The sequence below is a fragment of the Equus asinus genome, chromosome 7, assembly GCF_041296235.1.
Source record: "Equus asinus isolate D_3611 breed Donkey chromosome 7, EquAss-T2T_v2, whole genome shotgun sequence".
Lineage (NCBI taxonomy): Eukaryota > Metazoa > Chordata > Mammalia > Perissodactyla > Equidae > Equus > Equus asinus.
This window is the reverse complement of record NC_091796.1, coordinates 203647-490628: the sequence shown is the minus strand read 5'-3', so window position 1 is coordinate 490628 and position 286982 is coordinate 203647. Positions and strand designations below refer to the sequence as shown.

Genomic DNA, 286982 nt, shown 5'->3' with positions numbered 1-286982 from the left:
GACCAGGGCCGGCGCGAGGGGGCGCCGCGCCACCGCGTCGGGGCGGATCGCCAGGCCGGCAGGGGCGGCGCGCGGGGCGGCGCCGGACTCCACGGGCTGCGGGCTCCCGAGACGCCGCGCTCCGCCTCGAGGAGGCCGCCGGCCCTGAGAGCCGAGCGGCAGCCCGCGGAGTCCCGCCCCGAGGTAAAGTTGCACGCAGTGGGGCCGGAGGTCTACATCAGGGGGTCCTGGGGCCGGAGCGGGCGCAGGGGCGGGGAGGGTCTACACGGGAGGGTTCTGGGCAGGAGTAGGGCAAGGGGCACGCAGGAGAATCTACACTGTAGGTTCCTGAGGCCGGAGCGGGGACAGGCGGCTCGGCGGGGGAGGAGTGGTCTACACTGGAGTCTCTCGGGGCCGGAGCGGGGAAGGGGGCGCGCAGGTCTGCGCTGGAGGGTGGGGGGTCCAAGCAGGGCAAGGGGGGCGCAGGCACCTGTCCCGTAGCGGCAATGGTCCGGCGCGCGCAGTTTTACTCGGTTGCGCGGTGGGGCGGCGAAAGAGATTGGGAAGGGATGTCTGAAGCGTCCTGCCCCCATCCCGGGCCCCGCAGCCGGGGGCGGGGCTGTTCTGGGCACCGCCCCCGGCCCCCCTCAGGGCTCTGGGTGCGGAGTCCGGCGGGCGCCCGGTCGGAGGCGCGCGTGCTCGGCCGCTCCGTGCGCTTTCATGGAGGTCAGAGCGGCCGTGGCCGGGGCTGGGTTCCTGCCCCCGCCCCGTCTGTCCGCGTCGGATCTGCCGGAGCCCAGGTGAGAGGAAGGACAGGAGGTGCGAAGCGGCATCCGCGCCCCAGCGGGGTGACCAGGGCGGGGCACCCGAGTGGGTGACCAGGGCTCTCCCCGCGCCCGCCCTGGCTTGCTTGGTGGGCGCACCGGGTTCCCGCGAAGACGGGGCGGGACGTGGGCGAGTCCCTGGCGCGCTGGTGCCCTTTCCTCACCGCTTCCTGCCGCCTTCATATACGCACCGGCCAGCGCACACACGCATACCTCCGACACACGCACACACTCCCGGACATGTGCTCACGGCCGCCCTCCCAGCCCTGCCTCCCCCCGGCACGGGCGCAGACCTGGGGCGCGGACCTGAATCCGGGAGACGGAGCCCGGCTGGGGAAGCCTCGCTTCTGCAAACTCGGAGCCCGGGCGCGCCTTGCGCCTCCCCGCCGGAGCCGGCCGCGGGGCTCCCACGCTCGTCCGCCGAGCATGGACCGGGTGCTGGGGCTGGGGGCGCAGGGAACCTCGGCGCGCATGGCGGGGGGCGTCCGGCAGGGCGAGCTGGGCTCTCTCTGCCCCCCTAGCCCTCCCCTGAGCTCGCGAGTCTCCGGGGACCCCGGGGCGTCCGTGCGTGCGCGCGTGCTTGCGCTCTCGCGGTTTCGGGGGGACAGCGGAGCGCACTCGCAGCCCGCCTCCTTCCAGGGGATTCGGTTTCTAGTTTCTGGTTTCTGGCTCTTCGAGCAGAGCCGCAGACGTGGGCTGTGACTGCCTTTGTCACTCTTTGTCACCTCGTCTGAAACCCCCCAGCCCAGAGCTCGGTTTGGGCTCCACTGGATTCTACTTGGTCTTTAGAATTCTGGAAAGTCCTTCTTTTCCCTGCCTGGAGCCTCCCTTTCTCCTCCCTCTTCCTGGGGCTGCAAAGACCGCGATTTCCTGAAGCGGCTCTCAAGGCCGGCGTTTGGAGCAAGCGGCAGTTGTAAAATGGATTTTGACTGTTGGTAAATCCCGGAATGCGTCCGCTGGGAGGTGCCTCCGCGGAGGTGCAGGAGGAAGGCTGGTTCGCTGCCCGGCCCTGCTCGGGGGCAGCCCTCGAAAGGGAGAGATCAGCTCGGTGAACCCCCCAAGGTCATCCCGTCTTCAAGGGGATGAAAGCGCAGGGACCAAGTCTGAGAAGTTTTCGTTTCTGCCGAGAAATCCAGGACGGATCCCGCGGACCCGACAGGTTTAAGCAGAAGAGTGCCCTCCTCCCCCCTCCTCTCTCCTCCCCCTCCTCTCCCCTCCCCTCTCCTTCCCCTCCTCTCTCCTCCCCCCTCCCCTCCCCTCCTCCCCTCTCCCCTCCTCTCTCCTCCCCCCTCCCCTCCACTCCCCTCTTCCCCCCTCCTCTCTGCTCCCCTCCTCTCTGCTCTCCCCTCCTCTCTCCTCCTCTCCTCTCCCCTCCCCTCTCCTCCCCTCCTCTCTCCTCCCCCTCCCCTCCACTCCCCTCCTCCCCCTCCTCTCTCCTCCCCTCCTCTCCCCTCCTCTCTCTTCCCCCTTCTCTCTCCTCCCCCCTCCCCTCCACTCCTCTCCTCTCTCCTCCTCTCTCCTCCCCCTTCTCTCTCCTCCCCCTCCTCTCTCCTCCCCCTCCTCTCTCCTCCCCTCTTCTCTCCTCCTCTCTCCTCCCCCTCCTGTCTCCTCCCCCTCCTCTCTCCTCTCCCCTCCTCTCTCCTCCCCTCCTCTCTCCTCTCCCCTCCTCTCTCCTCCCCTCCTCTCTCCTCCTCTCTCCTCCCCTCCTCTCTCCTCCCTCTCCTCTCTCCTCTCCCCTCCTCTCTCCTCCCCTCCTCTCTCCTCCCCTCCTCTCTCCTCCCCTCTTCTCCTCTTCCCTCCTCTCCCCTCCCCTCCCCACCTCTCCCCTCCCCTCTCCTCCTGTCTCCTTCCCTCCCCTCCCCTCCCCTTTTCTCCCCTCTTCTCCTCTTCTCCTCTTCCCTCCTCTCCCCTCCCCTCCCCTCCTGTCTCCTTCCCTCCTTTCCCCTCCCTCCCCTCCCTCCCCTCCCTCCCCTCCCCTTCCCTCCCCTCTTCTCCCCTCTTCTCCTCTTCCCCCCCTTCCCTCCTCTCCCCTCCCCTCCTCTCTGAGACTGAATGTCGTGTACAGCTGCCTGCAAAGGCCTCACTTCATTAATAATTCCCACTTAGTCAATGGGATGGAATTGCTGTGGGTTCTTTTAAACTGTGAATTTTGAGGGCCAGTGTGGCACATTTGGGGAGTGAAATCCATTTGGCTGTGGATCCCTGGGGCCGACCAGCCACACTCATACTAAGGATTATACAGTGTTGCCAAGAAAAGACTTATATCTGTATCTTAATTGGGGGCTGGTTATGAAAACTTCTTTGAGATTCTTTCCAAGACCAGTGCCAAATAGTGTTCTGATTCCTTTTTTCTTACAATTTATGTATTTCACTTTGCAAAAGTTTTTTTTTTATAACTTGAGATTTCCATAATTTAAGGAAAAAATTGGGTGTTTTTGTAGGCATGGGAAGAAAAGGAGGGAAGCGAGTTCTTGGCTGGCACAGAAGCGGGAGGCTGTGCAATTTTTCCTTCCAATGCCTGGCACAGAGTCCTGCGCATGCCAGCTGCTCAGAAAATATGTGCTGGCTGATTAATTGTTTGGTTATAATTAAGAGTTTCTACCCAGTGTATGGCTGGGAGCTGCATTAATAATTACAGGTGTATGTGCCATAATTAACAGGTTGTGTAGAACACATAGGCTGGCAGGAAATGATAAAATGTCGCGGTTTGCCCTGACAAAAGCAGGTGAGGTCCGAGTGTCCCGGGAGGGCTCCGTGCAGCCTCTTCCTCCTCTGGCCCCGCGGTTCTGGATGCTCTTCCTGGAAGAAGCTCCTGTTCCTCAGGCAGCAGGAGGGCAGGCGGGGCTGCAGGTGTCTGGAGTGGGAGGGAGAGCTCGGCTCCGCAGCGAGAGCGGCTGCGTGGGGGTGGGTGTGCAGGGGAGCAGATGGGGCATCGCCAGGGTGTGGGTGCCGGGGTATTGGGAGAAGCCAGGAGAAGGGCGCCCGGGACTGGAAAGATGAGCATGGTGGCTTTTCCCAGTGAGACGGCTCCAGGAGGTCCGAGAAGAACGGCCTTGTGTGTCTAAATGCCTGAGTGCCTGTGTACTGATGGGCAACTTCACGAGAAATAGGGATGTTTTAGGGCCGAAGCATGGAGCTCCCCCACTGCCTGTGAGGTCACTCACTATCAGACTGAGCAGGGATGTCGTCAGGCAGCCCCTGGGCCTGTGACTGAGGAGGGCAGCAGTGCAGGGAGGGGAACCGGTGACTGCCTCCCCCACTGCACAAGGCTGGCCCCACAGCCACAGCCTCCACTCCTGGGGCTGGTCAGGGCCCCGGGCTGCATCAGAGCCTGCCTTTTAACAGGGGATCAGTCTGTGTCCCGCAGAGTGAGGGGCATGCGGGGTCCACTGGGCATTGAAGAAACACTATGGGTCTCTTTCACCGTCCTGTGCTTTCTTGAGAGCAGTTGCCCTTCAAGGGGCGCTGAAGCGGACGAGACAGAGAGGGTGGCCCTTGGCTCAGAGGCCAGTTGCCCGCTCCTGCCCCACCTGTGGGCACCTGTGGGCTTTCCTGGGCTCCTCTACCCAGCAGGTTTGTTTGTGAGAACAAACTCTATGGAACCTGGATTCGAGACCACTTTGCGGAGCCCCTGGAACTGAATGTCAGGTGGAAACAGATCACCAGAGGAAGGCTGGAGGGTCCACCCAGAGTCACGGCACTGGTACAAGGAATCTTTCTAAGCAATCCAGCTCGGCCTCCTCCTGTGGCAGGTGGAGTGGGACTGACCAGCAGCACACAGACTGGCTATCGGGAGCTTCGTGTGACTGAGTCACCGTAAGAACCGGGGAGGGGGGGGGGGTGCCCAGTCCTGTGAGCACGCGTCCCCGTCCCGAGGGCCTGAGACGTTGGGCAGAACTGCTAAATGCTGATATTTTCTGATTCCTCCCACGTGGGGTGAGAAGGCTGCACAAAATAATGTCTTAGCTCCTGACATTTAGAGGAGAAACTTGTCTCGTAAAAAGAGACATCAGTAGTACGTTCACTCAAAATGGAAATGCCCAACATTGTAATCTGATTGTGTGTTTAGAAAATCTAACTGAAATGTAATGTCTAAACGGCACAGAAGACCTTTGCGTTGCTTTATTAAATTAATGAAGCTGAGACAGTGCGAGAGAATTCACAGAGCGAGACTGGACGCAGCTGTGACGGCAAACTGCCCCCTCGGCCCCCACTCCCAGGCTGCTCCTGAGGGGCCGGGCTGGGGCTGCAGCTCCTCATCCCCACCACGCTGGTCCTGGACGGGCGGCTGGGCATCATGGCATCTCTTGATTTAGCAGCCCCTCCCCTTGCCTCCCCCAGCACACCTGCCCTCCGGGCCACACCTGCCCTGTCCCCGACCCTCAGTCCCTCAGGCCTCGGCCCTGCCTCCCCGTGGACAAGCCGACTCGGTGAGGACGGCAGACCAGTGCAGGCGGTAGCCGGAGCCCGGGTGGCAGTTCCCAGAACTTAATGAGCTTCCTGGATATTTTTAACCTTCTCAGATATTTAAACGATGGGGTTTCAATCTTAGATTAGACTTGGGGAGTGCTGGGCGTGTGAATTCGCAGGCTAGAATATGGGGCCCCACGGAGCCCAGAAACCCTCAGGCTAATCTGGATGCTCCTGCAGCTTCTTGCTAAATTCTGGCTTGAAGAGCCAAATTTATTTCTATAAAGGATTAGCGCCTGTGGGAGAGGCTGTGATCCCCGTGCTCCTGACGCTGCTTTCCTTCTCCTGGGCTGCGGCCTCTTGCCCAGGGCCTGGGGAGGGCTGTGGGGGACAGAGCCTGGCTGCCCTGGCTTCCCGGCCCCATGCCCCTGGCCGGTGTCTCCGCAGTGCCCACCCCTTGTGTGGGCTGAGGTCCTTGCCGTGGATGCATCCCGACTGCCCCACTAACCCTCAAGGGCCCTGCTGACCTGCTTCCGGCCACACCCAGGGGCTCAGTGTGGTTGGGGGCTGGGGCCTGGGGCTTCAGGTTCTCAACAGGAGTCCTGGTGAGTCTCTGGTGGGGAGGCTGGAAACACTGTTCTGTGTGCAGCTGGCATCTCTGTAGTGAGACCGAGGAGAGGAGAAGGGCCAGCATTTCTTACATCTCAGGCGTAGTTCGTGTGTTCTGGGTTGCAAAAGAAAACGTATTTCTCACCGTGGGTTCAAAATAATGGAAAGACCTTGCCCAGCGCTGTGTGTGCAGAGGCACCCAGGTCTCCTTTTCAATGAATTCAGCTTAGTTGGATTTAGGACCTAGTTGGGAAGCAGAGGACAGGGCCTGGCCATGCACGGTGGGCTCAGGACCCCTGGAACTGGCTAAGTGGGCACCGGTGGGTTCCCCCATCCCCGAGACCGAGGTTGCCTCCGCCGTCCCCTCGGGCAGAAGCACGTGTGTGTGCTGAGCCACCAGCCGCCCCGCCGGCCGACTTCCAATGGTCTCCCTGGATATGTGTGTCCAGCCCGAGGCTGGCGCGGCCAGGAAGTGGGCTCCCTCCCTGTTTTCTTTCTTTCCTTTTTTTCTGGATGCAGGGAGCTATCTTTGTGTGTAGATTAACAGGAAAAAAAGTGCACAACAAGTTTTATATCCGTATATTTTATTTAACATCATAGCAATTAGTGCAATGGAGTGAAATGCGTCAGTGAAATAAAAGTCAAAAATAGGAAAGAAAAGATGTCCTTCTGTGGGGGAAGGGATACACTGGTACATCCATTCCATGAAGTACTACTTTGCAACAAAAAGGAACGAGCTATTGATAGACCCGATAACTTGGGTGAATCTCTGGGGAGTTGTGCTGAGTAAAATAAGCTGGTCTCTAGTCATCATTCTGCATGATGCCATTTATATAACATTCTTGAAATGACAGAGTTATAGATGGAGGACGGATGCGTGGTGGCCAGGGTGAAGGAGAGGTGGGAGGGGATCAGTGTCTGGAGGCCCTGGGGCGGTGGATGCCCTGTGTCTGGACTGGGTCAGAGCCAGCACCCTGGCTGGGGGATTGGGCTGCAGTTTTGCAAGATGCTGCCATTGGGGAGGCTGGGCAAAGGGCACTCGGGGTCTCTCTGTGTTGTTTTTTCAACTGCCTGTGAATCTACAATTGTCTCAAAATAAGGTTAATTTTAAAAATGGTGGGGGCTGGCCCAGTGGTACAGTGGTTAAGTTCCACATGTTCCACTTGAGTGGCCCAGGTTCGTGGGTTCAGATCCCGGGCGTGGACGTACACAACCCATCAGTCATGCTGTGGCAGCTACCCACATACAAAATAGAGGAAGATTGGCCACAGATGTTAGCTCAGGCACAATCTTCCTCAGCAAAAAAACAAAGTAACAGATTTCATATAAAAGTTTAGTAAAAGTTCTGGATAATTAAGTCCGCCTTAAGAGTGGTTACCTTGAGGAATAGATTTGGTTTGAAGGGGATGGTGAAGGTGGACACGTACTTTTTACTCTACACGCGTCTGTATTTTGTTATTTCTTACAATGAAAATGTATTTGTGTGTTAGTAATATAACTTAAAATATATTTATCTTGGGGGTAAGGAACGCTTCTCAGAGAAAGTGACTTTAATATCCAAAAGCATCATTCTTCGCAGCATTCATGAGACAGTATCTGGCTCTAAATTAATACTGAAGTAACGTCCTGTGACAGGGAGATGGCAGACGTCAGGGCCCGTCCTCAGGTGAGGCGTGATGCACCGTTTGCCCATGTGCTTGCACACAGTGTAAACGGGGTGCGGGTTGGGGTGGGAGTTGTGACCTCCAGTGGAATCCAAGAAGAGACAGCATCATGCTCCTACCGGGTCCCAGTGTCAAACAAAGGACCACGACTCAGTGAAAACGTGGGTGTCTCCTCAGCGTCCTCAGTGTCACCACCCTCCACGCCCACCGTCCCCCTCCAACCGGATGGCACACAACCCCAGCCCTCGTCCTCAACAGTCTTGCTAAACCTTTCTGTTTCACTGTCCAGGAGGGAGGCAAGAGGAGAACCTTGGAAATGGGGTCTGAACACCTGAACTTGAGAGCTGCCCCGGGAGGGCTGTCCCGAGCCCCTGACGTGGAGGTCCTTCCTCCTCGCGCAGCGCCCTGCCCATCTCCCCTTACCTGGTGCCCACGCCCGCTCGGCTGGCTGCCCTGGAGCCCGGCGGCACCTGCTGCAGCTGCTGTGCAACCGCTGTGTGAATTTAGCCAACAGGTAAAAACACACAAAGGAAGATCAGAATTTTCAGTGGTTGTCTGTGGTGATGGGATTAAAGATATTTTTTCCTTCTCTTTTATTGTACTGCCCAATTTTCCATTCTTCCCGTGGGTTAGTTTTATAATTGGAACATTATTTTTTATGAAGATGAACGTCTAGGACTCATTTAGGCAAATTAATGTAGAGAAGAATAAGAAACATCCAAACCTATCCTTCTTATGGATGAAAGAAGAGAGAAGGGGTGTCGCCTCCATCCTGGGGAGGCTCCGCCCTCGAGCGCCCATCAGCTGGCCAGTAACATGGGTGTTTTTGCAGAATGGACAAGGTTCAGGTGCTTCCTTCGTGGATGGGAGGCTGAATCTCGGTGGGATAATATCATGATCCACTTCGGCCAAATTAACCCCCTAGTCCAGTCAAAGCAGCTGACTCTGTGGGGCGACTGTGCAGTGTGCTCAGGGGCGGGAGGAGGGACCGGCTTCTAGTGGGAAGACCGGGCGCACGGATGGGGGAGTCACACCACAGCTCCCCAGCTTGTAGTTGGCGCCCAGGATGCTGGAAATCACCTGCTTTTATATCCTTCCATGCAAAGCTCTAAACCTCATTAGACCATGCTGCTCAGAGCCAGCTCAGGGACCTGCAACCCTGGGGATGTCGTGTCCCTGAGCCGCTATTTGGCAGCCTCGTGTGTGCCCTCCTCAGAGACGGCAGATGGGAGACAATGCAGAGTGGTGGCAGCGGGGCCTAGGAGTGGGGTCCCGGGCCCATGGAGCAGCTAGCTGTCCTCTGTTGGTGGCTTCTCGCTGCCCTCTGGGGCCGCATCTCCGGGTGGTTCCCCAGGCCAGCCGCCTCTGCTGTGCTCCCCCTCTCTGCAGCTGATTGTTCATTGGGATGTCAATTCCCAGTGGGAGTGAAACTTTGACTCATTCCAGTTCACTGCCTTCCTTCCGGAAGTGGATAAAGGGCGCATTTCAAATTGAATTAAAAGGCTGTTAACGCACGTGCAAGTGAGATGAATAATGAGTCATTTCCTCTTTCTCATGAACATGAGATGTTCTCGTGGGCCTGACCGAGTGGGACATGGGGAAGCATTCGCTGACCTTGAGTGGGGCCGGCAGGCGTGTGAGGCAGTGGACAGGCGGCCGGGCGTGGTGGGGAGCGAAAGCCAGGACCCAGGAACTCGCCAGCTCACACGTGCAGGATATGCCGATCTTATTCCTGAGCAAAGCCAATGCCTGGGTGCGGGCGGCGGGCAGCAGCCAAGCTGCAGAGCTCATGCAGCCTTAAAGCTACAGTTGTCATGTGTGATCGTCCACAGGTTGTCAGGTGTATTTGTCACGCAGCTATCACACATGGCTGTCACATGGTTGTGACACACGGCTGTCACACAGGTAGTCACACTTTTCATATGCGGTCGTCACACCTGGCTGTCACACGGCTGTCACTGTGGCACGGTCAGCAGGTATTTGGTGGTGTCACTTCTCTGGTCACATCGAGCTTTCCAGGATGCCCTGCTCTCTCTTTCCCTGTCAGCACCCCCGGCCCCCACTGATGGCACAGAGGGCTGCCCGCTGCCTCCCCTGCAGGATCCTGGACTGTGTTCCTTTGCCCACAGCACCTTCTCTGCTCGCAAGTGCCTTGTTCTTGGCCCTGAGCACCCCTTCCTTCAGTGCACGGCTTTTGACCCGTTGAAAGGCCTGGTCGGGGAGGGTTGCTGTGAAACCGTCAGCAGGCAGGACATGCGTGCTTTCCAAGGACGGTGTGTGGGGTGGGGGCAGGCACTGCAGCTCGTCTCGCCCCCCTCACTGTGCCTACTTGAAGCAACCTGCTCGCGGCCCCCCCACCGGACAGACTTGACCTGCCGCAGACACTGCAGTGGCAGAACATTGTCCCAGTCGGGAAGCGTGAGTGCGTGGGCCACAGTTTGCTCTCCCACCCGAGATCCACATCAGGCAACCCTGAAGGAGGACCTTGAGGTCAGATAAGAGGGTAAGACGAGCTGCCCCATCATCTCGAGGAAGGTGCAGACAGAAACCGCTGCGTGAGACCCCCAGTGTGAGGAGGCCATGGCGGGGAGCACAGTGCAGTGGCGCAGCCATCCTCCGCCACGCGATGCTCCTGGATTCCAGGGTCTCAAGAAGCAGAAGCGGACAGCCTTGGCGAGGCTCCCTGAGGTTACTGCCGTCCCCGCCTCCTGTGCCGGGTCCCCACACTTTCCATAACAAACGTGCATTAGTAAGCTAGGAAACTATTTGAACGGCAGAGAATATGTTCCTGAAACAAGTGATATAAGTATTTATTTTTGGAACTCTGACTGTTAAAGTCAAATTATATAAAAATTAAATGACACCAGTTCATTCCAGGGAGACTGTCATGTGGCAGCCCTCTTTCCCGGTGCACTGGATTTCCCGCTGTGCTTTCACACCAGCTCCACCTAATCTGAGAGCTCGCTCAAGACTGCCTGCATTCCCGGCCCTGAAGAGGTCGGACTGAGAAAGAAGGGTTTGTGCACTGCTGGGCCCCTTCGCCTCACGCTGTTTCCCCCGCTGGCCTCCTGCGACCGTGTGGTTTCCCTCTTCAGAACACGTAGACGTGTTCACCAGGATGTAAAAGTAACGTTTCGTCGTGGTAGGAATAGTTGATGTTTGGTTCGTACTAAAATGACAGGACTGTCTGAACTGAACAACGGCCCCTCCCGTGCATGGCCTCCAGGTTTCTCACACGGTGACTCGGGGCTGTTCTTGCTTCTGGTGTTACAGATACAGGAACCGGGACACAGAGTAGTCGACTGACTAGTAACAAACCTCGATCTTCAGCAGCCTGGATGGGGCAGAAGCCCTTGAGTCTCTCTTGGCCAGGGTGTCCGGAGCTGAGGGGCAGATTTTAACCTTGAGGTAATTGGTACGAGGTGTGGTGGCTGCTGAGCCGGGAAGAGCCAGTGCTAGGAGCAGGCGGGGCAGTGGTGACTCGGAGATTGCTCTTACGCGCTGGTGGCGTCTCATTTTTGTAGCTTTGCTGACCTGGGATCCTGTATGGATTGTCCTGAATAATCACAGAGGAATGTGATTCTGATGGTCTTGTCACCAATTAGTTAGATTGCAGGGGTCGTGGAGAAGTTCTTTTTATCTTTCCAACACGTTAAGACACGAGTACCTGGGCAGGTGTCCAGCCCGGGCTAGTTACCCGTGGAGCTCTGAGCATGGCTTCACCAAGAGCAGGAATGTGACCCAGTGCCGACAGAGGTGGGAGAGGGAGGGAGGCAGGCAGGTCCCAGGGAGGTGGATGCTGGTGAGGGGGAGCCTCGAGGACCTGGAGCTGGACTCCTCCGCAGACTAATTCATCCAGGAGGTGGCCCAGGCGGGAAGGGTGAATGAGGAGGCCTCTCAGAATCTTCTCCCTTCCTCTTGACTCTGGGTCCAGTCTTCAGTCTCGGAGAGGGGCCCCAGTTCCCAGCTTCCTCCTGGGAGCAACAGCGCAGCTGCTCCTGCATGGCAGTCAGCTGTGGACTCAGCTGCCGTCCTCGCCCCTCGGATGCTGCGAGTCTGTGAGTGCACCAAGGCACAGCCTGCTCGCTGGGGAGGGTGGTTATGCAGCTTCTGGGGGGCACAGGCACGCTGCTTGCGACTCCACCACCTGACACCAGTGGTTCTCCCCAGGAATCGCGCGTATTTCTCTGTGAATGTGAATCGTGTGTCACCCGCTCTAGAGATTCTGAACAAGTCTTCTAAGAGGCAGGACGTTTGAATTGAGAGAAAACGGAAGTTTAGGAATCTTGAGGGCTGGCCTGTGTGAGCTGGTGGCCAAGGCCTGGAAGGTCCTGAGCCTCAGGTGCCAGAATTCCTTAAGGAGTCTGTGAGTCACGTTTGGATCTGTAAACGATACTTTCTTCCTGATCCTTGTGCTCTCAAGAACTAATCAGTGATAAGAGCCTAAGCAACTACATGGCTTTGGAGGTTTCTGTATTGTGGCAAAATACACATAACGAAATTTACCATTTTAACCATTTTTAAGCATACAGTTCAGTGGCATTAAACACATTCATAATGTTGTGCAGCCATCACCATCCATCCCCATAACTCTTTTCATCTCATAAAACTGAGACTCTGTCCCCATTAAACAATAGCTCCCATCTCCCCTCTCCCAGCTTCTGACACCCACCATCCTGCTTTCTGTCTGTACGATTTTGGTGGCTCTAAGAACCTCATGTAAGTGGAGTCATACACTATTTGTCTTTTTGTGACTGGCTCGTTTCACTCAGGATAACGTCCTCCAAGTTCGTCCACGCTGTAGGATCTTGCAGAATTTCCTTCCTTTTATGGCTGAATAATATTCTACTGTATGGATATACCACATTTTGTTTATCCATTCATCTCTTGTTGGAAGCTCCCACCTGTTGGCTGTTGTGAATAATGCTGCAATGAACATGGTGTACAAATGTCTGTTTGAGTCCCTGCTTTCCATTCTTTTGGTATAAACCTGGACGTGGGTTTGCTGGCTCATATTGTGATTCTATTTCTAATTTTCTGAGGAGCTACAATACTGTTTTCCACAGCAGCTGCACCATTTTTATCCCCATCACCAGTGCCCAAGGCTCCAGTTTCTCCACATTCTGGCCCACACTTGTTATTTTCTGGGGGAGGAGGTTAGATAATAGCCATCCTGATGGGTGTGAAGTGGTAACTCATCGGTTTTAATTTGCATTTCCCTCATGGCTAGTGATATTAGAACCTCTTTCATGTGCTCGTTGGCCATTTGTATATCTTCTTTGAAAGAATGTCTATTCAAGTCCTTTGCCCATCTTTAAAATAGGATTTTTTGTTATTTTTGAGTTGTAGGAATTCTCTATATATTCCAGATATTAATCCTTTATCAGATGTATAGTTTGAAAATATTTTCTCCTTATAATCTGATCTGTGGGTTGTCTTTTCACTCTGTTGATAGTGTTCTTTGGTGCAGAAAAATTATTTAATATTGATGAAGTCCCATTTGTCTATTTTTGCTTTTCTTGCTTGTGCTTTTGGTGTCATATCAAGAAACCATTGCCAAATTCAATGTCATGCATCTTTTCCTCTAAGAGTTTTACAGTTTCAGGTCTTTGATCCATTTTTAGTTAATTTCTGTGTGTGGTGTCAGATGAGGGTCCAGCTTCATTCTTTGGCATGTGGATGTGCAGTTTTCCAAAACCACTTGTTGAAAAGACTGTCTTTCTCCATTGAACAGTTTTGGCTCCTTTGTCAAAAATCATTTGACCATATATGGAAGCGTTTATTTCTGGGCTCTATTCTGTTCCATTGATCTGTATGTCTGTCTTTATGCTGCTACCACACTGTACGACACTAGAGTTTTGTAGTAGTTTTGAACTCCAACTTTGTTCTTTTTCAAGATTGTTTTGGCTGTTCAAGGGCCCTTAAGGTCCCACGTGAACTTGAGGATGGACTTTTCTATTTCTGCAAAAACATCGTTGGGGTTTTCATAGGGATTGCACGAATCTACAGACCGCCTTGGGTAGTATAGACACCTTAACAATATCAAGTCTGCCCATCCCTGAACATGGAACTTGTTTCCAATTATTTGTGTCTTCTTTCATTTCTTCCAGCAACTTTCTGTAGTTTTCTGCGAGTGGTCTTTCCACTCCCTGGTCAGGTGTATTCCTAAGTATTTTATTCTTTTTGATCCTGCTGTAAACGGAGTTGTTTAAAATTTACAATGACTGGGGCCTTGGCTGCAGCCCGCTTGTAAAGCAGGGGTGACCCAGCAGCCCTTTTAGGTGCCGTCCCCGTCCACACACACCCCCTTCCTTGAGCCCCTGCTGCAGAGCCGCCCTCCTGCTGCCTCGGCTGTGAGGGCCTCCCCTCCACCTCCGTCCAGCTGTGTCACCCATGGACCCGTCCAGTGAGGCAGGGATGGCCATTGGGACACTTCCGCCAGGTTTCTTCCTGCTAATGTCCCTGTGCCTCCATAGGACTGACTTCCTAGAGAAGAATATGCGCCTGATGCTGCTGTTTCTGCAGGGGGTCTCCCCCACGTCCAGAGCGGTGACACCCCCCCCCCCCACCGCCATGAGTCCCTGCCGCTGCAGTGACTCCGCCTGCAGGACCTGACGACCCTGCAGGGCAGGACGTGGCTTTACTCTCTCAGCCCATTTGTGCCTGTCGCAGCCATGAGTAAAGGAGAAGGTTTCCCATGGCTGCCAGGAAACAGCATTTCTCCTAAAAATTTTGTTTTCGGAAACCTGAAAGTCAAAGCAGCCGCACACGAGTCCCTCAGAGGGGGCGTGAGGAGTCGCACTGGGTCCATGTGGCGCAGCAGAACTTGGGGCGGGCTTTCCCAAGCAGGAGGCCTTGCCTCCGGGAGACCGCAGTGCCGGAGTCAGCTCATGCCTGCAGGAACTCGTGTGCCCGAGACAGACACAGTTCCTGGAAGAAGTGTCCAGAAGGTATCCTCCTTCCAAGCACTGGGCTCGGGGTGCTTTGAGTGTCCTTTCGGGGTAGCCAGAGGTGGGCATCTGGCAGCCCTTGCTGTTAGAAACAACCCCCCCCCCCGCCCCCCAGGTAGCTGTGAAGAGCCATGGCCCCAAGGCCTGGCCAGGCTGCTGGGCATACTGCTGACACATGGTCCAGCCTCGGGGCCCAGGGCCCAGCCACGTGCCTGGCCAGCGTAGATGCTCAGCGACCTTCTGTGCATTGAATGAGAAACTGAGGCATGCGTGAATAGTCAAGAAGTGAAAGAAAGAAAATTAGGAAGAGAGGAGCAGAGGGGCACACAGGACAGTGGAGCAGCAGCGCCGGCACAAGACTCCTCCCCTTTGGTCCTCTAGGCCAGCGAGGAGCCGTGGCCACATGGGGAGGCCGGGGGCCAAGGCCACAGGCCCACAGGACGTGGGACAAGCAAGAAGCCCACAGAGGGACGCTGGGCAAGCTGATGCCTGGAAGGGGCCCAGGACACAACCCGCCGATGGCAGCGTGGGGCAGTGCATTGCGACCTGGCTCTTGCAGAGCACCCGCCCTGTGACTTGGCACACAGCCTCACTGAGCCATGGAACCTTTCAGGTGGCCCCATAGGTGTGGCTGGGGCTCAGGTCACAGAGCTGGAAGCCAAGGGGGAGGGCTGCTGCTCCAAGCCCTGGGCTCCCTCTCGCACCCCCTACACGTCCCCATCACGGTGACGGACTTGGCGCCTGTCCACACCCGGCGCCACACTGGGCACGTGGTCTACACAGTGTCTGCTCTGATTGGGCTGCGTCAGGGCCTGACAGGTTGAGCGTCATGCCCGTCATGAGTCATGAGGCATCTCGTGATCACTCTGCTCTGCTGTACAGATGGGCTTGGAGCTCAGCTCAGGACTCGGTCAGGCCGGCACAGCTGGCTGGCCAGAGCCAGAGGCTGTCCACCACATAAAACATAGAATTTGCCATTTTAACCATGTTCAGTTGTACCGTTCAGTGGCATTAACTACACTTACCATGTCATGCAACCATCAATACTACTTGCAAAACCTTTTCATCACCCCAGACGGAAACCCTGTGCACATTAAGCAATAAGTGTGCTTACCCTGCCCTCCAGCCCCTGGGAACTTATACTTACTGCCTGCACAAATTTGCCTGTTCTAGATATTTCCTAGAATATCGGTCCTTTTGTGTCTGGCTTTTTTCACTTAGCAGAATGTTTTCAAGTTTCATCCATGTTGTAGCAGGTGTCAGTACTTCATTTCTCTCTGTGCTAAAAAATATCCCGTTGTGGGTATAGACCACATTTTGTTTATCTGTTCATCTGTTGATGGACACTCCCACCTTTTGGCTATCGTGAATAATGCTGCTGAGAATACTGGCTTACATTTATCTGTTGGAGTCCTTGCTTTCAGTTATTTAGAGTATATACTTAGGAGTGAATTGCTGGCTCATATGGTAACTCTATGTTTATTTTTTTGAGGAATTGTCAGAATGTTTTCCTCAGCAGCTGCACCATTTTACATTCCCACCAGCAATGTACCAGGGTTCCAGTTTCTCCACATTCTTGTCAACACTTGTTATTGTCTGTCTTTTTTATTATAGTTATCCCAGTAGATATGAAGTGGAAACTCACTGTGGTTTTGATTTGCATTTCCACAATGGCTAATGATTTTGGTCACCTTGTCATGTGCTTGTTGGCCATTTGTGTATCTTCTCTGGAGAAATGTCTGTTCAAGTCCTTTGCCCATTTTTAAACTGGGTTGTTTCTCTTTTTGTTGTTGAGTTGTAGGAGCTCTTTATATATTCTCAATATTAAATCCTTATCAGATATGTGATTTGCAAATATTTTCTCCCATTCTGTGGGTTGTCTTTTCACTCTGTTGAGAGTGTCCTTCAATGCACAAAAGTCTAATTTTAATGAAGTATGACTGATCTGTCTTTTCTTTCCTCATGTATCCTTTTCATGTCATATCTAAGAATTGCCAAATCCAAGGTCATGAAGATTTGACTCTGTTTTTTTCTAAGAGTTTTATACTTTTACCTCTTAAACTTAGTTCGTTGATCCATTTTGAGTTAAGTTTTGTATAGGGTGTGAGGTAAGGGTTCAAGTTCATCCTTTTGCGTGTAGACATCCAGCTTTCCCAACTCCATTTGTTGACAAGACTGTCTTTTCCACATTGAATGGTCTTAGCTCCCTTGTCGAAAATCAACTGACCATCGAAGTGAGAGTTTATTTCTGGGCCTCTATTCCCTTCCTCTGATCGGTATGTCCATGCCAGGGCCACACTCTTGGTTACTGTAGTTTTGTAGCACGTTTTGAAATTGGGAAGTTTGAGACCTCCAACTTTGTTCTTTTTTCAAAATTGTTTTGGCTGTTTAAAGTCTCTGATGTTCCATATGAATTTTAGGATGAGTTTTTCCATTTCTGCAAAAAGCCCTGTTAGGATTTTGATGGCTATTCTAGAAGTGGGCTGAACATTCTAGCATGTTTTACCTGTGAGGACATCCCAGCATTAACATTTGGGGGAGGGGGTGTGATGGCTTCAGTAAAACTTGTCGCATTCAGACTCAAGGTGCTTTTCATTCCAGTGCCCCAGGGTTTAAGCAGAAAAAGTTACGTTTTTTAAAAAAACTTTTTATTTGAACTATTTTAGACTTACAGAAAAGCTGCAAAATTAGCACAGAGTTTTCTTGTATCTTTCACCCAGCTCCCCCTCATGCTAACATCTTACACGGCGATTACACAAGAATCCAAACCAGAAAGTTAACATCGGTCCTATACAGTAACTAAGTCGTAGCCCTTCCCACTACTCTGTGTTCGGGGACCCTGTTCAGGACCCTGTGCCACATTCGGTTTGTATTTCTCCTGAGTCCCCTGCAGCCTGTAGCTTCTCCAGTTTTTCTTTGCCTCTCGAGATGGTGACACTTGAGAAGAATGTTGTTCTCAGCCTGTGAGAACTTACTAACTCGATGCAGCCTCTTATGCACAGCTCCTTCTGTGTGCCACCTCACAGCATGCCCTCAAACACTGTTTCCCTCAGCCCCTCGGGCTAGTTCTCGTCTTCCCACCCTTCAGTGAGGGTATCTGTGTGCTGCTCACGTTACTGTTTTTCATTTATCCCTTTGGGTGTTGGTTTATTTTGTGGCGTGGGCACAGAGTGTGGAACACCACCATGGTTCTAAGAGTCAGAGCCACACAAAAGGCTACCGAGAGGAGGCTGTCTGGTCTTCATCCCTGCCACCCTCTTCGGACCGCACTTCCTTCCACCTTCCAGCCCTGTGTGGGACAAATCTCTTCATTTTATTTATTTATTTATTTATTTTAAATGATTTGTAAGTGGATTGTGAGACTCTTTTTTTTTTTCTTTTTGCAGGCTTTTTTTGGTGAGGAAGATTGGCCCTGACCTAACATCTATTGCCAAGCTTCCTCTTTTCTCCCCTCCTCAAAGCCCCAGTGCATAGTTGTGTACCCTAGGTGTAGGTCCTCCTAGCTCCTCTGTGGGGATGCAGCCGCAGCGTGGCTTGATGAGCGGTGTGTATGTCCGCACCCAGGATGCTAAGCCACGGATCCCAGGCCACTGAAGCAGAGCGCACAAATGTAACCACTATGCCACCAGCCTGGCCCACAAGTCTCTTTAGTTTCTGGTTGATGCTTCCTAAACGTCTCTGTGCAGTCAGGCGACACCTGTGTGTTTTGTGTGCCTCTGTCCTCCCCGAAGTGCAGCGTGCTCTAGGAGCTCCTCTGCAGCTTGTGTTTTCACTAACAGTCTACCCTGGAGCCACTCTGTCAGGTCATGGAGACCTTCCTCTTTCTCTCTGCAGCTGCGGCACACCCCACGGTGTGGACCCACCGTACGTATTCAGCCACTCTCCTCTGCATGGCCGTTTGGGTGGTTTCCAGTTACAAACCATGCTGCACTGAGTAACCTGTGCCTGTCTATTTTTGCGTGTCTTCAGGGTCGACTCCTGGAGGTGGGATGCACGTGCTAAATTGGCTGGGTGTTGCCCCTTCCCTCCAGAGGCCGGCCCCGTGCGCACCCCCACCCTGGGCGAGTGCTGTTTCCTCACAGCCAGACCAACACACCATGTGCCTGGATTTTTGAATTTTTGCCAGTCCCACGGGTGAGAAATGATATCTCAGTGTTCTTTTAATTTGCACTTCTCTAATTATGAGTGTGCTAGAACTTTTTCCCCATACATTTGAGGGCCATTTTTATCTCTTTTTTGTGAATTGCCCATTCATGTTTTTTTTCTCATTTATCTACAGGGTTTTGGTCCCTTGTCCCTCAGTTTTTAAGAGTTCTTTCTATATTAGTCCTCTCCTCATAGTCCTTCTTTTTCAGGGTGTTCCTGGCTATTTGTACACATTTGAACTTTAGTATCAATGTGTCTAACTCCATCAAATAGCTTGCTCTGTTTTTAATGGAATTGAATTTATAAATTAACTTCAGGCGAAAAACATCTTTGTAACATTGAGTTGTCCTGTCCAAGAACAGGGGACCTCTTTCTTCTTGTTCACCTCTACTTTTGTGTCCCAGAGTGTTTTAAAATTTTCCTTGTAAAAATTGTACACATTCCTTGTGAAATTTATTCCTGCATATTTAATCTTTTTTATTGCCAGTAAGTCAACTTTTCAATCATCATGGCCTCTATCTATTGTTTGTATATAGGAAAGGCTATTGCTTTTGCAGCCTGCTACTTTACTGAATTCTTTTATTTAATAAATGAAAGTTCTGTCATTGATTCTCTGGGTTTCCGAGTGTACTATCATCTCATCTGCAAATAGAGATGGTTTTACTTCTTTTTTCCACTCTCTGCCTCGAATAGGTTTTCTTGCCTAATCGCATTGGTTAGCACCTCTAGGAAAGTGTGAACAATGTCAGAAACAGTGGGTGTCCTTCCCTTTTTCCAGATCTGAGTGGAAATGCTGCTAATTTTTCTCCATTAAATGAGAGACTGGTCTTTGTCCTTAACATGATAGTTTATTGAGTTAATAAAATATCTCTCAATACCTTGAGTGTTTGTCAAAGGCTTTCTTGGTATCTATGGAGATAACCACTTGATTTTTTCCCCTTTGATTTGTTTTTATGGGGAATAATGTTAATGGAGTTCTTACTCTTGAACCTACCTTGCATTCCTGGAATAAATTCCACTTTGCCATAGCATTTTTTCTTCTTAAAGAGTCATTGGAGTCTGTTTAATAATATTTTGTTTGAAATTTTTGCATTGATATTCAGAATGATATTGGACTGTGGTTTTATTTCCTCATACTGATCGTGTTTGGTTTGAATGTCAGTGTTTACTTGCTTCATAAAAGGGATTCGGAAGCTCCCTTCCTTTTCAATGCTCTGGAGTGATTTGCAGGTGTCAGGACTGCTTGGTCTTTATTGAGTCTGGTACAATGTCCTGTGAGTCTACCTGGGTTTGGTACTTTTTGTGGGGTCGTTCCTTTGTAACTTTCTCGGTTTCTTTAATGGAAATTGGCCTAAGCTTCTAACTCTAATTGGATGAATTTTGGTAGTCTGTGTTTCCTGAGGAAATTATCCATGTCATCTAGTTTTCAGATGTATTTGCATAGAAGACTTCAAAGTTCTCTTATGATTTTTAAAATTGTTTCTGTTTCAAAAGTTAAATTTCTTGAATATAATCCTGTGGTTAAAAAAAGGAAAAAGAAAGAAATTTGAGGATTGGCAAATGTTGTCATCCTAGGATTTGAAGGATTATTGTTTTCAAAGCAACACGTTAAAATATTGTTCATCATCAGTTTTCAAAGAATAAACTGGTGTGTGGATATGCAAAAATCTCTTTTCTGCTCTTTTTACTGTTGCTTAGAGAATTGCCCAGGACAAAAATGCATTTTATTGCCTGAGAGTTACAAGAGCATGCTTAGTGACCTCGGGGTTTTGACCAACTCCCTGATTGCCAGTTGGCATAAACTTTTTTTTTTCTTTAGATTGGCACCTGGACTAACAACTGTCGCCAATCTTTTTTTTTTTTTTTTTCTGCTTTATTTCCCAATCCTAACCCCCCCCCCCACCCCGCCCCCGCCGTACATAGTTGTATACCTTAGTTGCAGGTCCTTCTAGTCATGGGATGTGGGACACCACCTCAACGTGGCCTGACGAGCTGTGCCATGTCCGCACTCAGGATCCGAACCCTGGGCCGCCGCAGCGGAGCATGCAAACTTAACGACTTGGCCACAGAGCCGGCCCCGACATAAACTTTTTTGTTTTATTTTATTTTATTTTATTTTATTTGAGAAAGATTAGCCCTGAGCTAACTGCTGCCAATCCTCCTCTTTTTGCTGAGGAAGGCTGGCCCCGAGCTAACATCCATGCCCATCTTCCTCTACTGTATATGTGGGATGCCTACCACAGCATGGCTTGTCAAGCGGTGCCATGTCTACACCCGGGATCTGAACCAGCAAACCCTGGGCCACCAAAGTGGAACGAGCGCACTTAACCGCTGTGCCACCAGGCTGGCCCCTGACATCAACTTTAATACTCAGGCTATTAAATGCCAACAAGGATCCAACACAAAGGTCAATGTATCATACTGTATCTCATGGGACTTCAGTTTCATCATATAAAAAACTAAAAGATGTGATTTCCCCCCTAAAATTAGAATAGTTTTATTCCTTTTTCTAGTTACTAAAATTACTTGTATCTTTTGTGTTAAAAAAAAAAGAGAGAAAAACTCAACAAAGAAAATAGAAATCACCTAAAATTCCACTGCACATACCTATGTACTGTCAACCTGTTGATGACTTTCCTTCTGGAAGTTTCTTCATGCATCCATCTACCCACAGAGAGAGAAATGCTGTGTACAAACACAATCACCTGGTCTGTGCTCTTCTGTAACCTGCTTTTTCTTTCAAAGGCCATGTCATGCCCCTAGACTTGAAGAGGACGTCTGCAGTAAAAGACGCTGGCCATGAAGGGGAAGTTGTAGGTTTGTGAGTAAATCCTCAGGAAGGTTAGGACTTTTGTCCCAAGTGTCTGCACCAAGCCTGGTGGAGAGGCAGGAGGTGAGCTGGCGAGGAAGTGGGTACGGTGTCGGTGTCGGGAGCAGGAATGTCAGGGAGTTCTGTTGCTCTGGGAAACCCCAAGAATGCTGTAGTCAAACTGAAAGAGAGAATTTCTGGAGCATGAGGTCTTCACGTGGACGTAGTTGCTTCAGATTTCAACTGAAGACTTATTTTGCAGAAAGTTGGCAGCCCCAGGTATCCTGGAGGCACGCTACTTCCCGTGTGAGGAAGTTACAGCTACATAGAAATGAGACTGAGATCAGGGTCTTCTTGGAGAAATTGAGCCCCAGGGTCTCCAACGGTCTGCCTATTCTGCCTATTATTCCACGTCTGTGTTGTTGATAGTACGGTGTGATTAATTCACAATTATGCATGCAGTTCATCATGGAAAGTTAAATTACATGCATTACATTCTGTTTCAGAAGGTATGGGAATGATTAATCACTTGTTTAATAAAATTGATTTGAAAAAGAAATTACCAATTAAGAAATGTCATGATTAAAAAGTAAAAATTCAATTATCTGGAAAAGCTGCTTTGGCTCATGCTCACTTTCTGTTCGGGTAACAGATTGGCTCTGTGGTGCCTGCGAGGAAGCTGGCCTGCCCTCACTGGGGCCGGCCGGGGCCCGAGTTGGCCTCTGCTGGTCTTTTAGGGGGATACAGTGGAAGTCTCAGGCCTCCTTCTGGAGACTAGCCTGGGGACCCCTGACTTTAGGCTCAGCAGAGAGCCCCAGGAGGTCATGGAGCTGGAACATGGAAGAGACTGGTGGCTGGTCTGCCCCTGTGCCCTCCAATTGCAGCCCACTCACCTCTCAGGTACCAGGGATACTGGTTCGTGAGGGACGCACTCCCTCACCCCCTGCACGATGGGCAGAGGAGGGGAAGGGAAAACTACTGGAATCTTCGAGAATTTCAAACCAAGTCTCCCTTACATACCTTGCAGTTCCAGCCTGCTCTGTCCTGTAGAAATGTCTGCTCACTGTGGGCGCCCAGGGCCAGTCTGGGCCAGAGCCACGGCATCTCAAGTCCAGAAGGCGTCCCAGTCCAAAGAGAGCTCAGCCCTCACCAGCGGGGGACTTGGTAGCTTAGCATGACAGCTCTCTAACTTCTCTGTCTTCAGAATTACTTAGGCGGTTAAGGAGTCTTCTGTGTGTGGGTTGTATGTATCTCCATCACCGTGTTAGAAATTGATGAGGGCGTGGGCAAGCCTGCTGAGGCCCCCACCCTGGGGTCCCTTGACAAACTGAGGGAACATCCACTACCTCCCAGAGACCATCAGAGGCGAGAGATGCTCAGGATGGATTTGGGAAGTGCTGGAAGGAGAGACAGAACTCCCGGGAGTGTTACCCCTCCTTCCTGGTTTATGTCTCCTGCAAACTCCAGGCCTCGAAACCGCAGTACGCAGAGGGGTGCCTCCATTATCCACCAGCCACTGCACAGCCCGAGCACTTAAATAGAGTGTGGTGGGTTGGATGGAAATCTCTCTTCTCTGGGCTCCAGAAGCAAAAATACTTATGTAAATAGCTAGTTCAGAGAAAAGAAAATGGATTTGACAGTATATTTGCATACAAATGTACTATTTATAATCCTCTTGCCTATACATTGAAACAGATTTAGCAGTTACAATTGTACTGGAACATAATATTCTCCTTAAAAACCTTAGGCGGAAAGCCACAGAGAGATGTACTTAAATATATGAGGGTGTGCCTGATGAGAATCTACAAACTCTCAGCCGATTGCAGGTGAGAGACCCAGTTTGACCCTAAAAGGATTGTAGGTGAGACACAGAGGCCCTTTGAACAGGAAGGTAGATGTGGAGACCCAGGCCCCTCTGATGGGACTGCAGGTGAGAGATCCAGACTGACCCTAACAGAAGGGTAGGTGAGAGACCGAGGACCCCTCTTACAGGATTATACTCAAGAGACCCAGGCCGACCCTATATGATTGTATGTCTGTCAATCAGTTAACAAAACCTAGGGCCTCAGTGAGGGCCACATTGAGGTCACCTGGAGGGGATATGTGGCCCACCTGTGTTCTGCAGGACTCTGGGATCCTAATGGAGTGTGAGCAGGTGGGCTAAGTCCCAGAGACTCTTGGACTGCTGCTCCAGGAACTCCATTGAGACAGGAGTATCTCATTTAAGGGGGGGTGGGTGGTTGGGAGACAGCTCTGGGCCTGGGGAGCTGACTCCAGGGCATGCATTGCTCAGAGATGCCCTGGAGGAAGTTGGAAGCAATCAGGCCTTAGACGGAGAATCAGGAAAAGGTGAAGGGACCAGGACAGCTGAGCGGAGATGACAGGGCTCCAGAAGGATGGGCTGTCCCGTCACCTGGTAAAGGCCAAGTGCTTTTAGGACAGAAGACTTGGGTGGGAGGTGGTGCAGATCACAGTGAGAGTACATGGCGGTGGGGGCGTGGGGGAGGCGGTGGGAATGGAGACTCTCATTGAGAAGAGGTTGCCAAGAGGGAGTGAGAAATGGGCTGGCTGGCCAGGATGGATGTATTGTTTATATGCTGATTAGAAAGGCAGGAAACGGGACTAATTAGGGAGGACTTTCGGGAGGATCCTTCAGATGGGTGGGATGAGAACACGGGACACAGGTTGGTCTCCAGAAAGAACCCTTTTCCCAAAACAGCAAAAGTGGGGTGAGGGCCTTGTGTATGAGCCTCGAGGTAATAGTTCTCACATTTTATAGGGCACTGCCCTGGGTAGCTGTCTAATTTGCTAATTGGAGACAGAGGAGATAAGAAAAAGGAAGAAATGCTGAAAACTATTATGTTTTCATTTGTCTTGTCAAAACCCTGCACTTAAGAGATTCTATAAATTTTATAGACAAGAGTCAGAATGTTGTTTGGAGAAAAGGTACAAAAACTATCATGATGTAATTTAATTGGTAATTGGAGTGAATATAAATATTCCTCCTGAAATAGAAGCTCTTAACCTGGGATCTGTGTGTTCATCTGGCCATCATAGCTTCTAGAGGATCCATAAAACCCCAGACTGACCCAAGATTTTCTATGTGTGATTATGTGTATTTTATAAGGCGATGAATTGTGTTTATTGGATTCTCTAAGAAGTTCAGTACCCAACCAAGGTCAAGAAGCCAGGCCCTAACAGAGGAATTTAACGTGTCATTTCAGGGGTTGAAGAGCACTGGCAGAGGCCCTGTGAGACAGCTCCACTTGAAAAGGGACACCCAGGATGGGACCCACACAGGAAAACAGACCAAGGGTAAGAAATTTGCCTTCACAGGCGCTCCGCACCGCCACTAAAAGAAAACTGGAGGCTGTCTTTTTAAATTAAACCATCGCATTTAAAGAATCTTAATATATGGTTACCCCCAAAATACTGATTTCCTCAGAGATTAGATAAACAATGGGAAGGAAAGCAGAACTTTGGGGAAAGGCCCAGAAGGATAAACCGGGCTTCATGAGTGTGGGCACTCCCCTGAGGAGTTCTAAGTTAGGAGACTGGGGGTGGCTGCAAAATAATGAATTTGGGGTCCCCCAGAGAACCTAGTCCGCTGTCTACCAGCCCTCCCATCCTTGTCTGTGGGTTCCCGAGGCCACAATCCAGCCAACCTCATCCTCCACGGGGCTGTCTCCCCCACTGGTCTCATCTCAGGAGCACGGTGGCTGAGGAGCAAACATGGGGGAGGTGTTTGTTCTTGGAGGCTTTGTCCCAGGATGCCAGAGGTGAGCTGGGATGCTCGTGACTCGGGCCAGTGGGTGTCTGCAGCCCCACCCAGCTCCCGTGTGTCCCTCACCTGCTCTTCACCTGCCCAGGCCTCTCCCCTCGTCAGCCCTCGCTGCTATTGTGTTCCTCTGTCTTCTTCCCACTCTCTCCTGCTGTTTTCCAAAATACCATGCCTCTCTTCTTTCCCACTCTTCCCTGGTGTTTGTAGACTTAAATTTATACCTTAAATCTGGAAGGGGCCTGGCGATCATCTCATTCGACCCCTTGATTCACTGACTGGACCCTGAGACCCCGAGAGGCTTAAGTAACTGGCCTTAGGCACACAGAGCTGAGGCCAAGATCCTAGTCTTCTGACTCTGTCCTTGGATTTTCCCACCTAGATAGCAAGAATCCTGTTGTGCATGGCACCTGGCAGTCTAAGAAGAGTTTCACACATTTAGATGTGTTGTTTTCAAAGAAATATCCCTTCTCGGCTTTACTCCTCTCATCGGAAGGCAGATCAACAGTGTGCTGGAATATAGAATTGGGATGTTGCTCCCTCATCTGCTTTCCTGCTGTGAGCCGGGATCCACCCAATCAGTGGGGAAATTAGAAGCCTAATTTCCCTCAAAAATTGGCAGTGAAGGATGTTGTACAGTAGTCCCCCTCATCCTAGGGGGCTACATTCCAAGACCCCCAGGGGATGACTGAAACCACGGATAGCACCTAACCCTGTATATGCTATGTTTTCTCCTATACATACAGACATATGATAAGGTTTCATTTATAAATTAGGCACAGTAAGAGATTAACAACAATAACTAATAATAAATTAGAACAATTATAGCAATATATTGTAATAAAAATTACCATAGATCTTAGTAACCTCAGCATATGATTTTTTTTCTTTCCTTAATAAGTCGAGAACTTTTACCTTTTCACTTAAAGGAAGCAGTTTCCCCTTCTCTTTGGCACATCTAAATTGCCAGCATCACTCCTTTTGTACTTTGGGCCATTATTAAGTAAAACAAGGATTACTTGAACACGAGCACTGCAATACTGTGGCAGGGGATCTGATAACCAAGATGGCTACTAAGTGACTAACAGGCAGGTAGTTTATACAGTGTGGACCTGCTGGACAAAGGGATGCGTCACGTCCAGGGGGGACAGAGTGGAATGGCATGAGATTTCATCACACCACTCAGACAGTGTGCCGTTTAAAACTTAGGAATTGTTTATTTCTGGAATTTTCCATTTAGTATTTTTGGACTGCAGTTGACCGAGGGGATCTGAAACCAGGGAAAGCAAAACCATGGATAAGGGGGACCACGGTACAACTTTTCTCAATGTTTCTCCAGCTTGTAATTAGTTAAGGATTTCTTTCCATCTAACCTAAATCTCTCCTGCTGCAGTTTGATGTGACTGTTATGGTTGTTGGGAATTTCAGTTGTGATTCTAATTGTCATTTTTCTTTCCACACCCATGTTGTTAATGGTGTTTGGGAAGTGGGAAATCAGGAACTATGAGTTTATGAACAAAACCCAAATCTGTTTGGCCACAATAGTTTAAGAGATACAAACTTTCACTAGAATATCCCATTGACAGGAAAAGATCTGAGTGGGTCAAAGTGTGCTGTGTCAATGCGTGAATAACGGACAAATCAATGTAAACATATACATACATATATATATAATTGGACCCATTTGGTGAAGACCAGTGTGGTTAAGTTCTGACTGATTGTGTGAATGGAAGTATGACACTGGCAGGTCCACATGCACTAAAGCTGAACCCTTGGCCTGGGGCCCAGTGTCCACAGGTGTGCCAGGTCTGTCCAAAGGCAGTTGGCAGAGACCAGTTACACCAAGTGGCCAGGAAGAGAAAGGAAAGCAGGAGCGACCCACAGCAGACGGTCAAGAACATGAATGTGAACACAGGAGCCCGAGGAGCAGCCACACTTGCCTAGACGTGGCAGAACCAGGGAGGCCGAGGTCAGGCCGGGGAACGGTGGGCAGAGGAGGTCGCTTGGCTTGGTTTTATAGTGGGGTTTTCATGGTATTTATCATAATAAACCTTCATGTTAAGGCACAAAATGTGAGATTCTCACTTTAGGGAGGGCAGTCTGCTTTACTCTACAGATTAAACATTACCTTGTCCAAAGCACCCTGACAGAAACACCCAGGATCATGTTTCACCAAATATCTGGGCACCCCATGACCTGGTCATGTTGACAAAAAGTTAGCCATCACACAAGCATGATAACCATTATTAATATTTTGATAAATGAAAATGGAGGTTATATATTGTTTTGCATCTTGCTTTGTGAGGAGGAAAGCAATATCATAAGAATTATGTTTTGTTGATTTGGGATTTTTTTAAATTGTTTTTTTCTAGTTTTTTTTAAGTGAAAAATTTCAGACATACAGAAAAGTTGAAAGAATGCTATGTGAAAACCTAGCCATCTGTCTGTGCCTATGTATGTGTATATATATATATGAAATGTGTGTTGATGTATATATGAAATATATGAACCATTTGGAAGTAGTTGACATAAATCAAGACATTTTATCTCTGAATAGTTAAGCATGCATCTCCTAAAAATAAGGTCATTGTCTTTCATAACCACAATACCATTATAACACCTAAGAAAATTAACAAAAATGAATATATCAGGTCCAAATTCATATTTCCCAATTGTCCCAAAACTGTCTCTTTTGTAGGTTTTTGGATAAAAATCTAATCAAGATTTATACATTTCATTTGGTTATGTCTCTTAATCTCTTTTACTCCCAGATTCTAGAACATTCTTCCCACCTTTTATTTTGGCTTGTCTTTGACTCTTTGAAGAATCCAAGCCAGTTGTTCTGTAGGATGGCCCCGTTCCGGTTTCTCAGTGGTGTTTCTCTATCCCGCGCATTCTCTGGACACCGGGACTTGGGTCTAGGCATCTGATTAGAGCCTGTACTCACCTAGGGCAGAGCCAGATGACTGTTGGTGACTCGTTGCATCACATCCAAGGGCCATATTGTCAGGATGGCTGTGCCAAGTCTGCTGCTGGATTAAGGGGTGAGTACTAGATGTACCCATTTAAAGCCACACTCCCCTTCGCAATGACCTGGTAGCAAGCACTGGGCTGAGATCTTGTCCTCCAATGGTGGCAAACATCTTTTCTTTCTCTCTTTTATTACTGTATCACTGAAGATGCATAGGCTTCTCTTTACTCACATTTACAATAAGTCGAGTCATTATGTTTTTAGACTCTCAAAGTCTGCCGGTAGGAGCCCTTTCAGGCTGGCCCCACATCCTTTCGACACACGTCCATTCACATTGGAGCTCTTCTTTGCTTTCTGGCACAAGATGTCTCGTCTCACCTTGGACTTTGCCTGCCTCCCATCAGGAATCAGTTACAACCAGTGAGAAACAGTTCTTGAGTGGGAAGAAATGGTTCCTGATGGCTAAGTGCATTTTCAGTAGAAAGAGAAGCTATTTGGCTGTATGAACTTATGAGCTATGTTGGATGTGTTCATGCCTGCTCTTCTGAGCAGGTTGAATATTTCCCTCATTTATTCAATAGAACTGTCTGTGCTTCAGAAACACTTAGAGGTAAATTAACCCTAGTCTAGGCTCATTGATTTCGAACCCCCAAAAGGCAGAGGTCAAACGGAGGAGTTTGCAGTGAGACCTTGCCCATTAATAGCAGCCAGGGTGCCAGGCAAAGGTGGGTGGTGGGTTTTGCTGTGGGAATGGAGGCCCGGATGCTCCCTCAGAATTGTTCGGAATGTAAGTGAAGACTGCTCTTAAAATCCTGAGTCATTCTGGAGAGACTGGAGTCACTTTAAGTGGCTATTATTCTAAAAATAATTTTAGAAAAAATATTTGTTTAGAAATCAGAGGGGCCAGCCTGATGGTGTAGCAGTTAATTTCGTGCACTCTGCTTTGGCAGCCGCAGAGTTCAGATCATGGGCATGGACCTACGCACCACTTATCAGGCCATGCTGAGGCAGGCGTCCCACATATCAAGAAGAGGAAGTTGGGCATGGATGTTAGCTCAGGACCAATCTTCCTCAGCAACAAGAGGAAGATTGGCAACAGATGTTAGCTCAGGGCTAATCTTCCTCAAAAAAAAAAAAAAAAGAAAAGAAATCAGAGTGAGTGGACACCCAAAACATCTGACTACTTACATACTTCCCTTTAGACACAGTTTCCAAAAATTTAGAAGATATTGTATTAGCTAGAATATGAAGACACACTAGATGCTCAACACATATCATTTAAGTAAACTGAGTAATTATTTTAGGAGAAAAAAATCACTCTACATTGGTTTTATTTCATTGCAACTTGTTTCCAGAGCAAGTGGAATTTCTTTAAACTTATTTTATTACAAATCACAAGATTAGCAAATATTTTATAGCTTGCTTTCCAAATTTTGGGAGGCCTTCCTCTTCTGGGAAGATGGTGTAGACATACTCTTCTCTGTTCCTCCCACTGAGGACAACTAAAACTCCTGGGAATTATGAAGGAAGAAGTGAAACTCTCGCTGTTTGCAGACGACATGATCTTATATATAGAAAACCCCAAAGAATCCATTGGAAAACTGTTAGAAGTAATCAACAACTACAGCAAAGTTGCAGGGTATAAAATCAATCTGCATAAATCAGTAGCATTTCTATACTCCAGTAATGAACCAACAGAAAAAGAACTCAAGAATACAATACCATTCACAATCGCAACAAAAAGAATAAAATACCTTGGGGTAAATTTAACTAAGGAAGTGAAGGACTTATATAATGAAAATTACAAGGCCTTTCTGAGAGAATTGGATGACAACATAAGGAGATGGAAAGACATTCCATGTACATGGATTGGAAGAATAAACATAGTTAAAATGTCTATTCTACCTAAAGCAATCTACAGATTCAATGCTATCCCAATCAGAATCCCAATGACATTCTTTACAGAATTAGAACAAAGAATCCTAAAATTCATATGGGGCAACAAAAGACCCCGAATTGCTAAAGCAATCCTGAGAAAAAAGAACAAAACGGGAGGCATCACAATCCCTGACTTCAAAACATACTACAAAGCTACAGTAATCAAAACAGCATGGTACTGGTACAAAAACAGGTGCACAGATCAATGGAACAAAATTGAAAGCCCAGAAATAAAACCACACATCTATGGACAGCTTATCTTTGACAAAGGAGCTGAGGGCATACAATGGAGAAAAGAAAGTCTTTTCAACAAATGGTGCTGGGAAAACTGGAAACCATATATAAAAGAATGAAAATTGACCACTCTTTTTCACCACTCACCAAAATAAACTCAAAATGGATTAAAGACCTAAAGGTGAGACCTGAAACCATAAGGCTTCTGGAAGAAAACGTAGGCAGTACACTCTTTGACATCAGTATTAAAAGGATCTTTTCGGACACCATGCCTTCTCAGAGAAGGGAAACAATAGAAAGAATAAACAAATGGGACTTCATCAGATTAAAGAGCTTCTTCAAGGCAAATGAAAACAGGATTGAACCAAAAAAACAACCCACTAACTGGGAAAAAATATTTGCAAGTCATATATCTGACAAAGGCTTAATATCCTTAATATATAAAGAACTCTCACAACTCAATCACAAAACATCAAACAACCCAATCAAAAAATGGGCTGGAGACATGAACAGACATTTCTCCAAAGAAGATATAATGATGGCCAATAGGCACATGAAAAGATGCTCATCATCGCTGATCATCAGGGAAATGCAAATCAAAACTACACTAAGATATCACCTTACACCCGTTAGAATGACAAAAATATCTAAAACTAATAGCAACAAATGTTGGAGAGCTTGTGGAGAAAAAGGAACCCTCATACACTGCTGGTAGGAATGCAAACTGGTGCAGCCACTATGGAAAACAGTATGGAGATTCCTCAAAAAACTAAAACTAGAACTACCATACGATCCAGCCATCCCACTACTGGGTATTTATCCAAAGAGCCTGAAGTCAGCAATCCCAAAAGTCCTGTGCACCCCAATGTTTATTGCAGCACTGTTTACAATAGCCAAGACGTGGAAGCAACCTAAGTGCCCATCAGCAGACGAATGGATAAAGAAGATGTGGTACATATATACAATGGAATACTACTCAGCTGCAAAACAGAACAAAATCATTCCATTTGCAATAACATGGATGGAACTTGAGAGAATTATGTTAAGTGAAATAAGCCAGCGAGAGAAGGATAATCTGTGTATGACTCCACTCATATGAGGCATTTAAAATTATGGACCAAGAACAGTTTAGTGGATACCAGGGGAAAGGTGGGGTGGGGGGTGGGCACAAAGGGTGAAGTGGTGCACCTACAACATGACTGACAAACATTAATGTACAATTGAAATTTCACAAGATTGTAACCTATCAATAACTCAATAAAAAATAAAAATAAAAATAAAAATAAAAATAAAATAAAAACTCCTGGGAATTATATGTAAAACAAACATGAGAAGACTCTGAAAGGTGGAGAGAAGAGGGCAGACCAGCAGGGACCTCAGGACCCAAGAAACAACACCATGATGAGTTCCTGGAGGATTTTTTGTCTCAAACATCCCAAATGGGGAGTTGGAGAAGCTGGCAACCCAGAAATGCCAATAGGAGCAGGCAACAGAAGCCTGCTCTCTCCCACCAAAGGACCAGGAAAGGGGCAGCCTAGCAGGAGAGAACACTTCTAGATGATAATCACTCTACCCCAAACAGTGTGGCCCCAAACCCCAGCAATGGCAAGTCGGGACCCTAGACCTCCACCTTCCATTGCTGTAGTGAGGCACTCCAACCTCCCACTGGGCTGGTGGCAGCAGAGACCTGCTGGGGAGCAGGAACTCCCACCTCTACCCATCAATAATGAAGAGCCCCCCTGTGTCAATTGCAGCCAAGAGGGGACCCTGGTTTTCTACCCCCACCTGCCAGTGTGAGACGACAGCCCTCCCCCACCTTCCAGATCAGTGTCAGAGGAGGTCAGCTACAACATAAGGTTTAAATAAGATCCAGAGTCCCATCACATAATACCCAATATGTCCAGGCTTCATTAGAAAATCAGTCATCATACCAAGAACCAGGAAGATTTCAAACCAAATGAAAAAGGACAATCAACAGATACCAATACCAAGATGACAGGGATACTAGAATTATTGGGCAAAGATTTTTAAAGCAGCCCTTGTAAAAAATACTTTAATAAGCAATTACAAACACACCTGAAACAGATGAAAAAATCAAGCCTTAGCAAAGACATAGAAAGTCTCAGTGAAGGAATAGAAGATACAAAGAAAACAAAATGAATAGCTTAGAATGGAAAAATATAATGAATGAAATGAAAAACTTGATGGATGGATTCAAAAGCAGATGGAGGGGACAGACGAAAGAATCAGTGAACTGGAAGACTGAATATAGAAATTTTCCAATTTGAGTAATAGAAAATAGACTGAAAAAAATGAACAGAGCTTCAGGGGCCTGTGAGACTATAAGATCTAACATTCATGTCATCAGAGTCTTGGAAGGAGAGGAGAAAGATGGCAGGACTGGAAAGTTCTTGAAGAAATAATGACTTAAAACTTCTCAAATTTGGCAAAAGACATAAGTTCACATATTCAAGAAGCTGAATGAATCCCTAATAGGATAACCCCCAAAATCCACAATAGACACATCAGAGTCAAACTTCTGAAAACTAAAGGGAAATTAAAACTCTTGAAAGCAGTTAAGAGAGAAAAAACACCTTACCTATAGGGGAAGACAATTCAAATGGCAGTGGATTTCTCATCAGAAACCATGGAGGCCAGAAGGAAGTGAAACAACACTTTTCAAGTGCTAAAAAAAAAGATCAGCTCATAATCTTATACTCAGAAAAAATATCCTTGAGGAATGAAGGTGAAATCAAGACATTCTCAGATAGAGGAAAGCTGAGAAAATTTGTCACCAGCAGCTCTACCTTTAAATACTGACTCATTGGACGTTCTCCAAAGAGAAAGGAAACAATAAAAGAAGGAATCTTGGGACATCAGGAAGGAGAAAAATGGGAAGCAAGAATAGGAGTAAATCAATAGACTTACCTTCTCCTTTTGAGTTTTCTAAATTATGTTTGATGGTGGGAACAAACCTATAACACTTTCTGATGTGATTCTAAGGTATGTAGAAGGATTATTTAAGATAATTGTATTACAAAGGGGGTATGGTATACATACATAAAGAAAAGTTAGGTGTCTACACTGCACTCAGTAAAATAACACCACCAGTGGACTGTGATAAGTTATGTAAATATAATGCAATATCTGAAGCAACCACTAAAAACACTCAAAAACACTACAGATGATGGAAGGTAGAATTCTAAAATATGATCAAGACATCCACAGGGAGACAGGAAAAATAAAACAGAAATGAACAAAGAACAGAAAACATAAAATAAAATGGAAGATTTTATCAATGATTACATTATTGCGTTATCACATTATCAATATTACACTACCCATCAATAATTACATTAGATATAAATGGTATAAACAAAACAAATACCAATTAAAAGGCAGGGAGTGACAGAATGGATGAAAAAACATGACCCAATAATATGTTGTCCATGAGAAAGTCACTTCAATTATAACCATATAAGCAGGTTGAAATTAAAAGGATAGAAAAAGATATATCATGCAAACATCAATCAAAAGAAAGTTGGAGAGGCTGCATTAGTATTTGATAATGTAGATAAGGGGCAAATAAAACCAGCAGAGACAGGGAGGGGCGTCACCTGTGATGAAGGGTCCCTGTGCTGAGTGGACGTAGCCATCCTAGAGTGTGTGCAGCAAAGAACAGAGCTGCCAAAGGAGGGAAGAAGGGTAGGGCTGAGAGCAGGCTGGAGGGTAGCACAATTCCTGTCAAGTCCCAGTGCAAATACAGACAGAATTGTTCCAAAATCTGTATGGAAAGGCAAAGGAACAAGAATAGGTTAAACTATTTTGAAAAGAAGAATAAAGTGGGAGGAGTCAGACGTCCACCCGATTTTGAGACTTGCCATATAGCTAGTTATCAAGCTGTGTGTATTGGTGGAGAAACATTTACTGGATCAACGGAACAGAAGAGAAAACCCAGAAATAGATCCACACAAACATGCCCAACTGATTTTTGGCAAAGTTTCAAAGGTGATTCAACGTAGGAAAGATAGTCTTCAAAACAGTGCTGGAACAGTTGACATCCACAGGCCAAAACAGTGAACCTTGATCTAAGTCCCACACCTGGTACAAAAATTAACTCAAAATGGATCCCTGACTTAAAATGTAAAACTACAAACTCTAGAAAAAGAACGGTAGAAAGTCTTTGGGATGTTGGACTAGAAAAATTATTCTTGATACCAAAAACACAGTCAATAATACAAGAAATGATAAATTGGGCTTTATCAAAAGTAAAAACTTTTGCTTCACTGGGCATTTATCCCAGAGGAAAAAAAAATCTTCATGGAAATGTTTACAGCAGCTTTGTTCATGATAGTCAAATCCTGGAAATAACCCAGATGTCCTTCAACTTGTGATGGTTAAACAAACTGTGGCACATCCATAGGCAAGAGATCACTAGGCGTGAACTGTTGATACAGCAACAACCTGGCTGGGTCTCCAGAGAGTGATGCTGAGTGAAAAAAACCAATCCGAGAAGGTTACATAACTGTGTGAGTCCATTTATATACCACTTTTGGAATGACAGCAGTATAGAGATGGAGAACAGATTCGTGGTTTCAGTGGTTGCTGGGGTGGGTGTGGGGGGATGGGTGGGAGGGAGGGAAGTGGGTGTGACTATAAAAGGGTGTCAGGGGGTGATGGATGCCCTGCGTCTGGACTGTGTCAGTGTCAGCATACTGGTTGTGAGAGTGGGCTGCAGTTCTGCAAGATGCTACCAGTGGGCAAATTGGGTAAAAGGTACATGGGATCTCTACAATCTCAAAATTAAAAATTTAATTTAAAAAATTCTTGGGGGTAGTTATATACAGCTCTGCCGTATACACCTTGCTTTGTGGATAAGAGTTGTTAGTTACCAAATTCCTATGTGTCTTATAGATTTGGAGACTATATGTGGTTCTCAGAAATCGTAACTGAAAAATAATTGTCAATGTTTCTGTCAATAACATGGCTAAAAATAGATGTAATTAGCAAGTTTTCAGTTCTGTTCATATATACACTTTAGAAGGCTTTTGTAATTTGTGTAACTTTGACGTATAGAATATAAAACCATTTAAAACAAAATAATTGAATACATATGAGTTTAACAACCAGAAAGAAATTGTGGAATGATTCTAATAGTACTTGTCTTTATTTTAAGACTGTGAAAATCTCCTTAGAGTCTTATTTTGTCTAAAATTAGTTATCTACTTTGGCTCTTTGTTTTTAACCCTTAGGTGATTTTTATCTTAATTCATATAGTATTCGTCATGGTAGGACAGTAAGAATTCAAAGGCAAAACATTTAGTGGCTCATCAAATATTAGCCTGTGACCTCTTCACTGTCATGAGGCTCATGCATTTTTACTCTGAATTGTCTCAGCCACAGTTGTATGCTGGTCGGTGGAAGAAAAGCGTTTCTTATTTGCATCACTTCTTCCTTGTTGTCACATGGCCCATCTCACATGTCTGTTCTTGTGAAGATGTGCCGTCTCAGAGGTTAAGTGTTTTGACTACAAAGCCAAGTGCCTATCTGGAAGAAGACAAGACCAGCAAGAAGGTTGGGACAGTTTTTGAGAAAGGTCCGAGTCATGGCTCCCCTTTCCCACAAACCAACCCCTTTGGCCCTGGGGTGGCTGATGTCGAGAAGAGATGAGGGAAAAGGTAAACAGGTGTGAACCCAATTTATGAAGACACCCAAACCAAGGTGGAGGCAGGGAACAACTTACAAAGCCTTTAATTGGCGAGTTAATTATCTTGCAACATCTCTAGTGTGAGACGTGTTTTAGATCCTCGAGCAGTTGGCTTTTAAGCTGAGATCAAACCACTCTTCAAGCTTCCTCCTCGCGTGACGCCCTGCTTTGGTGGCAGCCTGTTGGTCCTCTGTGTCCCCTCAACAGCCTGGTGATGTCTCCCAGCATCTAAACTGATGTCTAGCTTCTGTCGTCTCTTTCCTTGTACGGCTGCTTCAGTGAGTTCTTTACTCGGTAAGACTGATGAGTATGAGCATGGTCTCAGCCTCTGCACCCCTGACGTTGGCTGGGTGACTCTCTGTGGTGGCCGTCCTGGGCCCTGCAGGGAACTGAGCAGCACCCCTGACCTCCACCCTCTTGATGCCAGTGGTCCCCCAGTCGTGACAACCAGAGATGTCTGCAGACAGTGCCATATGTCCCCTGGGGGGCAGAGTGGACCCTGGTTGAGAGCCCTGGTCTGGGAACTCCCTGGCCCCCTGGGCTATCTTTCCTTAAAGATAATGACCTGGTCTCCAGAGCAGCTTGTGTGAATCCTGGCAGCGCTCATGTAAATTACAGACCCCTGGATGTACAGAGCGCCCACCTCGAGTGAGGCCTCGTTTGTGTAAGGGAGCGCCCCCAATGAACGCCTGTAGAAATTCTGAGCGATTTTGATTCAGAGCTGTCAGTGTCATCATATCTCAGCAACTTCTCTTTATTCATTATGTTTGCCAGAGAGTCTCTGTGGTGCTCGTGCTGTCATTGTCCTCCATCTCATGTTCACACGCTCCTGTGTAGGAAAACCCGCACTTGCTGCCACTTCCTGGGACGAGGTGTCTGGGTGCTGGACAATCCCCTGCACCTCCGTTGTTCTGGGGCGGGGTGGCAAGGATGTGCGTCTCTGCAGAGGCTCCAGGATAACGGTGCAGGCTGACCAGCACAAATGGAATTACACCTGTGACTTAGTTTAAGCCACAGTTTATTTCAAACTGCTTGAGGGGTCCTAGAGCCACTTAACTTATTTACGAGTATTCAGCCAGACTCATACAGAACTTGATTATTTTCCTAGGAGGGGAGTGAGACTGGGTGGGAAGAATGCTGACTAACAGTTATAAATGGAATATTGAACATGAAAACTTGACCCGGGACCTTCGCCAAACCAAACTTCAATTCTTTTGGTGAAAAACAATGGCTGAAACCCCAGCATGGGGTGCAGCAACGGTGGGAGGCCTTGGTGGGTGCGGTAGACAATTTCTTCCGTTTCCTTTGGTGCAATGGTGTTGTGGATGCCTGTGTTCGTGCTTTGCCTTCTGCCTGGAAGAAAACATGGTCTTTTTTCACCCTTACCCCTTGTATTGGTTTCTCGGGGCTGCAGTAACAAAGCACCCCAAACAGGAGCTTCAAACAGTAGAAATGTATTCTCCCACAGTCTGGAGGCGGGAAGAGCAGAATCAGGGCGTCTGCGGGGCCGTGCTCCCTCTGAAACCTCTAGGGCAGATCCTTCCTGCCTCCTCACCTTCTGGGGGCTCTGGGCGCTCCTCAGCTTGCAGCCACATCCTCCTCCGCCCCCCCTCCAACGTCGTGTGGCCTCTGTCCTGTGTGTCTCTCTCCTCCCCCTGTGAGGACAGTCACGGGGTTAGGCCCACAGCAACCTCCTCTTAACTCGACAGCCTCTGCAAAGACCCTTTTTCCAAATAAGGTCACATTCACAGATGCTGGGGATTAGGTCTTTTGGGGGGACAGAGTTCAGCCTGCTGCACCCATGCTCCGCCTTCAGGGCGGCCGTGTGGTGAGAAGAAAGCAGGTGGGGACTGTGGCCTGTGGCCTGGGAGCTGCACCTCTGACAGGCCACCACTGCTGGCTGTTCATGTTCTGTGCCCCTGGAAACCTCGGTACCACAGCCGCCCCCTCCAGGGTGAGAGCAGACAGAAGCCGGGCTATTCTGCCTCGTCTGCTGGGTGACCCTGGGCAGGTTACCTCACCTCCCTGTGTCTCAGTGACCTTCAGCATAGAAGGTGGACAATAATCCTGCCTGCCTGTAGGATGTCAGCTGATTTGTAAGGACTTAGAGCTTTGCTGGGATCTGCCACGTTCTCCATGAGTGTTTGTTGAATGCATACAGTGAACAGCCATGCGCAATGTGCATTTCACAACCAGGGGTCAGTGCAGGAAGGTCTGTGCTCTCCTTCGGCTCCCTGCCCTCCCTCGCCTGCCTCTGCACATCCAGCCACTCCCTCAAGCCCCTCCCCCCCCCCCCCATCCTGCCTTCCCCTGAGGCATTAAGTATGGGCGCAGCCTCAGTGAGAAGCCCGGACCAGCTCAACCACAATTCCCACAGTGCCTCCCTTCCTCTGCTCTGGTCCCATCTTAGCCCTCAAATCACTTATTCACAATTGGGGATCCAAGACGCAGGCAGGCCATGACTAGGGTGGCAGACTCCCTCTCCCACCATCCTCCCTCCTGCATCCCACGCCGGTCCCCTCTGCTCTTCCCGGGGCAGGTAACCTCCCTCTCATTTACTCTGGTCGGCCCATGTCATTGTTAACAGCACCCTGCCTTCCAGAGAGTGTCCCAGTTTGGATGGTAAATTATTTGCACCCTAAGTTGCTTAGAGAAGCAGGTGATCGGCAGGGCAAAGGTTGGGCACTGTCGGTTCACAGACATAGTATCATAAAGTAGACTAATTCCTATAAAAGACCCAGCGAAGTGGCCGAAGATACTGTCATTGAATCCCTTTTCTTTCTACAATAAGAGACAGCAGGTTGCATCCTTGAATCGAGGCTCTTGGTGCATAGGACGTGCCGGACGATCGTTGGTTGAGCGAATGAAAGGATGAATGAGACTCTTGGTAACATGCTCTTTCAGACCTTTTTCCCTGCATGTTTCTCTTTCCATAAAGTTCCAGGAACCGTGGTCTCGAAATGCAGTGCTGGCCTCACCCTTCCCGACTCTGGGTTCAGATTCCTCCAGAGCAGATCCTGATAAAGGGCTCAGGTGACTTCCTTGGCGAGTCATCCCAGGAAAGCCAGCCCAGCAGTCGGGAGCCACACAGGGACGGGAAGGCAGAGCCAGTCTACAGTGGGGCCCCTGGGGGCCATCCCGCCTAGCTCCTTCAGTCACCATGAGGCTGCTCCGGGGAGCGCTAAGGCTCAGGCATCCCTGGCCTGTGCTGGGTGGGCAGGATGGACCCTGGTGGCCAGAGGAAGCCCCGGGCACAGAGATGCAGGTGTACAGCCCAGGGGCACGTGAGGGCCCCAGAGACGTGGGGACCATGGCGGGGCTCCCATCAGCGGCGCTCCATCTGCCCGGGTATATCAAGAGTCTCATTTTAAAGGTCAGCTGCTCTAATGAGAAAGCTCTATCTCTTTTTGCACAAGGAAAGAAATTTCTCCTAGAAAAGAATACTTCCCTTCTTTGGGTGAAATCCAAACTTCGTGGTCAATAAAGAGGTTGTAGTCTGTTCCCATTAACATTTTTAAGTCTCAATACAAAATGGTAGATTCAGTTACAGAATAAATGTTTCCTCAGCTGTGGATTGGCCTTCTGATGCCTGGCATCCCATTCCAAACCAGGCCTGTTTTTTCTCTCCTTTCGCCTGGACGAGGAAGCCCTGTACACACGCTCACGCTCACATTCACACCTCTGCCAGCGTGGCCTCCTCACCCCCCCAGGAGAGACCATCACTAATTGGCACCTCCACGCCCCCGCCTGTGTTCTCTGCTTCCTCTGCAAGCCGCCAGCACTGCCTGGCGCTGTTTCCCACAGCAGCCTGTGTGAGCAGCGGGCTCGGCAGCTCTGAGGACGGGTGTGCGCCTGCCAGGAGCAGGGCTCAAGAGGAAACAGCCAGTGGGGGAGGCAGCCTCTCCTTGCCTCCAATGCATTTGCCTCAGAAAGAGCAGACCCTGGCCGCCCAGCCCTTTCTGTCCGTGACCCTGGAGTGTGTCCCAGCCCCAGTTACCAAATGCTACAGGGATTCAGGCTGAAAATAGTGTGGCTAATGGAGAGCGGGGAGGCTGTGCGGGCCGCAGTGGGGTTCAGCCCTGAAGAGCATCTTCCCCAGAAGTAGAAAGACGAAAGCTTTCCTTACTTCCCAAGCTGAAAAACCATCCAGTTCCCCTGGATACATTTATTTGAGGATTAAGGCTCCCAGGTTTCCCTATACAGCACCAGGCGTGGGATTTTCCTTATCCTATTTGGCACTCTGGGAGTCTTCCATCTTGAGCACTGGTAAATCCCCAATCCTGATGCATCTTCTTCCCTTGGTTTATTTTTGCCTCTTCTTCTGGGATTCCTGGCGAACAGACCTTGGGAATTTTGCTTCCTCCTCTGCATGTGTGGCTTTTTCTGTAATGTTTGTCTCCTGTTGACTGTATGGGAGGCCTCCTGGGAGGGAGTGCCTCTACCTGATCCCAGTTTCTCTGCTTTCAACCTCGTCTACAGCTGCATTTGTTCATTTCCAGCAGCTTTGTTTCTTACTCACATCATCCTGGTCTTTTTTTTTTTTTTTTTTTAAAGATTTTATTTTTCTCCTTTTTCTCCCCAAAGCCCCCCGGTACATAGTTGTATATTTCGTTGTGGGTCCTTCTAGTTGTGGCATGTGGGACGCTGCCTCAGCGTGGTCTGATGAGCAGTGCCATGTCCGCGCCCAGGATTCGAACCAACGAAACACTGGGCCGCCTGCAGCGGAGCGCGCGAACTTAACCACTCGGCCACGGGGCCAGCCCCCATCCTGGTCTTTTTGATAATATCTTTTTTCTCTGGTGTTTTTAATTCCTTCTTTCATGTCTTTAATTATTTTTGATAATTCTATTATCTGAAGTTCCTAGGAGCCAAACCTATTACTCACGTCTCTGCTGCTGTTTGCTCATGTGGGTTGTTATCATGTGTGTTTTATAACTTTGGTCTGTAAATCCATCCTCACTGGGGCTTCATCGTGGGAATCCATGGGCTTGAATTGAGAGTCTGTCCCTCCAGGCCAGTGGCACTACTGACATTCTGGGCTGGGGCCCAGCCTTTAGTTCTGGGGCTGTGTCCTGTGCTCTGTATGGCTTTGGACCACCCCTGGTTTCTACCCGCTACCTGCAGTCACACCCAGTCCTGACAACCAAAAGTGTCCCCAGTTCTGGCCAAATGCCCAGTAGGGGCAGAGTCACCCCCAGCTGAGAACCGAGGCTCTGGGCTGCTTATGTGTGTGGTTCTAACACCACCCTGAGACTACTTCTATCGGCGTAAGTTCTTACCTGTGGGTTTCACAGACCAAAATTCCAACCTCAAACCCATTGTGGCTTCAGACACATGGTCTCATTTTGTACCTAGATCCAGGCAGAGAAGTCTTACAACCTTCCTGTCCCCATAGGTAGATTTTTCCTAGTTGTCCCTTTCGCTGAGGGTGTAGTCCTACAAAGGTCCCTGCTTCCTGTGGGGTTAGTTCAGACCCTTACCTCTTCTCACGATGGTGGTACCAATCTACTATCCAGCAAAACTGAATGCGTCTGGTAGACCCCACATCCTTGACAACAGAGTGTATCATCACACTTTGTCATCTATTCCAATATAATACCTTGTGGTAATTTGAAATGCTTATTTTGCTATTACGAATGAAGTTGAGCATGTTTTCATATGTTTAAAGGCTATTTTTCTGCTTTACTGTCAACTTTATGACAATTTGCCCATCTTTTCTATCGAGCTGTCGGTCTTTTTCTTAAAACGAACAGCACTTCAGAGTCTGTTATGTTCTAGGCTGGGGATGGGGAATGTGCTCCAGGGTTCCAGAAGTACCTTCGAAGTCTCTTAAGTCAACAAGAAGTTGACTTAAAAACACAAAGTAACATATAATTTATGTTTATATTTGTAAATGTATATTTTGGGGGAAGAAAACCCTTTCCAGCAAGAGTTCCAGGTTCTAGCGCAGTGTATCCTATTGTTTAACGATTATTCATCCCTACCTACCAAGAATTTGGAATTCGTGTTTGATTTGGCTTCAGAGAGTCAGTCAACCTGTTCTGCATGTTTAGATCATGACCCCAGGGGGACATGAGAAAGCGGAGGCATCAGCGCTGTGTACAGCCATGCGGCTTTCCAGCACGGTGCTTGTCGTGTAAGGCAGGTGATTGCTCTGTTCCTTAGGGTGAAGCTTGATGTTTGTGTTCCGGGTGGAAGCTGCTGGTCTCAGCGCAGATTTCAGCAGTTTTGTGAAGGCAGACGAGCAGCCTCTCCCTCTGGCAGGCTGCTGATCTGCACTGTTGAAGGCAAGCCTCGGCTCAGCCTGGGCGCCAGGCTGGCACCTTCTCTCTGCCAGCCGCTCCTGGAACCACAGACCACTCTGTCCTTCCCAGTTGGCCTCATGTCCCTGGAGAGACAGCAGGGCATGTGAGCACCACGCGCAGGCCCCAGTGAGATGTCCTCAACAGCACTGCTGCCGTTGCCTGCTGTTGCAGGCGCAGTGTGCTCTGAGGCCTTGCTCCTCGTTGGAGTTCAGTCTGTGAGCCCACTCAGAGCCTTGAATCCCTGGGAGTCCTCGATTTGAGGAAACAGCTCAGGAAACCTCTGCAACAAGTTCCCATGACCTAAACAACTGGTCCCTTTTAAGTAAAATAAGATCTCCCTCCTTCAGCACAACTTCTTCCAAATTTCCCCAACTCTTTGCCCAGCCAGCAGTCTCTGAGAAGCCCTCCTGGCTGTCCTGGGCTCCCTGGGTGCCCTCCCGAGCACCCTCTGCTTTCCCTGCACAGACCTGACTGTGGTGTTGGAGGCGCTGGGTGCGTGGGCCCCCAGACTGTAAGCCCCACAAAGCATCGCCAGGTGATCAGGTGACACAGCAGATACGGGTGAGACATTCACTGGACAATGCACTGATTATGGTCACTTTCTCCTCATTTCTGCAATGAGCTGGCTTTTGAAGGTCAGGGCACACACGGTCCCAGTGATTGTGAAAACTTCTTCCTCACTCCCTTCATGCAGTTATACCCCTAAGGCAACTTTTCTCACATCCACAAGAAACTCTCAAATTCTTTACTGGCAGGTGAGACCTAGCTGCTAAGTCGAGCTAGCTGATTGCATCTTGTTTAGGCTCTACCCCCGCCCCAACCCCTTTGCTCAAGTCTCAGGTGAGTCCCACTCTTGGGTCAGGTGGGCATTGGTGGGCTGCATGCTGAGCACATCCACGTGGATGCCTCTTGGCTTGACAACTCCTGAGCCGCTGGGCGGTGGGTTTCAGCTTCACCTGGCAGTGGTTGGAGTATAAAATCATTAACATGACGACAGAAAGTCTTGATGTTGACAGTTGAAGCTTTGGGGCTCAGACTTTAGTCACTAGACATGCTCTGTGACATGCATAGTTCTGGACTTCACCCCAGGCCAACTCACTCAGAATTTTTTTTATTTTTAAAAAATTGAGATAAAATTCAGATAACATAAAGTCTACCATTCAACCATTTTAATGTGTACAATTAAGTGTTTTTAGTATATTAACAATGTTATGCAATCATCACCACTATCTAATGCCAGAGCATTTTCTTTACCCTAAAATAAACCCCATACCCATTCATCAGTCACTCCCATCACACCCTCCCCCACCCCCTGGCAACTGCTAACCTGCTTTCTGTCTACAAATTTGCCTGTTCTGGACATTTCCTATAAATGGATTCACACGAGACCTTTTCTGCCTGGCTTCTTTCACTTACACGATGTTTTCAAGGTTCATCCATGTTGTAGCGTGGATCAGTACTTCTTTTTTTATGACTGAATTATGTCCCAACGTATAGATAGATCAAATTTGTCTGTCCATCATCAGTCAATGGACAGTCCGGTGTTCCCACCTTTGGCGATTGTGAATAATCCTGCTGTGAACATTCATGTATGAGTTTTTCTGTGGATGGCGTTTTCATTTCCCTTGGGCGTATACCTAGGAGTGGAATTGTTGACCTTTCTGAAGAACTACTTGACTGTTTCCACAGCAGCTGCACTGTCTCGCGTCCCCACAGCGGCGTAGGGGTTCGAGCTTCTCCACATCGTCTCCAATGCTGCTTTTCCATTTGTCTGATTATAGCCATGCTAATGGATGTGAAGTGGTATCTGGTAGTTTTGATTTGCATTTCCCTGATGACTAATGATGTGGAGCATCTTTTCATGTATTTTTCAGCCATTTTTGTGTCTTCCTTGGAGAAATGTCTGTTCTCGTCCTTTGCCCATGTTTTAATTGGGTTGTTTGTCTTTTTGTTGTTAAGGTGTCAAGTTCTCTGTATATTCTGGACACTAGACCCTTATCAGATATATGATTTGCAATTTTTTCCCTATTCTGTGAATTGTCATTTCATTTCCTTGAAATGTCCTTTAATGTACAAAGGAGTTTAATTTTGACGAAGTCTAGCATATCTTTTTTCCTTTCGTCACTTGTGCAATATCGTATTTCAGGAACCACCACCTGATCAAGGTCATGAAGATCCACCCCTGTGTTTCTTCTATCAGACTCTCCCCTCCCCAGGGTTTGTGTAGGTGTTTTTGTTTGTTTTCGTGACTTTTCTGAACTAATTATGCAAAGTCTGCAATTTCTGTCTTGTGTGGCCACTGATATCTCTGTTCCATTAACATAATGGTCAGCAAATGATTAGACAGAGACTCTTAAATGCCTGGAACCAAAGCAACAGCAAACCAGCCTTGCAGATGGGCTGTGTGTGTGTGTGGTGGGCGGCTCATGTTCAACACTCAGCACGCAGTTCACACTCTTTCTTCCCCTTCCCCTCCTGCTGTGCAGTCTGAAGGTGGGGGGTGGGGGAGAGAGGGAGGGCCTTCCTTCTCAGGGCCTTCCTGAGCACCTGCATGGCCCCAGGCACCTGCATGTCCTAGATTTCCAGCAATCGGGAGAAGCTTCTCCAAGCCCTTATTCCCCAAACACCTCACTCCCCAGCCTCTCCTCCCGAGCTTCCTGGTTAATCTGTCATTTGCTCAACTGTTATCAGTTGCCTCAGGTAGAAATAGGTAAAACATTTTCCTGGAAATGATTTTGACAAACTGCCCAGGTGGCATGTTAGCGCTGAAGAGTCCCAAGTTAGGGGAGAGAGGCAAGCCTTCTGAGCCGGTCCTTCAGGTCAGAATAAATGATCACATTTCCTTGTGAAATAGGTCCGTCTCCTCCTTCTGGTGCATTCCTGGTACCGGGATGCCAGGCTGTCGTCCTCAGGGTGACGACGCTGAGCTGGGAGCCGGGTGTTCAAATGCTGCCGAGCTCGCTGCTGTTGCCGAGTCAGCCGTGTTTTTTCAGTGTTCCCCTGGCTGCTGCAAGCCTTTGGTTAATTTCCAGAGTTACAAAAGACTCAGTTCTGATGGTTTTAACCAGCTTTTTGTTGCTTTGGTAGAGGGATGGGTTTTTGGAGCTCCTTACTATACAATTTTCCAGTCACTCAGAATTTTAAGTGTTGGGCAGGAATGTGCAGTTTTTGCAGGTTCCTTGATGACTCTGATGCTGTTGGCCCACAGCGCATGCTTTGAGAACACTGAGCTGGTACTGTGTCTCTCCTCTCCAGGTTACCACCTCGTCTGACGTCTGAGATTTCCTCTCTGGGAGATGGGCCTGTCATAAGCACTGTCCGATGTCTTTAGAGTTCGTGGCCCTGGCTTGGGATCTGCCTGCTTTCTTTGCTGTTGTCACCGTTGCCCGAGTACACAGAGGTGCCTAGAGCTAGAGCACCTGGCCTCGCCGTGTCAGCCAGCAGAGAGACATCTTAGGCAGCCGCTCTGGGGGAGGAGGACTGCCCTTCAGCAGCATGGAGGAGAAGCCGCAGCTGTCTCCGTGAAGGTCAAAAGCCTTGGCTGACTTATGGACCCTCTTTGAGGTGGTTCCTGAGTCAGTGACCCTATTTCCAGACAGATACACAGACTTAAAGGGGGTGACCTGGCACTGGGCAGAGGAATGAACGTAAAGTGCAAATGTGGCAAAATTCACCATGAAAGTTAAAATGTTCATATTCAGGCCACAAAATGATTTGGCCTAATTTATGTGTTCGTGAAGTGTCCCTTTAATGAGTGCTGCGTAAGCTATGCTTTTAGGAATTGTGGTTGCCAGTCTCTGCTCATGCCAGGACAGATGCTCATTAGGAAGAGAAATAGTATTTAGTATTTCTTCTGTGAGATCCTTGAACCTGGTCATGGAGTCAAATGAGTCATCACTCGTGTAAGAGACCTGGCTGGACTCTCGCCCTGGCCCATGTCTTCCGGAGCAGGCGTCCAATGGAGAATGCCCTAAGTATCTGCCAGTTAGTGCAGCGGACACAGATTCAGCATCTCTGAAAGGCTACCTGGGTTGGCAATTCCTATGCTCCCAAGATCTTTTCCTTTCTTTGAATGTCTAGAGCAGTGGATTTAAGCTTTGCGGGCCATAGATCCCTTAGAGAGTCTGAGGACCCTCCATTAGAAAAATGTGAACATAGGGCGAACCTAGACGGCCTAGTGGTTAAGTTTGGCATACTCCGCTTCAGTGGCCCAGGGTTGGATTCCAGGTGTGGACCCACACCATTAGTCTGTCAGTGGCCATGCTGTAGCGGTGACCCACACAAAAAGAGGAAAGATTGGCAGTGGATGTTAGCTCAGAGTGAATCTTCCTCAGGAAAAAAAAGGAAAGAAATTGCACATACACAAGTGTTTGCATGTAGTTTTATTAGGCTTGTGGACACCCTGAAGAATCTCCATGGACAACAGATAAGAACCTCTGATTTAGAGAAATCAAGGCAGCAGGAGAAGCAGGCACTAAGTGTCTGTCTCCAGACAGTGTCTCTCAACACCAGCTGTGTGCAAAATTATCTGGAAGCTTTTTAAAAAGAAAAACAAAACCTTTTTTATTATGGAAATTTTTAAACATGCCTAAAAGTGGAGAGAAAGTCTAATGAGCCCCAGGGTCCCCATCACTCAACACCCCGGCTGTGAAAAGCAGGAAGAAGGTCTGTCTGCACAGTCCAGGGAGACCCGCTTAGGGAAGGCCCCAGACATCTTTCACTGCGAATACCTCACTGTGGGCCCTAAGAGACAGAACTCCCGTTCTTAGACAGCAATACCATTCTCATACCTTTAAAAAATTCCTTAAAGTCGTGTGTAGTGCAAGGGGTTCTCAATTACTCTTAAATGTCTTTTTTAGTGGGTTCCCTCTGATGCGAATCCCAACAACGTCCTTGCGGCACTTGGCTGTTGGCTGACGCTTCTTGAATCTCTCACACGTGGAGCCGCCTCCCTATTCGTGCCCGGCAGCTAAGAGGCTGATACCCACCGGTGGCCAGACCTCCCGAGGCCGCGTCCCCAAGGCCGGCTTCCTTGTACTTCCTGTTCTGCGGCCCAAAGTTGGCCGTTTCCCTTGTCTCCCCGAGACAGATTAAGACAGGGTGCCATTTAACCAGGGTCTGCTGGAAAGCATGAGGGGTCCCCCCTTTGGATCCTCGGTAGACGTCAGGTCTGCAGGAGAGAAGAACCAAGTGCGTGGGCCGAGAGAGCGCTCGGTTCGGTTCGGTTCGGTCCCCGGCCCGGGTCGTGTGTGGTCAGGGTGCTCCCCGGGCTCCACAGCGCGGCCTAACGCGCGCTCCGTTCCTTTTGCAGGCCCAGCCTCCTGACCCGGCCTATGCGCCCCGGCCCAGCGCATGGGGCCATGGCCCTGCTCCCGGGGCAGGCGGAGCCCCGGGCCCTGGAGCCTCCGGGCGGCGGCGGCGGCGGGGCCCGCGCCCGGCATGTCATCATCAACGTGGGCGGCTGCAGGGTGCGCCTGGCCTGGGCCGCGCTGGCCCGCTGTCCCCTCGCGCGCCTGGAGCGCCTACGGGCCTGTCGCGGCCACGACGAGCTGCTGCGCGTGTGCGACGACTACGACGTGAGCCGCGACGAGTTCTTCTTCGACCGCAGCCCATGCGCCTTCCGCGCCATCGTGGCGCTGCTGCGCGCCGGCAAGCTGCGCCTGCTGCGGGGCCCGTGCGCGCTGGCCTTCCGCGACGAGCTGGCCTACTGGGGCATCGACGAGGCCCGTCTGGAGCGCTGCTGCCTGCGCCGCCTGCGCCGCCGCGAGGAGGAGGCCGCCGAGGCCCAGGGCGCGGGGCCGGCGGGGCGCGGGGCGCCGGGCAGCCCGGAGCGCGCCCTGGGGCCCAGCGGGCGGCTGGCGCGCGGCCGGCGGCGCCTGCGCGACGTGGTGGACAACCCGCACTCGGGGCCGGCCGGCAAGCTCTTCGCCTGCGTGTCCGTCGCCTTCGTGGCCGTCACGGCTGTCGGCCTCTGCCTGAGCACCATGCCGGACATCCGCGCCGAGGAGGAGCGGGTGAGCGCGCCGGGGCTAGAGCGGGGACGGGGGAGGCTGGGGCCCGGACCGTGCGGGCGGCGTGGACAGGACAGGGGCTGAGGGGTTGGCCAGGCAGCGGGGACAAGAGGGGGTGGGGCTGGGGCCAGAGGCAGCTGGGCCGAGGGAGCGCACGCCGAGTAGTGGTCTTAGATGTCCAGGACCCAGCTCGCCCGCGCTGTTGACAGGCGCCTCGAGTGACCCCCGAGTGAGGGCACACAGGCCGGCAGCTGTGCACTGACAGCGCAGGCTCCAAGTTACAGCCAGCCTCGAGAACGCAGCGAGGCCTGCTGAGCAGGCCTTCTCCGCTGACTCTCTCCAACGTCAGGCCCCGGACGCTCGGTCAACCTGAAGCTGAAACACTTGGTGTGGGAAGGGTCTAGAGAGCTGTGTGCTTTACCTCGAGTCCCGAGTCCTGGGCCACAGGGACGTGACCTGTGGCCTGGGCATTCTTTCAGGGCACAGAGCCAGGGCCGGGCTTCCAGCTCAGGTAAACCCAGGGCTGGCTTCATCCAGGTGTTGGGGCTCCTTCCTGCCCCCTTCTGTGTGTCGGGTGAGAATGCTGGCACAGAACGTGGGCAGAAGTGTAATTCTCCGCTAGAATGTTCTCCAAAGCCTGTCCTTGTTTGTGCACTGAGTGCGTCGTGGAAGGTTCAGGAAACATTCGGGGAAGGCTCTGTGCTGTTGGATTGGTGGGTTAGAAGAGAGGGTGTTACTGTATCTGAAGGACGAAGCTGAGTGTTGGCCTGCATTTCCTGATGGGGTGGTGGGGGGCGTCCTGCCTGCCCCTCTGCTTGATGGTGCCCTGCTTCTGCCTTCCAGCCTCTGGGCAGAGCAGCTCATCATCCCAGCCTCAGAGCCCTTCCGCGGTCCAGAGGTTATGCCCGGAGCACGTCCGGTGGGTCAGCTCATCATGACAATGTCTTGCTTCCTCCCGGAACATTCGCTGTTAGCTGGCTTTACCCGGAGTGTGGTGACCCTGACTGCAGATTAAATTTAAATGTAAATTTTAGGAAATTGGTTTGGCTTCCTTCGTTGTTTGGGTGCCTGATTCCTGAGCTATCATTTCCAGTTGTCTTCACCGGGCCACGTCTTGGATTCTGCTTCTGAAAAAACACTGGAGGTGTCTGGATTTTCTGAGTAGCAACAACCCCATACAGTATGCGGGAGGGAATCATTTACATGAGAATCAGGAAACAGGAGGCGTTAGGGCTGCCTCTCCTGGTGGCGTCATCCCTGGAGTCAGGCCGGGCCCTTGCAGAATCCTCCCAGGCGCCCACTGGTCTCCACATCACCACGGTTCATACCCCCACCCACCTCCTCCCCGTTCTCTGAAACATCACTTCACACCACTAGGTGTGTCTCACCAAACCAGTTACCGGTTTAGAAAGTAATGATCCCTGTGTCAGTGATGCGTGGTGAAACACGTTTGTGTGCTGGCCGCTCCCAAGTGCGGGGTCCCCCGTGACACCCAGCCACACGGTGGGTGCTGAGTGCGCTGCACAGGAAGGAGGAAATTCCCAGTGTCATCACCTTTGTGTGTGTAGTAAAATGTATGTAAAATTTGCCATCCTGACCATTTTCAAGTGCACAGTTCAGTGTATTAAGTACGTTCACACTGTTGTGCAGCCGTGCCCACCATCCGTCTCCAGAGCTTTCTCAGCTTCCCAAACTGAAGGTCCGTCCCCATTAAACACCAGCTCCCCTCGCCCTCCTGCGCCGCTGGCACCCACCGTCTGCTCTGTGTCTCTGTGACTGGACGACTCTGAGCCCTCACGTGGGTGAAGTCATACAGGATCCGTCCTTCTGTGACTGGCTCATTCCACTCAGGCTGCGACCTCCAGGTTCGTCCATGTTGAGGCAGGTGTCAGGCTCTCCTTCCTTTTAAAGGCAGAACATACTCCCCTGTGTGTATGCCCCACGTTGTCTGCACAGGCGTCACCTCGGCGCGCAGTGAGTCCCCTGCCCAGGGCTGGGTGGGCCAAGATGGTAAATCCTGTGTCTTCCACGCTCAGTGGGCTGCTCAGGTGTCCAGATGGAAGAACGCAACAGAGACCCCAGGGGTGGCCGGGCAGCAAATCACCTCCGCCCCCCGGCTCTGTTCGCCGTCCTCGGTCGTGCGCTGGTGCTCTGTCCACCCCCTGACCGCTGGGGCTGGTCCTCCGCGGTGAGGCCGAGGCGTGGAGCTCTGCCCGCGGCGCGGTGTGTCCTCGCGCCGCCCCGTTCGCCCCACACGGCAGGTGCAGGAGAGGAGCCCGCCGGCCGCTCCCCGAGCAGCCCAGCACCAGGCCCTCTGTCCCTTTGCTCGCCCAGGAGCAGCCCGGGGCGTGGCCTCCCGCTGGTTCCGCCTCCGGTGGTTCCGGGGCGCGGTCCCCCGCTGGTGCCGCCTCGGGCGGTTCCGGGCGCGGTCCTGGGACGGCGGCGTGTCCCCTCTTCTGCCGAGAGTGAGTACCGTCCCGAGTGTCCGGAGCCCCCGAGCCGAAGCGGGCGGCCCTGACGCTGCCACGTGCGCCGCTTCGTGCTTCACAGGAGCCGCGCACCCCGGGCACGCGGGGCTCCGGGAGGGCCCCTGCCCCGCTGAGCAGGCCCCGGCTGGGGCGGAGAGCGCCTGTCGGACGCCGGCCCCTGCGGGTGGTGTCGCCTGGACGGTCGGCCCACCGGGGCTGCGCCGGCTCCCGGCCCCACGCTGCACCCAGACGGGCCGGGGCGGGGCCCTCCTGCGCTCCGCCCCCCGCCCCCCACAGGGAGAGAGGGCGGCGAGGAGCCGGCGGGCCCGGCGTGGGGGCCGTGGGCGGAGACGGCTGCCATCGGCATCCGGGGGGTGGTGCAGAGACACCGGGGCCCGAGCTGGCAGGGGAGGACCCTGGCCAGCCTGACGGGCGGGCGAGGGTTGGGCTGGGCCATGGCAGGTGCCCAGGGACACTTGGTTACATGGGGAGCTGCTGGCCGTGGGCCCCTCGGGAATGCCACTGGAGCTCCCTCCTGGGTCACTGTGCTCCCTATGCCACCGAAACAGACCGCCACAAACCGCCTGGTCGAGGCAACAGGTTCTTCTCTCTCAGTCCTGGAGCCAGGAGTCCGACCCCGCCTCACTGGGCTGCTGTCTGGGAGTCGGCAGGCTGGTTCCTGTGGGGGCTCGGGGGAGAATCCCTTCCTGGCCTTCCAGCTGGTAGGGCTGGAGTGTGCCTGGCCCGTGGCCTTTCCTCCGTCCTCACAGTGCCTTGCTCTGGTCTCTTCTGCCCTCATCTCCTTCTGCCTCCGACCCTGCAGCCTCCCTCTTAGGAGGACCCTGTGATTGCACCGAGCCCACCCGCAATCCAGGCCTCTGCCAGCTCAGGGCCCTCACCTTCGTCCCACCTGCACAGCCCCTTCTGCCATGGGAGGTGACACACGCGGAAGGTGCTGCAGGTCTGGGGACCAAGACTTGGGTGTCTTCCGGGCGTTATCCAGCCAACCGCAGTCATGAAAATTCTCAGGGCCCAGGTTTCTGCTCCTTGTTCTCCAGGCCCCATCGGGGTCAGCAGCCACACCTCCCCTGCCAGCACCATTGGTGCAAGGCCTGCGGGGCCTGCAGGGCCTGCGAGCACCTGCCACCTGCCTGCTCCCAGGGGACCCAGATGGTGAGAAGCAGCATCTGCATGGCCCGGAGGTGACCAGGAGGAGCAGGGTTGTCTGCAATAATCGGCATCCGAGGGGTGCTTCCCCCCTCGTCCAAGCCACAGTGTTCACCCCGCCAGCTTTCAGCCCTTGCAGCCGCTCAGACACCGCTGTCCTCATCCTGCCATGTGTCCATGGTCTCAGACTAAGCAGACATGAGGCGTTTCTCTTTTCAATGAAGAATCCCCTCCTGTCTGAGGGCATCGAGGGCATGGGACCCTAGAGGGATGACTCAGTGCTGCAGCCTCGGAGTTGGCCGTCACAGAGCCTCCAGGAAAGAACCGTGGTTCCATCTGGAGACGAGGATAAAACTCATGAGAAAGGAAGACCTCATTGTCGGGCACATGTGCCCAACTGTGGGCAGACGAGGAAACAGAGCTGCCCAGAAAACTAGTGGCACACGCTCCAGTCCTAAATTATCTTCCAGCCAAACGCTCGCCACGTGTCACCAACAGCTCTTCAGAGCTTACGAATGAAGCATCTTTAACACAAGTCAACTGCTTCCTTGCTGTGGGCATCTTGGAGCACGCCCCGCCCGAGAGGGACTGCTTATTGGGTCGAGGGCACAGAGAGGGGAGCAAGGCTGCCCAGCCCCCACCCCACTGCACCCCGTGTCCCCCCAGTGGAATCACCCCCCAGGGGCCCTTGGGACTCAGCCTCTACCTACAGGACCTAGGGGCTCCCTGCCCTGTCCCAGAAGGTCTGCGCCTAACAGCACTGCCTCCCCCAGCACTCCTGCCAGGAGTGGGGCTCACTTCTCAGTGCCTGGTCTACGGCGGGACCATGCACATGGTGGCTGTGGCTTCCCAGACCCAGGCCTTAGGGTGATTTGTGCAATGATTCCATCTTGCCTGCAGGGACAAAGGTTAGTAATACCAAAACCCTAAACATCCATAGCCACAGAAAGTTATCCTGAATTCTGTGACCCCCGAATAGTACATTGGAAACCAAAACACACTCAGTGTGCACTGTGGTTCCTAGGGAAACAGTCACGGTGATAATCATCCAGAGATATTTCCACCACTTAGTTACCGGGCTGAACGGAGCCCCCCAGCAGACAAGTCGGTGTTTTCGTGCAGGTGCTCGGGGGAGTGTGGAGGGCCATGGCCCCCACGGCTGCGGTAGGGTCAGAGTTGGACGTGGTGCTGCACCCTCTGGACATCAGAGGGCCCAGGCTCAGTGCTGACGGGACTTCTCCAGGCTCTCGGACGGCGAGGCGGCTCCAGAGCTGACCACACCTCCCACTCCAGGTCGCCGAGGAGGCCCAGGACGGAGCGGACGGTGAGAGCCTCTGTTTCCCGTGGCTTTTGTGGAGTCTCCGTGGGCCTCTGGCCTTCATTCTCTACCCCGCCACCACTGTGCTGTGGCCAGCACCCTGATGAGGCACCACGTGAGCACACAGTGTGACCAGAGCACCCTAGTTACCGCAAGTCGCCGGGAGGTGGGTGCTGATTCTCCCGAGAAACGTGCGTCTGGATTGTTAGGTGACGGGGCAGCAGAGTGGTGCCTTGTTGGGGTCGAGTGCTCTCCGTGGCCAGGAGAGGCCCGGGGCGCACCTAGGTGCTGGCTGTGAGGACCATTGCAGTGACATCTATTTTAGCGACCCGATAGCTGAGGAGAGGCCTTCAGAACTGTCTGGAGGATGGGTGGACAGAAGTTATTCCAGCGAGTAGCTCCTAGATCCCTTTTGTGTGGTGGTGGCTGGAGTGTTGCCTGGAGACCGTGCTGGGCGCCTGCCTGGGCCCTGGCTGGCAGCGGGGACAGGCTGTGCGCCAGCCCATCAGAACAGCGAGTCTTCATGGAACGTCTGCAGAGCGCAGGTTGTTTCTCTAAAGCTATCGCTTCCTTCACATCGCGGCTGGTATTTGGATCTGCATGTCGATTTTTTCCTTTGAGCTCACGTGATTAAATTAAGACCCGCATAATCAGTTATAGATTTCATGACTGGGATTCCAGCTACTGAATGCACTGAGAACATTTGGCAGCAGCATCGAAAGCTGGTGACAAAGTCTCTGCTGTGTGTGGGCATACAACACACATCGAATTTGGCCAGCTTCTTGCTGGAGTGAGAGCTTTACTGTTTCTGAGCTGTGTTAGTCAGGGTTCTCCAGAGAAACAGAACCAGCAGGAGACAGACAGATGGATAGATAGGTAGATAAAATGCAAATACATAAAATACATGTATTTTATAAGGAATTGGCTCACACAGTGATGGAAGCTGAGAAGTTCCAAGATCTGCAGTCGACAAGCTGGAGACCCAGGAGAACGGATGGTGTTCCAGCCTGAAAGCCCCCAGGTTCGAGACCTAAGAAGAGCCAATGTTTCAGTTTGAGTACAAAAGACAGGCTGTTCCAGCCCAGGCAGGCGGGCGGGAGGAGCTCCTAACTGAGGGAGGTCAGCATTTCTCTTCTGTTCAGGCCGTCAGCTGATTGGGTGAGGCCCGCCCACATGGGACATAGCTGTCTGTTTTACTCAGAGTCCACTGATTCAAATGTTAATCCCAGGGGCTGGCCCCGTGGCCGAGTGGTTAAGTTCACGTGCTCCGCTTTGGTGGCCCAGGGTTTGCTGGTTCGAATCCTCGGCACGGACGTGGCACCACTTGTCAGGCCATGCTGAGGCAGCGTCCCATATGCCACGGCTAGAAGGACCCACAACTAAAAATATACAACTATGTACTGGGGGGATTTGGGGAGGGAAAAAAAAAAGTTAATCCCAACCAGAACACACCTAGAATCGTGTTTGACTAAATGTCTGGGCCCCCATGGCCCAGTCAGGTTGACACATAAAATTAACCACTGCCTGAGCGCTGGCTCTCGCTCACTGTTTCACAGACGTATCTGTTGGGTGGGGTGTTCTGTTCACTGGCACATCCCACAAGGCTGGCCCTCAGAGATGACAAATCGGCTTCCCAGCATCAGCAGTTCTAACCTGTCCTTTGGGATCTTTGGGGACCCGACCGGGGCTTACAAGGGAGCCATGGCATGACGCCTGGCATGGGACTGTCATCCCTGTCCCTAAACACAAGCCTGAAAGCAGAGTTATGTGTGTCTGAGCCCTGGGGGGCTGGGGCTTCTGCACTGAGAACTGATTTCTTTGGAAGAGCAGGTACGGTGGATGGAATGTTGTGTCCCCCCAGATCCAGACATTGAAATCCAGCCCCCAGTGTGATGGTGTTAGGAGGGGGCCTTTGTGAGGTGATTGAATGAGATTAGCGTCTTTATAAAAGAGGCCCGGAGAGCTCCTGTATCCTCTGCCATGTGAAGACACAGCGAGAAGACGCCGTCCGTGAACCAGGAGGCAGGCCCTCAGCAGACACGGAATCTGCTGGCACTTGGATCTTGGACTTCCAGCCTCCGAAACCACGAGGAGTAAGTGCCAGTTCTCTCAGCCCCAGGGTGTGGTGTTTATCATAGCAGCCTTGGGGACTGAGCCAGCATGCATGGGAACCTCCTGGGGGCTGAGCTGGGGGCTTGGTCTTTCCTCCTGAGCTCCTGGTGGAGCTGCTCCCGTCCCTGACGGCATAAGCATGCTGTGTCAGCTACAGAGGAGCCAGACCATGGGGCCTCCCACTAGCATCGAGGGCTGCGCCGTGGGGGCCTGCAGCTATGCACGCTCAGCATGTTGCCTCCACTTCGTCCTAAGAGGCGCCAGTCCCTGCCTAGCGGGGGACAGCCAGCTTCCACATGGAAACGTGGCTGAGCAGTCGGCAGCTCGTAGCCCTCTGCATCCTGTTGGCACATGCAGGCAGAGGGGCTGGGAGTGTCATCCTGGCCAGGTGGCTGCAGGCCCGGTGAGGGTTAGGTTGCTCTTTGCTGAAAGGAGGAAGGAAAGGTGGATGCTGGTAGCGGTAGCAGCCCTGCAGCCGGTCCTGACCTCAGGCGACTGCCCTGTGCCCCTGGGGCTGCAGGAATGCCAGGGCAGAGAAGGGGGCATGGGAATTACCCCCTCATTCCCGAGGAGGGCTGCCAAGAATGGAGGCTCCCCACCTCTGAAAAATGGGTGATGAGCTTGGTTGGTTTATTTTCCTTTTTGCAAAGATCTGATCCAGAATCAGCAAAATCCCGTGGGAATACAATGCAGCGGGCCAAGCCTGGTTCAGATCCTGCCTCCGTTCATCTTTCTTTTCTGTAAAATGAGGATGGCCGTCCCTCCTGACTGCTGTGAAAGGTGGGGTGGTGCTCTCTCTCCCAGTGGGCGTCAGGCCCTTCCTGCCCCTTCCTCAGCCGCGCCCCAACCTCGCTGCCCAGAATCTCGGTCCCAGGCCCCAGACAGCTGGGCTGTCGGCGCCCACATCTGAGGCGCTGCCTGTTTCCGTGGGGCTCCCTCCTGCGAGACTCGCAGAGGCACTGGAAACAGAGCCGGATGTGCCGAGGGATAAACATGAAGCTCAGAACGTTTTTTACCCTCTACTTTCTGCACAGATTTGGCAGGGAAAAAATAGGGGGTTTGTGTTTTGGCTTTACGCTTTAGTCTGAAATAGAAGACCTGAGCTCAAAGCCTAGAACAGAAGCTGCGAGGCTTTTTTCTTTTTTTTAAGACTTTATTTTTTAGAGTAATTTTAGGTTCACAGCAAAATTGAGGGGAAGATGCAGAGATTTCCCCTGTACCCCTCCCTCACAACCACCATCCCTTCAGAGTGGTACGTTTGCTGGAGTTGATGAACCTACACTGGCACGTCGGCATCCCCTAGAGTCCGTGGTTTACATCGGGGTTCACTCCTGGTGTTGCACTTTCTCTGGGTTTGGACAAAGGTGAAATGAAGTCATCCATCGTGTGGTCCCATGCAGAGTAGCTACACTGCCCTGAACATCTTCTGCTCTGCTTGTTTGTCCCCCGATCCCTGGCAACCACTGATCTTTTTCCTGCCTCCATAGTTCTGCCTTTTCCACAGGGTCATGTAGTTGGAGTCACACAGTACGTAGCCTTTTCAAACTGGCTTCTTTCACTTAGTAATATGCATTTAAGGGTCCTCCCTGTCTTCTCATGACTTGATAGCTCATTTCTTTTTGGTGCCAAATGATATTCCGTTGTCCGGATGTACCACAATTTGTTTATCCACTCACCTACTGAGGGACATCTTGGTTGCTTCCAGCATTTGGCAATTATGAATAAAGCTGCTATAAACATCCATGTGCAGGTTTGTGTGTGGACAAATTTTCAACTCATTTGGGTAAATGCCAAGGAGTGTGATGGCTGAAAATTATGATAAAAGTATATTTAGTTTTGTAAGAAACCACCGAACTGTCTTCCAAAGTGGCTGCCATTTTTCGTTCCCGCCCACGATGAGTGAGAGTTTTGGCTATTCTAATAGGTGTGCAGTGGTATCTCGTTGTTTTAACTTGCATTTCCCATGTGATATGTGATGTGGAGCATCTTTTAATATGCTTATTTGCATCTGGATGTCTTCTTTTCTCAGACATTCACTACGAGAACTTGGTCAAGCTCTTGGAAGTAAAAATGTGTGGGTTCCCCCTGTGACTGGGCCCCCTGGGGCTCTAACTCTCGAGTTGTCCACACTGAGCCTCCAGCAATCTGTCAGTCACAGGTGAGGCTGTCCTACCCGGCCCTGGTTCCTGCGGCCGCCTCAGGTCTCTGCTCCGGGAAGCCGGGACTCCCATGTTCGCCTGACCGTCTCTCCTGTCTTGGGAGCAGAGGTCAGCCCTGTGTCCTCCTCTCTCACAGATCCAAGAAGCAAGGTTGATTTTTCAGTCTGTTCAGCTTTTCAGTTGCTGTTAGGATGGAGAGGCAGCTTCAAGCTCCTTCTTTGCAGAACTGGACACCAGTCCCAAGATTCTTTTTGACCTAATCTGTCCAAGGCCTTTGGTTTGTCTTCTCTGTCACGCTAAGAGGCAAAATTGGGTATTGGTTAGTTCTCAGACTCTAATGCAGAGCAGGGCTCCATCCCAGCTCTTGCTCTGACTGCACAAGACCTAAGGCACTTACGTGTCCTCTCTGAGCCCCAGTTGCCTCATCTATAAGTGCAGATTCTTCAGAGCTGTTGAGATTAAGCAGGTCTGAGTCCTGCTTTCCCTAAACAGCCACTGCAAGCAGCCCCTTGCCCTCGGGCCCTTGGACAGTCACTAACTCCAGGACAGAGTGGGGAGGAAAGGCCGGGGTGGAAGATGGGCAGAAAAGAAGAGAGAAGAAAGAATGTGGAGCCCAGCATGGTGCCCTGTAGCCCCTCGGGGCCAAGGTCATGGCTGCTCGTGTCCCACCCCTCCCCGTCCCCACTGAGTCCCCTCTCCTGGGTCCACCAAGATGAAGTGCTCTTGCAGTTAAAGCTGTTCTAATGAGGGGACTTTGCCGTTGCCTAAACCAGGGCCCCGTCAGGCTGCGGGGTTGAAGTTCTCTGTCTTGTTACCCTCAGTGCACACTGCAGGAGTCATTCTGTCTTCACTTTTTCTCCGCAGCTGCCAGCATGGGAGTGGCTATGAGAGTATTAACTGGTTAGTAACAAGCGGAAAAGAAGGGTCTCTCCACGTGTGTGTAATTCATTGCCTCCTGGCACTTCCCTCATAGGATTGAGTTATTTTGACTTAGCCACATTTTTAAGGGAGCCGAATTCATCCAAGCATAAATTTATCAGGCGTCACCCAGCTGGGGCTGTGAAGAGACCCGAGAAGTTGGAATTCAGATGATTTTAGGCTCCACTTAAGCCTGAAATGTTAAGGATAACCGGAAAGGATGTTTTTAATAAGAAGGCATTAACTATTATAATTCAGCAAATTGGCTAGTCCCAGAGGAGGAGCTTGTGCTGTTTATTTTACCAAAAATATTAATTCATCAACAGCTGTAAGAAGTTTGGTAAAGGTTTGGAGCTAGGAGGTGGGCAGGAAATACGTTCATGAGTCCCTAAACTGGTGGTTCCTGGGTCCTCGATGGGAGCAGGTGACGTTCCGAGCCGGCTGTGCTTGGAGGAGCACGGATTTCAGCGAAGACCGTGGGGATTGGAGGAGTTCCTATTTTCTGATTCAACCTGCAAATGAACATCTTGAGAAATAAACCAGGCGCGTCTGCGAGGACTGTTATGTGGGCTCAGGTTGGTGCAGAGTTGGGACCTCAGATGCTGTCCAGGGACATGGGCAGCCAGGCCTCTCCCCACCGCCACCCAGCTTTCCAGGCCCTGGGGGGCATGCTGGTCCCTCTGCTCCCCACACAGCCAGAGAGCATGCAGCTCTTCAGAGAGTTTTCCTGATCGCGACATGGCACTTGTTCTTTATAGAGAGCCGGGAAAGAACAGAGCAGTACAGAGAATAAAGTAGAAACCAACTGTAAGGCAATGACTGTCGCTTGAATGTCTCAGCTCAGGTGCTTTCTTCTCGATGCTCTTTGTGAAACTCTGAAAGTCCTTTACACGTGGTCGTATAGCCACTGGGCTCCTGTAACACTGTGACCCTGAGCATCATCCAGAAACTGCAACAGCTGAGCAGTCGTGCTGTTTTGTCATTATAACTATTCCCTCCTTGCTGCTTTCGTTTCCAGTTCTTTGCTGTTATAAGCGACTGGCATGAACATTCTTGTTCATAGATCTTTGTCCACTCCACTGATTATTTCCTTGGGTGTACCCATCCCATGGGTGGACGGCGAGAGTCCGGGGTTGTCACTGCCCGGGGCTCTCGCTGTCCACCCAGGGTGGTCTGGGTGTTCTGCATGAGCACCCATGCTGGGTGTCCTTATGACAACTTGCCTGTCTCTTAAAAAGAGCCATCTCCTGGCTTTTTTGATTTGCAGTTGATCACTGGGAGGCTAACATCTCTTCACGCCTTCACCTGCCGTTTACACTTCTGAGGATTTCCTTTCCTTCTCTGTCCACCTTTATTAGGTTGTTGTTTTGTACTTCTTAATTCTGTGTATGCTTGGAGATATTTTCCCAGTGTGCTCACACCCTGATCCCCTCCGGGGGAAGAACAGCTGCCAGCCTCTAGCCCATTCTCCATCCCTAGCCGGGGTCTCCCTCCACCACCACCCACCTTTGTCAGCCCTCGCTCAGCTGCCCTCCAACCTCTGTACCTCTGCCTCCTTGCAGTGCCCTAGGCTGCCCCTCTGTGGGACTCCTGCTGCTCAACCCCCCCAGTGCCGCCTCTTCACAAACCCTCCCAGACCATCCACATCTTCCTTGGCCTGTCTTCCATGCACCTATTTTAGCTAAAACAGGCATCAGGACCAGCCTGAACTGCAGAGTCTGGCAGTATTTCCCTTGTGATTGGAACTCCTAGTGAAGAGGCCTTTTGTCTTATTGGTCTTTGCATCCTGCAGGGAGCACAGCACACGGCTCGTCTTCATGGGCGTTGTTGAATTTTGGCTCTCAGTTTGGGAAGATGTGAGTGATTACTGTAAAATACGGAGTGGCTGGAACAGGTAATGTGTTGGCATATTTCTCCCAGGAGACACCCTTGGACTCCAGACAGAGCGATTTAGCACAGAGACAGGCACTGCTTCTGTGCACAGCTGGTGAAACCGTGTGACCTTGGCGCAGATGAACATACAATGGCCCCAGACTGTGATGGACACACAAATGCATGAAGGACATGCAATGGCCCCAGACCCTGATGGACACACAAATGGCCCCAGACCCTGATGGACACACAAATGGCTGCAGACCCTGATGGACACACGATGGTCCCAGGCCATGATGGACACAGAGTGGCCCCAGGCCATGATGGTCATGCACTGGCCCCAGGCCGTGATGGTCATGCAATGCCCCAGGCCATGATAGACACACAAATGACCCCAGACAGTGATGGACACACAAATGGCACCAGACCATGATGGACATGCAATGGCCCCAGACTGTTCACAGGTCACAGCCCTGCAAAGAGACTTGAGAGTCAGTTGTGTGGGGGAGGCTGCAGGACCATGATGGGCTTGTGTCTGAGGGCAGCCCCTAGGACCACCAGCTCAGCAAGAATAATTCTGAACCAAGTGGGCAGTGACTCTGACCTGCGTACAAACTTAGGTGGTGAGCCAGGCGCTGTCCTGACTACCACCTGGCCCTGTGAGTATCACCAGATCCATTTCAAAAACCTCTTTCCTGAGCTCCAATTCTCATACCACACATTGGCCCATAAAGATTGCACGATTCACTGTGTGTCCCCCGGGTCAGGCAGCCTTTGCCGCATCACCAAGTGGGAACTGTACTGATTATCTAATTTGCCTCCTTATTTGCAGATCAAATGAAAACCCAATAGAATTAGCTGAAAAATTATTATAAATAAATGAATTTGTTAAGGTGGCTGGCTGGAAAATATGCAAAAATCAGCTACTTTTCTATATGCTATCAGTAATAGAAAATTTAATGGGAAAACTATTCTGGTTGCTATAATAACAAAAACATGAAATGCCTAGGAATAATCTCAGCAAGAAAGTTTCAATAGCTATAAAAGAAAAAAATATCACTCTACTGAGAGACGTGAAAAGGGCTGAATAAAGAGTGGCATGTCATGTTCTTGAATGGGAAAAGTACCCCCGAAGTTAATATTTAAATTTATTACACTCTCAACAAAACACCAACGTTATTTTTGGAACCTCACAAAATAATCTTAAAAATCTAGTGAAATACATATGGAATACTAGCCTGTAAATTCTGGAGAATAAGGGAACAAAAGTATAAAAGAGGAGACCCACCCCGATATCAATTATCTCTTACTGTGTAATAAACTACCCCAAAACCTGTTGGATCAGAGCGTGAGCTCCTTGTTTGCTGGTGATTCCGTGGTTGGCGTTTGGGCTGGAAGAGCTTGCTCCATCCGTGAGGCATCACGGGGCTCACCGTGCAGTGGGGTCTCGCCCAGGACGGCTGCGGTCTCTTCTCTCTTCCACCAGGAGCTGGCCCAGGCACGTCACACGGTGGTGGAACTCCGTCAGCACCAATGCATGGCCAGGTCCCGTGTGCCCGCGTCCTGTTGGCCCAAGCAGATCTCACGCCAATCTCATGGGGAGATCTTTATAATTTGGTAAGAAAACCAGAAACCATGAAGGAAAGTAAATATTTGACAATGTAAGAATTAAAAACTAATGAAAGCCTTTTGATTTCTACATCCCAGCCACCAGTGTGGGTTCACTGTACTGTGTGCTCTCAGGAGTTAAATGAGAAGACCTCGATGCAGCACCCCCGTCCTCTGTGCCCTGCACGTTTAGAAGTAAGGCCTTGTGCTAACTGGGTACTATCTCACACGTGGTGCAAGCCAATCTTCTGGAAATGAAAACCAGTTACAAGTTAAATTATGCATAATTATTAGAAAGAGATCTATTTATTGGTTATTGATTAAAAACATCATTTTTTTACAAATAATCATAGTGACTTATATAGACAAGATGTAAGCACATTGTAGTCACTACCTTTTCATTATTTGTGTTATTAAATAGGGAAGTAATGTTTAATAAAGACTACATTAAGGATGATGATTTTTATGTATCCTAATTATTAGGAACATTGATTTTTATGAATTTTATTTGAAGGTGATAAGAAAAAATGAACACAGCCATAATTTTCAATCATGGAGTTTATTCTTCTGAAAATAAAGCATAAATAAAATGACCTAGAGTCCATATATCTTAAAAAAAATAAAATTAATGAAAGCCTCCACTTCCCCAATTTAAACAGTAAAGAACTGAAATCTAAGAATAAAATTGCAGTGTATATGACCAAGGGCTAATATCCTTCATATAGAGGAAATTCAAACATTTATAAGAAAATAATGGCATCTCAGTACAAAGGAGGGCTAAGATATGAGCCAGAAATTAAAGAAGATGAGTAATGGCAAAACATAGGAAAAGATGTTTCCTTTATGATCAGAGAGATGCACATTTAAACAAGGAGACAGCATCTTACTTACCCTGTTCGCAAAGACTAGAATAACTGACCACACCCATGCCTGCGAGGGTGTTTAGACATGAGCCCTTCCGTGTATTGTTGAAGGGAGTCTGAAGAGGAGGCCAATGTGGAGACGTCTACCCAGGTATCAAACACGCTTCCACTTGACTTAGGAAATCCACTTCTGGGAATTTACGCCAAGAGATCATTGGAATTGCATGTTTCTGTGAACTGTTGCTTATAAAATGGTGAAAACAAGGGCCAGTCCCATGGCCTAGTGGTTAAGTTTGGAACACTCTACCTCAGCAGCCCGGATTCGGTTCCTGGGTACGGACCTACACCACTCGTGAGCTATGCTGTGGCAACATACGGCATACAAAATAGAAGAAGACTGGCACAGATGTTAGCTCAGGGCCAACCTTCCTCAGCAAAAAACAAAACAAAACAATGGTAAAAACTTGAAGACATAAATGTCTTACTATAAAGAGTCAAATAAGACTAAAATTCTTTGCAGCTTTTAAATATTTATTTATATATGTATTTGTTTACTTTATTTTTTCTCAAAAGCAGTTTTCAGCACTCAGTCAAAAAGACAGGTGCCGGAGAGGCACACCACCGTGAATACCAGTCCGGAGAAGGAAGGAAGGCTGAAGCAGATCCATGGGACTTTGAATGCTGGAATTGCAGACATGGACTGCAGAGTAACTGTATTCAAGAAGAGAAAAAGCCAGCTCGCGGCTCCTCCCTTGGGCGGGGCTGGGAAGCTCCTGGCTGCTGGCTGAGGGTCTGTCCCCTGCCCTGGGCCCTGCCAGGGACCCACAGGGAGGCGAGCTGCATGGGCAAGAACGTGAGGATCAGAACTCTGACAAGTCGGCTCTGAACGTGAGCTCTGAGCCAGCTCCCACGGGAATGCGCGAGCGGTGCTGACAGGAGTCACGCATCTGGTGAAATTACCCGTAGAGGGATGGAAATTAACTTTGAGAAGCCTGTTGACTGGAAATTGCTCGTCAGCGTGGCAGGAAGCGGCTTGTGCTCGGGAGGCTCCCTGCCTCTCTGCCTCCTCCCAGGTGGCGTCCTGCAGATGTTCTGTCCCTCTGGCCGTCTCTCTGAGGCCCGGGTCACAGGCACGTTGGGCGCCTGCTCTCAGGCCCGAGGAGACAGATGAGGAGGCACAGGCAGGCCTCAGGGCATCCGAGGCTGCGGGCTCCTTGCGCGGACAGCCCCTGCTTCCTTAGTGCTCGGCTGTCACGGTCCTGAAATTCTTAATCCTGTGAACGAGGACACAGCAGTGACTCCAGGTCCTGTGAGGAGGCCCTGCCTGGGGCTCCACGAGGACCAGAGCCCAGGGAGGCAGAGCAGGTCCTTGCGGGTGGCAGCGTGAGCTCTACCAGCTGCACTCGGGGGCCATTCCTGAACAGGCACTAAAGCGGAGCAGAAATGTGGAATGGTCGTGGCTCGAGTTGGAGGTGGGCTTGTGGTTGCTGGAGGAGTCGGTGGGTGGGAGCCTGTTGCCCCACACATGGGGAGGGGGACAGACAGTGTCTGGACTGAGCCCAGGGAAGGGGCTGACGGTGAAGACACAGAAAGCTCTGAATGCGTTCAGGCTGCAGACAGTGTTCACCTTGAGACAGGAGACATTGACACTGGGTGGTGTCGGTGCATATTCCGTCTGTTTCGTGAGTGCAGGAGCCCGTGGGGCCTGGCGTGGGGCTTCCTGGGTAGCGGGCTGAGGGACATGAGAAGGGACCGGAAAATATTCATTTTTTATTTAAAGATGACCTTTAAAATGCTTTCCTGCACTTTTGTAGATAGCTGCATCACGCAGAGATGAAAATTACTGAGTGTGGAATTTCTCTGCTCTAGTGCAGAACCCGAGAGCAAACAGGATGTGAGGGGCTGGCAGGGACTCACTGAGCCCCCCGGGGCTGGCGGTGTTGGCGGTGGCAGAGCTGGTGTGACGTGTACGTGTAAGTGCAGTGCGTGGACCTGCCAAGGCAGAGTTCGTCAAGGAGAATTCATAAAGAACCTTATGTCGTACTGAGACTCTTCGACAGTGTTCTGACACGCACACATTGGAGCACCCCAAGTGAGCACAGTGGGGCCAGCCAGTGAGGCTGCTGTTGTCCACAGGCCCTGCCTGCCTGGGTTTTGCAGGACTGGATCTTTGCTCGTGAACTTGCCCAAGGATGTCCGTTCAGTGTTGGCCGCGCCGTGGTCCCGCAGGAAACCTTGGCTCATCCTGTGGATGCACAGCCTGCTGGCTTGTGAGGTGCTGGGGTGTTCAGAGCCCCCAGGGGCAGTGCTCCCCGGACCTCCGGCTGCTGCAGGCTCTGATGCAGTTGCCGGGGAGGTGCTCCTTGCTTGGAAAAAGTCACTTCCTGCTGAACCCAATCAGAAAGCAGCTCCCCTCAGCCCCCAGCACAGAAGCCGAGGTGCCAAGGCCCTTCCTGGTCTGCACCACTGGGCTTCCTGCCCAGGGTTGTGGGGCCGGAAAGCAGGTGGCCTTGCTGTGCAGAGAGGCACAGAGCTCCGCAGTTTATGGTCTTGCCCTGCCTTTCTGTGACTCAAGTAGAATTCAGATTCATGATCTGGAACATTCTCTCCTGAGATGGACACCCTCCTTATTTATTCATGAGAGGGGTTGCCATCTGTAACTGTCTTGTTCCTCTGTGTCTGTACACGGCTCGTGTCAGTCACTCCTGCGAGGACGTCAGGGCCTGAGGGCAGGGACCCCAGAGGCCCCAGCACAGTTCCTGGCCCAATGCATGTGCTCAGCAAAGCTAGTTGAGTGAATGAATGAATCTCAGTGGTGCACACGTGTTCACAGCTGTGGGGACCACGCAGCCTCACTCACTTCTCAGCACACCAACATGTAAGATGCTGGCGGTAGTTGGTGCCTACTCGTTCTTGAAGACAGCTCACCGCATCCAGACAGGACATCGCTCACAGGAGAACCAGCAGACGCTGCATTGGGGCCTTTGGAAGACCAGGCGAGTTCCAACCAGGGGAGGGCAGAGCAGGGGCACCTTGTAATGAAGTTGTCTCCACTTCGTTATATAGGACAGCCCGAAACCAGTCCTCGGAGTGTTGACAGGAAAGGGAATTGACAGCCCTGCTTCAGGGCAGATAATCTGAAACGAGTGCATTCATCATTTCCATGCAAATGACTGTTGGCTATTTTTAAACAATTTGTTCTGTTAAGTGGATTTAATGTTCCTTCTCCTCCTCCACTGGCACTACAAGAGCCTTTTTCCATAGATACTTGGAAAAAATAAACCTCAGTTCAGTTCAAAGTCAAATTATTATAAATTCATAGTTAATGAATGAGTTAATAAGGGTTTTCTTTCAGGTACTTATGGGAAGCTAAAGATAAACACTGCACACTGTGGTTAGTGAATGAGTAAATAAGTTATCGAGGCTAAGTCCTTTTTATAGGATTATCCTTCATGCATCCAGTCTGTGAACAGAGTGGAACTGCTGAATTTCCTGCCCGCTGAGGACAGCAGCTTCCCTGGATGGTTTTGCCGGCTACACAAGGTCCATGATGGGTCGATGGAGGGATGGGCGTCAGTGTCCAGAGAATCACAGGCAGCAGAGGGACGTGAGCATTTTGGGAACTTAATCACATAGCAGACAAGTGTGAGGAGCCTGCCAGCCTTGGGGCCTCTGATGAAGACGCTTGCTGTGCTCAGACCCCCCACCCGGGGGACGGGGCTCTGCTGGGAGCCCAGTGGGCGCCCTGGCTGTGCAGCGTGCAGAGGCAAATCCACCCACGGCCTTTACTTCATCTCCTCATGCGTATACTTCACTTTAATCTACCGAGAGTAATGGTGCACGGTGTATCAGAACCAGCAGCACTCCCTGGAAGGGCTAATGCCACTGAATGTGTGATGCTCTGAGACGGGAACAGAGCCGGGGATGGAAGCCCACCCTGGGTCAGGCCTTTCCCGACATCGCGCTGGTGACCACCTACAGCCTCTGTCACCGAAGACCATGGCCTGGTGCTCCTGTTTATTTCCCTAGAAAATAAGAACAGGGCCAGCACTGAGTGAACACCGTGCTGTGGAGGCTATGCTCCTGAGAATGGTTTCCAAGACCTCTTGGTTTCCAGAAGTTGGCATGGACCAGCTGTCACCGTCCCTGGTCTCAGAGCCAGCCTGCCTGCACCTGTGCTCCTCTCTGCCTGGGGTGGACGGTGCCTCGCTGTGCCTGGGCGGCGTCCCGAGCACCCTCCGAGTCTCCTGTCTCCCACCCAGCCCACCTGCTGTGCTGCAGCCTGGATCCCTGAATGTGGGCCGCTTTGCAGACTTCGGGCAGCACACAGCTGTTGGGGGACAAAGGCTGAGGACGGGGAGTGGGGCACGTGGGAGATGAGCCCGCTCCTGCTGCCCCAACTATACAGCTTCCGGCCACCCCCCTGCCCCAGGAAGCCTGAGGCCTGTGAACAGGATTTGGGGGTGCAAATACCACAGAGGGCTGTGGGGTGCCGGGGCTGCAACAGGTATTGTGGGGGAACCTGCTGCATACCTCCCCCATCCAGGACGCCTCCACCCCTGACCCCTGCCCGCAGGAGCCTGGGGCCCGTCTCTGGAGGACCTGAGCTCCTCGGGGAGAAGCTGCCTGCCGGCATCAGGGTCCTGACAAAGGCCCAGCCCCATCTGGTCATCCGCTTGAGGCCTGGCCCCCCTCATAGGAAAGGAGACAAGTAGGGAAACTTGAAACAAGTTGAGACTTGAGACAAGTAGGGATAACATGAAAGGAAGGGTGAGATGGGGCTTGGAGGAGAGAAGCCCTGAACAGGAAACAGAGATGCTCAAGAATTGTCATTGGTGCCCCCAGAGGGCAGGAGGGGGTGTTGTGTCACGAAACGAACAAGACGCTGTGGAAGCAAGTCAAGGATGGAGGGGTGCAGTTGGGAACTGGGAGCGGGACTGCCTGGATCAACAGGACCTGGTGCATGTCTGGAGGATTAGATACCAAGAGAACGGGGGGAGGTGGGGTGGGAACATGGAGGCAGGAAGGACGTCCCTCACGGAGCAGATTCCAGCAGGGACGGCTGAGGGGAGCCTGCTGGGCCTCGGGTCTCAGGATCCTGGCACGCAGGTCTCGCACTGACGGGCACCCTGCACAGTGGATGAAGATGTGCCCACACTGGGCTCCTCACCATGAAACTCGAGGGAAAGAGGATTCCTGGAAGCTTTGGGGAGCAAGGGAAATACAAGGTCATGTAGGAAGGGTGAACGGTCACGGCAGCCTTGGTCTTCAGGATGGCGGGCCCTGGGGTGGCCGGGCTGGTGGCATTCTAGTTCTGATCTTTGTGCTGGTCCTGTGGGTCCATTCAGTTTGGAAATGCCCTGACTTATGATTTATGCACCTTCTTGTGAATTGAAACTTCAGCAGCAAAGCTTGGATATAATGGGGCAACCCCTTCAAATCCTGAGTGGGAATGAATTTCTACCATCACTGTGTCAGGCCATCATGCAGGCAAGCTTGGAGGCAGAACAAAGACCTCCTAGCCATGCACAGGCTTCCCTCCCAGGCACCTTTCCGCAGGAAGCTACTGGAGGATGTGCTTCAGCAGAACGATGAGTGAACCAAAGAGGGGGCACACAGACTCCACGGAGCCCAAATCAAGAGGGGCAAAAGGAAACTGCCCCTCCGCCTGCACATGAGGGCAGGGGTCCCCGTGGGGGGGCAGACCAGAGAGGAAACACACTCATCAACTCTGTTGTGCTGGAGCATTTGGAAAAAATGCACCATATTCATAGCAAGCTGCGCAGTTTTAGAATGCAGCCATAAAACTTCAGTAAAAACAAAACATTTTATGAGGAAAAAAAAAAGTGATTTTAGACCACGACCTGACTCAGCAGTGACCAGTATTCACCTTGTCTTAATAATTACTGACTTTCCCCACAACGTGAATAACTATGTTTGGAGGAAAGTAGTAACCGACGTGTGGGGGCGGCGAGGTGAAGTATGTGAGAGCCAGGCCTGAACGACAGTCAGTGGAAACATAAAATTATCATGTCAATAGTCAGACGAGCATGTTATTTAAAAGTATGGAAGTAACTATTAGAAGAAACTACTAAAAATTGACAACTTGCATCCGGGAAATGAGTGGGGGGTAGGAATACTGTTTTTTCCTATAAGCCTTTTATTATTAATGGAGTTTTAAAAAAACTATATATGCATGTGTTACTTTTGCAAAACAAAAATTAAAGACATGTTCAATCACTAAAACGCGCTCAAGAAGAATTGGATAACCTGAATAATCCTGCGCTTATTACAGAAATTTAATTCATAGTTTAAAACCTTCCAAAAACAAAACTCCAGTCTCAGATGGTTTCACTCGTGAATTCTACCAAAAATTTAAGGAAGAAAAAGCATTTCTACACAATCTCTTCCAGAAAATAGAAGAGGAGGGGACACTTCCCAACTCATTTATGACACCAATATGATCCTGGTACCAAACCAAACAAAGGCTTTAGGAGAAAAAAATATACAGACCAGTATCTGTCAAGAAGAGAGATGCAAACTCCTCCATGCGCACTAGTCAATCAAGCACAGCAGCATGTGGGGAGGCCCACGTGTTGGGACCAAGTGGAGCTCTCCAGGAGAGCAAGGCTGGTTCCGCTTTGAAGTCAGTTGGCATCACTGGTAATATTAACACAGCAGAGAAAATAGCCATGTGATCATCTCAATAGGCGTAGAAAAAGCATTTGGCAAATTCAGTATCCATTCATGATTAAAACAAAAAACTGCAACCATCCAGAAACAGAGGGCATTTCCTTAGCCTGATAGAGAACATCTATTTAAAAACCCTACCACGGGTAACACACATAATGATGAAACAGGACAGACTGGATGCCCCCTGAGGGCAGGGAGAAAGCCTGGTCAGCACGGAAAACTGGAAGGCCTAGCCAGTGAAATGAAGCAAGAGCAGGAAATAAGGGTACATGGTTAGAAAGAAAAACTGTGTTCCTGAGAATCCCAAGAGATCCACGAATAAGCTTGAAGAATGAATAAGCGAGTTCACTTCCATGTGATCAGCAGTCCACCCAGGCGTTTACCCGAGAGGATGGAAGCGTCTGTCATACGTAGGTTTGCACGCGAACATGCACACCACTAATCTGAAATAGCCCCAAGAGGACCACTCACATGTACACCAACAGATGGAGGCATGACCAGCGGTACGTCCCTGCCACGAGCTTGTCAGCAGTAAAGAACACACCACTGACTCCTGAGACAGCAGGGGTGAATCCCAGGTTACACACGCAGGAGAAGACTGCATGCAGCATGACGCACTGTGTGGGACGTTCCGGAAAGGCAAAGGGAGCAGGGGTGCCAGCCTTGGGCTGACAGTCTGGCTGTAGACGCTGCCCAGGGAGTTGGGGGTTGTAGGGGGCACATGGCTTTAGCATGGGTCTGAGAAGAGAGCATATCCTCCAACATAATCTGTGGGCATTTCTGATATTCCCTGAGAACCCACTGCCCAAACTAGGATTTCCAGGTCGACTTGTACACAGCCTTTTGAATGCTTTTAAAATACATTTGTCAGAAGTTTCTACCAATTCTGGAGCCACCCTGGGCCTCCAGATCCTTGGCCTGGGCTGGGGCCCAGGTGACCCTGGCCTGGTGGAGAGCGTGTTAAGTTTATGTAGCTGTTTAGGGGAATAAGCCAGCAATTTCTGATAAATATGAAGATGTTCCTGTCTGACAAACCGACAGTTCCGTTCCCAGGAAGCCCTGGGGAAACTCTAGCTCACATCCCTGTAGGGTGTTCCTAACAGTTTGGTGGTGGGGTGGTTTCTTGTGGCTGTGGAGGATGATACCACTGACTTACGTTTAAAGAGAGGCACCGGCTTTGGCATTTGGCTCGGCAATGCCTGGACGTGGGAGCAGTGGGCCCCGCCAGCCACCCCCCATCCTCACAGGTGTGTCTGTAATGAGCTCAAGCTGAACTCGCTGACTGAGCCATTTCGGTGGAGGCAGCCAACCTTTGGTTCTTGGGCCACAGGAATTGGAGGGTGTCCAGTTCCCATCCTAGAAGGAAACCAAATTACAAGAAAGGAGCTGAGGCCACAGCCCAAGTCTCAGGCGCCTGCTGGGGCTGCTTACACAGACTTTGCAGGTTGGTTCCTGGATCCCAGGGCTGCCACTCGGGTGGGGCACACAGTGTCTGATGGACTTCGACCAAGAAGGGGTGTTTGCCCGTGGGACAAACATTCATAACGCCACCGGGGACCAGTGCTCCTGGGGCCGGGCGTGGGCCTTGCGGGAGCGTCAGGACAGTCCTGGGGGCAGGAGAGTGAGGGCGTGGGGAGCTGCGGTCTGCAGAGAGGGCTCTGCCTCCAGCGCGGGCGGGGGAGTGAGGGCTTCTCTTCAGACCTGCAGGCAGAAGCCTGGAGCCGGCCTGTGTGCCATCCCAGGCCCCCGCCCGCCCCCTCCCCAGGAGCCCCCACAGCTGCAGCTTCGGGTCTCCTGTCCCAGACCTGACGAGGTCGTCCCCGGGGGCTCTTTCCTCCCCTCCTGGGACCTCTCCCCCTTCAGTGGACCCCCTTCTGTTCCTAGAGTCTCGACTCACCTCTGCTCACAGACACCAGGCCTCACCAGCTCAAGGAAGCCTTTGCTGGAAGCTTCCGTGCTGTCCTGAGGGGAAAGGAGCCCCAAGCTGCCCCACACCCGCCTCTCCGGATGTTCTCCCGAGCTTCCTGGCAGTGGGTCCAGCGGGTCTCCCAGCCCGCGCCAACGCACGTTTCTCTGGGCCCTGTGGCCTGGGCTCCTCCTGTCTGCTCTGCCCCTCAACTCCCCACCCACGGTCTCGGGGCCACCCTTCTCCAGGCCATCCCGGCTCTTTCCGCAGCCTTGATCCTTCTGCGCAGCAGCACAAATCTGCATCCACCCCAGGCGTTTCTGTGGGACTTCCACTCTGCAGGGTCCTGCCCGTCCCAGTGAACCCCCTCGCCTGTCTGGGTGGAGACGGTCATGTATCCTGCCCCCTGGCCCCCCCAGTCTAGTCGGTCCCCACTTCCTAATGTGTCCATTTCCAAAACCCCACTCCTCCCATCCCTCGGTCTCCAGCACTGCTGCAAGGCTCGGCCCTCGCCTCCCGTGGGCCTCCCTGCCTCTTCTTGACCCCCCTCAGCCTCCCCATCGGCCTCCAGGGCTCCAGTGTCCCCTGGACAAGCTGACCTCTCTGCCCCCTTCCCCAGAGACCAGCTCCTGAACACCCGGTGCCAAGATCCCCCTGCCTTTTCTCCCCACCTCTCAGGACCCGACTCACCTCTGGGCAGCCCTCCTTCCAGAGGCCTCCTTCCCTATGCACCCCAGCCTGGCGCTTGCACCCCCAGTGAGAACCCAGTGCCTCAGCTCCGAGGGAGCAGAGGGCCTGTCCCTGCCCCTCGGCATCTGCTGGCCCAGCTGCACCAGGTCCAGCTGTGGGGCTGCAGAGACCTCGCAGGGGAGCCCCTCACGTTGATACTTCCCTCCTCGGCCCCCGGCACCCACACAGACAGCTAGAGGTGGGGTGGCCAGGACGGGCGGGTCAGGGCTCAGGGCCCAGCATGGTGGACCGGGCATAAGGGGGACTCTGGCTCCCGGGCTGCCCTTTATTATGACCTCCTATTTCCTGTGCAGAGCAGGAAGTGCTGTGATATCTGAGCAGGAGTGCGGGCAGGTTCTAGAGCTGGGACACGGGTGCTGCCTGCCTGGCTCCGGGCTGTTGTGTACATTTGTGTGGCTTCCTGGTACGTTCAGAGCTGTTGTTCTGGGATGGGAGGGCGATGGGTCCCACACATTCCTGCACACGTGAGCACACTCACTTCCCTTCCCATAGGAACTCCACGGGGACACGAAGGGCAGGCTGGGACAGCCCCGCCCACTGGAAGGAGGGAAGTGGGGCTTTGCCACTGCTAGCCAGCGAGGCCAGACCCATCGCAGAGTTTGGGGTCCATGTTCTCTCCCTCCAGAAGTGTCTGTCCTGGGATCTCCATGTCCTCTCCATGCCACCTGGGACCCAGGACCCAGGACCAGAGCTCTCCTTGGCCCCAACAGCAGACAGGCAGAAGCCGTCAGCAGGACCCCCTATCCAGCCCCAGTGGTCAGTCCTGGGTGGGGGCACAGAGTGATCCCCAGGAGCCTCCTCCTGGAGCTAAGCAGCTCGGGCAGAGGAGCCACCACCTGGACCCCAGGCCCAGCACCATGGCCACCAGGCACACCCGTGTCACTCACCCAGGCCAGCCACACACAGACAACCCACGGCAAATGCATCAGGGCCACCTGCTGCTCGTGGCCTGATTTAAAAATGTGAATGTCAGGGAAATGCCAGAGAAAGCCAGAGGAGACCAAAGAGGGCAGGGGCTTCAAAACTGGGTGAGCCAGGCTGAACATAGATTTATTTCTGACCAATTTTGGCCAAATAGGCCAGATGTGTCAAATTATGATAAATGGAGGTCTGTTTTCTGGGTTGAAAGTTCCAGAAATAGCTTCCTCCCATTAACCTGCAGGCTGGTCCTTAAGGAGATGGCAGGGGGGGGGGTCCATCTCTTTCCAAATCTGCGGGCTCCAGGCGGGCACATTGGGGTCACTCCTCATGCGTGGGGCAAGGCCCTCCCCTAGAGGTCTCCTCTCCCCGTCTGCCCACCCAAATGGTGCTGGAAGCTGCGCTGGGTTGGGGCTGCCTGCAATGCTGAGATGATGGGGACCCAGGGCCTGCGGTCAGCCCCGAATGGGACGTTGTGTGGATTTTGGGGCTGTGAGTCCCAGGGCCACTGAACACCCTTGGGCTGAGGTCGTCAGACTCTTCTGGGGGGCAGGGCCCAGGCCCAGACCCTCCCCCAAGGCCCCTCCACCTCAGGTCTGGGCCACCATCAGCGGCAAGCTGCGGATGGTGCCAGGCTCTGCACACTGGGATTCCTGGGACACGCATCCTAAGAGAGGGAACCTTCCGGAAGGGAGAGAGGCAGCACCCATGCTGTGCCCCTGCCCCTAACCGCTGCTCCCGCCGGCTGTGGGCTGTCCTCCCGCTGGCCTCACTCCCAGGTGTCCTACCGCTAGGGTCTGTGACTGTCGCCAGATGCCACAGGGGGAGCAGAGCCCAGCAGCCACGACCCTCCCCGGGTTCCCTCAGCACTGTTGAGAAGGAGGAAGAGCCGCTGCGCCCTCCTGCCCCGGCCCTTCTGGAAGCTACACTTGCCGTCGCACCCCGGCCTGTGCCCGGGACTGGCTCTGGCTGGGGGGAGCCGGCAGGTGGGAGTGGTCGAGAGGCCAGTGTGGGCGCAGTGCACATCAGGGGGCACAGGCGGGCTGGGGGCCCCTCCCTGCACAGCAGATCCTAATCCCGAGGATGACAGCAAGCCGCCTCTGCCCTCCCCCCATGACAGAGAGGGACACGGGCTGGGAGACACCATAGAACCGCACACGGAGCTGAGAGCGACATTCTCGGACCCAGGCCATGCCACAGACCTGTCCCAAAGAGTCTGGGCCCCTCCAGTCAGGCTGCAGCCCTGCTGCTCCTTCAGTGAGGGGCACAGACAGGTGTGGACGCTCCTAGAAGGGACACAGTCAGCGCCTGGAGCGAGCTGTCACTCCCGAGCCAGGATGGGCCGGGCGACCCCTGGAAAGGCCCTGGCCTGGCCGACACAGTGCTGACCTGGCAGGGAGGCGTGGGGCCCGCAAGGCCTCTGGGGAGGACAGGCCATTGAAGACCCTTGACCTGTGACCCACGTGCCCCAGGAGAGGGTCTAGAAACCGGAAGTTCCTCCCACAGCCTCGGAGGCCCCTTCATCTGGGCTGGAGGCCCCATCAACTTTTCTGAGAAGAGACCCACCTGCCCAGGGCCCACCCTTGTGCCCAGGGACCACGGAGGAAGTGAGCAGGTGGCCAGTATTTCAAGCACACAAGGATGATGATTAATGTAGAGGCCCAGGGACTGGGCTCCGGCAGCCACTAATGGGACGGCCGGGCTCCGCCCGATACACACAGAGAGTGGCTGGCTTGGAAAGTGCGGGTTGGAGAGAGGCTTGCGGGACCCAAGTGTGCCCGGTTTCCTTGCAGACCAGGTGATGCATCAGTGTCTGGCCCTGAACATACAAGACAGGACTCAGGAGCAGCCTGTGGGCGCACTCACCTCGGTGCCCTCAGTACCAATGCTGCAGATGTTTGCCGGGTTTTGCAATCGATGGCTGAACCATGACCTGTTCTCCATCTGGAGTATCCGATGGGTTCTCAAGTGCTGTCTGCTGGTGGTGGAAGGTCTCTTCTGCCGGCCCCAAGCTTTATCACCTGGTGAGAGGGCTCAGGGAGCCGGACTGGCATGAGGCTGTGTCCTTGATGCTCAGATGGGCCTGAGCCAGTTGGGCACAAGGCACCCGGGAGGCTGAGCCCAGACTTGAGCAGTGAGCATGACAGGCGTCAGCTGTCTGGTGTGTTCTGATGTTTCTCCAGTTCCTTGACATGAGAGAGGTCGCCCGGGGAGGGACTTAGGCTGGGTGGGGGCTCAGGGTTAAAGGTGAGACCTGGCCAGACCAGGGCCCTCCAGCAGCTGGGAGCTGGGAGAGGTCTGCATGTTCTCTGTCTTCTTTCCTCTCAAGGCCCCCGCCCCAAGCGCCTGCTGGGGTACCCGGGGCCTTGGCAGGCCTGCTGTCCCCGCCCATGGTCCACAAACAGCCACACACTCTGGGATTCACCTAGAGGTCAGTCTCTTTAAAAATAGCTTTACTGATATATAATTCATACGCCATACGACTCACCCTGTAGAGTACAGGATTCAGTAGCCTTCAGTGTGTTCACAGGGCTGTGCAGCCATCACCGCAATGTAAGTTTAGAACGTTCCGTCACCCAAGGAGACCCCTGCCCCTTAGCAGCCGCTCCCCTCCAGCCCTGAGCAACCACTTCTACTTTGTCTCCATGCATGTCCTTACTCTGGGCCTCACAGAGGACAGACCCACACAGCCTGTGTCTCTCATGACCAGCTTCTTTCACTTCGAATTGTCTTCAGGGTCCACCGGTGGTGTGGCAGGTGTCAGCGCCTCACTCCTTTCTACGGCCCAATAACATCCCATTGTGTGGATCTGCCACATTTTGTTTATCCGTTCGTCAGTGGTGGACGCTTGGTTTGTTTCCACCTTTCGGCTCTTATGCATAATGCTGCCGTGAACATTCTTGTACAAGTTTCTGTGTGGACACATGTGCTCACTTCTCCCAGGCACACACCTGGGAGTAGAGCTGCTGGGTCGGTGGTAACTCCATGTTTAGTCACTTGAGAACCTGCCAGACTGTTTTCCAAAATGACTGGATTGGTTCACGTTCCCATCAGCAGTGTTTTTTCATGAGGGCTCCGTTTTTTCTGCATCCTCACCAACACTTGTTGTCATCTGAGTTTTCTTTCTAGCCATCCTCGTGGGTGTGAGGTGGGATCTCGTGGTTGTTTTTATTTGCATTTCCCTGATGGTTAATGATGTTCAGCATCTTTCCATATACTTGTTCTTTCATATACTTCTTTAGAGAAATGTCTCTTCAGATCCCTTGCCCATTTTAATATGTGGTTGTTTGTCTTTTTATTATTGAGGTGTAAGAATCCTTTATATTTCATAGATACAAGTCCCTTACCAGAGATAAGATCTGAAAATGTTTTCTCCCATTCTGTGGGTTGTCTTACTTTCCAGATGGTGTCTGTCAGTCTGCTCTGGCCTCCATAACAAGTACCACTGACCGTGTGGCTTAAACAAGAGAAACTCATGTTCTCACAGTTCCCGAGGCTGGACGTTCGAGATGAAGGTGTCGGCAGGGTTGGTCTCCTCTAAGGCCTGTCTCCTTGCTGTGTAGACAGCGTCTTCTCCTGTGTGTTCACACGGTTCATCCCTCTCTGTGAGTCTGTGTCCTAATCCCCTCTTCCTATGAGGACAGTCAGATTGGATCAGGGCACCCACATGAACTCATGTTACCTCAATTACCTCTTTAGAGACCCCATCTCCTAATGTAGTCACATTCTTGGGTGCTGGGAGTTAGAACTTCAACATAGGAATTTTGAAGAGAAACAATTCAGGCCATAACAGTTTTGAGGCACAGAAGTTTTTAATTTTGATATTTAATTCATCTATTTTATCTTGGTTGTGTCGACACAAAATAAGCAGTAACCATTGTATAGAGAAGAGAAATAGGTGAGTTTCACTTGAGCCACGGTAAGGATTATAACCTGGAAGGCCCTAGAAAGCATTCTGGAGAAGCTTGGTTTTCAGTACAGTCTTCTATCTTTTTAGAACAAAGAACGTACTTGTCATTTCTCCCTTTTGAGCAATAATCTTCCGATAGAAAGCACTGCTGATCAAAATATTGTCCCTCGGTGCCAGGGTGGCTCCTGCCTGCCCTGGGCCCATCATGTCCCTCAGTGATGGGCTTTTATGTCATTGATTTGCCCAGTTATCCACGTTGGGGGGAAATAGTCAGATATAGTGGACAAGTGTAGAGGTATATATCAACAGAGGAAGCATCTCATAGGTTATGTAATTTGTCAATTATTTTTAGACTATTGCACAAACATACATGTGCTTTTACATGACGTCCTATAGTTACATTGTTCATGACTATTGTAGAATAGATAATTGAATACTTGAAATGATTAGTTTAAAATAAGTTCTTAGGTATAGTCTTTATCAGAAAAGGAAATTCATCCAGGGTTGTAAGATCGATCGACCATCTCAAGTCACCAAGCAATCGTTACTCTAGCTTACGTGCCAGTCTTACAAAACTGAGTAAACAGTAGTTTGAATGTTATAACTAATACAAGAATTCCAAGGAGTAATAGAAATAGGAATTGCCATCTGGGTTGCAAAAGGGAGCCAATTCCGGAAGGGAGCCAACTAAATCACAACTAGGTGTGGGATCGCTTAGGGCTTTCACCTGGTTTTTCACGCACTTTAGCAGCGAGGACACATTGGAAGATTCACTGGGGATAAAAACACAGCATTTAGTCCTAATGATTACACGCATATCACCTTGGGATGCAGTTAAAATTTCTAAAGCCATTTTATTTTAAAGGGCAGCCTCTCTCATTAAAGACAGTTCACTATTTGATAATGCTATTCCTACTTGACTATCATTAAGGACTTGTTGAGTAAATTTAGTCAGGGCTTCTATATGTGATATATGACATCTTCTAGCTCCAAAGAAGGAGCAAATATAGCCGCTGGGTGACCATACCAGTGGAACACTGAGTGAGCCCATCTGGCCTTAAGGAGAGGAAGCTGGCAACAGATGTTAGCTCAGGGCAAACCCTTCCCTGCGTCCAGGGGACCCAGGGTGCAGCGTCCCAGCCACCTAGGTGGCAGCCAAGGCCAGAGGTTTGTCCCATACAACCACTGAGTTCCATCAGGAGCCATCCAATAAATGCCTACCTTCAAGACCAGTGTGGTCCTAACCAACCACTTTCTTTAAGTATAATAGCATTCGAAAACCTTAAATGGAACAATTATAAAATGGATATATGGTTTCAGCATTACAGGGGTTTAAATGAGGAGATATAAGGTTGGGAATACAGGCCTGGTCTGGAGGCTAGGAACAGCTGTCTACAACAGATGCCGCCGTCTTCTCATCCTGGTTTGGAGGTGTTTGTCTTGGTCAGTCAAAGTCAGGTGTCAGAAACAGGAGTTGAAATCTACCCAGGCAGAGGAGGCTTTTTAATGAGAAATGTGAATCCATGAGTCGATGCCCTTTAATTTTGCAGTGTACAGAATGGTTAAAATTATCTGTTATGGTTCTTTCCAACGGGGCTGCAGAGAGTATTTTATTTGATGCTTCTTCCAATAAATAAATTCTCCAGGTTATAGTCCATGATCCTTAAGGTCTTCATCTCCTGGGAGCTCTCTGTGAAAGGAATCAGCTAGCAATCTTTCATTTCTTTTAAGCACCTCCATGAGACCCTGGCAACAATGTAATATATCTCCCTTAAGCAAAGTTGGTTCATACATTTCCTCATCTAATTGCATAGACTGTCCTGTTATTATTTCAAAAGGAGACAGCCGATGTTTACAGTGTAGCTCTAAGATGGACAAGTACTAGCGGAAGAGCTTTGGGCCACCAGAGACTGAATGCTTCTGAAAGATTTGCCAAGTGAGTTCTGATTACATGGTTAGTTAAAATGCTGCATTATTGGCCAAATGCCACAAATAGATTTAATAATTTGTGTGGTGGGATGAGCTCCCCAGTCACTGAAAAACTCAGTAGGAATTCCCCAGACAGGAATTACCCTTTCCAATAAGTTGCCTACTGCTAAAGCCTTCGCTCTTCTGCAAGGAAAGGCCTCAACCCAATGTGAGAACACATAGATCATTACTAAGATACTTAGATCCTTGAGATGGTGGTATTTGAACAAAGTTCAAATGGGCCCGCATGGTACCATGTGCCTGTTCAAACTGGTTCCAGGTGGTCTCTGGTGGGTTTCTCTGAAATCCTGCTGCAGTACACCAAGAAATATCGATGTAAAATAACCAATAACCATTCTATAGATAAGAGAAGTACAGTGAGTTTACCTGAGCGAGATTGAGGATGATAACCCGGAAGGCCTTAGAAAGCATTCTGGAGAAGCATGGTTTTCAGTAGTCTTATATCTTCGTAGAACAAAGAACATACATTAAACACAGCCTGGATACATTTTCATCAAAGTTTCAAAGAGGTATTTAGTTGCAGATTAGCAGGTCAACATGACCCTGACTTTGGGAAAGGGACTAATCCTGGCATTACCAACAGAGTGTTAGCAATTGGGCTAGGAGGGGAAGTATCCATTCTCACCTTAAGAGAGTGCATTCTTTATTTCAATGGTTACAGCAGATGTACAATGTACGTTTGATAGGCCAGAAGTCAGGCTTTTTAGTTCAAGTTTTGAACTTGAATCGATTTTGAACCCGAATAGTTACCACACATACCTCAGTATGTGAAAATCTCTTGTCAGTCGCTTGTGCTTTGGGTGTCATATCTAAGAATCCTTTGCCAAATCCGAGGTTATGACAGTTCTAGATCACGTGCTTTCAGCCTGAAGAGCTTCCTTTCAGATTTTCTGTAAGGCTGGTGTACTAGAAACGAATTCTCTCAGTTCTATCTATCTGGAAAAGTCTTCATTTCCCCCTTTATTTTTGAATGATAGCTTTGCTAGATATAGGATTCTTGGTAAACGGTTTTTTTCTGAGCACTTTGAATATGTTATCCCCTGTCTTCTGGCCTGCACTGTTTCTGCTTAGAAGTCAGTTTGTTATCTTATTGGAGTTGCCTCACAAGTGACGTGTTATTTTCTCTGCTGCTTTCCAGATGTTCTCCTTGCCTTTGACTTCCCGCATTTTTACTGTGATGTGTCTGTGGGTCTCTTTACGTTTACCCCTCCTGGAGTTCATTGATTTGTAGGTTATCATTTTTCAATAGATTTGAAAGTTTCCAGCTGTTACTTCCTGGAACATTTTTCTCCTTTCTCTCCCCTCTCCTCTGTACTTGCATTTCCCCATGTTGGTGGACTAGCAGTACCCTACATTTTTCTGAGACTCATCATTTTTCTCCCTCTCTCTTCTTTGGCCTGCATAATCTCTATTAATGTATCTTCAAGTTCACTGATTCTTTCTTCTGCCAGTTCAAAACTACCATGGAGCTCCTCTAGTGAGTTTTTCATTTGTTATTATAATTTTCAACTCCCAAATTTGCATTTGGTTCTTTTTAAAATTTTCTCTTTATTGATATTCTCACTTGATGCAATGGATTGTTATCAAGCCTTCCATTACCTCTTTAATCAAGCTTTCCACTAGTTCTGTGAACACATTTATAATGGCTATTTCGAAGTCTTTTTCTGTTAAATCTGACACTTGGTCATTCTCACAGGCAGTTTCTGTTGCCTTATTTTTTTCTGATGATGGGTCGTGCTTTTCTGTTTCTTTGCCTGAGCCATTGTAGCAACCCTGATGCTGCCCCCCACTCAGGGCTTTTTACTGCTATTCACTTGTTTAGAAATTGGCCGGATTATTTTAGTGAAGTCTATTCTTGCTCCCCTCCCACCACACACACACTCACACATACACAGCGTTCAGCCCTTGCCATTGCTCCCCAGGGAGGCCCAGCTTGGGGACACCCGCGGTCACCCTGGGATGACAGTGCTTGGGGCAGGGTTCTCTTTCTTTCCCTGACCACACCCAGCTGTGAAATCCTCTAATTGCTGGCTGATTCCTCTGTTGTTTTCAGCAATGTCCCGGGGCACAAATTGCTCTACTAACCGAGCCAGTCAAACTGTGGCTCTTGGGATGGAATAGTTTCTGAGGCCAGTGTCCGGTATTTGTTCTGACCCCAGGAGGGCTCCTCCAGATGTCTTCTACCCCAGTTCTTCCTGCAAACTAGCCAGCCTGCAGCCTAGGCTGTGTCTTCATTAGATCCGTGAATCTCCTCATTTTCCTTCTACAACTGCCACTGCTCTTGAAAGCACTCTTGGGTTTGAACTTCACCACTTTCTGTTGCAAATGAAGTCTGTTTCTTTGGGAAAAAACAGGAGCTGCCTTCCGGCCTGCTTCTCCCCCCACCCCCTCCGTCCCCCAGCCACCAGGTGAAACCTCTGCACCAGGGCTTGGGGATGGGGATGGGCACAGTAGTAAGCCTCTTTCTTGGTGATTCCCCATTCTCAGAGCTGAGTGCTGTGTGGAGGGAGGGGAAGCAGCAGGCCGAGGTCCTTTAGCTTGCCTCTCCTGGCGAAACCACCCTCACAAGCCTGGGCAAGGGCGATGTGGGGTCCCAGTGTTCTCCGTGCGCCACCAGGTGGAGTCTCCATTCCACCCCACCTGTGGAGCTGGGCGAAGGCGCCCCTCTTCTCAGCTGCCCTGAGCTGGGACTCAGCCAGCAGCAGGTAGCTGGGGGCAGGACGAGCAACGCTGGAGTCCCACTCCTCCTGGGAAGAAAGCCCCAGGCGGGGGGCTGGGGGCGGGAGCCATGCGTCCCGGCTGCAGCCTCTGGAGCAGTCTCCTTGCTGCGGGGCCGTGCGGGGGTCTTGGTTCAAACACTAAAGACTCTTGCCCTTCTTACCGAGTTTTCACAGATTTTCTTGAACAGATGTTCCATTTGCTATTTGCTCTTAGGACCAGTTCCAGAGGCTTTAAATGGTTTTGTGTTTTTTTGATGATTTTCATCGGGTTTGCTGGGGAGCAGGCCAGCTGAGCTCCTCATGCTGTCACGCCAGAAGCCAATCTCCCAGTACATCTTTTTTACAGGAACTGGGTTTTGCGATACCCCTTGGCCCCTGCAGTGGCACACTCGCATCGGTTGGGATCAAGAGGCACGGGGAGTGACATCCCCCGCTCCTTGCCCCTAACACGTGTCCCCCTCTCCTCCCCAGGGCGAGTGCTCCCCCAAGTGCCGAAACCTCTTCGTGCTGGAGACGGTGTGCGTGGCCTGGTTCTCCTTCGAGTTCCTACTGCGCTCGCTGCAGGCCGAGAGCAAGTGCGCCTTCCTGCGGACGCCGCTCAACATCATCGACATCCTGGCCATCCTGCCCTTCTACGTGTCGCTGCTCGTGGGCCTGGCGGCTGGCGGCGCGGCGCGGGCGGGCGCGGGCGCGGGCGCGGGCGGCAACAAGCTGCTGGAGCGCGCGGGGCTGGTGCTGCGGCTGCTGCGCGCGCTGCGCGTGCTCTACGTGATGCGCCTGGCGCGCCACTCGCTGGGGCTGCGCTCGCTCGGCCTGACCGTGCGCCGCTGCGCGCGCGAGTTCGGGCTGCTGCTGCTCTTCCTCTGCGTGGCCATGGCGCTCTTCGCGCCGCTCGTGCACCTGGCCGAGCGCGAGCTGGGCGCGCGCCGCGACTTCTCTAGCGTGCCGGCCAGTTACTGGTGGGCCGTCATCTCCATGACCACCGTGGGCTACGGCGACATGGTGCCGCGCAGCCTCCCCGGGCAGGTGGTGGCGCTGAGCAGCATCCTCAGCGGCATCCTGCTCATGGCCTTCCCGGTCACCTCCATCTTCCACACCTTCTCGCGCTCCTACTCCGAGCTCAAGGAGCAGCAGCAGCGCGCCGCCAGCCCCGAGCCGGCCTTGCGCGAAGACAGCACGCGCTCCCCCACCGCCACAGAGGACAGTTCGCAGGGGCCCGACGGCGCCGACCTGGCCGGGGACTCCGCGGACGCGCCGTGGGCGCGGGCAGGACCGGCCTGACCGCGGTGGTGGACAGGGCAGCGGTGGCCGCGGGGCCGGCAGGCTGCCCCTCTGCGGCTTGAGAAATAGAACCAGAGGCCTCGCCTCGTGCCCCGTCCGGAGCGACTTTGCGGGGCGGCAGCTCCCCTTCGCCGCGTATCTAGTCCACGTGCATGTTGCTCCGACCAGCGTCCCCAGAAGGCGGCCCAGGGCTGGGCTGACTCCAGCGGGGACCGAAGGCCATCCCGAGCTTGGAGTGAAGTCCTGCCCGGAAGCATCGCCAGCCCTTCTCCTCTGCCTTCCCTGGACTCCATGGCTAGCAAAAACCAAACTCAACAAGTCCAGGAGGTTCCGAGCCTGTAGCAAATGCCAGAAGGCCACACTAGTCCCCTGGCCTGCTCTTCAGCCAGGGCAGCCCCCGGGAGCTGGGGGCCACAACCGGGGGCAGCCTCGGGGAGTAGTGGGGGGCAAGTCCCTGGGGGAAGAGGCCCCGGGGGAGCAAAGGCAGGCAGACCCTCCCTGCTCTGCCAGACAGCCACAGTGGCCGTGCCCAAGGGGAGGGAGGCCCCTACACATGCAGCTCTGCTGAGGCCCACGTCCTTGCCAAGGAACAGGGACAGAGGTGTCACATCGATGCTCTCAGCCCTCTAGTTCCTTTGGGGGTCCCAGCCATGCCCTCTGACCTTCCTTCCCTGGCACTGGTTCTGTGGGCTCTTCCTGAATGGCCTCCTCACACCTTATCCCCTGAAAACGCCTCTGCGAAGCTCCAGGTGCAGGTCCCCGGCCCTCACAGGTGGGCTGGGCACCACAGCCTCCCCTCCCCTATGGGAACACTTCCCTCCTCCCCGGGCCTGGCCTGGAGGAGGAGGTAGGGGAGGAGAGGGAGAAAGGGGCCCTGGGCGGCAGGTGTGAGGAGAAGCCGGACCTCACCGAGGAGGGAGCCTTTTCTGCTCTGGAGATCAGCAGTGGAACTTTCCAAATCGTGCTGCTTGGTACTTTTCCATTTCAACGAGCTGAACCACGACTCCTGAGACATCGCTGCCACAGCCCCTTTGGTGGGGGGACCTGCATCACCCCAGGAGGCCCACTGACATGGGCACCCACCCCCACCACCCACGCGGCTTTGACAGGGCCCCTGGTGTAGGGCCAGCTCGTGGAGAGGAAGGGGCTGGCTGCAGCGGGGCCGGGGTGGGGCCCTTGCTCTGCAGACATTTCCTAAGATGCTACTGCAACTCAATAAAAAGAGCGCCTCTCCTGCACAGCTTGGGCTGCCTTCCTCTCACCAGTGCCAGCATCCACCCCAGAGCACGGGGCTCTTGCGGCCAGGATGGGGTTTCCTGCGATCATAGAGAAGCCAGTACATGCAGTAGGACACCTCCGCCTGGACAGCACCCTGTGTGCGAAGCCCAGCTGTGTCCCTCAGTGCCCCTTCCCCCAGTTCCAGAATCTGCTACCGTGGCACCCCCAGCCTCCTGCTCGCCCCCCCAACCCCCCCATTGTTCCCCAGGGCAGGGCTGGGTGTTCTCAGAGAGCTGGGCTTGGAACAGAACCCAGGGCTGGAAGGGAGGGATTTCCACAATGAGCCCAAACTCTACAGGGGTGGGGTGGGCTGAACCTCCTGACGCAGGCTCGGTTTCTCCTTCTCGTCTTCCGTGAGTACTGGGCTCCACCTATTGAGTCTGTTGGTCAGTGTCAGGTGGACAAGGGCCCTGGGGAGCAGGGAAACGGAAGTAACTTGATCTTACCAGTGACCAAGAAATGTTTCACAGTCAGAGTGAGCTGAGGGTCCCCAAACCATGTGGAGGCAAAGCCTGTCTCCCAGTGACTGCTCCCTCGGGGGTCCCACATTAGCTCTCGGGGGAAGAAAGGGTCCCCTTGTATCAGATGGGGAAACAGAGCTGTCCACCAGGCCGGATTTGGCACCCTGGACTGACACCTGCTCACCCAGCCTGCCTGCACGGCCAGGATGGCCCAAGCTCCACCTGCAGCTTCTCCCTGGGGCCGGCTCCCTGTGGGTGGGAGGCCGGGCCCTGCCCTGGTTCCTGCCATCCTGGGCCACGGTCCCCTTCTTCCTCCCTCCTGGGCCCACACAGCCCTGGCCAAGGCCAGCGGGGTCTACCTGGGGACCAGAGGAGCCCACCTGAGTACCGGCTCCTGCCAGGCAGTCCTCCAGGGCCCAGCCCTGCTTCCTCCTGTGGCCAGGTCAGTGGACGCTCCCACATGCCAACACGGGGCAGGCCCGGGGTGCAAAGCTGGCAGCCCTCTCACAGGGACAGCGGTGGGTCCTGCTGAGGAGCGAGCAGCGAGCTTGGTACCCTCTGACACAGACGTCTGCTGGTGCCCGCGGGACCCCCACATGTTGATGCCACACTCGAGGTGCTGGCCACCCTCTGCTCCTCGTCCAACATGGCTGGTGATCTCCAGGGTAAGCTGCTTCCCCCTGTGCAGTGGGGCTCGCTGACCTTCCCACGAAGACCTCCAGAAATAACCCAGGCTCCCCAGGGACCAGGTCAGCGGCAGGGACCTGAGGGAGCTGTCCTGTCCCACTCCACACCCCGGGCTGCAGTGGTTCTGCGGGTGCCCAGGGGCCCTCCAAGACCAGGAGAGCCATTGGAACGCCAGAGGCCACCTTGAGCCACAGGAGTGAGGGCGCCCAATGGCCGTGCTGCTGAGAACAGGGGTGTGAGGTGGGAGGGAGGGGCACTCATTTCCCACCAGCAGCAGACCACCCAGCCCCTGGGTTTCCTCTCCCTTCCAAAGTGCCAGGGGCCACCCCACCCACCCGGACCCTCCACAGCCACCCCTTCCTCCAAGGCAGTGGTCCCACAGGCTGGGCTCTGGGTAGGCCTCCCACTGGCCATGGCCTCAGTTTCCCATCTGGATGAGGAGGCCAGGAGCTTGCCAGGTCCCTACCAGCCTGCTACCTCAGGCACGCTGTTGGAACCCACACTGAAGACACCTCCTGCCAGTGACGTAAGGCCGTCTGCTTCAAGTGCTCACAGTGTTCCAGGGGGACGGGAGGAGGCCCAGTGTGCACACGCAACCCTGAAGCCACCCTGCGCGCCGTGCAGAGCGCCGTCCGATGCGCTGACTCAGGAGGGCTGGGCATGGGTCGTGATCACTCTGGTCAGTGAGGTGCCCAAGCCTGTAGGCTGGGTCTGTGCAGGCAGGCCCATCTCTGCATCTGTCTCCTCAGTGGTAAAACCAGAGGGATCCTGAAGAACCTTCTGGCTCCACATCCCAAAGATGAAAAATCCCAGTCCCTGCCAGAGCTCTCCGGTTCCCTGAAACCATCTGCGAGCATTTCAGGGGCGATTTGCATCTATGACACTCTCCCGTTGCTCTTGGGCTGCTTCTGCTCGTGCTGTGCATCCTTCCTTGTACCCTGACCAGCAGGCCGGCCACTCCAACCTGCATGCACCTGCTCCCTCCATCACCACCTGCACCCACCTCCCTCCACCCCCCAATCACCTGCTCCCTCCACCCCTCAATCATCTGCTCCTTCCACCCCCCAATCACCTGCTCCCTCTACCCCCTCACCCACCTGCTCCCTCCACCCCCCAATCACCTGCTCCCTCTACCCCCTCACCCACCTGCTCCCTCCACCCCTCAATCACCTGCTCCCTCCACCCCCCTCACCCATCTGCTCCTCCACCCCCTCACCAACCTGCGCCCTCCATCCCCCACCTGCGCCCACTTGCTCCATCCCCCACCTGTGCCCACCTGCTCTCTCCACTCCCCTCACCCACCTGCTCCCTCTTCCCCCCACCCACCTGCTACCTGCACCCCCCTCACACACCTGCTTCCTCTATCCCCCACCTGTGCCCACCTGCTCCCTCCACCCACCTCACCCACCCGCTCCCTCCACCCCCTCACCAGCCTGCTCTCTTCACCCACCCACTGTGTGTGCTTCTGGGGAATCTGGGGGACCCCTCAGACTGAACATGCTCCATTGTTGATGTTGGAGGCCTGAAAACCCCCATATTTGATGCCTAATTCCTATACCCCTTATTTTAGGGGAAAATGCACCCCGCCTTCCCCCCACACACAGTTTCTTCTTGGCAGCTTGATGCAGCAAAACACTCACAGCTGTGCGTGCTCTAAGCTTTCAGAGCCTCCACTCAATGAGATGAGGCTCGTCCCCACCCAGGAGCCAGAGCAGCATCACCATTTTGCTCCCGTTTCCAAAATGCTCTCCTGTTGAGAGGAAGAGCTATAAAAACAAATAAGAGATTTATGATTTTGGGGAAAAGTGATCTTCATGTATTTTTCCATAAGAAGTACCACTGCTCGTGGGGCTGTTAAGAACTTCTGGCCTCTCCCTGCTGGACGGCTGTGTCCGGCACTCAGGGCGCAGAGCTCACTCGGCCGGGGCAACAGCTGGGCCCGTGAAACAGCTCCTGTGGCCCCGCCTCTGATGGCAATTCCAGGGACTCTTCAGAGGGACACGGGCGCCTTCTCCCTGTCACTTCTCAGCTCCTTCTCAGAACCACAGAAATAGGCTACAGGTAAGTTCACAGGAAGAGAGAGGGGTTACCCAAAAAAGCACCTTCGTATATTTTTTTGTCTTTTTTCTACTATTTGAATTTTTACTGTAGGCATTAATTTTTTAATTAAAATAGTTCATTTTAATTAACACTTTATCAGAAGGGAAAAGTCCACCCCCAAAGCAGGACCTGTCCTGCGTCAGTAAGTGGATCCAGGTCCACAGTGAGGATCCTTGCACCCTCAGAGGAGCGCGGAGGTCGCCACTTTGATCAGCCCATTCTTGGGTCTCCCAGGTGCCGGAGGCTGGGTGACTCGCCAAAACAATTAAAAATATATCTCTTTCATATATTTTCACTTCATATATTTTTTTAATATCTTGCCCCCAATGTAAATACTCTCCATGCGAAAAAGCAAATTGCTCAGGACAGACAGCTCCGTCCCTACTTGCTATACCGGATTGTCCTGCAAGTGACCCATGTGCTCTCGGTTTTCCTTGAAACACTTCTCTTGGCCGTTAAATGAGATCCTTCCCATCCTTTCGAGGCATTCTGTGTGAACTGGCAGAGACCAAGGCACCAAGATGTGACACAGACTCGCCTGCAGGGAGCCCAGGACTCGGGGTCAGGCGCCAGCCCACGCTGGCCTGGCCCTGCTGGCACAGGGCAGTCACTGTCCCCAGGGCTGGTCTGTTCTGGGGGAGCCTGAGCGAGCCACCGAGGTCTCTCAGGGGCCAAGCTGTATCAAGGGACCTGGTGCCGGCCCAGCCCAGGGCATGTGGATGTGTCAGGGCAGAGGCCAGTGCCTGGAGCCAGCCCCTCCCAGGGTCCCCCCACCGAGGTGAAATGAGGACAGGGACCAATGCTCCACTCTGGCCTGGGCCCCACTCTGACTCCATTCACGAGGCCACACTGGATCCGCGAGCGGTTTATTGATTTAGAGTCACCACACTGACAGAACCTTGAATGCTCCCGCACACGGCACATTCAGTCACTGCTTCAACTGGTGACATTTTAACCTGTAGGCAATTGCTGCTACAGACATCTCCTTTTGTGTTTTAAAAATAAACATTTTCAAAGCATCTTACAGGCCAAAAAACCAGCAGGACCCTCACTCAAACATTCAGGAGTTTTTGAGGAAAACTCAGGGGGAAGCCCATTTGAACGTTTCCCACCGGCCACAGCAGACACCATGAGAGCTTTGGCACTGGCCGCAGATGGCGTGGACACTGCAGAGAGCCGCCCCTCCGCCCAGCAGAAGGGGAAACGCTGCCTGCGGGAGCCACACAGAAGCATCTAGAACCCTCGGCCTTGGGGTCTGGGGGCTGGCACAGGGCTGAGATGCTCTGAGATGCTCGTGTAAAACTGAGAGGGAGGGATATCCAGTGGCCCCGTCACAGCCAGAGGCAGGACATGGAGAAGCGCACACAGACTGGAGGACGTTGGGCAGGGATGCCCACGCCAGGCACAGCCCACCACCTGGGAAGGTCACTGCAGGCCTGCGAGCTCAGAGTGTGCGGACGCCCTGCATGCCGGGGGGACGCCTGCCTCCAGCATCCTCTCCTGACCTGCAGGCCGTCCCCGTCCTGGAAAACGGACACCCAAGGCTCTGTGCCACAGCAGGTGTGTGCAACCCTGAATGCAAGGGCAGCCTCCCGGGGTGGTGGTGAGTCTGCCCCGCCCCACCCTGGGCCTCAGCCCTCCCTGGAGCCCATGCCGGCCGGCCGGCCGCACCCCGCCCAACACACACACACACACACACACACACGCATGCACGCACACACCCATGCACGCACACGCACGCCCCTGGGGCTCACGGAGTGCTCCGGGCTCTAGTTCCAACACCCCTCAGCTCGCCCTGGCCAGTGCCCAGTGGTGGACACGGGCTGGCTCTGTCCCCCCAGGGCGGGTGCACAGCAGCCTCTCCTAGGAGGACGCCAGCATAGCAACGAGGGCCCCGGGCCCCACTGCCAAGTGGAGGGCCAAGTCCAGGTCCTGTGGGGCAGCTGTGGTGAAGGAGGCCCTGGAGAGACCAACTCTGGCCAGATAAAGGAGAGCGCACGTCATGGCATCCCTCCGGCTTCCTCTCCACGAGTGCCAGGCACACATAAAACTGGCCATGCTCTCTGCACCTGGGCCCAACCCTGCCGGAGTCCCACTTGGCCGCATGCTGTCACCACACGCTGTCGCTGCATGCCGTCACCAGGGCGTCCACTCGCAGGCCGTTCTGAGACTGTGGGCTCTGTGTGCTGGGACCCTGGTTGTCCTGACGCTGCTTCTCCTTCTTGCTCCCCAGTCCCACCCGTCAGAGGCTCAGCCCCTAGCCTACGCCCCGGGCCCGCTGTGGGCTGAGCTGATCTCAGGGGCTGAGGTTCCCTGACACCCTCTGTCCTGGGGCGGCCCCAGCCTGCCGTTCCCTGGGTCCGTGAGCAGCTACCAGGTTCTCGCTGGGTGTCTTCCAAGAGGAGACTCGCCTTCCATCCCCATGAAAACAACCGCATCCCAACCCTTGGGTGTAAAATCTGCTCGCTTGTCCTGGGAGTGAATGAGCACAAACACTGGCACACAGGCCCCCTGCCCGCCACCCTCAGAGCCCACAGAGGCTGATTGAGACCCCAGTGGCCGGGACACCATCTCAGGGGGCCACGGTGCCTGCCTGCCCCACACAGGAGGACAGGTGGCCGGGCTGGTGCCTGTGGCCAGCGGTCACACGTCCTCGTCCTCCCCGGCCACCTCAGAGGGCCTTGGTACTGGCGGGGTGCACCGCATGGGGGGCCGGCTTCGGAGGGTGGCGGGCAAACACGTAGGCCTGCGCCAGGATGGCCAGGTCCACCAGCACCTGCAGCAGACCGCACACGGAGAACTGCAGGGGTGCGCCGTTGAGCAGGAAGTACACTGTCTTGAAGGTGTCGCCACTCGTCCACATGAGCACCATCTTGATGCTGTGGAGACATGAGCCAGGGGTCAGGGGCAAAGCAGGGGTCAGGGGAACACGCACAGCGGTCCAGGGAACACACACGGGGTCCAGGGAATACTCACAGGGTCAGGGGACACACAGGGGGTCGGGGACCCACCAGGCAGTCAGGAGACACCCAGGCCCCAGCCTGTCCCTCCCATTCCTCCTGTCCCTTGAGGCTGCTGCGTGCACAGCCAAAGGGACGGGAGGGCCTATGGATGGAGAAGCCTCGGCTCAGTGGGGCAGGAAGGGGCCAGCTCCGGGCAGGGCCCACGTGGCCTCCCAGACGTTCCCCCTTCCTGGCTGCAGGCAGATCCGCTGTGTGTCCCTCGGGAGACTCATGGTGGCCTCAGAGACACCTGCTCACACGACGTCCTGGGGGCCCACTCAGCAGGGGCAGCAGCTGCCTCAGAACTTCAGGAGGGCAGCCCTTGGCCACAGGGACCGCAGGGCCACCACCCCAGGTCGTGGCACCTGGCCTAGTGTGCCCCATGTGCTGCTGATGGAGCCTGCCTGGGAGGGGGCGGCCCCTCTCACCCCGAGCCCCTCCACCCCAGGTCCCTGGGGCCCCTGCCTGCACCCAGGGGTGCTGAGATCGGAACCAGAGGCCCCCGGGTGAAGCGGAACGAAGTGGGCAGCTCTCAAGAGTTCCTGCCCAGCCCCTTCACTCAGAAGATAATCTGAGGCGGTTCCACTTCTGTAATCGGTGCAAACCCTCCTTCAAATGCCTCTATTAGACCCTCTGGTCACAGGGAACCTTGGAGAAGAAACAGGGAACAATGCCACTCACTGCCCACGGTCCACGCATTTCTCTATTTGCAGGCGGCCTCTAACGCCCCGGCTAGCGGAGTGCGACCATAAACACCGCTGTGTTTTCCTGCATAAAACGTTTCTGTCAGACCCATTTCCATCCGCAAGGTGAACTGTGACGGCTAATTAAGCTAGACCACAGAGTCTGTGGGAGTGGGAGCTGCCCGGCAGTGGGAAGGAGGGTGAGGACCCGAGTGGACAGGACACATGTAAGAATTGCAAACGCTGGGCCGAGGAGCCCTCCGTAGGCCGCCGAGGGCACAGTGGGGCACCCTGAGATCGCAGAGGGGGCTGCACCTCACCCGGGAGCCATGGACCCTGACAACCTCTGAGGCCAGGTCAGTTCTCATCTATAAAACCCAGTCAGCAGCCCCTCTCCTGGACGCTCAGCACGTGGACGGAGCAGGCGCTGAGACATTGCTCAACATCCCCTCCTCAGCCCACTGAAGCATCCAACCGACCAGGCAGAACCCGACGGGAAGTGGAGATCTCTGCTGACCTTTCACCCCGGCTGTCCCAGGTCTTCCGGGATCACCACCCAGAAAGCGATGCAAGGCTCCGAGAGCTGCAAAGAAGCTGCGCTCCTGGCCGGCTCATCTGTGGTCAGGCTCCCCGCAGCCAGGTGAGCACGGTGCACCTTCGTTGGCTTGTGGTGTCGGCTCACACAGTGTTTCAAAACTTTTGGTTTGAATTAGCAGATGACTAATTCTGTGTAAAAAAAAAAAAAAAAATCCAGATTCCTGGCTTCCCTTGAAAAAGATCTTTCTTGGAAGATTTTAAAGTATGCGTTCAATTCTTTAATAGGTATGGTGATCTATTCAGTAGATATTCAGGTTATCTGTTTCTGCTTGGGTCAGTCCTGGTAGTTTGTGGCTTCCAAGTAATTGGTCCATTTTATCCAAGTTGTCGAGTTTATGGGCAGAGCCGTTCACAGTGCTTCCTCCTAATGTCTGTGGGTCTACAGAATATCTTCTCTTCCACTCCTAGGGTGGAATTCGTGTTCTCTTTCTTCTTTGTCAGTCTGACCACAGGCTTACAATTTTAATGGCCCCTCAACTCCCCTGGCAAGGAATCCTCAGTTTCCCATCATCTGAAAAGGTCTTCATTTCACCTTTATTCCTGAAGGATATTTTTGCTGAATATAGAACTCTGGAGTGACAGTTCTCTTCTTTCTGCACCTGAAAAATGTGCCACTTCCTTCTGACGTCCGTGGCTCCTGAGCGAGGCCGTGGCTCCTGAGCGAGGCCGTGGTGACGCGAGTCGTCCTTCCCCTGGAGGCGGTGAGTCCTGGCTCTGGCTGCTCCCACTCGTTTGACTCCAGGCCTCAGCAGTGATGTGGTGCACGCTTGGGATTGGCTGAACTTCTTAAATCTGTGAGTGTATCTTGTATCCAATTTGAGAACTTTTCAGCATTTATTTCTTCACTATTTTTCCTGCTCCACACCCTTTCTCCTCTCCTCTGAACTCAGATGGTGTGAATGTTAGACTTTTTGGTACTGTCCCGAGTCTGTTCTTTTTTTTCTCCCCTGATTTTTTTCTGTTGTTCAGAGTGGAGGCTGTTTATTGATCTATCTTCACGTTCACTGACTCCTCTCTCACCTCCATTCTACTACTGAACTCATGTACATTTTTTATTTAGCTAATTGTATTTTTCAATGGAAAATTTCCCAAAATTTTTCTGTTTTCTTTTCTGTAGCTTCCATTTTTTTGCTGAAATGTTCCATCTCCCCATTCATTTCAAGAGTGTGTGGTCCTGCTCTTCTGAGCACGGTCATACTGGTGACTGTAAAACCTCTGAAATCCCGGTATCGCATCACCCTGGTTGACCGTCTGTTGGTTGTCCTTGTTGTCTGTTGGTTGCGTTTTCCTTCGAGAGTTGTTGAGATTTTCCTGATTCTTCATACAGTGAGTAATTCTGGTTTACATCCTGCACATTTTCAACACCTCGTCAGTGCTATTTGGACCTGCCACACAGACAGCACCCAGTGGCCACTCTGGGCCTTGGCTGGTGGTGTATCCCACAGTTCAGTTCTCAAAGCCTTGGGGGTGTGGTCTAGGGCCCCTTCCATGCATGCCCAGCCTGGGGGTGGGCCCAGGAGTTCATGCACAACTTTATGGGATCCCTTTCCCAAGATGCATCGTCTCTTCCAGCTCCCTGATGCTCTGTGCTCTCAGGGCCCCTCTCCTGGGCCTCCAGCTGGTGAGCCAGGGCTTTAGTCTCCCTGGTCTGCTGTGCACACCCCACGGCTGGACCTGCCTCCAGCAGAGCCCTGTACTGAGCACATGGACGTGCCCACGGAGCCTTCCTACAAGACGTCTCCCCACTGTCACCCTCGTGTCCCCACCTTGCTCCTCCCCCCGCCCCCAGACCCTCTGTCACCTCCTTTCCTACATGCACGAAGCCTGGCAAAAAAGCAAGAAACGGTCTTTCTGGGCTGATCTCAAAGTCACAGATTAGACAGCCCAGGAGGAGTTGGGATGGCGCCCTTCACATCCTCTGCTTTGTCCACGCTGAAGTGAGGGAGAAGGGGGGAGCACAAGGCCCAGCCCCACTGGGGACAGTCATCACGGGTGTTCCCTCTGTGGAAAGCCACCCCCTTAATGACCAGACACGCAGCCAGACTTGCTTTGCCCTCTGCAGCTGTGCTCACACTGCACTTAGGGGGAACAAACGGGACTGCTCAATTTCACGGGAGGTCCCAACTGCCAAGGGTGAGACTGATGTTCTGGAAAGTGTCAACACAAAGACACATCTGCATTCATTTCTTTTTAGGTCTCCATCTGACATCCGGCTCGTGACTCCTTTCCCAGAGTTGGGCTCACACACTGGGTGACTCACGTGCAGGCACTGGGAGAGCTGGACAGCTCTGCTCCTGCCCAGTGGGGGTGGGGCCACTCCAGATGCTCGAGGCCACAGGGCAGACCCAGGGCCCCCGGAGGGGCAGTGGGGAGTGTGCCCATTTGCTCTTCTGCCCGAGCGGGTGGGCCCGGAAGCATGCGGGACAGCCACCCTCACGGGAATGCCAGAGCCGCTGCGTGCACGCCTGCACACACCAACAAAAATAGCACCATGCTGCCCCAAGAGCCAGCTGGCTGCAGCCCTGGTCAGACGGGGGGCCAGGCGGCTGCAGTGAGGACAGCCAGGGGTCATTAATGCGCCAGGCTGTGACCGGAGCCCGTCTGAACAGGTGCGGCTCTGGGCCTGCTTTGCTCAGACCCCGCTGCAAAGTTCCACAGCTAGAACCGATGTGGTGGTCCAGCGTACAAGACAGCCTGCCTGGTGCCATCACACATCCTGGCTGCTGGGGCCAGGCCCCCGCCCTTAAACACAATAAGGTAGCCTGTGTGGCTCCTCTTTTATGGAGGAGGAAACTGAGGCACTGAGAGGTTGACTCGCCCAAGGGCACCCCGCAAGTGCCTCATGGGGCTAGGGGTGGGGTGGGGATGGCAGAGGCACAGCAGGAGCCCCATCCCGGCACCACCTGTCGCCTGTCCCGGCCCCCTGTCAGTGCCCCTCTGGGCTCTGGATGCACAAGTGCACCCCGCACCCCAGCAGGTGGAGCTGTGAGGTCACTGTTCAGAGATGGGCCCTGCCTGACACACAGCAACATTTTTAGCTGCCCAGATGCATCACCTGGCCTCGGTCCTCCAGTCGGCTACGGCACGGGGTTGGGAATCTAACCGCCTCGCTGAGGCCCCCTGACCAGCTGCATGTGCAGTGGGCACTGGGCAGCGCAGGGGCACAGCAGCCAGGTCAAATGTCAATCAGCTGTTTCCACTTGGGTCCTGAGCAGGAAGTGAGCACCACCGAATGAGTGGCATGTGCATCAGAGGGGATGCTCTCATGTGGAGGGCAGGGATGCTGGACGCACAAACTCCCACCAATTCCAAGCCAGGCTCCCTCGTTCACACCCTCTGGTCACCCTGGGAGCCCATGGTGGGTGAGGCGTCTGCCCGAGCCCAGGCCTGCACTCCCCACGCCTCCCGGGATCCTCACAGCTATGCACTCCTGCTCCCCAAATAGGCTGTTATGTAATCCTTCACCCTTAACTAACAGAGGGAAGGAGGGGGGGGACCAAGAAGGGAGGGAAGGAGGAAGGGAGGGAGGGACAGAGGAGGCAGGGAGGAGTCTCAGAGGTTTGGCTATCACTGATGAACACACCAGGGATGTCCTAACAGACACTAAGTCCCGAGTGGTGGGTCTGGCCTCGTCCTGGGGGTGGGAGTCCCACCCCGATGAAGGCCCTCCCTCCTTGGGCAGAGGAAACTCCAGCAGCCCCGGTTCCAACAGTGCAGGAAGCCCACCCGCAGGGCACAGAGCAGACACCTTGCAGAAGTCAGTTTGCGTGGGAGGGGAGACGGTCACTGCCCAGGCCCCAGGCTGCATTCTTCTGGCTCAGTCTGGTGGCCTGGGAGCTGGATTCCTTTTTCTAGGTCCCTCCACACATCCGCCCGTCCATCCCCAACTCCAGCTGCTGCCTCGTCTGCCCTCCCCTCCCTTCCCTGTCCCACTATTTTAATCTGGGCTCCTGTTACCTCATTCTTGGCTCCAGCATTTTCCTCTCAAACTGGGCTGCCAGGTCACTACTCCTAAGACACTTCTCACCTCACCTTTGCCCTGCCCAGCAGTCCAGAAAGCCTCTCCTGGGCCAGTGCCCAAGAGGTGAGGGCCAAACTCCCGTGCCTGCACCCACTTCCCCTGGAGCCCACGACTCAGGCACCTGCACCCCCTCAGCCTCCCCCGCCCCCCTCCTCATTGGCACCTCCCAGCCTGGGCCCAGACCTGCCCCTCCTTTCCGCCCCTCAAAAGCTCTCCCATGATTCAAAATCCACCCAAGACACACTCCAAAGGAGTTGGTCTTTGTGACCTTGGGTATGACACCCAAAACAAAGAGAATAAAAAAAAGATGCATTCAACTACATCAAAATTAAAATCTTTTGTGCCACAATGGAAAACATCAAAAAAGTGCAAAGACAACCCAAATCGGAGAAAATATTTTCAAATCATATATCCAATAAGGTTCTAGTATCCAGAATATCTAAAGAACCGTACAACTCAATAATAAAAAGACAAACGACCAAATTTAAAAATGGGCAAAGGATCTGAATAGTTCTCCAAAGAAAGTCCAATATCACATAAGAAGATGCTCATTACTCATCAGGAAAACGCAAATCAAGTTCACAATGAGATCCCACTTCACACCCACTAGGATGGCTAGAATCAAAAGTCAGACAGTAACAAGCATTGTCGAGGGTGTGGAAAGGTCAAGACCCCATCCGCCACTGGCGGAACAGAATGTGCAGCCACCATGGGAAACATCCTGGAAGGTCCTCAAGTGATTAAACACGGCTACCACATGACCCGGCAGTTCTGCACCTCGGTAAGTTCCCAGAGAGAGGGAAACACACGTCCACAGAAACTGGCACACGAATGTTCACAGCAGCACTCTCCGCAACAGCCCAAAAGACAAACAACCCAAATGCGCATCAACTGAAGAATGGATACACAAAACGTGCTGTGTCCATACAAGGATCCACACAACAAAATTGATATGTGGAACATGGGTGAACCTTGGGAACATTATGAAAAATGAAAGAAGCCAGACACAAAAGACCACGTATTGTATGATTCCATTTCTATGAGGCGTCCAGAACAGACAAACTCTCAGAGACAGAAAGTAGATCAGTGGCTGCCTAGGGCTGGGGGCGGGGGAGGCTGGGGCAATGGGAACGGTTACAGGCACCCCTCGCTTTACCGCGCTTCACAGACACTGCGTGTGTACAAGACCCTCCACCAGCAAAAAGAGGGCAACTCGCTGAAGGCTCAGGTGATGGTTAGCATTTTTTAGCAATAAAGTATTTTTTAGTTAAGGTATGTATGTTTTTTGAGACATAATACTGTTGTACAATTAATAGACTACAGGATAGTGTAAACACAACGGTCACATGCACTGGGAAAACGAAAGCTTGTGTGACTCACTTTATTGTGATGTTCCCTTTACTGCAGCATTTGCTTGATCTCGGTGGTCAGGAACGGAACCCGCAGGATCTCCGAGGTACACCTGCACTAAAGGGCACAAGACTTCTCTTTGGGGTGATGAAAATCTTCTAAAATTAGACTGTGGTGGTGGCTGCATAACTCTGTGAATGGACTAAAATCCACTGAATCATACACTTTAAATGAGTGATTGGATGGTGAGTTATATCTCAATAAAGTTATTTTATAAAGAAGGCAGGGCTTTTTCCTCCTTTTAAGGGGCTTTTTCTGAACCGTTATTATTCTAGTCTCCGCTTATATTTGGCTGGCTGACTGGACTGTGTGTGTGTGTGCATGTAGTGTGTACAGGTGCATATGTGTGGGATGTGTGCACACACACACTCAACCACACACGCCGTGTATGGCATCCTCCACTCACACAATTATGGGGCCTACTGTGTGTCAAGGACGGCATAAAGAAGACGCACGGCGGGGGGCTGGCCCCGGGGCCAAGAGGTTAAGTTCACACGCTCCGCTTTGGCGGCCCAGGGTTTCACCGGTTCGGATCCTGGGCACAGACCTAGCACCACTCGTCAGGCCATGCTGAGGCAGCACCGCACACAGCACACCCAGAAGGACCTACAAATAGAATATACAACTATGTACTGGGGGACTTTGGGGAGAAGAAGAAGAAGAAAAAAATTAAAAAGATTGACAGATATTAGCTCAGAGCCAATCTTTAAAAAAAAAAAAAAAAGACGTGTGGGGGCTGAGAAGTGGGGTGGATGCAGCCCCTGGGGAGACGCTGCTCCATCCCCAGGCAGCTAAGACTCCAAGCTGCTCACCTGGGGCTCAATATGATGCCAGAGCTGGACCAGGTGACCCGTCTCCCGGACGCGGCCGTCAAGGCATGAAAACCAGGTGTCCCAGCTGGGACTAGGCTGTGGCCTGGGCAGCCTGAGATGCTGCCCTGGAGAGGTGGGTTAAATTCTGCCCACTGCTGCCACAGCACGGCCTCAGCTCCCCCACCTCAGCTGCGGCTCAGCCCCCTGACTGCACGATGGCTGCAACGTGTGCCCCACACAGACCGACACACGGCCCCTCCCTCCCTCCCGCCACCCCCTCACACGCCACTGCGGCCAGTCACACCAGGGCCTGCCGTGGGCGGGTGCCCCACGCTGCCTTCCGGAACTTCTGTGCCTCGGTGCTCCTGGCATCTCCAGAGGCTTCCCCATATGTCCTCCCACGGCACCCTCCCCATCGCTGGGCCTACGCGTTGGCCTCTTCTCATCTGTTCCACCCACCCCGGGCTCCCCAGTAATTACTTGTTAGGGAACAGTCTTCAGACCCAGGAAAACATGGAGGAGGGAGGCGGCTGGCATTCTCGCAGCATCTGCCTCTCAGAGCTTCCCGCTCTAATTAGTGAAGTCACTTCAAGCGCCTCATCACTTTTTATTACTGCTTCAGACAACAATCTCTTAATATTCTTTTAAAGGGAAATCATTCAAAAATATCTCTGACAGTTGCTCCAAAGAAAAAGTATGTGTGCATGTGTCATACACGTGTGTGCATGTGTACATGTGGGCGGGTGTGTGCATGTGGGTGTCTGTGCATGCACATGTGCCCACGTTTACATGTAGGTGTGTGGACGTGCACATGTGTGCATGTGGGTGTGTGTGCATGCACGTGTGTGCACTCCGACCCCTTAAACAAGCCGGGTGAGGCAGGACCCTCCAGGAGGCGGCCTGCGGCAGGCTGACAAGGAAGTTGACAAACGGAAGTTCAGAGTCTGCCCACCTTGAACATCCTAACAGTCTTTGATCCGACACGGACTTGAGGCCAAATGTCCCAAAGCAGGTCCGAGGTGGCACTTACACCTCCTGTGGCCCAGGCCGCCAGTGCTGGCTGGTCCTCAGAGAAAAGCTTCATGCGTCATTTTTCAGGCTTCTGTTGCTTTCCGTCCATCTCCTGCCTCTCCTGCGTCTGTAAGTGCCGGCGTGTGTGCATGCATCTCAAATGCATAACTGTAAACTGGAGACTACACCCCAGGAAGCACACGTGCTCCATCAAGCTCACTCATCAACGTGCACAGGGACACTCAGATCCTCATTTTCAGGATCACCGAGTCAGATTTACCAACCTGACTGCCAGCTGCTCTGGGCTCTGGGGACGCTGCACAGAGCAGGAGAAAGGAGGTCATTGCCCTAGGGCAGAAGACAAAGTGACAACCAAAGAGAGAGGACCTTAGACAGTGGCAGGCCCAGCTTTAGATCAAGAAGGCAGGATGGAGCAGGGAGCTGGGGGATAGAGGAGAGGACCAGCCAGAGTGCTCCAGGTAGAGGAATGTGCAAAGGCCCTGGGGTGCACATGAACTTGGTTAAGAGAAGCGAATGCTAAATGGAAAATGGCAAAACCGCTGTCCCCTGCCCATAAGAGAAACAGGATTGTTTTGTTTATGCACATGTTTAAATTTAATCCATTACTAGATGAAAACACCTTTAAAGTTTCCCTACACAGACTTCTTTGAAGATGAATAAATTTTTATAGGAAACAAAATTGTAATCTACCCCTGCACTTAATCTCCCTCCAACACACATTCAGTCTGTGCTCGCCCCTGAGAAAAGGACGCTTATCGTTTAAACAGAGAACAGAGTCACCTTCCCACATTAACTCTGGCACGCTTAACTTCCAGGGGCAGGAAATGGATGCCAGCTCTGAGCGGGAAACCTGTGACCCCCCCACCAACCAGAACTGCCCCCTTCACCTCCATGACCCCGATATCACCCCTCTCCACCTCAGGCAGATTTAGGGCAGGGTGGCATGCCAGAGGCCAGGAACACAGGCCACAGGCTCAAGGCCCAGGCAACCCCCAGCGGCCTGGCCCTGCAGGCTCGCCCACGTAAGCCCCAGCTGCGTCCCTTCACATGGAGATGCTCTACCAGGCGTCCCACGCTCAATAACATGATGGCAACTCTGAACACGACGTAACGTGACCACATCTCCACTGAGATGGCAGGGACATCTTATTACTCAGTCTTCCTAACAAGGACAAACACGGTCTTGACGGGACCCTGCACTCGGAGCCAACTGAATTAGCGACTCACGCCCACGGCAGAGACTGACTCCCCGCATGGGCGCGGGACTCTGCTCACAACGTGACGACTTCTGTGGGTCAGGTCGTCAGTCCCCCCAGGGCTCGGGCCCCCCACACGCACACACACGCCGGGCATTCTAGCCAAACCTCCTCACAGTCTCAACTGGAATCCCCTTCTTCTCTCGCGGACAACTCCCTCCTTCCGCTCTCTGCCTTCTCACAGCCAGCACCCACGTGGAAGATGGCGGGGGGGCCACCGGGGAGAGGGACCTGGGTCACTGAGGGCTGATGACCGCCCACGTCCTTCACACCCTGACATCAAGATTTCAGTCGGCGCATGCCATTCCTCTTCTTAAGGTCAAATACTCCAAAGGCCACGCTCTCTGCCACTCACATGACCAGCTTCTGAGACGAGGGCCTGAGCCTCAGGTGGGAAATGGACACACAGCCGTGCCCACAGGGTGCTTCTGCAGAGCAACACAGACCCAGCACTCTCGACGGGAGTCTCTTCCCAACACTGCTTTGCCAGATGAGTTACTACAGCCCCGCCAGGAACCCGTTACCCCAGGGGGCCTCTTCCGCATCTTTTGCTGTCACACACAAATTCTCCAAGAATTTGGACAATCACCTAGTGCCTATACTGTAGATTTTCCACATTCATAAGTGTCTCCCCAGGTGTCCTATTTTCCACAGGTGATTTAGAGAGTCAACTATTTCACTCCTTCATTTGTTCATTCAATAAATATTTACTGAACTGCTGTAATTTTCCAAACATTCATCAAACACTGGGGAGAAATGAATGGATGCGTCCCTGCCTTCAAGGCCTTCCGTCAAGCAGGTGAGACACTTGGGCTTCTGGGCTTCCTCTCAGTTTCAGACGGCAAGGACACTTCTGGAGGCACATGGATATAGTGGTCAAACAGTTAATAACAGGAAGATGAAAAGTCCGGCCTAAAAGACAGCTGCAGACATGTTTTCCGTACTGAAGAGAAGACCATTGCACAGAAAAGCAAAGGTCAGTCAAAACCAGGCGAGACACGAACTTGGGCTTCCCTGAAGATGGACTCATCTCCCTATTCCTCCCACAAAGTACAACGGATGGCCCTGGACATCACGTATAACACACACAAGAAGACTCCCAAAGGTGGAGAGAAGGCGGCTAGGGACCTCAGCACTCAAGGACGACACAGTGGCCAGCCCTTGTGGGAAACCCTGGGTCTTCTTTTTGCCCCATGAATCCCAGACTTGGAGCTGAAGAAGCCAGCAACCTAGAATGCCAGCAGACGCAGATCAAAAAGCCCCAGGAACCAGCTGTGCTCTCCATCCGAGAGACCAAGAACAGGGCTGCCTGGCAAGACAGGCAACTTTAGACACTAAAGGCCCTACTCTAGACAAACAACACACAAGAACTATGGCTCCTCCACCACCCATGACAGCAAAGAAGAGTGGGAATCCTAGTCTTCCACCCCTGCCAGCTACCCAGTCCTTCTGCCAGGGAGGTGACAGAGAAAGCCAGCTAAAACAGACCCAGAGTCTTATAACACGGAAATGTCTAGGCCCCAATGGAAAATCACTCATAATACCAAGAACCAGGAAGATCTAACAGAACAAAAAAAGACAATCTTTAGATGCCAAAATTGCGGTGACAGAAATTTTTTTAAAACTAAAGGTTTTAAAGCAGCCACTGTAAAATTGCTTTAATGAGCAATTATGAATATGCTTGAAACAAATTAAAGAAATAGAAAGCCTCAATAAAGAGAAAGTTTTGCCAAAGAAATAAAAGATATAAAGAAGAACCAAATGGAAATTTGATGTATTCAAAAATACAACAACCCAAAAGAAAGTCAGTGAAGGGGCTCAAGAGCAGAATGGGTGGGACAGAGGAAAGAACCAACAAACTGGAAGACAGCACAACAGAAATCAGCCAACCTGAACAAGAGAGAAGACAGGGAGGGGAGCAATGCCTCAGGGCAGTGTTTGATCATAACAAACGATCTAACATCCATATCATCGAGGCAGAGAAGAGGAGGGGAAAGGGCAGGACTGAAAAAGTACTCAAAGCAATAACGGCTGAAAACCTCCCCCAAATTAGCCAGAAACAGAACCCTAGAGATTCAAGAAGCCAAATGAATCCCAAACAGGATAGATCCACACCAAGACACACATCACAGTCAAACTTCTAAAAACTAAAGACAGAGAAAAAAATATCAAAAGCTGCTAGAGAGGAATAACACCTTTCTTACAGGGGAAAAAAATAATTAAAATGACAGGGGATTTCTCATTAGAAACCATGGAGGCCAGAAGGAAGTGGCACAATATTTTTCAAGCACTAAAAAAAAAGAACTATCAACCCAGAATGTTATATCCAGAGAAAATATCCTTTAGGGGTGAAAGGGATATCGAGACACTCTCAGAGGAGGCAAAAGTGTTGCTGCCGGGCTAGCCCTGTGGCCGAGTGGTTAAGTTCGCGCGCTCCGCTGCAGGCGGCCCAGTGTTTCGTTGGTTCGAATCCTGGGCGCGGACATGGCACTGCTCATCAAACCACGCTGAGGCAGCGTCCCACATGCCACAACTAGAACGCCCCACAACGAAGAATACACAACTATGTACTGGGGGGCTTTGGGGAGAAAAAGGAAAAATAAAATCTTAAAAAAAAAAAAAAAAAGTGTTGCTGCCACTGGATACACCCTGAAAGATGGCAGAGGGGCTTCTCAAAACAGAAAGAAAACAATAAAAGAAGGGATCTGGGAAGAGCGGGAGGCAGAAAGAACACGATCAGCAAAAATAAGAGTCGATACAATAGACATTCCTACTACTCTTCAGTTTCTGCATTATGTTGATTGAAGCAAAAATTATAAAACTGTCTAATGTGGTTCAAAATATGAGTAGAGGAAATATTCAAGAAAATTACAGTATAAATGGAGGAGGATAAAGGGAAATAAATGGAGGTAAAGTTTCTATACTCCATTCAAACTGGTAAATGGTGACAGAAGGAGACTGTGATAAGTTGTGTATATTAATGTAACACAGACAAATCACTAAAAAAAATTTACACAAAGAGATACACACTCAAAAACATTAAATAAAAACAAATTCAAAAAAACATTCAAGTAAGCCATATAAAGTCAGAAAAAGAAAACAGAGAAACAAGAAACAGTACAGAAAACAAAAAATAACATAGCATATTTAGGCCCTAACATATCAATAATTATAATCAGTGCAAAGGGTATAAAGATGTCAATTAAAAGACCAAGATTGGTAAAATGAATTAAAAAAATGTACTCAGCTATATGCTGTCTACAAGAAACTCACTTCCAGTATAGTGACACAGGCAGGTTGAAAGCAAAAGAATGGAAAAAGATATATTATGCAAGCATTAATCAAAGAAAGAAGCAGTGGCTATATTAGTATTAGATAAAGCCCATTTCAGACCAGATGAAATTACTAGAGACAGAGAGAGACTAACGTAATGATAAAAGGCTCATCTCACCAAGAAGACACAGTAATTCTCAACGTGTTTTCACCAAATAGCAAAGCTGCCAAATATGTAAACCAAAAGCTACCAGAGCTAGAACCAGAAATGGATAAATTCGCAGTTATAGTTGGAGACTTCGACATCACTCTCTCAACAACTGATAGAAAACTAGGCAGAAAATCAGCAATACGGAAGAACTCAAGAACACCATCAACCCAAAGATCTAACCTTAGAACCCAAAGTCCTCTAATCTTTGAGAACATTCCAGTCAAAACAGCATAATACACATTTCTTTCCAAGTGCCCGTGGAACACATACCAAGACAGAAGATATTCTGAGCCATAACACAAACTTCAACAAATTTAAGAGAACTGCAATCATACAGTGTGTGTTCTCTAACCATAATCAAACTAGAAAGAAACAAAAGAAATATCTCTAAACACATGGAAATGATACAACACACTTCTAAATAATCTATAGGTCAAAGAGAAAGTCTTAAAGGAAACACACATTCATAGTCATGAATAAAAATGAAAACATCAAAATTTGTGAGACAGCTAAAGCAGTGCTGAGAGGGTATTTATAGTGCTAAGCACTTACATTAAAAAAGAAAAATTCTTATATCAACAAGTCTTGTATCAACAAATAAAGAGCAAATATCAATGAAATTTAAAACAGAAAAATGAACAAAACAGCTGATTCTTTGAACAGATCAATAAAATTGACACACTTCTAGCAAGAGAGAATATACAAATTACCAGGAATGGAACAGGGGACATCACCACAGACCCTGCAACATCGAGAAGACAAGAGGGAATACTGTGGCCAACTCCACACTCTTACATTTGACAACAAAGATTGAATAGACCAATTCCCAAAAAAGCCCAAACTACCACAGCTCATCCAATATGAAATAGATCATTTGAATAACTGTAACTATTATGGAAATTGAATCCGTAATTTAAAACCTCCCAAAACAGAAATATTCAGGCCTAGATGGATCATCAGAGAATCCTAGTAAATGCTTAAAAAAGAGTTAACACCAAGTCTGCACTATCTCTTCCAGAAAATAGAAGGAAGACTTCCCAATTCATTTTGTGAATCTAGTATTATCTTAATACCAAAGCCAAAGAAATAAAAAAAAAAAACCTACAGACCAATATCCCCCATGAATATAGGCACAAAAATCCTTAAGATATTAGCAAGCAGAATTCAGCTATACACACACACACACACACACAGATACATAGATATATATACATTCATATATATAAATTATACACTATGGCTAAGTGAGGTTTTTTCCAGGGATGCAAGACTGGTCTAATATTTGGAAATCATCAATGTAATCACCATTAGCCAAGGAAGAAAAGTCACATGATCATATCAATCAATACAGAAAAAGCATTTGACAAAATTCAACACTCATTCAATACAAAAACTTTCAGAAAAACAGGACCAGGAAACTTTCTACACCTAACATTATACCTAATGGTGAAACACTAAATGCTTTCTCCTTAAGACTGGGAACAAGCAATCACTCTGTTATCACTGCTCTCATTCAACATTGTGCTGAAAGTTCTAGTTAGTGCAATAAGGCAAGAAAAAGAAATAAAAGACATACAGATCAGAAAAGAAGATATAAAACTGTCCCTATTTATACGTGATTGTTTACATAGAAAATCCAAGGGATCTACAAGAAAATTCCTAAAACTAATGAATTCAGCAAGGTAGCTGGATACAAGATAAACACATAAAATTAATTGTATTTCTACATACTAGCAACGACATATGGAAAATTAAATTGAAAATGCAATACCAATTACAATCACTCAAAAGCAAATGAAATACTCTGGTGTAAATTTAATAAAATATGTACTAGACGTGTATCCTGAAAACTGGAAAATGTTGATGAAAGAAGCAAGGAAGATCTAAATAAATAGAGAGATATTCCATGTTAACGGGTTAGAACACGCAACATGGTAAAGATGTCACTTCTCCATAAACTGATACACATTTTTAACACAATTTCAATCGAAATCTCAGCCAGATTTTTAGTAGGTATAGGCAAGATTATTCTACAATGTATATGAAAGGCAAAGGAATTTGAATAGCAAAAACAACCCTTAAAACGAAAAAGAAAACGGGAGGAGTCAGTTTACCCAATTTCAAGACTCATCATATACCTGCAGAACTAAAGAGTGTAAGGTATTGGCAGAAGGAGAGACAGACAGATCAATGGGACAGAGGACCCAGAAAGAGATCCATGCAAACATGCCAAACTGATTTGTGACAAAGGTGCAAAAAAAAAAAGAACATCAACCTAAGTCTCATGTCTTACAAAATAATTAACTCAAATGGATCACAGATTTAAATATAAAACACTAAAACTTTTAGAAAAATACAAAGGAGAAAATGTTCAAGACCCAGGGCTAGGCCATGCATGGTGCCTAGACTTGACACCAAAATCATGATTCATAAAAGGTAAACTGATAAGTTGGACTTCATCAAAATTAAAAACATTTTCTCCATAAAAAATCCCGTTAAGAGTATGAAAAGACAATCTATAGACTAGGACAAAGTATATGCAAACCAAATATCCAAGAAAGAAATAGTATCTAGAATATATATATATATATATATATATATATATATATATATATATATATATAATAACTGCTCTCAAAAGTCAACAGTAAAAAAAAATCCAATTAGAAAACAAGCAGAAGACATAAAGAGACATCTCACCGAAAAGGATATATAGATAGCAAATAAGCAAACAAAAGATGCTCAACATCATCAGCCATTAGGAAAATTACAATGAAAACCCCAATGAGATATCACAACACTCCTGTCGGCAGCTAATGTAAAACAGACATCCACTGCCAGCAAGAATGTGGAGAAACTGCTGGCGGGAAAGCAAAATGGTGCAGCCACCGTGGAAGACAGTTTGGCAATTTCTTTAAAAACTAAATATGAAACTACCACACAATCCAGCAATTGCATTCTGGGCATCTATCCAAGAGAAACAGATTTACGTTAATGAAAAAACCTGTACATGAATGTTTACAGAAACATTATTTGTAACAGCTGAAAACTGGAAACAACCCACATGTCCCTCAACAGGTGAATGGTTAACGAATTGCGGCACACCACGCCATGAGACACCACGAGGAACAGCTGTTGATACAGCAACCACCTGGATGGATCTCCAGAGAATTATGCTGAGTAAAAAAAGGCAATCTTAAAATATTGTATACTGTATGATCTTATTTATACAACATCCTCGAAATGACAAAATTACAGAGATGGAGAAGAGATCAATGGTTGCCAAGGCTTAGGGTTAGGTGGGTAGGGCTAGGACAGAGGGAGATGGTGTGACCGTAAAGGGTGCCAGGCGGCCCTGGGGTGACAGATGCCGCGTCTGGACTGTGTCAGTGTCAGCATCCTGGCTGTGAGACTGGGCTGTAGTTTGCAAAATGTTACAATTGGGCAAAGTGGGTAAAGGGTACATGGGATCTCCCTGTATTATTTCTTTATTTCCTTTTTTTTGGTAGGTTATTTTTTACTTTATTTTTTATTGAGGCAAAATACATGACATAAAATTTACCATCTTAATCATTTTTGGTGTACAGTTCACTGGTATGAAATATATCCACTTTGCTGTGCAACTATCACCACCATCCATTCCCATAAATCTTTTCATCCTGTAAACTGAAACTCTGGCCCCATTAACTCCCCATTCTTCCTTCCCCCAGCCCCTGCCAATCTCCACCTTTCTATTTATTTATTTATTTATTTATTTATTTATTTTTAATTGCAGTAACATTGGATTATAACATTATATAGCTTTCGGATGTACATCATAATATATTTTGAATTCTGTGTAGATTACATCATGTTCACCACCCAAACTATTTTTTATTTATTTTTTTATTTATTCCATCTTTCTGTCTCTATAATTTTGACTACTCTAAGTACCTCATACAAATGGAATCATACAGTATTTGTCTTTTGTGACTGGCTTATTTCACTTAGCATAATGTCCTCAAGGTTCACCCATGTTGTAGCATACTTCAGAATTTCCTTCCTTTTTAGGCTGAGTAATAATTCACTGTATATATATCACATTTTGCTTATCTATTCATCAATCAATGGATAGTTGAGTTGCTTCCACATTTGAGCTATTGTGAATAATGCTGCTATGAACATGGGTGTACAAATATCTCAACTTGCTTTCAATTCTTCTGGGTATATACCCAGAAGTGGAATTGCTGGATCATATGCTAATTCTATTTTTAATTTTTTGAGTTTTAATACTGTTTTCTACAATGACTGTACCATTTTGTATTCCCACCAATAGTGATAAGGCTTCCAAATTTCTCCACATTCTCATCAAGACTTACTCTTTTTTGTTTTGTTGACAGTAGCCATCCTAATGGGTGTGAGGTGGTATCTCATTGTAGTTTGATTTGCATTTCCCTAAAGATTAGTCATATAGAGCATCTTTTCTTCTGCTTATTGGCCATTTGTAATCTCGTTTGGAAAAATGTTCATTCAAGTCTTTTGCCCATTAATTGGGTTGTTTGTTTTTTTGCTGTTGAGTTTTAGAAGTTCTCTATATATTCTGGATATTAATCCCCTATCAGATATATAATTTACAAATAGCTTCTCCAATTCTGTGGGTTGCCTTTTTACTCTGTGGATGCTGTCTTTTAAGGCACAAAATTTTTTCAATTTATGAAGTCTAATTTGTCTATTTTTTCTTTTGTTACCTGTGCCTTTGGTGTCATATCCAAGAAATCACTGCCAAATCCAATGTCATGGAGCTTTTGTCTTAGATTTTCTTCTAAGAGTTTTACTGCTTTAGGTCTTACATTTAGGCCTTGATCCATTCTGAGTTAATTTCTGTAAATGGTGTTAGATAAGGGTCTAAATTCATTCTTTTGCACGTGGAAATCCAGTTTTCCCACCATCATCTGTTGAAAAGACTCTCCTTTCCCCACTGAGTGATCTTGGCTCCCTTGTTGAAAAGCATTTGACCATATATGTGAAGGTTTATTTCTGGGCTTTCCGTTTTCTTCCATGGTCTATATGTCTGTCTTCGCCAATAACACACTGTCTTGATTACTGTAGCTTTGTAGTAATTTTTGAATCTCAGTGTGAGATTCCAGTTTTGTTCTTTTTTGAGATTGTTTTAGCTATTTAGGGTCCCTTGAGATACCATATGAATTTTAGACTGGGTTTTTCTATTTCTGGGAAAATATCGTTGGGATTTTGACAGCGACTGCATTGATCTGAGACCGCTTTGGGTGGTAGTGACGTTTTAACAAGACTAAGTCTTCCAATCCATCAACATGGCTGTGTTTCCATTTATTCACGTCTTCTCAAATTTCTTTTAGCAACGTTTTGTAGTTTTCATTGTACAAGTTTTTCGCCTCCTTGGTTAAGTTAATTCCTAAGTATTTTATAGTTTTTTGATGTTATTATAAATGGAATTATTTTCACAATTCCCTGAGGTCAGGGCCGCCCCATAAGGGAGTGCCCTGAGACCTCCTCTTGGTGGTGTTGGGGGAGTAAGCTGGGGTGTCATTTCCTACATTAAGGGGCTTGAACCTTCAGCTTCTGGAGACACTGTGGATCATGGCCTCCTGCCACTCGTACACGTAGCCTGCTCTCTGGCATATCTCTGACCCATGGGTGGCCCTTCCCCATCATAAAAGCTTGGACTTGGAAAGTCAAGACAGTGTTGCATTCACACTCTCAGGGTGTCCCCTGCATGCCGGATACAAGCGCTGACTGCAGACATGTCAAAGGATTTAACCGGTAAACAGTGACAGCCAAGGTGCAGCCCAGCACACAGGTACACATGTATGGGCTGATGGACTCAGAAGCAGCAGGTGTGGGAGCAGTGTGAGCCTGGTGTGAGCATACTGCGCCACAAAGCAGGTGTTCAGCCTCAGTGAGTCAGCGGAGGCCGAGGGCCCACGGGGAGGGGATGCTACTCCAAAGCCACTGGATCAGCCATGTCCAGTTCTGAAGGTGCACATTAGTCTTCTGCCATCACGTGTCACTTGAAAGGACACCATCCAGGGAGAATTCGGTGGGGAAGGGACTGGAAGCCATATCATAGGAGTAACAGCTGACATGCCTGAGGGGGGTGAGCACAGAGAAGAGACCCCTCGGGAAGTGGGGTCATGATGACCTTCACACACACAGGGCCGTCCTGGGAGGGACTGAGGGTCAGTCCACATGGATTTCAGGGAAGAAGTTATGAGCAGTTCAGGCACTACATAAGGGGCCTCTAACAGAGCCTACATACAATTGTTAGTTCCTGTATGAAGCACAGAGCTCCCCATCACAGAGAGCAAGCAAGTGCTAGAGGAGCACCTGGCAGGAATGATGATTCTGAGCAACCAATCCAAGAGGGGCCCAAGGGATTCCAATGGACACCCAGACCCAGTGCCATGGGGGACACTTGCAGACCCACGCAGGGGAGGGAAGGGCTCCATGCACCAGCTTCAAGTACCATCCCACACTGGCCTTCATTTCCTGGAGGACATCTGAAGACATGGATGGCAGCAGGACATTCGCTCTGCCCATGACACACAGCAACCACCAATGAGAGCGTATTTCATGACACACGGCCACCACCAACATGAGCACATCTCATGGCACATGGCCACCACCAACGAGAGCACATCTCATGACACACGGCCCCCACCACCAATGAGAGCACATCTCATTTCACAGGGCCACCAGCGTGAGCCGGGGCTGCCTTTGTACGCTTCCGCACTCTGTGGGCAGAGCCTACTCCCCTCCCGCCCCTCTTCTATGCTCAGCACCTCCCTCCCACCACAACGCTTCAGGCTCCATAACCCTGAAGGAGCAGCTTTCAGTTCCTGCAACCGGTTATCTGCTTCATAAGAGGGTCTCAGCTCCCCTCACCTGTGGCACACTCACTAATGCTCATGTATCAGGAGGTCAAAGGACCAATGTGTTCAAATCTAAATTTCCCCTTAACTGGAAGTTTTACACATATCATTGAAAATAAAGCAGCTAGATTTGTACATATTTCATTTTTACCAAACATGTGGGCAACCTGGTGCTGATGGGCACAGCAAGAGCATCACGTGCCCACCTACCTCATGCCCTCCGTGGACTGGTGGCGGTGGTTGCGGTAGAGCTGCGGCACGCCCAGCATGGCCTCGGTCAGCACCGCCAGGAAGCCCAGAGTCTCCACAAACAGGGCCGAGTCAATGGACAGGTATGTGATGTAGCCCGCTATGCCCGTGAAGGCCAGGACACACTGCACGTAGTCCGCAAAGCTGCTCCAGTGCCAAAAGTAGTGAGGGTCGAAGTCTAGGGCAAGAAAGAGAGAGACGTGAACTGAGTGAGGAGGTCAAGGTCAACATGAGGGGAGACGTGAACTGAGTGAGGAGGTCAAGGGCAGCATGAGGGGAGATGGGAATTGAGTGAGGAGGTCAAGGTCAGCATGAGGAGGGAGACGTGAACTGAGTGAGGAGGTCAAGGGCAGCATGAGGGGAGATGGGAATTGAGTGAGGAGGTCAAGGTCAGCATGAGGAGGGAGACGTGAACTGAGTGAGGAGGTCAAGGGCAGCATGAGGGGAGATGGGAATTGAGTGAGGAGGTCAAGGTCAGCATGAGGAGGGAGACGTGAACTGAGGGAGGAGGTCAAGGTCAGCATGAGGAGGGAGATGGGAATTGAGTGAGGAGGTCAAGGGCAGCATGAGGAGGGAGATGTGAACTGAGTGAGGAGGTCAAGGTCAGCGTGAGGAGGGAGACGTGAACTGAGTGAGGAGGTCAAGGTCAGCGTGAGGAGGGAGACGTGAACTGAGTGAGGAGGTCAAGGTCAGCGTGAGGGGAGATGTGAACTGAGGGAGGAGGTCAAGGTGAGCGTGAGGAGGGAGACGTGAACTGAGTGAGGAGGTCAAGGTGAGCGTGAGGAGGGAGACATGAACTGAGTGAGGAGGTCAAGGTCAGCGTGAGGGGAGACGTGAACTGAGGGAGGAGGTCAAGGTCAGCATGAGGAGGGAGACGTGAACTGAGTGAGGAGGTCAAGGTCAGCGTGAGGGGAGACGTGAACTGAGGGAGGAGGTCAAGGTCAGTGTGCGGGGACAGATGTGAGCTGTGGGGTTCCAACTGCTCTCGACCCAGGCACTTCTGAGGGAGCCCTGATACAGATATTAACTCAACATAAACGATGCTAAAACCCTCCAACTCATCCTAGAACAGCACTGATAGTACAGTGCAGGATTATCCCAGAGCCTCTGGAATCTCCTCCCTGGGTGGGAACCCCCGATCCCCGTCCACAACTGCATCACTTCACCACACATCTCCGTTTCTTCAACGTCAACAAGGGATACACTATCCGCCTCCTGCGGTTGTTTTAATGGTTAAATGAGTTAACCACACGAATCTTACAGAGTTCCCGGTCCACAATAAGGGCCCAATAAATGTATATAATTATTATCACCACACACTGAGTTGACAGAACATTATCGTTTGCTCAATAGATGGATCCTGTAGAAACCAAATTCATAAGCACTCACACAAATCAGCAAATTACATGAAGTTCACGGGCTTTGGAAGACGAACACGGGAGGACCTGGGAAGGTCAGGTGAACGGGGACGAACACAGAGGAGCGCGCGAGGGGCCTGATGTGCCCGAGCCTCACCGGCCCATAGAACGCAGGGTCCAGAGCCAGGGCACCCACCAGGAAAAAGGCCCAGCAGGGCTGCAGCTGTGGGTGAGGACACGAGGTGCCAGGGCTGGCTGTCTGGGGCCTACGAAGCGCCATGAGGAGGGTGTGCAAGCACACACACGCCCTGCCCTCCCAGCCCCAAGACCCAGGCTGCCCCCCACTCCACCCTCACCCCATGTGACAGCACCGCCAGGCTTCTAAGCTAGAAAGGAGGGGTGCAGGTGGGAGGGCTGGAGAGGGATGGACATGGTCTGCAGGTGGGGGTCACACCAGAGTGGGCGTCACCTCCCAGAGCAGGGCAGGGTGTGAGCCATGTATGCTTCACGAAGAAGTCCCAGCTGCAGCATGGGGCAGAGTGCGCTGGGGGCCTGGGATACAGCACTGGGGCAAATGCAGGGGTACTCCAGACAGAGGTCACGAGAGGACGCAGTGAGGGGAGGATCCCAGACCTGGCTGCTCCTCTGTGCCAGAGGAGTGGCGAGAATGTGGTCAGAGCTGAGAACTCAGGCCAGGATGGGGGTGGGCTCGGGACAGGTTAGCTGAGGACACCAGGTGAGGGTTCAAGGACAGGGATGGGCTCTGGACAGGTGAGCTGAGGGCACCAGGTGAGGGTCCAGGGACCTTAAAAAACTAGGTCTGAGGTCAATCTTTTGGAAGCTTTTCTATTTCAGGTTCTCAAGGAGCAAGTCAATTGGCAAATGATTAACACAAAATTCTTATTCACAAGTTTCTGAGAAAAGACTGAGGTTGGACCTTTATCTCATGATATACAAAAATTAACTCAAAATGGATCAAAGACCTAAACATAAGAGATAAAACTACAAAACTCTTAGAAGAAAATATACGGGGAAAGTTTCATGACATTGGATTTGTCAACGATTTCTTAGATATGACACCAAAAGCACAGCCAACAAAGGGAAAAATAGATAAACTGGACTAGATCAAAACTTTAAACTTCTGTGTTTATAGGGAAAAAGCTCTTTGACATGGGTCATGGCAAAGATTTTTTGGATATGACACGAAAAGTACAAGCAACAAAAGCAAAAACAAACAAGTGGGGCTACATCAAACTAAAAGGCTTCTGCACAGCAATGAAAACAATCAGTAAACTGAAAAGGCAAACTACGAATGTGAGAAAATATGTGCAAACCACCTGTCTTGGTTATCTTATCTTACCTAGAGGTTAATATCCAAAATAAATTTAAAAACTTATACAACTCAATAACAAAAAAAAAATCCAATTAAAAAAATGGTTAGAGGACCTGAATTGACATTTTTCCAAAGAAAACATACAGACGGCCAACAGGGACATGAAAAGGTACTCAACATCACTAATCATCAGGGAAATGCAAATCAAAACCACAGTGAGACATCACCTCACACCTGTTAGGATGGCTATTATCAAAAAGACAAGAAATAACATGTTGGTGAGGATAAGGAGAAAAGGGAACCCTTGTGCGCTGTTGGTGGGAATGTAAATTGGTGCAGCCACTATGGAAAATAGTATGGAGATTCCTCAGAAAATTAAAAATAGAACTAACATATGATCCAGCTATCCCACTTCTGGGTATTTATCCAAAGAAAATGAAATCACTAACTGTGAGAGAATCTGCACCCCCATGTTCACTGCAACATGATTTACAGTAGCCAAGACACACGAACAACCTAAGTGTCCACTGAAGGACGAAAGGATAAAGAAGAGGTGAACGTAGGCATACCTCACTTTCTTGTGCTTCGCAGATACTGCATTTTTTACAAGACCCCCTGCCAGCAAAAGATTATGACTTGCTGAAGGCTCAGATGATGGTTAGCAGTTTTTAGCAATAAAGTATTTTTAAATTAAGGTATGTACATTGTTATTTTAGACACAATGCTATTGCACACTTAACAGGCTACAGAACAGTGTAAACATAACTTTTACATGCACTGGGAAACCAAAAAATTCATGTGACTTGCTTTATTGTGGTATTTCCTTTATTGCAGCGGTATAGAACTGAACTGACAATATCTCTGAGGTACGTACACACACACACACACACACACACACCCCAGAATATTATTCAGCCACAAACAGAAGGAAATCTTGCCTTTTGTGACAACATGGATGGAGGTTGAGGACACTACGCTAAGTGAAATCAGTCAGACAGAGGAAGACCAGCACTGTATGTTCTCACTTACGTGAGTGAGAACCTACAATCTCAATCTAAAAAGGTCGAACTCATAGAAACAGAGAGCAGAACGGTGGTTTCCAGAGACTGAGGAGTGGGGGACCAGGGGAGACGCTGGTCAAAGGCACAAACTTACAGTTATAAGGTGAATAATTCTGGGATCTAATGTACAACATCATGACCACAGTTCACAATAATGTACTGCATACTTGAAAGTTGTTAAGAGCACATCTTAAATGGTACCACCACCAAAAAAATGGTAAGCCAATAGAGGTGTTAACTAACCTTATTGTGGTAATCGTTTCACAATATATGTGTTTCAAATCATAATATTGTATACCTTAAACTTTATGTTATATGTCAATAATAATAAATAAAGCTGAAAAAATTAAATTTAAAAAAATCCTCTATGTTTCAAAGGACACTATCAACAGAGTAAAAAGGCAATCCACAGAATGGGAGAAAATATTTGCAAATCATATATCAGATAAGGGATTTGGATCCAGAATACATAAAGAATACCTACAACTCAAAAACAAAAAGATAAACAACCCAATTCAAACAATGGGCAAAGGACTTGAATAGACATTTCTCCAAAGAAGATATACAGACGGCCAATAAGCACATGGAAAGATGCTCAACATCACTAATCATTAGAGAGATGCAAATCCAAACTATGAGATACCACCTCACACCCATCAGGATGGCTATTATCCCAGAACAGAAAACCAAGTGCTGGTGAGGACGTGAAGTCGGAGCCCTTGTGCACTGCTGGAGGGAATGTAAAATGGTGCGGCCGCTGTGGAAAACAGTACGGTGGCTCCTCAAAAAATTGAAAATAGAATTACTATATGATCCAGTAATTCCACTGCTGGGTAAGGACCCCAAAGAATTGAAAGCAGGGACTCGAACAGCTATTTGTACACCCATCTTCATAGCAGCCTTATTCACAATAATCAAAACGTGGATGCAACCCAAGTGCCCTCTGTCAGAGGAACGGATAAGCAAAATGTGGTCCATCCACGCAATGGAGTGTTACACAGCCTTAAACAGGAAGGAGATTCTGACACCTGCTACAACATGAACGGACCTTGAGGACATTTTCCTGAGTAAAATGAGCCAGTCACAAAAGGACAAATTCTGTGTGATTCCACTTACACGAGGTACTTGGAGTCATCAAAATCACAGACACAGAAAGTAGGTTGGTGGCTGCTTGAGACGGCTGACACAACTGGGGCCACCTGTGGGTGGACGGGCCGTGTCCACAGGACCAGGGTTATGAGGGGTCGAGCGGTGGGCAGCTTTTTGACAGGACTCCCACGTCCTCTCTGCTGGTGCTAACGAAGCCAAGGCCACTGGTTTGTCCACACAAGACCGTGCCAGCCACCCCAGCAGCCAGCTCACATCCTCACAGATGCCAGCAGGAGCCCATGTTCTGCTGATGGGAAGTCGTGTGTGACACCTCGGAGCAGAGCCAGAGAACTCCCACAGACGTCCTGAGGCCACAGGAACTGCAGGCCTCTGCCACATGCTTGGACAGAGAATGGTACCCAGAGGGAGATGCAGTGGCATCACAGGGCCCAGGGTTTCACCCTGGCGCCGGAGGAGGCTGTCAGGAGCCCGCACGGCTGCCTCTGACCTCTTGCCAGGGGCGCCCTCCTGTTTCCTTAGAGCCATCGCAGGCCCAGGTCTGCTGGTCCACATGCTGACACCATGTATCACGAGCAGGTCTGCACAGCTGCTTTAGCCAAGCAAACCACGCACACACCGGCCAGAAACGGCACACGCTGAGGGTTAAAATAACCCTGGGAGAGCAGCTCGTCCCGAGACACACCACACCCAGAACAGGGCCCTCCTGACAGAGAAGCTGTGCGCACTGCCACGGGCTCAGGAGAAAACAAAACCCAGACGACCAACAGGGGGCCCGGAGCAATCCTCCATCTCACCCCCCAGACACAACCCCACATGGCCTCCCTGGACAAGACACAGCGTCACCGCCGTCCCAGGACCCACGGAGCCTCGAGGTTCTTCCAGAGCCAAGACACACACCCCAAAGGTCTAGCTCACGTGGTTGCTCTTTGCCAAAAAACCTGACTCATTAAGTCTGTAAAGGATCACCTGTGAGAAATGGAAACCAAACTGATCTTGGTTTACACCAAAAGAACTCACAAAATTGAATATTGTGTAATTAAACTAATTTGTGGCAGAAAATACAGCCTCATAGGTATATTTTTAAAGAATTCCTTTTGAAAGCAAGGACTACATACAGACAGATAAAGCCTGTCCCACCGTCCCCTGCCCGCAGCATAACAAAGAACTCAGCCCTCCTTCCGTCAGCCCGGCACGGATGGAGGGACTCTCGGTAGGGGGGGCCGGAGCCCCCGAGTGTGCAAAGAAACCAGGACAGGGTGTGTCACGGCACGCATCAGTTTCCTAGGATTTAACATGCAAGAAACTGTCCCCCTGTTGAGGATTAAATCCAAATAATTCATTTTAAGGACCTAAGAGACATACATCTTTTTACCGTTACTCACTGCAACGACCTTCAGTAACAAACTTAACTCCTACGGTTCAGGTTTATAAAACTTCACCATCTGAGCCAGAGCCCAAACTCTAAGCAGAGCTCCAGCATCAGAGTTCTCAAGTTATCACTCAAGGGTCCACATCAAGCTGTTCACGCGATGATGACAACAATGACAGGAGTGCCGCCCACCATGACAACGGAATAGTTCAGAATGCGCGGGATAAACTCCCAAAGTGCTCCCATCCGTATTCTCAGGGAAATGCAACTCTAACATGAAACAAACGCCCGACGGCACGGAAGTCACAGTGTGTCACAGTGTGTGAAGACACTACGCACTACAAAGAGCTGGTGGCCCAGGAAGGTGGGGCGAGTGAAGCCGCCTGCGGGAGCAGAGGCACTGCTGGGTGCAGACGTGGGCACGGCCCGAGCAACACAACCAGGCCGCCCACGTCCGAGCAGGGAACTTAGAAACAAGAAGTCACACAACTTGGTCTCTGTCCTACGGTTAGCGAAAGGTGGAATCAAATGAATACACCTTGAATGAATACAGCAATGAAGGGTGTTTTCTCAAAAGGTCCAATAACGGCACCGTCACCCATTAGCAGTGCATTATGAGTAAATTCTAGCACCGGCAATGAAGCGGCCTCATTCAATGTTCATTTGGCAAACAGCACTTTACTGCATCAGAGAACAAGGCCCAAGAGCTCACGGCCTCCCACGGACACCAGTGCATGGTGATCTGCAGCACTTCCTCTAGGAGGTGAAGACAAAACTCCCTGTGGGAATGAGGACGGGCATGAGGAGCACGACTGGGAGGAGGTGGGAACCAGAACGGGTCAGCAGGAGAGAGAGGACGGATCATAATCAATGCTCTTTCCAGAAGTCTGTTCCTGCCTGAATCACAGGCACCAAGACAGCCTCTCTTTTAGGAGTTGGGTCTACCACTGTATCTGAAATCCCAGAAAAACGTGCCAGCACCAGGGACAGCATCTGGCCCTTTCCAAGATGAAACATCAGTGAACTACAGAGGAAAAAGAGCCCTCATATGCCTTTTAACAACATTTATTACATATCTGAAAGGAAAGAGGAAGGCAAGAGTGCATTGAGGTCAAGAGTAATGAGAACCCATTGATGGCCAGCTTGTGTTTCCATGGTGATGGCCTGTCAATGGTGCTGCTTAATGCTCTCGGTCTTCAGATGCAGTCATCGGTCCCTATCTATGGCCTGTAACAACTGAATGAGCATATCGGGTTCCATCTCAGCCTGTTAATTCATTCAGGCTACAGTGCCATTTGTTGTCACTGAAAATCAAGACATAGAGTCTTCCTATAAACAGGCACTGCTGAGCTTAACACACACTAGGTAACCTCAGTTCGTGCATTTAACACTCACAGATCCATCTAAGGAGAGCTCCCAGGAGCATCAGAGGGACAACAGGTGTCTGCCTGGGGAGGGAGTAAGATGAGGGGAGAAGGAAGAGTGGTTTCCTATGCCACCCAGGGTGGCAACTCCAATCCAGAGCAAAGGACGCAAAAGGAAGCGCCCATCACAGTCGCCACCACTCCTGAGAAGACACGTCAATCATCTTGCCACTCTCGCAAGTTCTGGGCTGCAGGAGAGGAACAAAACCCCACACTAGATGGCTACTTACACTTGAGCAGCCCAGAGAGATGAGAAGAACATAAAGGCCAGAAAAATTAAAACTGAGCTGCCACGTCTCTTTCCTGCCGAGACAGAGGAACAGAGATCAGATGTACTCTCCTAAACAACCAAAAATGGTCAAAATATATGAAGCTTTAGACCAAAAAAAATGGGCAAAACATATGTTTGCAAGACACTGGACATCAGGCAATGAATGACAGTGATCTCAGATAGATGGGAAGGAAGTGAGGTGAGCCCAGAATTGTCCCAGGCTATGCCTTGAGAGAGTTCCCAGGACATGGACCAGGAAGTGGGAACCCAGATCACACCCAGCAGAAACCCTCAGTGAAGAAGATGAGCCAAGTCTGGGAAACAAGGCAGCTAGAGTTTGCAAGATGGAGCACCAGAAAGGAGAGCTGCATGGAGAGAGAACGCTGAAGATCTGCAGAGGGTCCCCTCAAGCATTCATTCTGCTGAGCACACATCAGCATGTGCACGTGAGAAAACCACACAAAACCAGGGAAAGAACCACCCAAAAGGATTAGCACTCACTGTGTTCAGCATTCACAAAGAGCCAGGAGCAGTGCCCTTCTACCAGCCAGACTGGGAAACCTCCAGATCCACAGGGCACTGGCTAGAGCACGCAGCGTGATCTTCCTCAGCAGCGGGGATCACTCAGCCAGACTAGGCACTGCCCTGGTCCCACCTAACTAATCACAAAAGCAAGTTCTAAAAAGATCAAACCATTTCCAAGTAACATAACCACATCCCAGAACAAAGCTCATGGATAATGATAGGAACACAAACATCCAGCACCCAGCAAGGTAAAATTCACACTGTCTAACAGCCAATAAAAAATTACCAGGCATGCAAAGAAACCGAAAAATATGACCCATAATGAGGAGACAAATCAGTCAACCAAAATAACCCAGAACTGACATGAATGTTAGAATTAGCCAACAAAGATGTTAAAAGTTATTATAACTTAATTCTACATGTTCAAAAAGTTCAGTAGAGACATGGAAAATTATACATATCTTTAAAAGCCGCCCCTCCCCACCCGCCACCTCAAAAAACACTTAAGGATGAAAATTACAATGTCTGAGATGAAAAATATACTGGATGGGATTAACATCAGATTAAACAAAGCAGCAGGAAAGATTACTGAACCTGAGGATACAGGAAGAGAAACTATCCAAAATACAATAGAAAAGAGAATTTTAAAAATTGACAGAGCACCAGTGAGCTGCAAGACAACTTCAAGGGGTATAACATATGTGTGACTGGAGTCCCTGAATTGTGGGAGGGGAGGACAGAAAAACATGTTGAAGAAACAATAGCCAAAATTTCCCCAAATTTTATGAAAACTATAAATCACAAATCTAAGAAGCACAACAGATGCAGAAGAAACACAAAGAAAGCTACGCCAGGGCACATCCTAGTCAAACTTCTCAAAATGACTAAGAAAGAGAAAACTGTAAAAGCAGCAAGAAAAAGAAAAGACACATTACATGCAGAGGAACAAAGATAAGAATTACAGCAGATTTCTCATCAGAAACAATGCAAGATGACAGTGGAGCAACACCGTTAAAGCACTGGGAAAAACCTGTCAACCGAGAATTCTATACCTAGTGAAAATGTCTTTCAAAATGGAGGCAGGTAATAAAGACTTTTTTTACATTTAAAAGCTTAAAGAATTTATCACCAGTGATGCACACTACCAGAAATGCTAAAGGAAGTCCTTCAGACAGAAGACAGATACCAGAAGACAGATGATACCAGATAGAAATATAGACCTACACAAAGCAATGAAGAACACTGGAAATGGTAACTAAATGGATAAATATGTACAATTTTTTCTTATAATTTAAATCTCTTTGATATATAAGTGACTATTTAAACAAAAATAATAACAATGTAGTATGAGGTTTTAGCATATATAAACAAATGTACGACAACAATTACACAAAGGCAGGCAGGGGAAACAGAAGCATGCTATTGTGAGGTTCTTAATAGCTTACATAAAGTGGTATAATATCACTTGAAGGTAGACTAAGATAAGTTAAAGATGAAAAGCAAATGTCCATCGACAGATGAACGGATGAAGAAAATGTGGTACACACACAATGGAATACTACTCAGCCTTTACAGAGAAGGAAATTCTGACAAATGTGACAACATGGATACACCTCGAGGATATTACGCTAAGTGAAATGAGCCAGTCACACAAAGTATAATTGTTGCATAATTCCACTTATTTGAGTAAGGGAGATAGTCAAATTCACAGAATCAAAGAGTGGAATGGTGGTTTCCAGGGGCTGGGAAGGGGGGAAACGGCAAGTTACTAATTAACAGGCATAAAATTTCAGTTAGCAAGATGGATAAGCTCTAGAGACCTGCTATACAACATTGCACCTACAGTCAACAATAATGCATTGTACACTTAAAAATGTGTTACGAGGGTAGAGCTCATGTTAAGGGTTCTTACCAACATAAAATGAAACAAAAAAACAAATTAATAAAATCCTAAAGCAACCACTAAAATAACAAAATGAAGAGTCACAGCTACTAAACCAACAACAGGAGGTAAAACGGAACCAGAAAAACTACTCAATTCATCAAAAAGAAGTCAGAATAAGAGGGAAAATGGAACAAAGAACAGAAAGTACAAGCAGAAAACAAGATGATAGATTTTAAACCTAACCTTATCAATAATCACATTAAATATAAATGGTCTAAATAACCCAATTACAAGGCAGAGATTGTCAGCAAGACTCAACTATATATTGCCTGCAAAACACACACTTGAACTACAAACACAAACACCTCGTCAAAAGTAAAAAGATAAACCACACCAGCGCCAACCAAAAGAAAGCTGGAGTGTACAGAACACTAGAGAAATATCAAAGTGTATTTCATAGTAAAGATTACCAGGGATAAAGGTGGTAATTTAATAACAATAAATAAGTCAATTAATCAAAAAGACATAAAAATCCTAAACACTTATGTACTAACAACAGAGTTTTGAAATACAGGAAGGAAAAACTGATAGAGCCGCAGGAGAAACAGACATGCCCGTGATCCACATCAGAGATTTCAATACCCTCTCTTGATGACCGAGAGCACAGATAGACAGAAAATCAGTGAGAACACAGATGTGAGCAATACCCTCAATTAATGTGACCTAATGGACGTGAATAGAACAATCCACCACAGACTCCTCATTCTGGCAGGTGCAGCTGTAACATTCTCAATACAGACCCTACTTGGGCCACAGAATCATCCCAACACACGATTCCAACACAGGCTTCCAGTCATGCACGTAAACAAACTACATCACACACTTTAAATAACTCACGGGCCAAAGAGAAATGAGAATGTATTTTGAACTGAATGAAAATAAAAATGTAACATATAAAAATTTATGGGATGCTGTTAAAGTAGTACTTAGGGCAAAACGTGGAGCTGTAAATGCTCTAAATACCAGAAAACAACAAAGATCCCAAATCAATGACCTCGAGTCCTACCTCTTAAATTAGGGGGGAAAAAAGAATAAATTAAACTCAAAGTAATTAGATAAAAGGAAATAATAAGGAGCAGAACAGAAACCAATATATAGAAAACAGAAAAATAGAGAAAAATCAATGAAACCAAAAGCTGGTTCTTTGAAAAGATCAATAAAATGGATCAACCTCTAGACAGAATGATCAGGGAAAAAAGAAATGATGCAAATTCACTGAAGACGAAATAGTTTATACGAATAACACTGTCTATTAAGAAGTTGAATTTTAATTAAAAATCTTCCCACAAAGATAACTCCAGGTACACGTGGCTTCACTAGTGAATTCTGTCAAATATTTGAAGAAGAAATAATAACAATTCTACACAAACTCCTCTAGAAAATTGAAAAGTAGGGAATAATTTGCAACTTGCTCTATGAGGCGAACATTGCTCTGATACCAAAACCAAACAAAAGCATTAATTACAATGAGACACCAACATCTCTCATGAACATAGACACAAAAACGCTAAACAAAATTTTAGCAAAGAAAATCCAACAGTATATAAAATGTTTAATACATCATGACCAAGCAGGGTTTATCCCAGGAATGCAAGCTTGTTCTAATATTTGTAAATCAATCAACTTAATTCACCATATCATATTAAACTAAAAAAGAAAAACATATGATCATGTCAATAGATGTAGGAAAAGCATTTGACAAAATTCAACATGCATTCCTGATAAAAATCCTCAACAACTGAATAAAGGGGAACTTCTCCCACCTGATAAAAAGCATCCAAAAAGCCGACAGCTAACATCATACTCCGCGTGAAACACTGAAAACTCTCCCCTAGGATCAGGAAGAAGGCAAGGATGCCCGCTCTCCCCACTGCTATTCGACACTCACTGGAGGGTCTCATCATGGCAATTAAGCAAGAAAAAGAAGGAAGAAAAACTACCTCTGTTCCCAAGTGACACGATCATGATCTTACCCATAAAATATCTAAGGAACCCGCCAAAAGCCATTAGAATTAATAAGTGAGTTCGGCAAGACTACAGGTTACAATCAATACACAAAAATACATTGCATTTCTACATACTAGCAATGAACGCTCAGAAACTGAAATTTTAAAAACAATACCATATATGGTACCATCAAAAAGTATGAAATACTTAGGGATAAATCTGATGATGTGCAAGACCCATACACTGAAAACTACAAAACACTGTGAGAGAAATTAAAGACCTAAAAGACTTCCACGTGTTGGGAGTTTCCTTATTATTGGGTGGGAGTCCTCCGACCGTCCCAAGTCCAATGATTTTTCTAGGACTCACACAGCACACAGTCAACTTCACAGCTGTGATTTATAACAGCACAGAGCATAAAGCAAAACCAACAAAGGGAAAGACTCACAGGGTGAAGTCCAGAGGAAACAGGGACGAGCGTCCAGGAGCCCTCTCCCACAGACTCCCGCAGGGTGAGCTAACTCCTCCAACAACGAGTCGTGACTCGTGGCTGCCAGAGGTTCTTTAGTGACTCGGCACCCAGGCTATCTGCTGGGCGCTGCTCATGCAGACACCCTCCACCTGGCACACACCAAACTTCCAGACCTCCAGAAGGAAAGCAGGTACTCAGCATCCCCCGCACTGTGCAAACAGTCCAGGCACAGAGAGCCACTCTTCCCAGCTCTGGTAATGATGGGAAGTCTCCCCAAATCCATGTTCCCAGATATCAGCCTGCAGCCAACTTGGCAAGTGGGCCTTTCCAAGGACAGCAGTCCCAGGCCTGCTGTGTTAACACTTTCTGCACTACCGTGAAGATGTCAATTCTCCCCAAATTAATCTGTAGATTCAAGATCACCCCAATCAAAATCCTAGAATGCTTTTTTGGAAAAATTGACAGATTGATTAGAAATTCATACAGAAATGCAAAGGATCTAAATAAAGCACCAAGTTGGAGGACTGACAACACCTAATTCCAAGACTTATAACCAAGCTGCAGTCACCACGACAGAGTAGCCCTGGCACAGGGCTGGAGAGAGAAACCAACGCACGGGACGCAGTCCAGAAACACAGACGGCTGACTCTAACAAAGATGCAACGGCAGTTTAATGGAGAAAAGGCATCCACATGCAAAAACAATGAAGTTGCATCCATACCTCACATCATGAACAAAAAACTCAAAATGGATCACAGATCTAAATGTAAAACCTAAAACTACAAAACTACCAGGGAGAAAACCTGTGTGACCTTGGGTTAGACACAGATTTCTTAGACGTGACATCAAAAGCACAATCCATAAAAGAACAAACTGATAACCTGGACTTCATAAAAACTAAAAACTTCTGCTTCTCAAAAGATAACATTAAAGAGAATGAACAGGCAAACCACAGACAGGGAGAAAATACTGCAAATCCTATATCTGATAAGGGACCTGCATCCAAAATACAAAAAACTCTCGAAACTCAATAAGAACAATTTTTAAATTGGCAGAAGATCTGGACACTTCACCAATGAAGATATAAGGATGACAAATAAGCACATGAAAAGATGTTCAACATCACTAGTGAAATGCAAATTAAAACTACAATGAGATGCCGCCACATAGCTATTTGAATGGCTAAAAATAAAAAAGGCCCACACGGTGTTGGCGAGGATGCAGAGCAGTGAACACACACGGCTGGGGGACACAGGGCGGCACAGCACGTGGGAAGACAGTTCAGCAGGTTCTTTAAAAGTTAAACACACACTTACCACACGATGCAGCCGGTCCACTCCTAGGTACACACGCAAGAGAAAAGAAAGCAGGTGTTCATAGAAGGACCTGTACCCAGAGGTTATAGCAGCTTTATTCCTAACAGCCAAAAACTGGAAACAACCCAAACGTCCGTCAGTCAGTGAATAAACAGAAAAACTGCAGAACCACCACATCACAGTCTATTCAACAGTAGAAAGGGATGAACTGCTGATACACGCTAGGACATGGACAAATCTCAAAATAATTATGCCGAGCGAAAGACGCCAGTCAACACAGAGCACACGCCGAAAGATCCCACTGACATGGGATTCTGGTGAATGCGAATGAAGGGACAGTGGCAGAAAGCAGATTAGTGGTCGCCTGGGGGGATGACAAAGGGGAGACTTTTGAGGGTGATGGACATGTTCATTGATTTAACTGGGGTGAAGGTTTCATGGTTGTACATTTGTCAAAACTTACCAAAACTGCACACTTTAAATAAATACGTGTTCACTGTACGCCGATTATACCTCAATAAAGCCGCAGAAAGAGAACCAGGCTGCCCGAAAGGGGAGGGAGCCCAGAGGGGCTGAGGGGCTCCTGGACCACATGACTGGGAGAGCACAGCACTGAGTCCTGGGAGCCACCCCATAGCCGGGCCGCACCCTCAGACCCAAGTTCCCTGAGCCGCCTGCGTCTGGAGTTGATTAAAAACGGTGGCAGCTTCATCTGATGCTTCACTTGAGAGAGGAAGGGAGTTCGCTTGCCAGTCAAGACCAGGGCTCCTCCCCGGTTCCTGGGACCAACCTCTGCATCGTCATGTGTGCTTTCCTCAGACACACGGAGGGACACGCTCCAGTCCACAGGTTGCGTCAAAGACGTACCCTTCAAAGCACTCAGTGCACACGAGCTCACTCTTTCACCCTCTCTGCCAGCGAAACACCTCAAAGTGTAGACAGCTCCATCTAGGCTCCACCTAGTCTAGCTGCTGCTCCTGCTTCATCCACTGAGCCACAGGCGGCCGCTCAAGTTCCTCCTCTCCTTCAGTAGGTGTCTGCTGAGTGTCTGGCAGGGGCTCAGCCCACCCTTCAGGTGTCGCTATGCACCTGTTCCAAGTGCAGGATGCGCTAGCTCATCTAATTCCCACCCAGGGGCTGACAGCTCACCCCAGGCCACACAGTCCACTGGGGGAGCCAGGCTGCCGGAAGCCCGGCGTGGCATCACCCACACTGCCTCCACAGCCCAGGTGTTTCAAGTTTGAGGCCCTCCTGCCACCACAGGGCTCTCAGACGCCCCCAGTTCCCAGACCACAGGACAGGCAACCATTTCTAGGAGAAGTGACCCTTGTCAGCCCCTCACAGCTCACGTTCTCGTTTCCCCCGCATCCTGGGGCCCCCACCTTTTCTGTGGGGAGACGCAACTCCTCCGTTTCCTGAGTCTTTGGAGCCCAGGAACAGGCAGCTACAGGGGAAAGTGCCACGTCCCAACCACATCCCCCTCTGGTGAGGGGGAGCCCCTCCAGGGAACATGGGCCCCTTTGGAGCAGGAAATGCTGGGGGACACAACACGCCCCTGTTCCCAGGCCCAGCCTCTGTGCTCACGATGGGCCAGGAAGAGCTTGTCTGCAGAGCGCGCCAGCAGGGGTGCAGGAGAAGCCAGGTCTGACACACGCTCCCATCACCACGGGGTGTGGGCACCCGTGAGGACAGCAGAGACCAGACTCCCTCCCACCTGCCTGGCCTGGCCCAGTGGCGCCATTCTTCCTCTTTCCCAACAGGAAATTCTGAAGGACGGGCCTCCACTGTGACTTCCTTGTCCTGTACCACAGCGCAGGAATGACCGTCCCCACGTAGGAGGGAAGCATCCACTAGCACAACCCACAGGGCACGTGGACCCAGGACCCTACAGGACAACCCACCCGGGGACACGTCTCTGCGGGGGGCACCCTGGCAGCACTGGGCTCAAATGCCAAACACTGTGGGTTCTTCCAGAGACGGACGTTCTTTAACAAGCACAGCACCCGGCACACAATGGCCCAGCAGCCTCCTGCCTGTGAAGGAGGGCTGGATTTTCCAGAGTCCCGATCCCAAACAGAGCTCAGCCCTGCAGGGTCTCGCAGGGTTTCAACCCATCCTCAGACCAAATTCTGAGTCTCAACCATGTCCTTAAATTCTCCGATTAATGTCCCCCCCAGACAGGAGCGTTCACTGTCCCGGGGGCAGTGGTCCCCGTGCTGGTGTCACCTGCTAAGGGGAGGGGGGACCAACCTCCCCCCCATGACAGAGCAACCCACAAAAGGAGGGTTTCCAAACCCACCGTAACCTTACCCAAGAACATGACAAATCTCTTCCCTTGTTCTGCTTCTGAGTGTCATTTAAAAGAAAAGCTCAAGCTGGAAGGAATCATGGCAACACCAGGCACACATCCAAACCGCACCAGCGACAGCAGCCCACGTGCCACCTGCTCTGCTCTGCGCTGACCCAGCGCTCTGGGCCTCAGCACAGTCCCGCCCAGGAGCTCCGCCACCTCCCAGGCTCCCGGCGCACAGTGGCAAAGAGCACCCCCGGTTCCCATCACAGCCTCGGCCCCTCCGCAGGAAACACAGACTCCAGGGCGCAGACCTGCTCTCCGGGGCTGGGGGCTCCATGCCATCTGAGACTCAGTCGCCAGCACACAGTGTGGTCCAGTGTGGGCACACGTGTCAGTCATGACACCTTGATGGCCAAACGACAGACGCCTCAACTCCACCCTGGGCAGAGAACATGGCGCCTGCCTCACTGTGCTCGAGCACCCGGTTCATCACCATGTGGCTGATCACTGTGCTCAAGCACCCGGTTCATCACCGTGCAGCTCATCACTGTGCTCAAGCACCTGGCTCATCACCATGCGGCTCATCACCATGCATCTCATCACTGTGCTCGAGCACCCTACTCATCACTGTGCAGCTCATCACTGTGCTGGAGCACCCGGCTCATCACCGTGCGGCTCATCACTGTGCTGGAGCAACCTGCTCATCACCGTGCGGCTCATCACTATGCTGGAGCACCCTGCTCATCACTGTGTGGCTCATCACTGTGCTGGAGCACCCTGCTCATCACCGTGCGGCTCATCACTGTGCTGGAGCACCCGGCTCATCACCGTGCGGCTCATCACTGTGCTCGAGCACCCTACTCATCACCGTGCAGCTCATCACTGTGCTGGAGCACCCGGCTCATCACCGTGCGGCTCATCACTGTGCTGGAGCAACCTGCTCATCACCGTGCGGCTCATCACTATGCTGGAGCACCCTGCTCATCACTGTGTGGCTCATCACTGTGCTGGAGCACCCTGCTCATCACCGTGCGGCTCATCACTGTGCTGGAGCACCCGGCTCATCACCGTGCGGCTCATCACTGTGCTGGAGAACCTGCTCATCACCGTGCGGCTCATCACTGTGCTGTAGAACCTGCTCATCACCGTGCGGCTCATCACTGTGCTGGAGCACCCTGCTCATCACCGTGCGGCTCATCACTGTGCTGGAGCACCCGGCTCATCACCGTGCAGCTCATCACTGTGCTGGAGAACCTGCTCATCACCGTGTGGCTCATCACTGTGCTGGAGCACCCGGCTCATCACCGTGTGGCTCATCACTGTGCTGGAGCACCCGGCTCATCACCGTGCGGCTCATCACTGTGCTGTAGAACCTGCTCATCACCGTGCGGCTCATCACTGTGCTGGAGAACCTGCTCATCACCGTGCGGCTCATCACTGTGCTGGAGCACCTGGCTCATCACCGTGCGGCTCATCACTGTGCTGGAGAACCTGCTCATCACCGTGCGGCTCATCACTGTGCTGGAGAACCTGCTCATCACCGTGCGGCTCATCACTGTGCTGGAGCACCCAGCTCATCACCGTGCGGCTCATCACTGTGCTGGAGCACCCTGCTCATCACCGTGCGGCTCATCACTGTGCTGTAGAACCTGCTCATCACCGTGCGGCTCATCACTGTGCTGTAGAACCTGCTCATCACCGTGCGGCTCATCACTGTGCTGGAGCACCCTGCTCATCACCGTGCGGCTCATCACTGTGCTCAAGCACCCTGTTCATCACCATGTGGCTCATCACTGTGCTGGAGCACCCTGTTCATCACCGTGCAGCTCATCACTGTGCTGGAGCTTGTCATGCACAACATCACCAGGGAAATGCAAGTGAAAACCACAATGAAACGCCACCTCACAGCTACCATGATAGCAATAATACTGGGGGCCGGCCCTGTGGCTAAGTGGTTAGTTTGCGCTCTCTGCTTCGGTAGCCTGAAGCTGGCAGGTTTGGATCTTGGGTGCAGACCTACGCACCGCTCACCAAGTCACGCTGAGGTGGCATCCCACACAGAGGAACCAGAAGTACTCACAACTAGGATATACAGCTATGCACTGGGGCTTTGGGGAGAAAAAAAAGAAGATTGGCAACTGATGTTAGCTCAGGGCCAATCTTCCTCACCAAAAAAAAACCATACCTCAAAAAAAATCACATTCTGTATAAAATAATAAAAATGAAAAATACAAGAAAAAGTTTTTTGATAAGAATGTGGAAACCTCACATACAGCTGGAGGGAAGGTAAAATGGTACAGCCACTGTGGAAAACAGCCTGGCAGCTCCTCAAACGATTAACATGGAGCTACCACAGGGCCCAGCAATTCCACTGCTAGGTATACACCCCAAAGAACTGAAAACATATGTCCAATAAAGATGTGCACACAAATGTTCACAGCAGCATTATTCACAACAGGCAAAAGGTAGAAGAAACCCAAATGTCCATCAGTGGATGAATGCATAAACAAAATGTGGTCCATCCATCCAATGGAATGTCATTCAGCCTTAAAGAGGAATGAAGTACTGACGCCTGCTACAACATGGATAAAACCTGAACACAGGATGCTCGATGCAAGGAGCCAGTCACACAACAACACACACTCTATTACCCCCTCACAGGAAATCTTCAGAAGAGGCAAATCTACAGAGATAGAAAGTAGATTAGCGGTTGCCAGGGGTTACGGTGGGGGGAAATTGGGAGATATGGGGTTACTTTTTGGGGTGATGGAAATGCTCTGTAATTAGACAGAGGTGATGGCTGCACAACACTGTGAATGTACCAGATACTGGATTGTACACTTTAAACTGGTTAAAATGCTAACTTTGTTATGTGAATTTTGTCTCAATTTAAAAATTTTAAGGATAAATTTTATGGTATGTGAATTATATCTTAAAAATAAATGTTAACGTATAATAAAAAGTTTTGAATGCATATGATTTGTTTTATATGGAAAGATACAATACAAATATCCACTTTAGTGACTATATTTTCTAATGCTGAAGTTAAAACCAGTTCTTGTAAACTTCAGGGTTAAGGTGGTGGTGTTTGTGTCCTGGACAATTTAAAATGAATTTATCCATCAGCTGCAACTGAAACACTGCCCTGAATTAAATCAAGTGGTGTGGAGAGAAAAGCAGGAAACATCCAAGGGAAAATGACAGCTGAGTGTAATACTGGGTAGTTACAGAAAGCATGAAACGAGATTTACGATGCTTAGTCAGAGAGGTTAGAAGAACACACGAGATGCTTACAAACAGTGCCCACCCCTGACCTGTACCAGAAGGAGCCAAACACTTTTTACACTTCTGGGGGATTCCTATGTCGGAAGGCTTTTCATTAATAATTCTAAAAATGAGCCAAGAAAGAAGAGCTCTGACTTCCTCCTAGAAAAACTGGTATCCCCAGGTGCAGGGAAGGGGGATCCCACTTCTCAAGGAGCCCCTGGGCCCCCAGACCATGCCCCGCCCCAGAGATGAGCGGGAGAGCACGCCTGGGTGCAGAGCAAAGGGAAGACAGTCGGGAGGGAGCCCTGACCAGCCTGGAGGCACCAACAGACATGGTATCTCCTCAGCATCCTCACAACCCACACACCAAGCACAGATGGGACGCACTTCCTCAACACCCAGGGTGAGACTGGAAAACGGCATTGAGCGCTGAATGGATGTTTCCAGGACTGGGGGCTGATGGATTTTTGTCTCAGGTGCATCCAGCTCCTCCTGCTCCTGGCTTTGCCCTCAGAGAACTACCGAATACGAGGAGTGCATCCCTCCAGCTGCCTGATACCTAAATGTGGAGAAACCATGGCTCACTGTCTGGAAGTAGCAGTGGCCCTGGACTCTGTGACTCCAGTCCTTGCCACCAGCCCTCACGCTGCCACGTTCAGCCCAATCGCTCCTGGACGAAGACACAATTTTACCTTCTGGGGAATGTGCATGGAAACCGACACCAGGAGGTTGAGTCCTGGTGAGCAGGAGGACCCAATTCCCTATCGATCGTATTTTCATGCTCCAGATGAGGGCTGAGTCCTGGTGGGCAGGGGGACCCAACTCCCTATCAATCGTGTTTTCATGCTCCAGATGAGGGCTGAGTCCTGGTGGGCAGGGGGATCCAACTCCCTATCGATCGTGTTTTCATGCTCCAGATGAGGGCTGAGTCCTGGTGAGCAGGAGGATCCAGTTCCCTATCGATAGTGTTTTCATGCTCCAGATGAGGGCTGAGTCCTGGTGGGCAGGGGGATCCAACTCCCTATTGATCGTGTTTTCATGCTCCAGATGAGGGCTGAGTCCTGGTGGGCAGGAGGACCCAATTTTCTATCGATCACATTTTTATGCTCCAGATGAGCACAAAAAGCTTGGTCTCTCATGCATCTGGGGGGAATCAGTGTGAAGGGGCAAACTACGAATCCAGTCTGTTTCTGCACGACTCCTCTCACTGAGGCACCAGCTCCACTCAGGCCCCCACAAGGTGTCTATCCTTCCTGGGGCGGGGGGGGGATACTCTCAGAGCCCCAGGTCTGAGGGCGCCTGCTGGCCTCCCTCCCTGAGGCAGGAGGGGTTTGATGGAGGGGCCTTCTTGGGACAGACTCTCATCAATGCTCATAAAACACATCTGAGAAGGTGTGACAGCTATTTCCTCTGGAGTCAGTCAGTTCCCCTCCGACCAGGCAGTGGGTCCCCTCAGCTCAGACAGTCATCCTGGTGGTGGAGCACAGCTGGCAGAGCTGACCACCACTGGTTCTGGAGTCAGCGCAGGAGGCTGCCCTGTGGGGGACTGCACCCACCGCGGACAAAACACGAGGCAGAAGGACACCCAGGCTCCTTCTTCCTGCTGCTGACTCCAAACCCGAGAAGCTTCCCCAGGAGCAAACGCTGGTCCCTCCTGCTGACCTCACCTCCCCCACCAGGAAGCCCTCCGTCACTCCGGGCCTTCCCCAGCCACAGCCCCGCAGACCTGGCTGTGGGTGGGTAGGCATCTACACTGACCATCCCTACAAGGACAGGCAGGGTCCCCCAAAACCAGCCCCTGCCTCAGCCACCCATGGTTAACAAGCAGTCTGCAGGCCATGGCTGGCCCCTCACTGGGCGCTGACCATGTGCCAGCATCCGGCACACAGCTCACACCCTGCCTCTCGTCCCCTCATGCCCCATGAGGTCACCCCCATTAACAGAGGGAGAGTGGGGCCCACGAGGTCAGGCAACAGAGCCCCGCACAGCCCATGGTGTCTTCTGAGGTCATCATCACCGACCACCTTCACTCTAACAGGACGGAGAGGCCATACAGCAGGGCTGGCCCTGCCTGACGCCCCTTGGGAAGCCGAGACCCAGGACAGTCCTAGGCCCACAAAGGTTCTTGATAATCCACCAGCTGACTGGGCTGCTGCCACCCCTGGAGACTGTGCATTCCTGCAGCCCCACCCCAACCCCAGCCTCTCCCAGTTGTAGCTGTCGATGTCTCTCCCTGTGACCAGCAGGCAAGTCTGCAGGTGCTCACCTCCCCAGAGGCCTCCTTACATCAGCACCTTGAACTCCCCCAACAACCCAAATAAGGGGATACTGAGGCAGAGCCACTCAGCTGGAAGGGATACATAGGATTTGAACCCAGATCCTCGTGCCTTGCTGCCTCTGCAGATCCAGGATGAGAGAACAGGGCTTGGAGGCCAATGGATGGCACCTGCACCAGCTGTGTGACCTTGAGACAGACTGTGACCTTGAGACAAGAGCTCACCATCCCTGAGCCTCAGAGAGGCAGGGCCCACCTGCCCCCAGCAGCCCTGTGCAGGCCACACTGTCAGGTCACTCAGACAACGACGTGAAAACAAGGCTGTGGGAAGGGGTGGGGACAGGAGCCACAGACCTGTCCTGGGGTGCATGCGGGGAACATGCACCGACCCCCCCTAAAAGAACAAGGCCCCTCCAGGCGCCCCCAGTGACTGTCCCAGAGTAGCATCCCACCCACAATGAAGCAGCGATGGCATGTAAATCACACGTCCACAGAGTGACCTCAAGAGGACTGACAACCCCGCGCCAACCTCCGTGTAATAACTTCCTCATTCTCTCAAACTGGTCACATTTCAAAGGAAAAGGAGGTTGTTGGGGCCTGAGTGCCCACTGACGGGCCTGGGGGGACGCAGGCGGTGGCTCCAGCGCCTGGCGGGGAGTGGAAGGCCTGGGAAGCAACGGACTGCCGAGGAGCCTTCCTCTGTTACCGGATCCTGGTGTCTCATCACGAGACCTCTGTCAGGGCTGTGGAAGCCAGCTTGCCGCCAACGCCGCCCGTGGGCTGGATGCCCAGCTTGCCAAGGCTCCTCCCACACACGCCTCGGGGCTCAAGGGGCCAGAGGGCCTGGGCCGAGCTGCCGCCCAGCTCAGCCCTGACCGCCTTCGTGGAACAACGCGCCCCAGCTCTGCAGGCCTGTCCCCTAGAACAGCAACTGCAGTCCATGCCAGTAAACCGAGGACCAGCCTCAAGGGGGCAAGAGTGACAGGGACCCCAGCCCGCCCGGAGGTCTGGGAGCAGAAAACCATGTACAAGCAGGAGGTGCTGGCCTGCACGGCCAGTTCCCGGCTGGCGCCTCCCGAGACCCTGCTAAGGACAGAGCAGTGACGTCAACTCTGGGGCTCCAGCTCCCACAGTTTAGGCTCAACTGCAGGCCGCGGAAGCCCGCGAGCACCCCCGTGTGGCCTGCCCCGTCTTTTCAGGCAAAGCCCCTCCTGCTCCTGAAGAAGCAGGGAGATAATGACAAACGGCAGCTGCCCCCTCTACCCGCCACCCGCCGCGGTCCAGGCCCTGGGGACCCTGCTGGCGGAGGACGGGGTGGCCCCCTCCCCAGCGGCAGCTTCACAGGCGCCATGACGATGACCAAAAGCCACTGAAGAAAGTGGTTTGAGCCCCATGGCCCACCACAGGCAGGGCCGTGCGGGCTCCCTGCAGACTCCACTTCCAGGGACCACCCTCGGGACGGCCCGTTCTCAGAAGACCCCACATGCCCTGAGAGGCACGGAGAGCACTGAGGGCTCAGGCCTCGTGTCTCTCACGGAAGCTGCCAGTCCTGGACCCTGAGCTCCTGCCCTCTCCCAGGCCCCCCACCCCCCGCCTCCAGCTGCCCAGAAACCAGGGAGAGCTGTGAATACTGAGGGGCCGTCTTGCAAAGGCCACTACTCAAGGTGGAGGGTGGGGTGCAGACCAGGGTCCACGGCGACGCAGGGCCCAGCAAGGAGCCCAGTTCCTGGGTGAGCTGGGCTGTCTCGGGATGGGGACCAATCTCTAGGACAGGACACCCTGATGACCATGGCGGCAGCTCCCTCTTAAGCAGGGTCACTCCCCAGGGAGGAGGACGGGTTCTGAAGGCCTTCCGGGGCTGTGGCAGCGACCACGTGCCTCGTGTGGTGGCCGTGACATGCCTGTGATGCACAACGGGGCCAGCAGGGCCCTGTTCCAGGGCGTGAGCCCAGCCTGCCTCCCCAACCCAACGTCTGGTCTGTCAGTCTGGGGATGTGGAGCTGCGTACAAAAAGCTACAGTCCATCCTGGCTACCTGGACCCACTGCCCCGAGGACCACAGAGGCAGGCCGCGGGAGGACCACAGCCCCCAGCGCGGGAGACTCCCAGGCCGGGGAGCCTGCCAGGCGCCGTCCAGCAGCAGCGGACCCGTCCGGGCGGGGACAGGGACATCAGAGCAGCAGCGGGTCCCCACGCGAGGCCTGTTAAACCGGAAACCGTCTCCACGGCAGCAGCCAGGAAGTGTCAGCCGTTAAAACCGACGGAAAACTACGCGTTTCCAACTCCAAGCGCCGACGCGGACGCAGCGGACCCCGCGGTTCCTCCGCTCGGCCCGGGAGCAGCTCGTCCGCAGCGGCTGAGCGCCTGGAGGAGGCTGGGGGCACGCGCGCCGAGTGTGGACACACACCTCGCTCCAGGGCTTGACGCGAAGCAAGGACACAGCCTGTTAACCATCACGACAGAGGCCGCACGCGCGAGGGTCGTGCTCTGGGGAAGGCGCCCGCGATGAACGGTGCCGCATCCCGGCTTTCTAACCGGCTCCTCGGAGACTTTACCCACGTGGCTCCCTTCCGGCGGGCGCCGCCCTGCACCGCAGCCAAGCGGCCGCCCGGCCGGGGGCGTGTGCCCAGGCCACCTGGGCTTCGGCACCACACCCTGTCGCCCCGGGGGGCGGGGTGGGGGGCCCTGGGAGGGACGCAGCCCCAGAGCAGAGGCCGCGGCCGCAGGGTCTCCCGGCGGACGTGACATCGCCGCATCGAGAGTGGGAATGAGGCGGCAGCAGAGGGGTCTTCCTCCCGTGAGGGCGGCCAGGCGTCGCCTCCGCCCCAGGGGCCCTCACGCCGCCCGTTCCCACGCGGGTCCCAGCGCCCCGCCTGCAGGGCAGAGGCGCCACGCTCCACCAGTTCCCAGGTGCGCGGGGCGGCGCGCACAGCAAGCACAGGAAGCCGGTGCACAGGTCCAGCCCCAGGCCCTGTGGCCAACGAGGCGGACGGGAGGCTCGACGTCGCCCTCGGACCCCTGGGAGAGCAGGGCACAGCAGGGCAGCACGGATGCCCAGGCCGAATGGGGGACACAGCCTGCGGCCCAGGGCACGCCCACCCCACAGAGGGGCCAGGCTCCCGACCGGACGGGGAGCAGACACGCAAGAGGCTCGCCCGTGGAGGCAGGCGACGCACAGGCCCGGCATTGAGGCAGGCTCTGCCGCTTACCACTGCATGGCCTCCGACCTAGTAACTCAACCTCTCTGTGCCTCAGATTCCCTATCTGTAAAAATGGTGTTAATCATGGTACCCTCTGTATAGGCCGCCATGAGAATTAAATTAGCAATTTCACATAAAAGACTTAAAACAGGGCCTGGCACATACGGACACTCAATGTCAGCCATGTTTAAAAACAAAGTCCATGTGGCTGGGGGCCACTTGGCCTCTTTCCCACGCCATGGCTGGACTCCACCCGCTGCAGCTCCATCGATGACAATGATGCTGCACCACTTCTCTGGGTCCCACAGGGCTGGCGGCGTATCTGCAGCATCACCAGTTTCTGGTGAAAAGAACCAAACCCAGGGAGGCCAGCCGGGGACCAAGCCAGGCACCTTCCCGCCATTCCGTCTCAGCTCACTCGGGCTCCACCCAATCCTCCACAGTGAGTTCTCCATCCTCACCTCACAACCTGCAAAAGTGCCCCCACCCCACTAGCAGGATCTAGGCAGCTCCCGGGCCAGGCAGAGGCTGCACCGACACACCTGGGCCACCTCGGGACGGCAGAACGTGAGGAGGCCCCAGGAATGACGGTGCCTCGGCAGGACGCGGGGACCCACCCGCAGGCCAAGCAGACAAGGGTCTATTCAGAGTCAAACAGGAAGCCACACATCCTTGGGGGCTGTCATTAAACATGGGAACGCAATGAGTGTCTGCAGAGGAACCAGATCTGGACCCCCTTCAAGGTGCCTCCCCAGAAGCAGGTATTCGTCAAAGCAGAGCTGGGGCAGCACCAGGAACAGCCCCACACCACCCCCTGGTGGGAGGCACTGGGAAGATGAACGCAGCCTGGGGACCGTCAGACCAGCCAGCCGGGGGTCCCCAGAACAACCAGGGTGGAATTGATCCTCAGGAGCCATGGACCAGAGCCCCCAGGATGCAGGAGCCTGAAGACCACGAGACGTCTTAAGACGCAGGGCGATCCGACAGGGTCCTGTCCTGCGTCACTGGAACCTGGCGGGCCGGGGGGCATGGCCAGGACGGAAGGGCTCATCGGTCCAATGGGGACCGTGCAGGGTGCTCGCAGACCTGCCATTGAGCGCCCACTCAGCGACTTATTCTCAAATCGTTCAAGAACAAAACTGTCCTGAGTCCCACCTTAACTTTGTGATGGCTCCAAACTTTTTTAAAATACTTAAAAATCAACTTTCCATGAAGACAAAACAAATGTCCCATTCCTTCAAAAGCCTGCTTCAGACTAAAACGCAGCTGTCATCACTTAGCTTGTTTTGGGCCGCCCCAAGCATGCGGGCTTATTTGTCTGATTCTGCTAAGAGCCCACTGACCGTACTGGGACATGGCCCTGACCTCTGACCCCACATCAAACAAAGAAGGGGGGAAGCCAGCCCCACAGGTGTGGGCGATGTGGAGTCCATTGGAGAAAGCCCAGGGCAGGGGCTCCATGGGGTCCAGGGGCTAGGGAGGGGCTGGCCTGGAGGAAGCTGTGTCCTGGGAGCCGGCAGACACCCACCAGGGGAGGGGCCGAAGGCCTGCACACACACCCACTGATGATCCTGACCATCTGGCTGCAGAATGAGCACACATGCCCTTCCCAGCCTCCACGGCCGGGGTTCACAGTACCAACCCACCTTCAATCCCAGCCACCCCCACCACCACACTCACCCAAGGCGGGCAGGCACAGCAGCACAAAGCCCACTGCTATGGCCAGAGATGCACAGACCCAGACAAAGGCCCCCAGGACAGACCAGTGAGAAGGAGCATGAGCCCTCATTCAAAAACGCTGTCAGAGAGCTGAGCCCGTCACATCCCCGTAGCTGCCCCACGCAGAGAGCGAAGCCCGTCATGTCCCCATGAAAGCCCCACTCAGAGAACTGAGCGTATCACGTCCCCGTGGGTGCCCCATGCAGAGAGCTGAGCCCATCACGTCCCTGTGGCTGCCTCACACAGAGAGCTGAGTCCGTCACGTCCCCATGGATGCCCCACTCAGAGAGCTGAGTCCGTCACGTCCCCGTGGCTGCCCCACGCAGAGAGCTGAGTCCGTCACGTCCCCATGGATGCCCCACTCAGAGAGCTGAGTCCGTCACGTCCCCGTGGCTGCCCCACGCAGAGAGCTGAGCCTGTCACATCCCCATGGATGCCCCATGCAAAGAGCTGAGCCCGTCATGTCCCCGTGGCTGCCCCATGCAGAGAGCTGAGCCCGTCACGTCCCCATGGCTGCCCCACTCAGCTGAGTCTGTCATGTCCCTGTGGCTGCCCAGGCAGAGGTGAGCTCCAGTCTATGTGTTATGGTCAGTCGGCCAGCCTTTCTGGCTTCCTGGAATTGCAGGAGCCTTTTTCTCTCCCTATCATATCTCAGTACTTTGCTGTTAGTTTCTGCTGAGTGGGGTGCCCCAAAACAGACACCAAGAGAGGCCTGCAACCGGAGCCCTGTGCTCCCTGCTCTGCCGTCCTGCCCTGCAAGCTGGGTGACTTGAACAACTTCTGTGACCCACGACACAACCACACATGGTTGGACTCAGTAGAAAGTGCACCAGAAAGTCTGGGGCGCAGAGGGACTGAGGCTCAGGTGCAATGGAGCCCCAACCCAGGAGTGCCCCAAAATACAGGAAGCAAAATCTGACAGACGTCCATCATATCCCCATGGCTGCCCGCCCCCGTAGGATGAGGCTCACTCACCCTGCAGCAGGCGGAGGACACCGTTTCTGCCTTGGCTTGCTCCTAGGCTGGAGGCTCCACAGCGGGAGCAGCAAGCCAAGAAGACAGGGGCTGCAACCCCCTCGTGCCTGCACTCAGAGCCATGGCCTCACCTAAGCGAGGCCACTGCCGCCCTGCTGCCAGCTCCGGAGCAGGGTTCAGAGGGTCTGTCCCGGAAGCAGGGGTGTGAGAACAGCGAGGGCCGAGAGGTTCCCAAAGGGGGAACTTAGCTTGCAACAGAGCATGGCGCCCACAAAGGCAGTGGGAACCTGGTGATGGAGCAGCTAAGAGGAAGCTGGCAGCTCCATGATCCCAACAAGCCCACAGCAGACCCCCTCAGTCCACCCGAGAGACAGCTGAGACGAGCCCTCCTGAAGACACGGCAACTGTCAGACCAGCCAGAGACGCCACTATCAGACCTTAACCAGATCAGACCTTGGAGCAGCACACGCCCAGGGCACTGCCAACACCAACAGAGCAACCAGCCGGCGACTAGCGGAGGCCCACGGGTGAGTATGATACTGCTGGTGGCAGACCCACCATCTTGACGGGGACTGAGGAGAGTCCAAGACAGCTAGACCCACAGCCCTACCGGGGAGGGCAGCCCGGAGACGGTGCTGGTCCAGCCAAGTCACCAGACACAAGCAAGCAGACAGGCCCTCCCACCAGGGTGGGGATCAGTATGCAGGGTTGCTACAATATGTTCACTAAAAAGATCCTGTTTTCAATAAAATATTTGGGAAGATGCAAAGAAACAGGAAAGTGGCCCACACACAGAAGAAAAAAATAAAGAAACAAATTGCTTTTGAAGGGGCACAGCCATTGGACTCAGCAGAAAAGACTTCAAAGAGCTATTATAAATATGCTCAAAAAACTAAAGGAAATGATACATAAAGAATTAAAGGAAGATATAATGACAATATCTCATCAAATAGAAAACACCAAGAAAAAGACAGAACTTATTAAAAAAAAAGAACAGGATGAAAATTCTGGAATTGCAAAGTACAGTTACTGAAATAAAAATTCACTACAAGGTCCAACAATAGATTGGAGCGAGCAGAAGAATCAGTGAACTTGCAGACAGATCAATAAAGACTATGCAATCTGAGGAACAACAAGAAAATAGAATTAAGAAAAATGAACAGAGCCTCAGAGAAATGTGGACAATATTGAGTCACCAACATCTGCACGGTGGTACACTGAAGGAGAGGAGAGAGAGGAAAAGTAGTCAAAGAAATAATGGCTGAAAACTGCCCAAATTCAATGAAAATATTAATCTACACACCAAGAGGCTCAACCAACTCCAAAAAGGATAAACACATAGTGACCACACCCTCACACATCATAGTATAAATGTTCAATGCCAAAGAAAAAGACAGAATCTTGAAGTTGCGAGAGAAAAATTACTAACATATTTGAAATGCTGAAAAGAAAATCAACTGTCAACCAAGATTCCTGCATCCAGCAAAACTTTTTTAAAACAAGGGCAAAATAAAGACATTCCCAGATAAACAAGAACTGGGAGAATTCATTCTTAGCAGTCCCATCTTATGAGAAATACTGACAATAAGTTCTTCATGGTGAACGCTGGGGACATCAGGCAGCAATTCTAATCCACACGAGAAACACAGAGAGTGTAGGTAGAGGTAGTTATGCAGGTAATTGCAAAAGACAAAATAAGTGCATATTTATTCTCCTTTCCTCTCCCAACTGATTAAAAAATTAAGTTAGTATAAATCTGAAGTCGATTCTGACAAGATACATACTATAAGCTTTAGAGCAATTACTAAGAAAATAATAAAATACATATAGTTAAAAAGATCATTAAAGGAATCAAAATATTATACTAGCAAAGATTCGCTTAATACAAAAGAAAGCAGCAAAGGAGGAACAGCTGGGAAAGAAGATAAGACGACGTACAGAAAACAGGACGCCAGACGACCAACATAAACTGAACACCCTCATTTCATTAAACGTGAGTGAGCTAAAAATCCAATCAAAGGGAGGAATTGCCAGAATGAATTCTTTTTTCTTTTTTGAGGAAGACTGGCCCTGAGCTAACATCCGTGCCCATCGTCCTCTACTTTATATGTGGGACGCCTGCCACAGCATGGCTTGACAAGTGGTGCCACGTCTGCACCCAGGATCCAAACTGGTGAACCCTGGGCCGCCCAAGTGGAATGTGCAAATTTAACTGCTACACTACTAGGCCAGCCCTGGATTTTTTTTTAAAGAATCACTATATGCTGTCTACTGGAGACACACTTTAGATTCAAAAATACAAATAAGGTAGCGGCCAGCCTGGTGGTGCAGTGGTTAAGTTTGCACGCTCCACTTTGGGGGCCTGGGGTTTGGCGGTTCGGATCCTGGGTGCGGACATGGCACCGCTTGGCAAGCCACGCTGTGGCAGGCGTCCACATATAAAGAAGAGGAAGATGGGCATGATGTTAGCTCAGGGCCAGATTTCCTCAGAAAAAAGACGAGGATTGGTGGTGGATGTTAGGTTAGCTCAGGGCTAATCTTCCTAAAAAAAAAAATGACAAGGTAAAAGTAAAACAATAGAAAAAGATATACCATAGAAACAGCAACCACAATGGATCTGCAGTAGCTATACTAACGGCAGAAAAAACAGACTTTAAAACAAAGACATGTTACTAGAAATACAGGGAAATTTTATAATGATAAGGCTCAATCTATCAGGAAGATAAAACTATAAAGACACACGTACCTAACAAAAGTGCCCAAAACACAGAAAGCAAAGACTGACAGATGTGAAAAGAGAAACAAATAATTCAAAAGTAGTTGGAGATTTCAAAATATACTTTTAGTGATGGATATAACAACTAGACAGAGGAATAAGGAAAGAAAAGACGTGAACACTATGAAACCTAAGGGGCCTGCCTTGGCCTCTGCTCAACAGCAGCAGAGCACCCTCCAGGAGAGACCACCTGCTGGGCCATCACACAAGACACAATTTAAAATGACGGAAATAACAGAAATAATGTTCTCAAAACTACAATGGAATTAAATTAGATATCAGTAACAGAAGGAAATCTGGAGAATTCACAAATATGTGGAAATTAAGCAACACACTCGTAAATAACTAATGAGTCAAAGAAGAAATCTTGAAGGAAATTAGAAAATATTTTAAGAGCGATGGAAACAAAAACACACATACCAAAACTTAGAGGACGCAGCTAAAGCAGTCCTTAGAAGGCAATTATGGCTGTAAATGCCACATTAAAAAAGAAGAGAGGAAAAAATCTCAAATCAGTAACCTAAACTCCCATCTCAAGAAACCAGAAAAAGAGCAAACTAAACCCAAAATAAGCAGAAGGAAAGAAATAATAAATACTACACTAGAGAATAGAAAAAAGATCAATGAAACCAAAAGTTGGTTCTTTGGAAAACATCAGTAAAATTGACAAACCTTTAGCTAGAATGACCAAAAGATAAAGGAGAGAGAGACTCAAATTACTAAAATCAAGAATGAAAGAGGGAATATTACCACCAACCTCACAGAAATGAAAAGGGTTACAAGGGAGCCCTAAGAACAAGCGTATACCAACAAATTAGATAACTCAGATTAAACAGACAAATTCCAGGAAAGAAACTATGAAAACCAATTCAGGAAGAAATAGAAAACCTGCATAGACTCACAGAAGAGACTGAACTAGCAATTTTAAAACTTCCCACAAGGAAGAGCCCAGGCCCAGGTAGCCTCAACGGAGACCACTGAGCGTTTAAAGAGCTGACAGACCTGCAACCAGTAGTAACAAGTCCTCGAGATCTAATGCATAGGACAGTGCGTACAGACAGCAACACTGCATCACAATCACCCAACTCGCTAAGAGACTAAAACTAATTACTCCAACCACTAAAAAGAAATGATCCTCAGGGCTGGCCTGGTGGTGCAGTGATTAAGTTCACGTGCTCCACTTCAGCAGCGCAGGGTTCACAGGTTCAGATCCCAGGCTCAGACTTACACACCACTCATCAAGCCACACTGAGGCAGCATCCCACATACAAAATAGAGGAAGCCTGGCACAGACGATAGCTCAGGGCCAATCTTCCCCAGCAAATAAAGAAAGAAAAAGAAATGATAATTACGTGATATGACAGAGGTGCTCATTATGGCTACAATGGCCATCACATTACAATATACACAAATGTACCAAATTAACATGTTGTACATCTTAAATTTACACAATGTTGTATGTCAAATATATATCAAGTAAGTTTTTTAATTAATAAAGAATTTATACCAATCCTTTACAAACTCTTCAATAAAACAGAGGAGGAGGGAACACATGCCATTCTCAACTTATCTTAAGGTCAGTACTATGCTGATACTAAGACCAAAGTCATCACAAGAAAAAAAAAGACCACTATCTCTTATGAACATGGACACAAAAGTCCTCAGCATAATACTAGCCAACAGAACTCAGCAACTTCTCAAAAGTATTTCACATCGTGATCAAATAGGATTTATCCCAAGAATGCAAGGCTGGTTCAACATACAAAATCAATCAACGTAACAAACTGTGATAATAAAGGACAAAAACCACACAATCGTCTCAACAGATACAGAGAAGCATTTGACAGACGTCAACATCCTTCCACAATAAAAACCCTCAACAGGGTCTGGCCCCGCAGCTCCACTTCAGCAGCCTGGGTTCATGGGTTCTGACCCCAGGTGCAGACCTACTCCACTCACCAGCCATGATGTGGAGGAGTCTCACATACAAAATAGAGGAAAGACAGGCACAGATGTTAGCTCAGGGCCAATCCTCCTCAAGCAAAAAGAGGAAGTGATTCCTCACCAAAAAAAGAAAAAAACACTCAACAAAGTCAGAAGAGAAGGACGCTGACTGTCTAATAAAGGGCACCATGTAAAGCCCACGCTGACATGACGCTAAGGGTGAAGACGAAACACATTCTCAGTGAGATCAGGAATGGGACAAGCATGTCCTCTCTCCACTTCTAGCCAAGAAAGAGAAATAAAGGCATCCGACTTGAAAGGAAGAAGTAAAACTCTCTTTATTTGCAGACGACGTCATCTTGCACACAGGAAACCCTCAAGCACCCACTAAAGAGCTATCAGAACTAATGAACGAGTCAGCAAGGCTGCAGGATACAAGATCAATATGTGAAAACCAGTTTTATTTCTACAAAGTAGCAACGAACAATCCAAAATGAAATTAAGATGACAATCCCATTTACCATAGCATCAAAAAGAACAAAATACTTTGGGATAAATTCAACAAAAGAATCACAAAACTTACACAGTGATAATTTCTTTCTTCCCTTCTTTCTTTCTGCCCCTCTCTCTCTCTCTCTCATACACACACGCACGTGCACACACACACACGTGCACACGCATGGAGAACGGGCAGCCTTCTAGGAACTACTTCATGCTTGGAAACAGCAGGCTGAGGACTGGTTAGTTTGCTGGAGAGGCGGCCACGCTGGTGAAACGACTCATGCACTGTCGCGAGGAGGCACAGGCAGAAGTGATGTCAGTGGGAACAAAGCTGCAGAGAAGGCAGCGGGACGAGCGTTCTGGGGCGCCTTGTGCAGCGTGTACGTACCCAGATACGACCGCCTGGGGGGGGCTCTGATCTCTTCATCCTTATTATCTGCAGCTACATTTGAGAGAGAAACAGAGAGGAAGGAGAGAAAAGACAAAAACAGACGGGTTTTAACTCTGGTAAGCAGCTGTGTCTCCCAGCCCTTTGTGCTTTTCTTTTAAAAAACCATCGGAACACAAAGACCACAAGATTTTGTTTTCTGTGCATTAAGAAATCCACTTCTGAACTATTTTTCTCCAAACCCAACTCTCTTCTAAAATAAGTGCTTGAGGCAGGGGGAGGAAATGTGGGGCCAAAAATGAAAAGTTACCCTGTTTCATTCAAATGCTAAGATCCGAGGTGGCACAAAGCCCACCACGCATCTGCTACGCTGAGAGAAAGTCAGACACGCTACTTCTTCCCCAGAAACTCATCTGCACACAAGCTCGGCTGCCGTGGAGCTGTTCCAGGGTCAGAACTCCCCAGAAGGCTGCCTGATCGAGCTGCTTTCCGAGTGCACTGGACAAAGTGCCCGCTGTAAAAGGGGAGCGGGTTCAACTCGGGAGCTGGACCAGCACGTGGCCCAGTGGCAACGCCGCATGACACTGAGTCAGGGAGCATGCTGGGCAGCGGCCCCCTCCATGGCCAGCCAGGAGCACAGACTCAGCAGGTGACAACTCAATTCTGAGGCACCTTGCTCCTGCCGCCAGCAGCCCACCCCCACTGAGACCCCCCAAGTCTGTCCACCCGGGACAGCAGCCGAGGCCCTGAAGGACACAGCCAGAGCACCTCAGGTGGGGCCCGGGATGGAAGGTGGCTAAACAGAACAGTGAGGCTGGAGTGAGTCACTGGGACCAGAAAGCAGAGGTGGGGTCAAAGGTTGTGGGTCGTACGCCCCAGGCAATGCAGACTCTACCTAAAAATGGAAATGATGCAGGTAAACAGCTAAAAGCAAATACCAGACCTTGTTGCCTGGACCTGGGGACAACAGATGCTCACAGATGCTCAGAAAGGAGTCCCAAGGGTTTTACAAACCAATAACATGGCACCACGCAACCTCCTCTCCTCACCCCAGCCTCCTCCCTAGCACCACCCACCTCCTGGATCTTCTGGGTTCTGATGACCCAGAGTTGGCCAGGTTTTCTCAGCTTTTTGCTCCTATTTCTTAGATTTAGACTAATTTCACCATTCACTGGCACCTCCTCTAAAGATCAAGGTCCCAAAACAGGGAGGGAGGGAGGGGGAAGTGGGACAGGGAGGAGCAAGGATTCGGGAGACAGGGCTCAGTTTAGCTGCTTGTGCAGATCAGATGCTGTTTCACTTCTCATCTCCAGGCTTGATGATGCACAGCTGACAGACAGAGCTTTGCAGGGGCAGAGCAGGCCAGGACAGAGGCACAGGAGGGCGAGCGTGAGTGGTTGCAGGGTTACTGGGACATAAGCGATGGTGCAGCAGCAAGCAGCAGGTGGGGAGGGGAGCACGTCAGGGTGGGAAGAGCCACAGAGAACATCAGACTCTTCCCCATGCACAACATCGAGCTGCCTAAGGCTTCCCGGCTGGAAAGCAACATGATCAGATCTAGTTTAGAAAACATCCTTGTGTAGGACGGACTGGAGAAGAGTGAGTCCTGAAGCTAAGAGACATGAGAAATATTTTCAACAATCACATTCCATAAATCTGTACTCAACACAAACTGCAGCCAGGCACAGAGGATCAAAAATGGCCCCTGCAACGTTTCCAGTCCCACACGGTCCGCAGACCCTCACCATGCCATCAGGAGGTGGTTCTACGTTCTCCCCTTGATTGTGAGCGGGCCTATGACCACTCCAGTCCACAGAGGCAACCCTGTGTGATGTCCAAGACTAGATCTTTAAAAAGATACAGCTTCCACGGTTCTCTCCAGCTGCCACGTTGTGAGGAAGCACAGGCCACATGGGGAGGCCACGTGTGGAGGGTCCAGCCGAGAGCCAGACACTTGAGTGAGGGCTGAGTGAGGACTGAGTGAGAGAGACAGACCAAGCAGCTGGCTGACAGGGCTGTCCCTACCAAGCTCTGCCGAACTGTAGATTCGTGAGCAAAAATGTCCTTTCGAGTCACCAAGTTTGGGACTAACTTGTTGAGCAGCCAGAGACCAGAATGAAAGACGATGAGGCAGAAGTCCCAGCGTGAGCTGAGACAGCCGAGCATTGGTTGTTCTGGACGGCCAGAGGCCAGGACGGGGCCAGCAGGGCGGAAGGCTGCTTGGATGACATGAGGCCAGACCATCAGCTGCTTCCCAGGGGCTTTAGGCCCTCGTGACAATGTGAAACCCACTGCAGTGGGCACAGGAAGAACCTGTGCGCTAGAGAGACTGCGGGGTGGAAGAGTGCACAAGGGTGGGGAGGGGTCGATGGTGGCAGGCAGGATGCAGGGTGATGGGGACCAGGAGGAGGTAAGATTGCAGTGATCCAGGCAAAACTCAGAAGAGTCCAGACGATATGGGTAGCCAAGCCTGCATCAGTGTAGGGGCAGTGGGCAGGACAATACAGGATTCCTGTGACCTGATGTCTAAGGACTGATAATCCCCCGAAAAACACAGAATGGTTTGTGGATCAACATTTTACCTTTGTGGGGAGGTCCCCAGCCTTCATTCTCAGAATAGTATGTGACCCTCCCCAATTTTTTTTTTTTTTTTTTTTTTGGTGAGGAAGATTGTTGCTGAACTAACACCTGTGGCAATCTTCCTCTGTTTTGTATGTGGGACACTGCCACAGCATGGCTTGATGAGCAGTGTGCAGGTCCGCACCCAGGATCCAAACTCCCAATCCCCGGGCCACCAAAGCACAGCATGTGAACTTGACCACTATGCCACTAAGCCAGCTCCCCCCAACATTTTTTTTACAGCTTTACTGAGATATAATTACATGCCATAAAAAATTCACTCTTTTAAAGTATACAATTCAATAACTTTCAGTATATTCACAGAGTTGTGCAACCACCATCACTATCTAATTTTAGAACAATTTCATCACCCTATAAAGAAACTCTGTACCCACTGGCAGTCACTCCCCATCCTCCACCCAACTCCCCAGCCAATTCTGTTCTGGAACTCTGTGTGTTGAGATTTGAGGCAAATGTCAAATGAATTCAACCACCTGACTGTGAGCCACAGACAACTTTGCTTCTCAAATAAGATGGAACAGTGAACTGAGCTGTGTATCTGCTGGTGGCACACCCACGGAGGCACCATTCCTAACGACTGTGAAACGGTCATCTGACGGTCAGACCCGTGATCCTCAAGACCCCCTGACAAGAGACCTTCTCGGGAGCCTGGCTCTCAGCCTCGGCCTCGTTATGGAACTGCTGTGAGCAACAGGGAAGGCAGGTGTGCGATGACTCTGCAAGGTCCCATTGTTCTGAGATCCCAGAGCAGAGAGTGGAAGATCAGAGCTGCAATCCAGGGCTCTGTAGGGGTCAGCCTGGAAGGACCAGCGTGCACGCCTGCAGCGGTGCATCTACTGGACGACCTCCGAGCTGCGTCCCCTGAAGAAGCTAAAAGACAAACTCGATCCAGCCAGTGCCCAGCGCCCAGACTGTGATCTCCAGACACCACGTCCAGACGCCAGGGCTGCCGGAGCAATGGCTGACTCCAGGTCTGGGGCAGGAGCCATAGGGCTCCGTGGAGCAGGCCGACTGAAGAGGCTCCCACTGACCAGAGAGGGCCACAAGGAGAACAGCAGCCATCAAGAGAAAGGCGTCAAATATGTTTAAATCCATCACTCATAGCAACGTGAACACAAACGTGGTCACCACCACAAGACACCAGGGAACAATCTGAAGACCGGAGAACAAAGAGAAAGAGGCAGGCGTCGACCTACCCTCCCTTTACAAATCGTATGCTGGATGACTAAGTCACATCTGCAAGGAGCTCGCTCTTCAGAGAAGCACTCCAGCTGACAGGCGAGCAAAGTCTGACACCAACACCCGCAGCCCCCGTGACGCACAGCCACGCACTCAGCGCCCAGCACCACTGACACCCAAGAAGCCACCAGTCAAACACGCGCCTCTGGGAGAACACGATGGTCCTGCCAAAGCAAGAGAACCACTCCTGCTCTGGTCAGGCCTGTGGTCTGGTTTTCTTTGTAAAAACGTTCTTTCACAGGCAAACCAGAGACAGAGGCGGGGTCGACTACCACGGGGCATCAGCAGCAGCCAGGCAGGGTCCCCGCAGGGATCCGCAAAACGCAGCCTGCAGGGAGCCTCAGGAGTCTGTCAAAATGCAGATCTGGTTCCACAGTCCGGATGAGGTCGAGATTCTGCATTTCTAACAGGCTCCAGGACACTGCTGCCGGCCCACCATCCACCGACCACACGTGCAGAGCAAACGAGACCTCGTTTCAACAACAGATGCATTTCAAGGAGGAAAGGGAGTTGGGGGAACCTGCAGATTAAAAGACAAATCAAGAGCAACAACAAAAAGCTGGGAAACAACCACAGTGTGCAGCCCGACTCGAGGAAACAAGCCAGTTGACAGATCCAGAAATGGATGATGGGTGAGACAGCTGGAAATTCACACACAAATTCATATTTGATAAGGGATTATTAATTTTTATGGGTGACAATAGTATTGGAGTTATTTTTAAGTCCTTATCTTGTGGAGATGCATTATAAACTATCTACAAATAGGATGTGTCTGGGGGAGCCGGCCCCATGGCCGAGGGGTTAAGTTCTCACGCTCGGCTTTGGTGGCGCAGGGTTTTGCCAGTTTGGATCCTGGGCGCAGACAGGGCACCACTCGTCAGGCCATGCTGAGGCGGCGTCCCACATGCCACAACTAGAAGGACTCACAACTAAAATATACAGCTATGTACTGGGGGGATTTGGGGAGAAAAAAAAAAAACCAATATGTCTGGGATTTGCTTCAAAAACCACAGGAAGAGGATGTAAACAGGGTCCAGGCTGAAGGTGGACGCGGTCATACAGTGCTCTCCCTGCTCTTGTGTATGTTTGAAATTCTCCACAAAATGTTAAAGGTAAAAAGGAAAAGCACAGCACACACAAGACAGACCAGGCTCACTCCGAATGCACAGCTACACGGTGGGCACACATTAGCTGCTTCAGCCAGCTTGTCCCTGGAACACACAGCCGCGGTGGGGAGAGGCATCGTTGGTCCTGGGGATGTGACCCCACCTGGGCCCAGGCCGCCCTGGAAGGCTGGGTCCCCAGGACACCTCGAGCAGGGGTGGACCCCACACCCAGCCCTACCCGCTAGAGCAGGGGCAGGGAGAAAACTGCCAGTGGAACAGACGTAAAAAGCTTGATCCTAATTTTGAAAAGGATCCCCATTTTGTGACAGACTGACTGTAAAAGAAACAAAGAAAAACTGGGAAAGTGTGCCCAAAGGTTCAAAGTGGTCACCTCCGGGTGGTGGGACGGAAAGCATTTTATTTTCCTTGTCTTCCTCTGTCTTCCCAAATGTCTACAAGGAGCACAAATTTTCTTTGTAACAAATTACATATTTAATTTTTTAAGTAACCTATTTTTTCTCCTTAATACTATTCATGTTTCTTTAATCTTAACTTTCAAGTTGAAGTTAATTCAAAATTAAAAACCGCCAAAAAAGTTAGCTGGAAAACATTTAAGCTTTTCTTTTTCAGGCTGTCCATCCTATGGGCACACACAAACATGGCTATTCGGAGGTTTCTTCGTTCCTCACTTCAGTGTGAGGCTGAGCCTGCGGGCCCTGTGACTCCACTCCAGAGCCTTTCGGCCTGAGCGGCTGGGTTTTTCATGCCCCCACACTTCTGGCAGGTGAGCGGAAACAAACCCACCTGCTGCACTAAAAGCCTCCCGTAGGCGTACGCTGGACCTGCGCGTCCCACACGCAGCAGACACGGAAACACGTGAATCTGACCTGGATTCAAGCATCTAAAGTGCTGACAACAAGACTCTCAAGAACCTCACGCACGTTCAGGGTGCCCCACAAGCGGAGTTTAAAAGTGGACTCTGTCTGGGGCCCAGCAGGCAGCCCAGGTCGTGAGGCTTGGCCCGCATCCTCCCCGAGAGCCGACTGAGAGGGGTATACGGCCGGGCGGCTCCACCTGCAGGCCCAGCACCACCTGGGAGCAGCCGAGGCCGCTCAGCCCCTGCTCACATGGACGCCTGCAAACTCCAGCCCTGACGGCACAGCCCGCAGAGCTTCCACAACCTCAGGGAAGAGGCCATGTTCACTGCCCAAACGAGTTCCCACAGCATGGGCTCATCATCTCCCAGCCCGGGAGGCCAGGAGCCTCACACAGTGTCACAGGCTAAACTCAGGACACGGTCCTTCTGGAGGGTCCAGGCAAGAACTCGGTTCCCGCTCTTTCAACGTGTTGGCAGAATGCAGGTCCTTGTGGCTGGAGGACCGTGGTCCCGTGTCCTTATCGCTGCAAGATGAGGCCATCCCAGCTCCAGGGGCCCGAGCCCACGAGCCTCTGGCTCATGGCCCTGCACCTCCTTCAGAGCCAGCACGTCCACCTCTGACTGCTTGTCCTCCTCCTCCACTCGCAGGGCCCGTGATGCCCTCAGGCCACCCAGGCTCCCCACTCTCGGCCCAGCTGGAAGCACCCCTGCACAGCCCTGTGCCAGGCGAGACGACATCAAAGTTCCCAGGCGTGGACCTGTGTGGGGCCGTTATCTGCTCACCAGAGAGGATTGCCTGTTAAAGTTCACAGTCCAGCCCCATCCCTGGAAACCAGGATTCACCGTTTTAACTCACCCCCAGTTAACCCAAAGAGAAATGCTCCTTTCGGGAGAATTTACACAGAACTCTAGAAGTCAAGAGAGAACAGCAGGAGACCTCCAGCACCCCGCTCCCTTTCTTATCAAGAGCTTTCCCGGCAAGAGGCCTCGAGAGGAGGCACAGCTCCCGGCTCCACAGTCCCCCAGAGCCCCCGCCCTCAGCATGTGGCGGACCGCAGCAGGGAGCACGTAGACGCGCTGCTGAAGGTGTTCTGTATTCATGAGGTCACGTAAAAGGCAAACTCTCAGTCTGCTCCGTGGGCTGGAGGCTCACACGCCGGCTGAATCTGCATCCTACATCACCAGAGCCCACACTGCTTCAAACCAGGTCACGAAACCCGGTCTCAGGTTCCAGAGCCCGAGTACAGGAGACTGAGCAACCAGGGGCACCGAGCATCCCCTCCAGGCCTTTCCTCCCTCCCGGGTGAGGACGAGGGCGCTGATAACCCTCCACTGCCCCTTCTGCGGTCGGCTACAAGACCCTGTGAGGGTCAGAGGGGCACAGGTCACAGAGCGAAGAGCAGAAGGCTTGTTTTCTAAGAGAAAGTGAAGAGCCAGGCTCCTCACCTCCAATGGCAGCAGGCAAGAGAAGCCTGCTTTCCAGGCAGGACCAGAAGTGAGTCCCAGGCCCCAGCAGGGAGGGCCGAGAACAGAGCCGGGAGGAGGAGGGAATACGGGGGAGAAAGCACAGAAACACACGGCTCATCTCTGCGGCGTGACGGGCACTATCTGGCCCAGGCTGCTCCCCAGGGCTAGAGGCAGACCTACTGGCTACAAGACTGAAGTCAGCACACGTGACCTCACTGCAAAGACAGATGCCACGCGAGGTGCCGGGACCACTCGAGCAGGGAGAAGAGCATCAGGAAAACGCACAGGGCAGGACCGCATGGCCGCAGGAATCCCGAAACTAGACAGCCCCTGGAGAAACGCCGCTCTGGGCCACCGCTGAGACTGGACACACAGTCAGCAGGAAGTGAGAGAGCTGCCCAGATCTGTCACTGGAGGGAAACCAGCAGACAGACATCCGCTCCTGCACGCGAGAGGCCCGCCAGCCGCATGTTCACACAGAGCCCAGCTCGGAAGGAGCTTTTTCAGAGGAAAAGGCAAAACCAGGAATAAGTCTTTTCTATTTTCTGAGCCACCAAAAATCCATGGGGTGTGCATGTGGCCCCACACGCCCCCTGAGTGACGATCCGCCCGGACCCACAGAGGCAGCCCTCTGGCTGTGGGCTTACAAGGGACGTGAGAACAACCCCAGGCAGCTCAGGTGCAGCTGGACGTAAACAAAGGGTGTGTTTCACGGACAAGCCAGGCACGAAGTCAGAGAGGAAACTCGCTCACAGGCGCTGTCCTCCTCTGACTGGATCCAGCCGGAAGAGAGACCACCAGAAATGCCCCAACTGTCCCAGTTCAGATCCATGTGTCAGGATGGTCACAGCAAAGATTGAAACGTTAAGATCAGTTAATGACTCGCTCAAATTCCAGTGACGAAACTGTCATCTTGAATTGTTTCACATCATAAACTGTCTGATTAGAGTCACTTAAGATAGTGAAAACACTCACACCAGTTACAGCAACAGCGCCGGTGGGTGAAAGAGAAGTGGCTCAGACAACGACGCACGAGAGCGACTTCTGTTTCGCCCGCGAGCGCAGGCAAGTTTTGCTTGCTGATTTGGGGGCTTCGTTCCCAAAGCGGCTGATCACCAACCTGCAAAGAACCGGCGCTTCACGCCAAGCTCGCCGGCCACGCGGACCTCGGTGCACAGCTTCAGCATCAGCAGCATGGTCAGGATCATGACCACGCTCTGCCAGAGGAGGGGCGACTCGAAACGCCTTCCGAACCTGCAGGTCAAGAAACCACGCGTCAGAGGAGCCGGTGCAGGGGGCGCCCGCCATCCCCCACAGCCGCACCCCAGCGGCCCGGGAGGCCTCTCACACATGGCGGCCCCAGCACTGGATGCCCAGACCTCCAGACTCCATGGTAGGAGGGAGCTGGGGGGGAACGACAGGGCCCCACAACACCCCTCAGCAGGGGAGACCCCATGGAGTCACACGTGGGGCTTCCCCAAATGTCGCACACGCCTCCCCAGGGACCACGGGGGCGTGAGTGTGTCCCCTGGTTCCCCCCAGAGCATGGCCAGTGTCCCAGTTCCACAGAGGCCTCAGCCGCCACCAGCAAGAAGCCCACAGTTTCTGGACCACCTGCTTCCCCAGTAAGACTCATCCAGGGACCAGAGACCAAAGGGAGCTCTGCATGAAGGAGAAGCTGCCCTGCCTCCTGCCTCGGGGGCCTCTGCCCAGAGCACCCCAGGGCGTGAGCAGAGCAGTGGGGCCAGGATGCCAAACTCCACCCAGATCCCACTAGAGAGGAGCAGAAGCAGCCAAGGGCACAGCCCCCATGCCAACCTAAGGCCCTGATGCCCAACCCAGACCTCCCTGACCCAGACCTTGCTGACCCCTGACCCAGGCCTCACTGACCCCTGACCCAGGCCTCTCTGACCCCCGACCCAGGCCTCACTGACCCCTGACCCAGGCCTCTCTGACCCCCGACCCAGACCTCACTGACTCCTGACCCAGGCCTCATACCCACTCTCTTCTCCAAGTCCTCCACCCCATCTGGCTCACCTAGCCACAAGCCCCCAGGCCTTCCTGCTGACTCTTTTCCAGTGTGTTGACTGTCTCACCAACTTGGCCACAAGCTCCTGGAGGCCAGAAACACAGTCCAATGACAGGCAGCAGCTGGGCCCATTGGAAGACCCCGAACCCCAGGGGCTGAGAACAGCACACCCTTCACACACTCGCTGGGGTCTCAACCGTGGCCGCCAGCATCACTGGAGCTATGACACCCATGCAGGCCCAGAGTGAGCCTGCAGAACCACAGTCTCCGAGGTGAGGCTTGGGCGTGGCACCTCCGAAGCCCTGGCCCCAGATCTAGCCTGCTGTTCTGGAGCAGGACTCCTGCTGGGACCTGCCTGCAGGGCGGCCTGAAGGGGTTTCCAAAACTTGGCTGGCAATAATGATGAAAAAGTCAGGAAGTCCTGGGTCAGTTTGATTTCCCAGCTTCTCCTGAAACACAGAGACCCAGAGACAATGGCAGCCTCCCCACTGGCCTCTCCCCCAGGGCCTGAGCCCACACCTGCCCCCTCCGAGGACAGAGGGTCACTGAGCTGGCGACTGAAGCCTGAACCACATACTTGGCAGGTGCCCCAAGGAGACCCCGTCCCAGTGCCCGCCAACCCAGCTGCTGTGAGAAGGAACTACACTAAATCACTTGAGAAACCAAAATAAAAACAGCATTTCACAAAACTCGGGCCGAGGCTTGTTGTGAAGGACAAGATTCGATGCAGCCTGGCCTCCGGCCCAAAGAGCGAGTCTTTGAAAGGTGTGCCTACACGCTAAGAAAACCTCACCCATACAGTAAGGAAAAAATGGCATCCGCGATGTAGAGAAACAAGCCCCCGCATTCACTCCAGGGCCAGAGGCCAACCTCCCCAAGCCCCTGTCTGTGCACGCAGGGCACCACCAGAGTGGCTCCGATCAACCTGAGCGCCACTAAGGAGAGCTGGGCACATCCGCTGGACAGCAGCAACCGCCCTCTGCTGGGATGTGCCCTGACCATGAGAACCACCCAGGTAGGCTGACCCAGCAGGTGAGAAGGTGCTGCACAGAGGCAGCTGCGTCCAGGTGAGGCTCCCACAGCAGGTCGGGCCACCTGGAAAAGCCAGATATTCCCTGGGGGGGCAGGGAGCTAAGATGGAATCTTTAGAGGGCGGCCACACAGTTCCAGGACTGAGGTCACAGAGGCCAAGGCCCACCCCATGTCCTCCGAGCAAAGGACAGAGCAGGCCTGAGTCTCAGACACTCAGGGAGCTGGCAGGAAGGCAGAGAAGAGAACGGCCCATGAGACCTGGGCCCAAGGAGGGTGGAGGGACCAGGGCAGAGACAGCAGACAGTTCCGTGACCACTGCACTCCTCCTGCATCCCCAGGAAGCATCACCTGGGCTCACCTGGGACGCAGATGCTTCATCCGAGCCCCTCCAGTGATGCCTCAGGAAGCACAAGGCAGAGGAGCCCAAATGCTGAGTGGTCAGAACAACAAAGGGTTGGCGAGCCAGGCCCGGGGAAGAGAAGGTGCTGCGGGGAAGGGGCGGCAGGCCCCGGGGCTTCCAGGCCAGAGGCACTGGCCGGCCCCGCTGCCACACTGCCCCCGAGTCCCTGCTCCCGTGACCCACCGCCTGCGAGCCTCATCTCTTCTGTAAAGTGTGGCTATAACCCCTAAGGCTGTTTGAGGACATTTCTAGTCATTTCTAGGAACTGGTCCCACTGTCTACCCTGTGGGCCCTGGGGATCGACTGATCCATATGCGAAGATCAGAGGAGGGGGGAGGGAAGGTTCTGGGTCAGGCTGAGGAGACCAGAGATGCTTCTCGCCAGCAGGCTGGCGTCTCAGTGAAGTGCATTACAGTAGGGAGTCTTGACCCCAAGCTCATGTCCGGTTATAAGGCTGAAGACGTGCAGTTTGGGCCATCACGTGAGGAAGGCCACTACCATTTTTTAAATGTTCAATGGAAACGAGTGACTGGAAAAACTGGGGGAAAAGAATCAAGGTTGGAGCTTCCCCTTATACCACAGACAAAAAGTCAAATCTAGATGAACTTGATATTTACAGTAAGAAGACATTAAAGTGAGAGAGAATGGAGTGAATATTAACTGATTTTAGAGTGAAAGGCTGAGCAAGACACAAAATGTCAAAAAGCACAGCTTTTCACAAAAGATACAAAGGGATAAAATAACAACAAAGTTCAACATCATTAGCAATTTTTAAAGGCTAATTAAAATAGAAAGATACTATTTTTTACTTATTGAATTGGTTACACTTTTTCTTCCTTTAATGCTAAAAGTCTGCACTGGCAGTGGTGTCATGAGAGCACCTTTTCCTCTTCTGCCCTGAGAATATGGGCTGGCACAGCCTCTTCTAAGGGAAAACGATGGGACAGCCACCAGCAAGTGTGGGGCCTGCTGCTCAGAGAAGCCAGTCTGCAGGTTCTCTCTTGGTTGCAGGATACATGTGTCTTGTCCCCAGGGAGATACACACTGCAGAGGATGTGCAATCTTCGACCAAGTCTAAGCAAAAGTTTCTACAAGGAACACCTTCTCCTGGTCTTGAAAGTAACAGAGAAAAGCTCAGGGGAAGAGAAGTTATTATCTTCTCTGTGCTGCACTGACTGCTATCATCCTTAGTAGCAGACTGTTACTAGGTCTCTGATACAGCATTACCACATCACTGCTACAATGTTGGTATATCTCAGATACAGTGTTACTCCATCTCTGACACAGTGTTACCACATTCCTCTTAGTGACTACATCTCTGATACTGTATTTCTATCCCACAAGGATGGCACTTGAGCACCATCTCCATGAAAGCATGATGCTCTGGGTCAGAAGGCCCTACAGCACCGTTCACACACCCTGGCCCCCTCCATTCCCTTCTCTACAAAATCACAAGCCTGCAAATATTAGCTACAAGGCATCACTTAGCTCTCCTCCTGGCTTCTGACAACACAAAGGCCAAATGCTGTACATCAGCATTTTATGGAATATGATCTGCTGAATGCTAGTTTTGCAAAAGGATGATAGTGATTGTAAGAAATAAGGTCATCAGAATTCCCTTGGTTTCAGAAACCCTGAGTTTACAAGTTCGGCTGGCCCCTCCTGTGGGACCACAGAGCTGCTCACATGCCTCGCACCACAAATCTCCAAGGGGGATTCCCAGACAGACCGGGGCTCTGAGGACTGTGTCTGGTCAGCTTTGGGAGAGACACTCTTCAGTTCTTCTGATGCCACCACTATTCTAGTATAGACCCAGCTCCCGGCTCGCCTGGAGCCTGCCACAGCCGCTGACCCACGCTCTCCCTCCCCCCCCCCCCCCATAACCCATATATGTGTGTATGATACATTCCATACACTGCTTCTGCTGAAACGCAGACCCTGCAGTGTCTGGCCCAGTGTCTGGCATATGGGAAACCCAAAAGCCTATTAAATCAAATGGGCTGCTAACCCATGAAGCCTGGAGGGGGACCCAGGAGTGGGGACTTAAGAGGCTCCAGGGAGGGGAATAAAAGGGAGCATCTGCACCACCCTCAGAAAGTGAGACCCTGGGACTAGGAGGCAGAGAGGTGCAAATCAGTCACACGTCAGGCAGGCCCAGCCTGCCTGCTGGCCTCACCAGGTGAACTGCAAGGGCTGCCACATGTGAAATGCAGGAAAGGGCACCCCCAGGCCAGGGAGGCCCTCAAGCAGCCTTCCCTTCATCCCACACATTTGCAGTTTCCAGAATGCTGGGTGAAGGCAGTCCTGTGTTCTGCACAAGGCAGTGTAGAAGCCCTGAAGTGGCCCAGGACGGCTCAGGAGGCTGACTCTACAGAAAGGCCAATGGCTATGCAGAACCAGGCTCACCAGTGGACCGAGCTCAGCATCCCAGAAAAGGTCGCCCCATGCTGCATCAGGAAAGAGCTTGAGACTCTCTCCGGGGCTCAGGCCCCGCAGGAAGGAGAGAACCTCTGATCCAATGCCGGTCACACCCAAAGGCACTGACGGGACGGCACTCAAGAAAGTGGGGTAATTTCTGACTTCTCCAAACCAGACACTCAGAGGCAGATTAGACATTCTATATTCTTTTTGCAATTTTGAATGGTGAGCATACTGGGGGGGAAATCTCTAAGTGGAACTTTTTCACCCATAAGGTGACCCAACCCCAGGCAGCTCTCCTCCAGTTTGGAGAAAACATTTTCCACGGCCTGGAGGAAATGCTGCTTCCCAACCTCACGGGGTGAGCCTGGGCCGGCCTGGGAGCACCCTGAGCACCTTCCCCCCCGCCCCCCACACACCCAGTGTGCTCAGGGTTAACTACAGGTCAGACACAATTCTAGTTTGGGACCTACTTCTGTTCAACCTTAAACTTAATTAAGGCGTTTTTAGAAAAGGGAAGCCACTCATCACACTGCTGCAAATGATCTCTGCCCTTAGCCAAAGGGAAGGGAGGAGTCTTCAAACTGCAGTTTTTCAACATGTGCTAAACAAAAATAGCACCCGCTGACCCCTCCCTCGGAAGTAGCCTGGCCCAGACACACTCTCCAGAGGGGCAGCTGACTCACCAGCTCACCTTTTAAAAACCCCAGACAGGGGCAAGACTCAGCACAGGAAGTGAAGGGAGGGGCTTGCTGGACAGAGAAGTCTGTGCTCAGGAAACTCACATCTTGACAGCGATGGTGATGACAGAGGGGACATCCAACGGCACACGTAAGACATGCGACTTTATTTAAAGCAACTCATACCTCAGTCAGGTTGACGTAAAAACCAGTTTGCCAAAAAGCATGATTACTGAAACAGTGACCAAAATGTCAGATGAAGAGCACAGAAGCGGGGCTCTGGACCCGGCTGCTGGAGCCCCGCGCCCGCTCCCCCCCCCCCCCCCCCCCCCCCCCCCCCCCCCGCAGGCCTTCCTCCAGAGCAACTTCCTCACTTTCTGTGCAGACAGAGGGGCCTGGAACCGTCCAGAAGCAAGGAAGGTTCCAATGCTTTTGGCCTGAGAAGGATGCCATGAGACCTCTTTTCATTTCCTCTGAAAACTCACCCTCCCAATTAAGTCTGGCTTTAGCAACTGTTGACGTTAACTTCGAGTTCCTATCACAACGCCAATAAAGATAAGAGGAAACTGGGCTGGAAGGAGCAAGAAAAAATAGTCTCAATTATCATCCAGAAAGTTGACTTCCTATTTAAAAGAAACAAAACCACACACACAACAGAGAAGGTGGAAGGCCCTTCGGAGGACAGCCAGAGCTCACCTCCCTGTCAGGCTGAGGCCCCTTCTCGTGGGGCTTCACCCGGTAGGTCCTTCCCAACCCTCATCACTTTCAGTTACTCTGACAGTCAGTCCGTTTGCTCTCCCCTCCCCCTTGCAAATTCGCCGAGGGCAGTGAACGAGTGACCGGTGAGTGCTAGGACCTAGGACCGAGTGCTAGGGCGGCGCCGGGGAGAAGGCCCCGGGCAAGCATCCGATCCGGGGAAGTGTGAGCAAAGTGAGATGAAGACGCCGACCTCAGATTATATGTGAGTCTCCACTCCAATCCTACCATTTTCCCTGGGTAATAATCTCATCTGTTTCACCAACTTCTCGGGAAGTACAGACACTTTCACCTCCCGGCCCCACTCAGAAACCCCAAAAGGAGAAAGCCATCTCTCCAGAAGCACCCACACAGTAAGAAAGCTCCCAACTTACCAAAAGAGAATCCGTAAAATATTGGCCACCAGGAGCACCAGACACACGTAGGCAGAGAAACCCTCGGCGTTCTGAGTCCTCCGGATGTCCCTGTACTGCGGGATATACGGCACCACCCCTCCGAAGACCATGGCCCCAGCGGCCCCCCAGGACACCAGCTGGTGCAGCGGGACCAGAAGCCAATCCAAGCCTTCTGCTTCCATCCCGAACACCTGCGTCGCCTGCCGGCGGGCTGACGTCCGCTTGGCCCGAGGCCCCTCCGCTCTCACGGGGTCCTGGAACGCGCGGGGACCGTCATCCCCGCACAGCCGCCGCCACCCCGTTCAATCCTGCACCATCGGAGCCTGGCGAGGGAGGAGAGCGGGTAAGAACTCGGGACACGGGCCTCGCGGCAGAGCGAGGGCCGCGCTCCGCAGGGACAGCCCAGAGGCCGAGGCCGCGCCCCGGGCGCAGCGCGGGCTCCACGGCTGGGGCACGAGGCCCTCCCCGGGCTCGGGCGGCTCAGGGAGCCCTCGGCGCGCGCACCGGCATGCGCGGGGGGAACGGAGGCGCGGGTCGCAGAGGGGCCGCGGGGCGCCGGCCCAGGGCTGAGGGCGCGGGGGGCGGACGCCCGCCCAGGGGGGCACAGTCCGGGGAGGGGCGGCTCGGTCCTGGGGCGGAGGGGTGGGGAGCGCACGGCCCTGGGGGGAGGGTGGGGGACACGGCCCTGGGGGGCCTTGGAGGGTGGGGAGCACTCTGTCCCCAGGACCCCCCACCCCGCGCACGTACGCGCACCGACGCGCCGCCCTGGCCCTCACCCGCCGCGCCGCGCCCGCGCCCGCGCCCGCTCTGTCCTGCGTCCGTCTGTCGGTCCGCGCGCCGGAGCCCCGCCTCGGGGCGACGCCACAATGCCGGGGCCCCGCCCACAGGGCGGCGGGGCGGGCGCCGCTCGGTCCTAGAGCGCGCCGGTAGGTCCTGGAAGGATGGGGCGTACCCGGGACCCGGGCGGGAGACGGGGGTCGCGGGAGGTGCTTGGCCCGCCCTGCGCGGGTTAGGAAATTCCTTTAGGGCCAGGTGCCCACGTGGAGCCGTCTCCACCTGTCCCCGGGCGAGGGGCGATGTAGAGGAGAGCCACACCGAGAGCTGAGGACAGGGTCTTGTTGCCGCCCCACGATCCGCGCAGGCCTGGGGACGCCCCCTCGCGGGGAGGTGGGAGAGTCCTGGTGGGGACCTCACCCCTCGTGGGGACGGGGAAGGGGCCGGGGGAGGGGCCGGGTGGGGACGTCACCCCTCGTGGGGACAAGGGAGGGTCGGAGGGTGGGGCGTCACCCCTTGTGGGGACGGGGGAGGGGGGTGGAGAGGAGAGTTGGAGCCCATGGGGTCATCAGGTGGTTCCAGGGGTCCCTCCACGCATTCGTTCCCTGAACGAGTGGGGCTCCCCATCCTGACCCAGGGGCAGACCTGAGGAGCAGGATTCACAAGTTTGCATAGTGTCTGGGGGAGTTTAACCTAGTGGGGGGCTCCTCTGGAGAAACAGAAAAGCACCCCGGCAGCCCGCAGCCCCTGAAGGCCCACGGTGTCTTCTCCACAGCGGCCGCCAGGACTTCGCCCTCGTGACACACAGGCATTAGGTGCATCGTTGCTGAAAGAAGTGCTGGTCACTCACTCTGTGACTTGCTAAGTGTTTCTCGGCTTTTCTCAACCGCACAGTCATGTGAGGTGAACCAAGAGAGTGCCCACTTGCAGATAAGAAATTAGGAATTCCTGAGTTTGTCGCCTGACAAATGGGAGCCCCCAGGGGCTCAGGGAGGGTGCTCAGGACATAGATGCTAATGGGCGGGAAATGCCTGGAGCCCAGGGCCCAGGTGCGGCAGGGGCAGCGAGGACCCTGTGAGAAGCCAGCCAGTCCTGCATGCCCAGGACCCTGTGCCGGTGGGCTCAGGGCAGAGAAGGCCCCGGGTTCTGCCTGCAGAGGAGCTCCCCTCAGGGCAGACTGAAGCAGCCCAAAAGGGAAGGCCTGGAGAATGAGAGGCGGCCGCAGGGGTGCACGCCTGGCTGGCCAGCCTCTGCCTCAGGGAGTCGCCTTCCCCTTCCCGAAGATCTGGCTCCCTCTTCCTACCTGGTAGGTTTTGTGGGACACTTCAAGAACACTTACAGCATCACTAAAAGCAACTCCCAAACAAGCCTGGCATGGTAAGGAGAGCCACTAATACAACACAGGGTCTTCTGAGGCTAGCGTCAGGTGTTTCTGAGTCACCCCTGTTCACAGTATCCACGACAGAGAGCACAGCACCAGGAATGTATAGGGAAATGAACACAGGCACAGAAAAGGAAGCGTGGCTGGGCGGGGAGGGGAAAGTCAGTGTTCCTTCTTAGCTACATCCTCCCTTGAGCTCTAAAGCCTCTAGAACGTTCCATTCTGTCTATTCTGGAGGTTGGAGTAAGGCTACAGGCTGCCCTTCTGACTCTCACTGGAGCATCTGGGGTCACAGCTGCTGGTCCTGTTTGTCCTGACATAGGTGGGCGAATTGGTGGCCGGCCCATAGCCACGTGCTGTTCTGGATCCATCAGGGTGTGCCAGGTGGAGCACCTGCACCAGGGAGCACCTTCAGAGCCCAGCTAAGTGGATACAATCTTGCATTCATGGTCCAGGACTCCGCCCCACAGAGGTCTCCCATAAGGTGAGCTGATGACTGGAGAAGTGGCCTGTAATCCTTTTGAACACCACCTGTCGGGAACCATCAGTCAGTCAAGCAGAAGGGAAGACAGCTCATCTCAGATGCTGCACATGTCACATGGCTTTCACATTCCCACACCAAAGAAGCCAACCAGCTGTGCTAGGCTGAAAAACGATCCCCAAAGATACATCCCAATCCCCAAAATCTGTGAATGTTACCTGATATGAAAAGAAAAAGATGCGATTAAGTTCAGGATCTTGAGATGATTCTGATTATCCAAGTGGGCCTAAATGCCATCACATGTATGTTCATAAGAGGGAGACACGCAAAAGAGACGGCCATGTGAAGATGGAGCAGAGGGGTTTGAAGATGTGGCCTTGAACAGTGGAGTGATGCCACCACAGCTGAGGAATGCTGGCAGCCACCAGAGGCTGGATGAGGCACGGAACAGAGACCCCCCCAGGAGCCTCTGGAAGGAGCACAGCCCTGACAGCACCTCGATTTCAGCCCAGAAAAACTGACTTCAGACTTCTGGCCTCCAGAACTGTGAGAGAATATATTTCCAAAGTTTTATGCCACTCAGTTTGTGGTAATTTGTTATGGCAGCCACTGGAAACTAAAATAGAACCCAAAATGAGTGACCAACAAGATTATCAGAACTATGACAGGCAGAGAGGAAGCAGAGCCTTGTTCCCACATTTCTTCTGGGAACTGAACTTTCCAGAAAGTGTGAACCACACCCATGACTGAACAGCAGAGTGTGTGTTAGTTTTTAAATATCGTCAGAGAAATATATGCAATTCTTAAAACTTGTCGGATGGTGACAGTCTCCTAACCTTGGGCCCTCCAGGACCAGTTCAGCTGACCTCATCTCTTGTCAACAGAGTGATTAAAGATTGCCTTTCAGAAAACCTGCAAAGTCCTATAGTGAGGGCACACACAAAAGAAGAAATCGTGACCTGAACTGACCTTGCATCCAAAGATCTTCCTCCGCATGGAACCCAAGGACCAGACAGGACCGGAACTTAAGACTCAGATTCTCATCAGAAGTGAGGGTCCCTCATTCGGAAGATCTAGCATTAAAATTCCTTCCCCACCTCATCAAAGATGTTTAGAACCCTGTAGACGCAAATAATCCATAACCAACCTACAAATAAAAATTGGGGTGAGATTATTCTGAGCCAAATGTGAGGACCATATAGCCCAGGGGAGTGCTCCCCAAGGAAGGATGAGCACCAAAGAAGTGGGGTATACAGAGTGATTATATACCCTCAAAGAGGATGTTGCACCTAGGATTGAAAGGTCCCTTTTACAATAGTCGCGAGACTGCTCTGTCGGCACAGCAATTGATGGAAATGGCAGGTAGGGCTGCTGTCTCGGTGGACACAGCAGGGTGGTAGGTCTGTTGTCTCGAGCTGGGTGGTCACAGGTGAGCACAGCAATCAGTTCCTAGCCTAGAGAGAGATGCTTATCCTTAAGGAAATGCCAATGTGGGGGGAAGTTGCACCTTTATCTTAAGGCCATTTGCTTGTCCTTGGGACATAGCAAATGCTTAAACCAGATGTACAATACATGCTCAGTGGCCATGTCAGGCCCTTTTGGAAAAACAAGGTCAGGCCGAATTAGGTTTACACCAAATGGCTTCCTCATGTACTCCAATATATCCTATAGTTTGCCATTTCTATTTGTCAACCTCATCATAAATGTTTAGAACTCTATCATAAATGTTTAGAACCCTGTCATAAATGTTTAAAACCTCACCATAAATGTTTGAAGCCACCCATCAAAGCCTGTTCTGCCAGCATTTCCTCATGCCAGCCTGTTCTCCCGAACCTCTTAAATTTCACCCCAAATGCTGAATCAGGGAGACAGAAGTGAGGGCACACCCCCCGCCGTCCCCCTGCAGATGGATCTCAAAGAATAAAAGCTGATCTCTACCCCAAAGGCTGAGGCCATAATTAATCGGCTTGTTTATGCTCATCAGGCAGAGAACCCCGAATTTGTGCAGAAACAGTATCATGCACCAAAAATAAATAGATAGTGCCTGTGAAAACTGGTGGAATCCGAATAAGGTCTGTGTCCAGCTCATGCATTGCACCAATGTCCATTTCTGGTGTTGATAACGCCTCTGGTTATGTAAAATGTGACTGGGGAGGCTGATGAAGGACACAGGAAGTGTGTGCAAAACAAGATACTCTGAAAAAGAGGCTGGCTTAAGGATAAAATTGCAATTTGAAGAAACTAAACGAATGCTAGTGGAAAATGCGCTTATAAGTTGAGGACAAGAGGAAAGCTAGAGGGTTATGGAACCATTAGAGGTTTTCAAGGAATTATTTTATAAAACATTCAGAGAGAAAAATAGCCCATTATGAAACTAAAGTGAGTAAAGATAAGATGAAGTCTGAATTTGGTCAAAAAAAGAAAACCCCAGAAGGAGCAGAGTCAAGACGTATGCAATGCTCAGAGCTCAGAGAGCTGACCAGGTTGCATGAGAAGTCTCCGAAGACCTAGAAAAAGGTTTTGCTTACTTTAAAGAAATGAAATGGAAGTTCTGTGTCATTGGCTTGTCCAACTGAAGGGCTGGTGGGTCATCATCAGGGAGCGTGGTAGGTAAGAGAAGGCACAGGAGGCTGTCCCGTGATCGAAACTCTTTTAGTAACTGGAATAGAGACCATTTCAAATCCAAACCGAGTCACCAGACGTCAGCTACATGTGAGATGAAAAACACAGTGAAGAAGTTGGAGCATGACTCTCATTCACCGTTCACTGTCTTTGGTTAAAAGCCCACTGGAAAATGAATGCAAGATCTTTAGCAAAAAAAAAAAAAGGTAGAGATTTGTAACAAAATCTATTAGCAAAGATATATGACTCTGCAAAGGGGACTGATTCAGGAAGAGTAAGAGAGAACAGAAGGAGCCGCAGGGTCAGCAACAAAGGAAATGAGAACTTAAGAGGAGAGAATTCAAGAAAAGGAGGAAGAATTGCCGAAGCCAAGTGGTCTGGATAAATTCCAGATTGCTATTCATGAAAAGAAAGCTTCTGACAGCTGGGGTCACTGTTGGTCATTCAGCAAAACGAGCTCTTGCTGGAGAGAAGATCAGGCTGTGCACTCCAGGTGTAAATTAACACAGGCGGACCAGGGGCAGCAGGCTCACTGCCAGTTAGGGGTACACACAGACACACACAAGCACACAGACGTACACGCACATGCACACACATACACAGATGCACACAGACACACGCACATGCACACACAGAGGCACAGACACACGCACATGCATACACAGATGCACACAGACACACGCACATGCACACACAGAGGCACAGACACATGCACATGCATACACAGATGCACACAGACACACGCACATGCACACACAGATGCACACAGACACACGCACATGCACACACAGATGCACATGCACACACAGACACACACATGCACACAGGACACACAATAGTGCACATGCACATGCATACACAGATGCACATGCACACACAGACACACACGTGCACACAGACACTTGCACAGACACATGCACATGCATACACAGAGGCACAGACACACGCACATGCACACACAGATGCACACAGACACACGCACATGCACACACAGAGGCACAGACACACGCACATGCACACACAGATGCACACAGACACACGCACATGCACACACAGAGGCACAGACACACGCACATGCATACACAGATGCACACAGACACACGCACATGCACACACAGAGGCACAGACACATGCACATGCATACACAGATGCACACAGACACACGCACATGCACACACAGATGCACACAGACACACGCACATGCACACACAGATGCACATGCACACACAGACACACACATGCACACAGGACACACAATAGTGCACATGCACATGCATACACAGATGCACATGCACACACAGACACACACGTGCACACAGACACTTGCACAGACACATGCACATGCATACACAGAGGCACAGACACACGCACATGCACACACAGATGCACACAGACACACGCACATGCACACACAGAGGCACAGACACACGCACATGCACACACAGATGCACACAGACACACGCACATGCACACACAGAGGCACAGACACACGCACATGCATACACAGATGCACACAGACACACGCACATGCACACACAGAGGCACAGACACATGCACATGCATACACAGATGCACACAGACACACGCACATGCACACACAGATGCACACAGACACACGCACATGCACACACAGATGCACATGCACACACAGACACACACATGCACACAGGACACACAATAGTGCACATGCACATGCATACACAGATGCACATGCACACACAGACACACACGTGCACACAGACACTTGCACAGACACATGCACATGCATACACAGAGGCACAGACACACGCACATGCACACACAGATGCACACAGACACACGCACATGCACACACAGAGGCACAGACACACGCACATGCACACACAGATGCACACAGACACACGCACATGCACACACAGAGGCACAGACACACGCACATGCATACACAGATGCACACAGACACACGCACATGCACACACAGAGGCACAGACACATGCACATGCATACACAGATGCACACAGACACACGCACATGCACACACAGATGCACACAGACACACGCACATGCACACACAGATGCACATGCACACACAGACACACACATGCACACAGGACACACAATAGTGCACATGCACATGCATACACAGATGCACATGCACACACAGACACACACGTGCACACAGACACTTGCACAGACACATGCACATGCATACACAGAGGCACAGACACACGCACATGCACACACAGATGCACACAGACACACGCACATGCACACACAGAGGCACAGACACACGCACATGCACACACAGATGCACACAGACACACGCACATGCACACACAGAGGCACAGACACACGCACATGCATACACAGATGCACATGCACACACAGACACACACGTGCACACAGACACTTGCACAGACACACGCACATGCATACACAGATGCACAGACACACGCACATGCACACACAGAGGCACAGACACACGCACATGCATACACAGATGCACATGCACACACAGACACACACGTGCACACAGACACTTGCACAGACACACGCACATGCATACACAGAGGCACAGACACACGCACATGCATACACAGATGCACATGCACACACAGACACACACGTGCACACAGACACTTGCACAGACACATGCACACACATACACAGATGCACAGACACACGCACATGCACACACAGAGGCACAGACACACGCACATGCATACACAGATGCACACAGACACACACAGAGGCACAGACACACGCACACACATACACAGATGCACACAGACACACGCACATGCATACACAGATGCACAGACACACGCACATGCACACACAGAGGCACAGACACATGCACATGCATACACAGATGCACACAGACACACGCACATGCATACACAGATGCACATGCACACACAGACACACACATGCACACAGGACACACAATAGTGCACATGCACATGCACACAGATGCACATGCACACACAGACACACACGTGCACACAGACACTTGCACAGACACACGCACATGCATACACAGATGCACACAGACACACGCACATGCACACACAGAGGCACAGACACACGCACATGCATACACAGATGCACATGCACACACAGACACACACGTGCACACAGGACACACAATAGTGCACATGCACATGCACACAGATGCACATGCACACACAGACACACACGTGCACACAGACACTTGCACAGACACACGCACATGCATACACAGATGCACACAGACACACGCACATGCACACACAGAGGCACAGACACACGCACATGCATACACAGATGCACATGCACACACAGACACACACATGCACACAGACACTTGCACAGACACATGCACATGCACACACAGATGCACACAGACACACACGCACATGCACACACAGAGGCACAGACACACGCACATGCATACACAGATGCACATGCACACACAGACACACACGTGCACACAGACACTTGCACAGACACACGCACATGCATACACAGATGCACACAGACACACACGCACATGCACACACAGAGGCACAGACACATGCACATGCATACACAGATGCACATGCACACACAGACACACACGTGCACACAGGACACACAATAGTGCACATGCACATGCACACAGATGCACATGCACACACAGACACACAGGTGTGCACGCAGGGCGCCTTTTCTCCAGAGGTGCGCCTCTTTTTTTTTTTTAATTGAGGCAAAATTCATATAACACAAAATTAGCCAGTTAAAGTGAATGACTCAGTGGCATTTAGCACATTCAGTGTTTGCAAGCACCACTTCCACCTAGTTCCAGGACATTTGCATCCCCCCAGAATAAAACCTCAGGCCATTAGGCAGTTTCTCCCCAATCCCCTCCCTCTAGCCCGTGGAAACCACCGCTCTGCTGTTTCCATGGATTTACCTGTTCTGGGTGTTCCATGTAAATGGAATCACCCACGTATGACCTTTTGTGTCTGGCTGCTCTGTTAGCACTGGAACCTTAGGAAGCAGGGGCGCAGGGCATTCTTGCTGGCCCAGCAGCAGCTCAGCACTCAGGCCCACCCCAATCCCCCTTCCCACCACCTTCCTGGGGGGCCACCCTTTAAGCAATAATTAATGCTCCAGAATTGCTTCAGGTAACTTAAATTCTCTGCTTTTCTTCTCATTTCTTCAAGCTAAGTTCATATGCTCCGCTTTGGTGGCCAGGGGTTTGCAGGTTCAGATCCCATCATGGACCTACACACAGCTCATCAAGCCACGCTGTGGTGGCATCCCACATACAAAATAGAGGAGGATGGGCATGGATGTCAGCTCAGGGCTGCAGGGGAGGAAGAGAAATCCTCCAACCTCTAGGTCCTTCTGACCAGGCTACAAAATGAATTCACATGAGACAGAATAACAGGAGAAAACCAAACAAAGCTTTATGACATGTATGCATGGGAGAGACCCAAGAACCTGGGTAACTCGCCAAAATGGCCGAGCTGCCAGCTGGAACACAATCTTCACCTAAAGACAAAGGAGGATGTTGGGGGTAGCTATTTGGGACTTCAAGGACGTGGAAGGCAATTCACACGGAGATGGAAATGTAAATGGGTCAACTACAAACAATGTGACCTGAGAGACATTTTACATTGCACTACAGTTAACTTATGTATTAGCTCCTTCCCAGAGCAGGCTTTCCATCTTAAATTCTTTTAGGCAGTTGAGGGGGAGGTCAAAATTTCTTTCAGGGTCTTTTGTTCTTAAAAATAATCAAGCCAAAGAGACACATTTTGGGATGGCCAATTCTGATCCCCTACAGGCCAATCTTCCTCACCAAGAAAAGAAGTATTTTAAACCTTATCATTGTGACCTGAGCAGTGGCAAAAAGTAGCACAATTATTATATTTGAAAAACCATATGATAAAATGAGAATAAATTATACATATAAATATATAATTATATGTTATATAAAAATAAATTATACAATAAAGTGTACATTAACTTACTACAAAGTCACCCAGAGGTTTTCTTCTTCATTCTTGCATGTTTCTTTCCCCTCCCTCCTCCCTCCCCCTCCTTTCTCCCTTATACCCACCTTGTTGTAACCTTTCCTACCGTCCCCATGCTGTCACTGGAACAAGCACCCCCAGCCACCCCAGAGAGCTGAACACTTTTTTCCTCAGTTCCCTAAAGCACAAACAACTCTTTCCTTGACATCCCTGTTAAGATCCTGACTTGATAAATTGTTCACCTGGAAAAGAAGCAACTTTATGTCTCCTCAGATTTGGCGTCTCCTTCCCATGGCAATTGTGGGACACAGACACACCCTGAAGGCTCCAAGGCAGGTTCCTGTGATGACAGGAAGGGGGCTGGGGGTCACGAGCTCCCCCATGGCCACTCCAGAGTCCCTGCCTCCAGAGGCATCAGCGAGGCCCTATTTTCCTAAGCGTTGCATTAGAGATGGGTGGAAAGACAGAGCTGACTTTATTTCTGCTCTGCACAGAATGCTGCTTTTTACTGTCTGTTCTTCTTGGGGTGGCTTGTGGGGCAGTTGGTGGAGTGGCGGGAATACCGCATCCCCATGCAGCCACCTGGCACTGCCCTGTGTGGAGTGAAAACCAGAAACGAGGCTGGTCAGAGTGGAGGTGGGAACTGTCATCAGGGCCGTTTGGAGGCATGTATTAAAGCTTTTCAAGAAGTTTATGCCCTTGGTGGGGGATTCTGGGAGCACCAGGAGTCTCCCCACCTGGATGACAAGTGCAGGGGCATAATCTATCTGATGGAACTATTTTGGAATCTGGGGCCTGCTGAAGGCTTGTCACTTCCAGGGGAAGGCTTGGATGGTAAATTCTAGTTAATTTCTGCTCTTAGCACAGTAGCAGGTACTTGTCCCCACCCCAAACCCCTGGCAGGCAGCTGTGCACGTGTTCCTGAAGCAGCCTGCACACAGCGGGTGGGAGCCAAGGTGGGCAAAAAGGGTTCTGTGCCCCCAACACTGAGATCCTGTGCTCTGACTGCTGCTTGCTGCTTCGGACCACAGAGGTGCAGACACAGAGGCGGGTGGCCACTGCAGCTGCACCTCTCCCAGTGTAGCAAGACCCCCGCCTCCCGCTCAAGTGACTTCCAGGAGAGTTAAAGGGTGTGCGTCCTTTTCCCTCTTCATTTTTCTCTTTTTCCCCTTTTGGGAGCCAGACATTAAAGACTAGAACATTCAAAAACAACTGCATACATGGAGAAAATTAGAAAGTGACTGTGCATGCCCAAGAAAAAGCTCAGGAAAAAACCTAAGAAGACACTGAGTTTACACCTCAGGCTGATCCTTGGCACAGATAGAGCCGCCAACAATCAAAAAAACAATAAACAAAAACCAGATGAAAAACCAGCAAACCCTGAGGAAGGGTAAGTTTGACTTCTGGAGTTACCACATTACTATATCAAACGTCCAGTGTCAACAAAAAGTCACATGCCATGAAAAGAAACAGAAAAGTATAGTCCATTCAAAGAAAAAATACAAATCAACAGAAACTATCCCTGAAAAGGCCTGATGGCAGATCTACGAGGAAAAGACTTTAGAACAACATGTGGAAGATGCTCAGAGACCTAAGGGAAGACACAAGAAAGTCAAGAAAACAATTTTTGAGCAAAATGGAAATATAAATAAAGAGATGGAAAACCTAAAAAGAAACCAAAGAGAAGTTCTGGAGCTGAAAAGTATAATAACTGAACTGAAGAATTCACTAGAGAAATTCAAAGGCAGATCTGAGCAGGCTGAAGAGAGGATATTTCCAAAATCTATCTTGTTTTGAATTCTAAACAACTCGCGGTAGCACGCGGGTCTGGATCCAGACTTGAGAAAATGAAGGCAGCCCTTCCTGCCTGTGGGGTCTGACAGCCCCCTTTCCTGCCTTCCTGTCTTCCTTCCTCCAAGCTAGGACCACTTGGTCACACAGTGAAACCTCGGGGGGCTTTGAAACCGCTCACAGGGCTCACAGACGTGACAGTGCTGAGCCGGGGCCACGCCCAGTGGCTCTAAGGCAGTCATGTTTGACAGCCACCGTCTGAAAATCCACACCCAATACAGGAAGTCCTCCTGACTCAGGATAGTTGCTTCCAGGAACGATCACTTACTATAAATAGGGCCAGAATTACATAGTAAATTATTAGTGGATTATAAAATAGTTGATAAGGTTGCATTAAGAAATGGATGCTAACATCATGAAAGTAATGCAACTATTTTAGAATAAATAAAAAGAAGCAAAAAATTCTATACTCAAATCTATCTGCCCAAGTCTATGCCCCAAAGGAACCCTTCTTTTTGTACAGTTTTTAAATGAGACTGGAAACATACCCAAAAGTAGAGATTGTAGCACAGAGAATCCACGAATCAAGGCCCAGCATCAGCGACTGTACAAGACTCTGAATGAAGATAAAATAAACACTGAGCACACAGTCTAATTAGCAGCATTCACCCCTTTCTGTGGGAACAGTGCCGTTCACGTGGGGTCCGGTGCTCCCGCTGGCATTTACGCTTCACTGAATAGAACGTCCTCTCACATTTGGTCGTGCTATGACATTCTCATCTATCAAAATCCAAATGCTAGTCTTCTAATTTAGTTAAAGTTTGGTTTTGTGTTTAGCTCTGCTCTTGTGGTCTGTGTCTTTGATTCCGTAAATATGTATTTCTTGCTCAGACTCTGCCTTCTTTTCCGACCTATCCTCGCACCAGAAAACACCATCTCGTTTCTGCACGGCATCCTTTAATATCCTCATACTGTAGATTTCCAAAGTCAGTTGCATTAGAGGATTTTTCCCCCTAAACCTAGTTCCTGAAATTTGATATTTTTAACAAAATGTGTTTGTGTTGAGTGACTCTCACTTCCATATTAATGAGTTTGTCTCCCGTGGATGCAGGACTATGAATCTGATTCCTGACTAGGCAGCAGGGGTGGGAAGGCACCAGGTGCTGGGCGTAGAGAGACGACCCTGTTTCTCCAGTAGATTCTGGGTTCTTGGACTATTAGAGTTTCTGAGTAGGTTCCCATTGGACCAGAGAGATTACAGTTGAGAAGATAAAACATACATGAAAAAGTACCAAGGGGAGAGAAGAGAATCACAGGTGTCCTAGATCCTGGAACTCTTAGCCTAGGGTTGAAGCTGGGGAGATGGGTTTTTAAAAAAGTTATTGTGCTAAAATATACATGAGTCAAATTTACCATTTTAATCATTTTTAAGTGTAAGTTTCGTGGCATTAAGCATATTCACATTGTTGTGCAGCCATCCTCACCATTCATCTCCAGAACTCATTCATCTTCCTAAACTGAACCTCTGCACCCATTAGACACCAAGTCCTCATTTCTCCCTCCCCAGCCCCTGACCCCCACCGAGGGGATGCTGGCTCCTCTAGGGCCCTCATATAAGCAGCATCACACAATACTGTTCCCTTTTGTGACTGGCTCATTTCACTCAGCATAGTGTCCTCCAGCTTCCTTCACGTTGTAGAAGGTGTCAGAATTTCTTTCCCTTTTAAGGCTGAATAATATTCTGTTGTATATATTACCACATTTTATTTATCCATTCATCCATCGATGGACACTTTTGGCTATTGTGAATAATGCTGCTATGAACATGGGTGTGCATATCTGTTCAAGTCCTTGTTTTCACTTCTTTTGGGTATATACCCAGAAGTGGAGTTGCTAATTCACATGGTAATTCTCTGTTTAATTTTTTGAGGAATTGCTGTACCATCCTCCACAGTGGCTGTACCATTTTACTTTCCCGCCAGCAATACACAGAGTTACAATTTCTCCACATCCTCGCCAGCACTTGTTGTTCCTGTTTTTTTGATGATAGCCGTCCTCCTGGCTGTGAGGTGGTACCTCATTGTGGTTTGATTTGCATTTCCCTGATGAGAATGATGTTGAGCATCTCATCATGTGCTTGTTGGCCATCTGTGTATCTTCTTTGGAGAGATGTTTATTCAAGGCCCTTTGCCCTTTTCGATCAGGTTGATTGTTTTTTGTCAAGTTTTAAGAGTTCTCTCTATATTCTGGATATCAATCCATATCAGACATACGATTTGCAAATATTTTCTCCCATTCTGTAGGTTGCCTTTTTGTTCTGTTGATAGTGTCCTTTGATGCACAAAAGTTTTTAATTTTGATGAAGTACAACTTACCTATTTTTTTCTTTTGTTGCCTGTGTCTTTGGTAGCATATCCCAGAAGTCAGTGCTAAATCCATCGTCATGAAATTTTCTATGCTTTCTCCTAAGAGTTTTATGGTTTTAGTCTTCCATTAAGTCTTGGATGCATTTTGAGTTAATTGTTGTAAATGGTGTGAGGTACGGGCCCAGCTTCTTTTTTTTGCACGTGGATATCCACTTTGGGGAAGACGTACTTATATGCCAAAGAAAACAAGTCACGCTTTACAAGCACCCACTCAGGGCCGCGTGCGTCGGTGACATCACCCGCTGGAGCCCCGACTCCTGGACTCGCACAGACAGGTCTGGATCTGCGGGCTCTGCCCCGCTCTGACCCCAAAGAATCCTGTTACCTTCACATGTAACACAGCACAGGGGAGGTGACTGGCAGAGCAGAGACAGGTGGGCAGCGGGTTCTGATCCCTTCCCTTCTCAGCTGGTTCACGGGACAGGCTGGGACAGGGGAGGTGTGGGGCTCCCTCAGCGATGCCCCCTGCTCCTGGTCCTGTCCTGTGGTCTCAAACAACTTAGCGAAGCCTGAGGCCCCATGTGTAAAATGGGTCACAATATTTGCCTCGCACGGGTCATTGTGCTGATGAACAAGCGAAGAGAAAAGGTAAGCACTAGTCCCTCTTCCAGCAATCGCATGTGGGCGTCTCCTTCCTGTGAAACTTCTCCTATTTCCCCAGGGAAACTGAGCACCTTTGTCTGTCTCCCAGTTGTGTCCTGTTGACACCCCCAGAGGACCTGGGAACTTTATAGGGCTTGGGGATCCCCCACGAGGCTGAGCTTTCCTTTCTTTCTGGGAGTCTCACCATCATTAAGCCCACTTCCGCCCTAGTGCAACGCTGTCGAGCATGATGGATGTGCATGAGTATTGCTTCACATGCTTGTGGAAATGCAGCTTCCTAGGCTTGGGAAGGGACCCAGGTGACTCAGTTGCTGCTTTGTTTTAACCACCTGGACCTTGACCGCCCCACCTCTGGTGACTTTTGCTTCTATTCCAGGCTGACCACCTGATTCCACGGCCACATCAAGGACTTTGCCACCACCCCCCAACAGCTCCACTCCTGGAATCTTCCTTTCAAACATCTCGAGCGTGGCACCACGACCTCCTACACTGCTGGTTCTCCCTTGGTGACTGCATGGGTCCCCACCTCACACCATCTCTGCTTTCCCTCTGTTCCCAGCTCAGTGAGGGGACCTGTCCTGAGCCCCCTCCTTTCTTAGGAAGCCCGCCAGGCCTCAGACTGATGGCAGTTCTGAGGTTCTGCCTCCTGAAGAGTGATCCTGGGCTGTCTCTGCCAGACCCACCTGGGGAGACCACTCTCTGGGCCGGGGCCTGGGTCTCAGTTTGCACAGACAGCTCTCACTTCCCCAGAGGCCCATGTGCACATCAGATGCTAATCGCCGTGGTCAGGTTGTTCTGGAAGCTTGAACTGAAAGGCCACCTAAGGCTGGGCTGGAGGCCTCCGCAGAGGCCCCTTTAGAAAGAGAGAAGCACAGGCAGGTAAGAGGCCATCGGCCTTGGAGTAATGACGGCCCCTCCATCTTCTACATGTCCAGTTCCAGGCTCCCGTGGGCCAGGCCGAGCTCCCTGCCTGTCATGTCCTGTCTGTGATAAAAACAAGAAAGGCATAGCCCAGGTAGGGCAGTGTGTACACTGACATGAGCCTGCACCCAGGGCTGGGCTGTTAACATCCAGAGTCCTCTACCAAGTCCAGCGACCTGGGACACTTGCGAGCTCTGTCATGTCCGACCCAAGTGGGCCTCTGCTGGCACAGGATGTCCAGTGTCCAGAGCTATGCGGCCCTGCCCTGCGTGAAGGGGTGAGACCCCAGCCCACAAGGCCCCCACCCCTGAACTCAGCAGGTGGAGGTGGGTCCTGCCAGGAGATGATGCAGGGCTGGCCCTGGGGAGAAACTGAGGCGCCGTGTTGAAGGAAGGGCGGAGGCTCCAGAGCTGACTGGCTTCATGCCTGTGGGATGTGGGGCACAGTGCCCAGCACCTCCCACCACCAGAGACTGGAACATTCTCCAAACCTGGCGGAGCTTCAGCCAGGTGGCTCTTTGAGATGACCCTTTGAATAACTCCCCCTGCTTTTTCCTTAAATTAGCTTGAGTGAGTTCTGGTCCCTGAAACCCATGTGTGTTTCTGCCGGAAACACCACCAGCTGTGACTCACAGCCCCTCTTGCTGAGCAGGCTTTCTCTGCGTCCTCAGCAGCCACCTCCCTGGGCACAGCCCCATCCGCCCCAGGCTGCCTCTGGCCAGCCGGTGTCCTCTGTGGGCCCCAGCCTGCTGGGGAGAGGATACAGTGACCACCCACCAGTGAGGCCTCCTGCCCACTCCCTCCCCCCACCCCCCCCCCCCCGCACCAGGCAGACGGCCTCCCCACCGCCTTCAAAGAGAAACCAGAAGCCGTCTGACGGGATTCCTCTCAAAGGAGGAGCCGAACCCCAACGCTGAGCCAGTGGCCCTCCCTGCCCAGCCCCTCTTTCCCTAAGTAGTCCAGACCCAATGTCCCCTCCCACACGCCCCACCCCGGAGTTCACACAGCTCTCCCTTCCATCGCAGCCCCTCTCGGAGGAAAAAAGAGACAGATGCTAAACAGACATGACAAGTGGCAAAATGGCCACAGTTTCAAAAAGTTATTTTAACAGCTTTATTGAGATATAATTCACACTCCATAAAATCCACCATTTAAAGTGTACAAGTCAATGATTTTTAGTATATTCACAGGGTTGTGTAACCATCACCACAATCTAATTTTAGAACATTTTTGTCCCCCTGAAAGAAAGCCCTGAACTATTGAGTTTCTATCCCCTTCGCCTACTCCCACAACACTCAGCGACTCCCAATCTACTTCTGTTCCCAGGGATTCGCCAATTCTGGGAATTTCATACACATGGAGCTCTACAATATACGGCCTTGTGACTGCCTTCTCTCACCGAGCATGATGGCCCCAAGGCTCATCCCGTCGCGGCAGCTGTCAGTGTCACTCCTCTTGCGGCTGAGTAATATTCCACGGAATGGATGGACCACTTTGTGTGTGTCCATCGTCTGTTGATGGACATTTGGGTTGTTTCCACCTCTTGGCTACTGTTAACAGCATTGCTGTGAAAATGCATGTACACGTCTTTTGTGGATATGTGGTGTCATTTCTCTCGGGTGTATACCTAGAGGTAGAATCAAGGGTATATGGTAAATTTATGTTTAATTTTGTGTGTGTGTGTGAGGAAGATAGGCCCTGAGCCGACATCTGTTGCCAATCTTCCTCTTTTTCTTGAGGACGATTGTTGCTGAGCTAACATCCATCTGTGCTCATCTTCCTCTAATTTATGTGGGACGCCTCCACAGCAGGTCTTGATGAGTGGTGCTAGGTCTGCGCCCGGGATGGAACCCATGAACCCTGGGCCACCGAAGTGGAGTGCGTGAACTTAACCACTATGCCACCTGACTGGCCCCTATGTTTAATTTTTTTGCAGAACTGCCAGACTGTTTTCCACAGGCTGCCCCAGTTTTCACTCCCACAAGCAGTGCATGCAGCCTCCCACTGCCACATCCTTGCCAACACTGGTTATTGTCTGTCTTTGATTCTGGCTGTGCAGTGGGTGTGAAGCCAGATCTCATTGTGCTTTGATTCGAATTCTCCGGGTGACTAACGAGGTGGGGTGTCCGGCGTGTGGCCACGCTTCATGAAAACACTCAGCAACCTGGGTGTCCACATGCTGTTGCTCCACGAGGCCCCAGGGCCATCGGGGTGGCCGGGACAGACACAGACCTGCCCCAGGGAGCTTCAAGTCCAGAGGGGTGCAGAGACGTGCACAAAACAGGTACTTGCCACAACAGGTCCTGGGGGATCCCCCACAAGGTGACCCACGAGCCACAGTCCCGAAAGGCCCCAGGGCACTTGGCAGGAGGGAAGGGCTGTGACCTTCCTCCAGGTCTCCAATAAAATCAGAATCCAGATGAGACTGTTGGCGGTGCCGGAACTCGTCCCAGAACATAACCATTCTTTTTTTGTTGTTGCTAATTTTAATAATATAGTTTACTTAAGCCAATATATCCATATTACCATTTCAACATGTAATCAATATTTTTAAATTAATGAGGTGTTTTACATTCTTGTTTTCGTACTGTCTTTAAAATCTGGTATGTATGTTTTTTATTGAGTTCATCTAGTTTACATCATTGTGAAACTTCAGATATACATCATTTCTTGTCGTCACTGTATAGGTGCTCCCCTTCACTCTCTGTGCCCTCCCCGCAGAACACAACCGTTCTTCATTTTAAAGTTGACCGTAGAAACAGCAGAGATTCGGAGAGAGGACAAAGTCTCCAATGGAGGATTACAGGACTAGGAGCCAGGTGTGTATCTGGGCTGTGTGTGGGCAGCAGCCGGACCACCCACCATGCCCCATTAGAGAGATGACAACACTGTATAAAGACCAGTGGGGCATAAGACAGGAAGGGGCACGGTGGGTGCAGGGGCTGGGGAGGGGGTGGGGGTAGCTGTTTAACGGGGGCAGAGCTTCAGTTTGGGAAGTTCTGTGTGCGGGTGGATAGTGTGATGGCTGCACCACAATGTGTGTGTGCCTAACCCCGCTGAGCCGCACACTTAACAGATGGTTAAGATGGCAAATTCTACATTGTCTATGTTTTACCATAATAATAATGACAATAATCATAGTAAAGAGGTTGTGCTCGCTCTCTGGCTGGGTTTTTCATCTCTGACGCAACGAAAACAAAGCAAACAGGTGTGGGGCAGGGCAACCTGCGAAAGCCAAGGGGCCGCCTCGTCCCCGCGGAGGAGCCCAGCTCCCGACCCAGGGACAATGACCATCGGACGCAGCGGCCACCCCCACCTGGCGCCGCCCAGCGTCCCCTCCCCGGACCTGCCGGCAGCGTTTCACGCGTCTCCGAGGGAGCAGCCGGCTGCGCGCGGCCCAGGGACTCACCTCCGGGCGCCTGAGTCGCCGGCCTGCCCGGCGCCGGGTCAGGGGCGCAGGGGCTTCGGAAGCTCCTCTGCAGCCCGAGCTCCGCCGGGGCCATCGTTGCCGGGCCAGCCGGCGAGGCGGCGCCGACCCCGCAGAGCCCCCGGCCCGCCAGGCGCGCGGGGCACATGGACGCGCGCGCACCCGAAGCCCCCCACGGGGACGCGCTGCGGGACGCGGTGAGTGGGAGCCCGCGCCCCTCCGGTCGCTCCCGGATCCTGCGTCCTCCCAGGGTCCGGGGCCCGGGGACGTGGGTCGGGACCAGGGGCTGGGCCGCCCCCGCCGAGGGGACAGAGGACACCCCCAACCTCTCCCTGCCCCGCGCTGGGCGAGGCCGCAGCGAACCCGTCCCGCTTCCCGTTCCCAGAGGGTTCCAGGGCCCAAACGGGACGACAGGAGGTCGGGGAGCAACGCTTAAAGGCGGCTCAGTTTGTCGGGTTGAACGGAATCTGTTGGATGAATCCCCGGCAGCGAAGGGAGGCAGCGGAGACCCGGGCCCCGCGTCCCAGAGGAGGGGGCTCGGACCGACCCTCCACGCGGCGGGAGCTCAGTCCGCAGACTCTGCGCCGGGACACGCGCGGCGGTATTTCCACGCGGCGGTGAACAATTTCTGCAGTCCCGATCCCAGCTAATAAAACCCAAAAGCGCAGGGGAGGCGAAGCCCACCTTGGGGGTGCTCTGCGTGACTGTTTTAGCTCGACTTAAGAATTCCCAGAGGAACCCAAGGTGACCAAGATTTTCTGTTTTATCTTCTAGACATCGACAGTTTCAGTGCTTCCATTTGGGTGTAGGATCCTTTGAGTTAGTTTTTGCGTATGGTACGAGGTAAGGGTTGGGGCTGCAGGTTTCTTTAGTCATACCTTTGGCAACCTCATTGTTCCAGCACTATTTGTTGAGATTTTCCTTACCCTTTAAATGGAAAGGCCTGGGCATCTCGTCACAGCGCTGAACGTGTGCTGCGTCCAGAGGAAACATCATGTTCAGTTGTCTTACGGTTCACTTTTTCAGGCAGAAAATCTATTTCAGGAACTTCAAGAACATTTCCAAGCTCTGATTGCAACATTAAACCTCAGAAATATCCTTTCCTATCTTATAATAGTATAAGGCTTTGGATTGTTAAATTACCGTGGAATATCTTTCTGTCGTCTGCGATGAGTGGATAATTGTTGACCTGGGATTTCTGGTGTTTGCATTGTGCCTTTACTGGCACCTGATGTATTCATTACCACTCACGGGTGGTTACTTCCTGCTTGACCAGCAATGCAGGGTGTTCTGTATGGCAAGGATAAAACACGACGACACGATGTACAGTACTACCCAATGGGGCTTTCCCATCCGGCCCCACAGGAATCTGGATAGTCCGCTCAGTAACATTCATCCTCCACCAAGCACTCAGAAACCTGCGCGTCACACGCAAGGTCTCCAACACCGGACACCAGGTGCGGCTCTCCCGGCCTTTGTTTGGTTGGTAACTTCAGCAGCTTGTCTGTTAAGACAAGAATTCAAACAGACTTAGAACAGAAGGTGTTTCCAGGCTGAGCAAATCCAGCGAAGGGTCACATCTGCCTGAACACGTGCCCAACCTGAGCTGGCTTTACAGAACTAAATTCACTCCTTAAAAATTGTGTGCAAAGTATTTGCATATGGAACCATTTACTTGCAACTTTTGATTCTGTGGATGGGTTCCCACAGGGAAAAAAAGTTTCTTACACATGATAAAATTAAACTGCAAGAAAGACGGTTTTAAACAGAGTTAATTTCCATTTATTTACATACTCATCAGAGTTTGGTGAAAACATAAACATACCAGACAACCTCATATCCTTGAATCCATGTCCCCACAGGGGAGCCAGGTTTTCAGAACCGAGCTCAGTTTTAACCTTTCAATGTTAAAGACACACTACACAAACCTCAGGAAAGTGGTTAACGTGCACTGAGGACACTGCCGTCTTTGATCCCCTCATTTTGCAAGTTGCACTGCCAGGGTGTTTTTATCAGAACTGTGACGAGCAAGTGCAATTGGAAGCAGGGTCTTTGCGGGCTTTCTGGCTAGGTGCCCTGCCCCACGTGCGATTCTCCTTAACATTGTACTGGAAGAAATGGGAAGTCGCCTTGAGGACTTACAGAAGAATGTAAACGACTTAATGGTGCCAGCTGGGATTGAAGATTCTATTCAAGGACAAATGGTAAGGCCATTATTAGGAAACTGAATATGTCCACCTTTTGCATATCTTTTGATTGCTTTCATCTTGAAAAATACAATCCTATATCGTCCACTATGGGAATTACTGCCTCTGTACCACATGAAAAACCTTCAGAAATAAGACATTTACAAATGCTCTTTTCTAAATAGACCAACTGAAGCAGTCTTTCATAATTCCTTAAAAAGTGCACATTTTAAATGAAAAACTCTGTAATTAAAAAATTGGATTTTATTAAACCACTTTTCACCCCCACCTCTCAAAATAGTCTTCAGTCAAAACACAAGTCACGATGAAGTAAGAGCTTGGGGATTATAGCCAGTAGTTCCTGCTGAGACAATCTATTCGTGTCACCACTTACAGAAGACACAGCATTAAGCCCTTAAGCTGCTCCACGAGTGGTTCTGAGGACCCCACCTGGCCTCTCACAGTGCAAACCTTTCTTTTCCAGTGGACTTTTGCACTTAATCTTGAAGATGCAAATCAACGCTTAGCTTCAAGTCACAGGCTGGATTTCTGTCCACGTGACATATGAAGATATACAACTTTATTAAGATGCTCATGTGTATTTTACTGACAATATTCTGATTTATGAGCATATTTTAACTGAACAATTAGATGCCTCTGTTTCCTTCTTTTTCCATTTCTCTCACAACTGTTATCCTGGGTCAGCTGGCAAATTATCCATAGTTATCTGCTAAATCAGAGCTAGTTCACCTAACAGTGGTAACCTACGTTCCGCTAGCCATGGGCTGCAAAGCACTGAGGCAGGCAATCTAAAACTCTGTCCAGAGGGTGGGAAACACAGTTTCACCTCGTGAGGTTGCATCCCAGGTTCCCCCTGCCTGGAAGCCTCAGTCCTCCCTGGGCCCTGCAGGTGCACTAGATGGGGTCCTCCATCCTGAGGGCTGATCTGGTGACAAGCCAGTGCCTGAGGGCAGGGCCACTCGGCAGTTCCTCCCATCCCCAGAGTGTGGCACACTGCCAGGTGGGATGGGGTCCGGTAACTTAGTCCCTTCCCATCACCCAGACTCCAGCTGGCTCTTTTAAATTTGGTCAAACCCCACTAAATATTAGGCATCAAGTTAAATGGTTAAGCAGGTGTGAAAACTTCACTTTTTGACACACATACAGCCATTATTTAAAGCAGCATGAGAGAAGGTCAGATAAAGTTAGTTTAAAATCTGTTAATGATTTTTAAGTTAAAAGACCTGAATAAATCCGGATAAATCTCTGTGCTAGGTCAGGGGTTCTTAACATGGGGCTCGTGTTGTAGGTTTCAGGGGATCCTGCAACCCCCCCTAAACTTGTGTCCCTGTTGTGGGGAGGGGTGAATGGGAGGAAAGTCCATGACCCCAAAATGCTAGAGCGCTGTTCTCAGTTCTGATGGATCTGGCACTTTGTCAGTCCCATAAACTTCGACACCTGTAACGCTTTCCTGCATCTGCTCAAGGGGCACACGCATTGAAGGAGTTGGCTTGAAACAGGGCCAGGATGCTGATACAGGAGGAGTCGGCTCCCCGGACGACGTTCTCGAAGGCTCATCACAGGGCCAGGACGCTGATACAGGAGGGGTCTGTTTGAAGGCACTTGCTGTTCGCTCACCTTGACTTGTTAATCCACGTTGACTCCATCTGACTAAAATGAAAATCATTTATGTGTTTTTACAAACTGAATTTTTCCTACACAAAATGTTTTAGCAATTACAGGAAATTAAGGCACTTTTATTGAAAGCTTTGGATTCCAGTTTATTTCCCTGTACATTAATTGGTATATAAATCAACCACTATCTCTTTCAAATTTTTTTCTTATAGACCTGAAGACAGTAGACCAGAAAATGTGATAGCTTTTTGAGTAAAACTCTACATGAGTTCTTATTTTTAGTATTTAATTTAAAAATTCACTTTAGTAAAATAAAAGATTAAAAGAACAAAGGCAATACAATCAGAATGTAATTTGGAAGGTGACTAACCACTTACCAAAGATGGTTATAAAATGGCAGAATGTTTGTAAATCACAGAAGAAAAGCATACACTATATTAGGGAAAATTAATTTTTCCTGAATTAATTTCTATATAGATCTTTTGAATAAAATCATAAGCAGTTTTCTGATAGAAGTTGCTTTTTAAATAATCGAATTCCAACTCAACATTTCCAGTCACACTGTCTGTAAAGACTAATTTTAATCTGTCCAGTCCAAACAGATTCTGACAGCGATGTTCTCCAAACTAAATCAAACCAAAGGAAAACCAAGAAAACGGGTGATCCAGGGCTCCGGGTTTACTTCCTCAGTCACCCCCACACTCCACCCAGAGAGGGTATTGAGAGAAGCACAGCAAGCACACTCAGGCTTAGACAGAGACCCTTCCAAAGAATGTCCAATTCACCTCCTCCGAGCCAAAGTTACCCTCTCCCCACATCTCCTTGCAGCTCCTCCCAGCTGGGGCGAGAAAGATCTTATCAGAACTAGAATTCAATCCTGTTATTCCTCCTTCCCAAGGCAAAGCCTCCCATGGCTGCCCACCGCCTGCCGGGCTCCCTCTGCAGCCCACCCACCCAACCACACTATCTCCTCAGACCTCAGACGGACCCAGCGCCCTCCCAGTGCCAAGGCCTCTGGATCCCCCCACCCAATCCTTGTTAGCTCTTTCTCTAGCTCAGCTTGAATTTCCTCACTTTCCTTGAGCCCATTTGGGTCAGATCTACTTCCTGGGTGACCTCATGGCGCTCCACCTGTTGGCTATGATAGTTGAACTTTCCTTTTAAGTGATGGTGTGATTGTCTTCTTCACAAGGCAGAACCAGATTGACCTTGCCCAACATTGTGTGCCCAATGCTGGCACCATCCCTTGGACCCAGGAGCTACTTAAACATTTTTTAAAATTAATGAATGAATCTCAAGAGTTCCAAAATACTTTGCAATCTTTTATACGATGCTTTTTGTCCATGGAAATGTGTGAGAGCTTGACTACTTTACTCAACAAGAAAACTGAAGGCTGGCAGGAGGACTTGGATTGAGCAGCGACTGGGGTAACAGGTGTGACAGACACAGAGACAGCACGGATCTCATTCGGACGCTGGAGGTGCTCGTTGTATAGCTTTTGATGATCAATGTAAAAATGTCACAAAAGAATGCTAGGATCAGATGCATTTCAAAAGCCACTAATAAAAATGATGCAGGCAAAGCATTCAAAATGGCTTCCACATAAGGCAAGTCCTCCCAACGGTCTCCATTCCGATTTTCAAGATCTCAATCTTTCCCAGTTAGCACCTGAACTTTCAGATAAGAAACCTGGTGAGGCCATGAATGCATCCTGCATTTTAAGGGAGCAACCTGAGAAACCAAACTTTGGGTGTGGCTGTGGAAACATCAGTGATGAGGGTTTTTGGGGTGGTTGTAGATGATAGATGCTTTGACTCTGCCCTGAGCTCCTCTCTCTTCTGTGTACCAGCTTAGCAGTCAGAAAAAGGCTACCCCACGGAGCCCACAAAACAGTCTACTGCAAACACACAAGGGTGCTGCTTGCCTTAAGATCTCAGATCCTTCTTTTGGATGTCCTAAAACTGCACGTAGATGGTATCACACCAGAGCACCCTTCAGCACCTCGCTCGTCTGTTCAGTAGTTTGAGATTCACCTACATTGACGTGTGTGACTCTAGTCCAGTCACTAACTGCTGTCTCATGGTCCTTTGAATTATCTATTTTCCATGTGGCTAATATTATCTCCAAATAATGCTGCAATAAGTTTCTCTAGGGCACTTGATTACTTACGATATTCCTGAATATATTCTGTACCTCCCAGGCTTGTTGGTTCTGTGTCAGCTGCCATGAACTAATTCTTAGAACTTTGCCTAAAAGCCATCCTGGGAACGATGGGAGACAGAAATCGCTCAATACTTAAGAGAACCAGGGGTGTCAGCATACTATCTCCACCAGTTAATTTCAACTTGATTAAAACAACGTTACAGCAATGAGACAAGGTTTGGGAGATCTGGGTTTTGAATTCATGTCCTCTGCAACCAGTGGTAACTTTGAGCAATTTAAACTTTAGTTCCCTCTCCAAACATCTACCTGGCAGGTGGTTGGAAAGATTTGAGAAAATGGAGTGTAAATCACTTAGTTCAGGGCAAGGCAGATAGCAAGTATATAATAATAAGATACAAACTTGGAATGAAGAAATCATATCATTACAAATTCAACTACATTGTAGTCACAAAGCACCAGCGAAGAGATAATTATTAAAATGTGAGTGAACAACTTATTACAACTTATAAATACACCAAATTTACAATAGAGTAAATTTACAAATGTGGAGTGTAATTTTTTTTTGCTTATTTCTTTTAATAGCTAATAAAACTTTATCAATAAGAGATATAATTCACATGCCAATACAATTCAATGGTTTTTGATATGTTCACAGATAAGTATAAAGATCACCCCAATCAATTTTAGAAGATTTTCATCACTCAAGAAGAAACCTTGTACCAATAGCTATCACCACCTATTCCCCCTTCTCCGTCTTAAGCAACTATTAATCAACTTCCTCTCTATGGATTTGCCAATTCTCGGCATTTAATGTAAATGGAATCACAGATGAGGTAGTGACTGGCTCTTTTCACTTACCCTAATGTTTTCGAGGTTCATCCATGTTGTAGCCTACATCAGTTACTTCATTGCTTATGACTGGATAATATTCCATCGTACTGATGGACCACATACTGTTTATTCACTCAGCTGATGGACATTTGTTTCCCCATTTTGGCTGTTACGAATAATGCTGCCATAAATGTTCATGTCCGTTTCTATGTGGACATGCATGTTCACTTCTCTTGGGTGTACACCTAGGAGTGAGATTGCTAGGTCAGATGGTAATTTTGTGTTTTACTTTTTGGGGAAATGCCAAACTGTTTTCCAAAGTGGCTGCTACATTTTACCTTCCTACTAGCAGTGTGTTAAGAGTTCCAGTTTCTCCCTCTTTGCTAACACGAGCAATAATCTGACCTTTTGAATCTATTCACACCCATCCTAGTGGGCGTGAAAGTGGCATCTCCTGATTTGATCTGCATTTCCTTGGTGACTCATGACGGGGAGCATCTCTTCATGGGCTTGTTGGCTATTTGTTTTATCTTGGAGAAATGTCATAATACTGATGTCTATTATATGCCGGGTGCTTGGGGTCACATTTTTTCACTACAGTGTTATACTCCCTATTTTGTAACTGGGAAAATTAAGTCTGGAGAGATTGAACTGCACGTTTGCATTTGCACTTTAAATTCATGCACCCTCCTCTGTGTTTGGGCTTTATTCTTTGGTAAGCACCCACAGTTCAACAACAGTCGAGTCAATGTGACCCCGTGGCAGGCCCACCAGCACTAGTCCAAGTGGTCTGCAGGCATCGCATCAGACAGCAGACGTTATCATGCCTCCACACCACAGAAAACGCAGCTCCAGGAGGCCGCTTATCAAGGTCCTCAGTAAGCAGCAGAGGCTGCTGTGAAACCAGACAGGGGCTGCAGAGTTGGTCCCCACCCCCTGTGCTGCCTCCACGCTCCACACGAGCACTTTCTGTTTAGTATGCACTGGGAAGCGCCCTCCCATGTGCTGCTGGGACAGGAGATTCGGAAGAGAAACCTGAGACTGTGGATTCAGACTACGGATCCACACGGATCAAGGAGTCGTGGTTTCTACAGACTCCACAGAAAAAGACAATCTGAGTACATTAGATTACGACCTTTGGGAGAATAATAACAGCTCTTACTATTCACATTTAAAAGGAAGGCTCCAAAAATCATTATTTTACTGCATGGTTTGAATAACCAGAAGAATAAAAAAATACTTTTTTCTTTAAGTATGTATTCTTTCTGAACTCAAAGCTTTGGATTCTGTTGTGGGTTGAATTGTGCCCCCTGAAAACTCCTATATTGGGAGCCAACTGCCCAGGACCTCCAAATGTGATCCTACTTGGAGACAGGGCTGTTGCAGATTAATCAGTTAAGACGAGGTCATGCTGGAGTAGAGCCATCCTTATCCAATGACCGGTGTCCTCACAAACAGGGAAGTTTGGACGCGGAAGCACACATACGGAGAAGGTGTGTGAAGAAGGCTGGGTCAGGGTAGCAGACAGATCCTCCTGACTCCTGGCCTCCACCCAGTCTGTGGGCCCTCGTATAGCAGCCCCAGGAAACTCAGAGATACCACTGCCAAGTGCGCAAGACACCGTAGCCCAGAGGACATGCACCGCAACTTCACTTCAATGGTAAAGATGAAAATTAAGTTTTGACGACCAAACTCAGTGATCTATACATCAAGTTTCTCAAGAAATAACCGACTATGACTGCTCACCACCATGTATTTTATTTATCTCAGCTAGATATTTACAGATATTTGCTAACACAGAAAGGCGATGGCTGGGCAGAGGGAAAGCTGAGGCCGTGCTGCCCTCACAGCAAAGACGCTCCAGCAACTTGAGCTTCGCGTACTTTCCCCAAACGCTTCCTTTGTCAAAGGCTTTAGGTCATTTAATGTATTTCCAAGTGAAAACGACCCTGTGACATTTACATACAGCAGTGGGACTGGGACGGGAGCTCAGTATCTGTACTTGGTGGAATAGTCCTTGGGAGACACAACCAGCCCACGACCTTTCCGGGCGCCTCGGTACACGGTCTCGATGATGTCAATCATCTCCTGCTTGTCCTCCATGGCCCAGTTGATCTTGTTGTTGTTGCCAGTGCCCAGGTCAATCATGATGTGCTTGTTCCTGCCAAGAGCAAAGGTGTCAACGCTCTCAAAAATCCTTCTAAAAAAGAACTCCATGAAAAACACCTTATGTTCCCCACTGTTACAATCCTTTTAAAACAGCACTGAAGACAAGGACACACACAATCAACCGGACACACCATGACTGGGGAGAAGACCGGAAACAGCCTTATTAAACAAAACACCACAATACAATGCCCACAGCTTTCTGTATGTTCGGTACTTCCTTAGGACCAATATCCTACAGAGCAATTGAAGGGTCAAAGGGCACAGTTTTAGTCACTTGGAAAGCCAAGTTGTTTTCCAGAGGGTTGTACTAATTTACCTGAAAAAAGCAGTGTCTGAGTTTTCACAGTGCTCTTGTGAGCACTTAGTGTAAATTTTTTTATGAGGAAGATTAGCTCTGAGATAACTGCTGCCATTCCTCCTTTTTGTTGAGGAAGAGTGGCCCTGAACCAACATCCGTGCCCATCTTCCTCTACTTTATACGTGGGACGCCTGCCACAGCATGGCTTGCCAAGTGGTGCCATGTCCACACCTGGGATCCGAACTGGTGAACCCCAGGCCGCTGAAGCAGAACATGCGCACTTAACCGCTGTGCCACCTGGCCGGCCCTACTAAGTGTGAAATGAATATGATATTCTGCATTTCTATGATTAGGGAAGTAGATGGTTCTTTATAAATTCATCTTTCAAGAGGCTACTTTTTAAAATGAATTTATATGTGCACTTTATAAAATAAAAATATTAACCCTCTTGTACCTGCTGCACTTATTTTTCCTGTTTTGTTGCACATCGATTTTTATTAGTGTTTAACTTTTCACTTCTACAAGAGTGTACATTTGACTTCAATCCACTATTCCACAGAAAGCCCTTCATCCCAAAATCTCCAGTTTGGCCTCCTTTCAACCAGAGTGAGCTTCCAAAAGGCAAATTTCATGTTACTCTTCTGCTGCAAACATTCTCTTCAAGGATAACATTCCAAGTCCTCACACTGGCCCAGGAATCCGGGGATCTGGAGGCTGCCTCGCTCTCTCCCTCACCTTCTACCCCTCCCCCGCCCCACCTCTAGTCAGTCATTCACCTTCTTGCGGGTCCTGAAACATGATATGCTGTTGTGCATCTATGTCCTCGTCCACGTGTCTGCCCCTGGTGGAATGCACATGGCTCGTTCTGAACTTACCCCGGCCATCCTTTAAGCACTCCTGCCACCCTATTTGATTCAGTATTTCTGCCTCTACATACCTGTCCTCTTGCATGTCCCCTTCCCCTTTGCTAATTTACTGCGATAGCAGGAACCCTGTCTTCCTGGACTTAATGTCCCAGCACTAGACCACAAAACCTGGCAGGACTCAACAGATATACTTGGTGAATAAATTAACTAAGGCACTGATAGAAAAGACCTCGATTGCTTGAACAGCTGTGGACTTTACGAACACGGCTGGTGAGGGCTTGGAAGGAAGTGGGGAGTGCAGGAAGGGATCTCTGCCACACAGCGCCAGAACATCATGACAACATGCCCTGAGTGGAAGCAGAGGCGGTAACTGACGAACTTGGATGTGCAGCTGAAGAAACACCAGGCAGAGTCCTGATGGTGCTGCCTGGTTTCTTGCTGCCACTCACACTGAAACAAAGAGAGACAAACTGGTGTAAGAACTGTCACAAAAAAAGAATTCTCAGCCTCTCCAGGTGGCAAAAGATGCTGAAATCAGAAATGGCTGCTGGAGGCCTGCCACAGAGAAAAGGAAGGGCCATGGGACCTTCTGCTGAAACTGAGGACAGATCTAACGGTTAGGAGACTCAGTCATAAGAGAGGAAAGATGTGCCTCACAGATCCTCCCCAGGAAGCTGCGGTCAGGCACAGGGCATCCCCAGCGCCCAGGAGAGAAGCACTGCCAGCTTGGGCTGAGAGGGCAGAGAACGCAGTAAAAGGAGCTGATGGGAGCCCAAGTGCTTCTGGCAGGAAGTAGGATGAAAAACGACCTAGGTGCAGGTATTGTAGAGGCTGAGCAAAATGGTGGGGTGAGCTGACCCAGGACTCTCTCCCCTCCAAAATACAACCAAAGAAATGGAAAAACTGAATTCTCAACCAGTGACCCCTAATGCCGAGACTGTCAGAGACCTACAGAGTAAGAAGACAGAAAACGGAGAGGCTGGAGCCGCCCTCAGAGGAGCTGGAGCGGGGTAGGAGAGAACTTGCTCCCTCCCCGAGAGACTGGGATCGCTGCGCGGGTGCGGGAAGGAGCGGGGGAGGGGCCGCGCGACTGGGGGATCATCCAGGACTCCCGCCACTGGTGCAGTGGAAACCCGCTGACGGGGGAAAGCTTCCGTGCGCGGGGACCCCATAAACCCAGGGCCCCGGGAGACCAGAGAACAGAACTGATCCAAATCCAGATCGGTGTGCCAGAGAAACCCCCTCTCCCCTCGGGCAAACCGCGCTGGGCGCCGCCATCTTGCCCGAAGGCAGAGAGCTCAGAACGCCGGCTCTCGACCCCCATCTAGTGGCGACAGGCTGTAACTGCAACCGAATTCTACCACCATGTGAAAAAACCGCTCCTCTACGATCCAGCAATTTACAAAAGCCCCAGACCAGAAGGAAAACAATAAAAACACAGAATTAAGTCCTGAGGACTTGGAAATAGGTAAACTAAGTGAAAATGAGTTCAGAGCAGCTGTAATAAAAAAAAAACTCAATGAGGTAGAGAGAAAGATAGAGAAACAAGCCAACGAGTTCTGGAGTTACTTCACAAAAGAGATTGAAATTATAAAGAAGAATCAAACAGAATTACTAGAGATGAAAAACACAATGGATCAGATAAAACAGAATACGGATTCCCTGAATGCCTGTGTAGACACCACAGAGGAGCAAATTAGCATAATCAAAGATAGACAGGCTGAACGGCTCCAGACAGAGGAAGAAAGAGAACTAAGAATTAAAAAGAATGAGAAAAATATCAGAGAGATAGCAGATTTAAGGAGGAGAAAGAATTTAATGATCACAGGAATTCCCAAGAATGTGGAAAAGGAAAATGGAGCAGAAAGTGTGCTTAATGAAATTACAGAAGAGAACTTCCCAAATCTACGGATTGAGGGAGAAATGTGTGTGGAGGAAGCTTTCAGATCTCCTAGATTTGTCAATGTACAAAGACCTACTGCAAGGCATACAGTAGTAAAAATGGCAAAAATGAAAGACAAAGAAAGAATACTCAGGGCAGCAAGACAAAAGAAAATAACCTACAAAGGAACTCCTACCAGACTTTCAGCGGATTTCTCTACAGAAACCTTACAAGCTAGGAGAGAATGGAGTGAGATATTCAAAACGTTAAAAGATAAAAATCTTCAGCCAAGAATACTCTATCCAGCAATAATATCCTTCAGATATGAGGTAGAAATTAAATCTTTTCCAGACAAACAAAAGTTAAGGGAATTTGTAACCAAAAGTCCTCCACTATAAGAAATCCTCAAGGAGGCTCTCATACCTGAAAAAAGAAGAAAGGGAGAAAGAGGTCACAAACCACAGAGTAGGGAGACAGATAGATAGAACCAGAATAGGATAGCAAATGTTCAACTATAGCATTAGGATAAAGGTAAGTAAACTACCAAAGCAAAGACAATCTTATCACTCTAACTACAAACTCATAACATGAGTTGGAATAAGAAATGAAAATAATAATTTAGGAGGGGAAGAGCAAAGGGACTAAATCAGTCTAAGCCAAGTAAGTAAGAGATGACCAGAGAATAGACTATATTATACACGAGATTCTAAATACAAACTTCAGGGTAGCCACTAAACTAAAAAACAGAACAGAGCCACAAAACATAAATAAGGAAAAAATCTAAGAAACCCAGCATAAGAAATTGCAGTAGTCAATGGGTAGGCTAAAACACACAGGACGAGAAACAAAGGTAATGCAGGAAAACCACATAACGAGTGACAGATTGACAGCATTAAGTCCACATGCATCAATAATCACCCTCAATGTAAACGGATTGAACTCTCCAATAAAAAGACACAGAGTGGAAAAATGGATTAAAGAACAAGATCTAACAATTTGTTGCCTCCAGGAAACAGACCTCAGGCCCAAGGACAAACACAGGCTCTGAGTGAAGGGGTGGAGGACAATACTTCAAGCTAATAGCAAGCAAAAGAAAGCAGGTGTTGCAATTCTTATATCAGACAAAACAGATTTCAAAATAAGTCAGGTAAAGAACGACACAGAGGGACAATATATAATGATCAAAGGGACACTTCATCAAGAAGAAATAACGCTTATAAATATCTATGCACCCAACACAGGAGCACCAAAGTTCATAAAGCAACTATTAACAGACCTAAAGGAAGATGTTAAAAACAACACAATAATAGTAGGGGACCTCAACACCCCACTCACATCAATGGACAGATCATGTAGACAGAAAATCAACGAGGAAATAATGGAGCTAAATGAAAAACTAAAACAATTGGACTTAACAGACATATATAGATCACTTCATCCTGAAAGAGCAGAATACACGTTCTTCTCAAGTGCGCGTGGAACATTCTCAAGGATAGACCATATGTTGGGAAACAAGGCAAGCCTCTACAAATTTTAAAAAATTGAAATAATAACAAGCATCTTCTCCAATCATAATGCTATAAGGCTAGAAATTAATTACAAGAAAACAGCTGAGAAAGGCACAAAGATGTGGAGACTAAACAATACGCTACTGAACAAGCAATGGATCCTTGAAGAAATTAAAGAAGAAATCAAAAAATACCTGGAAACAAATGAAAATGACAACATGCCATACCAACTCATATGGGATGCAGCAAAAGCTGTATTAAGAGGAAAATTCATCACAATACAGGCACATCTTAACAAACAAGAAAAATCCCAAATCAGCAATTTTAAACTACACCTAACTGAATTAGAGAAAGAAGAACAAACAAAGCCCAAAGTCAGCAGAAGGAGAGAAATAATAAAAAGCAGAGCAGAAATAAATGCTATTGAAACAAAAAAGGCAGTAGAAAGGATCAATGAAACGAAGAACTGGTTCTTTGAGAAGATAAATAAAATTGACAAACCCCTAGCCAGACTTACAAAGAAAAAAAGGGAGAAAGATCAAATAAACAAAATCAGAAATGAAAGAGGAGAAATAACAACAGACTCTGCAGAAATACAACGGATTATAAGAGAATACTACGAAAAACTCTATGCTAACAGAATGGATAACCTAGAGGAAATGGGTAAATTCTTGGACTCCTACAATCTCCCAAAGCTCACTCAAGAAGAAGCAGACAATTTGAACAGACCAATCACAAGGAAAGAGATTGAAACAGCAATCAAACACATCCCAAAGAACAAAACCCCAGGACCAGATGGCTTTCCTGAGGAATTCTACCAAACTTTCAGAGAGGATTTAATACCTATCTTTTTCAAGCTATTCCAAAAAATTAGGGAGGATGGAACACTTCCTAACACATTCTATGAGACCAACAACACGCTGATACCAAAGCCTGACAAGGACACCACGAAAAAAGAGAACTACAGGCCAATATCGCTGATGAACATAGATGCAAAAATTCTAAACAAAATTTTGGCAACTCAAATTCAGCAATTCATCAAAAGGATCATACATCATGATCAGGTGGGGTTCATACCAGGGACACAGGGATGGTTCAACATCTGCAAGTCAATCAATGTGTTACACCACATCAACAAACTGAGGAATAAAAACCACATGATCATCTCAATAGATGCAGAGAAAGCATTTGACAAGATCCAACAGCCATTTATGATAAAAACTCTGAACAAAATGGGCATAGAAGGGAACTACCTCCACATAATAAAGGCCATATATGACAAACCCACAGCCAACATCGTTCTCAATGGGCAAAAACTGAGCGCCATCCCCCTGAAAACAGGAACAAGACAAGGATGCCCTCTATCACCACTCTTATTTAACACAGTACTGGAGGTCCTGGCCAGAGCAATCAGGCAAGAAAAAGGAAAAAAAGGAATCCAAATAGGGAGGGAAGAAGTGAAACTCTTGCTGTTTGCAGATGACATGATCTTATATAGAAAACCCCAAAGAATCCATTGGAAAACTCTTAGAAATAATCAACAACTACAGCAAAGTTGCAGGGTATAAAATCAATTTGCATAAATCAGTAGTATTTCTATATTCTAATAACAAGCTAATAGAAAAAGAACTCAAGAACACAATACCATTCACAATCGCAACAAAAAGAATAAAATACCTTGGGGTAAATTTAACTAAGGAAGTGAAGGACCTATATAATGAAAATTACAAGGCCTTTCTGAGAGAATTGGATGATGACATAAGGAGATGGAAAGACATTCCATGTACATGGATTGGAAGAATAAACATAGTTAAAATGTCCATTCTACCTAAAGCAATCTACAGATTCAACGCTATCCCAATCAGAATCCCAATGACATTCTTTACAGAATTAGAACAAAGAATCCTAAAATTCATATGGGGCATCAAAAGACCCCGAATTGCTAAAGCAATCCTGAGAAAAAAGAACAAAACAGGAGGCATCACAATCCCTGACTTCAAAACATACTACAAAGCTACAGTAATCAAAACAGCATGGTACTGGTACAAAAACAGGTGCACATATCAATGGAACAGAATTGAAAGCCCAGAAATAAAACCACACATCTATGGACAGCTTATCTTTGACAAAGGAGCTGAGGGCATACAATGGAGGAAAGAAAGTCTTTTCAACAAATGGTGCTGGGAAAACTGGAAAGCCACATGTAAAATAATGAAAATTGACCATTCTTTTTCACCATTCACCAAAATAAACTCAAAATGGATCAAAGACCTAAAGGTGAGACCTGAAACCATAAGACTTCTAGAAGAAAACGTAGGCAGTACACTCTTTGACATCAGTATTAAAAGGATCTTTTCGGATACCATGTGTTCTCAGAGAAGAGAAACAATAGAAAGAATAAACAAATGGGACTTCATCAGACTAAAGAGCTTCTTCAAGGCAAATGAAAACAGGAGTGAAACAAAAAAACAACCACTAACTGGGAAAAAATATTTGCAAGTCATATATTGACATATATATCTGACAAAGGCTTAATATCCATAATACATAAAGAACTCTCACAACTTAACAACAAAAATCAAACAACCCGATCAAAAAATGGACTGGAGACATGAACAGACATTTCTGCAAAGAAGATATACGGATGGCCAATAGGCACATGAAAAGATGTTCATCATCGCTGATCATCAGGGAAATGCAAATCAAAACTACACTAAGATATCACCTTACACCCATTGGAATGGCAAAAATATCTAAAACTAATAGTAGTAAATGTTGGAGAGGTTGTGGAGAAAAAGGAACCCTCATACACTGCTGGTGGGAATGCAAACTGGTGCAGCCACTATGGAAAACAGTATGGAGAGTCCTCAAAAAATTAAAAATAGAACTACCATACGACCCAGCTATTCCACTACTGGATATCTATCCAAAGAGCTTGAAGTCAGCAATTCCAAAAGTCCTATGCACCCCACTGTTCATTGCAGCATTATTTACAATAGCCAAGACATGGAAGCAACCTAAGTGCCCATCGACAGATGAATGGATAAAGAAGATGTGGTATATATATATACAATGGAATACTACTCAGCTGTAAAACAGAACAAAATCATTCCATTTGCAATAACATGGATGGAACTTGAGGGAATTATGTTAAGTGAAATAAGCCAGTTAGAGAAGGATAATCTCTGTATGACTCCACTCATATGAGGAATTTAAAAATGTGGACAAAGAGAACAGATTAGTGGCTACCAGGGGAAAGGTGGGATGGGGGGTGGGCACAAAGGGTGAAGCGGTACACCTACAACACGACTGACAAACATTAATGTACAACTGAAATCTCACAAGATTGTAAACTATCATTAACTCAATTTAAAAAAAAACACAAAAAAACAACCTAGGTGCAAACACCTTTCATGAACAAGGCAGGAACACAAGGGTGGAGCCCTCCTAGAGGTGGAGCATCAGGCCAGGAGGGTGAACCTACCTGCATCAGAGCCCCCATCCCCCTCACAGACCAGGGACCTGTTTCGGATGCCTGTCCCACACTGCGTGCTGGGAGAGGTGGGGCCGCAGGTAAGGAGTGGTGTCCAGGAGCTGTGCTTAATGGCTTGTCCTAAGAGGCCTCACTCAAGCAAGTTTGCATATGGGAGGGATGGGAATCTTTGGGAGCCAGAAGGCAGACCATGGGAGGCAAAATCCTAAAATAACTCCATGATTTCCTGCCCTAATCTGTGGGACTGGGCTATGATGAGACATCATGCCTACAACCGGTTACATTATACTGCTGAAGAAACTTTGCAGATGTCCCTAATGTCACCGCCCCACTGCTTTTAAGATAAGGAGACAATCCCAGATTATTTGGGTGAGTCTCATCCAACGACAGGAGCCCTCTAGAAGCAGCACAGGAAGTTGGAGAGATCGTGTGCAAAGGACTCAACTTGCTGTTTCGGGCTTTGAAGATGGAAGGGCCTCTGGGAGCAGAAAGGGCCCAGCAGACAGCCAGCACAGAAATAGCCCTCAGACCCACAGCCACAAGGAACAGGATTCAGCCAACAATCCTTGAGTATGCCAAGTGGGTTCTTCCCTGACCAGCTGCCCAGACAGGAGCCAGCTGGCGACTCTGGCCTCGTGGGACCCTGAGAGAGCCCACTGGCCTTGCCTGGACTCTGACCCACAGGACCTCCAGCTCATAAATGGCGCTGTTTTCAGCCACTGAGTTTGTGCTACCTTGTTACCCAGAATATAAAGCTGGGACACACCCTACACAACCCACCCAGACCTTCCTCACCAACCGAGGAGCTCAGCTTCTGGAGTACGGCCTAACGCTGACACTGCTCTTTACCAACTTCTGTGGTAATGACAAACAGTAAGAAATTTTGACAAGTAAAAATAAGGTCAAATGGTGATTTCTTTCCAAATTAAGTCTCCACAACAGGATTTTTTTTTTACTCATGATGTCACTTAACTTTACTACATAAATACCATCAAACATGTTTGCTGTCTGCACCAGACACTTGTGTCCCTAACCAGCAGCCATTCCCACATTTTCCTCTGATGCAAAGCTGAAAAGTCATGGATACAAATTACTCTGAGGCAATTAGGGAAATTCTATTCCTCATGTCAATAATTGATTGACTAGGGTCCACAACAGAATTCTTTAGCTGATAAAATAATCTTGTATCTATAAGAAAGGTCATTAAGTACAGGTTTTCCTCTTGGGTATCACAGAAGGACACTAAATAAAGTCACTGATGTATTAAAATGGGAGTTATTTTAAAAGACATTTTTATCAACAGATTTATTTAAAAGTACCTTCAATGTCAATAAGAATGTCTTCCACTTAATTACACTTCACCCAGGTTTCTGGACAAAGTTGTTTCAAAGGGTAATTTGTTACTGAGTAAATGCTAGAACTGGAATTGTTACTTAGAAAATTATTTAAAAGCCCACTTTGATTGCCTGGAGGCACAAACTGTGCTGTGATAGGGCTGCAGAACCCACTCCCTCCTAAACAGAAGAATCTGAAGACAGCTCGATCACATCAAACTCCAGACCAACAACATTCAATTCCAGTAACAACTTGAAGACAAGAGAACGTACCTGAAGAAAAACATGACAGTGCACGGATCGTATAGCTCATACATTTTGTTGAAGTCAGGAACTTCTGTAATATCCACAAGATAAATAACTGCAAAATTTTTAACCTAAAAGTAAAGGAGATTAAAAAAAAGCCACCTAAAATAACAAACCAATTTTTTATTTGTAAAAACACATTAAAAAACAAAAACAAGAATATGTGTGTAACACAACAGTTTTCAGACTAACTCTCCAATATTTTTCCCAGTAGAGCTAACACACAGGAAAATAATTCAACACTATCAAGATCCTGAATTTGCCATTTACACCTCACTTGACCATTTTTCAGAAGAGCAGGTTATGAGAACCCTGCAGAAAATGTCTACAGAGATATTCATGCTGATCCACTAATAATCTATATCAACTTTCCCAAATTTGTACTTTTTCCAAATTCTTAATTACATGCATTAAACAATGGCTGTAAAACATGTCTTTAGAAATCAGCCACACATTTGTTTCCCCCACTGATTTAGGTCTGAACACTTGCAAATACTAACAGACTAGTACCCCAAACAATATTGTATACAATGAATTTTCTTTAATTGTTTTAATTACAAGTTTATCAGAGAAGATTTAGAAAACTATAAATAAAATCACCTCCAATTCCAACACCCAGAGTTAACTGCTGAGAATATATTTTTAGTACATTCTTTCTGATTTTTTTGGTGTATATATATATATATATATATATATATGTGTATATATATAAATCTGTTTATACTGTTATGTGTATATATATATGTTGTGTGTGTGTGTGTGTGTATATATATATATATATATATATATAAATCTGTTTATACTGTTACGTGCCGCATAATAACGTTTCAGTCAATGACGGACTGCATACACGATGGTGGTCCCATAAGATCAGTACTGGAGCCTGGGTGGGCTGCAGCCTCACCACCTGGGCTTGTGTAAGTGCACTCAATGATGTTCGAACAACGACAAAGTCACTTCTCAGAATGTATCCATGCCATTAAGCGATGCCTGACTCTACTGTGTTAACAAAATGTGGTCATATAGTGATCATACAACAATATTTTGTATCCTGCTTTAATTATGAGCATTCTCTTCAATTATATGCTTCCCCAAAACACAGTTTTTATGGCAACATAATAGCTCATCAAATGGTTATGCCATGATTTCACGACTCTTCTCTTATTTTCTGATTTTTCATGATTAATTCAGATTTTTCATTAATATCAATTCTTCACCTGTGAACACTCTCACCCTTAATCTGTGTACATACTTCATTATTTCCTAAGGATAAATTCCTAAAACAGAATCTTGGAACAAAGGTCACGTCATTTTACAGGCTCCTTACAAATACTGTCTCCACGCCTTCTAGAAAGCTTATACCAATTTATATGTTATGAGTTGAATTGTGTCCCCCTCCAGAAAAAGACACATTGAAGTCCTAACCCCCAGGACTCAGGATGGGGCCCTATTCGGAAATAGAGTCCTTGCAGATGTAGTTTGTTAAGGGCAGATGACATCACACTGGAGTTGGGTGGGAATCCAATCTGAACAGTGTCCTGCAGGAAATGGCCCCGTGAGGGCCAACAGAGCAGGAGAAGCCACATGAGTGGAGGACTGGAGCGACACATCTTTAGGCCACAGAGCGAGCCCCACAGATTGCCGGCAGCAGCAGAGGCTGGAGGCAGCAAGGAAGTTCTCCCTGCAGGCCTCAGAGGGGCGCGGCCCACGATGCCTCGCCCTCGGACACAGCTCCAGACTGTGCGAGAACGCATTCCTGTCTTTTAATCCCCCTAGTCTGTGGTGCTTTGTTACCACAGCCCCAGAAAACTCATCCAAGATGAACATTTCTTCATATAAACTCAGTCTGAAAACCCGACTGTAATTTACAGATGACATAACATGGTACTGGGATTTGCTTTAAATACTACAGCATCAAAAATGCTTGAGGGGTGAGATGACACAAGACTGACAGAAACTGGTAACTATCGAAACTGAGCGACAGGTAGAGAGGAGTTCACCATACTCTCCTGTCTACTGTTGAGAATATTAAAGAATACTTAATACGGAGATTTAAACCACCACCACCACCACAAAAAGGAAGGAAGGAAAGAAGTGTGCATTTAAGGTGGACTTCTCTTGCCCCACAGCTTTGGACAGGAGGAAACCTTAATCAAAGCCTCGCGCTCGGCTGTGTGTGAGGGCTCTGAGACCACCCCACGCCCCACTGTCTCCAGGCCATTTTTAAAAAGTCTTAATGCAGCGTCTGTGCATGTCCATGTCATGGGAACTCCTCCTGGTCTGATCTCGTGCCTGTGAACACACTTCTGAAACTCTGGTTTCCTGCGGTGCCCACTGTGAAAACGTGTTGGTCAGGTCAACAGAACCAGCTTTACTTTCATGGTAAACTCATACCACTGCATTCTGGTTTTGTCTAAAAGCAAAACAAAAACTGCACCACAGACGTTAAGACCATATGTGGTCACAGGCAGCAGGAAAGCAGGTCATACTTTGACTCATTTTTGTCCCTTCAATTCCTTGCTCAGTGGCAAATGTACAAAATAAATACCAATAATGATTATTATATTAAATAACTTATGGAATCACCATGAGAATATTCAGTTTTTCTAAAAGTCAAATGGACAGAGCTGTTAAGTTTGAACTATAGAAAAAAGTAGAATCAAGTTTTTATCATCTTTTTTCGTGTATGTGAAAAATAACCACTGAAGTTTAACAATCCCGAGACAACTGAATAAATGAAACCTGCTTGAAGATACAGACATCTATCTCCTTGTGCCTTCTGGTGTGTCTCCTTGTGCTGTGTCTGGCCCACAGCAGCTAACTTCTCATCTGAAGCTAATAAGCAAAGGGCCAGGTCAGACTCGCTGACTGCAGGACGTGAACATGCTCCTCTTTCACGGACTGTCTCATGAACATTTGAGAATCCATCTATGCAAGGCACTTCTCACCCATTCCTCCTAATTCTTGCAACACCCCTAACAGAGACACTATTAATATTCTGCGTGTGATGCAAGGAAGGCTCAGAATGTGAAGTGACTCCAAGCCACAAGGGGATGCAAACAGCCAAGCTGAAGATCATCAACTCTGGCTCCTAAGCCCAATCTCTGGATGAGGTTTCCTACTGAAGTCAAGAAGGAACCAGCACACCCATAGCAGACAGGAGGCTGAGGGAGGGTGGGGAGTTCATCAGGCTAAGAGCTGCAGCCTGATGTGTAAGACACAGACACAGGAGAGAACATGCCCAGTGCAGAGAGAGCACGTGGAACGGGGCCCAGAGCGGGGAGAAAGGGAGCCTGCAATGCAGGCAGGGACCCTGTGGGCTCAAGGAGCCTGGGTCAGTTATTTACCCGTAAGTAAGGAGGGCTGAAGAGCTATGGTACATACCGACTTGAGCAAACTAAGCAGCATCTAGAGACAAGTTCCTACAGGTGTGACCAGCAAGGCACTGGGCCAGACACCACTGCCATCCACATCCAACAGGGACCAAGCCAAGGCTCGGATGGCTGGGAGGCCCACTGTAGAGCCGAAGGCAGGAAAGGGATAGCCACAGAGGCACCCCGGGAAAGGCATCCTCAGAAAAGGAGATGAGGGATCCCTCCAGGGAGGGAGCTGGGTCCAGCACCAGAGAGGTCAAGTCCGGTGAGGCCTGAGAGGTGTCTGTGACTCTGGCCACTGGAAGGTCATCAGCAACAGCGCGAGACAGCACAGGGCTGAAGCCACATGGAGCTCTGACCAACAGAAGGCACTGACTACAGACACCTCTTGCAAGCAGCTTGGCTACGGAGAGAGGGAAGCAGCTGCGCAGCTCAGGTGTTGAGGCAGGAGAGGAAACGACGTCTCTCCCAGCCACCCCACTTCCCCCTTTTCCTGGTGAAAGAGGACGAGGCGTCTTCGGAAAGGAGAGAAGTCAGGTGAAGGAACTCGAGCTGAGCACCACATGTTCAAACAGCCTCTGCGGAAAGTACTTCATGGTCACTGCAGCCACTCAGATGACGGGGCCCTGGGTAAAAGCAGCCACCTGCCCCTCTGCACAACTGTCGCCTGGAAAAAGTCACCCTGCTGGTTTTTGGGTTCTGCCCTCATATAAATTTCACAAAGAAGAGACACTTTGTTTCATTACGTATAAAAGACATTATAATTTCAAATGATAGATATTAACATTATAGCACAACCCAAAACACACACACACACCTGCCTCCTGAACCATAAACTCCAGTCCAATGAAAGCCCAAGATGCCTTTCAGACTCAAGAGGATTATTCAGCTGAGTGGTGCTGGCTCCTAGAACCTCCAATCTCCCAGGCTAAAGCAGAAGTTGACATGAGAAACCACATCCTCCTAAAAGGAACTAAAATACATCTCACCTACTTCATACAAGGATATTCAACTATGCCAACTCAATCATGTCATCTGATTTTCACACTATAAATGCTGGTTTTTATAGTGAGACTGTAAAAGAAGGGCCTATTTCTCTTTACCTTCAGTGCTAAGTAAGAAACTGCAGCTTGTTCAGAAGTAAAATAACTAAACGGCAGCACAGACTTCCGCCCTCCGCCTCTACGTAGAACTGCACCACGGCTCTGCAGACAGACGAAGCCGCACAAGGCCTGGAAGCACATCTGTGTCTTCACTGAGGTGTCAGGTGTCCTCAGAGCAGAGAGCACCAAACACACAGATACTAGTAAATATTCATTGAGCGAATGAACGTTAACAATACACTTAAATTTCAAAACTCGAGAGACATATTCTTGTCACTAAACGTGGTTTTGGACAGTACGGGCTGAATCTCATAATCCTGGGTTCTAATCTGTCTCCTTCAGAGGCAGTGACAGGAGGGTCTCAACTGCTGCAGCTGTAACTCTGGCAGGAAGGGGGCGCCCACTGCCTCCGACATCATTCACCCGTCTGCGTGGTGTGCCAGCTGGGCCCAATACAGCACGGCTCAGCCTTCCTCTACTCTGAGCCCTCCCGCCTTCTCCTCTGGAAAAGCTCCTGTCGGTCAGTTTCTCCTAACATGGGCGGCATGGATTCTGTCGTGATGCCTTCCACGTGGTCTCAAGTTTTACTCCTGAACATTTCACATCCATTAATGAATCTGCAGTTAACTAAAATCTCTATTTTTCATATAAAACCGAAATAAGCTAGCTGTCTACTCTCTTCCCTCCATTTTAAAAACCTTCATTTTGAAGATATAAAAATGGAACGGAAAAACCACTGCTTTTATCCAGCCCTGCATTTTTTAAACAAGTTATATAATTCAAACAATGTACCTCAGTCAAATAAGTCAACAGAACACGAGCATTTAAAGTGAAAAGTAAACGTCTCCCCTCACCAGACGCATGTGCTCGCTCGTGAGGAGAGCACAGACATTCTCTCTCCCCCACCAACATCACAACAAATGTGTCCCCGTGTTATTAAATAATGCTCTGACACAACAATTTTCAACGGCCAAACGATACTCCATTAGGTGGAATAGGACATTCCCAGTTTAAAACCCCAGTTTCTCCACTTCCAAGGTTGGACAAATTACGTGGTGGCCTCAGGGAGCTGTCACAAGGACCACAGAAGGGCAGCTCCCGCCTGGCACTGTGCCTGACCCAAGTCCTCGAGAACCAGAGGGGAGGACAGTCACCACCAGGCTCTCCTATCACTGGACACTGTGGTTGTTTCCAATTTTGCTGTAAATCACAAGAAAGGTCTCATGCAGTGTAAAACACTGCCTATCAAAGAGGCATGAGGTACGACCACACTTAAGGCTTTCCACACAATGCCAAGCTGCTTCCCAAAAGACGCTGTCAGCTTTACTGCTCCCCAAACACTGCATGGACTTCCACCACACCCCAACAATTCCATACCTTTTTATCTCGAATATATCTAAAAACAACAGTGCACTGTTCTGTTTTGTTTTTTAAAGACCGGCACCTGAGCTAACAACTGTTGCCAATCTTTTTTTTTTTCCTGCTTTTTTTCCTCCCCAAATCCCCCCAGTACATGGTTGTATATTTTAGTTGTGAGTCCTTCTAGCTGTGGCATGTGGGACGCCACCTCAGCGTGGCCTGATGAGTGGTGCCATGTCTGCGCCCAGGATCCGAACCGGCGAAACTCTGGGCCGCCACAGCAGAGCGCACGAATTTAACCACTTGGCCACAGGGCCAGCCCCGACAGTGTGCTGTTTTAACATGTGTTTCTTAGAAGTGTACTTAACCACTGGAATTTCCTCTTTTTTCAAGTTCTTCTTCCATTTACCCACAGGAGTCTTATCTTTCTAAATGGCACTTTAAACTTATTTGCATAAGTCTACTATTTCTAAAATAATATTTTGCCTGTGTTTGCAGTAATCAACTGGTTGTTGATTACTATTGTTTTAAACGAAGAACCATGTGTACAAACTTCATTTCTCTTATCAAGTTGTTTTTATTACACATATCTTTTTGTTCACCTACCACAGTAAACACCCACCCAACCCTGCTGCCTCATGTTTTATAGGCACACTTTCTTTTTCTTCAGTAAGCTGGTGATTCAGCTGCTGAGCAGTCCTCCTGCACGCCACTAAATCCATCTCCAAGTTAAAGTACCTCATGCAAATCACTGAGACTGAAGGCCGGGATGCCCACTGCCACTCTACCCTTTTGTGTAGAGCTCCTCCACTAGCTAAGAATCCACCTAAAATTCCAGAAAAAAATGTTCTGGACCGTCAGTTGGCACAATGTAGTTTTGAAGTGTCAATTTTCACATTTTTGGGTAATTCATTTCAAAGCCACCAAAAAACTGCCTGATAACTGTATTTTCTAAAACTACTATTTTCCCTGATCAGCTCTACTCAAAATAACTCTTGCAAATTCTGTGATGAGAGAGAGAAGGATAATAATAGTGGCTAATGACTACTGCACATACCACTTGCTGTTCAGTATGTGGACAAGAAATGTTCCAGAAGCGTTTTATATTAACAATCCTCACAACCACTCCATGAGTCAGGCACTGTTACCTCTGTCTATAGGTGAGTAAAACGAGGCACAGAGACAAGTTATTGAAGATCACAGGCCGTGAGTGGCAGACTCTAGCTTGGTCTGTATCCCTAACCTGTGCTCATACTGCCACTCACAGCTTGCAGCTAGCTACAAGGCTGTTATATCCAGAGACACAAATTCACGGTGAATGCAAAAAAATACACGTGTCTGTTGGTTCCTATGAGATTCCTCATTTGACCAAGCATCAAGTTCCACTGGCTCAACTTACTTTACATGATGCTTAAACATAATCCCCTAAAATCATTTCTAAAAAGTTCCATAAATATATTTGCCTCATACACAATTTTATTAGAACATACAATCGTGAGGCAATATCACTGAGTTTTTCATATTTTAAACTCTATTTGTACAGGCTTACACAATTAAATGTCCCATTTATTCTTACCTATCATGGGATTTAGATAAGAGCAGCTGTGACAAACTGTGTTCCTACAAAATGGGAAGATGGCTCAAGCTACTTGAAATAGTCTCTCTTTGAAGCTGTGCATAAAATCAGCTGCTAAACAGGAAACTTTGTTCTTACCACTCTACCAAACTCCAGACATCTGTAAAATCTTTAAACATATCTCTGTGTTTTCAATACAGCTCAAAACTAAGCCAGCATGAGGTGGGGATGGCACTGTCCAAGCATCAAGTCAACACACCACATTCCAGGAGCAATAGTATAACCAAGTCCAGCCTCAACAGTGGAAATTTTACTCACTTTAAAACAGCGGGAATATCCAAACAGGGCTCGTAACAAGATGAGGAAGATCCCCCATTATCTGCCATTTCTGCAGAGGGAGATTTTTAAATAGAGAGTTAAATTGCTCTTTATACTAAAACCTTAAATTTTAAAAATTCCTGTTGAGCTTCCCCAGAATTATAAATTCATATTTTCCCCTTATACTAAGAAGAAAATAAAATATCAATAGTCTTAAAATGCATTTCAAGTTTGCATTTTGATAACTATAATACAGCATTAAAACTTTATTAAGAGAGAAATCCAAATTTTTGGACAAAGAAAAAAGAGTAACTTAAAAAATACTCAAAGTGAGCCCAATTAAACTGTTCTTATCAACAGGTTCAATACCAAAGAGCACTGAAGACTGGTCTATACATAAAAGGATCAGAAAAGGACTCTGTTTTTGTAAAAGTTCCTAAAAACTTACGGTAATACACAAACTCTGTCTCCTAGCTAAGAGCATCGTGCTGAGTTTTGCTCAGACATGAAGAGCCAAATGACCCTCACATCTCTAGCATCCTAGCCGTGCGCTGAGGCCAGCAGGATCTGGACATGACTTGGTGTTTACGCCGCCACCTGCAAGGCAGAATCCAGAACACACACCCAAGTTATTTCAAAGTCAACACAGCAACAATTTGCTTCTCGGAAAAGTGCTCTTAGTCGCTTCTCCACAGACTTCAGTGGCACCTGCCCTTGACCACCACACCTAAGCAATGCACACACGAGTCCCTGGCACCAGCTCACCCATGACCTCCGACCCCACTGGGAGGACCCCACTGTGAGAGAACTGCTGCTCCCTGGAGCTCCCCAGGCACCTGTGCAAGCTCCTCAAGGTGAGGTGTCCAAAAGGAAGAGGAAGGGAAGTGGCTCTGACCTCGACCTCTGTGCAGGGGCCTCCAAAAGTCACATGAGAATCCCCAGGGGTGCTTCTTAAAAACACCATTTCTGGACCTCAGCCCAAATGTAGAGAATCAGAATCTGAGATGCCCTTGAGAAGCATTCCAAGTGACACTTACGGCAAATGACATATAAGGACAGTCCCTAATGCTTGCAATGCCACCACCCCTGTCTCACTCCGCCTCTCCTACCAAACAAGAGACAGTAAAAATTAGCCATGCTTGCCCTCTCCTAAATACAAAATACATCCTTACATCCGTTACTATTTACTCCAAGGAGTTAACCCAGCCTGTATCAGCATCTCCTATTCCTGTAAAGGAAACATGGCTTCAATGTTTCCATTAGTTTTACTCTTCATTAAAATGAATAACTGCTCAAATTATCAATGGAATATTCATAAGTTACATATTTTACTAACACTCTAATATATTTGCCTTTTGCCCTATTGCTACAACTGCAAAACCTCAAATCGAAGTTATCTTAAGTCACCATGAGGAAGTTAATTACAGAAAAGAATTAAGCCCCCAGTCATATAAGAGTGCCCTGCAGCTGCACTTTCACTGTGAGCAAACAAATGTCACAGACAACCCAGTGTGCTAATATCAAAAACTAGGATAAACCAGCTCTCACCAGCTCTAACTAGCTCTAACCAAGTACAACTCTGTGTCCTTCTGATGCTTCCTACACCTGAATCACTCTAAGCTACAAACCAAGTGACTTAGAAAGAGCACGGTGGGGTAAAGGAAAAAAACACCAAAATAAAAAGGACAGAATATACTTTGCCATCAACATAAACGTTGTTTTATAAATAAAACAAATGAACGTAGTACCAAAAAAAGGACAATTCTTTTAAACTAACGTTAGAAAGTAAGGCATCGACAAAGAAATTAAACACGCCCAAACGACCCGGCTGACAACGGAGAGTAGCGGGGCTGCGTTACCTTCTCGGCGATGCTGTAGAGAACCTCGTCCATCTTCATACAGGTGGGGTCCCAGTCGTGTCCGAACCGAATGACGACCACTCGGTCCTCCTCCGAGAGGATGGCCTGATCCACCTGCCAGCCGTTGTGCAAGTGCGGGAGCATGTACGACATCCTGAGCGCGACGGCACCTGCGAGGGAGGACTTGCACGTCGCAGCCCTGGCGCCGTCACGGACACCTCGCCGGGGGCTCGCCCGCCACAGGGGCGGCCCCACGCCCCACGCCCGCCCGCGGGCCCAGCTCGGCGCCACCCCACAGGAACCCACGGCCGGCCCGCAGCCCCGCCCTCTCAGCCGCGGCCCACGGGCCCGCACCCCCGCCCTCTGACCCCCGCCCCCTCCCTCCCAGCTCCCCGCCCGCACGCACGCACCTCAGCCAGCACACCGGTCTCCGGAACGGCGGTCCTGCCGGCGTGGGTGTGCGTGTGTGCGCATGCGTGCGCGCCGACGTTACGTGCGCGCGCGCGCATCCGCAGTCGGAACGTGCACTCTGCCCGCCCCGCCACGGGCAGCTGGTCTCCGGGTGGGCTGCGGGGCACCGTGGGAGGGTGACACAGCGGTCGGGAGGGCCGGGCTCTACCGGGCCTGCTGTCTCGTCAGTCAGGGCGGCAGAGAGACCGAGCTGCCCGCGGCGCCACCGTGACCCCGGGATGTGGACAGAGAGGATCACCGTGACCCCAGGCGGGGGCTTGACCCGAGGACCACTGTGACCCCGGGGGACTGGACCCGAGAAGACACCGTGACCACGAGGGGTTGGGGGCGGTGGACCGAGGACCACGTGTTGGGGGGGGGCTGGACCGAGAGGAAGGGCTTGTCCCGTGCACTCCCAGAGTCCCTAAAATTAATCACTTTGGCAGTCATGCTTTCCAGATATAAACACAGTTGCTTTCCTTGTCAAAAGCAGTTTTTAACAGAAGAGTACTCCAAGCTAAGGCATTAGACTCAAATGCCCCCAAATAATTTGCTGAAACTAGTATTTTTAAACATTTTCATCGTGGTCCCATTTAACCATATTTAAGCATAGAGTTCAGTGGTACTAAGTGCATTCTCATCATTGTGCAACCATCACTGCTACCCTCTCCAGATACCTCTTTTTGTTAAAAAGCTTTGTTGAGATATCATTTACATGCTATAAGATTCACCCATTTAAGGTAGTTTTTCACAGAGTTGTGGAATCAACACTACACTCTAACTTTAGAAAATTTTCATCACCCCCAAAAATCCTGTACACATTAGCAGTTATTCCCATTTCCCTCTCACCCCTTCAGCCTCTGGCAATGCCTAATCTATTTTCTGTCCCTGTAGATTTGCCTATTCTAGACGTTTCATATAAATGGAAACATAATATGTAGTCTTTTACAGCTGATTTTTATTTAACGTAATGTTCTCAAGGTTCATGCATATTGTAGCAGGCATCAGTATTTAGTTCCTCTTTATTGCTGATTAATAGTCCGCTGTATGGATATACTGCATTTTATTTATCCACCAGTTGACATTTGGACTGTTTCCACTTTTTGGCTATTAGGAATAATGCTGCTATGAACATTTGTGTACAAGTTTCTGTATGGATTTAAGTTTTCATTTCTCTTGGTATATATGAGTGGAATGGCTGGATCATATGGTAACTGTGTTTAACATTTTGAGGAATTGCCAAACTGCTTTCAAAAGTGTCTGGACCATTTTATATTCCCAATAGCAATATATGAGGGGTTTGATTTCTCTACATCTTTGCCTATATTTGTTATTTGTGTATCTTTTATTATGGCATCCGGGTAGGTGTGAAGTGATGTCTTATTGAGCTTTTGACTTGCATTTCCCTAATGGTTAGTGATATACAGCATCTTTTTCATGTACTTATTGGGCATTTGGAGAAATACCTGTTCATATCCTTTTCCCATTTAAAAAAGCGGATTAGTTATCTTTTTATTATTGGGTTGTAAGAGTTCTTTATATATTCTAAATAGAAATTCCTCATCGGATACATGATTTGAAAATATTTCCTCCCATTCTGTGGATTGACTTTTCACTTTTTATTGGTAGCATTTGCAGCACAAAAAGTCTTAAATTTGATCAAGTCCAATTTATCTATTTTCCCTTTTGTTGCTTATGCTTTTGGTGTCATATCTAAGAAACTATTGCCTAACTCAAGGTCATGAATACTTACTCCTGTTTGAATAGTTTTATAATTTTAACTCTTACATTTAGGTCTGTGATCATTTTGAGTTAATTTTTTTTTTTTTTAAAGATTGGCACCTGAGCTAACAACTGTTGCCAATCTTTTTTTTTTTTTTCTGCTTTATCTCCCCAAACCCCTCCCTGCCGTACATAGTTGTATATCTTAGTTGCAGGTCCTAGTTGTGGTATGTGGGATGCCGCCTCAGCATGGCCTGATGAGTGGTGCCATGTCCATGCCCAGGATCCGAACTGGCAAAATCCTGGGCCGCCGAAGCGGAGCGCACAAACTTAACCACTCGGCCATGGGGCTGGCCCCAGAGTTAATTTTTGTATATGGTGTTAGGTAGGTGTCTAAGTTCATTCTTTTGCATGTGGATATCCAGTGGTCCCAGCATCATTTGTTGGAAAGGTGATTCCTTCCCCATCAAATTGCCTTGGCACTCTTGTAGAAAGTCAGTTGACTTTAAACTCTGTATTCCTATAGTCGCAATTCTAGCCCACTGGTCTGCATGTCCAGCCTTATGTCAGTACCACACTATCTCGATTAGTGTACCTTTGTGGTAAGTCTTAAAATCAGGAAGCGTGAGTCTTCTTTGTTCCTTTTCAAAATTGGTTTGGCTATTCTGGGTCCCTTGCATTTCCACATGAACTTTAGGGTTAGCTTGTCAATTTCTGCAAAAAGGCAGCTGGGATTTTTATAGGGATTGTGTTGAACTGTAGACCGACTTAGAGGCACTGCCATCTTAACAATATGAAGTCTTCCAGTCCATGGATATGGGATGTCTCTCCATTTATTTCGATTTTCTTTACTTTCTAGGACTTTAACATTTCCCAGTGTTCACATCTTGCCTTTTTTTTGCTGAGGAAGATTTGCCCTAACATCTGTCGCCAATCTGCCTCTTTTTTTTGCACGTGGGACACCTCCACAGGCTGGTTGGTGAGTGGAGTAGGTCCACACCTGGGATCCGAACCCAGGAACCCAGGCTGCTGAAGCCCAGCACACGGAACTTTAACCAGTCAGCCATGGGGCTGGGCCCTTGCAGGGTTTTTTTGTTAAATTTATTCCTAAGTATTTTATTCCTTCTGATGCTATTTAAATGGGATTATTTTAAATATATTCAGATTATTCATAACTAGTGTATAGAAATACAATTGATTTTTGTATACTGATTTTGCATTCGTCAAACTTGCTGAACTCTTTACTACTTGGAATAGTAATAATTAGGGGGCCGGCCCTGTGGTCAAGTGGTTGGGTTTGTGTGCTCTGCTTCAGTGGCCCAGGGTTCACCGGTTTGGAACCTGGCTGTGGACCTGCACCCTACTCATCAGGCCATGCTGTGGCAGCATCCCACATAGAGAACTAGAATGACCTACAACTGGGATATACAACTATGTACTGGGACTTTGGGGAGAAAAAAAAGAGCAAGTCTGGCAACAGATGTTAGCTCAGGGCCAATCCTCCTCACCAAGAAAAGAAAAAGAAAAAAAAATAGTAATAATTAGTGGATTTAGTGGATTCCTTAGGATTTTCTATATACAAGATCATGTCATGTGGAAATAGAGACAGTTTTACTTCTTACTTTCCAATCTGGATGTTTTTTGTTTTTTCTTGCCTGACTGCTCTGACTAAAAAAACATCCAGTACCGTAATGCTCCTTTATCCTCAGGGGATATGTTCCAAGACCCCCAGTAGGTGCCTGAAACCACGGACAGTATCGAACCCTTTACATACTGTGGTCTTTCCTGTACATACATACTTAAAATAAAGTTTAATTTATAAACTAGGCACAGTAAGAGATTAACAACTAATAAAACAATTATAACAACACATTGTAATAAAGTTACTGTAGAGCTTAGCAACCTCAGCATATGATTTTTTATCTTTCATTAAGTCAAGAACTTTCACCTTTTCACTTAAAGGAAGCACTTCATGGCTTCATTTTGGCATATCGGAATTTCCAGCACCACTGTTCTTGCACTTTGGGGCCATCATTAAGAAAAATAAGGGTGACTTCAATATAAGCACTGCAATATTCCACAGGTGATCTGATAACCGGAGGGCTACTAAGTGACTCATGAGTAGTGTAGACAGCATGGATCTGCTAGACAAAGGGATGATTCACATCCCAGACAGGATGGAACAGGATGGTGCAAGATTTTATCATGCTACTCAGAATGGCGTGCAATTTAAAACTTATAAGTTGTTTATTTCTGGAATTTTCCATGTAACATTTTTTGACTGTGCTTGACCACAGGTAATTACAACTGCAGAAGGCAAAACCGTGGATAAAGGGGAAGTACTGTACAATGTTGAATGGAAGTAGCAAGAGCAGACATCTTGTCTTCTTCCTGATCTTAGGGGAAAGCACTCAGACTTTGACTGTTAAGTATAATGTTTGCTGTGAGCTTTTCACAAATGCCCTCTATGAGGTTGAGGAAATTTTCTTCTGTTCCTAGTTTATCATGAAACGGTGTTGGGTTTTGTCAAATGCTTTTTCTACTTCTATGGAGATGATCATGTGGGGTTTTTTTCTATTCCCTTAATATGGTGTGCTACATTGGTTTTTGTATGATAAACCAACCTTGCATTCCTAGGATAAATGCTACCTGGTGTTGGAAATTTTTTAAATATGCTGGATTTGGTGTGCTAGTATTTTATTGAAGATTATATATTATTCATAGGAGATATTGTTCTGCAGTTTTCTTGTGGTATCTTTGATTTGGGTAATAATGGCCTCATAAAATGAACTGAAAAGCTGCCAAAATAGCCAAAGAAAACTGATTATTTGGCCAAGCTCCTCATCCCTCCTTCCATTCCCTCAAAAAGTATCTGATCATCCAGAAAAAGGATGGACTAATTCATCTCTGGGTGAATCAAACTGCTTGAATTACATTTTTTCTTTAGAAACGGAATTCTTCATTTAAAAATATGACTAAACATCAGCATTAAATAACACAGTCTAGAAGTCTCAAGTAAGAGCAAGCCAGATGTTTGGTGGGAGGTGTCCCTGTGTGGCCTGACTGGGAGAAGACACACATGTCCACACAGAGTGCCCATTCCTTCAGAGCAATGTGCTTGAGTTAAGTGAAGGAAGAAAGCAACTTGTCTAAACTAACTGTTACTAATGAAAAACAGAGAGCCTTATAACTCTTCCTGAGGAATCTGCATTTTTAACAGAAGAAATGTTTTAAGTCAAATGTAAGACAATGTTAAAGTGAGACTTTCCTTTCTTCAACTTCAGCAGAGACTCCAAGTTGAAAATAAATTATTTAAAATGCCTACATGTTCCAAAGAAAGAAGACAGACCAGCTTTCTCCAGATTTTGCAGAGAAAAGAATAGTTTACGCTCTCTGTCTACCACTCTTGAGGATATCAAAAGGAGGTGAGAAAATACTTTGGGGAAAAATTGTGATATCCTTTCTTTGGAGGAAGTTGTAGAGTGATACATACTCCCATTCTCATTCTCATTCTCTTCCCTTTGGGGAAGAAAGGGGGTGCTTCCATACCACCTCAAGCCAAGCAAAGGAGTTCCAAAAGAACCCCTCACTTTGGGTGGGGTATGGTCAGGAGGGAAAGACCCTGTCACCCACAACTGTATGTTGCTTAGCTGTAGAAATCCCTATGTCCAGACCTGCTAAAGGGACCAGAGTTGAGTTCTTGGGAGAAACCCTCAAATGTACAGAGTATGTTCATTCTGGAAGTGGCCAATGCTCAACCTTACTTACACTAAGAGAAATGCAAATATCCAACTGTAGAAAATGGATAAGCTGAGGCGCACTTATTAACACTATATAGCTGTTGAGACGAATGCCTATGCCTCCATGTATAAACAGGGATGAGCCTCACATTCTGGAAAGCTTAGAAAAACGCAGGTCATCAAAGACTATACAAGGTCTAACTCCATTGACATAACATTCAAAAATATGCCAAACCAAACAATATTTAGGCAAATTTTCTTCTATGTATCTCATAAAATTCAAGATAGGGCTTACCTTTGGAGCAGCAGGCAGTGGCACAGGGAACTTCAAAAGTAATGGTAATGTTATATTTCTTAAGCGTGGTGGTGTATAACAGGAGCTCATTTTATTGCTATTTTTGTAACTTACATGTTACAAATATTCTTTCGTGTGCAATTAATAAAAAACTTAAAGCCAGTTTTATCAAATTCTTATTTTTTCAATATATTGACTTCCAACTGAACACAGCAGGGAATCTGGTGATCTGTCGATTCTTCTTGCTGGACTGAATTCAGTAGAGCCCTCTGGGGAGGTAGCTGGACAGTAATAAAACTTCCAATCATCTTTTGTGACTACTGGGGATACTCTCTTTTAGCAAAGCAACGCTTGCTCAAGAGGTTTTCTATGATCTTGAGATAGAAGTGGTAAAGCTCTATGTCCTCTTCCAGACACTTTCCAGACAGTTGTTTTGGGACGCTCTCCTCCCGTTGTTTGCATTTCTTTCATTCTTCACTCAACAGATACATACCGAGCACGTGTATGTGCCGGACGGATATCAAGTGCTGGAGATGGGGCAATAAACGAGACCAAGTCCCTGCCCCACGGCGTATGGTCTAGCACAAGGCCTGACATTCCTCAGAAAATCGAGCACGACGTGGACTCTTGACGAAGCCCTAGGGACTGCGGGGGAGTTCAGGGGACACACACAGTCCGAGGAGCTCAGGAAAGGCTTCCCTGAGGCGTGATACCTGCGTGGGGCCCCGCAGGATGAATGAGAACGGGGGAGGGCTGGGGGCACCTGGCGGAAAGGCGCAGCTGCAAGGACGGGAGCGCACGGGGTCTGCAGGGCAGGCCAGGTAAGGGCTCCGAGGCTACGCTCCGGATTGTGGGCTCCGCAGGACGAGCAGGGCTGCTGCCAGGGGCGGGAAGCGCGGGCCGGCAGGGCGGGCGGTGTAGTGCTGTCGCCCAGGCTGCCACGTGCGGGGGACGGACCGCGGAAGCAGTGGAGCAGCGCCAGGAGGCCGCGGCGCGGGCGAGGAGGGACCCCGGGGAACACTGCGCTCAAGAGGGACTTCACGTGGCCGGCGACCTGTCCTTCCTAGTACCCCTGGGCCTATTAGAAACAGTCATTCCCAAGATAAGTGTTCATGTTTAACTTAGAAGGAAGTACAGGCAGCAACAGGACAGCTGACAAGCGCCTGCGCTCGTGACTCTGACCGAGAACTGTGGAAACGAGACGGCGAGCGACCCGCGGAGGCTCAGCAAGGCCGGGCAGCGCCGAGCCCGCCGGCCGCTCTCCCAGGAGGAAGGCGCCCCCGAGGGGCGGGGGGCCGGCTCCGCCCCAGGCCCCGCCCACCACCGCCAGGGGGGCGGGGCCAAGCCACACCCACGACGGTCTCCAGGCCCCGCCCACCGCCGCCCCGGACCCCCCCCCCCAAGCCACACCCCCGACGGTCTCCAAGCTCCGCCCACCGCCGCCCCGGGTCCTCCAAGCCACACCCTCGACGGTCTCCACAGCTCCGCCCACCGCCGCCCCGGGCCCTCCAAGCCACACCCCCGACGGTCTCCACAGCTCCGCCCACCGCCGCCCCGGGCCCTCCAAGCCACACCCTCGACGGTCTCCATGGCCCCGCTTACCGCCGCCCCGGACCCTCCAAGCCACACCCCCGACGGTCTCCACAGCTCCGCCCACGGCCGCCCCGGGCCCTCCAAGCCACACCCTCGACGGTCTCCATGGCCCCGCCTACCGCCGCCCCGGACCCTCCAAGCCACACCCCCGACGGTCTCCACGGCTCCGCCCACGGCCGCCCCGGGCCCTCCAAGCCACACCCTCGACGGTCTCCATGGCCCCGCCCACCGCCGCCCCGGGCCCTCCAAGCCACACCCTCGACGGTCTCCAGGGCCACGCCCACCGCCGCCCCGGTACAGACCCGCAATCTTCCCCGCCGCACAGGCCTCACACACCGACGACCCCACTGCGGCCCAGGGGCTTCCTGAATGTTCCGAAGTGGGGTGCACCTCTGACTGCCTCACCGCCCTGTGTCGCCGCCACCACCGCAACCAACCTCTTCCAGGCCGCCACACGCAAGCGCACTCCCGCCGCGACTTCCGCTGTCTGCGTCGGCCACCAAGGCGCTAACGTGGGGGGCGTGAGCGGGTCCATGTGGCACGGGAGAGGGCGTGGCCTAGTCGGGGGCGGGGTGAGGGTGTGGGCGTGGCCGGCGGCCTCAGGCGCAGGCTCGGCGGGTGAGAGGTTGCTGTGCTCTTTGGCCCTGGCGTTTGCTGCCAGGGCAGTGCCCGAGAGGTCGCGGTCTACTACAGCGTCCCTTAAATCTGGGGTCCTTTTAAAAGGTCAGTGTGCCCCTATGATGTCGCGGCGTGGGCCGGAGACTGGGCGGTGTGTGATGTGGCTGTGACTCGGACCTCACCTGGGACAGGTGGGCCGCATTAGAATCCCGGGACCCACGCGGACCCACATTGGACGATCCTAAAAGATTTAACAAGGCCAACTCAACGTCGGTGTTTATACGTGCCTCGTGCGAGAAGGGCTTAAGGCGGCTCCAGGGACTCTGCCCGAACCTACGCGTCAATTTGGACAGGTATTTGTTTTCCTAAGCTCTAGGCAATAGCAGATTAAGCTTTAAATGGGTAAGATCCAAGCTCCCACATCAGATTTTAGTTCATAGTTTACTTTCTTACAGGAATCCGTTTTTTGTCTTTCTTTTCTTTGATTTTAGCAAGCTGCGACCGTCCATTTCTTAGGTGAGCAGCACCTGGTTTTGCTGAGACACATTGTAATAGTACTGATTTTAAATTATGCTGGATTTGTTGATTCCTGGTGACTGGGGAAACCTCACATAAAAGGTGCCAACAGACCTTTGGACTCTGTCAGCCCTTTGGCATTTCTTAATCTTTGAGGTCCCCTTATCCAGTCATGTGCTGATTAGATAATTTTCTGTCAAATCCAGAAGGTCATGCTAAAGATGATAAGGCAGAGGGGCTAACCATGGCATCACCTACCCCTCATTATGGAGAATTCTTTTTTCCAGCCTGTTTTCTGAGCCTCTTGTGCAGAATCTGGGCGGGGGGTCTATGTGGAGGACAGAGAACAAACAACTTTGATTTTATACTCATGGAGGGCAGAGAACTACTGGTAGGTGAGACAGGACTTATGAAAGGTTTGGAGAAAGAGGAGGACAGATTTGGCAGAAGGGAAGATAAAAGCCAGCTGGTGCTGGTTTGAGGCAACTCTTGGCACGTTGGGGAAGTGAGGATGATTTTGGGGGATGTTGAACTCACCTGTCAAATATTAAGAGAGGAAGAGCATGATGAAAGAGGATTTTAAGAAATTTTACTTTGTTTTATGAATCCAGTCTCCTTCTTTGGTGTAGTTTCTTCATTTTTTTTTAGAGACTTGGGTAAATATCTAAATTGTTCAGATTTAAACATTAGTAACTCCCATTCCTTGAAAGCTTAGAGTTGGTTCTCCGAGCTCTGCATGTTATCTCACTGCATGTTATCAGGGCCACCGTGCAAGGCTGTCTGTTACCCTCATTTTGGGTTGGATGAAAGTGAGTTTCAGAGAGAAGCACAGCCAAGCAGAGCAGTGGGCCTGAACCCACAGCCCAGCTTCCTTGTCTGCACTTTCTCCTGCTCTGTTCTCATACGTCTGTACTGCCCTCACTCCATCTTTGTTGTTTTTCTTTCTGTCTCAAAAACTAAAACATGTTTTTAGTGGTTGCATTTGGTTTTTATGTTTCTCGGGGGGTTTTTTTGTTTTTTATTTTTAAAGATGGGCGCCTGAGCTAAAATCTGTTGTCAATCTTTTTTTTTCCTTCTTCTTCTTCTCCCCAAAGTCCCCCAGTACATAGTTGAATATTCTAGTTGTAGGTCCTTCTAGCTTTACTATGTGGGGTGCTGCCTCAGCATGGCTTGATGAGTGGTGCTAGGTCTGTGCCCAGGATCTGAACTGATGAAACTCTGGGCTGCTGAAGTGGAGCGTGCGAACTTAACCACTCAGGCATGGGCCTGGCCGCTTGTTTTTGCTTTTTAAATTAAAAATATATTCTTTACTCCGACCCCCTCCCTCTTCTGCCAATTGAACTAGTTCTCTCTGTATAGTCATGCACCGCATAACGACTTTTTGGTCAGTGACGGGCTATATGTTCGACAGTGGTCCCATGAGATTAGTACCATATAACTGTCAGGGAGGAGAAATTTTCTTCTACCTTTTTAAAGTTCTGGCTGGTCTAAGAAGTTGACATGAGGCAGATTAACAGGGGAAAATCAAACCAAAAGTTAATAACGTGTACCTCCTATATACATGGGAGAGACCCATAACTTAGCAAGATGGCAGAAACCATCACCCTGTACCATCTTCAGCGAAAGATAAAAGATGATGTTGAGGTGGAGAGTCAGTTATGGGAGCTGACCAGGGAAAGCACAGTAAACAAGGGTTGTTATGCAGATTTTAGTCCTTGCCTTATCCATTGATGACGAGAGTTTCTAGAGATTTAGAGCCATCCCCCTCTTACTGGTACGAGGAGGGAGACACGCTTACACGTGGAGGTTTCCCTTACAAATGTACATGTCTCTTACAAAAGGGTAACTTCTACTTGGTTTTCAGAGCTTCTCCCATCTCTACTGTTTCTTAAAAAAATAACCAGCCTAAACCAATTTTTATGCCAAAGGGACATATTTTGGGGTGGCAATTTCTGCTTCCCCACATAGCCTAGGTGTGTAGTAGGCCACACCATCTAGGTTTGTGTAAGTGCACTAGTGTTCACATGGCAACACAATTGCCTAATGACACAGTTCTCAGAACCCCTCCATTAAGTGTGTCTGTTGTAAGGCGACATGTGCCTGGAATTGTGTAACCCGTGCTCCTCCCGGCTCCATCCTTTTCTGTACCCAGGCTCTAGCACAGCAGTCACAAGGGAGCACCGGTTGCTTCAGGACCAGTGAACCTGCGTGCCTCCCTCTGCACCTTTCTCTCCTGAGTACTATATGAACATCATCTTACTTTTCTTTGAAAGAAGCTGTTGGAAGTTCATTCTACTTTATTTTTCTTTCTGGGTCTCAATTTTATAGGGACTTTACAAGAAGAAAATCTTGAATTTAGAGCCTTGGGTTTGTTGAAGGCAATTTCAACAAAAGTAAGATTCTTTTCTCTCTCTTTTTTAAAATTAATTATTTCAAAATGAGGTTATGATAGTTTACAACATTGTGATATTTCAGTTGTACATTATTATTGGTCAGTCACCATATAGGTGCGCCCCTTCACCCTTTATGCCCACCCCCCACCTCCCTTCCTCCTGGTAACCACTAAATAGTTCTCTTTTTCCATGCATTTGTTTATCTTCCACATATGAGTGAAATCAGATGGTGTTGTCTTATTCTGTCTGACTTATTTTGCTTAACATAATATCCTCAAGGTCCATCCTTGTTGTTGCAAATGGGACGATTTTCTCTTTTTTATGGCTGAGTAGTATTCCATTTATATATATGCCAACTCTTCTTTATCTGATGATCAGTCCATGGGCACTTGGGCAGCTTCCATGTCTTGGCTATTGTGAATAGTGCTGCTATGAACATAGGGATGCATAGCTCTCTTTGTATTGTTGATTTCAAGTTCTCTGGATAGTTATCTAGTAGTGGGATAGCTGGGTCATAGGGTATTTCTATTTTTAGTTTTTTGAGAAAGCTCCATACTGTTTTCCATACTGGCTGCACCAGTTTGCATTCCCACCAGCAGTGTAGGAGGGTTCCCTTTTCTCCACACCCTCCTCAACATTTGTTATTTTTTGTCTTGGTTATTATAACCATTCTATCTTTTCTCTTTTAAATTAAGCAATCATTTTGCAAGAAGAAAATAACTAATTTTTAATGTTTTACCAGTTCAAATTGAATAACATAAGGAAAATGCACATGGCATTTGGAAAATGTATGTGTCTGAGCTATCATTCTGTTAGCCAAAAACAAAGTGTAAAATTTTTGATTTTTCCAAATTTCTTTTGACTTGGACAAAATGCAGTTGCCTAATAATACGCTAGTTGGTCGAGTGTTCCTTCATTGTCGGAATGTTCCCAGCCTCTCCGTCATGTTAATACTGTCCCTTTAGGACACCTCCCTGAGGCATGTCCACTTAGCCCTGTCCCTGCAGAAATTAGGGGAAGAGAAAGAAATGTGATCTTAGGGTGCAACTGGAAATCACTCCTTGCTGTTGGTACTCCAGTTTCCCCAGGAACTCAGGAAGGCTGGGAGACCTTTGACCAGCCACAGAGCTATGCCTGAACCCAAGCCCACCCCCTGAGCACAGGGCTCAGCACCAGCAGCAAAGAGTGCTTCTGCTCCTTCTCAGGAAGCTGTTGCTGGGGGTCTGGCTCCCTGTCTCGAGCTGCTTTGCTGGACTCCTGGCCTGTGACTGCAGATGGTGAAGTTTGGTGTTTGTGAAGAGAGACAGACAGAGAAAGGAGTAAGCTCAAATCCGCCCAGCGCTCCCATCGCTGTTACTGCATCTCTCCTGACTGGGAATCTTGCTCCCTTGTAACATTTGGAGTAGCCACGAGTCACCTGGAGAGTCTCCAGTCTTTTCCATATACAACCACTGACAATAATGAGGGGATGGGCATGTACCATTGCTCCATAACCGGGGATGTCAATGATAGAGCTGTCAGGAATTGAGCCTCCTCTCTGTGGACATAAACTAAGTCTTCTTATCTTGATAAAGCTCTTTTTTTTTAAAATTGCTTTTTCTCCCCAAATCCCCCCAGTACATAGTTGTATATTTTAGTCTAGTTGTTTCATGTGGGATGCCGCCTCAGCATGGCCTAAGGAGCAGTGCCATGTCCACACCCAGGATCTGAACCTAGGAAACCCTGGGCCATCAAAGCAGAGCCCGTGAACTTAACCGCTCAGCCATGGGGCCAATCCCCATTGAAAAAACTCTTTTACTCGAAGTCCAAAAAGTAAATGCAAGGATTTTTTAAATGAGTTACACCCTGTGCTTTGAATAAATTTTAAACATTTTTTGCTAAGTTCATGACCCAAAGATAAAATGCATTCATTGGCCTCAACTCCTGAAAAACAACAGGAGTGTTTTTCTTTTGATATATTTCTTTTTGGAGGAAAGCTATAAAATGTTAAAAATACCTTATTTTTAATTAGGAACAAGGAACATAAAACTTTATTTAATTCATTTGACAGATAATAACAAATATCTTTTACTTTCACAATAAAAAATGGTCAGTTTTATTCATTATTTATTGCTGCATATGTAGCAAATTACCCTACATTTTGGTGGCTGGGGAAAATAAACATCTATTATCTCCCAGGTCTTAGGGTCAGGAACCCAAGAGCGGCTTACCCAGGTGATTCTGGCTTAGGCTCTCACAAAACTGTCATCAAGGTGTGGGCCAGGGCGCTGTCTCGAGGCTCACTGGGTGTCGGCTCCCTGACTCCCTCACCTGGGCCTCTGCATGGCGCCGCCTCTAGCGTGACTCCTGGCTTCCTCCAGGAAAGAGGGGGAGAGCGCGAGCAAGAGCAGTGACCTCCTGTTGCTTCTGCTGTGTTTCGGGTCACTAGAAGCACACTCCAGGGTTGAGGTCACCCAAAGGTGAGATTACTGGGAGGGGGTCATTGGAGACCAGCTCACAGGCTGCCAGTCACAGGCTGCCAGCACAGCTGAAGGGCGGAAGTGAAGCCCCAGGTTAGAGAGAGGGGAAAGCGGGTGTGATGGAGACATTGGTACCTTCCGGCTCTGGGTCTGTTGCTTTTCAGGTTTTATAGGAATTTGTCCAGGAAATAAAATGAATTACAGTCCTGTTGTAGTTCAGAAAACCTGAAGAGTAGCAGAAGCGCATCTGAGTTGGGCTCTTAGGGGCGCTCTTCAGAAACCACGTTTGTCTTTCTGCAGGCCATGGGAAATCAGGACCTACCTGGAGTTCTGGTGTCTGGGTTTGAAGGACCATGTTGTATATGTGAGGATCCTGTTGGAGATCTAAAGAAACACTTTAATCTCATTACCATGCAAGAATTTTTAGAAAATAAAACACAGTTTGGTCCAAAGATCCAAGCTGTCTATATCTGGGGTGGAAAGCCAGCTGTTGACCTGGAGCTCCTGCAGAGCCTGCCCTCCTTGAAGATCATTGCCAGTTCAGGAGCAGGCCTGGATCACCTGGACCGGAAGCTCATTGCCAGCTTTGGTGTGAAGGTGGCCAACACACCACACGCTGTTTCCAGCCCCACGGCAGATCTGGGGATGGCCTTGCTGCTGGCGGCAGCTCGGAGACTAGTGGAAGGTAAGTGGCCATTGGAGACGCTGGTTTTCCAAAGAGTCAGGTGACAGATATTTAATAACACACGTGATAAAATCATCTCATCTTCAAACCACAGGTCTTTTTCTGGCCCTGATTTCTTCCCACCGAGTCAAGGACTTTGTAGTACTTGGGACCTGGAGCCACTCTTGGTCATTTGCCACCTATTTCATGCCCAAGCCTGGTGCCCAGGCACATGTGGTCCCACAGTCTGTCTGATGGCAGCCCTGTTCTCCCCCACCAGATTCCGCCCATCATGGAACAGGCAGTAATCGTGTGCTGTGAAGTGACTTCAGCACCACTATAGACATGCCCTTGGGGTCATTCTTTGGCCGGTCAGCATACTACCCTGGGGTGTAGGCCTACAAGTGGGTAGGTGGATTCCCACCTCTCTACACACAGGACGTCTCTGGGCACACCCCCAGAAAAGGCAGTGTTGCAGTTCCAGACTCGGCCCCCACTCCTGATGGAGTTTTGTTGTGGAGGGGCTTGAGGAAAGAGGAGCAAGAAACAGGTTCTGTCTGTGTCTGCATGCTGGTTCACACGCATACACACTTACGTGACACACGCATATATATGTACAGATGGTCACATTTCATACACAGATGGTCACGCATGCACACACCAAAACCAACAAATTTTAACCAGAAATCCTTTCTTAATGTGAAAGGATTTGCTGTTTTAAAGCATTCTACCAGGAGGCTGGTTTAGTTATGAGGAGACTGCCATTTGTTCTTGTCATTCACCCGTTTCAGAAACGTTGGCTTGCTGTCAGATAGCAATGCGTGAGTGCCCACGGTCCCCGCAGGCATCCTCTCCCCTCATCTCTTTGTCAGAAGGTCCTAGTCAGGCTTGTGGGGTTTCTGTGTATGGTGCCATCCCTGCTGCCCACTTTGTACCTTGTATGTTCTAGGTTACCGGTTGGCTATTTCACCAGATACAGAGAACTTTCCTACAAACTTTATGGGTCAAGAAGTGACGGGGGCCACTCTAGGAATCATTGGCATGGGCAACATTGGCTATAAGATTGCTCAGAGAGCCAAAGCATTTGAAATGAAGATTCTGTATCACAATCGGAAATGCAGGTAAAATTCAGAAAATGGACTTGAAATTAACTAAGCAGAACTTATACCATCACTGCCTTAAATAAGGTTTGGGTATGTTATCCCTCCATTTTTCAGAAGACTCCCCTACTCTTTCTCTCCAAAAAGTAGGGTTGATGGTCAAGAAAGACATGGTAGTATTTTTATTGTTACCTAGAAATGTGAATATGACTTCTTTTCAAAACTTCACCAGAAAGAAAAGAGATTTTTAACTCACGATTGTGTTTTTATTTCTAAAGTGATTTTTTTGATCTTGGGATGTGCTGTCCACACCCAATGGTTTCTTAAGTACTGAGGTATACGCTCATGGAGTCAGTCATTCAGTCTGAAACCCACCTCCTTTCATATGCAATTTCTCTGTCCACCTCTAGCAGCATTCAGCCTGACACCCAGTCCTGTTGATTCTGTGTCTAAAACAACCCTCAAAGCTGCCTGTTCGTTCTGTCTTCATCAATGCCACCAGGCTCCAGCCACATCCTTTCTCACCTGAAATACACGTCCTCCTAAGGGGCTGCTCATGTCCACTCTTGAACTTTGTTCACAACCATTTAGCGGCTTTGCATTGCACATGGAGTAGATTCTGGCTGATGAGAGATTCCTGGAGGCATGGTGAGCTGGAAAGGTTTTAGATCAAAGCTGTTCCCCTTTCTCAGTCCCTGTGTGTGCACGGTGGACAGCGGAGAGACTTAGGTAGGTGTCACGACTTTCAGTGCGAAGAGAGGGCAAATGCAGAGGCCAGGGCTCTTCCAGGACAAGGTATGCAGTGTGGGCATGGTGCTCAGGAGGGAGCTGGTGTGCTGGTCGTTCCATTCATCTTTCTTCCAGGCCACCCCCGGGGGAGACACGTATTAGGAAAGAACTTGTATAATTTTGTATCCCGTATTTGTGTGGCAGTGGTGGCTACCAGATAGGCTGTGACCTCCTGGAGCTTGGAATTTCAGTTGAATAATCGGCTGTCTGGGGTGGCTGGAGCAGGCGTTGAGATTAGACCAAAACCAAAACAAAGTCCTGCCTGCTCAGCCCCTTGGGTCCTTGCTTTCTATTCAGGAGATGGCACTCCTAGGCACTCTCCTGGCTTGTCTTTTTTCTGGAAACTTTGATGTGCTTACCCACACTCAGCAATGCTCTGACGCCGCTAAAAGCTTGTTTGACACACGATCCGGCTTGCACCAGGTTCTGGCAGTTCTAAGATGAGTGAGAGGAAGCTCCTGGCCTCAAGGAGCTTCCAATCTGTCTGGAAATCCTGCAGACACTGAGGTCTCGCCTCAGAGAACCCGGAGGCACCCACGGGGTTTCCATGGGTGAGTCCTGGCCTCCTGGGCCCAGGGGAGGACAGACCGACTCCCTGACTCCCCTGAGAAATTCCTTCCTGTGGCAACCTGATGAATTTCTGACTAGAGAACGTGATTTTTCTTCCTTGTTCCCTTCATAGGAAATTGGAAGAGGAGAAAGCTGTTGGGGCCACTTACTGTGAAAGGCTGGATGACCTGCTTCAGCAATCAGACTTTGTCATGTTGGCCGTGAGCCTGACGCCCCAGACTCAGAGGTTGATCGGGAGGAGGGAGCTAAGACTGATGAAGCCCACGGCGATTCTCGTCAACATTGGCAGAGGTACCTGCTCCACTGTCTGTGTGTGGGATGGTGTAGCTGGAAAGTCATGTGGGAGAAACCCCTCTGGCTGCTCTCTCGGCATGTCTAGTCAACTTTTTTCCTGAATGGCTGCGTGGTCTGAAACATCCACTCAGCCTGGTGGGGTGGTGAGTTAATGAGATTTTACTTTCTGTTTAGAAATATTTCTGATTTTTGTCTTCATATCATTTTGAACCTCAAATTAGTAACAAAAAGAATGAGAATGCTACAATATTGAGGTTTTCAAATCCAACTTTGGGCCCCTCCTTGGGGTAGGGGCATCACAGTTTAATCTTCTAGGTGTAATTAAGCAAGATTTGTGGGGATGAGTTTTCTGAGCCTTCACTTTAAAAAATACCTTAGTGTTAGTTTGGTTATTTGACGTTACGTGGTGCTTTGTGTACAGAGGTAGTGGTGGGTTGCTGTGGGCTTTATAAGAGAGAGAGTCCCTCTGGACACTGCGAGTGACAGCACACGTGAGGATCTGTGCTGCCAAACTTCCAGATGGCTCACCTTTGCGGGGTTGGGGGCCGGAGGACAGGTGAGGCCCGGCACTACCAACAGCCACACGTGTCTCTCGTCTGTAAAACAAGGAAAACAGTGCTTGCCATGAAACCTCACAGGGCCGAGTAATGCCTGAGCGTCCTCTGAAAGTTCAGACCCTCCAGATGAGCAGGAAGGACAGTGCACTATGTGCTCTCAGTAATATCAGAGGCTAGTGGACGTGGCGAAGATTCTGGAAAAACAAACACCCCAGGAAGGACCTGGGACGAGGCTTCTCCAACAGTGGCACAGACAAGCCACGGGTGCTCTGTGTCCTGGCTGGCAGGGTGGTCACTCACAGCCAGTCAGCAGAAAGAAGACACCCTCATTGCTGGGCTCCTTGCCAGCCTCTGCTAGAAGGAAAGGGTTTCTCTCAGCTTCTGCTGCTCAAATGTGGCCTGCTATTTTGTATTTGAAATGGCCGTTATGGATCATGTCTGTGATTGTTCAGTTTTTAATGTGCATATAAAACTGGGGGGGCTCAGCTTGAACCCTACAGTGGTTTTGGGAGATGGTGTGAAGTGAGACCGGCCCAGGCTCAGGCAGACCTGGGCTCAGATCCCAGGTTGTCAGCATGCTAGCCGCTGTGTGACCTTGGGTGAGTTTATAACCTAGGAGCCTGTTTCCTCATCTGTGAAATGAATATTGGCTTTGCTGGTCACTGGGGGACTCAGTGAGACAGCATCTGTGAGGCTTAGTGCACTGCCTGGCACACGGAAGGCTCACAACGTCTAACAATGAATCGGCAGAACGGAGTTCACTGCTGTTTGTCAGACTTCTGACAAAATCAGGATGTGTTTGGAATCGTAGCTAATGTGACCAAAGTGTCTTTCCCGTGTGCTGCCTAACTGATGGCTGCAGAGCAACTGTCTCATCAACTCAGGTCTGTTGGTCGATCAAGATGCACTGATGGAAGCTCTTGAGACTGGGGTTATTAAAGCAGCAGCGCTGGACGTGACGTACCCAGAGCCCCTGCCCAGGTAATGAAGCCGGACGGAACCGCAGTTCTCTCGATGCGGGAGGGGCGGGGCAGTCCGCAGACACCCGCCGCGTTTGGCGTCTGCGGCCGCGGTGAGTCTCAGAGCTGCTGGGCCTTGGCCGTGGCGGGGCTGAGCAGGCCTCTGGTGACCTGTCCAGTTTGGCAGACGATCGGGCCTCTGCTTCAGCACCTCCACGAACAGAGCTTGGGGCGCTCGGGCGGCAGACCCGTGGACGGAGACTGCATCAGGCAGGCTTCCTCACGTTGAGCCGGAATAGTGCCCCCTGACCCGTTGGCCCTGTTTGCCCTCTGGAGCATCAGGGGGTAACTTCAATCGTTCTTCTGTTTTACAAACTTTCATGTGTTTTAAGACAACTACTACGTTTTCAAATTAGTCTTTTTTTGAGGCTAAATAGCTCCATATCCTTCAAGTGTAGCCTAAATGATGGCATTTCCAGACAACTTGTCATATTACTGTCTTCCAGCACTTTAGTTTTTAAGGTCCTTTGAAAATGTGCTCTTAAGAATTGAACACAATATCATGCTGTGGCTTGACCACCGTAGGAAATTACACAAAGGTCATGTTTGTGGCATATGTTTCCTGGAAGCCTCCTTGCACCCTTAGCTCAGTGAGTTTTTAGTCCACTAAAATTGAAATTGTTATTCCCTTAATTATTTTTTTAGTACACGTGGAATTCTACATTTATTTCTATTTAATTTCATTTGCTTGTGTGTTTTGACCCAATGTTCCAGCCTGTTAGGACTGCAGCCTAGATTGTCATTTATTTTGCATCTTGATGCTGTTGTTCAATAAACTAGCTATTTCTAGCTTTGGCTCCTCCAGCTGTGATTTCTACCCGGTAAGCAAATTACTGTCAGCTAAATGTTTGACGTTACAATCAGATTTAATATGTAAAATCATCAAGATTGACCATAGAACTTACAGACATTTCTGAGAAAAACAATTTACTTAGAACAGTGTCTCAAAATGTAGTCTGGAGACCCTTTCAGAGGGTCTGTGAAGTCATTACTATTTTCATAATAATGTAAGATGTTATTTACCTTTCCATTCATGTTTTCTCACAAGTGTACAGTGGAGTTTTCCGGAGACTAATGACATGTGATTATGTCATCACTGTGACAGCTAATGAAATGTGTGCTTCTGTATTATGAATTTTTTTTCAGTTTTAATTTCTAATAGAGTAAATGTTGATAGATAAAACCCACATAAACAAATGATCTTTGCAGTTCTTAATTTTTAAGAGTGTAAAGAAGTCCTGAGACTAAATGTTTGAGAACCACTAATCCAGATCAAAAAATAATTTCAATACAAATTAAGCATGAACATTTTAGTTGTCAACTTACTTGGAAACCTAGAAGTCACGTGATCATCCCTGTTGCCTATTCTGCAAAAATGAACTTTTTATTAGACTCACTAACAAGTCAAAGGGCAAATACCAGGGTTGTATCCCAAAGTTTCCTTTATCCCAATAGGTGGTGCACTCCCACTGTCCCATGTGAAGTCATTTTTGTGGCCAAGAGATTTAGCACTTATTTTATGAATAATTTAATCTTTAGATATTCATATTAACTTGTAACCTGTATATTATCTTTCTCAGATGTGTTTGAGTTTTCATCTTGATTTTTGGGGGAGACATTTTGTTGTCTCTTACTGTGAAAAAAATTTAAAAAGTAGGAAATTTGGGATTATTTAGTCATACTACATAAGCATTCTTTGCTTTATAAAAAGATTTACTACAAGATTATTTTTAAAAGAAAAAATTCATTTGCCAATAGTGCCAGGAGTCCCCAAGATCACCTTCATGCTTAATGATTTGCTAGAAAGACTCACAGAACTCAGAAAAGCTTTTATAATCACAGTTATAGTTTATTACAGTGAAAGGATACAGATTAAAATCAGCAAAGGCAAAAAGTGCTTAGGGTAGAGTCCAGGAGAAAGCAGGCACAAGTTTCCAGTTGTCCTCTCCCAGTGGATTGTATGGATAGTACTTACTGCTTCCAGCAATGATGTGTGACAACATATCTGAGGTATTTCTAACCACCTAAGCCTTGGTGTCAAGGGGACAGTTACGTAGGCATGGAGGGCCCACAAGTCTGACATTAGCTATTTAGTTTCCAGCCCCTCCAGAGGTTAAACTGATACGGAGTAGCCCAGGGTCCCAGGCTAACAAAAACAGGCATTCACCACAAATCACATTGTTAGCATAAACTGTCTTTGCCCAGACCTCAAGTATAAGAAGACACTCTTATCAGGATATCAGGATATCTCAAGGCCTCAGAGGTTATCTGCCAGAGGCCAGTCAAGGGCCAGTTCTGTCTCTGGAATGTCAGGGTTTGAGCACTCCAAGCCTGCCTGCTGAGTTAATCCTTTACTACACAGGCCACCCCTTAGCCCTTGGCCTGTGCTATCTGACAGCAAAACATATTTATTGGAGCATCCACATTTATTACAGTATCTATATGACAGATACAGTAGTAGTATCGGTATGACTATGCCTGACATTTGGAGGAGCCACTGTGGGGCAGGGATAAATTTAAAGAAACAACTAATCCATCCTATAAAGCCATTACAAAAGTTTTTGTATTTTTGTACTAGTTTGATTACTTGTTTCTCCCTTGATCTACCACTGTTTGTACCTTGTTATGAACTTGTGCAGCACTATTTAGTATATAAATTAGCTGATATTTTGCTAAATCCAGTTTTTCCTCAGGCCAGTCATTTCTCATTGGTATTACCCCCTGAGGAAGCTTTAACTCCATCTCCCAATACAATTGATCATCAGTACCAGTATTATCATATGACTTATTTGCATGAGGCAGCTAAATCTTACCAACAATGTCAGTGTTACACCATAGCACAATATGGTCCCCGTACAATTCAGTTTCATTACATGACAAATCAATAACAATTACAGAGATATTTGCTATGCCTTCTCAACAGATTGGCTCTTGCCTATACACCAGTTATTATGGACAGGTATTGTTGGCCATGACTCAGTTATTTCTGGGTTCCAAGTCAGTTGGAAGGAAGCCAGTCACCCTGTCTCAGGTCATAGCCTCATACTGAGACTGGTCTCAGATATGTGCTATTATATAGTAGGGCCCACCTCCTTCCTATGAGGAGGACATGAGTGTTTTTCAGAATAGTTCCTAACCCTGCTAACTGTGCTACAGGGTGTGCCTTACTTCCATCAGTCCTAGGGGTTGGGGCAGTCATAGTGCATTGATAGAAGTTACAAGTACCCCCAGAGAACTTCCATAGTTTTGGGGGTCCATAAGTTTCCCAAAAGCATGCCCCTTGAGCCTGAGGAAGGAGGGTCATTGCACATGACTACTTTGGCCTCTGTCTGTATTAAAATAGTCAAGAGGCCCTGTTGGGTCAGGTTACAGCCCTTTCCCAAAGCAGCATTTTAGTGTTATCCATCATTATGGTTGAGTCTACCTGACTCACTTCACTAAAACCTCATTTTCTTTCAGGCTGACTCCCATCATTTGCCTTCTTCCTGGAAGAGAACTCCTTCTAATCTGCTAATTCTAGTTAATGAATCTTTCCTCTCTGAATGTCACTCCCCATTAAAGGCACACTAAGGGGCCAGCCCTGTGGCCAAGTGGTTAAGTTTGTGAGCTGCTTTGGCGGCCTGGGGTTTCGCCAGTTCGAATCCTGGGCACGGACACGGCACCGCTCATCAAGCCATGCTGAGGTGGCATCCCACATGCCACAACTAGAAGGACCCACAACTAAAAATACACCACTATGTACTGGGGGGGCTTTTGGAGAAAAAGGAAAAATAAAAAAAATGAAAAAAAAAAAAGACATGCTCAGCTTGTCCCATGATGCCTAGACCAGCACCTATTTACCCTAAAGCCTTTTTGTGTCTTGTGGGTCAGTGTTGTTCAATCCACCATGCACGTTGTACCATTGTGTAGTTATGGCCTTGGTGGTTAGAACACGTGTTTTGCACCCAAAAATGTTGGGTCCCCCATACTAGGGTTAGATGAGTGTGATCATACCTAGGTGTAATTTAGAGTATACCATAAGGCCTTCCATAGCCTTGTCCAACTCAAGGTGGGGATATGAAACAAGAATATGAAGTTAAAGAGACCAAACAAAGGGCTGGCCTGTGGCCGAGTGGCTAAGTTTGTGCACTCCACTTTGGCGGCCTGAGGTTTTGCTGGTTTGGGTCCTGGGCACAGACATGGCACTGCTCATCAGGCCATGCTGAGGCAACATCCTACATAGCACAACCAAAAGGACCCACAACTAAAATATACAACTGTGTACTGGGGGGCTTTGGGGAGAAGAAGGTAAAGTAAAAAATTAAAAAAAAAAAAAACCAAACAACTCTGAATAGCTTTCCTCGATTAATCTGTATTTCAGAGATCATCCTTTGTTGAAGTTAAAGAACATCATTCTGACACCTCACATTGGAAGTGCAACTCATCAAGCCAGAAGACAGACAATGGAAAATATGATTGAAAGTATCCTGGCTTCTCTCAATGGCCTTCCCATTCCAAATGAAGTGCTACTTAAGTGATTTATGTGGACTGAGAATTCAGCGGGATAAAAATATGGCAGATTAAACGTGAAAAAAAAATCTTATTTTATGTACTTTATGTTGGAGTCCATTATATAGATTGGTTTAATATTATTTTGGCTGAAAAACTTTAGTAATAATAGTTACCATTTGTTGAGAGCTTGGTCAGTGCTTTACTTCCATTCTCATTTCATCCCCAAGGCATCTCCATGAGGGAAGTTCTGTTGTTATCATTCATAATGAAACCGAGAACAGAGAATTACTTGTCTAAAGTCCCACAGCCTGCAAATATTTGAATTTGGATTAAAACCCTGGGCTAGGTCTGGATTTCCCAGTGGGCTATGTTGCTTTCCATCCTGTTGAGGTCCGCTAGTGTTACCAAACCCACACACAGGTTCCATTTATTGACTACATAGTAGGGCCAATAAAGAAAAAAAAAAACCCTGAAACACCAGGCTGTGGCAAGGAAAGAGGTTTACTATTATTGAAAGGCAGCCAGATGAGGAGATGGGAGTTAGAACTCAGATCCACCTCCTCCAAGGAAAAAAGTTAGGGATTTTTATCTGGGGTTTTAGGTAGGGGAGGGAGAGCTTGTGCTGGGGTTTTAGGTAGGGGATGGGGAGATGTGGCCTTGCCAGTTGGCACCTTTCCACCAACCTGTGTTTGGCCTTGAAGGTTGAATTTATTTTTCCTTGACTGTCTGGACTTTTCCGGTTGGTTTTTATCTTCAGCCTGCATTTGACCTTGTGAGGCTGAATCTTGATGTCTGGACCTTGACTTCCTGTTAAAGACGGATCCCTCATATACGAAGGAGGGATAGAAGACCTGGTTAAACGGTTGATTATGCTAAAGATGCACAGCCGCAGTTAGCAAAGCTTACCTCAAAGGTCTTCACTCTAGGGGAAGTTTTTTTAATCTCTTCATGCTCGGCTAGCTACACTAGCTTTTTGGATTACATAGCCTCCCTGATACTCTAATCACTGTTCATTTGTTTCTTTCAGTCATTTAAAAAATGATTATCGAGCACCTTCTACGTGCCAAGTCTAATTCCCACAAGCGCTGGGACTATGTGGGAAACAAAGTCCCCGCTGTCAGGGGCTTGCTTACTAGTGGGGAGCAGACCAAATAGTGCTGGTCTCTGTGAGTGACGAGTGTGTAGGGGGAACAGGTGGGGAGAGTGCCTGGCGCAGGGTCCACTGCAGGGATGGCGATGATACGGGGTTTGGATGAGTACGCCTCCCTTCTGGAGTGGTTTTGGATGTGTGGTCCTTCTCCAGAACGCTGGTGAGGAGGTGTTGCAGTAAGAAAAGGTTCTAGCATGAGCAAACGAATCCGCAGTGTAACCAGGAGACCCCTGAGTCCTTCGTAGTTGTGTAGACAGCAGGGGCTTTGCTCCAGGCACCTCCCCCCCCATTTCACTGAACCACTCAGCGAAGAGCTGTCGTCTGCCTGCTTTCTTCATTTGCTACTTTGTGGGAGGGGAGTTGCAAGGCACGCCTCTTAGCTTCCTGCGTATAAACTGTAGCCCTTGTTCTGCATTCACAGCAACACCAGCAAGTCTCACCACCCTTGCGGCTCTGCCGCCTCTGGTGGAGCCCTGCCCGGGCGGGTGAACGGCGTGGCGTGGTCCGGCCGGCCCCGCCCACAGGCGCCCGCCCCGCCCCTGCGCCGTCCGGCCCCGCGCCCCGCCCACAGGCGCCCGCCCCGCCCCTGCGCCGTCCAGCCCCGCCCACAGGCGCCCGCCCCGCCCCTGCGCCGTCCGGCCCCGCGCCCCGCCCACAGACACCCGCCCCGCCCCTGCGCCGTCCGGCCCTGCGCCCCGCCCACAGGCGCCCGCCCCGCCCCTGCGCCGTCCAGCCCCGCGCCCCGCCCACAGGCGCCCGCCCCGCCCCTGCGCCGTCCAGCCCCCGCGCCCCGCCCACAGGCGCCCGCCCCGCCCCTGCGCCGTCCAGCCCCGCCCACAGGCGCCCGCCCCGCCCCTGCGCCGTCCGGCCCCCGCGCCCCGCCCACAGGCGCCCGCCCCGCCCCTGCGCCGTCCGGCCCCCGCGCCCCGCCCACAGGCGCCCGCCCCGCCCCTGCGCCGTCCGGCCCCCGCGCCCCGCCCACAGGCGCCCGCCCCGCCCCTGCGCCGTCCGGCCCCCGCGCCCCGCCCACAGGCGCCCGCCCCGCCCCTGCGCCGTCCGGCCCCGCGCCCCGCCCACAGGCGCCCGCCCCGCCCCTGCGCCGTCCGGCCCCGCGCCCCGCCCACAGGCGCCCGCCCCGCCCACAGTTTTTCCGCGTCGCACCGCCCCGCACGCACGTCTCACGTCGCCCCGCGTCCCCTGCGTCGCACCGCCCCACACGTCGCCCCGGCCCTTGCTCGGCAGCCATGTGGGCGGCGGCCCAGGGGCTGTGGGTGCTGTACGCGGGGCGTTGGGCGCTGCTCGGCGGTCGCCAAGCGGGGCTCCTTCGCGGCGGCGCCCGAGGCCTGCACGGCTCTCCGGTTCCCTGCGGCAAGAACCTCCTCAAGAAGTTTGCCTCGAAGACTAAGTGAGGACCCGGTGGGGGAGCGGCCCGCCGCCGCAGGGCCGGTGTCGGCGGGGCGGGGGTCCACGCGGCGGGGCGGGGCTCTCACGGGGGCGGGGCTCTCACGGGGGCGAGGCGCTGGGCGGGGCTCTCACGGGGGCGGGGCTCTCACGGGGGTCCACGCGGCGGGGCGGGGCTCTCACGGGGGGCGGGGGGCGGGGGGCGGGGGGCGGGGGCCGGGGGGCTGGCGTGGTGGCGGGGCCCCGCGGGGAGCCCCTCCTCTCACTGCTGGCTGTTGAGGTCTTTCTGCCCGATGTCTGCCGTTGTCTACGCAGTCGAGGTAGTACAGTTTTACGTCTTCTAAAAACTAACAGTGCATCCTGAACGTGTGAAGCGATGTGTACATTTATCTTGTTTCCTGTTACCCGAAGCATTTTCCAGGAGAATAGTTTAATCAAATGAAGAGAAAGAAGAAAAATATATGAGAATTTTCTTTCCGCATTAATGCTTTCTACGTGGGCTTACTTTGAGGAATAAAGAAAGCTTGTCAGGATAATTTCTTTTAGCGGTCAGAGACAATTATGTTGATTTCCATACCACTTTCAAAAATGTATTTATTTTTGTTTCAATATATTTTTCTTTTTGTTTCAATAGACTTTTTTCAATATGTTTTTGTTTCAATAGGCTTTTTAAAAACAGTTTTAGATTTACAGAAAAATAGGCAAATAGAGTACAGAGTTCCCATAGAACCACACTCAGTTTCTGCCATATTGACACCTTACCTTAGTGTAGCACGTTTGTTACGATGAATGAACCAATATTGATTCATTCTTGCTGACTGAAATCCGTGCCTTATTCACATTTCCTTAGTTTTTACCTGATGTCCTTTTTCTGTCCCAGGATTCTCTGCAGGCACCACATTCCACTTAGTGGTCACCTTGTTATGCTCCTGTTGATTGTGGCAGTTTGTGGAACTGTCTCTGTTTTTGATGACCTTGACAGTGTTGAAGAGGACTGGGTGGATATTTTATAGGATTCCTCTCTGTTGGGATTTGTGTGATATTTTTCTCATGATAATACTGGAGTTAAGGGTTTTTGGGAGGAAGACCACAGAGGTAAAGTGCCAATTGCATCGCATCATTTCTAGGGCACTTGCTATCAACATGGTTTATCACTGTTGCTGTTGGCCTGGATGGCTGCTGAGGTCGTGTCTGTCAGGTTTATCCACATAAAGCTGCAGCCCCTCCCCTTTCATACTGTCGTCTTTGTGGGGAGTCACCACGTGCAGCCTGCACCTCAGGAGGGGGGAGTTATGCTCGTGAATTATTGGAGTCATGCATGGGAGATGTGTGTCTTCGCCTCCATTTTTTAATCAACTCATGTCAGTATGACTCGTGAGTTATAATCCAATCCTGGTTTATTTTGCTCAGATTGCTCCAGCTTTGAACACTGGGAACTGCTTTAGTTGGCTTCTGTATCCCTTTGACATACCATGTTATTGTGTGATTTTGTGGTAATTTTAAATTGTTTTGACCACCTTCTTACATTCTGCCACTACAAGATGCCCCAGCCCTAGAATCAGCTATTTCTTCAAGGAGTTCTGGTTCCTTTTATTGGAGAGTGGCTTCAGAAACCACGATCTGAGAGCTGGGCATGTTCGTTGCTACTGGAGTGTCTGTCTTTTTGGGCCTTCCAGCTGACAAAGCGAAACGTCATGTGTTTATATTAACCCCTGTATATACACTTATTGAATAACATCTCTATGTCACCGTCTGTATCTATATTAAGTGAAGCTTGAATTTATGCTGATCCCCAATCTGATCCACTACCACACAGATCGTTCTAGCTTCTTTTCCTTGTACGTCTGTAACCTCCTGGTAACAGTGAGAAGCCTGGCCCTCCGTCCTCTACCCACTTAGTTGTTCAGTCCTGGTGTACGTGTGTGGCAGTAAGTCGCTAACCCACACCCGCGGGGAAACTCCTGTATCAAGTAGGAGACAGTGCTCCTGTGCAAATTGGTGGGTATATTTTTTAGATTGTCTCTATCTTTGGGACTGGAAGTAGACTTTAAGTAACAATCATGAGGCTGAATTAAACCATGCCTGTCTCTTCCTCACTGCTCATGTTGTTGTCAACTAGATATCTAAGTCTTTAGATCTCCAGTAACATCATTTCTATGTCCAAGTTTAGCCCCTTAGAAACACTTGTGGTATCCTAACCTCAAGTTAGCTTATGTAATTTTTCTTCTTTAATTCACCATCAATATCCAACATAGTTCTTATTTTCTTCCCATAGAAAAAAGTTTTGGTATGAAGGTCCTTCCTTGAGCTCTCACTTGGTAAGTATAAAGTAGCAGCAATGAGCCACTTATGATTCAGATCGGTGTGAGATTTGAAAACCGGCAAAGGCAGTCCTTGTTTCCCTCTTGGAGGGGACAGTGTCTGTACGGGTGGGACTAGATGCATTGGTAACATGGTATTTTGACCTTTTAAAAAAACTAAAGTTTTCCAGAATGTCATATATGTTATCAAATTCCAACGTGGTAATGTCCATTTAGTTTTTAGTGTATGTACAACATATACATATATATAGATATACTTTAAAAGTTTATATAACAGGGGCCGGCTCCGTGGCTGAGTGGTTAAGTTCCTGCGCTCCGCTTCAGCAGCCTAGGGTGTTGCCGGTTTGAATCCTGGGCGTGGACATGGCACTGCTTGGCAGGCCATGCTGAGGTGGCATCCCACATGCCACAATTAGAAGGACCCACAACTAAAAATACACAACTATGTACCAGGGACTTTGGGAGAAAAAGGAAAAATAAAATCTTCAAAAAAATTTTAAAAAGTTTATATAGAAAAAAATACACCGTGTACTAAAAATCACTGAGCTTTCCGTTTTTAGAAGGAGAATTTGATGGTATGTGGATTATATTTCACTAAAATTTTTTGGAAAAAAAATATATACTGGCAGTGCTTTTTTTTTTTCTGCTTTTTCTCCCCAAATCCCCCCAGTACATAGTTATATATTTTAGTTGTGGGTCCTTCTAGTTGTAGCGTGTGGGATGCTGCCTCACCGTGCCTGATGAGGGTGCCATGTCCGCACCCAGAATCCAAACCAGTGAAACCCTGGGCTGCCGCAGTGGCGTGCGCAGACTTAACCACTCGGCCACGGGGCCAGCCCCATACTGGCAGTACTTTTAATCTTGGAAGGATATTGGGTAAAATCTAGGAGGATCCAGGTCTATAAAATAAACTGTATCTTAATAAAAGCTAAGGCGGCTGAGAGTAACGTTTGTTTCTTGCTTGTCAGGGTGTTCAGAACCTTCCCAGCCCCCTTTTTTGTTAGTACAACTTTAATGTACAGTCGCAATATTGACTTTTGTGTCTGTTCTTCTCAACGGAGACTTACAAGCCATCCCAGTTGGAATTCCTAACGAAAAGTACCTCGAAGAAGACCAAGAAGGAAGACCACGTACGCCTGAGGGCCCTGAATGGCCTGCTCTACAAAGCGCTGACCGACCTGCTCTGCACCCCTGAAGTGAGCCAGGAGGTTTACGACTTGAACTTGGAGCTCTCCAAGGTAGACTGAGGGCCAGAAGGAGCAGAAACGGGGCTGAGCGCGGTGGGCCCGCACTTCCTCCACATGCCACAGTCTTTCCTCACCGTTAGCAGAAGGCACCACGTCACTCACAAGGTCTTCATTCGGGTTGCAGAAGTCATGCTAAATGTGGCCGTTTAAGTAGAAAAGGCAGACGGAGGGCACACACGTGGTGTGAAAGCAGGCGTTTTGCTGCACACGGGAGGGGCCTTTGACCAGACGGTGCTGAGTGCTCTGTCAGATGCCCAGACACCAGGAAGTGGCGAAATAGGGAGCACTGGAAGATCTGAGGGAAAGATGAGAAGTGGATACGTCTGCCCTCATCTTGGTGTAAAGATAAAGGGGGTGACTTCCTGCTGTCTGTCTGCTCGGAGTGGATTTAGCCAAAGGGAAGTCATGAGAATAAGTGGCAGTTCAGGCATTGTCGATGAGCACTGTAGGGTCGGGGAAGAGGAGGTGTTGGGTTCCAAGCCCCGCTCCCTCAGCTGCGAGTGCGGTGGGAGGCATTGGCCCCGGCAGTGCGCTGGAGCGCCAGCTTTGGGGCAGTAGGGGTGCCTGAGGGTGCAGACTGCTGATGAGTGAGCTCTTATCTCCTGAATGTTGTCTGTCTAAGGAAAACCCACGTGAGCTGAAAGTGATGTGGGCTCGGGGGGTGGGACGCAGGTCTCTCTGACTTCAGACTTCTCAGCCTGCCGCGTGTACTGGAAGACCACACTCTCTGCCGAGCAGAACGCGCACACCGAGGCCACCCTGCGGAGAAGCGCTGCGCACGTGAGGTGATGACACTCTGCTTCCTGAGTGCAGTGGCTGTGCTTACGCCTTGACTTTCCCTCCTGTTTCATTAAGTAGTTTTGGTTTTAGGGAAAATTTTGGAAGCATTTTCTTGAACTTCAGAGTATAATTCATATGTTCATGTAAGCCATAATTAGGTCAGCAGTTCTCAGAGTTGGTCCTAGGGACCCCTGCGATCCTTTAATGGGGTTCATGAGGTTAGAGCTGTCTCCACAATAAGATCTTACTTCCCTTCCGCACTGGTGCCATTTGCACTGAAGCCACAGTGGGTAAAATTGCTGGCCAGATGTGCCGGTGGTCGTTGTGGCTTCATGCCACACGCTCACAGTAACAAGCAGTGCTCGTTTGGTGGATAAGCAAAAGCTACTGATTATTTATTAAGCCTTGACCCTTGGGTGCACGTCTTTCCAGTGTTCGTGTGGTGGGAGGCGTACATGAAACACTGCTGTGGGCTGGCGCAGGAGGGTCGTCTTGGGGAGGACACTGCAGCTGCAGTCATGAGCCGCAATGGACACTGTTTCACTTGACAGAAAAGTGAATCAACACTGGTTACTCAGATTTAGGTGTTGGACAGATATTTTCTCCAAAATGAGCAAAGTGAACCTGTGGCTTCAGAGAAAACAACTGACCGTATTTGTTGTCAGTAATAAAATTCAAGCTTTCCAGTGAAAATCAGAATTTTAGAAATTTCTGTCCACCACTGTGAGTTTGACAGCTTTCCGACACTTAGACTCTTGGTGAGATTGGTGGTGATAGTAACAAGTACAATGTTGTGTAGTAAAATGTGTCAGCATTCTGAAAATCTGTACAACTTGGTGAACCAGTATTTTTGAAATGAGCAGTGCGTGAGGTTCCGCAGTCGCACACAGGGAAGGCCAGGGTGCAAGGCAGACCAGTGGACCTGAGTGTGAGCGAGTGGGGGTGTTCCTTGATTTGGTTTCAGATTCCACATCGCAATAACCTCTAATAAACTGCCATTTCTTGACATTTTGTGTAGTATCAAAGAAGATCCACACTTTCCTGAAGAGCTGTTCATATGCTCTTTTTTCCAGTTACAGATATGTGCGTGTCTGGATTTTCCTCACATTTCAACTAAAACAACGTATCAGAACAGGGTATGCAGAGGCAGAGATGGGAATTCAGCTGTCTTCCATTGAGCTGGGCATTAGAGAAATTTGCAACCATGTAAACAGTACTGCTCTTCTCAATTTTTTGGAAAATATAGTTATTTTTCATTGAAAATGTCTGGGAACATTTAGTGCACTTATTATTTTAGATGAATAAATATTTTTAAAATTCTCAGTTTTAATTTCTAGTATTGTAAATATTGATAGATATAATCCACATAAACAGAAGCTTTTTGGTGTCCTTAGTAATTTTTAAGAGTATAAAGTGGTTCTGAGACCAAAAATTTTGAAATCACTAAGCTGGGTGATAGTAAAAAAGTTACTCAGTTTTCTCCTCAGTCTTAAAAATTGCAGAAACCTAGCTAACCAGCACTAACCTGCTTCCCTCTCCTTTCTCTCTGTTCTTCTCGCCTCTCCTCTTTGCATCATACTTCGTTTTTAGAAGGGGATAGGTGCTGAGAAGTCAGAGTCATATGCAGAACTAGTATTTTCACATACCTTCCAGTTCAGCTCCTCTGCATCATGATCGCTGACGTCCATCACTGTAATCCCTAATAGTCTCTAAAGTTGTTTATCAGAGAATGGTCAGTTGTTTCATTTTTCACATTTTACAGAAACAAGAAAAAGAGAGATTTCCAAGTGTTGAGATAACAGTATTGTTTTATGATTAATTTTTAGATAATCAGAAAATTCAGTTGAATGCAATGTCCCTTATCCCACCTCTTCTGATCACGCAAGGTTCAGTGTCAAGGTTTTTCCATAACTACGTACCAATATCTATGTCACTCTGAGCAGATATGCAGTGTGTCACAGCAGTGTTTTCACTGGGTACTTGTCGCACCTAGATTGACCTTATATCTGCTTGTGTTGTGTGACTGAATGCTACAAGGATCATTTCTGCATCTGATACCCAGGTGGTTGAGGGCTGTGGCGTCGTTGCGGGTGAATGTCCGTTGGAGGGAGGAATGAAACATTGACAGGTTGTTAGTGCCCAAACATGGAGCCCAAAGCTGCTCTGAGGCCTAGGAGAGCGTCTCAGTTCAGATCAGATTGTTTCCAAGGATCTCACAAGCTGCATTTAGAGGATTAAAAACAATTGCAGTGATGATGCATTTTTATCCCTTTTGTAACGTGCAATTTGGCTAAGGAAGACTCCTCTGGGCTGATGTTTTCAATCTCATTTCTTCTTCTTCGTGAGATTACCATATAGTTTTGTTTCTGGCATTGTCACACCTTTCCACCAAATGTCACCTACAGCCACGCAAATCTGTGTTGTCTCTGTCTCCAGGCATCTTTTGATGTCCCAGCAGACCCTGAGGAACGTGCCGCCGATCGTATTTGTTCAGGACAAAGAAAATGCAGCGCTAGCCGAGGTAAGGCTTTTAAATAATTAACTTTTTTACAACGTAAACTTTTGTATGAGTAGGATTTTAAGTTTACTTTCTAAATATTCAAAAGATAATGTGTACAGTTTGAAAAAGTAACAGTTGGAAGGGTACAAGTGAAAAGTGCGTCTCCTGTACCCGTCCCACCGATTCCCAGAGGTGAACACTGCATCTGGCTTTAATTTTTCATTGCCTGTCACTCTAACTAGTAAACCATATCTCCACTTCTCAATTTCTAAACATGCGGCATTCAGAGCTACCCTCCTGTGCTGCTCCTCACAGCTCCCTAGATTTCAGCCTGTCAGTGGTTACTGTATATCATCAAGGCTTATAAGGTTTGCATTCTGTCCTGTAACTGTAATTGTTTTCCTTCCTTTAGATATAGGTTAATTATAAAGGTTAAAACCTGTAAATATATATATATGTTTTATCTGTGTGGCGGTTACCTGATGGTTATTAAGGTATGTTCTGCCTTTAAAAAGTTTACCCCAAAAACCCCAATAAGTAGCATTTACAATATTATAATTAGGTAGCTGTTATTCCCTGTAGGCCTAGGTAGTATTTAGATCTACAGAGGAAAAAAAGTCTAGTTGGATGTTTCTGTCTTTTGTTTTTCATCATATGAGCAGTACTGAAAACATTATCCAAATAGCAATCTTGGCAGGTGTGGCTTTCCCAGTAGTAGAGGGCACAAAAGGGTGAGGCCCCCGTCTGCTGTGAAGAGTTCGGTGGAATTCAGGGTACGGTGTACCACAGAGGCACTTGGCGGGGAGTTTGCCCTGCGTACTTGGTGAGCTGGTAGGAGGACATCCCGTCTCCTGGTGGTTGGGCCCTCTGCACTCACGATGCCATGACTTGGCCCTCCCTCTGGGGAGGTAGGTGTAACCTACAGAGCCAGGTGGGTTCCTTTCCAGAAGCCGTCAGTGGGGGGGGGATGCAGGAGATGCTCAAGCACTTCTGGGGCAGATCCTTTGTCCAGAGACTGTGCTGTTGGGTTTCATACTGGAGGCAGCCTTAAGCCTGTCCAGTGGTCTCACCATGTCCCACGTGTGCCCAGAGGTGAAAAGGGCCATGTGCTGATGGTGGGCCCCATATGTGCTCAGAGCTCAGCTGTTGACCAGAGGCAAAGGGAAGGTCGGGCCTCCATCTCTCGTCCTGAAGTTTTTGTCTCACTGAATTTAGAAGCAAGTGAAGGCTAGACCAGAGCGGGGGTCTTTGACTTGGGCGGATGATTATTTGAGGGCATGGTCGTTACTTGCTTGCCCTTGTATAAGTCAGTGCAGTATTTTTCAAATACTTAGGTACTTTTTTTTCTTTTTGGTGAGGAAGATTGGCCCTGAGCTAACATCTGTTACCAGTCTTCTTTTTTTTCCCTCTCCGAAGCCCCAGTACATAATTATATATTCTAGTTGTAAGTCCTTCTAGTTCTTGTAAGTGGGATGCTACCACAGCATGGCTTAAAGAGTGGTGCTAGGTCCACACCCAGGGTCTGAACTGGTGAACCCCCGGGTGCCAAAGTGGAGTGTGCAAACTTAACCATTAAGCCACAGGGCTGGCCCCTATGTGTGTGATTTTTATTGCTGTGCCATTGTGATCATGCTTTATGTTGCCTCAGCCCTGGTTTTGGATCCAGGCTCTCCTGGGCTTGCACTGACCTCAGTGCGCGTGGCCTTGGGATGGCCCTGGAGGCTGTCAGGACGGGCTGGTCCAGGTGGGAGCTACCTGCGGTGTCCAGGGAGCAGGGCCTGCTGTGGGTTAATGCCTCTGTGCATGCCCTGCTGGGGAGCAGTTCTTATTCCCAGCATAGGCCTCTCAGCCTCCATGGAGCTGGATTTGAAGGCCAGACCCCAATGGGTGCCTTTCACACTGCCATGCTGGAAGGGCTTTTTTCCCCCGAACACGCAAATTCTGTGGCAAAGTTGAAGCATTTTACAAAACTACATGAAAAATCAGTAAATGTTAATTCAACTAATATTTAACTGTTTCTTCATAAATTTGACTAACACTGACAAGTTTTCAATGTAGTCTTAAAAAAGCCACAGTTCATTATCAGAGAAAACCTAACTGTCAAATGCGGGTGTTTGAGAGCACAAGCCACGTGGGAGGAGCGGTGCGAGGGCAGCGGGGGGCTGCGTGGGCCGCATGGGGCATGGCACCCATGTCCAGTGGTGCCAGCTCCCTGCGCAGTGCTGGACGGGGTGTGCTAATTACCCTCTCTTTCCAGGTGGATCGGTTGCTGGCTGTTGCTGATTTTGGGCCCCCAGATGAAAAAGATGAGTTTATGCAGAATGGTTTCAGGTAATGCGGGGGGAAGTAGGTTTTCCATCCTCCTGGGCAATACTCGTGTGGAGTTGCTGGTTCCCATGGCACTGCGCAGTTCTGCACGCTGTGGACTGTCTGCAGGCCAGGCCCTGCCTGTGTCCCTGGGGCCCAGCCTGGTGTCAGCACGTGGCAGCCCTGGCGGCAGCCCAGCAAGCTACCAGCGCCTCAGTGCAGCTGTGGGGAGGGCCTCTGGGCGCCAGGGCCTGCGGCCTCTGCTGTCCTGGCAGCACCTTGTCAAGTGAGGACAGGTGTATCTCCCTCATCCTTTCCATTCACTCGCACATTTTTATTGAGGGCCTACTGCATGCCAGGCCCTGTTCCCGCACTTAGGATTCATCCCTGAACAGAATAGACAGCAGGGTCTTGGGAGCCTGCGTTCTTCTGGGGTGCCAAGAGGAAGCAATAAGTGTCTTTGAGCAGGAAATTCAATGTCAGGACGGCGAGGGCCCGTGGGTGGGGGCAGCGCTGCAGTTTAAAATCTGACGGCCAGCGCAGGCCTCTGTCTGAGAAAGTGATGTGGGGTTTGGAGGGGTGTGTGGAGGGTCCTGTTCCAGGCGCACGACCAGCTAGGTAGGTTCTCAGCCTGTGCTCCTTAAACTGGCTCCATCACCGTCACATGGGCCCTCTCCAGAGCTCCAGGGCTGCAGTAACAGCCCGCCTGGTGAGGGATGCTGTTCTTTGGGGACGCCAAGCTAGAGCAGAGGCCCCAAGCAGCAGAGTCCACGGGTCCCGATCAGCAAGGAGGCGGGGAGCCCGATCCGTGGGCCTGGAGACTTTCCAATGCAGGGTATTAGAGGGTTTAAAGGCGCGACAGGGCCAGATTTGGGCTTTGAAGGGCTTGCTCTGTTTTGCTCCCAGAATGGACTCTTGTCTTCTCTCTTCCTTTGGTTCATCAAGTGGCCTGAGTGATAGATCTGGAGACCCCACCCATAATTCTGCTTAGCTCTCTAAGAGCACTGGCCATGTTTAAATGGAAAAAAATTAAAAATCAGAACTGTGCCACTCAGGCCCCAGGAATGCTGGCTGAGTGGTTTGGGACTGGGGGGTGCCCGGCCATGCCCCACGTCCTCCCGCTCTCCAGTTTCCCCCAGACATCTGTTAGGATGGTTCACCAGAAGGGGGTGTGGGACGTGGGAAGCGCTGCCCAGGAGCCCACGCTGTTGTCCTGGGTGCTCCTTTGCTTGGTGTGAAGAGCCCTCTTCTCCCCAGCAGGGAACCCAAGGCCCTGAACGCCCTATCACCGTGCAACACCCCGGGCCCCGCCGTGCATTCAGGTGTGTTTGGGATCAACCATGAGGCACTCAACAAGCAGATCATGGAGTATAAGAGGAGGAAAGAGAGAGGGCGTGAGAGGCTGAGCCCCGAGCAGGAGGCTGAGCTGACAAAGCAGACAAAAAAGAGGAAGAAGAGCAAGCGCCGCGTGGACGAGGACCTCTCCCCCAAGGACTGCCTGTGGGGGGCGGTCAGTGAAGACGACCTGGCCTACAGTGCAGCCTGTCTGGAGGAGCACAGCACGGGACACGGGCGGGAGCTCCCAGAAGCAGAGCGGGAGCCACAGGTGGAGAGCGATGGCGACAGAAAGGGCCGAGGTGGCTGTTAGAGACCTAGGGCATGGACTGGGGCTCCACTTGCTGACCCACCCGTGTCTGCACGTGATGCAGCTCTGCCTGAGGGAGGCCCTCGTGTGCAGAGCACCTTGAGGCACGCACGTGCCCCCCTGAGCCCCCCACGTGGCTGTGAGGAGAGGATGGCCTGCAGGGAGCAGAGAGAAATCGTTCCCATTGACGGCAGTACAGTTCGTCCTCATTATTTGTGGATTCCATAATTGCAGATTTTCCTGCTGACTAGAATTTCCTTGTAACCATGTGGCACCTTCTCGTCATTCTCTGACGTGCAGAAAGGTGAAAATTTGAGTCATTGATGCACAGGGTCCCGGTTAAGTTGCAACAAGGCAACCCTTTGCCGCCTTGTTTCATATGTAAACAACTGTCCTTTTCACGATCTGTTTAGTGTCACGTTTTTCACATTTTTGTGCCTTTTGATGATGATTTCACTGTTTAAAAATGGCCCCAAGCCAACCCCGTGGCCCTAGTGGTTAAGCTTAGCGTGCTCTGCTTTGGCAGCCTGGGTTCAGTTATTAGGCACAGACCTACACCACTTGTCCGCAGCCACACTTTGGTGGCATCCCACATACAAAATAGAGGAAGACTGGCACAGATGTTAGCTCTGGGGCAATCTTTCTCAGCAAAAAAAGGAAAGAAAAAAAGGCCCCCAAGCATGGTGCTTCAGTGCTGTCTAGTTTTCCTAAGTGCAAAACGGCTGTGACATGCCTTTCAGAGAAAACATGTGTTAGAGAGATGTTGAAATAAACCGTTGCTTAAGTGTGATGTAGAGAAACATTCTCTTGGACTGGGGGCATCTCCTTTTCCCAAGCATCATCCACCTTGAAATAACAAAAAATGGCATTAACAAAGTTTAGATAATCAGAGAACGGTGCTCTATTAAGATAAGCAAGGAAGCTTGCAAATGGCTTTTCAGAGAGTGAATTTCCATTTTTATAAATTCTTCCAGGAAGGAGAGCATTGCCATTTCCTCTGCAACAGCGGCAAGCCCCCGGTGCCACTTTCTCCGTAGGTGTCTGGGACCGGGCGCGGTGCCTGGCAGGAACGTGGTGCCGAGACGCTCTGTCTTTGCCAGCACAGCACAGCTGTCCCTGTTGCAGGGACAGCATCACAGGACACGGGCAGAGCACTGCGACGCTGCAGGCGTGTTGTCGTTTGGTGGCGTTTGTGCCATCCTGCCTGCCCCAGGAGGGCATGCGCACCCTGGTGTGTGGTGCTCTTCCTTGCGAGCACAGTGCCTTATTCAGTTACCTCCCTCCTGAGCAAAGAAGAAACGTCCAGAGGGAGGATGGATGTGTTTAAGTGTCTGTGGGATTTGCTCTAATCAGGCATGTAAGGTGGTGGGCTTGGAGACAGCTGCCTCTAAACAAGAGTTCATTGCCTGCGGTTCCCGCGAGCAGGGGGCCTCCATGCCACGCTGGGCCTCACAGGGAAGCACCAGGCTTGGTCGGGAGGTAGAGGGAGTGGGGAGCACAGGGGGTGGCTTCTGCAGGAAGGGATGGGCACGGCAGAGAGGCAAGTTTGGGCAGGCCTAGGTTTGGATGGTCTGAGTAATTTCAGCAGGTCCTGGGCCATCAGGGTGGTCTCTAGTTGTCCAGTACCTCGCCCTGGGGGGATTGGGGCAGGGGACATGGTGGCCTGGGAGTGTAAACCGGGTGAAAGAAGTGATCGGGGACCTGGGTCTGGATTGGCTGGTACCATGAGAGGTGTGCTTACAGTGGAGCCATCTGCTGTCTCCAGGAGTTAGTGTCCTCAGTGGGGGCATCTCTCCCTAGCTGGCAAGGCCCCAGGATGTCAAAAGATCGTAAATACAGAAAATAAAAACATGGTTAATAATGACGCCACAGCACTGAGCAGCGTGCTCTACTGACCACTGTTTCCAGGTCTGACTGCAGGAAGTGCTGAGGGCGAGTGTGGCAGGGCCCCTGGGTGGTGATGCCGGGGCACAGCAAAATGTCGGTGTGCCCATCAGTCTTCCATGTGTCACAGGAGTGGGGATTGCGGGACAGGCTGGTCCAAGAGGCTGGCTTGCTCCTGTCTTTCCATTTGTGACCCAGGGCTAAACTCTGTATAAAGTTAACAAATGGCAGGAACAAAATTTTTTTCAGACCCAGAAAATTTTGTTTATATTCCAAACTGTTACAGGAAGGTTTTAAGACAATTTGTAAAGTTAGACAAAACACCATGTAATAGTTTGAGAGTGAAAATAAGGGGCCAGGGACTGGACCGAGTTTGTATTTGGGCCAAGAGTAGAAGGAGCAAAGTAAGTCTCCGCAACAGGAGAAGAGGGTGCTGCTGCTGCTGGGGTCGAGCTTGCGAAGGGTGGGAGTCGATGCCATGGATCCGTCTCCGTTTCCTGCCGAGTGCCTCAGGGCAGGTGGTGAAGGATGTACGGCACGTGGACTCAGGCAGAGAGCTCGTATCATGTCCACATTAGCACCTGGGGTGCAGCACTCTGCACGTTTTTAAGAACTAATTTTGTCTTTAATATGAAAAGAAACAAAATCAAACACAGGACTTCCCAAATACAAAGACTCCTTCCTGGTCCACTTTGGTTTCCTTAAAGGGATTTGAAACTTGAGTCACTTACAGCATATTCAGAGGACCTCCAGGCTGTGAACATGTGGAGATGGGGGCTGGTGTGTCTCTTCCTCTGGCTGTTCCTGGAACCCTTTTACAGTGAATGGGTAATCTGCATGTGGAGCTTCAGATAGTGACCCAAAGTCCCACCACCTGCATTTACTGAAGACAGCAAGACCAAAGGACTGACCATGGGAATCTTAGGACTGTCTGAGCAGCCAAAGAACCCAACTGAAAGTAACCAAGTATTGAGCAACTGAAAACACATAAGAGAGAAAAACCGACAGGCTCCCGGGGAGTACTGCCTACAAAAGATGGTGTTTTTTGGTCTTTGAAACGTCATGTTCTTCAAAAGGACTTTCCTGCCTGGAGTCTTCCATCTGATGTCTTGGCCTTCCAGGTCCTCTCAGTGAAGTTCAGAGCATCTCAAAGTTTCTTAAGGAATCTTCTCTATCCAAAAGTTTGTGATACGTGTAATCACATGTATTTATTATACATGGAATAAAAAGAGTAAGTACTTTTCATCATAAGAAAAACATATTGAAAACATCACCGTCAAATCTGTGACCTGTTCAAGCTCAGGTGAAATGAAAGCTCTAGTTGCTGTATCTGATTTCACAGGATCTGTGGGGCCTGTGTCACCCCACCCCTTACCTTGTATTCAACACCAGCCTGTTGAGAAGCATGGAGACCTGCTTCTGAAAATCCCCTTCCAGAATTTGCTCGGTACTTAATTGAAGGTTGTCAAAATTATGTAAAATCCAACACTGGAAAGAATAATGCATCATATATGACAAAATAGAACTCAAAATTGCCTTTTAACAGGTGGAGATGAAGAACCAAAATCAATGAGATGAAATTTGACGGGGATACACATAAATTCCTGTATTTGGGGTTTAAAGTATTAATTATTAAACTATAGGGTTGTGGCTCCAGTGAAAAAGGTTCTGGTGGTTTCACTGTGTGTGTTCTGACCTGAGCCCATGCAGGTGCGGCTGCTGATGGCAGCTGAGGTGCAGTGATGGGCTGGCCGTCCCAGCAACGTGCACTCAGCAGCGTACACCTGGCATCTGACAGTCCATGGCACCATGGTTAAACAGGACTTTGACAGGAGGAAACTGTGCCCCTGGAAATGGTCTGCTAAGATACGCAGGGGAGGAGGAGTCAGGGCCTTGCAAAGCGGCAAGGTCATTCCATGGTAGAGCCAAGGCCAGGATGGCAGGAGATGCCAAGAATGAAGCTGCCCCTGGAAGCCATCAGCCCTCGGCCGGAGACACCTACCAGTCCGCGGCAGCTTTGAATCTGCGTTTGGCCTTGAGATGTTCCTTCTGTTAGAGTCAAAGTTTCCTTGCTAAGTACCATTTGACTTTCATGTCTCCCCCTCCTTCCCATTCCAGAGGTGAGCCCCAGCTCCTTACTTGTCACCTGCCTCCAGGCTCACTTGCTCCAGGACCCCTCGGGACACATGTGGATGACATCATTCGAGCCACAGCCCCTTGAATAGAGTCCATACTCATGCACAGCCTCTTGGGGTGCCTCACTGCACTTGCTTCTCTTCCTACAACAACTTCATCTTGGCACATGCTCTTCCTGCTGCTTCCTGCCTCACCCTGGGTGCCCCTTCCTCTAGGGAGCCTTCACTGAACCCCCAGATCTTGGTGGCAGGCTCCCCCTAATACCTGTAATCCAGACCTTACCACACTGGATGGAATCAATTTCTCGGCTGCAGCTCCCTGAGGAGAGAGACTACCGTCCTTGAAGTTTCCCAAGCCAGAGTAAGGTACGTGTTGATTGACTAATGGAATATTCAAGTTTACTGTGAGATCAAGTACAGACGTTCTTGCTGGCTCAGAGGGAGGGGAACATGAGCAGCAAGTGCGGGAGTGGCTGCAAAGCTCCTTCTCACCCCATGCCTGAGGACAGCAGAGGCGAGGCAGGAATGTGGAGACAGCAAGAAGTCGACTAAAAAAGAGTCATCTGTCATTGTGATCATTGGAGAAATGGGGGCTTGAGGATGAATGAGATACACAGAGAAAGGAGGCAAGAAGCAGGTTTTGTGGATACGGGGAGGACAGGGGTGCTGGATCATCAGATCCCAAACTGAGCAGGACAGGGGTGCTGGGTCATCCAGATTCCTACCTGACCAATGAGGCACATGAGCACTGGATCATCAGATCCAACCTCAGCAGTGAGGACAGGAGCACTGGATCATCAGATCTGACCAGAACAGTGAGGACAGGAGCGCTAGATCATCAGATCCGACTGGAGCAGTGAGGACAGGAGTGCTGGATCATCAGATCTGAGCTGAGCAGTGAGAGCAGGAGTGCTGGATCATCAGATCTGAGCTGAGCAGTGAGGACAGGAGCGCTGGATCATCAGGTCTAACCTGAGCAGTGAGAACAGGAGTGTTGGATCATCAAATCTGAGCTGAGCAGTGAGGACCTGAGTGCTGGATCATCAGGTCTAACCTGAGCATTGAGGACAGGAGCGCTGGATCATCAGATATGAGCTGAGCAGTGAGGACCTGAGCACTGGATCATCAGATCTGAGCTGAGCAGTGAGAACAGGAGTGCTGGATCATCAGATATGAGCTGAGCAGTGAGGACAGGAGCGCTGGATCATCAAATCTGAGCTGAGCAGTGAGGACAGGAGTGCTGGATCATCAGATCTGAGCTGAGCAGTGAGAACAGGAGTGCTGGATCATCAGATCTGAGCTGAGCAGTGAGGACAGGAGCGCTGGATCATCAGGTCTAACCTGAGCAGTGAGAACAGGACGCTGGGTCATCAGATCCGACCTGAGCAGTAAGGACAGGGGCGCTGGATCCTACAGATCCAGACTGAGGAGGAAACAGTGACCTGATGCTGCAGAGGGCATCTCAGCGATTTGGCTCTTAAACCTGTACTCTGGATTCAGTACTTGGATCTGCCACGTAGTAACTGAGTGACCGCTCTGCTGTTCCCTCACCTGTCGCTGGGTAACAATCATGTCTACTTCAAAGGATTGCTGTGGGGATTAAGTGAGTTGACATGTGGAAGCACTTAGCAGAGACTTTCACACGGTCCGTGCTCAGTGAGTCTCGGTGGTTCTTGATGCTGCCTTCATAAGATTTTGGTTTCAGTGATGAAGGATGGAGGGGAATCAGTCCATTGGGTGTTCTTTGTGGAGAAGTATACAAGCTACTTCATGAGGACATGCACAGCAGGATCTACAGACTCCTGTTTGAAGTTGGATGGCCCTCTGTAGTGTGGCCCCTGGACGTGGCTGAACTGTACATGTGGCCAAGTTTTTTGCATCCTTGTGACCTGCCAAGATGACAGGAGATCAAAGTCTGTGTCCTGTGAGAAGTAAAATTTGCTTATCAGAACCCAAAGTGCTGATGATAAACACAAAGAGCCTTGTATGGGCAAACATCTCGGATCCAAAGATAAATCCTGCTGGGAAAGCAGAAGCACAGCCTCCCACCCACAGGTCTTGTCTTGGAGAACGTGAACACACACTGTGTAGCGTTTTGGTATTAATTTGAATACCGTCCAGCTCTGCATTTCAAAGAAACCTGACTGGGAAGCTAGATATTAACAAGTTGTGTTCATTCTGGAAAGTGAGGCTTAGAATAGTGTATTGTTAGGAATAGACTTCCTATGACCTCCAACGTTGAGACCTGAGCTGCGACCACAAGCTCACCTGGTGGAGCCCTCAGCTGCCTCCTGGGGTCTCAGAAGCCCTCCAGGAGGATATGGGACTCACCCAGGCGTCCCAGGATGGCTGTATGGAGGAGACAAAAAGACACAACAGTGCTGCAGAGCCCAAGGCTGATGGGTGTTCAACAAGACCCATCAGGTCCTGTAGGACTTCTCTGTTTCCTTTCCAAACCTCCCTCCCCTGCCGTTCTTATTGCAATCCTCAAGCCCCCACAGGCTCAGATGTGATGCCTAGTCTTTCTAGGTGCTTCCTAGGTATCTTCTGGTGCTCCTATATTGCCAGGCTGACACCAGATCTCACACACATGTCCTTGGAGGATGAGGGAATGATGCCCCAGCTCCATATGGAAATCCAGGCTGACACCAGAACTCACACACATGCCCTTGGAGGCTGAGGTAATGATGCCCTGGCTCCATGTGGAAATCCAGGCTGACACCAAAACTCACACACATGCCATTGGAGGCTGAGGGAATGATGTCCCAGCTCCATGTGGAGATTCTTGGCACTGTAGCAGCGTCTGTGTTGAAGAATAGATGTGTCTTCAGCCGCTTCCTTTGGGAGGAGCCCCTGCTTTGCAGCAATGATGATCAGCCCCAAACTGGCCCAGACTCAGAGGATATTAGCAGAATTCCAGCTTTCCTAGATCTCATGGCAGCTTCCCCTTTCAGTCCCACTCGCCACCACCTCAGTGAGCGTGTCACTGCAGCACTCTCAACAACCTCCCCTGCCCTGGCCTTTGTTCCTAAAACTTTGAATCTTGGTGAGACAAGGGTTGGGGTCTTGCTTTTTCCCTTCCTAGAACAGAAACTATACAAATTGGCCCATCTCCTTCTAAGATGTTGGCCAAGCAAGACACCAGGAGATACTGTCTGTTTGCAAGGCACAGAGGGCAGATGGGAGATCCTGTTACATACCCTGAGGACATGGATGCTCTGAGTGCCCAGGACCCGTCTCTGCAAACATCCAAGCAGCATCCTCCATGCAGCTGCTTTCTCTGCAAAAAACTCATGTTCCACTAACCGGGCACTTTGCTAAGACAGGACAGCATGGGAGGCAGAAGTTCTGACAGCCTCTGGGTCTCACTGTCCCTCTATGTAGTGCACACAGGTTATCAGCCAAATGTTAGGAGACCTCACAACTCTGAGGAGTCTTTGGTGAAGGTGGACGCAGGACATCTTGTTATGCCAGGTAACCTGAGGTGACGCACAGTCATGATTACAGCTGCTCCAGAGATCAGAACCCAGATGTTCCTGGTAAATAAGGAAGCAACTAGTTTCCATCTATTTGCGTGTATGTGTGTGTGTGAGGAGGATTGTCCCTGAGCTAATGTCTGTGCCAATCTTCTTCTATTTTTTTTTTTTTTTTAATGTGAGATGCTGCCGCAGCATGGCTTGAAGAGCAGTGCTAGGTCCACACCTGGGATCTGAACTGTGAACCCCAGGCCACCGAAGCAGAGTGCGTGAACTTAACCACTATATCACTGGGCCAGCCCCTCTATTTTTTTTTTAACTTTTCAGTGCCTGAAGGCAGAACAGAAAAGTTGTAGCCTACAATATTTCATTTAGCTCTGGATGATGCATGCCAGTTTTGTAAAATGCACATCCCTACGACACCATTTTCCATGTGTATTTTCAAATTCACTTATGCAAAGCACCACTCCACATGGGGCATATGACTATTAAGTACGGCTTTTTAAAACGTGCTGATCTTGGAAGGATATGTGTAGAAAGAACTCGCAAGCGTTTGGTAAAGTCTCTTCACTCAGCCCCAAACATGAAACACCCCTCTGTGCCTCCACTCTGCATGCAGGTGGCTCGCACACAGGCTCTGGAGAGGTGCTTGATGCAGGCTCTGCAGAAATGAGTCCGAGGAATGTGGTGGGGAGAGATGCCCGCAGCTGGCACGTGTTCTGGGGGGCTGCAAACTGCATCAGAAGAGCAGGCAACTCTTCACATCTGAGTGACTGGCACAATGGTGGCGTCCATGTTGTGTATGCTGGTCCTTCCATTTGGACAAGTTGAATTCCTGATGTTGGTCCCTGCTTAGGCCCATGATTTGTAAATCAGCACATGGGCTGGATGCCTGCATCATACACCACTGAGATCCAGAAGGTTCATGAGGAGTCAGTGGCTCCCATCTGGCTCCCACACTTAACCACTTGGTCTTCAAGGCAGGTTTTGTTGGTGTTAATCTTGGTCACAAAGCCAAGAACAATTGTGTGAGTGTATTTTAGTTACTAAAAGGAAAGCAGAGGAAGAGCCATTGAGAAATGACACAGGATTCACTGCAGGTTCTTGCCTGAATTCTATTTACATTAGCAGAGCCTTGCAGTGGGCTACATGTAGCCTCAAAGCACGCACTAACGTGTGGGGGCCTGTGCATGTGTATGTATTCATCCGTGCAAGTGTATGTGAGTGCCCACGTGCATGTGTGTGTGCGGTGAGTACCTTTGCAAAAGCCACTAGGCCTGCAAGGTCTCAGGCACAACGTTCATAACAGGCACTCCTGTCAAGCCATTGTCTTACGGGTTTCCTCTGTCTCGGGAAGCTCCAGTGGAGTTGGAAGGTAGGGTCCTATATTGTTGCAAAACTCTACTTTTTTTGGGTGGAAATACGTTGGAGGTTTCTGCTCTTTTCCATAATAAAATAACTTTGAGAATGTTCTGTTGATGTGCAGCAATGTCTGGATCCCCCTCTGGGATCTGTGGTAACAAGCTGTGCCCAGAGCTCAGAGTGGCTACCCTGGCCCCCGGCTTGCAGCACCCTCCCAGGGGGATGCTGGTTCTTGAGCATTTGTGATAAGATGGAGGGTATGAGGGTGTCTGATCTTAGGAGAGGGCTTGGGGGAGGGATTTGCTGACCCTCGACACAGAGACAGCCTACAACATGAAAAAACTCCAGCAAACTTTGGGAAGGGGAGAATCTGATTTCCAGAGATACCACATTATTAGATTCTAATGTCTAGTTTTCAACAACAACAACAACAAAGTCACAAGGCATACAAATATACAGGAAAGTATGGCTCATTCAAAAGAAAAAATAAGTCAACAGAAACTGTCCCTGAAAAGCACCTGATGGCAGATCTACTAGACAAAGACTTTAGAGCAACTGTCTTCAAGATGCTCAAAGCACTAAAGGGAGATGTGGAGAAAGTCAAGAAAATAGTATAGGAACAAAATGGAACTATCAATAAAGACAGAAAACATGAAACCATAAAGAAATTCTGAAGCTGAAAAGTAACTGAAATGGATATTCACTAGAGGGATTCAAAGGCAGATTTGAGCAGTCAGAAGAAAGAAATAGGAAACTGGAATATAAGACAATGGAAATTATTGATTCTGAGGAATAGAAAGAAAAAAGATTGAAGAAAAGTTAACAAAGTCTAAGGGACCTACGGGTACCACCAAAAGGACCAATATACCCATTGTGGGAGTCCCAGAAGGAGAAGAGAGAGAGAAAGGGATAGAGGATATTTGAAGAAATAGTGGTTGAAAATTTCCCAAATTTAATGAAACATCCAGGAAGCTCAGTGAACTCCAAGTAACATGAACTCAGAGACTCACACTGAGACACAAAATCAAACTTTCAAAAGCCAAACACAAAGACTATTGAAAGCAGCAAGAGGAAAGCAAATGGTCACATACAAGGAATCCTCAAGTAGATTAACAGATTTCTCATCAAAAACTTTGGAAGTCAGGAGGAAGTGGGCTGATAAATTCAAAGTGCTAAAAGAAAAGAACCTTTTCGATCAAGAATATTATAATCAGCAAAATTGTCCTTCAAAAGTGAGGGAGAAATTAAGACATTCTGAGATACATAAGAGCTGAGATAGTTATTTAGCACTAAACATGCCCTATGAGAAATGCCCAAGGGCGTCCTGCAGGTGAAATGAAAGGACACTAGACAGTAACTCAAAGCCAGATGGAGAAATACAGATCTCAATAAAGGTAAATACAGGGGCAATTATAAAATCTGCTATTATTGTAACAACAGTTTGTAACTTCACATTCTGTTTTCTACATGATTTAAGAGACTAATGCATTTAAAACAATTATTAGTTTATGTTTTGGGCACACAATGTATAAAGGTGTATTTTTGTGACATCAACAACTGAAAGGGGTGGGGACAGAGCTATAAAGAAGCAAAGTTTTTGTATGTTATTGAAGTTAAGCTGCTATAAATTCAAATTATAGTGTTATAGCTTTAGGATGTTAAATGTGATCCCCATGGTAACCACAAAGAAAATAGCTATAGAGTATACACAAAAGGAAATTAAGAAGAAATTTAAATGTTTCAGTACAAAACTATCAACTAAACAGAAAAGACAAGAATGCAGGAAAGGAAGGACAAAAAAAGCTATAAGGCATATAGAATGCAAAGAGCACAATGACAGAAGTCCCTCCTCGTCAGTAATTATTTAAATGTAAATAGATTAAACTCTCCAATGACAAGACAGAGATTGACAGAATGGGTAAAAACATCCAACCATATGCTGTCTACAAGAGATTCACTTTAGATCCAAAGACATAAGTAGATTGAAAGTGAATGGATGGAAAAAAATATTCCATGAAAATAGTAACCACAGGATAGCAGAGATGGCTACACTAACATAGACAAAAAGAACTTTAAATAAAAAAGGATTACATGAGACAAGGGAGGATATTACATATTAAAAAGTTCAATGAAACATGATATATAACAATTATAAACATTTAGGCACCTAAGAACAGACCATCAAAAATTATGAAGCAAAAACAGACAGAACTGAAGGAAGAAATAGTTCTAGGGGCTGGCCCAGTGGCACAGTGGTTAAGTTTGCACATCCTGCTTTGGCGGCCCAGGGTTCGCCCGTTCGGATCCCAGGTGTGGACATGTCACTGCTTGGTAAGCCATGCTGTGGTAGGCGTCCCACATATAAAGCAGAGGAAGATGGGCATGGATGTGAGCTTAGGGCCAGTCTTCCTCAGCAAAAAGAGGAGGATTCGCAGCAAATGTTAGCTCAGGGCTAATATTCCTCAAAAAAAAAAAAAAAGAAATAGTTCTAAAATAACAGTTGGAGACTTCAATACCCCACCCTTAATAATGGATACAACTAGACAGAAGATAAGTAAGGAAATAGAGGACTTAAACCACACAATAGACCTCCTGGGCCTGATAGACACACACAGACACTCCGCCCAACAACAGCACACTTTCTTCTCAAGTGCACATGGGACATTTTCCAGGATAGACCATATATCAGGCCAGAAATTCTTTCAATATATTCAAAAACATAGCTATCGTACAAAGTATCTTTTCCAACCATAATGGGATGAAGTTAGAAATCAATAACAGAAATAAAACAAAAATTCACAAATCTGTGGAAATTAAACAACACACTGTTAACCAATCAAGAAGAAATCATACGAGAAATTAGAAAATTCTTAGAGATGATCAAAAATGAAAACACAACATACCAAAACATATGGGACACAGTGAAAGCAGTGTGAAGTGGGACATTTATAGCTATAAATGCTTATGTTAAAAAACAAGATCTGAGGGCCTGTCTGTGGTCTATTGGTTAAGTTCGTGCACTCTGCTTTGGTGGCCCAGGGTTTGCACGTTCAGATCCCAGATGCAGACCTACACACTGCTCATTGAGCTGTGCAGTGGTGGCGTCCCACATACAAAATAGAGGAAGATTTGGCACAGATGTTAACTGAGCAACAATCTTGTTCAAGGAAAAAGAGGAAGATTGGCAACAGATGTTGGCTCAGGGACAATCTTCCTCATCAAAAAGCAAAAAACAAAAAAAAATCCCAAGATCTCAAATCAGCAACCTAATTTTACAACTTAAGGAAATAGAAAAAGAACAAACTAAATGCAAAGCTTTAAAGAAGGAAATAAAGATTAGAGCAGAGATAAATAGACAACAGGAAAACAGGAGAGAATGTCAATGAAACTAAATGTTTGTTCTTCAAAAGGATCAACAAAATTGACAAGCCTTTGGCTAGATGAAGTAAAAAAAGATTCAAATTACTGAAATGGAGAAATTACTACTGATTCTGCAAAAATATAAAGGATTTTAGGAGAGTACTATGAACAATTATACACCAACACATTGGATAAGCTAGATGAAAAGGAAAAATTCCTAGAAACACAACCTACCAAAATTAATCATGAAAAATTAGAAAATTGGAATAGAGCTACAATTAGTAAGAAAATAGAATCAGTAATCAAAAATCTACCCACAAAGAAAAGCCCTGGACCTGATGCCTTCACTGGTGATTTCTACCAACCACTTAAAACTAATACCAACCTTTCTCAAACTTTTCTCAAAAAATGAAGAGGAGGGAACATTTTCTAACTCATTATGAGGCCAGCATAACCCTCATATCGAAACCAGACAAAGACACTACAAGAAAAGAAAACTACAGACCAATATCCCTTATGAACATTGATGCAAAAATACTCAACAAAATACTAGCAAACAGAGTTCAGCAGCATATTAAAAGGATAACACCTTTATCCAATTGTGCCACCAAGTTGCATGTATTCCTGGAATGCAATGGTTCAACAGGTGAAAATCAATCCGTGTAATACCCCACATCAACAAAGTGAAGGAAAAAACTGCATGATCATCTCAATTGATGGAGGAAAAAGCATATGAAAAAATCCAACACCCTTTCACGAGCACTCAACAAAATAGAAATTGAAGGAAACTACCTTAATATTATAAAAGCCATATATGAAAAAAAACCCCAGCAAACATAATTCTCAATGGTGAAAGACTGAAAGCTTTTCCTCTAAGATCAGGAACAAGACAAACATGCTTACTTTTACCATACTTTTAACCACTGTTACCATTCAACATAGTACTGAAGTTCAAGCTAGAGCAATTAGATAAGAAAAAGAAAAGGCATCCAAATTGGAAGCGAAGAAGTAAAATTATCTCTGTTTTCAGATGATATGATCTTATATGTGAAAAACCATAAATATTTCACAAAAAAGCTGTTAGATATAACAAATGAATTCCGCAAAGTAGCAGGATATAAAGTCAACACATGAAAAGCAATTGCATTTCTATACACAGACAATGAATGATCTGAAAAGGAAATTACAAAAGCAATTTCATTTACAATAGCATCAAAAAGAATAAAATACTTAGGAATTAACTTAACCAAGGAGATGAAAGACCTGTACAATGAGAACTACAAAATATTGCTGAAAGAAATTAAAGAAGACATAAATAGAATGGAAACACATCCTATGTCCACGGGTTGGAAGACTTAGTATTGTTTAAATGTTAATATTACCCAAAGTGATCTAGAGATTCAATGCAATCCTTATCAAAATCCCAATGACTCTTTTTGCAGAAAAAGAAAAACTCATCCTAAAATTCATAAGGTATCTCAAGGGATCCCAAATAGCCAAAACAATCCTGGAAAAAAGAACAAAACTGGAGATTTAACACTTACCAATTTCAAAACTTACTACGAAGCTACAGTAATCAAAACAGTGTAGTACTGGCTTAAAGACAGACATATAGATCAATGGACTAGAACAGAGAGCCCAGAAATAGACCTCACATATATGGCCAAATGATTTTTGACAAAGTTGTCAAGATCATTCAATGGGAGAGTCTTCTCAACAAATGGTGCTGGGAAAACTGGATATTCATATACAAAAGAAAGAAGTTGGAATTACCTAATACCATATACAAAGAAAGAAGTTACCTAATACCATATACAAAAATTAACAGAAAATGGATCAAAGACCTAAATGTAAAATGTAAAACTCTTAGAAGTTTGTAATGTAAAAGTTTGTAATATAAAAACATAAATGTAGGGGGCTGGCCCCATGGCCGAGTGGTTGGGTCTGCATGCTCTGCTTCAGCGGCCTAGGGTTTCACCAGTTCGGATCCTGGGCCCAGACATGGCACCACTTGTTAGGCCATCCTGGGGCGGCATCCTGCATGCCATGGCTGGAGGGACCCACATCTGAAATGTGCAACTGTATACTGGAGGGATTTGGGGGAAAAGGAGAAAAAAGGGAAAAAAATGTAAATGTAAAACTCTTAGAAGAAAACATAGGACAAAAGCTTCATGACATTGGATTTGGCAATGATTTCTTGGGTACAACACCAAAGGCACAGGCAACAAAAGAAAAAAAAGACAAATTAGACTTTATGAAAAATTTTAAATTTTGTGCAAAGACACTATCAATAGAGTAAAAAGGCAATCCACAGAATGGGAGGAAACATTTGCAAATCATATTTGATAAGGAGTCAATATCCAGAATATATAAAGAATGCTGACAACAACAACAACAACAACAAACCAATTCAAAAACAGGCAAAGGATTTGGATAGGAATCTCTCCAAAGAAGATATACAAATGGCCAATAGGCACATGAAAATATGCTCAACGTCACTAATCATTAGGGAGATGCAAATCAAAATCACAATGGGATACGACTTCACATCCAGTAGGATGGCTACCATTTAAAAGAAAAAAAAAGAAAATAACAAGTGTTGGGAAGGATGTGGAAAAATATGAACCTTGCACATTGTTGGGAATGTAAATGGTAGCACCAGTGTGGAAAACAGTATGGCAGTTCCTTAAAAAATTAAAAATAGAATTACCAAATGAAGCAGCAATTCCAATTTTGTGTATATACCCTAAAGAACTGAAAGCCAGGTCTCAATGTCACAACAGCATTATTCCAGTAGCTAAAAGGTAAAAGCAACCCAAGTGTCTATTGATGGATGAATGCATAAGCAAAATGTGTTCTAGCCACACAATGAAATGTTATTCAGCCTTACAAGAGAAGGAAGTTCTGCAGTATGCTGCAACGTGGAGGAACCTGGAGGAAGTTATGTGAAATGAAATCAGCCAGTGACAAAAACACAAATACTGTACGACTCCACTTATGTGAGATACTTAGAGTTGTCAAAATCATGGAGACAGAAAGTAGAAAGGTGGATGCCAGGGGCTGGGAGATGGTGAAATGGGGAGTCAGTGTTTAATGGTTAACAATTTCAGTTTTACAAAGTGAAAAGAATTATCGAGATGGGTGGTGGCGATGGTTGCACAACAATGTGAATGTACTTAATACACTGACCGGTACTCTTAAAAATGGTTAAGATGGTAAATTTTATGTTATATGTATTTTACCACAATAAAATCAGAAAAAAGGGTACAAATAGCTTTCATACAAAGATTCAAGAAAGACGTAAAATTTTATCTTATTCACACTCATAACACTTCTGAAAAAATATGCACAGGTCTACAATCGCTTGTCTGAAATCCTTAGGGTCTGAGGCAGCACAGTGTTTCAAAACATTAATATTTATGCAGTTAAACACGTAAATATTCAGACTAAGTAGCTTAACTAGAGGAAGGCCCTTGGGAAAAAGAAGGTGATGACAGTCAGCGTGGCTGCGACTCACCAGAAGCTGACTGAGCACTGGGCAGTGTCATGAGTGCTTCCCATGGACAGTCCTTGTATTCCGCACAGTGACCCCGTGCTGGAGGTCCTGGCAACCCCATATTCCAGATGCAACTGCTGAGGCTCTGAGTGGCTCAGGAACTAGCCCCAGGCCACCCGGCTGATAACTGGCAGCTCTGGGACTGTCCACCAGTTTGATGAAAGTCCCACTGATCTTGATGCATTCCATGGGGTTGAGGCATGGCAGCCTGTGAGGCGGATGGAGTCCTCCACCTTCTTCCTTGCCAGCCGAAATCCAGTCGGGCCGCATGTTCCCTCTTCCTGACTTTCCGGCACAAGAAGGAGTTCCAGGCTCCTGTACTGTCCCTGCCCCAACCCTGGAGTCGACCACTCCCCTCCCTCAGTGGAGAAGCGAATCCAGAACCAGGGTCTGGACACGAGGTGTGCCCACTGCACTGGAGTCACTGTGCTAACACACACACGTATCAACCTCTCCATTTCCACATGTTGCAACCTTACCAAGACAGACACACACGTGTTCTTCAGAAACAGACATTGAGAAGCAGTTTGGGGCAAGATGTGTATAGGGCCCAACCTCATGAAAGAAAGGGTAGGAAGCAGACTGGGAAGGGGGAGAGGTGTGATGGAGGCCTGAAGTGTCCCCTGTCAGGGAAGCCTCTGTGCTCAATGTCCCACCTTGCATAGTGGGCTGCCTCAGGAAGACATGACCTTGGGAGAGTTGCTAGATAAAATACAGGACACCCAGTTAAATTTGAAATTCTGAAACTCAGATTTAACTGTATGCCCTGTGTTTTTACTTTTTCTCAGTATGGGAAACCTTGACCTCAGTCACCTGGTCCCTGCAGCTGAGGCACCCCCAGCAGGAGCTGACAGCGGGAGGTGTTGGCAAAGTGCACCCCTGCTGGGCAGCAAATCCTTTATGGGGACCTGGACAGTATATCTCCATGTCTACCTGATGTCTCTGTCTCTTTATTGAAACCCATGAGTCCATACCTGATCCTCCCACTCCAGTCCAACACCCTAGTTTCTCCCTTTCCATATTTGTAACTCTGTTCTCTGACAGTGAGAAACATGGCCCCCTTTCTCCCTAATAAACTGACTTCTGTGATCAATCCCATTATGTGTAACCAGTCTCCCATCAAAGCTGCCATGTTCCCCACATGGGTCTCCTCTTCACCCCATGCTGAGCTTCCACACATGGACACCTCCTTACCCCACCTGGGTCTGACGCCCACACCAGGACACCACTGTGAGACTGCCTGGCTCTGCCCCACCCAGAGGCATCAAGACTGAATTGTTTAGGTGGCGAGAGCTACATATACTTTCTGTTTTGGAGAGGGTTGAAACAATTTTTTAAATTATGGATTTTTCAAGCATATACAAAAGTAGAGAAAATAGTATAACAGCAATAGCATAATGAAATCTCATCGCCCAGCTTCAAGAATTATCAGCATTTTCCATCTTTATCGCTACTGAGCCAAGTTTAATACTGTGCTGCACTTCCTTTTTCCTTAGCGTGCACCCCACTAAGGACGTCCAAAAAAAACATGTCTCAAAGTCAAGTAAAACAATGTTTCTCTTCTGTCTCTGTATGATTGCACCATCAATGTGACATATAGTTGTGTTCGTTTCAGCTTTTGAAATTTAATTTTTTTAAATTAGGTAAAATGTTGACAAAGTCATAACTGTAAAATTAGGTGTAGTAAGAGAAGTTTACTTTTCATTCCTGTCCTATTCTCTGTCTCCCTACAGGTAACCATTTTTACTAGATTCTGTCTTATCCCTCCATTGTTATTTCTGGAAACACAAGCAAATATAGGTGTAATTTGTGTTTCCTTCTTACACATAAGGTAGCACACCATATATACTGTTCTGAACTCTGCTCTTTTCACTCAGCACTATATCCAGGGGTTCGATGAGCACCATTATGTAGAGGGCTTCCTGAGTTACCACACAGAGTCATCAGCCCAACACACCTTTGCACATACCCATTTTCTTTGTGCTGTTATGGTCAAATATATTACATTCCCATATGTTATAGGTCCAACAATTCATTATATACACAGTCTCGTACAATTGCTTTTTAAATCAGCTAAGTGAAGAAAGGAGAAAAAATATGAATTTATACTGTTTTTTATCATTACATAATTACCTACCCTGGCACTGTTTTTTCATGTGGATTCAAATTACTGTCTGGGGTCTCTTATTGCAGAGTGAAGAGCTTCCTTTAGTATTTCTAATAATGTAAGTCTGCTAGCAACAAACCCTCTTAATTTTTGTTTATCTGAGAATGTCTTTATTTCACTTTCATTTTTGAAAGATCACTGTGCTGGATGTAGGATTCTTGGTTGACGTTTTTCCTTTGAGCACTTTCAACACGTTATCCCTCTGCCCTCTGGCCTCCATTGTTTCTTTTGAGAAGTCACCTGTTAATCTTATTGGGGGTTCCTACATCATTTTTCTTTTGCTAATTTCAAGGTCTTCTCCTTGTCTTTGCCTTTTGGCATTTTTAGTTATGATATGTCTATTTGTTGATCCTCTGTATTTGTCTTTTTTGGAGTTCATTAAGCTTCCTAGATGTGAAAATTGTTAATTTGGGGAAATTTTCAGCCATTATTTCTGCAAATATTTTTTCTCCTTTCTCTTTCCTTTCCTTCTTTCGATTATATGTATGTTGGTGCACTTAATAGTGTCCCACATTTCTCTGAGTCTCTGTTCATTTTTCATCATTTTTCTGTCTGTTCTGATTGCATAATCTCTGAATCTATTTTCAATTCACTAATTCTTTCTTCTGCCCAATCAATCTATTGTTGAGCCTTTCTAGTGAACTTTTCATTTCAGTTACTGTTCTTTTCAACACCAGTATTTCCACTTGGCTCTATTTTAATTTCTATCTCTTTGTTAATATTTCCTATTTGATACAGCGTTGTCACTGTAGCTTCCTTTACTTCTCTTATCATGGTTTCCTTTAGTCCTGTGAATGTACTTATAACGGCTTTACTTTGCAGATTTTGTTAAGTCCAACATCTGGTCCCTCTCACAGGATACTTCTGTTGCCTGCTGTTTTTATGGTGTATGGGTCATAACTTCATGTTTCTTTGTACGTCCTGTAGGTTTTTTTAAATTGGAAATTTTAGATAACATATGTAGCAAACACTGAGTACTGACTCCCCTTTGCCAAGCTTGTTACTGTAAATTGCATGTTAGTGACTGGAGGGGTTATTTAATTGGAGACCGTATCCTCGCACACAAATCCCCACCATGTGAAGCCTCTGATGCTGCCGTGGACACGTCCACAGCCACCCTGGGCTTTGGTGGCTTGGGCAGGGCTCTCTTTGACTCTCTTTCCTTGACCACACCCAACTGCCCTCTTGTTTTCAACAATGCTCTGGGGCAGAAATCACTCCACAGACTAAATAACTAAAATTTCAAATTTGGACTCCTTTCAAGGGATAGTTGCCATGGTCAGGTCATCCCTGACCTCAGGTGGGCTCCTCCCAGCTGTCTGCCAGCTCCCTCAGGCAAACTAACTGGCCTACAGTTTAGCCTTTATCCCCAGTCAGTCTCCTCCCAATTGCCTTTCACGTTCAGCTCCACTGTTCTTGAGAGCATCCCTAGGCTTGAACCTCTTCACACTCTGTTGCAAGTGAAATCAGTTCCTTTAGGAAAAGACTGGGCATTCTCTAGTTATACCTGTTATAGCCTACTTGTCCCTCCAGGCAGAACCTCGGAGCCAAGGCTCTGCAGCTGGAATGGGGACAACGTTGTGTTTCCTTCTGAGTGACACCATGGTCACTCAGCTAGGAGCTGAGCATTCAGTGGAAGGGTCAGTAGCCTGAGGTCTCACTGGCTTTCCTTTCCTGGCCTGAAGCCACCATCAGGGCATGAGTCCCCTCAGCCCGAAGTGGAGCCTCTACCCCACATGTGGGGACGGTGTGGAAGAAGGCAACCTTTCCCTCCATGGCATACGCACCAGGAAGGAGCTTCAGCAGCATGTGAGAAACACTGACATCTGCCCTTACCAGGAAGAGAGCCTGGCTGGGGGCTGGTGAGAGAATTCTGCATTCTTGGCTGCACCATTCTGGCGTTGGAAGAGGGAGGGACGGAGCGGGTCTCAATTTGAATACCACAGACTCTCACTGTTCTTATTCGATTGTAGTAGATTTTCTTGAGTAAATGCTTGTTCATTTGCTATATGTCCTTGAGACCATTTCCAGAGACATTAAATGGTTTTGTTAAATGTGTAATTTTCACTAGTTTGGCTGGGGAACATGTCTGCAGAGCTCCTCACACTGAGATGCTGGAAGTCCCAACATTCCATAAACTTGTTTCTCAGATATTAAATATCATTTTAAATGATACATAATCATTTAAGATATTTTATTGTTAAAAATTTTTTTTGATGTTTTTAAATTTTGCTTAGGTCATAATGGTTTATAACATTTTGAAATTTCAGGTGTACATTATTATTTATCAATTTCTGATAGACTGTGTCATGTTCACCACCAATAGTCTAATTTTTATCCATCACCATACATGTGTGCCCCTTTACCCCTTTCACCCACCCCACCCCTTTTCCCCCTGGTAGCCACCAAACTGTTCTCTTTGTCCATGTGTTTGTTTATCTTCCACATATGAGTGAAATCATGTGGTGTTTGTCTTTCTCTGTCTGGCTTATTTCACTTAATGTAATACCTACAAGGTCCATCGATGTTGTTGCTAATGGGACAATTTTATCTTTTTTATGGCTTAGTAGTATTCTGCTGTATAGATGTACCACATCTTCTTTATCCCATCATCAGTCAATGGGCACTTGGGTTGCTTCCACGTCTTGGCTATTGTGAATAGTGCTGCAGTGAACACAGGGGTACGTATATCTCTTTGGATTATTCATTTCAAGTTGTTTGGGTAGATACCAAGTAGTGGGATAGCTGGGTCATATGGTATTTCTAGATTTAGTATTTTGAGAAAATTCCATACTGTTTTCCATAGTGGCTACACCAGTTTGCATTCCCACCAGCAGTGTATGAGGGTTCACTTTTCTCCACATCCTCTCCAACATTTGCTATTTTTTTGTCTAGCCATTCTAACGGGCACAAGATGATATCTCATTGTAGTTTTGGTTTGCATTTCCCTGATGGTTAGTGATGTTGAACATCTTTTCATGTGCCTGTTAGCCATTTGTATATCTTCTTTGGAAAAATGTCCATATCCTCTGTGCATTTTTGACTGGGTTGTTTGTGTTTTTGTTGTTAAGTTTTGTGAGTTCTTTATATATTTTGGAGATTAACCCCTTGTTGGATATATGATTTGCAAATATTTTCTCCGAGTTGGTGGGTTGTCTTTTTGTTTTATTCCTGATTTCCTTTGCCTTGCAGAAGCTCTTTAGTCAAACGAAGTCCTACTTGCTTATTTTTTCTTTTGTTTCTCTTTCCTGAGTAGATGTGATATTCAAAAAGATCCTTCGAAGACCAATGTCAGAAAGTGTACTGCCTATATTTTCTTCTAGGAGTTTTGTGGTTTCAGGTCTTACCTTCAAGTCTTTGATCCATTTTTAGTTAATTTTTGTGTATGGTGAAAGATAATGGTCTACTTTCATTCTTTTGCATGTGGCTGTCCAGTTTTCCCAACACCATTTATTGAAGAGACTTTCCTTTCTCCATTGTATATTCTTGGCTCCCTTGTCAAAGATTAGCTGTCCATAGATGTGTGATTTTATTTCTGGGATTTCAATTCTGTTCCATTGATCTGTGTGACTGTTTTTGTATCAGTACCATGCTGTTTTGATTACTATAGCTTTGTAGTAGATTTTAAAGTCAGGGATTGTGATGCCTCCAGTTTTGTTCTTTTTTCTCAGGATTGCATTAGCTGGTTGGGGTCTTTTTTGCTCCATATGAATTTAGGATTCTTTGTTCTATTTCTGTGAAGAATGTCATTGAGATTCTGATTAGAATTGCATTGAATTTATAGATTGCTTTAGATAATATTGACATTTTAACTAGGTTTATTCTTTCAATTCATGTACATGGAATATCTTTCCATTCTTTATGTCATCGTCTATTTCTTTCAATAATGTCTTATATTTTTCAGTGTAGAGGTCTTTCACCTCCTTGGTTAACCTTATTCCTAGATATTTTATTCTTTTTGTTGTGATTGTAAATGGGATTGTATTCTTGAGTTCTCTTTCTGCTAGTTCATTATTAGACTATAGAAATGCCACTTTTTTTAAGTTGATTTTGTACCCTGCAACTTTGCTGCAGTTGTTGATTATTTCTAATAGGTGGATTCTTTAGCGTTTTCTATATAGAAAATCATGACATCTGCAAATAGCACAAGTTTCACCTCTTCATTGCCTAGTTGGACACCTTTTATTTCTTTTTCTTGCCTCATTACTCTGGTCCAAACCTCCAGTACTATGTTGAATAAGAGTGGTGAGAGTGGACACCCTTGTATTGTTCCTGTTCCCAGAGGGATGGCTTTCAGTTTTTCTTCAATGAGTATGATGCTGGTGGTGGGTTTGTCATATATGGCCTTTATTATGTTGAGATACTTTCCTTCTATACCCGTTTTATTGAGAGTTTTTATCATAAATGGATGTTAGGTCTTGTCAAATGCTTTTCCTGCATCCACAGAGCCTATCATGTGGTTTTTATCCCTCATTTTGTTAATGTGGTGTATCACGTTGATTCATTTGCAAGTGTTGAACCATCCCTGTGTCCCTGGTATGAATCCCACTTGATCCTGATGTATGGTCCTTTTAATGTATTGCTGTACTCGGTTTGCCAATATTTTGTTGAGGGTTTTTGTATCTGTGTTCATTAGCGATATTGGCCTGTAATTTTCCTTCTTTTTGTTGTCTTTGTCTGGATTTGGGATCAGGGTGATGTTGGCCTCATAGAATGAGTTAGGAAGTCTTCCATCTTCTTTGATTTTCTGGAATAGTTTGAGAAGGATAGGTATTAAAACTTCTTTGAATGTTTTATTGTCCAGAGATGCCATCTGGTCCTGGACTTTTATTTTTGGGGAGGTTTTAGATCACTGTTTCAATCTCTTTACTTGTGATTGGTCTATTCAGATTCTCTATTTCTTCTTGATTCAGTTTTGGGAGTTGTATGACTCAAAGAATCTATCCATTTCTTCTAGGTTATCAAATTTGTTGGCATATATTTTCTCATAGTATTCTCTTATAATCCTTTGTATTTCTGTGGTATCCATTGTAATTTCTCCTCTTTCATTTCTAATTGTATTTATTTGAGACTTCTCTCTTTTTTTATTAGTAAGTCTGGCTAAGAGTTTGTCAGTTTTGTTTATCTTCTCAAAGAACCAGCTCTTTGTTTCAATTTTTTGCTTGTTTCTATTTTATTTATTTTTGCTCTAATTTTTATTATTTCTCTCTGCTGTTCTTTTTCTTTTTGCTGTTTGTTCTTTTTCTAATTCTGTTAGGTATAGTTTAAGACTACTTATTTGAGATTTTTCTTGTTTGTTGAGGTGGGTCTGCTATGAATTTTCCTCTTAGAACTACTTCTGCTACATCCTATAAGAGTTGGCATGATGTGTTTTCATTTTAATTTGTTTCCAGATATTTTTTGATTTCTCCATTGATCCAATGGTTGCTCAGTAGCATGTTGTTTAGTCTCCATGTATCTGTGACTTTACCAGCTTTTTTCCTGTAGTTGATTTCCAGTTTCATATGGTCAGAACAGATGCTTGATATGATTTCAGTCTTCTTAAATTTCTTGAGGCTTGCCTTGTTTCCCAACATATGGTCTATTTTTGAGAAAGTTCCATGTGCACTTGAGAAGAATGTGTATTCTGCTGTTTTTGGATGGAATGTTCTCTCTATATATCTATTAGGTCCATCTGGTCTAGTCTTTCATTTAATTCCACTATTTTCTTATTGACTTTCTGTCTGGATGATCTATCCATTGATGTAAGTGGGGTGTTCAGGTCCCCTACTGTTATTGTGTGGCTGTTAGTTTCTCCCTTTAGGTCTGTTAATAGCTGCTGTATGTCCTCTGGCCCTCCTGTGTTAGGTGCACACACTCATACATGTTATGTGCTCTTGGTGGAATGTCCCTTTTGTCATTATATACTGCCCCTCTTTGCCTCTCCTTGTCTTTTTTATCTTGAAGTCTACTTTGTCTGATATAAGTATGACAGCACCTGCTTTCTTTTGTTTGCCATTAACTTGGAGTATCGTCTTCCATCCCTTCACCCTGAGCCTGTGTTTGTCTTTAGAGCTGGGATGTGTTTCCTGGAAGCAGCATATTATTGGGTCTTGTTTTTCAATCCATCCAGCCGCTCTGTTCCTTTTGATTTGAGAATCAATCCATTTACATTTGGAGTGATTATTGATACATGAGGGCTTAATGTTGCCATTTTATCTCTTGTTTTCCAGTTGTTCTATATTTCCCTTGTTTCTCTTTTCATGTATCTTTGACTGCCATTTCAGTTTGGTGGTTTTCTTAGTTTTATCTTTATTTATCATGTGTGTCTCTGTTCTGATTTTTTGTTTAGTTATTACCATGAGGTTTGTATAAAAGATCTTGTAGATGAGATAGTCCATTTTCTGATAGCTTCTTATTTCCTTAGTCTCAGCAGGTTCCTTCCCTCCCTCTTCCCTTCCTGCGTTATTGTTGTCATAAAGTATTCTGTTTTGTGTTGTGATCTTGTGATTAAAATGAAGTGTTTATAGTTATTTTGGATGCTTTTCTTCTCTTTATCTTTAATGTTATAATTTTTTGATAACCTCTTCTGATAGAGAGCTTCAATTTTCTGATTTTGTCTGTCTATCTCCTTGCTCAAGGCTTTGTAAACTTTTTCCTTTCCATTTTAGGTATGAGGGCATTCTTGATCATTTCTTGTAGTCGGTGAGGGGGTGTCTTGTGGTGATGCACTCCCTCAGCTTTTGTTCATCTGGGAAAGTTTTTATTTCTCCATCATATCTGATCATATCTGAAGGATAGTTTCTCTGGATAGAGTATTCTTGACTGAAAGTTTTATCTTTCAGTATTTTGAATATATCATTCCACTCTCACCTGGCCTGTAAGTTTTCTGCTGAGAAGTCCACTGAAATCCTGATAGGGATTCCCTTGTAGATTATTCTCTTCTGCCTTGCTGCCCTTAATATTTTTTCTTTTCTTTTTTTTTCAGATGATTAGCTGCGTTTTTTTTTTTAAAGATTGGCACCTGAGCTAACAACTGTTGCCAATCTTTTTTTTTTCTGCTTTATCTCCCCAAATCCCCCCTATACATAGTTGTATATCCTAGTTACAGGTCCTTCTAGTTGTGGCATGTGGGATGCCACCTCAGTGTGCCCTGTCGAGCAGTGTCATGTCCACGCCCAGGATCCGAACCAGTGAAACCCTGGGCCACTGCAGTGGAGCACACGAACTTAACTACTCGGCCACGGGGCCGGCCCCAATATTTTTTCTTTGTCATTGACTTTTGCCAGTTTTACTAATATATGCCTTGGAGAAAGTCTTTTTGCATTGATGTAATTAGGAGTTTTATTGGCTTCATTTACTTGTTATTCCAATTCCTTCTCCCGGTTTGGGAAGTTCTTAGCTACTATATCTTTGAACAAACTCTGTTTCTTTCTCCCTCTCTCGTCTCTCTCCTCCTCTAAGTAATACCTATAATTCTTACATTGCATTTCCTAATTGAGTTGGATATTTCTCGGAGAATTTCTTCATGATTTTTTTCATCTAAGTTCTCTCTCCTCCTCCACCTGAAACATTTCTATATTTCTGTCCTCTAACTTACTATTTCTGTCCTCCATAATGTGAGCTGTTTTTTAAGGTTTCTAGATTGCTTTTTATCTCATTCATTGTGTTCTTCTCCAGCATTTCTTCTTGTTTTTTTTTTTTTAGAGTTTCAGTCTCTTCTGTGAAGAATTCCTTCAGCTCATTAATTTTATTCCTGAGTTCATTGAACTGTCTTTCTGAGTTTTCTTGTAACTCATTGAGTTTCTTTATGATAACTTCTTTGAATTCTCTGTCTTTTAGATTGTAAATTTCTGTAACTTCAAGATTGGTTTCTGTCTTATAATTTTCCTTCTGATCTGGAGTGCTAATGTATTTCTTCATGGTGTTTGATGAGGTGGACCTCTGCCAGTAGAGTGGTAGTGTCTGGTCGCAGCTTCCACCTGCCACCACTGGGGGGGGTGGCGGGCAGGAGCTGTGTTTTTGGAACCCGCTGTGTCCGCTCGAAGTTGTGCCAAAAGGGCTTGTCTGCATCTGCCTGCTGGCCCCTGCTTCCTGGTGGGTCACACACTCAGGCACGGGTGCTGTGGTGCAGAGCTGCCTCCTGGCCAACCAGCTGCGTTGGCGTGCCAGGCAGGAGGGGAGGGGAGCTTTCTTTCACACATGTGAGCTCACTCTGCACTCACCGGCAGCCCGTCTCAGATGCTGGGCTTGGTGGCTCAGCTGCCTCAGTTTGGAGTGTTCCTGTGGGCTGGGATGCAACCCTGAAACAAAAGTGTTGCCACGGAGGCATGCCTGTTCCCCTGTCTCCTCTTAGAGTCACATGCCAGCCTCTGCACGAGGTCCAGCACCCTAGACCACTGCTGCTGGGGATGGGGAGGAGATCCACTCACCTCCTTCCACTGCTTCCTGGGGATCTGGTACCCCCACCTTCAGACATATGGCTGTGTGTGTCTCTCAGACATCCTGTTGTGCTGTGTGGGTGTCATGTTGGCTAATGGATGTCCTTTTGGTTGTATCTCAGTGGGAAGAGACTAAGGGAACAGCTCACTCTGCCATGAAGCTGATGTCTGGTCCTAGAATTTTTTAAATTGTGGTAAAGAAAACATAACAAAAAATTACCATCTTGACCATTTCTAAGTATACAGTTCAGTAGTGTTAAATATATTCACATTGTCGTGCAACCAATCTTCAGAACTTTTTCATCTTGGAAAACTGAAACTCTGTACCCCTTAAGTGCTAATTCTCCATTTCCCCATCCCCAGCCCCTGGCAACCACCATTCTACTTTATGTTTCTATGAATTTGACTACTCTAGATATTTCATTGAAATGGAATCATGCACTATTTGTCTTTTTGTGATTGGCTTATTTCACTTAGCATAATGTCCTCAAGGTTCATCCATGTTGTGGCATGTGTCAGAATTTCTTTCCTTTTTAAGGCTAATATTCCATTGTATGGATGGGCCACATTTTGTTTTTCTATATTCATTTGTTGATGGACACTTGGGCTGCTTCCACCTCTTGGCTTGTGTGGTTGTTTTTAACTATTCAATCTCCTTGATGTAAGCCAGGATGTTTCCAGCTGCACATTTTAGAATATCCAACAAAAGTGGCTTAAATCAGGATGTTAACCATCTTACTAAGAAGTACGGTGGTAGGAAATCTTGGGATGGATCTGCCACTCAAAAACATCAACAACTGAGTTCCTTCCATCTTTGCACTCCGCTGTCTGCCAGGTGGTGGCCATCTCTGTTTATGGTTACAAGATGGCCACAGCAGCTCCAAGAATCACACCTTTGTATTTATCCAAAAGCAGAGAGGGTTTTTCTTTACACAACTCCATTTTTTTGGTGAATGAGAGGGCCCTCTCCCAGAAGCTCCACAGCATACTTCCTTTTCCATTTTGTTGGCCAGAACAAGTCATATTCCATCCCAGACTGACGAATGTCAAGTGGAATGGGAGTGTATGATTGATCTGACACACAGATTTCTTTCCCTGGAGCTGGGTTGGAGCCCACCTTCTCTCAGTGGTGTCATTCCACACCCGCATAAAACAGAATTAAGTTCTCAAGTAAAAGGAGAGTGTGGAAGGTTGCTGAAGAGGAGCCAAAGTGTCTTCCACACCCCTTGGTTGGGAAATAAGTTGTTTCCAGGGTTTCAGTACTATAAACAACATCTGCATGACTGTCTTCACAAGCAAACTGTGCTCACATACGTGATCGTCTCCTTTGGATGTCTTACAAGAGGGTAAAGCAGTTAACTCTAATTAACTTGGTTTTAAAATTTAGGAACCTGGTGATCTGATGATAAAGGGATCTTACGGGTAAGTGTGGTTATCAATCTACAATGGAAGTTTGATGTAACACAAATATATTGAACACCTAATATGAAACTGTGCTAGGCTTTGGGGAAACAAAGATGGAGTATCATTTTCTGGGATATATTCTCTACTTTGATAAAGGGTGTGAGGAGCAAGGAATTCAAGAGAGAAACACCCATCTGGATTCCCCACCTCTCTTATCCTAAGAGAGCTTCTTATCTAGCATAAGAATAAGCATTGTATCTCTCTTATAGCATATTAGAACGTAGCAATATAAAGCAATATGTAAGACTTCACTTAAAAAGTAAAAAGGACAGGCAATTTTTAGTGCGTAATTAGCAGTACCTACTTCAATTAAATTAGTTATGCAAAAGAATTACCAAGAAGCACATAGTTCTTCAGTTTGTTTTTTGTTTAATTGTAATAGGCTATTTCTTAAAGCAGTTTTAGGTTCACAGTAAAACTGAGTGGAAACTACAAAGAGTTCCCATATACTTCCTTTCCCCACAAATGCACAGCCTCCCCCACTGCCAACACCCTCCGCCAGATGGTACATTCGTTACAACTGATGAGCATCATTATCACCCAAAGTCTGTAGTTTACATTAGGGTTCACTCTAGTTTTTAGAATAGCAAAACTGTGATTTAAAATGTTAGAATTCCACCAAGAACTACAAATACCTTATGAAACAACCCAGCTAACTTGGCTGGCAATTACTAGAAAACCCAAGTTAGAGTCATAAAAAATAAATCACATTAAATTTACAGATGCATTGTGTTTTGGGACTATAGTGATAAGCTCTTCAGAAATTCATAAATGTCTGGTAAGAAAGGAGCAGGAATCTGAGGAACGATGGACGTGTCTGCTCCCTGCTCCCTGCCTGGTTTTCTCGAATAGGACAATATGAAGTCTTTAAGAATAAGGACAATGTTACACAAAGGTCTCAACAGGAATGGCTGGGAGACATGTCATCCCAGGTTTAAGAAATCGAGCAGTATATTTTCTTACAGGTTGATGTGCAAACACAGCGTCTTTCCAGGGAAGGTGTGGGGAGCAGATGGGGTAGCAAGGACGCACATTTATGGAGCTACTGAAAGATGCGTCCTGTGGGTTAGACAAGGGTGGATGTTCACTCTTTTAGGATTAAGTCTCAGTAGGCGCAGCCCCAGGCTGCCATGGCCGCTCAGGGATTCCTGGCCTGTTTTACGGCTTGTTGACAAGGTGCAGCTATGATTCTGTCAAGCAAGAACTATGGTGGCAACGCTGCCTCAGAAATCCCCTTTCAGTCTTGCTTGCCAACGCTTCCTACCCAAACCCTATGGTCCCACAGAACCCAACTGCCTGCTCTTCCTCACACACACCTGCTCTCCCAGTGCCCACCACCTCCCCCAGGCCATTCCTGGTACCTCAAACATCTTTCTCTCTCTTCTGGGCCTGTTAAAATTGCATCCACCCTTTAAGACCACAAACGCCAATTTCTCCACGGACCTTTCTGGATCCCATAACTCAGAGTTTCTCAGCGGCCCCGAGGAGCATCTGGTTAGGACGGCCCTCCACCACACAGTGCACTTGGCGCACAGTAGGACGTTTAGGTCCCTTATTCATTCTGACAACCAAAGGAAGGTCCCTCCTCCTCCCAACAGGCCTTTCCATTTAAGGACTTTTTTTTTTTTTTTTTTTTTCCTTTTTCTCCCCAAAGCCCCCCGGTACATAGTTGTGTATTCTTCGTTGTGGGTCCTTCTAGTTGTGGCATGTGGGACGCTGCCTCAGCGTGGTTTGATGAGCAGTGCCATGTCCTCGCCCAGGATTCGAACCAACGAAACACTGGGCCGCCTGCAGCGGAGCGCACGAACCCAACCACTCGGCCACGGGGCCAGCCCCTCCATTTAAGGACTTTTTGCAAATTATTATGGGAGAACGAGGAATTAACAATGCTTTTAAATGCAAGGAACTAAGGAAAACCGTAGTGATGACAGTCTTGGACTTTGGTTTATTCTCCATTGTCCTTGCTGATGTGCAAAGGAAACCCCGTTTCCTCTTCTGCCCTCATATTTATCTTTGTGGGTGGGACTCACCCGTCTTCCCTCCCCCTTCAGACCCCGCCTGAAGGTGAAGGCGCTTCCCAGCAGCAGACCGAGGTTGGGGAAACCCCTGGCCTCACGAGCGACTTGCCTTCCACACCCAGTGGACGTTAATCTCACCCAGCTCCAGCCCACAGCAAAGATCCACCTCAGGTACTTCCTCACACACAATTCACATTTTCAGTGGGGTGCCGGGCTGACCTTTCCGGGGACCCGGGCACAGGCTCCTCCTGTGGCTCCCACCCCGAGAGTGCGGATGGTGGTCTGGGTTTACGAACATCATCATCCAGAAAAGGCCGTCCCGCCCGTCCTCTCCTCCCGTGACCGGGGGACCCGTCCTTAAAGCGGCTCAGGACGGAGGACGCCGCGCCCCGGGGTCGGCACCTGCGCTCCCGCGGCGGCTCCAGGCCCCCCCCCCAACTGCTGACTTCCCCAGCGGGCAGGAGCGAGCTCTGCTCGATTGCTTTCTTTTGAGTGAGAAACTACTGTTTTCCATCAGCCTTACTTCCACGCTCTGTTCCACAAGCCTGCGGAAGAACGTTCAGCGGTGTTTGCCCCCCGAGGCCGCGGGGCCCGACGGGCCTGGCGGGGAGAGCAACCCCAGCAGGACGCTCCGGGAAGGGCTCCCTCCCGCCGCCTCACTGCCCGGCGTCCGAGGGGGTCCGCCCCGACCCGGCAGTCCAGCCGAGGAGACGGCACCGGCTCAGGGCGGGAGGCACCGCACCCGGCTGGAGACCCCCTTCCCGCCGGTCGGGGGCTGCCGCCCGCACCCGCGATGTCCTCGCCCGCCGTGTCCACACCCGCGACGTCCCCACCCGCCGTGTCTACATCCGCCGCGTCCACACCGGCTCCAGCTCCAAGGAAAGGGGCGGATGCGGGGCGGGGGAGGGTCGCCCTCCCGGCTCGAAGCGTATCCTCCGCAGACCTCAGGGCGGGCGGGGCTTCGGGGCTCCGGCCGCTGGTTCCGAGGTGGCAGAGCGACCGCGGCCCGGGTGCGGGAGATGGTGGCCGCGGGCACGCGGGGTTGGGGCGCGGACGCAGAGGTGTCCTTGGGCCGGTGGGGGGTCCTTGGGGCGGAGCAGGAGGGGGAGAGAGAGGGAGGCGGACGAGAGAGGGACTGGGAGAGGCAGGGGAGAGGATGGGAGGAGAGGGGTGGGGAGGGAGGGGAGGAGAGGGGAGGGGGCTGCAGGTGACACGCGTGTGCACGCAGCCGGGGCCCGGGACGCGATCTGGGGGCGGCGGGGCCTCGTTCCGCCAGGCGTGGGCTGCGCTAGGGGCCTTGCCCCAGACGCGAACAGAGACGAGCTCGCGAGGGTAAGGGGTCCGCCCAGGTCGCTAAGCCCCGAGCCTGGGCCGGGACGCAGGTGCTTCAGGTCACTTGGCGGTGGCTGCCCCGCCCCCCCTTGCGCCCCCTGCTCTCCCTGCGGTCCGCGCTCCCCCTCTGGGCGGGAACCGCGCGCTGTGCTGCTCCAGCCTCTGCGGGCGTCTCCAGGTTCTCACCGCCCCGGGCCGGTAACAGGGTCCAGCTCGCCAAGCAGCCCAAGCTGGCTCAGCAGGGTCCGGCCTCCAGCGTGCGGACTCCTGGTTCGGCCCGCCCAGAGGGAACTTAGAAAACGTCCGAGGAAACGTCTCCTCCATCCCCCACGCACTGCCTTTCGTTGGGGATTAAAAGGCACCTGGAGGGTTCGCAGTTGGGAACTTCACGTTAAGAGACGGGAGCTCATGTGACCCACGTTTTATAGAAAATTTCTTCACCTTTTCCGTAGCGTTTGCCCAAAACCACCTAGCCTTGTACCACTTTTAAAACACAGCACGACTAAACCAGGTCTCTATTAGGGACGTTGTTGCCCTTAACCCATGAAAATCTTCGTGTTCCTGGGAATTATTGGAGTCCCCTCTCTCCCCCTCCTCCCTCTCCCAGAGCCTCCGGCCGTCTGGCTCCAGGACTGTCCACAGTGGAAGCAGGTGTTCGTTTGAGAGAAAATGGCCAGGGCCTCGGCCAGCCTCACAGCCGCTCTGGTCCGGAGGCTGGCGCGTCCAGAGGCCTGAGGCAGTCGGTGCGGGCTTTCTAGGGCGTTAGGGATCCTTAGATGGAATCCAGCAGGAGGGGCACTCACCCACAGCCAAGTGTCCTGTTTCTCTTTCAGCTAACTGTTCAAGGGATGTTCGCACTGTTCTTAGTCACCTTTCAGTGTTCGTAGGATATGCTTTTAATATCCAACATCTGACAAACAGCAAGCAAATGAGCTCTTGCAGTTTCTGGTCTGAGTAAAGGATGTTCAGGAAGATGAGGGGGCACGGGTCTGTTTCTACAGGGCGCCCAAGGGGTCCCTCACTGCAGGGGACGTCAGCTTGACACGCGTCTATTTTACGGCTAAATAATTTGTCTTTATTTGCACTTTTGTGGGGCTTATTTAGCATTGGGCAGGATGGATATGACCACTTACTCTAAGTGTGAGCAGACCGAGAGTCTCATTTCCAAGTGAATGGACAGAAGAATGTGCCAATCAGCATGCAGACGCTCTCTTTCTTAAAAGGTGATGGCCCGGCATTTCCTGCAATTACCTCGTGTCTTCAGAAGTGCTGAAACTGGCAAGGAGAATAAGTGGTGTCACTAATTCAACATACAACCTTTTCCAGTTATACAACTATATCGCTGTAGCTTTTGTTAAAAGTTTCCCACTTCCCCAGTGCTGCAGGAGGTCTTCTCCCGGCCCAGATTGACTGACTCCTCCGCTGCTCTTCCCTGCAGGAAAGAGCAAGAGCAGCTCATTGTACGTGGGCCCGAATGTGGGGCCAGCACCTTGATCTCACTTGTGACTCGGGGATGTTTTAAAGGGTGTTCCTGAGGTCACGTTCGTGTCTGTGTGGTCGTTGGAGCAGGAGGGAAGCGTGAGGCCTTCAGACCTTGCCCCGACTTTCATGGCCTCCTGCTGCAGGAGTGGTCTATGGCATCTCTCACCACGTCCTCCCTCCCTGAAGCCCTGGAGCCTGACGTGTTTTAGCCTTTAGAAAAGTGGTGTGCACACAGACTGGGCACTGTGTGATGTCCCCCGCAGGCTCTGCACTCAGCCCGTAATCAAGCGCCATACAACTTCTGCAGCACGACGTGAAAAACCTTTGAGTGGATAAATAACACAGGCTTCTTGGCGGGCCAGACCTTGCTGCGGATTAAGAACTTTGGACTTCCAGAGCTTCTTGCAATTTGGAATTGTGGATCAGGGACCCTGAGGACAGGAACGCATCCCCTTAAACAGGGGAGCTGCGGGTGTTTGATGACTCCCTTCATTCCTGGCTTCCAGATTTGCTTTAGACAAGTGGCTTCTGAATGTGAGCCTTATTCATGTCACTATTTCTGATTCTTTAAAAAGATTATTGGGGGGGGGGGTGCGGCCAGTGGCGTAGTGGTTAAGTTCTCGCTCTCTGCTTCTGTGGCCTGGGGTTTGTGGGTCAGATCCCAGGCCTGGACCTACACATATCTCATCAAGCCATGCTGTGGTGGTGTCGCACATACAAAATAGAGGAGGATTGGCACAGATGTTAGCTCAGGGCTAATCTTCCTCAGCAAAAAAAAAAAAAAAAAAGATCATGGGTGTCAGCTGTGTTCCAGAACTTTCCTTCAGTCTTTCTACATTCAATTTCATGTCTATCTGCTGACTGCCTCGTATTAGTAGGAGGTTAAACCTCTTCCTCCTGGCCCTCCCTCTCCTGCTTACAGGCCTTCCTTAGTACCCTCTGCAGTGAGTCCTGTGCGGGGCCTCTGGGTCCGGGGCATGGGGGGGGGGGGTCCAGTGAATCAGTGCACAACCAGGTACTGGCCTGCAGTGCATGTATCTGATGCAGAAGAGGGAGAGACACCCTCTCTTTTTCAAGGTTGCCTGTGTTTTCTAGAAGCCTTGGCGACCGTTAGCATACCATGCCATTGGCACCAAGTCTTTAAGCGATCCTTGCTGTCTCCACAGACGCCGAGTGAAATGGCTGAGAGCCCTGTGTGGGAGCAAGCCGGGGCCAGCTCCGTCCATCCCTGCTACCACCACCCTGGTGTGGCCGCTGTCTGTGGAGGCACCACTTTCCACAGGACCCATTTCTTTCTTCTCCCTGCTGATCAGCACAAAGCGTAGACTTGATTTGGGTTTTTGTGGACTTGCTGCACTTGGTCTGTCGTGGGAAGAACATACAAAATGGGATAACTCTCAACTTTGTAAACTCCACCCTCATGTTTTTAGTTTGGGCAAATTATGATATTGGTATGTATCTGTGTATGTTTTAATTTTGTATTTTTCTAAGAGAACGAGAGAATAGGATTCGTCCACACTGGGCATTCCTGTCTTGTGAACACAGAAGCTGAGGCACCTAATGAAGGTGGCAGCCGTGGGCTCATTAACCATTTTCCTTTAAAGGGTAGTCATGTTAGCAGCAAGCGAGCTGCCCCCAGGCAACTCTGTTCCTCCTTGGGGGACTGACAGGGCGTCAGCTCCAGTTTGTGGTCACCAGGGCCCTGCTTGGGGAGTTTCCAAGGTTTTCTGAGCCCTGGTACTCATGAAGCTGTCCCTTGGTTAAATTAAAAAACGAGAAGTGAAACAGTTCTCACCTTGAAGGATTTCTCCCCAATAAATCCTTTTTAAAACTCCCCAGGTTTTCCACTCAGGCCTGGATTATGGCCAAATCGCCGCTCTCCTGAGTCTGCCTTTGCTTTATTTCCCCGTCCCGCTGCTTCATCCTAGAACCCATCCGACCAGCAGGTCTCAAAGTGGGGCGTCCCGCTCAGCCCCCCGGGAACCCGAACGTCGGGGCACCCGCTCCTGCCGACTGAACGCTGGCCAGGGCTGCCGTTGCCTACCCCGCCCCCCACGTGGGGATGATGCGCCCGGAGTCTGGGGGCTCTGCCTGGGCCTCGGGACCCTCCGGGGCTCCGCCGTGCCCCTTCAGGCCCCTCCAGCTACGGAAGGTCGGCAGAGACACTTTGCAGAAGGGTTTCTTCAGCATCCCCGCGCGAAGCTTTTCTGGTTCGAGAGTCATGGCTTCCGCACAACCCTGGGATTCTGGGACCCTTCCCGAGCTTGGGGATCAGGGCTCAGCTGCAGCAGGAGCAGGTGACAGCAGCCCACGCAAGGCTGGCAGGAGGCACCCCTGAAATTTCTCCTCTTCTCCTGGGCGGGCTGCTCTGGGGACGCTGACCCCCCTAGTCACCGGCCAGTCCCGTCAAGGAAGTCCTTGCAGTTTTAGGGCCCAGGACCCCTTCCCCACAGAGGGGGGCCCTCCAAGGACCCCGTCGAGAGCTGCTGTTCCACAGACGCCTCTGTGGAAGCCGAGAATGAGAGCACTGTTTTAATGCACGTTTTTTTTCCTTTTAATTTTTAAAATTATTTTATTGAGGTCATAATAGTTTATAACATTGTGAAATTTCAGTTGTACATTATTGTCATTCATCATAAAAATGTGCCCCTTTTCCCCTTGTGCCCACCCCACACACACACCCCCCACTTCCCCCTGGTAACCACTGAACTGTTCTCTCTCCGTGTTTATCTTCCATATATGAGTGAAATCATCTGGTATTTATCTTTCTTAGTCTGGCTTATTTTGCTCAGCATAATTCCCTCCAGGCCCTTCCATGTTGTTGCAAATGGGACAATTTTATCTTTTTTATGGCTGAGTAGTATTCCATTGTATAGATATACCACATCTTCTTTGTCCATTCATCAGTTGATGGGCACTTGGGTTGCTTCCATGTCTTGGCTATTGTGAATAGTGCTGCAGTGAACATACGGGTACATATATCTCTTTGGATTATTGATTTCCAGTTGTTTGGGTAGATACCCAGTAGTGGGATGGCTGGGTCATACGGTATTTCTATTTTTAGTTTTTTGAGGAATCTCCATAGTGTTTTCCATAGTGGCTGCACCAGTTTGCATTCCCACCAGCAGTGTATGAGGGTTACCTTTTCTCCACACCCTCTCCAACATTTGCCATTTTTAGTCTTAGTGATTATAGCCATTTTACAGGCGTAAGGTGATATCTAAGTGTAGTTTTAAAGATTTTTAAAAAATTTTTCCTTTTTCTCCCCAAAGCCCCCTAGTACATAGTTGTATATTTTTAGTTGTGGGTCCTTCTAGTCGTAGCATGTGGGATGTGGCCTTAGCGTGGCTTGATGAGTGGTGCTATGTCCGCTCCTAGGATTTGAACCCGGGAAACCCTGGGCCGTGGAAGTGGAGCACATGAACTTAACCACTCGGCCATGGGGCCAGCCCCTAAGTGTAGTCTTGATTTGCATTTCCCTGGTGATTGGTGATATTGAACATCTTTTCATGTGCCTATTGGCCATCTGTATGTCTTCTTTGGGAAAATATCTGTTCATATCCTCTGCCCATTTTTTGATCAGGCTGTTTTTTGCCAAAAAAATTCAGTTTTTTGTATTCAAAAAGTATTCAGTTGTGTGAGTTCCTTATATAGTATGGAGATAAACCCCTTGTTGGATATATAATTTGCAAATATTTCCTCCCAATTGATGGGTTGTCTCTTTGTTTTGATCCTAGTTTCCTTTGCCTTGCAGAAGCTCTTTAGTCTCATGAAGTCCCACTTGTTAATTTTTGTTTGTTTGTTTCCCTTGTCTGAGAAGACATGATATTCAAAAAGATCCTTTTAAGTTCAATTTCAAAGAGTGTACTACCTATGTTTTCTTCCAGAAGTTTTATGGTTTCAGGTCTTATCTTCAAGGCTTTGATCTATTTTGAGTTTATTTTTGTGTATGGCATGAGATAATGGTCTACTTTCATTCTTTTACAAGCGGTTGTCCAGTTTTCCCAACACCATTTTTTGAAGAGACTATCTTTTTCTCCATTGTATGTTCTTGGTACCTTTGTTGAAGATTAGCTGTCTGTAGATGTGCGGTTTTATTTCTGGGCGTTTGGTTCCTTTCCGTTGATCTGTGTGTCTGTCTGTGTTTGTACCAGTACTACGCTGTTCTGATTACTATAGTTTTGCAGTATATTTTGAAGTCAGGGGTTGTGATGCCTCCAGTTTTGTTCTCTCAGGATTGCTTTAGCTGTTTGGGGTCTTTTGTTGCCCCATGTGAATTTTAGGATTCTTTGTTCTGTTTCCTTGAAGAATATCTTGGGATTCTGATTGGGATTGCCTTGAATCTGTAGATTGCTTTAGGTAGTATGGACATTTTAACTATGTTTATTCTTCTGATGCATGTACATGGAATATCTTTCCATTTCTTTATGTCATCATTGATTTCTTTCAATAACGTCTTATAGTTTTCATTGTATAAGTCCTTCACCTCCTTGGTTAAATTTATTCCTAGATATTTTATTCTTTTTGTTGCGATTGTAAATGGGATTGTATTCTTGAGTTCTCTTTCTGTAAGTTCATTGTTAGAGTATAGAAATGCCACTGATTTTTGAAGTTGATTTTGTACCCTGCAACTTTACTGTTGTTGTAATTATTTCTAATAGTTTTCTGATTGATTCTTTAGGGTTTTCTATATATAAGATCATGTCATCTGCAAACAGCGAGAGTTTCACTTCTTCATTTCCTATTTGGATTCCTTTTATTCCTTTCTCCTGCCTAACTTAAGCAAATTATTTTTGTAGCTGTGCTCAGAGCATCTGCAGGCTGATAGTGACACAAAGTAGATTTTACATGTCAGATATTGGAATATAGAAATTGCTTCTTATCACAAATTTATAATATTTCTCTATTGGCATCACACTGAATCAACCCCACTGTTGTGTTGAATATACAGACCTTGTTTTTCCATAACCTTTAAATACTTCAAAAAGATAGTTCTGGAGATGAAAACGCTTCGCAAGACTAAACTTTGTGTTATAATACCATTAACATCCTAAGTCTTAAATTTAAATGAAAGAGCAAGAAGTTTGGACTGAACCTTCTGTGAATATATTACCAACAGCAGTCTCACCAGCGGAACTGAGGGTTTGCAGTTTTGACCTTGTGGCTTTTGGGGGAGCAGGCCAGAGCCTGGTGGAAGCCAGACCTCCGTGTCTGTCACGCATGCACCGAGGCCTTCTGGGAGCAGTCTCTTTTTGGTTGTGCCAGTGATGCTGCAGTTGTGCAAGCCTGGGCACACACCTGCTGGCCCATTGCCGGGTGTGCAGCACGCCCTCCCCCCAGCCCCTGCGTCTGCCCTCAGCCTCTCAGAGGAAGACAGGAGAAACCCAGAGACGGTCTTGGTTGCTGCTCTATGCAGGGCGGCTCTGCTCCTGCCTGTCTTTCCCCCAAGTCGGGCTGAAAGTGAAGATGGAGGCTGATGTAACTCTCCCAACATTGGAGGATGGTGTCTATTGTCAAAGAAGTGTGGGGAGATTTTGGTATGACAATGTTCTTTATTTTGAAGTGTTTCCAAAGTTTGGGGAGCTGCTTAGGGTATTCCCCATTGAGAACTATGTAAGGACTGGGTTCTGAAATTTCTAATGAAAATTTGTCCATTAAGAACTTTAGGCAGGGATGAAATAAGTACGCATGGGAGTTTTGTGTCTGGATGCTTGGGGAGAGTATCACCAAAATTAGAAATTTTGATTTAGACTTAGTACATACACAAGGACCTTACAATGAGTCTTTTCCAAAAAGACGCTGTCAGCACAGCATGTTTTTTTCTTTTTTTATCAGAGTTTCTGAGAGTGGAAACACTCTTAAACTACGTCCCTGTTTGCTCCACCAGTCCTGGACTCACTCTGGATAGGGTGGATGACTCCAAGGAAAGGGAAGCCTGTTGCCCTGGCCCCGGCCCCCGGTGGACTGGGCATGTGCCCACTTGCTCTTCTGAGCCAGGCTGTCTGAAAGAAAGCCACACAGCTTCTACTTTCATTTAGATTCAGGTCCTGCACGCCTAGTCATCATGTGATCCATGGCCAGTCTTCACAGATGAAATCTTTGCAATAAGAATGTCTATAAAAATTATTCCAAAGCTGAATCGATCATACTCAGACATCTGTCTTTTTATTGTTTATTTTCTGAAAAAATAAAATGCGTGATTTTGACACAAACCATTACTTTTGAAATATTCCAATATATATTTGGAATATGTCTCAAAGAAAACTGGAAGATTTAGCTTTTCAGAGATTTTCGGCAATTTTTCTCAATGACCTCAGATTTTCTCCTTTGTTCATGAGGTGAAGTTTTCCTGATGTATTGGTTCCTAGGCATTGTGTGCTTGCTTCCCTAAGTGGCATGGATTGCATTTTTCCCTTATTTTAGGTTAATAAAGATCAAGGATTCCTTTTAGGGGTTCACCTGCCAGCAACTCCAGCTTTGGAACAATGGCTTTCACAGAGACATGCCTCGGCCTGCGGTTGGCACCCCTCTGGTCTACGTCCAACCTCACGGCTCAGTGAAAACTCCGGCGGAGCGAGACCCGAGTGGAGACCAACTCTCGGGAAATGAGGACTGTGGAGAGCAGAGGCGATGCTCGAGATGGAGGAGGGACCCATGCTGGAAGGATGTCAAAGGACGCTGTGCATCCCAGGGTTATAAATCTCCTTATGCTCCCACGAACGAGGCAGGCGCCTCCCCTCTCTCCCCGCCGCCCTTACGTCTAGAAGGAAATGAAACCTGTTGGGGAAGGTGCACAGGGACACTTGGCCTCAGGGACTACGGCGTCAGCCCTTGTCAGCTCAGAGGCCATGTCATTCCTCCCTGGCTGAGCATCGCTCCTGCTTGTCCACCCTCCGCTGCCAGAGAGGATGATAGAAGGACCCGGCTCCCTCCCACACTGTCCAGAAACTCAGCTCTGTTTTGACTGACTGGGTAGAGGACGGAGTTGCTAGGATGGGACAAAGAATTTGAGGACGGGGGTCCTTACTGACCGTAAAAGAGTGAGTGAAGTGGAGCAGGAAGGGTGGTCTGAGACAAAAGGCAGATGTGTTTTCCTCTTGCCCTTCCCTGGGGGTCTTCTGACTCTGTCATGACAGAGTTCCACTGTGTCTTCTGAGTAAAGGGAGGTAATGTCCAGGACAAAGTCAGCTCTTATGACAGGAGACAGCCAGACATTTTTTAAGTTGCCAGTTGGAGGCATGGTTATTGTTTACTTAGCAGAAGAGAGAAAGAAAGCCCCAGGTCTTCTCTGTAGCACATAATTCTGGTCTGACACAGCCTGTCCACTCAGCGGGCATTGTCATCTGACATAAAAACAGGAATAGGAATTCATCCTGGACTGTCAGCTGCTCCTACAGCCACGCTGTGGAGAGTGCCTCTTCCTCCCCACTGTGTGCGGCTGCCATCATGCTGCTGTGTTCCAGAACGGCTAAGAACTGTAGCGCAAACCCCAGTGTACACGGGGCAGGTAGTGTTGGTTCATGTCTGTTAGTTTTGAGTGATAGAGTGTGCCTGGGCAAGGCTAGACAAAATTTTTACTTCTAATTTTATAATTTGGAGTTAGATAAAGGATGATAAAACCAAAAGAGGAGGATGGGAGAAAATCACTAAGGCGAATAGAATGGGTGGACTTATGTATAAAGATGATACTGCATGTGCTCACAAGCTGTGTGTCAACATGAGATGGTGAAGATAGACGTGGGGGCACTGTTTTTATCTTAGAGGCTACGTTTTAAGCTTTGTGCCTGTTTGAAGAATGGTGAGCATTCTGCTTTTATAGGAAAAGGAGTAAAATTTATTGACAGGACAATTATGATAAAGGAGAAATTCTGAATTAGGTGTTATCCAGTTTTGCCTTGCTTTCTATACAAAATGTATAGTTTGAATTTTTGTGAATGACTAATTTCAAAGGTTCCTTCACTTCACTCCATGTCCGTCTTCCTCTGGCAGTGTGCTCTGCAGAGCAGGTATGAAGGTGAGCACATGTAGGAGCGGGTCAGTGGACAGCCCCGTACCTGCACCTGGGGCTCAGAGCCTGAGTGCTCAGAGGGAGCCGCACCTGTATCTGTTTTAAACCCAATCGTAAACCTTTCCTCTAAACTGTTCAGAAATCAGTTTTCTCATGGTGTTTTTTTTTAAAACAAACTCAAAGTGTGTCATGGTACATAAATGAGCAAAAATCACCTCCATTTCCAGCTGCTTGGAACCAGCATTCATGAAAGAAAAGGACAGTGAAAAAGGCAAGGGGGGGCGCGGTCCAGAAGTTACGGCTGTTTTAATCACAGTGGGTAGTTCTGGAAGGCTGCAAGTCATGACGTACATGAGGGATACACGTGGCCGGAGGAGGGGAGAGCATCTCTAAGGGGAGGAAAAGAGATTTGGTAGATGAAGTCCCAGTATCATTTAGTGGTGGCTGTGAACTTGAAAAAACCCAGAAAAATGAAGATAGATTAGAAATGGAGGAAGAAGACGGCCAAAGATGAGGTTTAGAAGATTTGATGCAGACTTGCTGACACTGGGGTTTGGGGTGATCACCTGCTCCGTCCCCTCCCTCCCCCATTGGCAGATTTGCACTCTGCTGTGCCCAGCTCTGCTCCCTGATAAGGTCTGGGGCTGCCTGTGGGCACTCCCTGGGAAAAACGGGAAGACAAGAGCGCAGCACAGATGGCCTGTCTCCACACGGCCTTGCTGGTGTGAATCAGGCACCTCCTTATCCCTCTGACCTGCAGTTTCCTGTGTGCAAAAGGAGACAGTGACATCCTTAGTGTGACTTTTGAGAATTAAATATTAATTCTTCTTCCCCTTTTATACCTTATATGATAAATGTGTTTGTTTTTTAATTTGGTAATCTGGCATATACTGTACATAAACCAATTTTTAAAGGATGATTTGTTCCTCTCAAAAATAAGTTAAGGGGCCAGCCCCGTAGCTGGGTCAAGTTGGCACACTCGCCTTGGGGGCCCATGGTTTCCCTGGTTCTGATCCTGGGCGCGGACATGGCACCACTCGTTGGGCCACGTTGGGGTTGCAACCCGCATGCCACAGCTGGAAGGAGCCACAGGTAGAAATGCACAACTGTGTGCTGGGGGGATTTGGGGAGAAAAAAGCAGGAAAAAAAGTTAAGACTGCCAGGAGGCCAGTAATTCCGAATGTTTTGCTCTTTGTCCGTTAAGGCAGGAGGAGTCTCATTAAAACAGCTTGTGGGACGTAACCGCAGAACCTGAGACAGCGGAGGAGACGGCTGGAGGGAAGACTAGAGACACAAAGGAAAGCGGGGTGAGCCCAGACCAAGGCCTGGGGCGCGGCTCGGCAACAGGTCGCACTGTGGCTGGACGGGGTTTGCTGTTTCCTCCTCCGCCAAAGGGCAGGGTGTCATTTTGCTTCTCTGGAGGAAAACGGAGGCAGGCACAGTTGATTCCCGTGATTTGCGAGACGTGTGCACTGTAAAGCGCTGCGAACGTGGAATTCGCGAAGACTGAACCGTCAGGAAACAGGCTGAGGGCCCCTCGGGACTCTGCTCACATTTTCGTCAACCGATCAATATGAAACCTTGTTTTCTGAGTGTTTTTGTTTAAAGATGCCCTGTTTAATATATACTGTTGGTTCATTAACATGGAACTCACGGCGACGGGACTGGAATTCCTCATGAACGAAGCTCACTAAACACATTTTCTCCCGGAGGCGCATCACGGCCGACACTACACAGCACTTCAGCCCTGTGTCCGGGGCCATTTTAAACAGCAAACACCAAGAAAGGGCACAAAACTGCAAAAAAAAATGCGGCACTAAATGGACTGCAGAAAGGACATGTTTAAACGTGAGCTGCAACGGGAAGGCAGAGCGGCCTGTTCGACCTCGGCTGGGCCGGTTCCCGAGGCGCCCAGGCTGGAGGGGACCCTCGGAATTAGCTGATACGATCTGAGGGTGTGAAGTTTCCAGGTAAGACAACTACTGGCCGGACTAGTCCCTCTTGGGAAGGAACTGGAGAGCGCGCTGCTGGTTGAGGTGGCCCGGGAAAGAGGAGCACTTCAGACCTCACTGGCAAAAGCTTCTTTCCATAACGGCAGGTGTTTACTTCTATTTACAAGCAAAATAAACCGAACAAAGTGAGGCTACAAGGAGGAGAGTGACCAGGCCTGCTTCTCCATTTGCTGCTTCTCTTGACCTTGAGCCTTCCACAGGCTTCTCAAGGGCGTCCACTCCGCGTCCCAGCTGTTTGCAGTGTCATCGATGCTGATGCTGCTGGTGAGTTACTTGCTCCCATCTCAGCTCTGACTGTCTGTTTGTCTGCTTGGCTCCTTGCGTCCAGCCATCACTGCTGTTCTCCGAGACAGACAAGTTTGGAGGTTTTCTACTCCTCTCCTCTCTGAATAACTCTGTGCCTCCTTTTTGAAGGAGCATAAGTATGTCTTCCCCACCTCTAGTTTGCTCTCTCAGGGCCTCTTCAGTTTAGTACCTCGCTTCCTTAAAGGGTCAGACCTTCACACTGCCTTTGAAAGCACTAAATCAAATAAAACAGGGATTGACAGCATTAAAAGGTTGTTTT

The 286982-nt window shown here is 49.0% G+C and overlaps 6 protein-coding genes across 39 annotated transcripts in view; 4 read left to right on the top strand and 2 right to left on the bottom strand.

Annotated features, from left to right (window-relative positions):
- The window catches only part of KCNG2 (potassium voltage-gated channel modifier subfamily G member 2), an 87437-nt gene extending 1011 nt beyond the window's left edge, over positions 1 to 86426 (top strand). The window contains exons 1-5 of one of the 9 annotated variants that reach the window (XM_044744007.2): positions 1 to 183; positions 24616 to 24706; positions 45580 to 45851; positions 47636 to 48338; positions 82178 to 86426. The exon at positions 1 to 183 is cut by the window's left edge and continues 200 nt beyond it. In XM_044744007.2, the coding sequence (XP_044599942.2) occupies positions 47658 to 48338; positions 82178 to 82987 (1491 nt within the window). In that variant the 5' untranslated portion in view covers positions 1 to 183; positions 24616 to 24706; positions 45580 to 45851; positions 47636 to 47657 and the 3' untranslated portion in view covers positions 82988 to 86426. Of the gene's footprint in view, positions 184 to 604; positions 780 to 857; positions 1963 to 7779; positions 8001 to 24615; positions 24707 to 28061; positions 28214 to 45579; positions 45889 to 47635; positions 48339 to 82177 lie in introns of those variants that run through there. The other 8 variants (XM_070512799.1, XM_070512802.1, XM_070512801.1 and 5 more) reach the window with 8 other exon arrangements.
- A 1937-nt stretch (positions 86427 to 88363) lies between these two features.
- Positions 88364 to 159635, bottom strand: SLC66A2 (solute carrier family 66 member 2). Of its 3 annotated transcripts, XM_014832211.3 has the most exons (5): positions 159433 to 159635; positions 152864 to 152997; positions 144415 to 144468; positions 110908 to 111124; positions 88364 to 90392 (listed from the first exon to the last, which is right to left on the bottom strand). In XM_014832211.3, exons 1-5 carry the CDS (start codon positions 159633 to 159635, stop codon positions 90185 to 90187), a joined length of 816 nt encoding a protein of 271 aa, XP_014687697.1. In that variant the 3' UTR covers positions 88364 to 90184. The 3 variants fall into 3 exon arrangements, with proteins under 3 accessions (XP_014687697.1, XP_014687698.1, XP_014687700.1); XM_014832212.3 differs by lacking the exon at positions 144415 to 144468; XM_014832214.3 differs by lacking the exons at positions 110908 to 111124; positions 144415 to 144468.
- A 22-nt stretch (positions 159636 to 159657) lies between these two features.
- HSBP1L1 (heat shock factor binding protein 1 like 1) lies at positions 159658 to 187268 on the top strand. Of its 18 annotated transcripts, none has more exons than XR_011504330.1 (5): positions 159658 to 159796; positions 174890 to 175392; positions 176760 to 176872; positions 177370 to 181064; positions 182533 to 182736. XR_011504330.1 is itself a non-coding variant. In XM_070512807.1 (5 exons), exons 2-5 carry the CDS (start codon positions 179007 to 179009, stop codon positions 186453 to 186455), a joined length of 273 nt encoding a protein of 90 aa, XP_070368908.1. In that variant the 5' UTR covers positions 159658 to 159796; positions 174890 to 179006; the 3' UTR covers positions 186456 to 187268. The 18 variants fall into 18 exon arrangements, 1 of the variants encoding a protein (XP_070368908.1); XR_011504333.1 differs by having other exon boundaries at positions 174890 to 177717; positions 178155 to 178252; positions 178635 to 181064; XR_011504342.1 differs by having other exon boundaries at positions 174890 to 178252; positions 179635 to 179703; positions 179887 to 181064.
- Positions 187269 to 187410: 142 nt separating this feature from the next.
- TXNL4A (thioredoxin like 4A) lies at positions 187411 to 215460 on the bottom strand. Of its 5 annotated transcripts, none has more exons than XM_014832206.3 (4): positions 215358 to 215460; positions 207121 to 207290; positions 197499 to 197602; positions 187411 to 187836 (listed from the first exon to the last, which is right to left on the bottom strand). In XM_014832206.3, exons 2-4 carry the CDS (start codon positions 207271 to 207273, stop codon positions 187665 to 187667), a joined length of 429 nt encoding a protein of 142 aa, XP_014687692.1. In that variant the 5' UTR covers positions 207274 to 207290; positions 215358 to 215460; the 3' UTR covers positions 187411 to 187664. The 5 variants fall into 5 exon arrangements, with proteins under 5 accessions (XP_014687692.1, XP_044599935.1, XP_044599941.1 ...); XM_044744000.2 differs by having other exon boundaries at positions 215257 to 215406; XM_044744006.2 differs by having other exon boundaries at positions 215223 to 215403.
- Positions 215461 to 215477: 17 nt separating this feature from the next.
- Positions 215478 to 230573, top strand: LOC106825444 (probable 2-ketogluconate reductase). Of its 2 annotated transcripts, none has more exons than XM_044743996.2 (6): positions 215478 to 215643; positions 221207 to 221591; positions 222520 to 222691; positions 224142 to 224320; positions 225765 to 225861; positions 230260 to 230573. In XM_044743996.2, the coding sequence occupies exons 2-6, from the start codon at positions 221210 to 221212 to the stop codon at positions 230414 to 230416; spliced, it is 987 nt and encodes a 328-aa protein (XP_044599931.2). In that variant the 5' UTR covers positions 215478 to 215643; positions 221207 to 221209; the 3' UTR covers positions 230417 to 230573. The 2 variants fall into 2 exon arrangements, with proteins under 2 accessions (XP_044599931.2, XP_014687688.2); XM_014832202.3 differs by having other exon boundaries at positions 215549 to 215891.
- Positions 230574 to 232695: 2122 nt separating this feature from the next.
- On the top strand, positions 232696 to 244531 carry RBFA (ribosome binding factor A). Of its 2 annotated transcripts, none has more exons than XM_044743992.2 (7): positions 232696 to 232945; positions 235217 to 235259; positions 236324 to 236500; positions 237182 to 237294; positions 239726 to 239810; positions 242047 to 242120; positions 243357 to 244531. In XM_044743992.2, exons 1-7 carry the CDS (start codon positions 232785 to 232787, stop codon positions 243742 to 243744), a joined length of 1041 nt encoding a protein of 346 aa, XP_044599927.1. In that variant the 5' UTR covers positions 232696 to 232784; the 3' UTR covers positions 243745 to 244531. The 2 variants fall into 2 exon arrangements, with proteins under 2 accessions (XP_044599927.1, XP_044599926.1); XM_044743991.2 differs by having other exon boundaries at positions 232733 to 232945; positions 243354 to 244531.
- Positions 244532 to 286982: the final 42451 nt, after the last annotated feature.

Coding starts and splice junctions, on each gene's coding strand:
- TXNL4A (XM_014832206.3), bottom strand. CDS start 207,273: ATGTCGTACATGCTCCCGCACTTGCACAACGGCTGGCAGGTGGATCAG. Junction 197,603..207,120: donor TCTACAGCATCGCCGAGAAG/GTAACGCAGCCC, acceptor CTTTACTTTTAG/GTTAAAAATTTTGCAGTTAT. Junction 187,837..197,498: donor ACTGTCATGTTTTTCTTCAG/GTACGTTCTCTT, acceptor TGCTCTTGGCAG/GAACAAGCACATCATGATTG.
- SLC66A2 (XM_014832211.3), bottom strand. CDS start 159,635: ATGGAAGCAGAAGGCTTGGATTGGCTTCTGGTCCCGCTGCACCAGCTG. Junction 152,998..159,432: donor ATTTTACGGATTCTCTTTTG/GTAAGTTGGGAG, acceptor CTTGACCTGCAG/GTTCGGAAGGCGTTTCGAGT. Junction 111,125..144,414: donor CCCCAGGCGGTCGTATCTGG/GTACGTACACGC, acceptor TTCTTGCCCTAG/ACTTCGACCCTCACTACTTT.
- LOC106825444 (XM_044743996.2), top strand. CDS start 221,210: ATGGGAAATCAGGACCTACCTGGAGTTCTGGTGTCTGGGTTTGAAGGA. Junction 222,692..224,141: donor TATCACAATCGGAAATGCAG/GTAAAATTCAGA, acceptor TTCCCTTCATAG/GAAATTGGAAGAGGAGAAAG. Junction 225,862..230,259: donor TACCCAGAGCCCCTGCCCAG/GTAATGAAGCCG, acceptor TCTGTATTTCAG/AGATCATCCTTTGTTGAAGT.
- RBFA (XM_044743991.2), top strand. CDS start 232,785: ATGTGGGCGGCGGCCCAGGGGCTGTGGGTGCTGTACGCGGGGCGTTGG. Junction 232,946..235,216: donor AAGTTTGCCTCGAAGACTAA/GTGAGGACCCGG, acceptor TTCTTCCCATAG/AAAAAAGTTTTGGTATGAAG. Junction 236,501..237,181: donor TGAACTTGGAGCTCTCCAAG/GTAGACTGAGGG, acceptor GGTGGGACGCAG/GTCTCTCTGACTTCAGACTT.
- HSBP1L1 (XM_070512807.1), top strand. CDS start 179,007: ATGGACGCGCGCGCACCCGAAGCCCCCCACGGGGACGCGCTGCGGGAC. Junction 179,058..179,886: donor GGGACGCGCTGCGGGACGCG/GTGAGTGGGAGC, acceptor TCACTTTTTCAG/GCAGAAAATCTATTTCAGGA. Junction 179,954..180,969: donor TGCAACATTAAACCTCAGAA/ATATCCTTTCCT, acceptor TTAACATTGTAC/TGGAAGAAATGGGAAGTCGC.